The 266,486-nt window shown below is 56.4% G+C and overlaps 73 protein-coding genes across 75 annotated transcripts in view; 33 read left to right on the top strand and 40 right to left on the bottom strand.

Moving 5' to 3' along the window:
• The window catches only part of KRP23_14236 (uncharacterized protein), a gene marked incomplete at both ends in the record, with an annotated part of 906 nt that extends 697 nt beyond the window's left edge, over positions 1–209 (top strand). Inside the window, one exon of the mRNA XM_067885035.1 lies at positions 1–209. This exon is cut by the window's left edge and continues 515 nt beyond it. Within this exon, the coding sequence (XP_067737792.1) occupies positions 1–209 (209 nt within the window).
• Positions 210–989: 780 nt separating this feature from the next.
• Positions 990–1,352, bottom strand: KRP23_14235 (uncharacterized protein; the record flags this gene model as incomplete). Its single annotated transcript, XM_067885034.1, has 1 exon — positions 990–1,352. One exon carries the CDS (start codon positions 1,350–1,352, stop codon positions 990–992), a length of 363 nt encoding a protein of 120 aa, XP_067737791.1.
• A 1,085-nt stretch (positions 1,353–2,437) lies between these two features.
• KRP23_14234 (Amino acid transporter AVT3B) lies at positions 2,438–4,045 on the top strand (the record flags this gene model as incomplete). The annotated part of the gene is made up of 2 exons (XM_067885033.1): positions 2,438–2,589; positions 2,668–4,045. The coding sequence occupies 2 exons, from the start codon at positions 2,438–2,440 to the stop codon at positions 4,043–4,045; spliced, it is 1,530 nt and encodes a 509-aa protein (XP_067737790.1).
• Positions 4,046–4,126: 81 nt separating this feature from the next.
• Positions 4,127–4,867, bottom strand: KRP23_14233 (ADP-ribosylation factor-like protein 16; the record flags this gene model as incomplete). Its single annotated transcript, XM_067885032.1, has 1 exon — positions 4,127–4,867. One exon carries the CDS (start codon positions 4,865–4,867, stop codon positions 4,127–4,129), a length of 741 nt encoding a protein of 246 aa, XP_067737789.1.
• A 2,030-nt stretch (positions 4,868–6,897) lies between these two features.
• Positions 6,898–10,194, top strand: KRP23_14232 (Lateral signaling target protein 2-like protein; the record flags this gene model as incomplete). The annotated part of the gene is made up of 1 exon (XM_067885031.1): positions 6,898–10,194. The coding sequence occupies one exon, from the start codon at positions 6,898–6,900 to the stop codon at positions 10,192–10,194; it is 3,297 nt and encodes a 1,098-aa protein (XP_067737788.1).
• Positions 10,195–12,118: 1,924 nt separating this feature from the next.
• KRP23_14231 (uncharacterized protein) lies at positions 12,119–12,574 on the bottom strand (the record flags this gene model as incomplete). The annotated part of the gene is made up of 1 exon (XM_067885030.1): positions 12,119–12,574. One exon carries the CDS (start codon positions 12,572–12,574, stop codon positions 12,119–12,121), a length of 456 nt encoding a protein of 151 aa, XP_067737787.1.
• Positions 12,575–63,304: 50,730 nt separating this feature from the next.
• Positions 63,305–63,736, bottom strand: KRP23_14230 (uncharacterized protein; the record flags this gene model as incomplete). Its single annotated transcript, XM_067885029.1, has 1 exon — positions 63,305–63,736. The coding sequence occupies one exon, from the start codon at positions 63,734–63,736 to the stop codon at positions 63,305–63,307; it is 432 nt and encodes a 143-aa protein (XP_067737786.1).
• Positions 63,737–71,930: 8,194 nt separating this feature from the next.
• Positions 71,931–73,526, top strand: KRP23_14229 (uncharacterized protein; the record flags this gene model as incomplete). The annotated part of the gene is made up of 1 exon (XM_067885028.1): positions 71,931–73,526. One exon carries the CDS (start codon positions 71,931–71,933, stop codon positions 73,524–73,526), a length of 1,596 nt encoding a protein of 531 aa, XP_067737785.1.
• Positions 73,527–74,574: 1,048 nt separating this feature from the next.
• On the bottom strand, positions 74,575–75,003 carry KRP23_14228 (uncharacterized protein; the record flags this gene model as incomplete). The annotated part of the gene is made up of 1 exon (XM_067885027.1): positions 74,575–75,003. The coding sequence occupies one exon, from the start codon at positions 75,001–75,003 to the stop codon at positions 74,575–74,577; it is 429 nt and encodes a 142-aa protein (XP_067737784.1).
• A 4,746-nt stretch (positions 75,004–79,749) lies between these two features.
• KRP23_14227 (Pre-mRNA splicing factor SR-like 1) lies at positions 79,750–81,947 on the bottom strand (the record flags this gene model as incomplete). Of its 2 annotated transcripts, none has more annotated exons than XM_067885025.1 (9): positions 79,750–80,080; positions 80,154–80,464; positions 80,550–80,597; positions 80,675–80,791; positions 80,972–81,074; positions 81,205–81,341; positions 81,412–81,524; positions 81,600–81,739; positions 81,832–81,947. In XM_067885025.1, the coding sequence occupies 9 exons, from the start codon at positions 81,945–81,947 to the stop codon at positions 79,750–79,752; spliced, it is 1,416 nt and encodes a 471-aa protein (XP_067737783.1). The 2 variants fall into 2 exon arrangements, with proteins under 2 accessions (XP_067737783.1, XP_067737782.1); XM_067885024.1 differs by having other exon boundaries at positions 79,750–80,077.
• Positions 81,948–82,572: 625 nt separating this feature from the next.
• KRP23_14226 (uncharacterized protein) lies at positions 82,573–83,589 on the bottom strand (the record flags this gene model as incomplete). The annotated part of the gene is made up of 1 exon (XM_067885023.1): positions 82,573–83,589. The coding sequence occupies one exon, from the start codon at positions 83,587–83,589 to the stop codon at positions 82,573–82,575; it is 1,017 nt and encodes a 338-aa protein (XP_067737781.1).
• Positions 83,590–85,060: 1,471 nt separating this feature from the next.
• Positions 85,061–86,440, bottom strand: KRP23_14225 (Enolase; the record flags this gene model as incomplete). 2 transcript variants are annotated; one of them, XM_067885021.1, is made up of 1 exon in its annotated part: positions 85,061–86,440. In XM_067885021.1, the coding sequence occupies one exon, from the start codon at positions 86,438–86,440 to the stop codon at positions 85,061–85,063; it is 1,380 nt and encodes a 459-aa protein (XP_067737779.1). The 2 variants fall into 2 exon arrangements, with proteins under 2 accessions (XP_067737779.1, XP_067737780.1); XM_067885022.1 differs by having other exon boundaries at positions 85,061–86,092.
• Positions 86,441–87,435: 995 nt separating this feature from the next.
• KRP23_14224 (Monoterpene epsilon-lactone hydrolase) lies at positions 87,436–88,788 on the bottom strand (the record flags this gene model as incomplete). The annotated part of the gene is made up of 1 exon (XM_067885020.1): positions 87,436–88,788. One exon carries the CDS (start codon positions 88,786–88,788, stop codon positions 87,436–87,438), a length of 1,353 nt encoding a protein of 450 aa, XP_067737778.1.
• A 1,733-nt stretch (positions 88,789–90,521) lies between these two features.
• Positions 90,522–92,235, top strand: KRP23_14223 (uncharacterized protein; the record flags this gene model as incomplete). Its single annotated transcript, XM_067885019.1, has 4 exons — positions 90,522–90,690; positions 90,771–91,433; positions 91,498–91,982; positions 92,044–92,235. The coding sequence occupies 4 exons, from the start codon at positions 90,522–90,524 to the stop codon at positions 92,233–92,235; spliced, it is 1,509 nt and encodes a 502-aa protein (XP_067737777.1).
• A 358-nt stretch (positions 92,236–92,593) lies between these two features.
• KRP23_14222 (uncharacterized protein) lies at positions 92,594–93,109 on the top strand (the record flags this gene model as incomplete). Its single annotated transcript, XM_067885018.1, has 1 exon — positions 92,594–93,109. The coding sequence occupies one exon, from the start codon at positions 92,594–92,596 to the stop codon at positions 93,107–93,109; it is 516 nt and encodes a 171-aa protein (XP_067737776.1).
• Positions 93,110–93,961: 852 nt separating this feature from the next.
• KRP23_14221 (Monoterpene epsilon-lactone hydrolase) lies at positions 93,962–95,293 on the top strand (the record flags this gene model as incomplete). The annotated part of the gene is made up of 1 exon (XM_067885017.1): positions 93,962–95,293. One exon carries the CDS (start codon positions 93,962–93,964, stop codon positions 95,291–95,293), a length of 1,332 nt encoding a protein of 443 aa, XP_067737775.1.
• Positions 95,294–96,922: 1,629 nt separating this feature from the next.
• On the bottom strand, positions 96,923–97,714 carry KRP23_14220 (15-hydroxyprostaglandin dehydrogenase [NAD(+)]; the record flags this gene model as incomplete). The annotated part of the gene is made up of 1 exon (XM_067885016.1): positions 96,923–97,714. The coding sequence occupies one exon, from the start codon at positions 97,712–97,714 to the stop codon at positions 96,923–96,925; it is 792 nt and encodes a 263-aa protein (XP_067737774.1).
• Positions 97,715–99,535: 1,821 nt separating this feature from the next.
• Positions 99,536–100,867, bottom strand: KRP23_14219 (Monoterpene epsilon-lactone hydrolase; the record flags this gene model as incomplete). The annotated part of the gene is made up of 1 exon (XM_067885015.1): positions 99,536–100,867. The coding sequence occupies one exon, from the start codon at positions 100,865–100,867 to the stop codon at positions 99,536–99,538; it is 1,332 nt and encodes a 443-aa protein (XP_067737773.1).
• An 852-nt stretch (positions 100,868–101,719) lies between these two features.
• On the bottom strand, positions 101,720–102,235 carry KRP23_14218 (uncharacterized protein; the record flags this gene model as incomplete). The annotated part of the gene is made up of 1 exon (XM_067885014.1): positions 101,720–102,235. One exon carries the CDS (start codon positions 102,233–102,235, stop codon positions 101,720–101,722), a length of 516 nt encoding a protein of 171 aa, XP_067737772.1.
• A 358-nt stretch (positions 102,236–102,593) lies between these two features.
• On the bottom strand, positions 102,594–104,307 carry KRP23_14217 (uncharacterized protein; the record flags this gene model as incomplete). Its single annotated transcript, XM_067885012.1, has 4 exons — positions 102,594–102,785; positions 102,847–103,331; positions 103,396–104,058; positions 104,139–104,307. 4 exons carry the CDS (start codon positions 104,305–104,307, stop codon positions 102,594–102,596), a joined length of 1,509 nt encoding a protein of 502 aa, XP_067737771.1.
• Positions 104,308–106,809: 2,502 nt separating this feature from the next.
• On the top strand, positions 106,810–111,343 carry KRP23_14216 (Kinesin-like protein KIF6; the record flags this gene model as incomplete). Its single annotated transcript, XM_067885011.1, has 8 exons — positions 106,810–107,889; positions 107,952–108,107; positions 108,174–109,363; positions 109,431–109,502; positions 109,607–109,879; positions 109,951–110,014; positions 110,079–111,209; positions 111,278–111,343. The coding sequence occupies 8 exons, from the start codon at positions 106,810–106,812 to the stop codon at positions 111,341–111,343; spliced, it is 4,032 nt and encodes a 1,343-aa protein (XP_067737770.1).
• Positions 111,344–111,500: 157 nt separating this feature from the next.
• KRP23_14215 (Long-chain fatty acid transport protein 6) lies at positions 111,501–113,572 on the bottom strand (the record flags this gene model as incomplete). The annotated part of the gene is made up of 2 exons (XM_067885010.1): positions 111,501–112,849; positions 112,924–113,572. 2 exons carry the CDS (start codon positions 113,570–113,572, stop codon positions 111,501–111,503), a joined length of 1,998 nt encoding a protein of 665 aa, XP_067737769.1.
• Positions 113,573–114,099: 527 nt separating this feature from the next.
• On the bottom strand, positions 114,100–115,173 carry KRP23_14214 (Glutamine synthetase; the record flags this gene model as incomplete). Its single annotated transcript, XM_067885009.1, has 1 exon — positions 114,100–115,173. One exon carries the CDS (start codon positions 115,171–115,173, stop codon positions 114,100–114,102), a length of 1,074 nt encoding a protein of 357 aa, XP_067737768.1.
• Positions 115,174–116,964: 1,791 nt separating this feature from the next.
• On the top strand, positions 116,965–118,038 carry KRP23_14213 (Glutamine synthetase; the record flags this gene model as incomplete). The annotated part of the gene is made up of 1 exon (XM_067885008.1): positions 116,965–118,038. The coding sequence occupies one exon, from the start codon at positions 116,965–116,967 to the stop codon at positions 118,036–118,038; it is 1,074 nt and encodes a 357-aa protein (XP_067737767.1).
• A 113-nt stretch (positions 118,039–118,151) lies between these two features.
• KRP23_14212 (uncharacterized protein) lies at positions 118,152–118,670 on the bottom strand (the record flags this gene model as incomplete). The annotated part of the gene is made up of 1 exon (XM_067885007.1): positions 118,152–118,670. The coding sequence occupies one exon, from the start codon at positions 118,668–118,670 to the stop codon at positions 118,152–118,154; it is 519 nt and encodes a 172-aa protein (XP_067737766.1).
• A 249-nt stretch (positions 118,671–118,919) lies between these two features.
• KRP23_14211 (uncharacterized protein) lies at positions 118,920–120,592 on the top strand (the record flags this gene model as incomplete). The annotated part of the gene is made up of 4 exons (XM_067885006.1): positions 118,920–119,150; positions 119,216–119,312; positions 119,375–119,695; positions 119,772–120,592. 4 exons carry the CDS (start codon positions 118,920–118,922, stop codon positions 120,590–120,592), a joined length of 1,470 nt encoding a protein of 489 aa, XP_067737765.1.
• Positions 120,593–120,692: 100 nt separating this feature from the next.
• Positions 120,693–122,455, bottom strand: KRP23_14210 (Sphingomyelinase C; the record flags this gene model as incomplete). The annotated part of the gene is made up of 8 exons (XM_067885005.1): positions 120,693–121,078; positions 121,151–121,307; positions 121,371–121,461; positions 121,539–121,663; positions 121,738–121,779; positions 121,856–121,906; positions 121,969–122,373; positions 122,435–122,455. 8 exons carry the CDS (start codon positions 122,453–122,455, stop codon positions 120,693–120,695), a joined length of 1,278 nt encoding a protein of 425 aa, XP_067737764.1.
• A 327-nt stretch (positions 122,456–122,782) lies between these two features.
• KRP23_14209 (putative vacuolar protein sorting-associated protein 13E) lies at positions 122,783–131,404 on the bottom strand (the record flags this gene model as incomplete). Its single annotated transcript, XM_067885004.1, has 1 exon — positions 122,783–131,404. The coding sequence occupies one exon, from the start codon at positions 131,402–131,404 to the stop codon at positions 122,783–122,785; it is 8,622 nt and encodes a 2,873-aa protein (XP_067737763.1).
• A 332-nt stretch (positions 131,405–131,736) lies between these two features.
• Positions 131,737–132,306, top strand: KRP23_14208 (7,8-dihydro-8-oxoguanine triphosphatase; the record flags this gene model as incomplete). The annotated part of the gene is made up of 2 exons (XM_067885003.1): positions 131,737–132,015; positions 132,079–132,306. 2 exons carry the CDS (start codon positions 131,737–131,739, stop codon positions 132,304–132,306), a joined length of 507 nt encoding a protein of 168 aa, XP_067737762.1.
• Positions 132,307–132,421: 115 nt separating this feature from the next.
• On the bottom strand, positions 132,422–135,015 carry KRP23_14207 (Primary septum endo-1,3(4)-beta-glucanase; the record flags this gene model as incomplete). Its single annotated transcript, XM_067885001.1, has 3 exons — positions 132,422–133,034; positions 133,105–133,232; positions 133,309–135,015. The coding sequence occupies 3 exons, from the start codon at positions 135,013–135,015 to the stop codon at positions 132,422–132,424; spliced, it is 2,448 nt and encodes an 815-aa protein (XP_067737761.1).
• Positions 135,016–135,259: 244 nt separating this feature from the next.
• On the bottom strand, positions 135,260–137,112 carry KRP23_14206 (Polyamine transporter PUT1; the record flags this gene model as incomplete). The annotated part of the gene is made up of 5 exons (XM_067885000.1): positions 135,260–135,554; positions 135,634–135,964; positions 136,047–136,157; positions 136,222–136,651; positions 136,720–137,112. 5 exons carry the CDS (start codon positions 137,110–137,112, stop codon positions 135,260–135,262), a joined length of 1,560 nt encoding a protein of 519 aa, XP_067737760.1.
• Positions 137,113–138,314: 1,202 nt separating this feature from the next.
• KRP23_14205 (Galactokinase) lies at positions 138,315–139,580 on the bottom strand (the record flags this gene model as incomplete). The annotated part of the gene is made up of 1 exon (XM_067884999.1): positions 138,315–139,580. The coding sequence occupies one exon, from the start codon at positions 139,578–139,580 to the stop codon at positions 138,315–138,317; it is 1,266 nt and encodes a 421-aa protein (XP_067737759.1).
• Positions 139,581–140,879: 1,299 nt separating this feature from the next.
• KRP23_14204 (Galactokinase) lies at positions 140,880–142,145 on the top strand (the record flags this gene model as incomplete). Its single annotated transcript, XM_067884998.1, has 1 exon — positions 140,880–142,145. The coding sequence occupies one exon, from the start codon at positions 140,880–140,882 to the stop codon at positions 142,143–142,145; it is 1,266 nt and encodes a 421-aa protein (XP_067737758.1).
• A 481-nt stretch (positions 142,146–142,626) lies between these two features.
• Positions 142,627–144,551, top strand: KRP23_14203 (Intermediate conductance calcium-activated potassium channel protein 4; the record flags this gene model as incomplete). Its single annotated transcript, XM_067884997.1, has 8 exons — positions 142,627–142,713; positions 142,793–142,873; positions 142,937–143,180; positions 143,241–143,322; positions 143,394–143,503; positions 143,583–143,675; positions 143,752–143,890; positions 143,969–144,551. The coding sequence occupies 8 exons, from the start codon at positions 142,627–142,629 to the stop codon at positions 144,549–144,551; spliced, it is 1,419 nt and encodes a 472-aa protein (XP_067737757.1).
• Positions 144,552–144,639: 88 nt separating this feature from the next.
• KRP23_14202 (uncharacterized protein) lies at positions 144,640–145,925 on the top strand (the record flags this gene model as incomplete). The annotated part of the gene is made up of 2 exons (XM_067884996.1): positions 144,640–145,393; positions 145,459–145,925. The coding sequence occupies 2 exons, from the start codon at positions 144,640–144,642 to the stop codon at positions 145,923–145,925; spliced, it is 1,221 nt and encodes a 406-aa protein (XP_067737756.1).
• Positions 145,926–146,317: 392 nt separating this feature from the next.
• On the top strand, positions 146,318–148,639 carry KRP23_14201 (putative serine/threonine-protein kinase/receptor R818; the record flags this gene model as incomplete). Its single annotated transcript, XM_067884995.1, has 1 exon — positions 146,318–148,639. One exon carries the CDS (start codon positions 146,318–146,320, stop codon positions 148,637–148,639), a length of 2,322 nt encoding a protein of 773 aa, XP_067737755.1.
• A 226-nt stretch (positions 148,640–148,865) lies between these two features.
• KRP23_14200 (uncharacterized protein) lies at positions 148,866–149,534 on the top strand (the record flags this gene model as incomplete). The annotated part of the gene is made up of 1 exon (XM_067884994.1): positions 148,866–149,534. The coding sequence occupies one exon, from the start codon at positions 148,866–148,868 to the stop codon at positions 149,532–149,534; it is 669 nt and encodes a 222-aa protein (XP_067737754.1).
• A 776-nt stretch (positions 149,535–150,310) lies between these two features.
• On the bottom strand, positions 150,311–151,060 carry KRP23_14199 (3-methyl-2-oxobutanoate hydroxymethyltransferase; the record flags this gene model as incomplete). Its single annotated transcript, XM_067884993.1, has 5 exons — positions 150,311–150,492; positions 150,580–150,681; positions 150,757–150,848; positions 150,912–150,971; positions 151,032–151,060. 5 exons carry the CDS (start codon positions 151,058–151,060, stop codon positions 150,311–150,313), a joined length of 465 nt encoding a protein of 154 aa, XP_067737753.1.
• A 477-nt stretch (positions 151,061–151,537) lies between these two features.
• Positions 151,538–154,181, top strand: KRP23_14198 (Autophagy-related protein 13; the record flags this gene model as incomplete). The annotated part of the gene is made up of 2 exons (XM_067884992.1): positions 151,538–151,658; positions 151,741–154,181. The coding sequence occupies 2 exons, from the start codon at positions 151,538–151,540 to the stop codon at positions 154,179–154,181; spliced, it is 2,562 nt and encodes an 853-aa protein (XP_067737752.1).
• A 335-nt stretch (positions 154,182–154,516) lies between these two features.
• KRP23_14197 (uncharacterized protein) lies at positions 154,517–155,230 on the bottom strand (the record flags this gene model as incomplete). Its single annotated transcript, XM_067884990.1, has 1 exon — positions 154,517–155,230. One exon carries the CDS (start codon positions 155,228–155,230, stop codon positions 154,517–154,519), a length of 714 nt encoding a protein of 237 aa, XP_067737751.1.
• A 150-nt stretch (positions 155,231–155,380) lies between these two features.
• On the top strand, positions 155,381–156,626 carry KRP23_14196 (Nitrate reductase [NADH]; the record flags this gene model as incomplete). The annotated part of the gene is made up of 2 exons (XM_067884989.1): positions 155,381–155,449; positions 155,517–156,626. The coding sequence occupies 2 exons, from the start codon at positions 155,381–155,383 to the stop codon at positions 156,624–156,626; spliced, it is 1,179 nt and encodes a 392-aa protein (XP_067737750.1).
• A 75-nt stretch (positions 156,627–156,701) lies between these two features.
• On the bottom strand, positions 156,702–157,542 carry KRP23_14195 (RWD domain-containing protein 3; the record flags this gene model as incomplete). The annotated part of the gene is made up of 2 exons (XM_067884988.1): positions 156,702–157,163; positions 157,231–157,542. 2 exons carry the CDS (start codon positions 157,540–157,542, stop codon positions 156,702–156,704), a joined length of 774 nt encoding a protein of 257 aa, XP_067737749.1.
• Positions 157,543–157,678: 136 nt separating this feature from the next.
• KRP23_14194 (uncharacterized protein) lies at positions 157,679–161,116 on the bottom strand (the record flags this gene model as incomplete). The annotated part of the gene is made up of 1 exon (XM_067884987.1): positions 157,679–161,116. The coding sequence occupies one exon, from the start codon at positions 161,114–161,116 to the stop codon at positions 157,679–157,681; it is 3,438 nt and encodes a 1,145-aa protein (XP_067737748.1).
• A 1,227-nt stretch (positions 161,117–162,343) lies between these two features.
• On the top strand, positions 162,344–164,109 carry KRP23_14193 (1,3-beta-glucanosyltransferase; the record flags this gene model as incomplete). Its single annotated transcript, XM_067884986.1, has 5 exons — positions 162,344–162,726; positions 162,793–163,140; positions 163,204–163,496; positions 163,568–163,804; positions 163,868–164,109. 5 exons carry the CDS (start codon positions 162,344–162,346, stop codon positions 164,107–164,109), a joined length of 1,503 nt encoding a protein of 500 aa, XP_067737747.1.
• A 286-nt stretch (positions 164,110–164,395) lies between these two features.
• KRP23_14192 (1,3-beta-glucanosyltransferase GAS5) lies at positions 164,396–166,246 on the top strand (the record flags this gene model as incomplete). The annotated part of the gene is made up of 6 exons (XM_067884985.1): positions 164,396–164,775; positions 164,867–165,214; positions 165,298–165,490; positions 165,561–165,660; positions 165,726–165,962; positions 166,032–166,246. 6 exons carry the CDS (start codon positions 164,396–164,398, stop codon positions 166,244–166,246), a joined length of 1,473 nt encoding a protein of 490 aa, XP_067737746.1.
• Positions 166,247–166,754: 508 nt separating this feature from the next.
• KRP23_14191 (1,3-beta-glucanosyltransferase gel1) lies at positions 166,755–168,693 on the top strand (the record flags this gene model as incomplete). The annotated part of the gene is made up of 6 exons (XM_067884984.1): positions 166,755–167,137; positions 167,230–167,577; positions 167,663–167,855; positions 167,937–168,036; positions 168,117–168,353; positions 168,458–168,693. The coding sequence occupies 6 exons, from the start codon at positions 166,755–166,757 to the stop codon at positions 168,691–168,693; spliced, it is 1,497 nt and encodes a 498-aa protein (XP_067737745.1).
• Positions 168,694–169,113: 420 nt separating this feature from the next.
• Positions 169,114–170,981, top strand: KRP23_14190 (1,3-beta-glucanosyltransferase gas4; the record flags this gene model as incomplete). Its single annotated transcript, XM_067884983.1, has 6 exons — positions 169,114–169,508; positions 169,585–169,932; positions 170,004–170,196; positions 170,263–170,362; positions 170,428–170,664; positions 170,731–170,981. 6 exons carry the CDS (start codon positions 169,114–169,116, stop codon positions 170,979–170,981), a joined length of 1,524 nt encoding a protein of 507 aa, XP_067737744.1.
• Positions 170,982–171,443: 462 nt separating this feature from the next.
• On the top strand, positions 171,444–176,036 carry KRP23_14189 (Histone-lysine N-methyltransferase, H3 lysine-36 specific; the record flags this gene model as incomplete). The annotated part of the gene is made up of 1 exon (XM_067884982.1): positions 171,444–176,036. The coding sequence occupies one exon, from the start codon at positions 171,444–171,446 to the stop codon at positions 176,034–176,036; it is 4,593 nt and encodes a 1,530-aa protein (XP_067737743.1).
• Positions 176,037–176,204: 168 nt separating this feature from the next.
• Positions 176,205–177,558, bottom strand: KRP23_14188 (tRNA-dihydrouridine(16/17) synthase [NAD(P)(+)]-like; the record flags this gene model as incomplete). Its single annotated transcript, XM_067884981.1, has 3 exons — positions 176,205–177,086; positions 177,153–177,311; positions 177,463–177,558. 3 exons carry the CDS (start codon positions 177,556–177,558, stop codon positions 176,205–176,207), a joined length of 1,137 nt encoding a protein of 378 aa, XP_067737742.1.
• A 236-nt stretch (positions 177,559–177,794) lies between these two features.
• Positions 177,795–182,493, top strand: KRP23_14187 (uncharacterized protein; the record flags this gene model as incomplete). Its single annotated transcript, XM_067884979.1, has 6 exons — positions 177,795–181,054; positions 181,124–181,215; positions 181,369–181,784; positions 181,881–182,010; positions 182,105–182,330; positions 182,397–182,493. The coding sequence occupies 6 exons, from the start codon at positions 177,795–177,797 to the stop codon at positions 182,491–182,493; spliced, it is 4,221 nt and encodes a 1,406-aa protein (XP_067737741.1).
• Positions 182,494–183,372: 879 nt separating this feature from the next.
• Positions 183,373–184,668, top strand: KRP23_14186 (MA3 DOMAIN-CONTAINING TRANSLATION REGULATORY FACTOR 1; the record flags this gene model as incomplete). Its single annotated transcript, XM_067884978.1, has 2 exons — positions 183,373–183,391; positions 183,464–184,668. 2 exons carry the CDS (start codon positions 183,373–183,375, stop codon positions 184,666–184,668), a joined length of 1,224 nt encoding a protein of 407 aa, XP_067737740.1.
• Positions 184,669–184,914: 246 nt separating this feature from the next.
• On the bottom strand, positions 184,915–185,601 carry KRP23_14185 (uncharacterized protein; the record flags this gene model as incomplete). The annotated part of the gene is made up of 1 exon (XM_067884977.1): positions 184,915–185,601. One exon carries the CDS (start codon positions 185,599–185,601, stop codon positions 184,915–184,917), a length of 687 nt encoding a protein of 228 aa, XP_067737739.1.
• Positions 185,602–185,786: 185 nt separating this feature from the next.
• On the top strand, positions 185,787–186,922 carry KRP23_14184 (uncharacterized protein; the record flags this gene model as incomplete). Its single annotated transcript, XM_067884976.1, has 3 exons — positions 185,787–185,891; positions 185,967–186,083; positions 186,155–186,922. The coding sequence occupies 3 exons, from the start codon at positions 185,787–185,789 to the stop codon at positions 186,920–186,922; spliced, it is 990 nt and encodes a 329-aa protein (XP_067737738.1).
• Positions 186,923–187,009: 87 nt separating this feature from the next.
• On the bottom strand, positions 187,010–188,690 carry KRP23_14183 (1,3-beta-glucanosyltransferase gel2; the record flags this gene model as incomplete). Its single annotated transcript, XM_067884975.1, has 4 exons — positions 187,010–187,242; positions 187,303–187,539; positions 187,607–187,706; positions 187,776–188,690. The coding sequence occupies 4 exons, from the start codon at positions 188,688–188,690 to the stop codon at positions 187,010–187,012; spliced, it is 1,485 nt and encodes a 494-aa protein (XP_067737737.1).
• A 243-nt stretch (positions 188,691–188,933) lies between these two features.
• KRP23_14182 (5'-nucleotidase) lies at positions 188,934–190,499 on the bottom strand (the record flags this gene model as incomplete). Its single annotated transcript, XM_067884974.1, has 1 exon — positions 188,934–190,499. The coding sequence occupies one exon, from the start codon at positions 190,497–190,499 to the stop codon at positions 188,934–188,936; it is 1,566 nt and encodes a 521-aa protein (XP_067737736.1).
• A 1,466-nt stretch (positions 190,500–191,965) lies between these two features.
• KRP23_14181 (Isocyanide synthase xanB) lies at positions 191,966–193,819 on the bottom strand (the record flags this gene model as incomplete). Its single annotated transcript, XM_067884973.1, has 1 exon — positions 191,966–193,819. The coding sequence occupies one exon, from the start codon at positions 193,817–193,819 to the stop codon at positions 191,966–191,968; it is 1,854 nt and encodes a 617-aa protein (XP_067737735.1).
• Positions 193,820–195,676: 1,857 nt separating this feature from the next.
• Positions 195,677–197,560, top strand: KRP23_14180 (Isocyanide synthase xanB; the record flags this gene model as incomplete). Its single annotated transcript, XM_067884972.1, has 1 exon — positions 195,677–197,560. One exon carries the CDS (start codon positions 195,677–195,679, stop codon positions 197,558–197,560), a length of 1,884 nt encoding a protein of 627 aa, XP_067737734.1.
• An 865-nt stretch (positions 197,561–198,425) lies between these two features.
• On the bottom strand, positions 198,426–200,937 carry KRP23_14179 (uncharacterized protein; the record flags this gene model as incomplete). Its single annotated transcript, XM_067884971.1, has 3 exons — positions 198,426–198,499; positions 199,451–199,851; positions 200,714–200,937. 3 exons carry the CDS (start codon positions 200,935–200,937, stop codon positions 198,426–198,428), a joined length of 699 nt encoding a protein of 232 aa, XP_067737733.1.
• A 3,230-nt stretch (positions 200,938–204,167) lies between these two features.
• On the bottom strand, positions 204,168–206,033 carry KRP23_14178 (Isocyanide synthase xanB; the record flags this gene model as incomplete). Its single annotated transcript, XM_067884970.1, has 1 exon — positions 204,168–206,033. The coding sequence occupies one exon, from the start codon at positions 206,031–206,033 to the stop codon at positions 204,168–204,170; it is 1,866 nt and encodes a 621-aa protein (XP_067737732.1).
• Positions 206,034–207,990: 1,957 nt separating this feature from the next.
• Positions 207,991–209,874, top strand: KRP23_14177 (Isocyanide synthase xanB; the record flags this gene model as incomplete). The annotated part of the gene is made up of 1 exon (XM_067884968.1): positions 207,991–209,874. One exon carries the CDS (start codon positions 207,991–207,993, stop codon positions 209,872–209,874), a length of 1,884 nt encoding a protein of 627 aa, XP_067737731.1.
• Positions 209,875–213,012: 3,138 nt separating this feature from the next.
• On the bottom strand, positions 213,013–215,123 carry KRP23_14176 (putative WRKY transcription factor 19; the record flags this gene model as incomplete). Its single annotated transcript, XM_067884967.1, has 6 exons — positions 213,013–213,056; positions 213,112–213,361; positions 214,323–214,348; positions 214,432–214,506; positions 214,634–214,703; positions 214,878–215,123. 6 exons carry the CDS (start codon positions 215,121–215,123, stop codon positions 213,013–213,015), a joined length of 711 nt encoding a protein of 236 aa, XP_067737730.1.
• A 1,157-nt stretch (positions 215,124–216,280) lies between these two features.
• KRP23_14175 (putative WRKY transcription factor 19) lies at positions 216,281–217,262 on the top strand (the record flags this gene model as incomplete). The annotated part of the gene is made up of 5 exons (XM_067884966.1): positions 216,281–216,526; positions 216,701–216,770; positions 216,898–216,925; positions 217,153–217,186; positions 217,260–217,262. The coding sequence occupies 5 exons, from the start codon at positions 216,281–216,283 to the stop codon at positions 217,260–217,262; spliced, it is 381 nt and encodes a 126-aa protein (XP_067737729.1).
• A 1,940-nt stretch (positions 217,263–219,202) lies between these two features.
• On the bottom strand, positions 219,203–221,103 carry KRP23_14174 (uncharacterized protein; the record flags this gene model as incomplete). The annotated part of the gene is made up of 4 exons (XM_067884965.1): positions 219,203–219,289; positions 219,371–219,527; positions 219,594–219,668; positions 220,625–221,103. The coding sequence occupies 4 exons, from the start codon at positions 221,101–221,103 to the stop codon at positions 219,203–219,205; spliced, it is 798 nt and encodes a 265-aa protein (XP_067737728.1).
• A 3,180-nt stretch (positions 221,104–224,283) lies between these two features.
• On the top strand, positions 224,284–226,128 carry KRP23_14173 (uncharacterized protein; the record flags this gene model as incomplete). The annotated part of the gene is made up of 2 exons (XM_067884964.1): positions 224,284–224,777; positions 225,780–226,128. The coding sequence occupies 2 exons, from the start codon at positions 224,284–224,286 to the stop codon at positions 226,126–226,128; spliced, it is 843 nt and encodes a 280-aa protein (XP_067737727.1).
• A 187-nt stretch (positions 226,129–226,315) lies between these two features.
• On the top strand, positions 226,316–227,254 carry KRP23_14172 (putative WRKY transcription factor 19; the record flags this gene model as incomplete). The annotated part of the gene is made up of 4 exons (XM_067884963.1): positions 226,316–226,687; positions 226,748–226,817; positions 226,885–227,034; positions 227,112–227,254. The coding sequence occupies 4 exons, from the start codon at positions 226,316–226,318 to the stop codon at positions 227,252–227,254; spliced, it is 735 nt and encodes a 244-aa protein (XP_067737726.1).
• A 1,133-nt stretch (positions 227,255–228,387) lies between these two features.
• KRP23_14171 (Protein VACUOLELESS1) lies at positions 228,388–230,997 on the bottom strand (the record flags this gene model as incomplete). Its single annotated transcript, XM_067884962.1, has 1 exon — positions 228,388–230,997. One exon carries the CDS (start codon positions 230,995–230,997, stop codon positions 228,388–228,390), a length of 2,610 nt encoding a protein of 869 aa, XP_067737725.1.
• Positions 230,998–231,827: 830 nt separating this feature from the next.
• Positions 231,828–234,878, bottom strand: KRP23_14170 (CSC1-like protein 1; the record flags this gene model as incomplete). The annotated part of the gene is made up of 1 exon (XM_067884961.1): positions 231,828–234,878. One exon carries the CDS (start codon positions 234,876–234,878, stop codon positions 231,828–231,830), a length of 3,051 nt encoding a protein of 1,016 aa, XP_067737724.1.
• A 257-nt stretch (positions 234,879–235,135) lies between these two features.
• KRP23_14169 (Protein disulfide-isomerase 5-4) lies at positions 235,136–236,638 on the bottom strand (the record flags this gene model as incomplete). Its single annotated transcript, XM_067884960.1, has 2 exons — positions 235,136–236,491; positions 236,585–236,638. The coding sequence occupies 2 exons, from the start codon at positions 236,636–236,638 to the stop codon at positions 235,136–235,138; spliced, it is 1,410 nt and encodes a 469-aa protein (XP_067737723.1).
• Positions 236,639–236,986: 348 nt separating this feature from the next.
• On the top strand, positions 236,987–238,813 carry KRP23_14168 (Reticulocyte-binding protein 2-like protein a; the record flags this gene model as incomplete). The annotated part of the gene is made up of 2 exons (XM_067884959.1): positions 236,987–237,056; positions 237,159–238,813. 2 exons carry the CDS (start codon positions 236,987–236,989, stop codon positions 238,811–238,813), a joined length of 1,725 nt encoding a protein of 574 aa, XP_067737722.1.
• A 105-nt stretch (positions 238,814–238,918) lies between these two features.
• On the bottom strand, positions 238,919–243,088 carry KRP23_14167 (Abnormal spindle-like microcephaly-associated protein-like protein; the record flags this gene model as incomplete). Its single annotated transcript, XM_067884957.1, has 1 exon — positions 238,919–243,088. One exon carries the CDS (start codon positions 243,086–243,088, stop codon positions 238,919–238,921), a length of 4,170 nt encoding a protein of 1,389 aa, XP_067737721.1.
• A 183-nt stretch (positions 243,089–243,271) lies between these two features.
• Positions 243,272–244,316, bottom strand: KRP23_14166 (uncharacterized protein; the record flags this gene model as incomplete). Its single annotated transcript, XM_067884956.1, has 2 exons — positions 243,272–243,919; positions 243,981–244,316. The coding sequence occupies 2 exons, from the start codon at positions 244,314–244,316 to the stop codon at positions 243,272–243,274; spliced, it is 984 nt and encodes a 327-aa protein (XP_067737720.1).
• Positions 244,317–244,682: 366 nt separating this feature from the next.
• On the top strand, positions 244,683–245,309 carry KRP23_14165 (uncharacterized protein; the record flags this gene model as incomplete). The annotated part of the gene is made up of 1 exon (XM_067884955.1): positions 244,683–245,309. One exon carries the CDS (start codon positions 244,683–244,685, stop codon positions 245,307–245,309), a length of 627 nt encoding a protein of 208 aa, XP_067737719.1.
• Positions 245,310–245,480: 171 nt separating this feature from the next.
• On the bottom strand, positions 245,481–246,550 carry KRP23_14164 (putative septum site-determining protein MinC; the record flags this gene model as incomplete). Its single annotated transcript, XM_067884954.1, has 3 exons — positions 245,481–246,071; positions 246,142–246,203; positions 246,277–246,550. 3 exons carry the CDS (start codon positions 246,548–246,550, stop codon positions 245,481–245,483), a joined length of 927 nt encoding a protein of 308 aa, XP_067737718.1.
• Positions 246,551–266,486: the final 19,936 nt, after the last annotated feature.

Raw genomic sequence — 266,486 nt, 5'->3', positions numbered from 1 at the left:
CGACGCTAGGGCGCGTGCTGTCGCCCGACGTGAGCGAGGAGGCGTTGGCGCGCCTGCGAGCCAAGTGCGACGAGATCACAGCCGAGTTGGAGAATGACCCGCAGCCGGCGCTTTTCGACAAGCTCTGGTTCGTGGAGGAGACGCACAACCTGTCGCCGCAAGGCCCCAAGACGGACGTGCCGCTGCTGGGCGGCGTGCAGCAGGCGTAGACTGTTGTCAGGCTGTGTTCATCCGGAATACACACGGCATTAGTCAGCATCGACTACTGGTGAAATGCAATTTTTGCGTGGGCTTGTATGGCTGCTGTGAGGTGTTGGCGTTGGGAATGGGGGGGGGGGGGGGGGGCTTATAGTGCGGCCTCGGGGGCGGCGGAAGCGCTGGCATCGCTGAGGCTTGTGCACGCACACCGGAAGTAAACATGTTGGCCTGCAGCTCCAGTGGGAGGAAATGATAGGTGCATATTGGCAGCAGGCAGAGCTAGTGCTGGACGCAGTCATTCGAGAACAGCGTGCTGGTCAGCACAGTTATGTGTGTCACACCAAAAGAACACGACGGAACGAACAAGGCACAGTCCGGCCGCGGCGCTGGCTGGATTGAGCATACTCAGCCCGAGAGACTCCACTTTGCCAAGCCAACCGGCCATTTTCGCGCCGCCTCATCTGCCTCCCGCGCTGGAAGATCAATGGCGAGTGGCGAGCGTTTTGCCGGTGACAATATCGGCGAGAAACGTCTAGGCTAGGAAAGTGGCGGCGCTATTGCAATGAATGGCATGAAGGCACTGCAGCCTCACGACTATGCGCGTGTCAAAAGGAGTAGGAAGTGAAACAACGTTCAATTATCATGTTACGGGGCATGGACGAAGCTGGACGAGCGGCGCGATTTGCTTCGCGCCTGCTTTGCCGCGACCATCGCCGGGCCGTTATAAACTATCGCGCGTGAACTGTGGGTTTGCTGCGGCGGGGACGTGTGGTGGTGGACCGTGCGTATCTCTATGCGAGCTGCTGCTGCTGCTGGCGCTCCGCCACGACCTGCGCCACGAGCGCGGCGAGGTCACGCAGCTGCGCGGACGCGTCCACAACTTGAGCCTCGATGCGCCGCACCGACTTCTTGAGCCCGTCCAGGTCGGCTCGGCGTCGTCGCTTGGCAGGCGTCGCGGCCTCTTCCTCCTCTGCTGCCAGCTCGAGCTCGTCGAAGCTGTCGCTCTCGTCGCCGGAGCTCTCACCAGAGGTGGTGCAGCAGCTCTCAGCGGTGCTGCAGTCGTCGTCCTTCACAGCGCAGGAGGCAGAACGGGGGTCGCTACGTCGCCGCTTGTGGCTGCGGGTCTGTACGGGTGCGGGCGCCTGGAAGTCCATTGTGGTGGTGGAGGTAGTGGTGGTGGTGGAGCAGTGCATTGTCTGGTCGGGGTGGCGCACTGGGATAGCTAGCAACAAACACGGCGTGCTCGCTTGAAAGCACAATGAGAACTGAGGTCGGCCACTGAGGCCGCTGAGCAACGAAGTCGCTCGGCTTCCACAGTTATCGTCGCTTCAAAGAAACGCGAAGGAGCGAATTGGTCGGTTGTGCACGGACGCATTTTTCTCTAGGGGAAAATATGTGTTTTGATCGTTTTTTGATCGAGAGCGAAGGTCGGTCGAGAACTCTCGAATTCGACGCGCTTCCACGTGTATACCTAAGTACGATGATCGGACTTAAAAGAAGCCTCTCAGTACCACATGGTTTAGCATCCGCACCTACTTACTTCAAGGTTTTGGGGAAGGGCTATTTACGTAATAAACGTAATGATGCAACGAATCGTCTCGGACAAGAATACAGTAACTTGGAACCGTAAACGCTGCTTTTCAAGGTGCAATTGCAAACAGTGAAGGTGTTTCAACCAAGAGCTCTGCTTTTGGAGTGAACCTTCAGAGTCTTCGTCCCCGCTCTGGCTTGGACTCAAATTGAGAGAGCCCTCAAGTGTAGCGGACACATCGCGCAGGACCACTAGTGCTTTGCAGGTGCCATGGTGTAGGACTCGATGCCGCCAACAGCACTATTTGGACTGAAGGTTCGCGGAGCGACCTCGAACGACTAAGAAGGGAAACGAACGGGCCTCGCTGCTGAGACGACCAAGCAGGCCGTCTGCTTTGAGACGGCTGTGGAGCGCTCAGGCGACGAGGTTGGCTGCCAGGCGGCGCCAGCTCCGAGCCGCATAACGGTATAATAATGAGCAACAGGCGGTCGCAGCCCGAGAGCGGCAAGGCTCGCCTCATATGTACCGCCAGTGTCGGCGCGAGGTCGATAAAGTGTAGAGCAAACCACAGCAGCACTCGTTCCCTCGCGGTCCGCTGTCCGACGATGGTTGTCAATCGTTATCCGGCGACGGGAGTGGTTATCCGGCGCCACCGAAAGGTCACGATCCAGCGGATCTGATCTTGACGGCATCAAAGCTCTTGGCAGCATGGGGAACGACGACGTGCTGTGCGTGGCGCTGCTCTTCTGCACCACCTTCGGCGTGGGCTCCATGAGCTTCGGCTCCATCTTCGCGGCCGCAGGGCCCGTCCTGGCCGCCATGGGCGTCTACTTCATCTCGGCCTGCAACCTCCACGCCAGGTCCGACCTGGCACACTACCCTGCAATCGAGACACAGCTACTAACACTCACTTGCCAATGCATTTCTACTCGACGCAGTGTCGCGGTGAGCAAGGCGCTCATGGTAGCACCCGTGAATGTGCGAACTTTCAGTGACCTCGGCTACTTCGCCTTCGGGGAGCTCGGGCGCCGCGTGGTGCTGCTCTCGGAGTGGGGCGCATGCTTCCTGAGCCCCATTGCCTTTCTCATTCTAGGCGGCACTATCCTACTCCCGTGTCTTTTTGAAGACACAGCCGCAGGGGAGCACTGGAGCCCCACGCACTGGATCATGGTGATGAGTCTCGGCGTGCTGCCGGTGATTCTGATCCCGACACTGAAAGCTGCAGCCCCCTTGGCCTACATCGGCGGACTCGTCGCGGTGCTGGCGGACGTCATTTGCATCGGATACAGCCTCCAGAACCTGCAGCCGTCGCCACGAGAGACGCAGATCCAGACCGACCACGCCGTGCAGACTTTCGGGACCATCATGTTCGCCACGGGGACCGCTATCATCATCCCACCCATCCAGCGACAGCACACAGATCCAGCTCGCCTGGCCAACCTCGTGTCGCTCACGTTACTGTTCATCACCTCCATCTACATGCTCATTGGAGTCGTGACGTACTACCAGTTTGGCTGCACCGCTCCAGCCACTTTGCTGGACCAACTTCCTGAACAGAGCTCTGCGCGGAAGGTTGCTTCCGCGCTGATGCTGCTTCACGTCACGATCGCATACCCGTTGCTGCTGAACCCGACCCTGTTCGACATGGAGCGCTACATCCTTGGCAAAGATGCCGACCACGAGGTCCTTCAGCAAACTCTGAATCTACGCGCCGCGAAAGCTGCTGTCGGATCGGGGCAGAGCAAACCGATTCTCGCGGACACGGGCGCAGTTGGGACGCTCGCTCCACCCAAGACGTCCAACGTTCCTATCATCGAGGAAGAAGGCTTCCTGTACGGCAGCAGTACCCCCTACTTCCAGACAGTATCCCCACCTCCGAGTGACAACGGTGACCACGCGTACACGGGCGAGGCGTACACAACCTCCGACCGCCTCTGCAGTGGATTGATCCGCACGACCACGGTGTGGCTGCAAGCGTTCCTAGCGATCATGTTCCAGGCGTCATTCGTGGACATCCTGAGTTTTATCGGCGCCACGGCTGTCACCGTTTCGTGCATGATCATGCCGTGCCTGTGCTACCTCCGCGTGCACCCGATCGCCATTCACACGTTCAGGGGGAAATGCGACCGGGCTGTTTGCTACGTGACGATCATCAGCAGCGTCGTGCTCGGTGTCTACTGCGCCCTTATTGCCGGAGGTAACATTACTCGTGACATGCAGCACTTCCGTCTGTTCCAGGCCGCCGAAACCAGCATGGCCACCAACGCCACCCTCGCTGACGAGTATCCTTACTGCCACGAAGGCGAACGGAACTAATCAATTGCGTTCATATGCACTCCATTGTTTTCACGAACTCTACCTGCCTTGGTCTTTGCTTCGCTAACACCTTCACCTGAGCTAATCTGCAACAGGATGCACACGCATATCGCTGCTCGAGTTCTGGCGTCCAAAGGTCCGGTAGCGGCCACTGAGCCCACTTAGTCCACTGAGGGCGAGGCTCGGGTTGTTCCCTGAGAAGAGCCCGCTGCTGGCAGTATGCCCGATCCACTTGAGGAGGTGCTCCACGTTCTCGCCCGTGAGTGCACTGACCTTGATGATCTGCACAGAGCCGCTGTCCGGCTCGGCGAGGAGGCGATCAAAGCACAGGTATGTCTGCAGCATGGCGTCGTCCACCAAGAACCCGGCGTCGATGTGGTTGATCACGAGCAACTTGGGTTTGCACCGCATCTCGTCGACTCCCAGCACCGCGAAGAACTCGATTGCGGAAGCTGCAAGCTGCGTGGCGTTGCTGGCGTCGACCAGGAAGAGCCAAAAGTGGCAGGACTCGAAGTACGACGGCCACATGGGCAGTAGTTGGCCGCCGACTTCGCGCATCATACAGGCCCTTCCTCCGTCTAGCGGCAGCGACCAGTGCTCGACCCCCACGCTCGGCTGCGTGTTGGCGTCGACGGCATACTCTCCGTCCTTGAAGCTGTAGGCATCGTCTTTGCCTGCGTTGTTGCTGCTGCAGGGGTTCGACGCCAAGGCCACAATTCGCTCCAGCACACTCTTTTGCTTGCGCACAAGCTGTGCCGTGAGTTGTCGGAGCAGCAGCGTCTTGCCGACGCCATCCAGCCCTAGCACGAGGCCAGTTCTCATCGCCTCCAGAAGCTCGACCTTAGAATAGGTGGCCGATAACTCCCAGCACAGGGCTACACGTCCATTTCGCTTGCTCGATTAATAACAACAAGTTTACGATTCCGTCGCCCGCGAATGCAGGCTCGCTAGGACGAAATACGTGATCGCGTTGATGCAGTGCGCGACTCGGCACCATAACCATCATCGCAATGGCACGATGGCCTTGCGTGCTCGGAAAAATCCGCTTGCCTGCCTACGATCGGCTTTGGCGTCGCCTTTGGGCCTGAGTGCGGCGTGAATTCGCGCTGCCAGGGTTTTGATGGCGGCGTGCCGTCCGAGCAGCAATCGAAAAAAAACAAAAAACTTCACGGGCAACTTGCTGCGTTGACTGGTCTCGCGGCTCTTGTCCCGCTGTGGCACGACTCGCTTACTCTCTTGTTTGTTCATTGAGATGGTGCTGGTGTCCGATTGCAAAGCGGAGTCCGAATGAAGAGTGCTAACGCTGCAGCATCGCCCTCACAAACGGTAGGAGTACGGACAAGATTTGCACTCTACCCATTTGCAACTCGTTCTGCAGCGGTGGCGACGACCGTCTCGGCTGGGCGTATTCGCTGCCTCGGTGCAATGTCCCCCCAATTCGCGTCTCGGTGCATTGCTCCGTCCCTTTCGACGTTGTCGTCGACTGTAGACGAGAATCCATGCAGGCCGCTTTGTCGTGTGTGGCGGTGGTCCGCCCTCGGCACATCGCGAGGCTAATTCACGCCCGCAAACTTTTCGGCAAAGGGCTCATCTGCATGTGGGACCGACCTGCGAGGGCGACAAGCAAACTTCAACGCTGAAGTCCATGATTCTGGCCGTTGCACCGATGTTGGTTGTCCTGAATACCAGGCTTCGCCTGCCAGAAATCTTTCGCCACTGCCGCCGCAGAAACGGCGAAGCTTTCGCTAGGAGGAATGGTGATGCAGAGCAAGTGTACGGTGTGCCCCGTGCAGGGCTATCCACGCGAGGAGCTTCAAGCTGCTCTCCTCGCTCGAAGTTCGATCGTTAGGTCTCTCCAAGACTCTCTTGCATCCGCGTAAGCCCTCAAACGCAAAGAGAGCGCGAAACGCTGCCGGGGAGGTCAGGCAACGAGGTATTGTACCGTACACGTACAAGAGCTCCGGTCCGGGGCTCGCACTCCGAGTCGGAGCCCGAATCGTCAAGCTGAACTCGCTCGCTGCGTTGTAAACACCCAAAGGACTTAGGCGGTGAGTCTCTTGTCTGCGACGTCAGTAAGCAATCACCGCAAATTGGGCTGCAAATTATCAGCAGGACCCATTCTGGCGCCCGCCATATTACGGCGAGAACTTCGAGATAACGCGTGTAGCTGCGAGTGCACTCAACAGCACACTTTAACGAGCATTTGTGTATGTTATGAAGCTGATTTCGTTGTAGACAAATGTGAGCCCCGTAAATTGCAGAGCGAAGTTACACCAAGACGTGTTCGCCAGGGATTATTTTACCGCGAAAGACTGGGAAAGCTATCGTAGGCAGCGCTACACACGATGTTTCAAGCCGATGCCTTCGTCTTTCGCCTTGACGCGGATGCCGTCCGGCGAAGGGCCCGCCACGAAACTCGAACGTTCAGCAAGACGGCAGACAGCAAACCGCATTACACTCGCCACGCGGATGATATAAAGCAGCGAGGTACTGGCTGCAACTCGTGCTTCATTGCAACTCCGCATCTTGCAAGTGTGAGGCCGCACATTTCACTTGTTGCCTTTTTGGTCCTCTTTTTTCACATCTCTTGCCCTTGGTGTGTGCAACATTTGCCTCGCCTTTCCTGCATGCTTGAGCGTCCGTGTTTTATCCGCACTGCACAACAAGCGGCAGCCCCCTCCCCTCCCCTTGCCTGCGCTGGCGCTCAGTTCCCGACTCGAGGCGACTTCACGTCGGCGATTTCCTCCACTTTCCGCCCGCGGCTTGAGCGAAGCGCGAGGAAAAGTACCCACACGCAGGTCATCTCAGGTTTCTATTCGCGTCCACAGAGTGGATCCGCTCGTCCGCCGTCAATGGTCAACTACGGCTCGCTCTACCGGCCGCGGCACCGCCAGCACAAGGCGTCCACCAGCAGCTCGCGCCCAAGCGACACGCCGTCGCAGGAAGCGGCGCACTGGGCCAGCAACAGCGGCCACTCCAACTTTAGCGCGTCCGCCGCCGCCGACAGCGTCACGCCCGACGCGTACTTGCACTTCAGCGAGCAGCAGCAGGATGCGCTCCTGCTGGACGCGCGCGCGAACGCCGCGGCACTGCTCGTGGACGCCGTGGCGGACGCCGACAAGTGGCAGTTCGTGACGGCGCGCGGCGCGCTCCACGTGTACGAGCTGCGCGCCGACGCGTCGGACCGCGTGTCGTCCATGACGCCCGCGGACCCGGCGCAGCTGCCGCGCCACATGCACACGATGCTGGCGACCACGCGCGTGCGCGCGTCGCTGGACGACTTCATGCGCCTCATGGCATCCCCGCGGCGCGACACCTTCCAGAACGTGCAGGCGGCGCTCTTCGAGGAGCGCGTGCAGCTTGCCGACGTATTCACGAGCTTCGGCAGCCTCCCGTCGGGCCGCCGTTCGTCCGCGTCATCCTCGTCGTCCTCGTCTCGCTCGCAGAGCGGCGCGGAGACAGAACAGTACGCGGTCAAGTACGTGTCCATCAAGGGCCGCGCAGCCAGGACCAACTCGGGCGCGCAGCTCAACGCGAGCGCGGCGTCCGCTAACTCGCTCAAGTTCGGCGGCAAGAACAGGCACCGCGCGCGGCAGGCGGCCAAGATGGGCGGCAAAGGACACGGCGCCGCCGAGAGCGCGCAGGAGGACGGACTCACGCTCTGCCTCGCGGAGTACGCGACCATCCGGCGGGCGCACATCCGCGGCCCCATGGCGCACAACCAAGCGCAGGACTTCGAGGACCAGCGCGTGGGCATCATCTCGCAGCACTCGATCGAAGACCCAGCAGTCACGCGCTACTGCAAGCCCATCGTGGCGTCCACGGCGGCGAAAAGCGCGTCCTCGTCGTCCGCGCAGACGCCCAATTTTGCCTTCAGTGCGAGGGCGCTGGTGCAGTTTTCAGGACTTGTGGTGTACCCTGTGGCGTCGTCGATCGCAGGGGAGAATGTGCTGGAAGTTCTCATCAAATTTAGCTGCTACGACGCGAACGGCGTCACGGCGACGCGGAGACAGAACATGCTGACGTATCTTACCGCCTTTCAGCAGTTGGACCAGGCGCTGCTGGTGATGCGGCTACGTGAGTCGCCCTACTTGACGTCCGAGAACTGGGTCAAGTCCCGGAAGACGTGCAATGTGTGCCAGGGCAAATTCACCATGTCGCGAAGGAAACACCACTGTCGCCTGTGTGGCGACGTCGCGTGCTCCAAGTGCTCGGAAGTGCACCAGATCAAGCTGGGCAAGGCCGGCAAGTGCCCGTTCCGGATCTGTGTGAGCTGCGTACAGGGCGTGGATGACAACCAAAGACAGAGCAGAGGACGACTTCAAGTCCAGGGAGCAGCTCAACCGCCCAGGACGCCGGTGAACGGTATCAACGCGCTTCGACGTCGTCTTGGCAGTGGCAATGCACCACCACGTAGTCCAGAGGAGGACGACGAGTACAGCAGACCGCCGTCGACGAACTCGAGCAGCGGCGACAGCTCCGACTTTTACGATTCACGGGGGCTGCTGTCGTCCCATGCCTCGTCGACAAATGGGGACCGAACGTTGTCTAACATGTCTGGTAGCACAGTGAGCAGCTTCAACAGCAGTCGTGGTCTGGGAGCGTTCGGAAAGAGCGGCAGCTCCAAGACGCTGAGCATCAGTGGCAGCAGCTTCGGAGGCAGCTTTTACAAGCAGAGCAACGCGAGCAATGCCACCACAGTCAGCAGTTCACGTGGTAGCCGCTTCGACTACGAAAGCGAGAACGAAAACGACATCGAAGGAAAGGATGACAGTGAAACGGAGAAGGAGATCGAAGTGGTTCGAGAGACCTCGCGAGAGGTGGAGAAGGAGCCCGAGGTTGACGAAGAGCCTCTTTCGGCCGTGGACATTGACGCAATCGAGGTGTCAGAGGACGTGATGTCCGTCTGCTCCTCATCGCCATCCTCTCCGAGCAGCGCCGTGATGCAGAGCGACCAGTTCTACAAGCGGTTCTCGGAGCTATCGCTCATGGACTTCCACGACTCAGAGTTCGATCTCTCGATCAAGGGTGGTCTGCCTGGTACTGGGCGCTTCACGAGCAAGTCCGAGCTTGAGGTCTTCGACTTCGATGACTCTGAGGCCGGCGACGACTCAGACCGGGAGGACCTTGATGGCATTGGCGAGGAGGAGAACGAAGATGGTAAGGATGACGAGGAAGACATCTGCGATTTCGACCTGAGCGAGCTGGATGAGGCCGATGAAGATGACGGCATGGAGTTCCACGACTCGAATGTGGGCATCGACTTTAAACTGAAGGACTTGAACCTTCAGGACTACCAAGGCCTCGATGAACTGGAAGAGGGCGATGAGGATTTCGACGACGAGGGAATTGTCGAGGAGATTCACACCGATATGGTGCTGGCCAGGTCCCGCGCGGGATCGTCTCTTGCTGAAGAGCGTGCGGCCCGGCTTGCCGAATACGGCATCATGGACTCGGGCAAGGAGCACATTTACGACCTTGTGGCTAAACAGGCGGCACAGCACTCGAGCTGCTCCTTTGCTACGATCAGTTTCGTTGACGCGCAGCGCGAGTTCATCAAATCGAACTTTGGACTGGTACGCGACCGTGAACTAAGTGACGTCCCGATCTCGCACTCGCTTACTGCGGAGATCATGCGACGATTCCCGACCCGCACAGGCGCTGGCGCTGAGGATATTGGTATCGACGATGACGGAGAGATGGTGACGGTGCTGGACGCGCACCAAGACGACATCCTGGCGACTAATTTATTCGTGACCGAGTCCCCCAACCTGCGGTTCGTCGTGGGCGTGCCGTTCCGGGCACGTGACGGTGTGGTGCTTGGTGCGCTTATCGTGGCAGACTCGCAGGCCCGCAGTTCTGTACCTGCACGACAACGTTCGCTGCTGAAGGATCTGGCCGAGCAGGTGAGCGCGTTGCTCGAAGACCTGTGGATGCGCAACCAGGAGCGCGCCCAGCTCGCCCAGAGTCAGTCAGGCCAGATCCGGGACCAGCTCGTTGGCCTGCTGTCGCAGTCGTACACCACTGGCCTGCAGCTGCAGCAGAACGAGCGCAAGATCCTGGAGCAGTCCTCGTCGTCCCTGAGTTCGTCGATGCACAAGCCGCAGTACTCCAAGGACTTCCGGTCCATGCAGAGTGTCGAGTTATAAGTCAAGTACTAGATATTTTCACGGCAGACCAAGCTGCCGTACGAACGACCCCGCAGCCCGAGGCGAGTCCGGGTGGAAGCAACTCGGGCATCGCCTTTGAAGCTGGAGGAGAATAGCGAGCGCCAAACCAAGCCGTAGCTCGAGGCAAGGCCCGCTATTATTTTATGTAAGCACCCGGACAGAATACAGCACCTAATTATCACTCATGTCCAACCTACTAGGTGCGGTCTGATTGCTTTCTCAATCGTTTGATACACATCAGGATCTGGCACGTTACCTTATGCAGGCCGCCTTTGAAGAGTTGAATTTTATGTTCACCTTTTTGGAGACCCAGCGCCGATGCGGTAACTATTACTGCTCGCAAAATGCCTAATTGCAGTGCTGTCAACACCGGTTGCAAACCGTTTGCTACATGTAGACGATTCTACTGTTCATCTCGAAGCTCACTATCGCATGGCACCTGCCTAGCCAGCACAAAGGAATCAATGTGTTTGTGATATTCACTACACTTACTTAAAAGGCGGTGTTTGCAAACATGTCTGCGGAGTACACGAATTCAGGAGAGTGAGGCCATTGACAGCAGAAAACCAGCAAGTGGAGTACTGCAGCGACCCAGGTACATATTTTTTATCGTAATAATATCTCCATAGCTTGCAGGTTACCACTTAGAACTACAGACAATCCTCTCGGTCGTGATATCCTGAGTAGTGATACCCTCCACGGAGAGATATGGGGAGGGCTCCCGATGACCGTCACCATACAAGCACGAGTCAAATATACCTCTACCCTCTAGTTACTGGTTTGTGATACAAAACACGTCATTATCACTATTCAAAGGTGCTTAACTATTGCTAAGGTCCATTTGGTGCAGGACGTCCGAAGAAGTCGAGCATCGACTTTTGCTGCTTGTGGCCTTGTCTACACGCAAGCTCCTCTCTAAATACTCGCTGCATCGTTCGAAGCCCGATAACGTCCCTTGAACGGACCCCCATCGCACCGGCGGTAACGAAAAGTTGTGCTATCCATTGAAGACGCTCCTTCAGCTCCTCTGTGGACAGGTTTTCGGGCGTTGGATAGGTTGAAGAAGTGCTTTCTTCTTCTTCGTCCTCGATACCGCCATCACCGACATCTTGACCGCACCCATTCTCGCGCTCTGAAGACTCGACCCGGCAGAAATCTTCGTCCGTTGGTTCATCCGCGAGGATGTTCTCGTCCGGTGGGTTCAGCAGCTCTTCAACCGACATCGGATTCGAGGGGTGGAGACGCGTCAGCATCTCTGCCAGCTCGTTCACGATGTCATCCTCCACGCCCGGCTCGGCGTACTCGCACGTGTAGTAGTCAAGCAAGCCAGTCTTCTTCCAGCAGTTACTGAAGACGCTGGGAAGCAGGGCGTTCCAGCTCTCGATGCTCCACAGTACTGCCTGCTGTACGTCGACGCTGTAGAGCTGTTAAGTTCAAATGTACCAATTTTACGGCACATTTCTGCCTTGTAATAACTCCAGCGAGTGATAATGTGGTGGTTCCCGACGCTATCACAAAGGAGAGGATTGTCTGTATAACCGTGTCATTTCAGTGCACGAAACTCTAGGTAAGCTACTGTTTCTTGTGCGATATCGACTTGCCCTATTTCAGCTCACAAGTTGCGAATCACAGCTCGCAGAACAACTATTTCGCCTGGAAGCAGTCCCAATTTGCTTTAAGGTATGCTCAACGGTAAGATTGGCCTCACCTCTCTTAGGTAGAACTGGTTTTTCCGATAGTTTCCAGCACCGCGCTTTGATCGATGATGGCTGAGGTGGAGTATTTTCTCCAGAGCACATATTCCATGCACCCTGGCCAATTTTAAAGAAATATAGAAGAGCGATGAACTGAGGTGACGGTCTTGTTCTTGTTTTACGCTAGATGATGCCTCAGATGAATCATCTCACGCACCCAGATTCTGTGGGCGCTCAACCTTAATTAGTGGGCGAAGGGCTGTATTGCCGTTGAGAAAGTCTAGCAGCATCGCTGGGTCCTTCCCCTTCAGCTTCGATATGACCTTCTCTTGGGTGTAGACTTTGCCCCATTTCTCGATCATTTCTTTCTTGAATTTGGGGTCGATCATCATCCGTTCCAGATACTTTTTGGAGAAATCGTTCGGGGTCTTTTTGATGCGGACGAAGCTTTTTAATGACTTCAAGTCCAGGGCTCTGTCTTCGTTGTCTGTCGCATCGCCGGCTTCTTCTGTTTTGTAGCTCCGCAAGAACCGGTAGCCATTCCGGTCGTTGACAGGGACACTGTCTGTTTGAACCATATTTTGGGTCTTCATCTTGGGGTCCATGGCACTGCAGCATGTAATCATCATGGCCACCATGATGACTAGGATGCAGCTTCGCTGCATCGTTCGCGAGGTGTGAATGCAGGCAGAGGTGAAGAGGCTTGGGGAGTAGAAGGCGAGTTGCGAAGTGAGAGCACGTTGTTTGCCGATCTGTATATACGATAAGCTCCCGCTTTGTCAAAGTGGTAAGGCACGTACTACTAGTATTATAAAATTGGCGCTCGTTATTTTGCCGGACTGGGTCCCATAAACGGCCCTTTTATACGTATAGCGAGTATAGCGACGGTTAAAAAGGAGTCGAAGCAGAACACCATGGCGTTGGTTCTCGTCTGCACTTATACATGTAACCGTGGGCCTGCCCCTCTGCTGTGGCTTGGATTAGATATGAACCCCTGGACAATGTTACCAAGACCGCACGAATGTTCCTTTTATGGGTTGTTGTTATCACGTACACATGTACAGATGTCCCCGACAAATTTGCAACTGCAAGCATCAATTTGCCTCGCACAGGTAGTACTATAGCACCAAGATAAGGCTGCCTTACTGAGGCATACCTATCCTATAATTTATCCCATGTGGTGTATCTGCTTACATGTATTACGTACGTGAGATTATGCGTGATGCAGTGATCCGTTGACAGAACTTCGCAGACAGATTTTTATTTTATGCGGTTAATGCTGGTGGTAATCAGGCGGAGCACTTCCAGATAAGCGGTTGATTTACGTGTACAGTTAGTTAGTGCACTTCGAGCATTCGTGCTGAGTTTGGTTTCCAATGGCAGCTTGTCATCCGAGCAATTCACGGAATGCGCAGCTCTTCTGCCTTTCTTGTGTTTAGGTTAGCACGATAGTGATCCCGAGATTCTGGTATGATTTCTGTATATCGGAAGGGAAATCTGTAACTGGGCCTTGGCATGCGGGAAGGGGTGAAAACCAACACACTCGGCAAACCGAAACATCGCTGGTGGTTTAAGACCCGCGTGCGCAGCACGTGAGGTGGCCAACTCGGCTTAGGGTCCTGCCACCGCCCCCAGGCATGAGTGTAGATCACTCTTCTCGACTTACGCTTTTCAGGGTTTGAAAAATGGCATCAGTACCCTCGACCTTTATGGCGCAATCATTCCACATAGTTTTCGGTATCAGTAGCAAGTACCCTTGCGCTTGCCGCAAAAAAAATAGGACTTCCTGAAGGAAGAGAAAAAAAGAGGATCATCGTGCATGGCCACCACGGCCTAGATTTGCGGGGATTCCCCGCATTGGCGGCAGATCATCGCTGACCCACCTACATGTACTGTACCGGTATCGTCAACAAGTCTGCCTTGTTAAAGTATACATCTCCGACGTGCCTACGCTTTATCATAGTACTCAGGTAGTACTAGGGATTTGTATCCCGTGCTGTGTAGACCAGTCAAGGTATGATAGATAAGGGGTTATTATCCCCGCCGAGGACTTCCAGTCCTCACTTCTCAACTTCTCATCTTCTCCTCCAATACACAAGCCATCTTCCAGGCCGACTTCCTCCTCAAGAACCCCCTCTTAGCTTACTCTTCGCGCTATCCTCCGCTGTCCTAATCCTCTGTAAATCATTACTTTAACATGCCTGAAGCGAATGATGATGTGGCTTTCATTTGCGTTATGCTTTTACTTAAATACTGAGATTATTTTCCCGGATGGTGATAATTGCACTTTACAGACTTAAATCAGTAGACGAGTACTTTAGGGCTGAAAATATTATGATTGCTTCCCTTGCTATCCTACTATCACGACCAAAGGTAAACAGACAAAATTGCTTCAAGAAGGCTTGGTTGCAGGCTCTGGTCTCTCTTCATGCACTTGCTACAAGGCATCTCCATAACTAATAAACGTTCCCACAGCCGTAACAAAACCTCGAATAGTTACTTGCACTAGCATTGCATTGAAGACTTACAACTGTCACTTACATTATCAGCACCATCGCGTGCAGCTCAAACCATCCACCAGGGTTCATTGATTCCGGGTCTGTGAGCAAATAGTATTATTAATAGGGGCGAAGTGTCGCCAGATTGACGTGTCAAGCTGTGGTTGCGTCGAGCTATGACGTGTCTTCTACTGTGGCCTATGGTGGGGACTGGTTTCGACAGCGCGGTGTGCGCTGCCAATTGCGGCTAAGAAGACGATTAACTCAAGACGCGACGTGCCTCGCTGCACGCAGCACGAGAAAGCAGTGGGCGAAGGCACACGTCCGCCATGTGAGGGGTGGGAGCCGAGTGTGGAGATTGGATCAGACGACGGCGACAAGCGGACCAAGGACGACGCCGGCACCGACGATGCAGCAACCCAACCGACACTGGCAGCACCAACCGACAGCAGCACCCGAGAACCCGTAAACACTACACCTGCATAATACATGCCGCGTCAACCGCGGCACTGCATAATCAAGCACCAGTGGTTGGTGCTGGAGAGCTGGAGGGCGTTGCCACACAGCACGCCCCCCCTTGCAAGGCGAGTAGCGCTAGAGAGCTTCGTCTAACTGCTAAATGAACTCACTTCGCAACTTACTCTGAAGCGCGCAACGTCATAAAGAATTCTTTGACGAACACAAGTACAAGCATCGCAATGCCAGGCATGGTGGACTACGAATACGACGCAGAGGGCGACGTCAGGATGACCGTGCCTCAGCCGATCTTTGAGGTGGTGGCTGCACCGGAGCTTGCCGTGTGGAGCCAGGCTGCTATCACTACGTTCATTCGAGAGCGCAGGCAGTATGAGGCCAAGATCGCTGAGCGGTGCTCGACCACGGGCGAAGTCCAAGAAACCGTGGCCAGGAGTATCCGGACGTCTTTGAAACCCCGGGTACTGGAGCATGTGGCTCACTACATTCTCAAGAAGGAAGTGGAGAGTGTGACCGACGCTATGCTTCTAGCAGAGATGAAGCGTAAGGTTGGAGGAATGGTGAACGACCGAGTCCCCGATGTGTCCCGGCTCTTTGCTGAGCTGAAGATGGACTTGGAAGAGGTCGATGTCGAAGCCCGGATCGCAAAGTATTTCATGGGCTTCGACAGACTGGTCGAAGACAACGGTCTAACTGGTATGTTGGGCCGTGGACCAGCTGTTGGTGAGGCGGGTCGGCAGAGACTGAAGATGAGATGCAAGCTGCTACTGACACACGTGACCCCCGAGATTTTGAAAGTCGACTTGACTCGGTTGGTCGAGTTGACCCATCGCGAAGCGAAGGTCGATGACCTCGCACTTCATGACCTGATGATTGAGCGAGCGACACGTCAGCAGCAGTACTATTTGATGCAGAATGAGATGAAGCAAAGCTCCAGTCTGCGACCGAAGGAGGACGGCGGTGCGGCAGCCAAAGCGCACGGTCGACCTGCAAAGCAACTTCCCAAGCCATCGAGCATCCAGGGCGGTGGTCGGGGTGCCGCGGGCCCCCGGAAACCTCCTCGCGACGGGTGCTTGGTGTGTAAGGGGCCTCACTGGGCCCGAGACTGCCCGACGGCAACAGCGGAGCAGAAGGCCAACGTGGAGAAGATGCTGCGTGAGAAACGGAGTCGTGCGCAGGAGCGTGTCAAGAGGATCACAACCGATGGGGAACCAGCTTTCCGCAGTGCTGTAATCAACGGTGTGCTGGACGTTCCTTACTGCCCAGACACGGGCTCTGACGTCAACATTATTGGCCGCCCAGTGATGGCCGAACTCAGGGAGTTGTTGCCAGAGCTGTCAACGGTGATTATTGATCCACCGCTGGAGGTTGTCGCTGCTGGCGGCAATGCGATTCTTTGTCACGAGAAAATACATCTCGATGTGCAAATCGTAACGGCGGCGGGGCCATTGCGCTTGAGCGGCATTGAGTGCCTTGTGCTTGAAGCACCCGAGGAGGAGCTGTTGCTCGGCAAGTCGACACTGCAATCGATCGGCGTGGACCTTGATGGGGTTTTCGAGCAGTTGGCTCAACAGCACATTGAGGCCGCCGAGTTTGAAGCTGATGACATCCCGTGCGAACACATGGATGTGCTTGGAAATAGTGAGGACAATGAGGTCGATACATTGTTGCACAACATGGTAGATGAGGCCATTCAAGCCGGCTTTGAACCGGCTATGGCGGATGAACTACGGCAAATGGTGCTGGAATACTCCGACGTCTTCAGGGTCCGCCTTGGCCGTGATGAAGCTGCAGATGTCCAACCACTCGAAGTGCGGTTGGAGAGCGGTGTGCAGCCGTATCGTAGCGGCGTCCGGCGCTATCCTGAGGCTCAGCGCCAATTTCTTCGGGAGTATGTGCGAGAACTGGAGGATGCAGGACTCGTTGAGCGGAACACCCAGAGTCGTTGGGCCTGTCCCGCGCTGCCGGTAGCTAAACGTGGCACGGATGAATTTCGAATCACTATCGACTACAGGCCCGTCAATCGGCTCACGGTGCCACTGGCTGGTGCTGCGCCGAATCTACGGAGTCCGTGCGTGGGTCGTACGGATTTGGTGCATTTGACTTCCACAAAGGGTTCTGGCAGATGCCTCTCCATCCGAACAGCCGGGAGCTGTTCAGTTTCGTGACGGAAGACGGCGTTTTCACGCCATCCCGCGTGCCACAGGGAGCTTGCGACTCTGCAGTGCACTTTCAAGCCCAAATGCACGAAGTACTGAGGGACCTATTATTTCGGAACGTGCTTGTCTGGATTGACGACGTGTTGCTGTACGCATGCACTGCTGGAGCTTTTCTGGAGAGTCTTGGCAAGTTCTTCGCCATTCTACGGCAGCGAAAGTTGAAGTTGAACGCTCGCAAGTGCAAACTTTTTGCGAAGCGTGTTAAATGGTGTGGCAAGGTGATCGATGGAGCTGGTGTCGAGCACGACCCTGAACGATTAGCCGCACTGCGGCAGATGCCATTGCCACCGACCGGTGCTGCGCTCCAGCATTTCCTGTGCGCACTGAATTGGCTGAGAGACTCGATGGTCGATTATGCACGCACAACTGCGCCGCTGCAGGAAAAACTCGAGCGCGTGATGCAGTCTCATGGGCGTCGTAAAGCTCAACTAAGTGGAGCTGTGGTGGAATGGAGTAAGGAAGAGGCGGAAACATTTCGGAAAACACTCGAGATGATCGAGCGGTCATGCAAGCTGGCGTTCCCGGATAAAAGGGCGACGGTGTGCTTGTTCTCGGACGCCTCGCTGACTGGGTATGCACTGGTGTTGACCCAGGTCTTGAATTGGCAGGATGGAGTCCCGGTTGAAGAGCAGCAGCATGAACTGCTGATCTGCCGAGGCGGACTGTTCAAGAATGCGCAGAGGAACTGGTCGATCGTCGAGAAGGAAGGGTATCCGATCGTGAAGGCGTGTGGGGACCTGGACTACATGCTCACGCGTGAGAAAGGGTTCCACGTGTACTGCGACCATTCAAACCTTATTCAGATCTTCACACCTGACAGAGAGGTGAAGCAGCACGTGAAGGGGAAACTGCAACGCTGGGCGCTGAAGCTAGTGGGCTGTCGCTATGTCATCCATCATATCGCCGGCGAGAACAACCTTTGGGCGGATATCATATCACGCTGGGGGCAGCCTGCGCCTCCTGATACAGTCAAGTCTCTGGCCGTTAAGCGAGTGACTACACGGTCGGCTCAGGCACTGTCTGAGCTGCGTCCACTACAGGACGACGAGTTCACGTGGCCGACGCGCTCTGAGATTGTTCGAGCACAGCATCAGTATGAGGGAGATGCACCCGACAGCGCCGTGATGACTAGTGACGGGATTGAAGTGGATGACAAGCTGTGGCTGCCTGCACAAGCAAAGGCGGTGTTGAAGCGTCTGTTTGTGGTGGCGCATTGTGGCCCCCAAGGGCACCGAGGTGTGAATGTGATGGTGGAGCTTTTGGATCGCAGGTTCGTCTTAGCGAACGCTCGCCAAGCGGTGATTCGGTTTGTCAACCAGTGTCTCTTGTGCAAACATGTCAAGGGTGGCCTGGTGATTCAAAGGAACTGGACGGTGGACCGACCAGTAGCAAAGCGCAACGAATGTCTGCACCTGGACTACCTCTACCTTGGAGAGAGCTATGGCGACACCAAGTACGTGTTGGTCCTCAAGGACGAGCTCACCCACTTCTGTGAGCTTGTGCCGGCAGACGTAGCAGACAGCCAAACTGCTGTGGCAGCCATCCTTGACTGGAACAAGAGGTTCGGGGCCCCTCCAACATGGATGTCCGACAATGGTTCGCACTTTAAGAGCGAAGTTGTGGGGCTGCTTGCGGAGAGGCTCGGTGCGAGCCACCAATTCGCGCCAGTGTACACACCTTGGATTAACGGCACCGTTGAACGGGTCAACCGTGACATCCTTCAGGTGCTGCGTGTCATGCTGTTGGAGAGTCGCCTGGATACCCGCAACTGGGTGTATCTCCTGCCCATTATACAGGCAAACCTGAACCACACTCCGGTGTACTCACTGGGCAACTGTGCCCCTGTGGAGCTTTTCACTGGGCTACCTGCTGTTTCCGCTCTCGACATTGTGGCTACACCTACGGAGCGAGTGCTGCGAAATCTACCCATGGAGAAGGCTGCGCTACGCGAGGCGGTTGAAGAGCTCCGACGTAGCCTGCACGGACTGCACCGTGTTGTCCGTGACCGCCGCGAGCAGCAGCGTGTGGCCGCGATGGCACGCTCTAACGGCACTGTGTGCAATTTTTCTGAAGGGGACTACGTCCTCTGGTCGCGAGTGGACAAGCGACTGCAGGGGAACAAACTGCTTGTGCGCTGGGTCGGACCTTTCCAGGTCACCAAGGCCCTCCCGCACTCGTTCCTCATCCGCCATTTACTCACTGGGGCTGAGTATGATGTGCATGGCTCGCGCTTGAAGTTCTACCACGATGCTGACCTCGACGAGACGGCCGAGATCCGTGAGCATGTGTCTTTGCAAGGCATTATACTCGAAGTTCGGGATGTAGTTTCACACCGTTTCAATGCTACGTCTGGTGAGCTGGAGCTCCTGGTGGCTTGGCGCGGCCTGCAGGACATCGAGAACTCTTGGGAACCTGCCCATTCGATCAAGCGTGATGTTCCAACGCTGGTCTCAAAGTATGCGACGGAGAACAGCGTGGCTGAATTGCTGTAGAAGTTTAGGGGTCCAATTTTTCCTGGTTGCTGAGTTACTGCTGATCCTTTCGAAAGGGTACATGTTGAACACGTTGCCGTTGAAGTTGGGCGCATACGACGGGACATGGATACATAAGTTCAGAATCAATCACAGACGAATGTGACACGAAGGTGCTCTGAAGGTGTCTTGTCGTCTTGGGGGGCAGTGTGGAGATTGGATCAGACGACGGCGACAAGCGGACCAAGGACGACGCCGGCACCGCCGATGCAGCAACCCAACCGACACTGGCAGCACCAACCGACAGCAGCACCCGAGAACCCGTAAACACTACACCTGCATAATACATGCCGCGTCAACCGCGGCACTGCATAATCAAGCACCAGTGGTTGGTGCTGGAGAGCTGGAGGGCGTTGCCACACAGCACGCCCCCCCTTGCAAGGCGAGTAGCGCTAGAGAGCTTCGTCTAACTGCTAAATGAACTCACTTCGCAACTTACTCTGAAGCGCGCAACGTCATACCGAGAGCAGTATCGAGACCTGAGTCGAGGACAGTAGTTAGCCCTACCCAGTTTCCACTTTGCTTCATTTTTCATCATTAATAAACTTTCCTTCAAAGGAATACCCCGGGTTCGCGACAAAGTTAGCTTTGCGCTTTTCGAAGCGTGGGTTTGTTAATCCCGGAAGTCGCCGACTGTCCGGAATCCTGAGCTCGGTGCGCCTGGGTCTCCTGTCTACGCGAGTACCAAGCTGCATCGGCTAAGTACGACTTCGACTAAGTGCGATTTGGTCAAGTTCGTCCGAGGTTCGGCTGAAGCGAATAAGTTCGGCCAACTTCAACCATGTCGGGGACACGCTACACCGTTGATTCGGATGGTGATGTGGAGATGTCGATCCCCCAGCCTATCTTCGAAGTTATCCGTGCACCCGAGCTGTCCAGCTGGGACCACGCTGCGCTGATCGAGTGGCACCGTGAATGGGAGCGCTACGTGGAGAAGATAAGGCATCGATGTACTACAACTGGCGAGACGTATGAGAACGTCGTTGCAACGGTGAAAGGCTCCGTGAAACGCAAAACGTTGAAGAACTTGGCCATGTACGTCCTGAAGAAACCGGTGGACGATGTGACTGACGCAGACATCATGAGCGCTGTCCAGGCACATTGCCGCACGCTCAAGAACGAGTTCATGCCTGATGTCACGTCCTTGTTCCAATCCTTGAGGATGGACCTCTCGGTTGATGACTGTGATGCCCGAGTGTTTCGCTTCTACGAGGACTTCAACGGAATTGTCGAGGACAATGGTCTGCAAGGGCTAATCGGAGCAGGCAGCGAGTCTGACACGGACTACAAGAGCAGAATGAAGGCCCGTTGCCGCCTATTGGTCGAAAATCTGCAGCCTCCTGTGTTGAAGGCCCAAATCAGTCGACTGATCGAGTTAGAGAGGTGCGACTGTAAGTCCGATGACGTCGCCCTCTTTGATTTAATATTGGAACATGCGAAAGTCCAACAGAGATTTCACCGGATGTCGCAAGACACGACAGCCAAACGAGACGTCAAGACAAGCAAGCAAGTGCGGCCGCCGCAGCGCAGCTCCGATGGTAGTTCCATGGACGTGTCGTGTAGGAACACGCAGAAAATCTCACTACCGAACGGTATGAGTCCCACCAACAACACACGCTTCCCTCGCGAAAGGTCAGCGAACGTTGGATCAACACCTGAAGACCAGGAACGATCCCTTACACCGGGTTGGTTGTGAGCGCCTCTGTATACCAAGGTTGAGTTCGGTCAACCTTAAAACCTGCACTACTAGCCACGAGCGAGGGCTAGAATGCAATATTGCGCCTTCGCGCGAACCCCCGCAGCCCCTCAGAAGTAAGGGTACCGGCAGTCACGCCTAATACGGGTTTGCCGAGGGTAACCTCGGCGGGTAGTGAAATATACTTGGGAACACTCGGGTTCCACCAATATATAGGGACCGACACTCCTGGTCGCCCCTAACTCTCGGCCACTCCTATCTCTTGGACTGACCAGCAACAAACTCTCGGTTCAATGTACCTCAAGCTCGCTGACAGGCATCCCACGCAGCCGAGCGTATCCAGACCCTAAGACAAGCTAGCTAGACTTACCGAAGACGGACTTGACCCTTGGTGGCTTGTGGGGAAGACTGCTGATTTATTTCTTTCTTATCCTACAGCTCTGGGAGCCTCTGTAGGTCATCATTTGGCTAGTCCTATATCTCTATACAAATATCAAGTGTAAACAGATCTCTGTGGGAAATCGTATAGCCGGCTCTGCACAGCCGAGGGTACGATCCGAAATGGGTACAAACGAGGCTTTTAACCTCGGCCGGGGTTTTATTAGACCCAGCCGAGACCTCGGTCACTATTGTTCCTAGGTCACTATAGCGCGGGAAATGAGACCCGCCAATCAAGACGCTCTGTCGCCGTTCACTGAAAGGTGCAACGTCAGCCGGACCGTGACAGTTCGGCATCAAAACCCAACGCCACAACTGCCCCCGCCTCGACGCAAGCTTCCGCAAGTAGTGCGCGTCGCGGCGCCTCTTGATCGCGCCCTGATGGCTCGCCGCTCGCCGTTGCTCAACCGAGCTACGGCCGCCGCCCTTCATGCCCTTGATGCATCCGTAGAGGTTCGTTTCCTGCTCCTCGTTTCTTCTTCATGCTCCCCGAGCCTTGCCTGACCTCTCTGTGCTTGTATCCATCTTAATCCACGTTCACAGGATGCTAGCGGCACTCCATCCGCTGCTTCTGGCTCCGCCGGAGCTTCGGTGACCGTTCCTCGGTCGCCGACTGCCACGCCTATGGCTGCTGGCGAGGGTGCAGAGGGTTCGTCCCCACCCACGCCTCCGTCATCACCGGGGTCTTCCCCGGTGTTGGCATACCTCCTTGGCGCTACTCCGACGGTTGTGTCGACACCGCCGGGGTCGCCGGCGACCCACAACGTCTCGGTTGGGTGTCAAACTGATCCCACCGACGGTGATCTCCCCCGTAGTGCTCAAGCTGAGCCTTCGGAACCCTCGTCCATCGAGCGGCAGCTATTGCAGCTGGGTCACCTGGTCGTCGGCGTTGCGCGCCAGCGTCCACGACGCGTCGACTCTGTCCTGGACAGTCGGCTGGAGAGCGCCACAGATCTCGGTGAGATTCTGTCGGCGGCGGTTGCACCTGCTCGGCTCTCGCTCGCCGAGTCCGAGGAGATCGTCTCCCTCCGGGATGAGATCGCCCGGCTGCAAGCTCAGTACGCCGACTCAGAGGATCGGTTGTACGCAGAGGTGCAGCAGCGTGAGAAGGTCGAGGTGTTCTGTGCCCAGGCGTCGAGCGACTGCAACCAGGCCATGGATACCTTGCGTCAGCTCCGCCTGGATCACGTGGCCCTCACCCGGCACCACAACGCCGCTAATGCTGCCCTCGGGCACCACGCTGACATCATGGCAGGCCTGTCGGCTCGTGCCAAGGCTGCCGAGACTTCGGCGGCGGCCGCCCAGCGACTGATCCGGAAGGATCGGGAGCGATTTAAAGCTGGCCTCGTTGCGTACACGGCGCAGCTTGCCAAGCTTCGGAGCGACCTCGCCGCGTCTACTCAAGCTTCTGTGGGTACGGTCCCGGCTCAGCTGCAGGCTCTGCAAGCAGAAAATGCGAGCCTGAAGCGAGCTAACTCCATCTTGCGCCGTCACTCGGCCGCCCACGGCTTGGACGTGGACACTTTGGTCCTTGCTGCTGCTGGTAAGTCTTCGCTCTCCACTTGTTCGGTCGTCTCTCATCTTCTAACTCATCATGCTTCTTCTGTCAGGTATCACCTCAGAGGACATCGACTGAGAATTGCTCGGGCTGTCGCCTCCGAGCATTTGCTCTAAGCGCAGCAGGAGTTCGTCCTCCGAGAGTTCGGAGGACAGCCCCGATGCTGCCATGGACTCTGGCGGCGAGGCCAAGGCTCCAGCCGAGGTGTCTGCCGGCGCCGGGGATGACAGCGATGAGTCGGACGACTTGCCGCTCATCCCCTCGGTCTCCAGGCGTCGGCGTGACCGGCGCAAGCGTCTCCGACAGCGCAGCTCATCTCCGAGCTCACTGTCGAAGTCGGCTCTCCCTGCTGGCAAGCGGTTGGGCCGACCGTCGGTCAACCTTCGGGCTCGCGCTCAAGGTGGACCCTCGGGCGCTCCTGGGTCGACCCCAGTGTCATCTCCCGTACCTGGGTCGACCCCTACGCCCTCACCGAGTCTATCGGCGGGGCCATCACCTGGTTCTCCGGCGCATACGCCTGCCCCAGATTCTTCGGTGCCTCCATCTTCGGCCGAAGTCGTTGACTTGTCGGGGGAGGAGGTCGTCACCGAAGCTCCGGTGGCTGCGGTTCCTGCGTCCGGGCCATTTTCGTCGCCGGTGATTACTCCACCGCGGCATGATGGTCGCCCGTCGCGCAGTGCCTCGGTGCTGGCCAATTTGCGTTCGATGAAGGCTCTGGAGACTCTGGAGGCTTCGGACGATTTCATTCTTGGCTCTGGCCAGTCGTCCGAGGCCTCCCAAGCTCCTAAGACCCCGGTGGTCTCCACCAGTGGTGGCGTCATTGCCCCGGGTCCGGTTAGTGGAGCTGTGTCGTCGCCTGCCGTTCTGGTGGCCTCGGTCGGCCCACCAGTTTCGGTGCCACCCTCGGTCTCGTCGGTTCCAACACCGACGACTCCGGTTGGGTCGGCTGCGGGTGCCCCAGAGACTTCTGCAGCGTCGGCTAGCCAGCCACGCGCACGTCTGTCGGAGGCTCGGTCTACGACGCGTCGCGCGCACACCGAGGTCACGGCCACGCTGTCGATCGCACCAGGCACGGACCCGAACGCGTTCGCTCCGGCCGTGCCGACGGTCCCTGGGAGCGTGGATTCCCAGCGTCTTTCGATGCTGGCGAACCCGTTCTTGACCCCTGGGTTCACGGCACCAGGCGCACAAACTGCCTGGTGCCAGATCCAGAACCAGAGCGTGACTCCGCCTATTGCAAAGGGCGTCGAGTCCCCGTGCTCGGTTGCTGGGATCCGGGCCCTGGCGGATTGGACTAATCCGGCTCATCCATGGCAGCAAGTGCGCCAGAAGATGCCGGAAGTCCCTTGCTTGTTCGGTCTGGACCAAAATCCGCCAGGGTCCAAGATCTCAATTCGCGCCAGCGGCCTTGCACGCACAGTGAAGATGTGGCGCCAGTTCCAAGGCACCTCCACCGATCGGACGGAGAAAGCAGACCTCGGTCTCGCCTTGTGGGAACGGCGCCACTGGGTCCAGGTAGCTGCCGTTGAGAATTATCTCCGGGGCGAGGCACAGAGACTTGGGGTGACCGATCCATCGGTCGTTGCTCTTCGTGCCGCCTGGACCGAGTACAACAAGGCTCGAAATCTCCGTGCCGACCGCATCCGCCAACAGATGCTGTACCGCTGTTGGGAGTGGTGCATCGAGCGCACCGGCCAGCCTCGGGAGTCGATCACCGAGTTCTTGCTGGAGCCTACGTACCTCCAATATTCGTTCGAGGTAATTGAGTGGGCTCCGGCGTCAGAAGATTGGCTCGGAGAGCTCGCCACGTTGGACGACAGGCAGCCGTGGCGCAATTGTTGGGTCGACCCGCCGGCTAGCCACCCGTTCAACACCACGTTCGCTCCGTGTAACCCCCAAGTGCCTTTGTTCGTGCCGCGGGGAATGACGCAAGCGGAGGTGGTGTCCGGGTTGATGGTTGATCCATCCTTGTCGTCGGCTATGGTGACGGCTCCATGGGTTGTCCAAGCTTCTGTCAGTGGTGTCACTGGTCAGCCGGGCGTGGAGGAGGAAGATGATGACGTCTCCGAGTCTTCACCAAGTCACTCCTCGGTCCCAGCACCGGCCGACGAGCCGGCAACTGCTCAAGGGTCGGATCTGGATGTTTTGGCCAACATTGCGTCAACCACTGAGGTCTAGGCTTCGGTCTGGTCTCACCAATTTTCCCGTTCGTTCCTCAAGCTGCCAGTGTGCCGTCCGAAGCTCGTAGTCCTCCGTAGTGGCAGTTCTTGAGCTCCAAGTAATTCCATTTAATCCAATTCCATTCGAAAATCGTTCACGTCACATGTAAATATGCAAATTCGATGCAGTAGCAGTTTTCGTCTGTCACTGCGGGCTGCATCATCCCCGCAGGCAGTTCATTCGTCAACCGACGTCGCAACCGGGCCTCGTCAGAGGCTCGGTAGCAATCAATAGTCGGTCACTCGCAATTTTGATACAGTAGCAAATTTCATCTGTTGCTACGGGCTGTATCACTCCCGTAGACAGTTCAACTCTCGGTAGCTCTCCAGATTAGTTCTCGTCAGCGACTTCAACCATCTGCAATCGTCGTTCACTGCGCCGGGTCCGCAGATAATCATACAGTAACCCGCCACATGATAAATTTGAGGCAGGTTCCCACGTGGGTTCATCATACCCAATCCACTTCACCTTGAACTCTCGGACAGCGCGGCTAGTGCCCGTCGACAGCGGGGATCGGTCATCGAGGATGGCTTCTACCTCATATTCGCCAGCGAGCTGGTCTGGCTCCCAGCTATCTTCAGGCAACAACTCTTCGTCGAAGTCCAATCTCGTATCCTCGGTCACTTCAGGTGCTAACCGACTCTTCGGTCGGTCTCCGAATTCGTTGACGGCCTTGGGTCGGGACACGTGCACCACCGGGTAGAACCTATACCCACTTCGGTCTGGCAATTCCAACTCGTACGCAAACTCTTCGATCTTTTTCTTGATCCTGAATGGCCCATGCCATCGGTGAGCGAGCTTCTTGGTCAACCCTGGCTTGACTCGTTCCATATACAACCAAACTCTGCTTCCGGGTTGGAACAGAGACCTCGGTCCTTCGACAGTGGGATCAGATGTTGCTCCTGTCTCCACCTGTGACTCGTCAGAAGTCTCGGTTTCATCAACATTCGGTACTGCAGCTCTCTCACGTCGCTCTAGCGACTCATTGTGTTCTCTCGCCCTCCGAGCTTTCTCGACACTTTGGTACTCCATTGCCATTTTCCACGAGATTTCCTGTTGCCGGTTCACTTCTCGGCGCCATGCCAATGCGTCAGTCTGGCCTCCGAATCCTCGTTTGAGTGACGACGACATCGCTCGCAGCGTGGATTGTGCGTCCCACCCATGGACTAGGTAAAACGGAGTGTCCTTCTGGGTGCCATCTTGAGAGTTGTTGATAGCGAAGATCAATCGCTCCGCGATCTCGTCCCAGTCTTGCTGCAGCGGGTCTTCTGCGTACACCCGCACCGATTGCATGACCGTCTTCACCGACCTTTCTTGCTGTCCGTTCGCCTGCGGCCGATAGCTCAGGGTCGCTCTTGACCGAGACTGCATCATTTCTGCAAAGGCCTGGAACACCTCGCTCATGAAGCGAGGGTCTCGGTCATGTCGGATCAGAGTTGGTGCTCCGAATCTTCGGTACACGCATTCCTCGAAAGCCTGTGCGACCTTCAGAGCGGTAGTGTCTGACATAGCTTTACCCATGACAAATCCTGTGAACGCGCACTGGAACAGTAGTAGGGCTGAGTTGCCCCGACGAGACTTCGGTAACGGTATGACGAAATCCATCGACACCATCTGGAACGGTCGCTCTGCTAAGACATTTCCTGGCGAATAGCCTCGGAACTGTGGTCGGCTTTTGCTCGAACTACAGTCGGGGCAGGACTTGACGTGTCGTTCGGCGTCTGCATATAGTCCAATCCAAAAATAGTCTGATTTGACTCGGTGGTACGTTCGGCCGATACCTTGGTGGCCACCTTCCAACGAGTCGTGGCAACTCCGTAGTACTTCCTGAATCATCGTTGTGGGCACCACTAGACGCATCGTTGTCTCCTCTCGGCGTTCGTTGCCCCACCGACGGTTCGTTCCCAAAAAATACAGTACCTCATCCTCGCTAAGCACGAACTTGTCGGCCATCTTCCAAGCGTCTCTGGCTGCTCTGTAGCTGAGGTCTGTTTCCTTGCCTCCGAGGACCGTTTTTAGGTTCGACCATCTCAGCTCTTCATCCTGGGCGGCGGAGATTCGTCTCCGGCGCTCTTCCTGTATAACCACAGGGTCAACGTCTTCTGCGTTTGGAGCGCCAGGGTCTACCTCGTTGCTCGATTGCTCGGCTCTCAGCTCACTCTGAGCTTCGGTGGTCACACCATTCGCTTCGCCTCGTTCAGCCGCATCATTCGGACCTATCACCGACGTTTCATCTGCAAACTGGACTCGTTTCTTCCTCGCTTTTGCTTGGTGTCTGGTTGTTGCAGTTAGGTAGTCGGGTTCGTCCCGCACAAAGTCGAAAAAAGATCTGTCGCGGGAGATTCCACGGGCTACTTGGGCTCGGGCGAAGCTGACTGTCGGTTTCTCTTCGGCTGTGGTCTGTACTGAGGGTTCATAGATAACCTCTCCGATCCGGTTCAGCTCGACCAATTCTAATTTCCTAGCCTCGGTCGAGGCTACACTGGATTCTTTGCTGCTGAGAGCCTCGCCTGCCAACGAATCTGCCGCAGCGTTGAACTCTCGGACCACGTGCAAATACTTCACTGACCGCAGCTTGGTCGTGAGCTCTCGGTGACGATTCAGTTGAACCATCAGAGACTCCTTCCGACATGCCATCACCCCTAGGGACTGCTGGATTGCGAGTCTCGAGTCTCCCACGATGACTAAATCCTCGGCTCCATGTTCGAGCGCAGCCGAGACGCCGTTGTTCATTCCAGCATACTCGGCGAGGTTTACCGTGGTAGTCTCGAGATAAGCACTCGCAGCCGTCACTACAGTCCATTCTGGTAATTTCCACAAAATCCACGAGCAACTGCCGTATCCACCGTTCTTTTCGGTCTTGGCCGAACCATCGAACGACATCACAAATCCGGTATAGGACCTCGGTAGGCAGGCATAAAGCAAGTGGGGGTCCATACGAGCAGTAGGTGACCCTTTCGTCGGCGGTGTAACCGGGGCTAACGAGTCTTCCAATTCCACGAAGCTCGTGAGGCCAGCTTGGAGAAGCTGAGCAAACGTGCAATCACGTTCCTTGACTCGGTTGACCACCAGGTGCCACGGGGACAACATAACCGCAAAGTGGGTCGCTCGACCGAACAGTGTCTTAGATTTGTGCACCCATTCGAGCGTCGAAAAACGCGTATAGACGTGGATGGTCCGACCCACCAACTGGGAGTAGCACACTTTCAACACCAACAGTAGCGCTAAGACCTCCTTCTCGGCCGGGTGGTAGTTCATCTCGGCGTCCTTGAGGACTCGGCCACAAAATCGAACCGGGTGTAACTTGTCATCATGGTATTGCATCAAAGTGGAGCTCAATGCCCACTCATTCGCGAATAACGTGACATGCGCCTCCTTGTCTCGGTCAAAGTGCCGGAGGATCGGTGCCTCTGCAACCTTCTGTTGGAGCGCGGCGAAACTTCGTTTGGCTGCCGAGAGGCTGCCACCTGGCGTGAAGTCTCCGTCCTTCAACTGGTACAAAGCTGCTCCATACACTGCGAAATCCTGGATGAATCGACTGTAATAATTCAGCGCACCGAGGAAAGATTGCATCCCCTTTTTCGAAGCAGGGAATGGCAGCTCGGTCACTGCTTTCATCTTCTTGGTGTCGGCTCGAATACCTTCTGCAGAGACTTCGTGTGACAGGAAGTCCACCTTTGACTGGACGAAGATACTCTTCGTAAAGCTCACACTAATGCGACATTCGGTGAACCGTTGGAGCAGACGGTCTAACGTCTCCAGGCACGCGTCGAAAGTCTCGGACCCAAAACAGATATGATCGACAAACGACCGTCGGTCGAACACTGGCACCAACGAGGATTCATCCGGTTCTCCGGTGGAGAACATGTCGGCCACAGGGTTGTTCACTAACCCATTCACTGCGTCAAGCGTGACCGAGGACTCGCGGTTGGCCTCGAATTTGGTCAACCGAGTTGTTGACTCCTCGAGTCGTCGCGATGAAGGGTCGGTCACCCCTGTCCGTGCAACCTCGGCGTGGGCTTCGGCCGTTCGCATAAGCTCCGAGAAGTGGAGCCTTTGGGTTGGACGAAACCCCACAGAGCATTGTCAATCATTCGCTGGTAAATCATCGGTGCATTCTTCAATCCAAACGGCATACGAAGCCATTCGAAATGTCCGAGTGCACAGACGAATGCCGAGACTTTGCGGGCCCGCATCGTCATCATAATAGCCCAGAATCCACTGGTCGCGTCAAGCGAGCAGAACCATAGGTAGGCTTCCAGGTCGGTCAACAAGTCGTCGACTAACGGCATGGCGTACTCCATAATCGCCGTCACTGCATTCACCAGCTTGTAGTCGATGCACAACCGAATATCAACCCCATTCTTCTTGAGCACGATCACGATGGGCGACGCTCATGGGCTGTCCGAAAACGCCACTAGACGAGCTTTCAGCAAGCCTTTCAGAAGCTCGTACAGCTTCCGAAGGTGTCGGAGCGGTGTTCTCCGGGCTCTCTGTTTGATGGGTGGATGCCCCTGTACGTCAATATCGCACACCACACCGTAGGCCGGTGGTGGCAGAGCGTTCCCGCTCGCAAGCATGATCTTCTCGTGTCGTTTTAGCACCGCCACGAGACTCTCTTGTTGACGGGCTGTCGCGCTCGGGTTCAGAACATTCGGTCCTGAATAATCCAGTACCGTTTCCGAGGCTTCGGTCAGGTCCGGTAAGAACGCCAACTCGTGTGCATAGTCCGTCAACTCGATCTCATTCGCCAAATGTTCGGACGTATTGGTATCGGTGTTCTCACCACCTGAACCGTCCCCCGTGGTAATATCATGCAGCATTGCGACGAAGGCAGATTCCAATCGGATCTCCGGGTCATCACCGAGGACTGGGATAGAGTCCCCTTCACTCGTATACGTGGTATCCGCACCATCAGAGGTGTCGGGCGCCACCGAGTCGTCATCTTCGTCGACCCAGCTACCTCCAACAGGTTCGTCAGAAGATCGCATCGTAGTCGTCAACGGCATTCGGTCTCGTTCTGTCGGTTCCTCAGTACTCCTATCTGCGAACGTTATCTGGCTCTCGTCTAGGTTTCTCACGTCGTCGGATGGTCGAGGTATGATGCCGTGAGGTGTCGGATAGTCTCGTCGTTCTACAGCGGGTGGCTGATCTGCCAACCATCGTTCGTAGAGTTGGCGTTCCCGCGCGAACAAAGTCTCGTCCCGACACTCCGCGTACGCCAGGACTTGCCACTCCTCATACTTAGCGGAGTTCAGACGAGTGTATCCATCTCCTTGTGGCAGGTCACCCCTTTTCACCCAAAGCAATACCGATTCGTGTCTCGCGCAGTGAGCAATCTTCGGTGACACGTTCGTTAGTCGCACCATCGTCGGCTGCCCCCGTCGAGACCTCCTTACAGTGGGCACCAGGTTCCCAATCCGGCGGGCCCACACGTCATGAGTAGTCAGAGGCGGCCGTCGTCGTGGTAACCTAAATTCTCGCCACTCACGCCATGGGACCGACAAATCTTCGGTCGGGCGTCCGGTCACTTGCATGCTGTACGGCTCGACCTCTGCCGGGTTCTGTGACTTCACCAAGGGCACCATCACCTCGTCCGGTAGTCTCGCAGTGCCGTGGAACAGATCCAACCGGATCCCGGCTGGAATCATGAAATCCGTTCCCAAGACCACATCAACTCCTGCACTGTGATCCATAATCCATACTTCAAATTCGTACACGCGCTCCCAGCCCAGCGTGACTTTAACGAGTGCTCGTCTACGGGTCTCCATCACCCCTGAGTTAATTCCTCGCACTTCCAGACTCCTACCGTGGTCTGGAACTTCGCGCAACCGCAACCGTTTCGCATATGACGCGGAAATCACACTGACATTCGCACCCGTGTCCAGTAGAATCCTCGTTCGTGAGTCGTTTACAGCCCCATTGACGAGGGCTCGCAATCGCTTCCTCTTGTCGTAGCGCTGGGATGACCACCACCCCATTCTCTCGCCAGATAACAGTTTAATCGTCTGGCCGAGGTCTCGGGATGGATGGTCGATTTTGGCCATGCTGAGGATCGAAGCTTCGGTTAGCTCCACTCCGTCTCCATCCACACGTCGTCTATTCACTTCACTCTCACCGAGGCTTACGCCTCTCTCCTTTACATTTTCCGTCGTTTTCACATATTCCATATTCAAGTCATCAGGCCGTTTGCTCACATCTGCGAATGCGAACATATAGTTCGCATCCAGCGCAGGTTTGGCTAACTGTGGCAGCCCGATTGGGACCAAACCAGTTTCAGTTGGCGGGCTGCCTAGTTTAAATGACTCCCATAGACGAGTTCCTGCAATTCCGGCGAGAGGTCCTTCTTCTCGACCTTAGCTCGGAGGAGATTCGTGAGTTCTTGGAAGGCTTCACACTTCCCTGCATCGTGAACCTGTTTGCACATCTTGCATCGCTTAAAGCAGTAGTGAGCCGAATGGGTGAGTTCTCCGCAGGCGGCGCACGGACCATATTGGCGTCGACCATCGCGTCCGGTGGAGTTTCGGCGCTGGTCGTCTCGGTCATACGGGCGTTGGCCATTACTTGCCCTCGGCCGACGGTTGCCGGCGCGAGCGAACGTTCCTTCAGCCGCATTGCGACGTTCAGAGTCGTTTGCAGCAGCCATGTGGCCTCGGTCCTCGGTCGACGCGTATCCGTCGTCCGAGTACCCTTCGGAGTATCGGTCGTCATCGCCAGAGTGAGACTCCGGCCCATACTCCTCGGTGTCATCATATCCGTCGTTGTACGCTTCCGGGTATCCTCCACGCGTGTCCGCCGAGCGTCCCGCATTCAGTGCTGTCACTATGTTGGTCAGTGCGTCAGTGAGAGTGACCCTCGGTCGATATTGTTGATCATCCCGGCGACGGTTATCGTCTCGGTAACGGTCTTCTCGACGACGGTCGTCCTCTCGGTGACGTCGGTCTCGGCGATAGCCGTCCCGCGGATCCTCGGAGCGTCCACCGTCACGTCGGCGTGCTACCTCTTGCCCTCGAGGGCGGCGGACCGAGGACTCGCGTCCAGATTTTCGCTCCCTGCGACGAAGAATATCATTGATCATATCTTCGAGGTCGTGAATGTTCTTAACTCGGACATGGCACAGACGCTCTTCTAGACCTCGGTCTTCGCACGAATCCAAGAAGTGCTCGACGTGGTCCTTGGCATCACGACCGCCATGCTCGAACTGCACTCCGGCGTTGCGAGCATAGCCGTTGAGTCGGTTGAGGTAGTCGCAGACATGCTCCTTCTCCTCTCGCTTGGCCGAGTAGTACCGAGCCTTCGCAGACTGGTTGAACCTCGAACAGTAGTACTTAATGAACGCATCGCTCAACAATTTCCACGTGCGTCTCGTTTTGCGGGGCAGCTGTCGGTACCAATGCAGAGCACCATCTTGGAGGCTCAATTCAAACGCCATGCACCATTCGTTGGGCGGCGTGTGCGTCCCTTTCATCTCGTATATGAAAGCTCGGAGCCACTGCATGGACTTCTCGCTCTTATCGCGGAGTCCCAAGTACGGCTTGATGTTTCCGAGTGGGAGATGCGTAGCGATCTCTAGCCTCGGTGTCGCGCTGTCATTCCCAACAGCGCTCAACTCACGAATCTGGCGTGCCCATTCTCCTGTCAAGTCACCCCCGGTGTCTCCGACGTCGAACGAATCCTCGTCGGATGAGTCGTCGCGGAGGTCGTAACGTCGACTGGGCGTCCGACTTGCGCTTCGTCCAGCAGTCGGAGCGGTTCGATATCCCTCGGCCTCTCTCGCCAGTCGTTCTGTACGACTGACCGACCGTGGCGTCACCATGTGAGAGTCTTGGAAATACATCAACGTCGCACCTTGGGCTGAAAATATTCCGGCCTCGGTCGACTCTCTGGGGCGTCTCCCAGGGGTCGATGGCAGTGGAATCATGGACGGATCGACCGGATCCGATGCGTGGCGGACGTTCGGTGGACGGCTAACTCCCACCTCGGCCACCCCGAAGGCCGACCGAAGCTTCTGCTTCCATTTGCGAAGCGCCGTAGCGGCGTCCTCGGGTGCCCATGCTCGGAGGTCTGCTTCCGACGGGAACACTTGGGGTTCGCACCCCATAGCGCGTAGGAGTTGCACCGTGTCCTCGGCCACCTGCCGAGTATTCCACGACTCCACGGGCACAGTTAACTCGCCACCGAGCTCCATCCAGATGGCTTGGCGAACAACCTCTGGAGCGAAGGATCGCATCCAGTTGCTCTTCACCTTCATGAGTTCTAGGTATCGACCCAGAACTCGGTTGGCGGCCGGGGTGTCTCCGTTAAGAGGAGGTCGGCCGCCATTCGGCCGAGAATTCGCATCCTCGGCCATCGTCGACGATCGGTGATCGTCGGACTCATCTTCGTCGTAACCGTTGGCTCGTTCGGGACCAGCTACTTCGTTCAACTCTTCGGTGAGGTTTCGCGCAAGCGACCTCACCCCTCCGCTGCGTCCTGCAGATACTGCAGCGGCTTCCGAAAGCTCGGGCATAGCTGCCTTCTCTTCCAGGTCATCTTCTTCGTCATCTTCCTTGGCGTCAGAATAGTCCATCGGCTCATCAAAACTGTCCGAACGCTCGTTGATCGACGCCAACGTACTCGGCGTCGCGAACGACGAACCGGAACGCCCTGAACCCTCATTACGCGTTCCGCTTGACCTCACCGGCGTTGCTGGTACCGCTGACTTCGCTTCTTTCGCCATCTTCTTTCTTCTTCTCTTCTTTCTTCTCTCGAATGCTCGTTAAGGTAAGAACCTATATGCAACCAAGACACACAGAAGGTCACACCAATCCCGGGTCGCGGCACCAGTTGTCGTGTAGGAACACGCAGAAAATCTCACTACCGAACGGTATGACTCCCACCAACAACACACGCTTCCCTCGCGAAAGGTCAGCGAACGTTGGATCAACACCTGAAGACCAGGAACGATCCCTTACACCGGGTTGGTTGTAAGCGCCTCTGTATACCAAGGTTGAGTTCGGTCAACCTTAAAACCTGCACTACTAGCCACGAGCGAGGGCTAGAATGCAATATTGCGCCTTCGCGCGAACCCCCCGCAGTCCCTCAGAAGTAAGGGTACCGGCAGTCACGCCTAATACGGTTTGCCGAGGGTAACCTCGGCGGGTAGTGAAATACACTTGGGAACACTCGGGTTCCACCAATATATAGGGACCGACACTCCTGGTCGCCCCTAACTCTCGGCCACTCCTATCTCTTGGACTGACCAGCAACAAACTCTCGGTTCAATGTACCTCAAGCTCGCTGACAGGCATCCAACGCAGCCGAGCGTATCCAGACCCTAAGACAAGCTAGCTAGACTTACCGAAGACGGACTTGACCCTTGGTGGCTTGTGGGGAAGACTGCTGATTTATTTCTCTTATCCTACAGCTCTGGGAGCCTCTGTAGGTCATCATTTGGCTAGTCCTATATCTCTATACAAATATCAAGTGTAAACAGATCTCTGTGGGAAATCGTATAGCCGGCTCTACACAGCCGAGGGTACGATCCGAAATGGGTACAAACGAGGCTTTTAACCTCGGCCGGGGTTTTATTAGACCCAGCCGAGACCTCGGTCACTATTGTTCCTAGGTCACTATAGCGCGGGAAATGAGACCCGCCAATCAAGACGTTCTGTCGCCGTTCACTGAAAGGTGCAACATCAGCCGGACCGTGACAGTTCGGCATCAAAACCCAACGCCACAGACGGAGCTTCCCGTGTTTCAGCTCCTGCGCCGACAGCACCTCGTGGCGCTGTGGCTACACCCCGACCCCCTCGGCCGCCACCACAAGACGGCTGCCTGGTGTGTAGAGACGCCCATTGGCCCATGGACTGCCCCACAGCGACGAACACACAGAAGGAAGCCGCGCGTCAGCAGTATCAGGCCGCTAAGGAGCAGCGTGCAGGCTCTGTTCGCTCAAAGGCGGTACGCGCTGGAGCAACGAGAAACATGGTGCGAGTGAACGGGCTTCTTGAGGTCGCGTACATTGCGGACACTGGCGCTGACCAGAGCGTGATCCCCAGTGCGATGGCAGACTCGCTGCGTGCCGTGCAACCTGGTCTTGGGATAGTGCCCTTGATTCCCCCGTCAGTGTGACACTAGCTGATGGGAGCGTGCAAGTTTGCGAAATGGAGGTAGTATTGGACCTCGAGCTCGTGGCCATCGCAGACGCTGTCAACCTACGCGCCGTGCCATGCCTTGTATTGGAGGGTGAAGGCGACGAGTTTTTGCTTGGCAAGGACGCTTTGAAACGTTTGGGCATCGATGTTGACCAGACTCTGGCCCAATTGGCAGATTCGACGTTGTTGGAAGACGAGGAGGAGGAATTTCCAGTGGGTGACGAGCTGCCTGGGGATGCATCGACCCCCATTACAACATTGGATGAATTGCTGGATCGAGCGGTTGCTAACGGTCTACCCCATGAGCACACTACAGCAGTGCGTGAGATGCTGGAGCTGTTTCCCGAAATTTGGCGCGATGCTGTAAGTTCTGGTGCGGCGGCGTCTGTTGAGCCACTGTATGTCAGGCTACGTGAAGATGCGAGGCCGTATCGAAGTCCTCCCCGCAAGTATGCACCACTACTGGCTGAGTTTATTCGCGAGTATGTCAAGTCTCTGGTGGCGGAAGGTTTGGTGACCAAGAACAACGCGGCGCGCTGGGCTTGTGCAGTTGTCCCTGTTCGGAAGCCTGGGTCCCGCGATAAGTTCCGCCTCACCATCGACTATCGCCCTGTCAACCGGTTGACCACCCCGATTGCGGGGGTGATGCCGTCAACTGCTACGGTTATGGAAGTACTGCTTGGCAAGAAGGTGTTCGCCAGATTCGATTTGACTCACGGCTTTTGGCAGCTCACCTTACATCCTGATTGCCAGGAATTGTTCTCATTTGTGACGCCGGATGGAGTTTACACGCCCAATCGCGTGCCTCAAGGCGCCATGGACTCGGCGCTACATTTCCAATCTCAAATGCAGACACTCCTGGCTCCGCTCATCCCGCATTCGGCATTGGTGTGGGTGGATGATGTGATTTTGTTTGCACCGACCGTTGCTGAGTTCCTGGTAGTGCTGCGCAAGTTTTTTTACAATTGTTGCAGAGGCGAACTTGAAGGTGAACATGAAGAAGAGTTCCCTTTTCGAGCTGGAGATCCTCTTGTGCGGGCGGTATTTCTCGGCGGATGGTGTCCGACATGACCCGATGAGGATGGATGCGCTATCAACGCTCCCCCTTCCCGCTACAGTCGCCGACTTGCAGCGCTTTGTGTTCACCACAAACTGGCTACATGACTCACTGCCAGACTATGCCCGCGTAATTGCACCGCTCCATGCCAAGTTGGAAGCCGAGAAGAAGAAGATTGGCAAGCGGAACCGCAACGCACTGCAGGTTACCACTCAGTGGAGTAACGAGGAACGAGATGCCTTCAAAGACGTGGTATCGCTGGTGCGAGATTCTGCACTGATGGTCCACCCAGACCAGGACGCAGATTTGTGCGTGTTCACTGATGCATCACTCTCCGGTTTCAGTATCGTGGTGACCCAGGTCCGCCAATGGCAATTTGGCGTCGCAGTCAAGCAACAGGATCACCAATTGGTTATTTGCAAAGGTGGCATGTTCAAGGGTTCGCAGCTCAACTGGACTGTCATCGAGAAGGAAGCCTATCCGATCGTTAAGGCATGCAACGATCTGGAGTACTTACTTCTTCGTCCAAAAGGATTTCGACTTTTTTGCGACCACGCAAACCTTATCTACATATTCGCCCCTCATGACGAGTTGAAGAAGCACGTTCGGGACAGGCTGCAACGATGGGCAATGCGCTTGTGTGGGCTCCACTATCGGATCGAACACATATCGGGCGACGACAATGTATGGGCAGACATCGTGTCGAGGTGGCACGTACGAGAAGCGGAATCCATTTCAGTGGCTGCTGTGCAAACGCGAGGGCGTCATGTCGTTCCCGTGGTCGAGTTGTCAGCGCTTCGCCCGCTCATGGACGCGGATTTTGTGTTTCCTACCTGGGATAACATTGCGAGTGCCCAAGCAGACACTGCCCGTGAGAAATCTCGACTACAAGCTACTCTTTCCGAGGAGAGTGGCGTGCTGGTCGCCGGTGGACTTCCATGGATCCCAACCGGAGCGAAGGATCTACTCGCGCGAATTTTTGTGATCGCACACTGTGGGCCACAGGGTCATCGCGGTCAGGAAGCAATGGTGTTGGCTCTGAAAGCGCGGTTTTACATCACCAAAGTGGAGGACAAAGTGGCCAAGTTTGTCCGCCAGTGCCTACTCTACAAGCATGTGAAGGGTTCGCGGCTGATTCCTCGCCCGTATGGCCCGTTGCTGACTCCGACGGAACGCAATGAAGTGGTGCATTGGGACTTCTTAAGTCATGGCGAAGGTTATGGAGACTCAGCATACCTCCTTGTGGTTAAGAACGGTCTTTCACATTTTTGTGAATTGTTTCCGTGTGCAACGCCGACAGCCTACGTGGCAGCAGAAGCGTTGTTAATGTGGGCGGCTCGGTACGGAATTCCGAAGACGTTGCTTTCGGACCAAGGAGCTCATTTCCGTAACGAGATGATGCGACACATGGCAGCTCGGCTCAAGGTTGAGCAGAATTTCACACCTGTCTACTCTCCCTGGCTCAATGGGGCCGTTGAACGACTCAACAGAGATGTCCTTCAAGTTCTGCGGGCACTGCTGTTGGAGTATGCTTTGGACTATCACGAATGTCCGTACTTGCTGCCAGCTCTGCAGGCGAATCTGGACCATACTGCGGTGCAGTCACTAGCGGGACACTCTCCAGTTGAAGGTTTTACTGGTCTCCCTGCTTCATCGGCACTGGACGTGGTGGTTGCACCAGCGAGCGAAACCACTGAAGAGCGCGTCATTGAAATTGGAGATTTGGGCGATCAACTCGAGAATGTGCGCGCGTCACTACACCAAATGCACCGTGACGTCACTGACGCCAAGGAACGCAAGAGTCTTCAAGACATGATGACGCACAAAGGCACGCCAGTGAACTTCGATGTCGGGGATTTTGTGCTGTGGTCGAGAATCGACCAGCGTTTGTCCAACAACAAGTTGCTGGGTCAGTGGGTAGGCTCTTTCAAGGTTACCGAGGCGTTGCCTCACTCTTTCAAGATTGAGCACCTGGTCACGGGACGTGTCTACGAGGTGCACGCGTCACGATTGAAATTCTACGCGGACTCAACGCTAAACACCACTGATGAGCTCCTGGAGCTGGCATCCAGTCAGGGTATGGTGGTGGGCGTGAGCGGATTCCTGGAGCACCGTTTCAATGAGGAGTTCGATCGTTGGGAACTGCTTGTTGCGTGGGTTGTACTTCAAGCCATCGAAAATTCATGGGAACCCTTGGATACTCTGCTCCAAGATGTCCCTGCGAAGGTCCGTGAGTACGCCGCTACTTGTGGTGATGCGGACTTCCTACAACAACTCAACTAGCCCAACACGACCAAGCTTTGGGAGGCAGTGTCGCCAGATTGACGTGTCAAGCTGTGGTTGCGTCGAGCTATGACGTGTCTTCTACTGTGGCCTATGGTGGGGACTGGTTTCGACAGCGCGGTGTGCGCTGCCAATTGCGGCTAAGAAGACGATTGACTCAAGACGCGACGTGCCTCGCTGCACGCAGCGCGAGAAAGCAGTGGGCGAAGGCACACGTCCGCCATGTGAGGGGTGGGAGCCGAGAGCAGTATCGAGACCTGAGTCGAGGACAGTAGTTAGCCCTACCCAGTTTCCACTTTGCTTCATTTTTCATCATTAATAAACTTTCCTTCAAAGGAATACCCCGGGTTCGCGACACGAGGCTAACTTCCATGGTTTCGTCCTCTCAGTCCTTCTCCTCTTCTACCTCCACCTGACGACCCTGTCGGGTACTGTACCTCGTTAAGGAGCGGCTTCTCTTTTCCCTCTTCGCTTTTAGTTGAAGTGACGGTCTTAGGGCTCTAATTGCTCTTGCGCTGGAGGCGGATGATTTTGGTACATGCACTTACGATTGCATGGCATCTTTCTGTGCCGCGCGGGTTTGCATTTATTTATACAAGTACTGCAACTTCAAAAGTGAACACAAGCTGTTGTTCACGTCTTGTACGTGACAACCTTCTTAGCCCCAGTAGCTGGACTGAGCTAAGCAATGCTGAAGAATCCTGTCAAGCTTCAGAAATAGTATATTAATTATATTTTAAACACTGATCTCAGTGCTTGCAACGCTGCTTACTATTCTCTCAAATATCAGTGCTTAGGATGGTGATCGTCGCGATTGCTATTCAATCAATCAAGGTGGTCTACATGTACGGCAGCCACCCTTGAGTCTGGCAGACTCTAGCCTCTGCTGCCGCAGATGGCGTGGTGCAAAAGGACCTATCCAATTTCGGCATTTGGATTGCAAATGTTTCGCTGATCACATGTACGGATTGTTCGGTTCTGGCAGAACCGTTCTGCCTGGTGGATCTGGTCGGCTTCAAGTCTTGAATGAACAGCGTTCGTCGTCGATGAATCGTCAAGCGCCTCCGCTCCCTGACAGTGTCAATTTGACATATAGTATTTGCACAGCATGTCAAGAACCGGTAGGAGGAGGGGGTGAAATGCAACTCAAAGAGGGCCGCTTCTGCGGGGAAGAATTCTCTCACCTGGTGAATTCAATGCTCGTCCCATTGAGGAGCACGTCGCCGGACCTGGCTCGGCAAATAGCGCTCGGCCCTGCATCACGGGCACCTCGCCGGACATGCATGGACTCGCTTCACGCACCCGCTCGAGCGACTGCGTTGGTGAAGCTGACAGGTTCAAAGCCCATGACAGTGCATAACATCCGTCCTCCGCATCTCAAGATAGAGGATTTGCTCTGTTCCGTGCGGTTCACAAACCAGCACAGCATACAAAAAGCAAGACATATGATTAGCTACATTGAGCTGATGCGGTGCAAATATCCTCTGTCGAGAACGTATTGAAAAAAAAACAACCTGTTCTACGATCCGGCACACTAATACTAACAAGTCAATGAGATTCCACGGTTGCGTGCGGTTCAGAACTTTGCCAACTACTACTCGAAGGCTCAGCTTCGATACAACTATTATCACGAGGGCATACTGAAGGTTGTTCGAGCTATAACCTACGATGGGAATAGCGATGAATCGGCTTTGATTATTTTTATGTATAACAAAACTACCGATGGACGGCTCATCGTCGGTGATGGTTCGGAGGAAGAACCCATCGCCGTGGGGATTACTACCAGAAAATTGTCGGCGTGTCTTGATCGGGACCCTGGTTCCTTCATTTTTCATGCCAATGCGATCTTCAAACCGTCGCAGAACGGTTATCCCGTGCTAGTGTTGGGCATGTCAGACCGCTCGCACAAATTTCACTTGGTCGCTTTCTGCATTATATCGCAGTGTGTTGGAAGCGTGTATGCGATGGCGTTATATTCATTCCACTCTATTTACACCAATGTTACCAGGAAGCAACTCTGGCTGACATTTGTGAGGGGAGACGCTGAAGACGAGCAGTTGAACGGATTGGAGTATGTATTCCGGTACGACTCCAACTTCATATTTTTGATGTGCTTCTTTCATGCCGTGAAAAAGGTTCAAAAACGGACGAAATCGCTTCCGAATCGAGTAGCGGATTGTGTCCTGGCGCAGATTTACGATATGCACTTCTGTTCAATTTTTGCAGAATTCACGCAAAGCAAGGCATTCTATTTGAAGCAGTGGAGTACCCAATAGGAACTTAATGTTTTCGCTGCCTATTTCAAGACGCAGTTGCTGGATTCACGCTATTTGATGTGGCAGTCCTGTTCCTCGGAACCTGGGTTTGCTACGACCGACAACTCTATAGAACAGTTCATCGGATTATCAAGAGAGACTACACTCTGCGAGCACGTTTGAAATGGGCCCTTTGATCAAAGTTCTTTCAGAGTGCTATGTGAACGGGTCCAACCGAATGGGGGCGTTTGGATTGACTCCTGAACCGTCACCACGACTCATTCTGCGGACGAAGCAATTAGCAGCTGACAAGCTGTTTCAGCTTGGTCCTCAACCTATCGGCAATCTAAAAAGTCGCCACGTTCGAATTCAATCCTGTCTAGCCCTTGTTTCTACGTTCCTTCCAAGTAACTGACAGTTGAATACCTTTCTGTCACGGCCTAAATTGGAACAAACTACGCGCGGATGGAGTGCATGTGTCAACCCGCAGAAGGTTGGATCGTCGACGCTTCAGCAGGATGGTACCAATGTGAGGTAGTGGGATCCATCGAAATGTGGTTAAGACTGGATTCGGCTTCCAACAATGCCCAGACACCAACTAACGGAGGGGGCCCTCCGATGATCCGTGATCAGCTGAACTTCTCACCTTGTGTACCGTTGGCGGGTTGGAGCTGCTCTCTGAGTATCCCGAAGACATGTTGCGGTGCGTTTCTTGACCGTCCTGGCGGGACGCGGAGATGGGGTGGAGCAACGCGGAAGTCTTCGCTCTGCTGCCGGTCCTGTATCCAGATTGAGAGCGATTCAATCGAGCTCTGACCTGGCGGCCTGGACTTGATCCACTGGGGCTTGCATTTGGGGTGTGGATATCTCCTTCCTTTGCGTTTCTTGCCGCTTCCAATAGCAGGGGCTCTGGGGGTTGAGAAACCGAGAGATCTTCGGGCCAAGTAATAACTCCGTCGGATCTGAGATCTGCACTTGATAATAGATCACTAGTGTAGGTAAGATCTGATCAATATATTATCCAGACTTACACAACATCTAGATCAACTTATCCTTGTTTTGCCAACACCTTGTAGGGTCAATGTAGTTTCAGTTTCTTTGCGTAGGTGAAGCTCTTGCGTAGTTCAGGGCAAATTCGGTTCTGATTTACGGTTAAGGCCTATCTCATCCTTGGTTCTGTCGTGTAGGAACACGCAGCAAATCTCACTACCGAACGGTATGACTCCCACCAACAACACACGCTTCCCTCGCGAAAGGTCAGCGAACGTTGGATCAACACCTGAAGACCAGGAACGATCCCTTACACCGGGTTGGTTGTAAGCGCCTCTGTATACCAAGGTTGAGTTCGGTCAACCTTAAAACCTGCACTACTAGCCACGAGCGAGGGCTAGAATGCAATATTGCGCTTTCGCGCGAACCCCCGCAGTCCTTCAGAAGGAAGGGTACCGGCAGTCACGCCTAATACGGGTTTGCCGAGGGTAACCTCGGCGGGTAGTGAAATACACTTGGGAACACTCGGGTTCCACCAATATATAGGGACCGACACTCCTGGTCGCCCCTAACTCTCGGCCACTCCTATCTCTTGGACTGACCAGCAACAAACTCTCGGTTCAATGTACCTCAAGCTCGCTGACAGGCATCCAACGCAGCCGAGCGTATCCAGACCCTAAGACAAGCTAGCTAGACTTACCGAAGACGGACTTGACCCTTGGTGGCTTGTGGGGAAGACTGCTGATTTATTTCTCTTATCCTACAGCTCTGGGAGCCTCTGTAGGTCATCCTTGAGCTAGTCCTATATCTCTATACAAATATCAAGTGTAAACAGATCTCTGTGGGAAATCGTATAGCCGGCTCTACACAGCCGAGGGTACGATACGAAATGGGTACAAACGAGGCTTTTAACCTCGGCCGGGGTTTTATTAGACCCAGCCGAGACCTCTGTCGTGTAGGAACACGCAGAAAATCTCACTACCGAACGGTATGACTCCCACCAACAACACACGCTTCCCTCGCGAAAGGTCAGCGAACGTTGGATCAACACCTGAAGACCAGGAACGATCCCTTACACCGGGTTGGTTGTAAGCGCCTCTGTATACCAAGGTTGAGTTCGGTCAACCTTAAAACCTGCACTACTAGCCACGAGCGAGGGCTAGAATGCAATATTGCGCTTTCGCGCGAACCCCCCGCAGTCCCTCAGAAGTAAGGGTACCGGCAGTCACGCCTAATACGGTTTGCCGAGGGTAACCTCGGCGGGTAGTGAAATACACTTGGGAACACTCGGGTTCCACCAATATATAGGGACCGACACTCCTGGTCGCCCCTAACTCTCGGCCACTCCTATCTCTTGGACTGACCAGCAACAAACTCTCGGTTCAATGTACCTCAAGCTCGCTGACAGGCATCCAACGCAGCCGAGCGTATCCAGACCCTAAGACAAGCTAGCTAGACTTACCGAAGACGGACTTGACCCTTGGTGGCTTGTGGGGAAGACTGCTGATTTATTTCTCTTATCCTACAGCTCTGGGAGCCTCTGTAGGTCATCCTTGAGCTAGTCCTATATCTCTATACAAATATCAAGTGTAAACAGATCTCTGTGGGAAATCGTATAGCCGGCTCTACACAGCCGAGGGTACGATCCGAAATAGGTACAAACGAGGCTTTTAACCTCGGCCGGGGTTTTATTAGACCCAGCCGAGACCTCTGTCGTGTAGGAACACGCAGCAAATCTCACTACCGAACGGTATGACTCCCACCAACAACACACGCTTCCCTCGCGAAAGGTCAGCGAACGTTGGATCAACACCTGAAGACCAGGAACGATCCCTTACACCGGGTTGGTTGTAAGCGCCTCTGTATACCAAGGTTGAGTTCGGTCAACCTTAAAACCTGCACTACTAGCCACGAGCGAGGGCTAGAATGCAATATTGCGCTTTCGCGCGAACCCCCGCAGTCCTTCAGAAGGAAGGGTACCGGCAGTCACGCCTAATACGGGTTTGCCGAGGGTAACCTCGGCGGGTAGTGAAATACACTTGGGAACACTCGGGTTCCACCAATATATAGGGACCGACACTCCTGGTCGCCCCTAACTCTCGGCCACTCCTATCTCTTGGACTGACCAGCAACAAACTCTCGGTTCAATGTACCTCAAGCTCGCTGACAGGCATCCAACGCAGCCGAGCGTATCCAGACCCTAAGACAAGCTAGCTAGACTTACCGAAGACGGACTTGACCCTTGATGGCTTGTGGGGAAGACTGCTGATTTATTTCTCTTATCCTACAGCTCTGGGAGCCTCTGTAGGTCATCATTTGGCTAGTCCTATATCTCTATACAAATATCAAGTGTAAACAGATCTCTGTGGGAAATCGTATAGCCGGCTCTACACAGCCGAGGGTACGATACGAAATGGGTACAAACGAGGCTTTTAACCTCGGCCGGGGTTTTATTAGACCCAGCCGAGACCTCTGTCGTGTAGGAACACGCAGCAAATCTCACTACCGAACGGTATGACTCCCACCAACAACACACGCTTCCCTCGCGAAAGGTCAGCGAACGTTGGATCAACACCTGAAGACCAGGAACGATCCCTTACACCGGGTTGGTTGTAAGCGCCTCTGTATACCAAGGTTGAGTTCGGTCAACCTTAAAACCTGCACTACTAGCCACGAGCGAGGGCTAGAATGCAATATTGCGCTTTCGCGCGAACCCCCGCAGTCCTTCAGAAGTAAGGGTACCGGCAGTCACGCCTAATACGGGTTTGCCGAGGGTAACCTCGGCGGGTAGTGAAATACACTTGGGAACACTCGGGTTCCACCAATATATAGGGACCGACACTCCTGGTCGCCCCTAACTCTCGGCCACTCCTATCTCTTGGACTGACCAGCAACAAACTCTCGGTTCAATGTACCTCAAGCTCGCTGACAGGCATCCAACGCAGCCGAGCGTATCCAGACCCTAAGACAAGCTAGCTAGACTTACCGAAGACGGACTTGACCCTTGGTGGCTTGTGGGGAAGACTGCTGATTTATTTCTCTTATCCTACAGCTCTGGGAGCCTCTGTAGGTCATCATTTGGCTAGTCCTATATCTCTATACAAATATCAAGTGTAAACAGATCTCTGTGGGAAATCGTATAGCCGGCTCTACACAGCCGAGGGTACGATCCGAAATAGGTACAAACGAGGCTTTTAACCTCGGCCGGGGTTTTATTAGACCCAGCCGAGACCTCTGTCGTGTAGGAACACGCAGAAAATCTCACTACCGAACGGTATGACTCCCACCAACAACACACGCTTCCCTCGCGAAAGGTCAGCGAACGTTGGATCAACACCTGAAGACCAGGAACGATCCCTTACACCGGGTTGGTTGTAAGCGCCTCTGTATACCAAGGTTGAGTTCGGTCAACCTTAAAACCTGCACTACTAGCCACGAGCGAGGGCTAGAATGCAATATTGCGCTTTCGCGCGAACCCCCGCAGTCCCTCAGAAGTAAGGGTACCGGCAGTCACGCCTAATACGGTTTGCCGAGGGTAACCTCGGCGGGTAGTGAAATACACTTGGGAACACTCGGGTTCCACCAATATATAGGGACCGACACTCCTGGTCGCCCCTAACTCTCGGCCACTCCTATCTCTTGGACTGACCAGCAACAAACTCTCGGTTCAATGTACCTCAAGCTCGCTGACAGGCATCCAACGCAGCCGAGCGTATCCAGACCCTAAGACAAGCTAGCTAGACTTACCGAAGATGGATTTGACCCTTGGTGGCTTGTGGGGAAGACTGCTGATTTATTTCTCTTATCCTACAGCTCTGGGAGCCTCTGTAGGTCATCATTTGGCTAGTCCTATATCTCTATACAAATATCAAGTGTAAACAGATCTCTGTGGGAAATCGTATAGCCGGCTCTACACAGCCGAGGGTACGATCCGAAATAGGTACAAACGAGGCTTTTAACCTCGGCCGGGGTTTTATTAGACCCAGCCGAGACCTCGGTCACTATTGTTCCTAGGTCACTATAGCGCGGGAAATGAGACCCGCCAATCAAGACGCTCTGTCGCCGTTCACTGAAAGGTGCAACGTCAGCCGGACCGTGACAGTTCGGCATCAAAACCCAACGCCACAACTGCCCCCGCCTCGACGCAAGCTCCCGCAAGTAGTGCGCGTCGCGGCGCCTCTTGATCGCGCCTTGATGGCTCGCCGCTCGCCGTTGCTCAACCGAGCTACGGCCGCCGCCCTTCATGCCCTTGATGCATCCGTAGAGGTTCGTTTCCTGCTCCTCGTTTCTTCTTCATGCTTCTTGAGCCTTGCCTGACCTCTCTGTGCTTGTATCCATCTTAATCCACGTTCACAGGATGCTAGCGGCACTCCATCCGCTGCTTCTGGCTCCGCCGGAGCTTCGGTGACCGTTCCTCGGTCGCCGACTGCCACGCCTATGGCTGCTGGCGAGGGTGCAGAGGGTTCGTCCCCACCCACGCCTCCGTCATCACCGGGGTCTTCCCCGGTGTTGGCATACCTCCTTGGCGCTACTCCGACGGTCGTATCGACACCGCCGGGGTCCACCACGTCTCGGTTGGGTGTCAAACTGATCCCACCGACGGTGATCTCCCCCGTAGTGCTCAAGCCGAGCCTTCGGAACCCTCGTCCATCGAGCGGCAGCTATTGCAGCTGGGTCACCTGGTCGTCGGCGTTGCGCGTCAGCGTCCACGACGCGTCGACTCTGTCCTGGACAGTCGGCTGGAGAGCGCCACGGATCTCGATGAGATTCTGTCGGCGGCGGTTGCACCTGCTCGGCTCTCGCTCGCCGAGTCCGAGGAGATCGTCTCCCTCCGGGATGAGATCGCCCGGCTGCAAGCTCAGTACGCCGACTCAGAGGATCGGTTGTACGCAGAGGTGCAGCAGCGTGAGAAGGTCGAGGTGTTCTGTGCCCAGGCGTCGAGCGACAGCAACCAGGCTATGGATGCCCTGCGTCAGCTCCGCCTGGATCACGTGGCCCTCACCCGGCACCACAACGCCGCTAATGCTGCCCTCGGGCACCACGCTGACATCATGGCAGGCCTGTCGGCTCGTGCCAAGGCTGCCGAGACTTCGGCGGCGGCCGCCCAGCGACTGATCCGGAAGGATCGGGAGCGGTTTAAAGCTGGCCTCGTCGCGTACACGGCACAGCTTGCTAAGCTTCGGAGCGACCTCGCCGCGTCTGCTCAAGCTTCTGTGGGTACGGTTCCGGCTCAGCTTCAGGCTCTGCAAGCAGAAAATGCGAGCCTGAAGCGAGCTAACTCCATCTTGCGCCGTCACTCGGCCGCCCACGGCTTGGACGTGGACACTTTGGTCCTTGCTGCTGCTGGTAAGTCTTCGCTCTCCACTTGTTCGGTCGTCTCTCATCTTCTAACTCATCATGCTTCTTCTGTCAGGTATCACCTCAGAGGACATCGACTGGGAATTGCTCGGGCTGTCGCCTCCGAGCATTTGCTCTAAGCGCAGCAGGAGTTCGTCCTCCGAGAGTTCGGAGGACAGCCCCGATGCTGCCATGGACTCTAGCGGCGAGGCCAAGGCTCCAGCCGAGGTGTCTGCCGGCGCCGGGGATGACAGCGATGAGTCGGACGACTTGCCGCTCATCCCCTCGGTCTCCAGGCGTCGGCTTGACCGGCGCAAGCGTCTCCGACAGCGCAGCTCTTCTCCGAGCTCACTGTCGAAGTCGGCTCTCCCTGCTGGCAAGCGGTTGGGCCGACCGTCGGTCAACCTTCGGGCTCGCGCTCAAGGTGGACCCTCGGGCGCTCCTGGGTCGACCCCAGTGTCATCTCCCGTACCTGGGTCGACCCCTACGCCCTCACCGAGTCTATCGGCGGGGCCATCACCTGGTTCTCCGGCGCATACGCCTGCCCCGGATTCTTCGGTGCCTCCATCTTCGGCCGAAGTCGTTGACTTGTCGGGGGAGGAGGTCGTCACCGAAGCTCCGGTGGCTGCGGTTCCTGCGTCCGGGCCATTTTCGTCGCCGGTGATTACTCCACCGCGGCATGATGGTCGCCCGTCGCGCAGTGCCTCGGTGCTGGCCAATTTGCGTTCGATGAAGGCTCTGGAGACTCTGGAGGCTTCGGACGATTTCATTCTTGGCTCTGGCCAGTCGTCCGAGGCCTCCCAAGCTCCTAAGACCCCGGTGGTCTCCACCAGTGGTGGCGTCATTGCCCCGGGTCCGGTTAGTGGAGCTGTGTCGTCGCCTGCCGTTCTGGTGGCCTCGGTCGGCCCACCAGTTTCGGTGCCACCCTCGGTCTCGTCGGTTCCAACACCGACGACTCCGGTTGGGTCGGCTGCGGGTGCCCCAGAGACTTCTGCAGCGTCGGCTAGCCAGCCACGCGCACGTCTGTCGGAGGCTCGGTCTACGACGCGTCGCGCGCACACCGAGGTCACGGCCACGCTGTCGATCGCACCAGGCACGGACCCGAACGCGTTCGCTCCGGCCGTGCCGACGGTCCCTGGGAGCGTGGATTCCCAGCGTCTTTCGATGCTGGCGAACCCGTTCTTGACCCCTGGGTTCACGGCACCAGGCGCACAAACTGCCTGGTGCCAGATCCAGAACCAGAGCGTGACTCCGCCTATTGCAAAGGGCGTCGAGTCCCCGTGCTCGGTTGCTGGGATCCGGGCCCTGGCGGATTGGACTAATCCGGCTCATCCATGGCAGCAAGTGCGCCAGAAGATGCCGGAAGTCCCTTGCTTGTTCGGTCTGGACCAAAATCCGCCAGGGTCCAAGATCTCAATTCGCGCCAGCGGCCTTGCACGCACAGTGAAGATGTGGCGCCAGTTCCAAGGCACCTCCACCGATCGGACGGAGAAAGCAGACCTCGGTCTCGCCTTGTGGGAACGGCGCCACTGGGTCCAGGTAGCTGCCGTTGAGAATTATCTCCGGGGCGAGGCACAGAGACTTGGGGTGACCGATCCATCGGTCGTTGCTCTTCGTGCCGCCTGGACCGAGTACAACAAGGCTCGAAATCTCCGTGCCGACCGCATCCGCCAACAGATGCTGTACCGCTGTTGGGAGTGGTGCATCGAGCGCACCGGCCAGCCTCGGGAGTCGATCACCGAGTTCTTGCTGGAGCCTACGTACCTCCAATATTCGTTCGAGGTAATTGAGTGGGCTCCGGCGTCAGAAGATTGGCTCGGAGAGCTCGCCACGTTGGACGACAGGCAGCCGTGGCGCAATTGTTGGGTCGACCCGCCGGCTAGCCACCCGTTCAACACCACGTTCGCTCCGTGTAACCCCCAAGTGCCTTTGTTCGTGCCGCGGGGAATGACGCAAGCGGAGGTGGTGTCCGGGTTGATGGTTGATCCATCCTTGTCGTCGGCTATGGTGACGGCTCCATGGGTTGTCCAAGCTTCTGTCAGTGGTGTCACTGGTCAGCCGGGCGTGGAGGAGGAAGATGATGACGTCTCCGAGTCTTCACCAAGTCACTCCTCGGTCCCAGCACCGGCCGACGAGCCGGCAACTGCTCAAGGGTCGGATCTGGATGTTTTGGCCAACATTGCGTCAACCACTGAGGTCTAGGCTTCGGTCTGGTCTCACCAATTTTCCCGTTCGTTCCTCAAGCTGCCAGTGTGCCGTCCGAAGCTCGTAGTCCTCCGTAGTGGCAGTTCTTGAGCTCCAAGTAATTCCATTTAATCCAATTCCATTCGAAAATCGTTCACGTCACATGTAAATATGCAAATTCGATGCAGTAGCAGTTTTCGTCTGTCACTGCGGGCTGCATCATCCCCGCAGGCAGTTCATTCGTCAACCGACGTCGCAACCGGGCCTCGTCAGAGGCTCGGTAGCAATCAATAGTCGGTCACTCGCAATTTTGATACAGTAGCAAATTTCATCTGTTGCTACGGGCTGTATCACTCCCGTAGACAGTTCAACTCTCGGTAGCTCTCCAGATTAGTTCTCGTCAGCGACTTGAACCATCTGCAATCGTCGTTCACTGCGCCGGGTCCGCAGATAATCATACAGTAGCCCGCCACATGATAAATTTGAGGCAGGTTCCCACGTGGGTTCATCATACCCAATCCACTTCACCTTGAACTCTCGGACAGCGCGGCTAGTGTCCGTCGACAGCGGGGATCGGTCATCGAGGATGGCTTCTACCTCATATTCGCCAGCGAGCTGGTCTGGCTCCCAGCTATCTTCAGGCAACAACTCCTCGTCGAAGTCCAGTCTCGTATCCTCGGTCACTTCAGGTGCTAACCGACTCTTCGGTCGGTCTCCAAATTCGCCGACGGCCTTGAGTCGGGACACATGTACCACCGGGTAGAACATATACCCACTTCGGTCTGGCAATTCCAACTCGTACGCAAACTCTTCGATCTTTTTCTTGATCCTGAATAGCCCATGCCATCGGTGAGCGAGCTTCTTGGTCAACCCTGGCTTGACTCGTTCCATATACAACCAAACTCTGCTTCCGGGTTGGAACAGAGACCTCGGTCCTTCGACAGTGGGATCAGATGTTGCTCCTGTCTCCACCTGTGACTCGTCAGAAGTCTCGGTTTCATCAACATTCGGTACTGCAGCTCTCTCACGTCGCTCTAGCGACTCATTGTGTTCTCTCGCCCTCCGAGCTTTCTCGACACTTTGGTACTCCATTGCCATTTTCCACGAGATTTCCTGTTGCCGGTTCACTTCTCGGCGCCATGCCAATGCGTCAGTCTGGCCTCCGAATCCTCGTTTGAGTGACGACGACATCGCTCGCAGCGTGGATTGTGCGTCCCACCCATGGACTAGGTAAAACGGAGTGTCCTTCTGGGTGCCATCTTGAGAGTTGTTGATAGCGAAGATCAATCGCTCCGCGATCTCGTCCCAGTCTTGCTGCAGCGGGTCTTCTGCGTACACCCGCACCGATTGCATGACCGTCTTCACCGACCTTTCTTGCTGTCCGTTCGCCTGCGGCCGATAGCTCAGGGTCGCTCTTGACCGAGACTGCATCATTTCTGCAAAGGCCTGGAACACCTCGCTCATGAAGCGAGGGTCTCGGTCATGTCGGATCAGAGTTGGTGCTCCGAATCTTCGGTACACGCATTCCTCGAAAGCCTGTGCGACCTTCAGAGCGGTAGTGTCTGACATAGCTTTACCCATGACAAATCCTGTGAACGCGCACTGGAACAGTAGTAGGGCTGAGTTGCCCCGACGAGACTTCGGTAACGGTATGACGAAATCCATCGACACCATCTGGAACGGTCGCTCTGCCAAAACGTTCCCTGGCGAATAGCCTCGGAACTGTGGTCGACTTTTGCTCGAACTACAGTCGGGGCAGGACTTGACGTGTCGTTCGGCGTCTGCATATAGTCCGATCCAAAAATAATCTGATTTGACTCGGTGGTACGTTCGACCGATACCTTGGTGGCCACCTTCCAACGAGTCGTGGCAACTCCGTAGTACTTCCTGAATCATCGTTGTGGGCACCACTAGACGCATCGTTGTCTCCTCTCGGCGTTCGTTGCCCCACCGACGGTTCGTTCCAAGAAAATACAGTACACCATCCTCGCTAAGCACGAACTTGTCGGCCATCTTCCAAGCGTCTCTGGCTGCTCTGTAGCTGAGGTCTGTTTCCTTGCCTCGGAGGACCGCTTTTAGGTTCGACCATCTCAGCTCTTCATCCTGGGCAGCGGAGATTCGTCTCCGGCGCTCTTCCTGTATAACCACAGGGTCAACGTCTTCTGCATTCGGAGCGCCAGGGTCTACCTCGTTGCTCGATTGCTCGGCTCTCAGCTCACTCTGAGCTTCGGTGGTCACACCATTCGCTTCGTCTCGCTCAGCTGTACCATTCGGCTCTATCACCGACGTTTCATCTGCAAACTGGACTCGTTTCTTCCTCGCTTTTGCTTGGTGTCTGGTTGTTGCAGTTAGGTAGTCGGGTTCGTCCCGCACAAAGTCGAAAAAAGATCTGTCGCGGGAGATTCCACGGGCTACTTGGGCTCGGACGAAGCTGACTGTCGGTTTCTCTTCGGCCGTGGTCTGTACTGAGGGTTCATAGATGACCTCTCCGATCCGGTTCAGCTCGACCAATTCTAATTTCCTAGCCTCGGTCGAAGCTACGCTGGATTCTTTGCTGCTGAGGGCCTCGCCTGCCAACGAATCTGCTACAGCGTTGAACTCTCGGACCACGTGTAAGTATTTCACCGACCGCAGCTTGGTCGTGAGTTCTCGGTGACGATTCAGTTGAACCATCAGAGACTCCTTCCGACATGCCATCACCCCTAGGGACTGCTGGATTGCGAGTCTCGAGTCTCCCACGATGACTAAATCCTCGGCTCCGTGTTCGAGCGCAGCTGAGACGCCGTTGTTCATTCCAGCATACTCAGCGAGGTTTACCGTGGTGGTCTCGAGATAAGCACTCGCAGCCGTCACTACAGTCCATTCTGGTAATTTCCACAAAATCCACGAGCAACTGCCGTATCCACCGTTCTTTTCGGTCTTGGCCGAACCATCGAACGACATCACAAATCCGGTATAGGACCTCGGTAGGCAGGCATAAAGCAAGTGGGGGTCCATACGAGCAGTAGGTGACCCTTTCGTCGGCGGTGTAACCGGGGCTAACGAGTCTTCCAATTCCACGAAGCTCGTGAGGCCAGCTTGGAGAAGCTGAGCAAACGTGCAATCACGTTCCTTGACTCGGTTGACCACCAGGTGCCACGGGGACAACATAACCGCAAAGTGGGTCGCTCGACCGAACAGTGTCTTAGATTTGTGCACCCATTCGAGCGTCGAAAAACGCGTATAGACGTGGATGGTCCGACCCACCAACTGGGAGTAGCACACTTTCAACACCAACAGTAGCGCTAAGACCTCCTTCTCGGCCGGGTGGTAGTTCATCTCGGCGTCCTTGAGGACTCGGCCACAAAATCGAACCGGGTGTAACTTGTCATTATGGTATTGCATCAAAGTGGAGCTCAGTGCCCACTCATTCGCGAATAACGTGATATGCACCTCCTTGCCTCGGTCAAAGTGCCGGAGGATCGGTGCCTCTGCAACCTTCTGTTGGAGCGCGGCGAAGCTTCGTTTGGCCGCCGAGAGGCTGCCCCTAGGCGTGAAGTCTTCGTCCTTCAACTGGTACAAAGCTGCTCCATACACTGCGAAGTCCTGGATGAATCGACTGTAATAATTCAGCGCACCGAGGAAAGACTGCATCCCCTTTTTCGAAGCAGGGAATGGCAATTCGGTCACTACTTTCATCTTCTTGGTGTCGGCTCGAATACCTTCTGCAGAGACTTCGTGTGACAGGAAGTCCACCTTCGGCTGGACGAAGATACTCTTCGTAAAGCTCACACTAATGCGACATTCGGTGAACCGTTGGAGCAGACGATCTAACGTCTCCAGGCACGCGTCGAAAGTCTCGGACCCAAAACAGATATCATCGACAAACGACCGTCGGTCGAACACTGGCACCAACGAGGATTCATCCGGTTCTCCGGTGGAGAACATGTCGGCCACAGGGCTGTTCACTAACCCATTCACTGCGTCAAGCGTGACCGAGGACTCGCGGTCGGCCTCGAATTTGGTCAACCGAGTTGTTGACTCCTCGAGTCGTCGCGACGAAGGGTCGGTCACCCCTGCCCGCGCAACCTCGGCGTGGGCTTCGGCCGTTCGCATAAGCTCCGAGAAGTGGAGCCTTTGGGTTGGACGAAACCCCACAGAGCATTGTCAATCATTCGCTGGTAAATCATCGGTGCATTCTTCAATCCAAACGGCATACGAAGCCATTCGAAATGTCCGAGTGCACAGACGAATGCCGAGATCTTGCGGGCCCGCATCGTCATCATAATAGCCCAGAATCCACTGGCCGCATCAAGCGAGCAGAACCATAAGTAGGCTTTCAGGTCGGTCAACAAGTCGTCGACTAACGGCATGGCGTACTCCATAATCGCCGTCACTGCATTCACCAGCTTGTAGTCGATGCACAACCGAATATCAACTCCATTCTTCTTGAGCACGATCACGATGGGCGACGCTCATGGGCTGTCCGAAAACGCCACTAGACGAGCTTTCAGCAAGCCTTTCAGAAGCTCGTACAGCTTCCGAAGGTGTCGGAGCGGTGTTTTCCGAGCTCTCTGTTTGATGGGTGGATGTCCTTGTACGTCAATATCGCACACCACACCGTAGGCCGGTCGTTCCCACTCGCAAGCATGATCTTCTCGTGTCGTTTTAGCACCGCCACGAGACTCTCTTGTTAACGGGCTGTCGCGCTCGGGTTCAGAACATTCGGTCCTGAATAATCCAGTACCGTTTCCGAGGCTTCGGTCAGGTCCGGTAAGAACGCCAACTCGTGTGCATAGTCCGTCAACTCGATCTCATTCGCCAAATGTTCGGACATATTGGTATCGGTGTTCTCACCGCCCGAACCGTCCCCCGTGGTAATATCATGCAGCATTGCTACGAAGGCAGATTCCAATCGGATCTCCGGGTCATCACCGAGGACTGGGATAGAGTCCCCTTCACTCGTATACGTGGTATCCGCACCATCAGAGGTGTCGGGCGCCACCGAGTCGTCATCTTCGTCGACCCAGCTACCTCCAACAGGTTCGTCAGAAGATCGCATCGTAGTCGTCAACGGCATTCGGTCTCGTTCTGTCGGTTCCTCAGTACTCCTATCTGCGAACGTTATCTGGCTCTCGTCTAGGTTTCTCACGTCGTCGGATGGTCGAGGTATGATGCCGTGAGGTGTCGGATAAGTCTCGTCGTTCTACAGCGGGTGGCTGATCTGCCAACCATCGTTCGTAGAGTTGGCGTTCCCGCGCGAACAAAGTCTCGTCCCGACACTCCGCGTACGCCAGGACTTGCCACTCCTCATACTTAGCGGAGTTCAGACGAGTGTATCCATCTCCTTGTGGCAGGTCACCCCTTTTCACCCAAAGCAATACCGATTCGTGTCTCGCGCAGTGAGCAATCTTCGGTGACACGTTCGTTAGTCGCACCATCGTCGGCTGCCCCCGTCGAGACCTCGTTACAGTGGGCACCAGGTTCCCAATCCGGCGGGCCCACACGTCATGAGTAGTCAGAGGCGGCCGTCGTCGTGGTAACCTAAATTCTCGCCACTCACGCCATGGGACCGACAAATCTTCGGTCGGGCGTCCGGTCACTTGCATGCTGTACGGCTCGACCTCTGCCGGGTTCTGTGACTTCACCAAGGGCACCATCACCTCGTCCGGTAGTCTCGCAGTGCCGTGGAACAGATCCAACCGGATCCCGGCTGGAATCATGAAATCCGTTCCCAAGACCACATCAACTCCTGCACTGTGATCCATAATCCATACTTCAAATTCGTACACGCGCTCCCAGCCCAGCGTGACTTTAACGAGTGCTCGTCTACGGGTCTCCATCACCCCTGAGTTAATTCCTCGCACTTCCAGACTCCTACCGTGGTCTGGAACTTCGCGCAACCGCAACCGTTTCGCATATGACGCGGAAATCACACTGACATTCGCACCCGTGTCCAGTAGAATCCTCGTTCGTGAGTCGTTTACAGCCCCATTGACGAGGGCTCGCAATCGCTTCCTCTTGTCGTAGCGCTGGGATGACCACCACCCCATTCTCTCGCCAGATAACAGTTTAATCGTCTGGCCGAGGTCTCGGGATGGATGGTCGATTTTGGCCATGCTGAGGATCGAAGCTTCGGTTAGCTCCACTCCGTCTCCATCCACACGTCGTCTATTCACTTCACTCTCACCGAGGCTTACGCCTCTCTCCTTTACATTTTCCGTCGTTTTCACATATTCCATATTCAAGTCATCAGGCCGTTTGCTCACACCTGCGAATGCGAACATATAGTTCGCATCCAGCGCAGGTTTGGCTAACTGTGGCAGCCCGATTGGGACCAACCCAGTTTCAGTTGGCGGGCTGCCTAGTTTAAATGACTCCCATAGACGAGTTCCTGCAATTCCGGCGAGAGGTCCTTCTTCTCGACCTTAGCTCGGAGGAGATTCGTGAGTTCTTGGAAGGCTTCACACTTCCCTGCATCGTGAACCTGTTTGCACATCTTGCATCGCTTAAAGCAGTAGTGAGCCGAATGGGTGAGTTCTCCGCAGGCGGCGCACGGACCATATTGGCGTCGACCATCGCGTCCGGTGGAGTTTCGGCGCTGGTCGTCTCGGTCATACGGGCGTTGGCCATTACTTGCCCTCGGCCGACGGTTGCCGGCCCGAACGAACGTTCCTTCAGCCGCATTGCGACGTTCAGAGTCGTTTGCAGCAGCCATGTGGCCTCGGTCCTCGGTCGACGCGTATCCGTCGTCCGAGTACCCTTCGGAGTATCGGTCGTCATCGCCAGAGTGAGACTCCGGCCCATACTCCTCGGTGTCATCATATCCGTCGTTGTACGCTTCCGGGTATCCTCCACGCGTGTCCGCCGAGCGTCCCGCATTCAGTGCTGTCACTATGTTGGTCAGTGCGTCAGTGAGAGTGACCCTCGGTCGATATTGTTGATCATCCCGGCGACGGTTATCGTCTCGGTAACGGTCTTCTCGACGACGGTCGTCCTCTCGGTGACGTCGGTCTCGGCGATAGCCGTCCCGCGGATCCTCGGAGCGTCCACCGTCACGTCGGCGTGCTACCTCTTGCCCTCGAGGGCGGCGGACCGAGGACTCGCGTCCAGATTTTCGCTCCCTGCGACGAAGAATATCATTGATCATATCTTCGAGGTCGTGAATGTTCTTAACTCGGACATGGCACAGACGCTCTTCTAGACCTCGGTCTTCGCACGAATCCAAGAAGTGCTCGACGTGGTCCTTGGCATCACGACCGCCATGCTCGAACTGCACTCCGGCGTTGCGAGCATAGCCGTTGAGTCGGTTGAGGTAGTCGCAGACATGCTCCTTCTCCTCTCGCTTGGCCGAGTAGTACCGAGCCTTCGCAGACTGGTTGAACCTCGAACAGTAGTACTTAATGAACGCATCGCTCAACAATTTCCACGTGCGTCTCGTTTTGCGGGGCAGCTGTCGGTACCAATGCAGAGCACCATCTTGGAGGCTCAATTCAAACGCCATGCACCATTCGTTGGGCGGCGTGTGCGTCCCTTTCATCTCGTATATGAAAGCTCGGAGCCACTGCATGGACTTCTCGCTCTTATCGCGGAGTCCCAAGTACGGCTTGATGTTTCCGAGTGGGAGATGCGTAGCGATCTCTAGCCTCGGTGTCGCACTGTCATTCCCCACAGCGCTCAACTCACGAATCTGGCGTGCCCATGCTCCCGTCAAGTCACCCCCGGTGTCTCCGACGTCGAACGAGTCTTCGTCAGATGAGTCGTCGCGGAGGTCGTAACGTCGACTGGGCGTCCGACTTGCGCTTCGTCCAGCAGTCGGAGCGGTTCGATATCCCTCGGCCTCTCTCGCCAGTCGTTCTGTACGACTGACCGACCGTGGCGTCACCATGTGAGAGTCTTGGAAATACGTCGACGTCGCACCTTGGGCAGAAAATATTCCGGCCTCGGTCGACCCTCTGGGGCGTCTCCCAGGGGTCGAGGGCAATGGAATCATGGACGGGTCGACCGGATCCCATGCGTGGCGGACGTTCGGTGGACGGCTAACTCCCACCTCGGCCACCCCGAAGGCCGACCGAAGCTTCTGCTTCCATTTGCGAAGCGCCGTAGCGGCGTCCTCGGGTGCCCATGCTCGGAGGTCTGCTTCCGACGGGAACACTTGGGGTTCGCACCCCATAGCACGTAGGAGTTGCACCGTGTCCTCGGCCACCTGCTGAGTATTCCACGACTCCACGGGCACAGTTAACTCGCCACCGAGCTCCATCCAGATGGCTTGGCGAACAACCTCTGGAGCGAAGGATCGCATCCAGTTGCTCTTCACCTTCATGAGTTCTAGGTATCGACCCAGAACTCGGTTGGCGGCCGGGGTGTCTCCGTTAAGAGGAGGTCGGCCGCCATTCGGCCGAGAATTCGCATCCTCGGCCATCGTCGACGATCGATGATCGTCGGACTCATCTTCGTCGTAACCGTTGGCTGGTTCGGGACCAGCTACTTCGTTCAACTCTTCGGTGAGGTTTCGCGCAAGCGACCTCACCCCTCCGCTGCGTCCTGCAGATACTGCAGCGGCTTCCGAAAGCTCGGGCATAGCTGCCTTCTCTTCCAGGTCATCTTCTTCGTCATCTTCCTTGGCGTCAGAATAGTCCATCGGCTCATCAAAACTGTCCGAACGCTCGTTGATCGACGCCAACGTACTCGGCGTCGCGAACGACGAACCGGAACGCCCCGAACTCTTGGTACGCGTTCCACTTGACCTCGCCGGCGTTGCTGGTACCGCTGACTTCGCTTCTTTCGCCATCTTCTTTCTTCTTCTTTCTTCTCTCGAATGCTCGTTAAGGTAAGAACCTATATGCAACCAAGACACACAGAAGGTCACACCAATCCCGGGTCGCAGCACCAGTTGTCGTGTAGGAACACGCAGAAAATCTCACTACCGAACGGTGTGAGTCCCACCAACAACACACGCTTCCCTCGCGAAAGGTCAGCGAACGTTGGATCAACACCTGAAGACCAGGAACGATCCCTTACACCGGGTTGGTTGTAAGCGCCTCTGTATACCAAGGTTGAGTTCGGTCAACCTTAAAACCTGCACTACTAGCCACGAGCGAGGGCTAGAATGCAATATTGCGCTTTCGCGCGAACCCCCCGCAGTCCCTCAGAAGTAAGGGTACCGGCAGTCACGCCTAATACGGTTTGCCGAGGGTAACCTCGGCGGGTAGTGAAATACACTTGGGAACACTCGGGTTCCACCAATATATAGGGACCGACACTCCTTGTCGCCCCCTAACTCTCGGCCACTCCTATCTCTTGGACTGACCAGCAACAAACTCTCGGTTCAATGTACCTCAAGCTCGCTGACAGGCATCCCACGCAGCCGAGCGTATCCAGACCCTAAGACAAGCTAGCTAGACTTACCGAAGACGGACTTGACCCTTGGTGGCTTGTGGGGAAGACTGCTGATTTATTTCTCTTATCCTACAGCTCTGGGAGCCTCTGTAGGTCATCATTTGGCTAGTCCTATATCTCTATACAAATATCAAGTGTAAACAGATCTCTGTGGGAAATCGTATAGCCGGCTCTACACAGCCGAGGGTACGATCCGAAATAGGTACAAACGAGGCTTTTAACCTCGGCCGGGGTTTTATTAGACCCAGCCGAGACCTCTGTCGTGTAGGAACACGCAGAAAATCTCACTACCGAACGGTATGACTCCCACCAACAACACACGCTTCCCTCGCGAAAGGTCAGCGAACGTTGGATCAACACCTGAAGACCAGGAACGATCCCTTACACCGGGTTGGTTGTAAGCGCCTCTGTATACCAAGGTTGAGTTCGGTCAACCTTAAAACCTGCACTACTAGCCACGAGCGAGGGCTAGAATGCAATATTGCGCTTTCGCGCGAACCCCCCGCAGTCCCTCAGAAGTAAGGGTACCGGCAGTCACGCCTAATACGGTTTGCCGAGGGTAACCTCGGCGGGTAGTGAAATACACTTGGGAACACTCGGGTTCCACCAATATATAGGGACCGACACTCCTGGTCGCCCCTAACTCTCGGCCACTCCTATCTCTTGGACTGACCAGCAACAAACTCTCGGTTCAATGTACCTCAAGCTCGCTGACAGGCATCCAACGCAGCCGAGCGTATCCAGACCCTAAGACAAGCTAGCTAGACTTACCGAAGACGGACTTGACCCTTGGTGGCTTGTGGGGAAGACTGCTGGTTTATTTCTCTTATCCTACAGCTCTGGGAGCCTCTGTAGGTCATCATTGAGCTAGTCCTATATCTCTATACAAATATCAAGTGTAAACAGATCTCTGTGGGAAATCGTATAGCCGGCTCTACACAGCCGAGGGTACGATACGAAATGGGTACAAACGAGGCTTTTAACCTCGGCCGGGGTTTTATTAGACCCAGCCGAGACCTCGGTCACTATTGTTCCTAGGTCACTATAGCGCGGGAAATGAGACCCGCCAATCAAGACGCTCGCCGTTCACTGAAAGGTGCAACGTCAGCCGGACCGTGACAGTTCGGGTTTTATTAGACCCAACGCCACACCTCGATCACTATTGTTCCTAGGTCACTATAACGCGGGAAATGAGACCCGCCAATCAAGACGCTCTGTCGCCTTTCACTTAAAGGTGCAACGTCCGTCGGACCTTGACAGTTCGGCTCCAAAACCCAACGCCACAGTCCTATCCTGTGTTCACTCATCTACGGTGTACGACCGATTATGTGTCTTTTCTATCATTCTCCCATCCTTTCCATCGTCGTCCGTACCGGTTACCTTGACTGATTGTGGCACCTCACCATCCCATGATCAACAATCGGGCGAGATCCGAGACCCCGGATCTGCCTCTGCTTCATTACAGAGCCAGATCGTGATCCGGGCAAATCTTACTGTGGGGTCAGATCCCGATCTGGTCAGCTCGGTTCCCAAGGCATCTCCAATTTCGACGACGCTTGATCCAGGTGCGCCATCACTCCCTCAATCTGCGCATCGCCATCTTTGACCCGACACCGCTTCCCTTAACGATAGTTCCATGGATTGCGGTGTATCTCCAATAGGCCCGGATCTCGACCTGGGCACAGGAGCTCGCCAGGGTTATCCGAGTGATCTGGCACCCGTAGAGGAATCCATCACTCGTCTCGTACTTTCTGCTCTTTACTTTGGCAGTATCGTCAGCTTAGTCCGGATCCGCCCACCTGTCATAGTCTCGGGACGGTGACCTCTTCATTTCATTTCCGATCGCATTTTCTGGAGGACACTCCACCACATCTCTTGCTGGGTGACTGGGCCTTGTGGACCGCTCAGAGAGGGTGTACTCGCTGTGGTATTCGAAAACTAACTGCCGGTGGGCCACTACAAATCGCGATACATCTACTGGAAGGCGCCAATCTCGGCGAGTACACTCGGGTGAAGCTTCTTCCAGTCTATTACGGTGCTGGCTTCTGCTGCGTGGTCGCCGGGGTGCTGACGACCCCGCTGCGCAACGTTGGATGGACCTTATTGCTGGAAACATGAATGGGAGCATGTTGTGGTGTTGTAATTCACAAAAACTTCGTTAGTGCGGCTTCCACGCAACAACACAACAATTCGCCGAGTCAGGTCGGCGTTGTTGGGCTTGCGCAGGGTTCTGTTGGTTCCCTTTGCGGTTCGGCCCAGCCGGGTCCAGTTGAGGCCCTGCTCTCGCTGAGTACCAATCTAAACTCCAGAAGCTCGCCTGAGCGGGGCAGCTTCCGTTCCTCAAACCCTGTGACCTCCACCAAAGGATGGACGTCGGCGCGCTAGCGCTTTTACAGGTCACCGAGCGCAGAGTACGCTCAGCTAGAAGATTGCGGTGTCCTGGGTTGTGCAGACCCACCGACTCGTCGATTCGACGAGGTTTGTCTTCGCTGGTAGCGAGAAGTGCCCACCCCGGGCCGACCTTGATCTCTTGGCGCTACCAGTCGATTCCCCTACAAGCTATGCCTCTCGGGGAACGACGGCAGACATAATCCAGCCCACGCAGGGACTTACCGGAAAGTATACGCTGTTCTTGGACTTAGAAGATTCTGCTCTGTTTTGTTATCTCTGTGTGGCGTTGGGTTTTGGTGCCGAACTGTCACGGTCCGGCTGACGTTGCACCTTTCAGTGAACGGCGACAGAGCGTCTTGATTGGCGGGTCTCATTTCCCGCGCTATAGTGACCTAGGAACAATAGTGACCGAGGTCTCGGCTGGGTCTAATAAAACCCCGGCCGAGGTTAAAAGCCTCGTTTGTACCCATTTCGTATCGTACCCTCGGCTGTGTAGAGCCGGCTATACGATTTCCCACAGAGATCTGTTTACACTTGATATTTGTATAGAGATATAGGACTAGCTCAATGATGACCTACAGAGGCTCCCAGAGCTGTAGGATAAGAGAAATAAATCAGCAGTCTTCCCCACAAGCCACCAAGGGTCAAGTCCGTCTTCGGTAAGTCTAGCTAGCTTGTCTTAGGGTCTGGATACGCTCGGCTGCGTTGGATGCCTGTCAGCGAGCTTGAGGTACATTGAACCGAGAGTTTGTTGCTGGTCAGTCCAAGAGATAGGAGTGGCCGAGAGTTAGGGGCGACCAGGAGTGTCGGTCCCTATATATTGGTGGAACCCGAGTGTTCCCAAGTGTATTTCACTACCCGCCGAGGTTACCCTCGGCAAACCCGTATTAGGCGTGACTGCCGGTACCCTTCCTTCTGAAGGACTGCGGGGGGTTCGCGCGAAAGCGCAATATTGCATTCTAGCCCTCGCTCGTGGCTAGTAGTGCAGGTTTTAAGGTTGGCCGAACTCAACCTTGGTATACAGAGGCGCTTACAACCAACCCGGTGTAAGGGATCGTTCCTGGTCTTCAGGTGTTGATCCAACGTTCGCTGACCTTTCGCGAGGGAAGCGTGTGTTGTTGGTGGGACTCATACCGTTCGGTAGTGAGATTTTCTGCGTGTTCCTACACGACATCTGTGTCTTCGGGGAGTCCCTTCGAGCTCCCCCCTTTGGTCTCCTATCGGTCCTATGCAAATACCTAATGAAATGAAGTCGTTATAGATCTCCCTGCGACTCTTCGCTCAGCTTCCTAGTTAATCTTCGCCGAGTCGGGTCGTTATGGATCTCGACCGACCCTTCGCTCCGATTCCTGATTTATCCTCTCCCACTTGGAATAACTCCAAAATGGAATGCGCTCGCTGAGTCGCTGAGTCTTGGTGCTCGCCAAGTCCGACTGCTTCGCCGAGTCCGCCGCTTAGGTGCGAACTTCGATTAGGTACGACGTACTTAGCTGAGCCAGACTGGGTGGTCTACCCAAAATATGAGTTTCCCTACACCACAATGTGCTGCGAGTTCATCTCTCGCTACCAAGAAGTGCTCCGCAATTGTGAGCTGCGCAACCTGGAAGGACCGACCTACGCGTATCCGCGCCAGACGTGTTGATGGTCACTTCAGGACCTCTGCCAAAATTCAAGTAGTCACACGTCACAGGGAAAATATGGTGGACACAAATATGGGCAGCAGCAAATTACTTGTGTTCAGTATGCAGATCTAAACGTCGGCGAAAGCTACAACTGAGTTCTGGTCGAGAGCTACAGGCCCTTGAGTGAGCGCGGACCCAGCTAACTGCGCCCTGCATCTTCTGCCGGATGCCACCGCCTTCTTTTGCTGCGCTGCCACTTGGCGCTTCAGTCTCCCTGCTGCTGCAGCTTGCTGACGTGCTGCTTTTCGCGCAGCAGTTTCCACTTTGCGTGCAGCTCTTGCTGCCGCTGCTTCCTGTTTCGCTTGATTCTTCGCTTCCGCCGCCGCCACTTTCATCTTGACGGCCGCCTCCATCTCCTTGTATGTCAGCAGCTTGCCCCCAGAGACGTTGGCATCGACGAAGTCGCCCTTGGGACGTGGTCTCACTGCGGGCTCGATCAGCATAGAGAGTGACAGACGTGCCACGTGAAGCGTGTCAAGGCTCAGCCGGCGCCTCTTCATGGCAGCTTGAACGCGTTTGGAGACAATTTCTCCATTGAAATGAGGCTCCAGAACTGCGTGGTGCCGAACCAGTATCGTCGATGAGCGCTCCATTCCTGTTGTCCCGCCCCCAACCATCTTCTGTAGCATCACCTCTAGAGACAGCGGGAAAATCCCACTGTCTCTAAAGCCGCGTCTCACATTGGCTGACGAAAAGGCAGTTTCAAACGGCCCACACGCCATGCGCGCAACGTCGTCTTTGACTGCAAGGCCCCCTCCCTGTAGCGGGAAATTTCGAACTGCCGCGTTATACAACGCTTTGTAAGGTTGAAAAACTCCGACATCCAAAGGCTGCAGAAAGTGGCAGCCCGGCGTCAGCTTCGTCCGATATGTACACTAGCTGGGGGCCACGTCTGCAGGAGATCGGCACAACGCCGCGAATTCGAAGACGAAGCGACTCGCGCGTCACTCCAAAACGCTCGGCTGCTTCGCGAATGTACATGCCAGCATCAACGGCGTCGATAGCATGCTGGTAGCGCTCAGTCATTGGCACTTCGGGGTTATCGGGGTAGAAGAGCTGCAGCATTTTGGTCGGAGGATGGCGAATGTCTTGGGGGCTCTAACTTTCATAAAATGACTCACTCAGGCATGGGCGAGAGCTTAAAATGCGCGGGGAGCTCTCATCTTCCTCACCAGTGAATCTGGTGCTGGTAAGACACGTTTTGTGGGTGGTATGAATGGCTGGACACAAGGGCTTGTTTTGCTTATTGACTTGGTTTTGTATACTTCTCCAAAACCATAATCATGTCCAGACCATCAACATGTCTGGCGCGGATACGCACTATGGAGTGCACTGTTCGCTGTTCCTGTACAGGTGGTGCCCGAGAACGAGGCCAAATATGTACGCTATGGCCGAATGCTCACAAGCTGGTGAAGAGCGTTCCACAGCACCTTCAGTGATTTCCTGCCAGATTGTAGTGGATTCTGGACTTTCAGCTTGGAATCACCGCAGCGGAACTTCGTTGCTAAGAGATATCCAGATCTGGCGCTGAGCCGGTGGCTCAGTCGCTGAGTGATGTCTATCACAGATTACCCGGATGTGTCCGACGGCCACCAGGCGTGGACAATGGGTGAACTGTTATGCCAGTAACGGCCAAGAGTGCCGTACTGAGCTGCATAAGGATTTAGTATTGCCAACTGCATGTTTCCTGTGATGTGGATGCATGTGTACATTCTCAGGCTGTCTGGCAGGTGGCTACTGCCTACGACAGTCTGTCTCTCTGGGGGCTCGGCTGGAGGAGAACGAGCTGGTTAGCATCAGACTCATGGTCTTCCTCCGTCCCTCACTTTCCAATCTTCCAAGTGACCAGCACATCAATATATTCGGCTACTACTTCCGTGCGGGTTGGCCCCCGCATTGCTGTGTTGGCGTTTTTGGTATTCGGACCCGGGAATACACCACAAAGAATTCTTTAGTAGAATTACCACTATTGGCCGCCGTCAACAAACTGACCGCGCCTCTCAGTCATATCTTCAAACCCGACGACCGGAATCGTCGGTGGAACTTCAAGAAATCCAGTTGCCGTGCAAGATGATGCGCGCTGCTGGAATGGATGGCCCGACTGGGACCGTCCCACTCTTCACTCCGATCCTGCCACCCATGATTGAGTCAGTCTCCCACGAGGCATTAGTGAAGTGGAAGCGGGATCGACGCGACTACGAGTCGAAGATGCAAGCACGCTGCCGAGTCACAGGCGAGGACTACGACGCAGTGGTGCAGTCGATTCGAGACTCATTCGAGCCACGACTACTTGACGTATTTTGCGAACTGCAACTCAATGTGGAGTCAGCAAACGCTACGGAGGGCATGTTGACTGCCGAAATCGAGCACATCGTGAGTAGTATCAAGAATGATACACTTCCTGACATCAAGATGCTGTTCAAAACGGAGTTGTGCATGAATATGCGCGAGAGCGACGTGAACGCGAGGCTGATCGACTATTACAAGAACTTTACGGACATCGTGGAGGACAACGGTCTGACTGAGTGCTTCAGCGGAGTCAACGGTACGAAGGAGAAGTGCAAGAGACTGATCGCGAACCTGTTGCCCAAGTCGTTGAAGCAAGAAGTGAAGCAATGCGTTCGTTTCACGCACGTCGAAGCTGGAAGGGACCCTAGAGCTCTGTTCCGTCTCATCCTCGAGAAGGCGAACGAGTTGGAGCGCCATCATCAGCGACTGCGACAGGAGAAGCGTAATGCGAATGGGTCAGGCAAGGAGAAGCCTAAGCCTTACCACTCGGCGACATCGAAGAGGCGTTGGGAGTCCAAGACACCAGCTGCGCCGACTACACCAAGTCCGGCTGCGATTACAAGTTGGGGTAAGGCCGATCCAAAGACGAAGACTCCATTTTCGTCGAAACCTCCGCCAGGACCATGTCCTAAATGCCAAGAATTGCATTGGCTGCGTGAGTGCACGCAAGCGACATCGAAGGAGAAAGAAGAACTCCTAAAGAAGATGCGTGAAGCTCGCAAGAGCAAGAAGACCAGGTTGAAGCGACTTGGTGAGTGCTGCCATCTACTGATCGGGTGGTGACATTGAATGGCAAGCTGGAGCTTCCGTTCTGCCCCGATAGTGGATCGGACTACACCGTGATTGGGCGCTCGCATTGGGAGCAGTTGCAAGCTTTGGACCCCAGTGTGGTCGCAGAGGAGCTTGACGTTCCAATCCTGAACCAGACGTTTGGTTCAACGACGGTGACGGCCAAGTTGAAGGCCAAACTACATGTAATGATACACACGGCCGTGGGTCCGGTGGAACCCATGAACACCGTGGACGTCCTTGTAGTTGACATCGATGATGGAGAGTTCATCGTTGGGAATGACCTCCTTACTTCATTGGGGATCGACGTAGATCGCCAATTGGAGCAGCTCGCTACACGCAGTGATGATGAAACCAGTGGTGACCCGATTGACTTGGAGGCGGATGAAATGCCTGTCAAGTTGACTGGACCGGGCCCAAGTGGGGATGATGACATTTTTGCTGCTGTAGAGAGGCTGATTGATCGTGCTGTGACGAATGGGTTTCCGTTGGAGCATGTGGAGAAGCTGCGCACGATCACACACGCGTACGACGTGTGGCGTTTGGAATTGCGTGACGATCCTCCAGCAAATGTGCCACCGCTCGAAGTGCGACTGAAGGATGGGGCTCGTCCAACAAAGTGTAAGCCCCGCAAGTATCCTCCGCACATCCGGAAATTCCTACATGAATTTAATGCTCGTCTTGTGGAACTAGGACTGGTCTATGAGAACCCGAAGAGTCGTTGGTCGAGTCCCGTTCTCCCAGTCAAGAAGTCGGCAGACTTGATGGATTTGCGGCAGACTACGGACTACAGGGCAAGGAATGAGCAGACTGAAGTCATGGCGGCAGTGATGCCGATTCTTTCTCTAGTTTTGGAGAATGCACGTGGAATGAAACACTTTGGACTTTTTGATTTTCTTAAGGGGTTCTGGCAATTGCCTTTAGCAGAACTCTGCCAAGAATTCATGTCCTACATGACCGACGAGAAGATTTACACTCCTCGGCGTGCGCCTCAAGGATGCGCAGATGCTGCCATTCACTTCCAGAAGACAATGGAAGAGTGTTTCACATCTCTACTCTACAAGCACCTATTGATTTGGATTGATGACCTCCTGCTATATGCCGCGGACATCGAGGTGTACCTGCAGAAGCTCGCAGAGCTGTTTTCGTTGTTGAACCAGTTCGGCTTGAAGCTCAGTGTCAAGAAATCCAGTCTGTACCAAACAGAGGTGAAGTGGTGTGGACGTATAATTGACCACCGTGGTGTTCGTCATGATCCTGCAAGGATCGACACCTTACGAGCATTACCTTATCCGACGACTGCTGGGGAGCTACAGCAGTTCGTTTGCGCTATTAATTGGATGCGAGAAAGCATAATTGATTTCGCACGACAAGTCGCACCCTTACAGCGTCGACTCGATGAAGCCCTGGCTAGCACGAAGAGAACTCGTCGTGTAGCCGCAGGCATCGAGATCGAGCTTACTCCAGAGGAACGTGCAGCTTTCGACCAAGTGAAGGAGATGTTGGCGACATCCACCACACTTGACTTTCCGGATGATCAAGCCACGACGTGTTTGTTCACGGATGCGTCTGATGTAGGCTGGGCTGCGATCATTACTCAAGTCCAAGAGTTTGATCCAACGCAGCCAGCCACGGCGCAACATCACCGACTTATTCAATGTATGAGTGGGACCTTCACTGGCAGCCAGCTGAACTGGACTGTCATCGAGAAGGAGGCCCTGCCGATTGTGTTAGCGTGCGAGAAGATGGATTACCTGTTGCTGCGTCCACAGCCATTTCGGATGTTCTGTGACCACAGGAATCTCATTCACGTTTTCTCACCGCATGAAAGTGTCAAGAAGCACATCAAGGGCAAGTTGCTTCGATGGGCGATGAAATTGATGAACTTTCGGTACATTGTGGAACATGTACCTGGTCCTGATAACGTATGGGCCGATATGATCTCGCGCTGGGCGGGCAACCACGCTCCCGTGCCAGCGGTGAAGCGGATCAAGGCGGTGCGCCAACGAACGCCACCGACCCGAGCTAGACTACGACCTCTCGACGAGGATCAATTTGTGTGGCCTACGCTCGACGAGTTAATTGGGATCCAAACCCAGTATAAACCACCAGCGAGAGCAAAACTTACCGAGGATGGAACGATCACAGTGGAGGGCAGAATTTGGGTGCCATCGGAAGCAACTGAGCTGATCCAGCGGCTGTGCGTCGTTGCACACTGCGGGGCCCAAGGTCATCGCGGCCAACAGGCCATGATCGCTCACCTTCGACGCCTCTTTGTGATCGAACATCTTGCGGACATTGTGGCGAAATTTGTGAACGATTGCTTGATGTGCCTGCATAGTCGAGGGGGGAGGATTATCCCCAGGCCTTGGGGCGAACTGATCGATTGCAGCACACGCAATGGCGTTCTACATTTTGATTTTCTCTACATGGGGGCAAGCTATGGGGCCAGCAAGTATCTACTAGTCCTGAAAGACCACGCTGCGCACTACTGTGAATTGGTGGTGGCAGATACGGCCGATAGCAGAGTCACGACCGAAGCACTTCTAGCATGGCATTCACGATTTGGTGTGCCACCTATCTGGGTTTCGGACAATGGCTCGCATTTTAAAAACGAGGTCGTCGCCGACCTGAGCCGACTACGTACACAGCAGACATTTACGCCTGCTTACTGTCCATGGGTCAATGGGTCAGTCGAACGTGTCAATCGTGACATTCTCCAAGTCATCAGGGCGATGATTTTAGCCTACAAGGTGAGTTACAAAGATTGGGTGTACTTGGTCCCAATGGTGCAGGCGAGTTTGAATCATACTGCTGTGCCATCTCTGGGGAACCATTCACCGACAGAGCTATTCACTGGGCTACAAACTCCGACTCCGCTCCGCGAATTTTATTTACCTGACTCCAAAGAGCTGCAGGAGATTCCGGAGTCTGAAGAGATCGAGGGCTACCTAGCAAAACTACGTGAAAGTGTTCAAGCCATGCACTGCGCAGTTGAAGACCAGAGGCTCAAGCAGCGCCTCCTCAACAAGAAGCGTGAGCGTGGTGAGAATTTGGTGAACTTCACGGTGGGCGATTTTGTACTCCGCTCTCGAGTGGATGAGAAGCAGGGTAACAAATTGCAGGTAACCTGGGTGGGACCGTATCGTGTGGTACGAGCGGACACTCATTCATTTCGAGTGCAGCATTTGGTGACCGGCGACGAGCTGGACGTGCATGCGTCGAGATTGAAGATGTACGCCGATGAGGACCTAGAGGTGACAGACGAGCTGTTGGAGCATGTGTCAGCACAAGGCATAGTGCTAGCAGTGGACAAACTTGTGAGTCATCGGTGGAACAACGACATCAAGGATTACGAGATTAAAGTCAGATGGAAGGGACTCGAAGTGATTGAAGACTCGTACGAGCCCTTGACTGATCTCGCGAAGGAAATTCGCATCTTGGTGGACAACTACGTACGACAGGCGGAGGACCAACAACTCGGTGAGTTTTGGCTGAAGCTGCAACCAGGTGGTGGACAGTGTGGGGAACCGACTGGCCCAACCACTTTGACAACTGGTGAAACGCGACCGTCTCAGGGCGACGCGGGACCGGCACGGCGCCGGAAATCCAGGAAACGACGACTACAAACTGTAAGTGAACCAGACGTTCAACAGGGAGTCATATCTGCTGGGGACCGAGAACCTCACGTGGATGAAACAAGTTTGGGGCAGACCGCGACTGGGCTGGATGAGGACCAAGAGCCTCTACAACCTGAAGGTCGCCAAACGCGGTCGAGAACCGCAGCTGCGAGGGTCACGACGAATTCTCGCGGCAAAACCGAGCCACTCCAATCGACATCGTAGGGACCGAGGCCAGGGCAGCTAATCCGACCGTCGAGTCGAGGGTTGTGACGGTGACCGAGCGATGGAGGCGGTGAAACCATGCTTCGGGGGCTGTGTAGTGGATTCTGGGCTTTCAGCTTGGAATCACCGCAGCGGAACTTCGTTGCTAAGAGATATCCAGATCTGGCGCTGAGCCGGTGGCTCAGTCGCTGGGTGATGTCTATCACAGATTACCCGGATGTGTCCGACGGCCACCAGGCGTGGACAATGGGTAAGCTGTTATGTATATCACAGATGACCCGGATGTGTCCGACGGCCGCCAGGCGTGGACAATGGGTGAACTGTTATGCCAGTAACGGCCAAGAGTGCCGTACTGAGCTGCATAAGGATTTAGTATTGCCAACTGCATGTTTCCTGTGATGTGGATGCATGTGTACATTCTCAGGCTGTCTGGCAGGTGGCTACTGCCTACGACAGTCTGTCTCTCTGGGGGCTCGGCTGGAGGAGAACGAGCTGGTTAGCATCAGACTCATGGTCTTCCTCCGTCCCTCACTTTCCAATCTTCCAAGTGACCAGCACATCAATATATTCGGCTACTACTTCCGTGCGGGTTGGCCCCCGCATTGCTGTGTTGGCGTTTTTGGTATTCGGACCCGGGAATACACCACACAGATGTGATTCTACACTCGGGATGCTCCTTAGCCTGCTATGGCTGGGCTTCGGGAGAAGCCGTGATTGCCGTGTGGAGTCGATGTATGGCCGTAGTACAAGTCGTTTGATAGCTGCTGCTGCGCATTTTATCGCTGGTGGTACACGTGCCCCTGGCAGCCTACGATCTCACGGAATACATCCTCAGCAGAACTACGGCTGTGATGGCGGCGGTAGCTGTCCTCAGCATTTTAGACCTAGTGCTGGGCTGGAACGTTTACGAGTTACTGAAGACCTGGAAGGCTTTATGGACGCGGTGTGCGAGTGCGTTGGTGGTTCAGCTCCTATCGCCGCCACCATGCAGGAGGACTTTGATGAAGAAGAGCAATTGGCTGTGCGGCTCTTGGGAGAACTAAGGACTTGCCGAGGCCGGCAAGTCGGCCTCGGAGAGAATGTCCGGCATCATGGCGGGAGCCTGACGTGCCAGGAAGTCAAGCGAAATGTCCGTCGGCGCCGCACATCCCGAAGCATATCGAGCCTGATTTATGTCCTTATCGTGGTACACGGGGACTCGCCAACCCCAAAAAGTCATCCCACAGGCTGAGCTGAGGATGGCCTTGAAGCAGGAGGCAAGGATGGAGGACACGGCCGGCTGAAGCTCTGCGGCGGCGGGGTGTCGCGTCAGAGGACGGAGGGTGCACGAGAGCGCCAGGTGAGTGATCAAGGAGGTTTTCATGCATATTGAACGTGCCCAGCGCGGAACCGGCGCTCCGAGCCTATAGCTCAGGCGTAAATCTTCCTCACCGCACTAAAGTGAATACTAACAAAAGCTTTTGTTAATACAAGCGTCCTAAACAAAGTCTCTACTCCGCAAGCAGGTTAGCCAACCTCACTGGAGAGGAGGGTGTGCGACAAAGTCCAGGGAGCAGCTCAATTGCCCAGGACGCCGGTGAACGGTATCAACGCGCTTCGACGTCGTCTTGGCAGTGGCAATGCACCACCACGTAGCCCAGAGGAGGACGACGAGTACAGCAGACCGCCGTCGACGAACTCGAGCAGCGGCGACAGCTCCGACTTTTACGATTCACGGGGGCTGCTGTCGTCCTATGCCTCGTCGACAAATGGGGACCGAACGTTGTCTAACATGTCTGGTAGCACAGTGAGCAGCTTCAACAGCAGTCGTGGTCTGGGAGCGTTCGGAAAGAGCGGCAGCTCCAAGACGCTGAGCATCAGTGGCAGCAGCTTCGGAGGCAGCTTTTACAAGCAGAGCAACGCGAGCAATGCCACCACAGTCAGCAGTTCACGTGGTAGCCGCTTCGACTACGAAAGCGAGAACGAAAACGACATCGAAGGAAAGGATGACAGTGAAACGGAGAAGGAGATCGAAGTGGTTCGAGAGACCTCGCGAGAGGTGGAGAAGGAGCCCGAGGTTGACGAAGAGCCTCTTTCGGCCGTGGACATTGACGCAATCGAGGTGTCAGAGGACGTGATGTCCGTCTGCTCCTCATCGCCATCCTCTCCGAGCAGCGCCGTGATGCAGAGCGACCAGTTCTACAAGCGGTTCTCGGAGCTATCGCTCATGGACTTCCACGACTCAGAGTTCGATCTCTCGATCAAGGGTGGTCTGCCTGGTACTGGGCGCTTCACGAGCAAGTCCGAGCTTGAGGTCTTCGACTTCGATGACTCTGAGGCCGGCGACGACTCAGACCGGGAGGACCTTGATGGCATTGGCGAGGAGGAGAACGAAGATGGTAAGGATGACGAGGAAGACATCTGCGATTTCGACCTGAGCGAGCTGGATGAGGCCGATGAAGATGACGGCATGGAGTTCCACGACTCGAATGTGGGCATCGACTTTAAACTGAAGGACTTGAACCTTCAGGACTACCAAGGCCTCGATGAACTGGAAGAGGGCGATGAGGATTTCGATGACGAGGGAATTGTCGAGGAGATTCACACCGATATGGTGCTGGCCAGGTCCCGCGCGGGATCGTCTCTTGCTGAAGAGCGTGCGGCCCGGCTTGCCGAATACGGCATCATGGACTCGGGCAAGGAGCACATTTACGACCTTGTGGCTAAACAGGCGGCACAGCACTCGAGCTGCTCCTTTGCTACGATCAGTTTCGTTGACGCGCAGCGCGAGTTCATCAAATCGAACTTTGGACTGGTACGCGACCGTGAACTAAGTGACGTCCCGATCTCGCACTCGCTTACTGCGGAGATCATGCGACGATTCCCGACCCGCACAGGCGCTGGCGCTGAGGATATTGGTATCGACGATGACGGAGAGATGGTGACGGTGCTGGACGCGCACCAAGACGACATCCTGGCGACTAATTTATTCGTGACCGAGTCCCCCAACCTGCGGTTCGTCGTGGGCGTGCCGTTCCGGGCACGTGACGGTGTGGTGCTTGGTGCGCTTATCGTGGCAGACTCGCAGGCCCGCAGTTCTGTACCTGCACGACAACGTTCGCTGCTGAAGGATCTGGCCGAGCAGGTGAGCGCGTTGCTCGAAGACCTGTGGATGCGCAACCAGGAGCGCGCCCAGCTCGCCCAGAGTCAGTCAGGCCAGATCCGGGACCAGCTCGTTGGCCTGCTGTCGCAGTCGTACACCACTGGCCTGCAGCTGCAGCAGAACGAGCGCAAGATCCTGGAGCAGTCCTCGTCGTCCCTGAGTTCGTCGATGCACAAGCCGCAGTACTCCAAGGACTTCCGGTCCATGCAGAGTGTCGAGTTATAAGTCAAGTACTAGATATTTTCACGGCAGACCAAGCTGCCGTACGAACGACCCCGCAGCCCGAGGCGAGTCCGGGTGGAAGCAACTCGGGCATCGCCTTTGAAGCTGGAGGAGAATAGCGAGCGCCAAACCAAGCCGTAGCTCGAGGCAAGGCCCGCTATTATTTTATGTAAGCACCCGGACAGAATACAGCACCTAATTATCACTCATGTCCAACCTACTAGGTGCGGTCTGATTGCTTTCTCAATCGTTTGATACACATCAGGATCTGGCACGTTACCTTATGCAGGCCGCCTTTGAAGAGTTGAATTTTATGTTCACCTTTTTGGAGACCCAGCGCCGATGCGGTAACGTTTCAGATTACTGCTCGCAAAATGCCTAATTGCAGTGCTGTCAACACCGGTTGCAAACCGTTTGCTACATGTAGACGATTCTACTGTTCATCTCGAAGCTCACTATCGCATGGCATCTGCCTAGCCAGCACAAAGGAATCAATGTGTTTGTGATATTCACTACACTTACTTAGAAGGCGGTGTTTGCAAACATGTCTGCGGAGTACACGAATTCAGGAGAGTGAGGCCATTGACAGCAGAAAACCAGCAAGTGGAGTACTGCAGCGACCCAGGTACATATTTTTTATCGTAATAATATCTCCATAGCTTGCAGGTTACCACTTAGAACTATAACCGTGTCATTTCAGTGCACGAAACTCTAGGTAAGCTACTGTTTCTTGTGCGATATCGACTTGCCCTATTTCAGCTCACAAGTTGCGAATCACAGCTCGCAGAACAACTATTTCGCCTGGAAGCAGTCCCAATTTGCTTTAAGGTATGCTCAACGGTAAGATTGGCCTCACCTCTCTTAGGTAGAACTGGTTTTTCCGATAGTTTCCAGCACCGCGCTTTGATCGATGATGGCTGAGGTGGAGTATTTTCTCCAGAGCACATATTCCATGCACCCTGGCCAATTTTAAAGAAATATAGAAGAGCGATGAACTGAGGTGACGGTCTTGTTCTTGTTTTACGCTAGATGATGCCTCAGATGAATCATCTCACGCACCCAGATTCTGTGGGCGTTCAACCTTAATTAGTGGGCGAAGGGCTGTATTGCCGTTGAGAAAGTCTAGCAGCATCGCTGGGTCCTTCTTTTCCAGCTTCGATATGACCTTCTCTTGGGTGTAGACTCTACCCCATTTCTCGATCATTTCTTTCTTGAATTTGGGGTTGATCATCATTTGTTCCAGATACCTTTTGGAGAAATCGTTTGGAGCCTTTTTGAAGCGGAACAAGTTTTTCAATGCCTTCAAGTCCAGGGCTCTGTCTTCGTTGTCTGTCGCATCGCCGGCTTCTTCTGTTTTGTAGCTCCGCAAGAACCGGTAGCCATTCCGGTCGTTGGCAGGGACACTGTCTGTTTGAGCCATATTTTGGGTCTTCATCTTGGGGTCCATGGCACTGCAGCATGTAATCATCATGGTCACCATGATGACTAGGATGCAGCTTCGATGCATTGTTCTCGAGGTTTGAATCGATGAGGACTTGTGTGGTAACAGTCGAGTTGCGAAGTGAGAGCAAGTCGTTTGCCGATCTGTAGGCACAATACGTTTTACGCGCAGTTGTCAGAATGCGTGAGGCATATCCTATAATTTATCCCATGTGGTGCAGGTATTGCCCACAGGAATCCCGAAAAGGATGGGTCTCGCCAAAGCGTCTGCCAACAGTGGCTTAGGCAGATGAGTAATTGCTGCACTTCGAACTAAACTAGAACCGGCAGAGTACACAGAGCACCCCGTTCGAAGATCAAGGACATTCTTGCTGAGCTTGGGTAATTACGAGAAGGCGCAACCTCACAACTTGCAACACAAGGCTCTTCTTCCTGTCTTGCGCTTGCCCCATAAAAAGCAGGAGAAAAAGAGGATTATCGTACATGGCCAGTGGCCACCCAGCCCAGAACCTGGAGCTCATCCCGAATTGTGTCCGTGACGGTACAGTAAAGCAACCCCGCTGTAAATATTGATAAGTATAATAAGTATTGGTATCAGGTGGTTAAGTGGCCTTCTATTTGATCTTTATGTGTTTTCTATAGAAGCCTTTTGATAATATAAAAGACGCGACTTGATGTCGTTCATCGGTCTGGGTGTTGTTGCTTCTCGTTGATCTCGTATTTTGAAGTTTGATAGGTAACTTTGCATCGGGTCTGTTGTTGTGCTGGGTTGTTGCAGGTAATATTGTCGAGTCTTGTGGGGTTGTGTCAGTGTCCGAACTGCTTCCAGGTCGGCTTTTGCTGGTGTACTCCATTGCACAACGAAGAAGCGCTGTAGCTCTTGATCCAGTTCCTGGATGGGGCTGTCGCTCTGTGTTGTATAATAAGTATTGGTATGGTGGTTAAGTGGCCTTCTATTTGATGTTTATGTTAATAAGTATTGGTATGAATGAACGGCTGTCCTATTGATGTGGTGCAAAATTATCCATCCAAATCGCATCTTCACGAGAACGGTGAATCATACTATTGTACTGGCCAAAATAGTTGATACCAGGAATTGTAACACGAGCACATTTGCTGTCATTGCTCATCTAATATTAGACGTATGGGAGTGTAACGACCCGCAAAATGATGCAGGGCATCAGCGCTAGCGACTGCAGTTAGATTTATACGCTGCCATCCACAAGAAGAATGGTAAGAGGTAAACGACTAAGTGATGCTGAGCGGGATATGATCGTGACCGCATACATATTCTTCAAAAATCAGCGGCAAGGAGAACCCGAGGCGTCAGGGCGAACGCGCAGAATGGTTCACCAGTGTATTGGGACGCCAGAGGCCACAGTTGGACGCGTCTGGATGGCGTATGAGGACCGTGAAAGCTCTCGACCTGCGGAGTTTCGTATGATTTACTTACCTTAACGATACATATCAATAACCTGTAATACCTAATAATTAAGGCACCGGTCGAGGAGAGTTGAGGGGGGATTCCTATAGGAAAACTCTAAAGATATAATAGTGATACCACGCTTGGATGTGTCATGTTACAATCAGCCAATATCTCCCTTCAGCTGAAACAGGCGACAGTACCCTAAACACCATATGATTTGGCAGATGATATGACGATTCAGCCAATAGAATGCCTTTATGCTGATCATTCATCGTCTAACCCTTATTGAACCCTTTCCCCAAATTTTTGTGTAGCCGAGACCGTTTTTTCTAGCGACTATATCTCGACAACGACCTTGAATTCCTCAAATCTGACCTCAAAATCAGAATCTACGGGTGCGAATTACCCTTATATCTAACTATCGTATATAGAAAGTCACCATTTTCCTTGTGTAAAACCACGTTGAATTTTGGTATCAACTATTTTGGCCAGTACAATAGTAATGCGTTGTAGCACCATAAACATGGGGGGGTGGGGAGTGGATTGCGAGCTATAGACTCCTGTATCGCTTGGAGCACCACACGCCCAGGCTGATTCTTGTATGGCAAAACGCCAGGCAGGCAGCCGACACCGTGCCCGGCGCACAGAGCTCACCTCCTCTCTCCATCTCGGCCGCACACGGGGGGAGTTCGCGTCGAGAAGAAAGATTCGGATCCGGAGGCGCCAAAGATGAACCCTGAACCACTTATGCGGTAATTGCGAATTGGCATCATAAGCATGATGGTGTACTCACAACAAACTAGGGGTTTTGAGGTGCTGACCAAAATGCTGTTTCAGCACCATAAAGTCCGTCCTGGCACGAGAACCAGGACAACCTCACCAGAAACAGGGCTGGTCTCGAGATTTCCTATCCGATCAGAAGTGACCAACCCCAGTCTCCAAAACCTGAGAACTCCAACCGGCACTATGCCACGGGGTCTGCCGTGAAATAGGTAGAGGCTAACCTCTCCGAGACTGATGAGCCAGCGAGTCGGCCATGAACGAAACTAACTAGTCGTAAAGTCGCCGTCGCAGGGGGCGAGACGGGTTGACGACACAACGGATGCACTTGGAAGTCGATCTTATACTGCACCTTCAGATCGCTTTCCATCGCCACATACATTAGCGAGTTTCCACAAGGTAGCTTTCAGTTTACCACGCCATGCGAGAACTCCGGGAACATTCATCATTGAGCTCGTTACATTGAGCTAGTTATCAAAATAAGCAGATCTCTCACTGAGCTGTTTGGATATTATTCCCTGCCCTCCAACTACTCATCTAGGCTTACGACACAGTGGTTTCCACTTCGAGGCACGTTCCTAAGACACACCACGCGAGCAATTTCGGCAAGACACGTGAACCTGAAATCTAGTAGCTTGGCTCCAGCTATTGTCTACAGTATTTTGCCAATCTTCGACATTCGCGACAACCAAGCGCCTGCGTCAACTCCCGGCCTGACCGACGTCTCCTTTCCACGACTTCTTCCCCCGATGAGTGCACTTTAAATAACTGCAAGTAAACTAAACGCTCTTACCGTACCATACTGCTTTCCCTGCACAAGGATTACCAATTTCGATCAATAGCACATATAGTTGCACATGCATTTCCACAAACTCTGTATTCGGGGAGCACAAGTGTTCAGGACCTGCATGTGAGTCGCACACTTTTCCGGTTCGATATAAACAAACTTGCCGCCAATGCTCGTATGCTTAATCAGCATCGTTTGACCCTGTTTTTTTTCACCGGCGGACTTCCCTCACTCTCATCGTCGTATACCGATATCTCTCCGCAGTATTCGTTGCCGACTTCAAGCATTTGAGTAGTGTGCACGTCGACCCCAGCATGACGAGGACACAAGGGGAGTATTGCTGCAATTAACATGCACGGCGATATATTTTAAAAAAGGGTTTTGTGGCCGAGCCCCGCCAAAAACCACCTTCACGTACCAAATATTCTAGTACTCAAGTGCTCGCATGGACCAGCACTATTGACGTATAACCACAGTGGTTTCGTGCCTGTATGGGCACTACGTTTAGAATTGAAGGTGCTAAGCCTCAATAAACATATCACCCAAACCAGCTATGGATCGTTTATCATATATTGTTTCTGGCAGCTTGTATGCACGACGTCTTCTCGCATGAACAGCGTGGTTGAGCTCACACGGGTGCTAGATCGGTGACGCACTTGACATGATTTTGTTAAGCGGCGACGCTATCGAAGCAAAGCTGGAGGAATTGTCGATGAATCCCTAGTATAGAGACCATATACATGTAGGTCACGGAGGGATCGGCCCACGTTGTTTGGTCCGAGCAGTGTTCGCGATACTGCGAATGAGGATGCAGTTCCGGGGGTCGATGCTTTCACTAAGACCAACGAATGGCAGCAAACGATGAGTTTTGAGTCACGCACGCGTGGGTAGATACTGGCCATGAGATTCATGAGGTTGTGTCGGGAGCAGGACTCCGGTGTTTTGTAATAGTTTGCTAGTACCGGTAAGAAGAGTCAACGTGTGCGTTGCTTCCACGAAGTCCGAGCTCCTTGAACGAACATCACATCGATGCGCCTCACGTCATCTTAGTAATCCTCCATAAGTTCTAAGCCGTTGCAGTCCACAGTCACAACGTATCGGCGGTACCATTAACAGTAAAACCAACCCAGCATCGAGCCCACAGCTTCACTCTGTGCTCGGATCATACGGCCATGCCGAATACGGACCTTTCAGCTCGCTGACCGTCTGGATTTACTGCACGCACAAAGCTCAAAGCGTAGCGTTCACTTGGAAAATTCCGGTCGAAATGCGCGCGCTACATAGCGTTCAGAGAAACAGCAACCGTAATCCTCGCAGCAAGAGATACTCATCCCTGGTAAGCGGCACATGCCACTAACACTCTCATTGAGTGCTGTCAACGCAAAAGCACCACCTGAGAGGAGTAGAATCCACGGCATTTCCTTCTGCTCCTCAGCCATCGCAAACTGCTTTCTGCCCCTAGTGTTGTGACCACCACTCCTGCCACGCGATGTCTCCGATGGCGGGCTGCAGCAGCAGGGTTGTAGCCATCGGCCGCTTCCACCAGCGAGTCCTACTGAAACACAAGGATCAACTTTAATGCCAGCAGCAATAAGTAAAATGGTAAATGAGTTGAAAGCAAAGGATCCTGCGGGAGCTCATCTCACGCACCACTACAGCTGTTCAGGTCTCTCCATGCAGGACGTATTCATCCTGACTGCACCGCACCCGCCAACAAGCTGTTGGAGACGAGGACTACGGCTCTCTCCACATCCCCTAGCTATTGTTGGCACTGCTCGCACACGCTTCCTCTTCTATTCGTCCTTCGTCGTTGCAGACGCATCGCCGTACATCGCGCGAAGTTTTTTCAAACGCTTCTCCGCCTCGCGAGCTTTTTCAGGTGAAGGTGAGCTGCTGCGACGTTGCTCGTCGCCCTTGGACATGCCTGGCTGCACCACCACCACCTCGTCTCGCTTCGCTGGGCTGCGCGAGCGCTTTCGTGTGGTCCAGCGATCCAGCTTCAGCGACAGTGAGCCCTTGTAGCTGGCAGGCCGCGATGCATAGTCCCGTCCGACTGCCTCAGCCTTACGACGCTCACGCTCGCGCACTTGTTGCAGCAAGTCTCCAGTGATGTCGCTGCCACTGCTTCAAGTACGAGCAATACCAAACACGTAAGTATCACTACAGCAACCGCTCTCAAATCAACCATCACACTTACCCAGCCTTGCTTCGCGTGCGACTGCGACTGCGACTGCGGTTGCTTCGACGACGGCCACGTGAAGCTGATTGTGACCTGCTACGAGATCGATGACGACGACGCGAGCGGTCACGACGACCGTCACGGCGGCGATCGCTGTCTCTCTGGGTGTCCCGATCTCGGGATCGGCGGTCTCTTCCCCGGGACCGCGAGCGAGATCGTCCTGCAGAGCGGGATCGTGACGGAGAGCGCCCGCGGCGCTGCTTACCCTTGTCGAACTCGATATCGCCTAGGCCCACCTGTTCTGTGTTTCCGTACGCTGGGAACGAAACCTACTCAAACATCAACAAGTAACTCAGATTAGTGATTGTAGAAAACTTGCTATCGTGCTGCCTTCCCAGCGACAGCCAAGCGTACCCAAAACTTGTTGCCTTCTTCCACCGAATCGACGACAGCATCGTACATCTGCAAAAAATTAAACACCCGATCGTCAGAACACTCGAGTCCGCCTTCATAAGGCTATGGCATGCTCGGTAGCTCACCGCAGGTTCGTTTTCTTCATCTGCGTACATCGCGCGAACTTTCGTTCCAGGTTTCAGGCGATCGACAATCGCCAAATTCTCCTTAGCTCGCTCCTTCTTTCGCGAAAACAGAAGAAGCTACAACACGTATGCAAACACAAATGAATATCGGTTAGTGCACTCGACAGGTACACTATGTCCTTCAACCAGCAACAAGTACGAGAACTGCTGCGCGTAACCCCCACCGAACAACGAGGCACGTCACCAGTCAAATGTCCGCCGTAGTCCATCCCTGCACGCAAACCTCCGCGTACTCACCTTGACTTTAATTCCGTCCTCGATCTTCTTCGGGATGCGTGGAAGAATTGTACCAAAGTAGTTGTTCTCTTCCAATAAGCTAATCAGCCACTCCCCAATGGTCCTACGTCATGATAAAATAAAAGCAGTCAGCATTTCATCCAGCGACTGCGTGCTGCAGCGGTAAACCAAGTCGCAGTAGCAGCAGCAGTCTTCCTTACCACCTTTTAGCGGCACAGAAACACTCAACTCACGTTTTCAAGCTTGTGTTGGCCGACGCGTTGAACTCCTCGGGGTCCTCCAAAAAGGGCTCGAACCACGGCCAGAGCTCGTCCGGGTCGAACGCGAATCGAAGGTACAGGAATCCCACCACGCGGATGTACGGCGAATCCTAACAGTTACCGGTACACAACAGTTAACAACCAGCATTTAAGGCCTCCTTATTCGCGTATCTCGCTCACCGTGTGCCGCAGCAGGCCCTGCATCTGCTTGCGTGTGAGCCGCATGAGGAAGAACTTGTGCAGCAGGCAGAAGCAGCTCGATGGGATGCGCGCCGTGCCCGGGGACCATGGCTCTACAGGCACACCACAGTTAACCACGGTTACCCATCATCGGGTAGTTAACTAGTTTTGTTAACCTATCTGCGTACCAGCATGGTCTACACGGTAGTAGATCTCGTCCACCACCTCGTGGTACGTCTTGAGCTTGTAGAGGTCGTGGAAGTAGGCGGACTGCAGGATGTTCTGGTGCAGCAGCGTGTTCAGGTTGTATGTGGTGTCGTTACCGTAGCTGGGGAGGGGAGCACAGATAGGTTAAATGGAAGAACGGGTAGGATAAATGGGAGAACACGCGCTGTAGAGCGAGATAATAGACGCACGTACACGGCCAGCTCGTCCTGCTTGACGCGGCGTTGCGTCTCCTCGGGTGGCTGTTCCAGCGCGCTCTGCCCGCGCAGAGACTTCTGCAGCGCATGGCGGGTCAGTGCCGAGCGAGACATCTCGACGACGGGTTATGACGGCTGATGGCGAGTTAATAACCCGGTTGGGCGTAATGGGTACATTGTGTCGAATACATGATAGTTGTGTACTTTACATACTATAAATGGCTACATTTCTGGTGCTGTTCCATGCACTTTGCAATGCTGGACGTTGCCGTTCGCCACGTGCGCGCTGTCGTGCGTCGCGTTAGGACTTGCTGTCACGTGCGCCATGATCAATTTTCCAGTTGCTGTCAGCAACGGCTAAACTGAAGTTTTGGGTGCTCGTTTCGGCTTGAGGCGGGCGATCCGTGGCCGTTTTCGATCAGATACATGTACCGAACTGCACCAGCATTGACCTGCTAATGATTCGCACCAGGCAGCAATTGCTGAAACAGGCAATGGGAATGGAATCTAAGTACTACGTGGAAGTTATGAATGCAAAAAGCCGCCTCTATAGTGGGCGGATGCGGTGGATTTCGTCATAATTATCGCGGACAGTCTCTAATAATTTAGCGGGGGTAGGAGGGAGGGAGGGAGGGAGGCCATGCCGAGGCTGTCTGTCGGTCGGCCTTCAGCGGTGCACACAGGTGGCTGCTTCAATTCGCAGTCAACGGAGTGGATGGCAGCGCTCCAGCTTCCTAGCTTAGCAACTCTTGAGTGCAGCCAGCCACATGGACGCGTCAGCGTCGTTGTCAGCGTACGCGAACATCTCCTTGTGGTTCTCCAGGCGGATGCAGATGCCGTGCACGTGGCCGCTCCAGGGCACAGCCGACAGCACCTCGAAGGGCTTGTCCGCTTCCTGTGGGTCCGAGCTGCGGTGCGTGCGGCTGCGTCGAACGGACAGGTGGCCGTCCGTAAGCGACATAAAGCGCTTCTTGTAGCTAGGCAGCAGTCCTCCTCGCACGTGCAAGTAGCCCTGCATGTCACAGTCCTGTGCGTCGTCTTCGTCCTCGCTGCTCAGCACGCTCATGGCCATGTGCATGTAGGGCGAGCTGCTCTCTGTCTGGTACGAGCGCTGTGTGGACAGGTCGCTAGCCATGGTGCGACGAATCGGGTGCCCCATCATCTCGCCCCTCAACTTGGGCGCTTCCTGCAGCACCTTGAGCCATTGCGCGCGGGAATCCTCGTCTCCCGCCTGCACGTAAAGCACACGTCCGCTGGAGCTGGTGACCTTGAGTCCGAAGCTCGTCATGTCCGAGAGCGCGGCCTTGGCGACGCGCAGGCCGCCGCGGACGGGCAGGTCGAGGCACTGGGTGCCTCCGCCCAGCACGTCAGACGCGATAACACAGCACTGCGTGTAGTACGTGAGCGCGGCGCCGTTGAGCAGGAAGAAGCGCTTCTTCCACGTCTTGAAGGACTGGCCGCGCTTCCAGAGCCAGCCGTAGAACACGGCGCCCTTGAGGTCCTGCGTCGGGATGTTCATCATGGTGAGGCGGTCTGTGAGCGAGTTGGAGGCCGCCAAGGACGAGGACGACGACTGCGTCTGCGAGAGTGGCGACTGCGCCAGCTTGCGCTTGCTGGGGCTGAAGCTGCGGCTGCTGCTCATGCTCATGCTCGGGTGGTTTTCGGGCGTCACGGGCGACACGGTGTCGCCCAGAATGGGGAACTCGGAAGTGCTCGTGTCCGCGAAGCTGTCGCCGCTGTCGCTGTGGTCCATCATGCAGACGATCGATAGGCAGTGGAGCTGCTCGGGATCTGTACGTCCGGTTCAGGCACCGGAGAAACTAACTAACGGTAGTCGCCCAAACTGACTTTGATGAATGGCCGAAAAAAGGAATACGGCGGTCACGCTCGCCGCTGCAACCCTAGGTCGCGAGCAGAGGGAGGGCTTGGCTTCAGTATGCATCGCGCTAGGTGCGAATATAGTACTCGGGTGCTTTCACGGAAAATCCACGGCGACTCCGTGCCGAGCCGCAGCGTTTTTCGTAGTACACATGTAGCGAGCTGAGGAAGTGCATGTACAACGCTGCGCTGCGTCGGCGTTGTTGTTGCCGCAGTGAGGCGGAGGCTGTTGCTCTCTGAGCCCCGACGACGCGACGCCTTCCCGCTCGTTTGCTCGGCTGGTATGGAGACCGGACGGAGGCGTCAGTGGCATGGCGAACGGGCCAAATATCACGAGATGCTGGAAAAACCGCGGTAGCGCCAGTGGGTGGCATGCGACAGCGTGGCTTTGAAACAGTTGGTGGGCGCGATGGAAGTCTCCGTTAGCAACACAATGGGTGACCGTTGTGGCAGGCCTGATGGCAGCTCGGTGCTCGAGAGTCTCGAGCCTCGAGTCTCAAACCGCAACCGTGTCGCGTCTCCCTGTCGTTTCGGTCGCGGCGTCGGGCAGCTCTATGCCAGAGTCTGCAGACACCGTCAAGACGAGAGACCGCCAGAAGCAAGCGAAGGCAGGATTTGCCAGCTCGTGTGCAACGCGGCGACGGGCGATGGCCGTCAACCGGCTGATCTCATCGCGACAATCGAGAGTCGGCGTCAACACCGTTCAGCAAAGCCAGCCGCCGCCCGGCTGGCGGGTGTAGGTCAAAATGAGAGAGCGTTGCCAACCCAGCACCGAGGCCACTTCAAGGTTCGCAGGCACTCACGCCATGCAGATGGCTCGGCGTGCAGAAGGATGGAGAGCATTTTGCCATGCGCAAGTCTTGGGATGGCACTCAGACAGACGCCAGTGTCTCCCACAACGAGCAGGACGCCAAATGTCTAATGTTTACACCGCGGCATGAACCCACGGTCAATCTTCAAGCTGCAGTGCTCGCCGTCCGGTGTCTTATCTCTGCTGTCTGGCAGCACTCTTGCAAGCAGTGGCACCGGCATGGCATAAAGGTACGCCTCGCTTTTGTGACGCGAAGGAGCCAGATCCGTATCCGGACTCCGGATACCTGTAAACGGTTTTCCTTGCTTCAGTTTGTATACGGGCTGTTTCGTCAATGTGAACACAATCGATTCCGGTGTTCTCCAGCATGAACTGAAAGTGAGGAGAACATACGGGCGACTTCATTTCTTCTGGACACCCAACGCCCGGCGATTCGTCGCCTGTGTCGAGCAACTAACTACAGTATACTATCGCTGCCACGCGCTTGGTGGACCCCTCCCCGCCTTAATACATTTTGTGGTGGTCATCCTCAAGTCGCTTACATCTTGGAGGGGTTGCGGAAGTGCACGCCGGCGTACTTGGCGTCGCTGCCAAGGGCCTCCTCGATACGCAGCAACTGGTTGTACTTGGCCAGACGCTCCGAACGGCACGGGGCGCCCGTCTTGATCTGGCCAGTGGCCAGACCCACGGCCAGGTCGGCGATGTACGAGTCCTCAGTCTCACCGCTGCGGTGCGACGTCATGACGCCCCAGCCGTTCTTCTGGGCGAGAGCCACAGCGTCCACGCTCTCGGTCACGCTACCAATCTGGTTCACCTTGAGCAGCAGGGCGTTGCACGCCTTCTTGTCCAGAGCGGTGGCAATGCGCTTGGGGTTCGTGCACAGCAGGTCGTCGCCCACGATCTGCACCTTCTCGCCAATGCCGGCCGTGAAGGACGAGTAGTGCGTCCAGTCATCCTGGTCGAACGGGTCCTCAATGCTGATAATCGGGAACTCCTTGGCCAGGTCCTTGTACAGCTGGCCCAGCTCCTCACCGGTCAGCAGGTCCGTGGAGCCCTCCGTCTTGAAGTCCAGGTCGTACTTGCCCTCCTTGGTCAGGAACTCGGACGAAGCGACGTCCATGCCAATGCCGATCTTGCCATCGTAGCCGGCGCGGCCAATGGCCGTCATCAAGAGCTCCACGCCCTCACGGTTGCTCTGAATGTTGGGGGCGAAGCCGCCCTCGTCGCCAACGTTGGTGGCATCCTGGCCGTACTTCTTCTTGATCACGCTCTTGAGCTGGTGGTACACCTCGCAGCCCATGACCATGGCCTCCGAGAAGCTCTCGGCGCCAGTAGGCAGCAGCATGAACTCCTGGAAGGCCAGCTTGTTGCCGGCGTGCGAGCCGCCGTTGATCACGTTGAAGCTGGGCACGGGGAGCACCAGGTTCTTGTTGCCAATGAGGTCAGCAAAGTGCTGGTAGAGCGGGACGCCCTTGGCGGCAGCGCCGGCCTTGGCCACAGCAAGCGACACGCCCAGGATGGCGTTGGCGCCGAGCTTGCCCTTGTTCTCCGTGCCGTCGATCTCGCGCATGAGGTTGTCGATGTCGCGCTGCTTGGTCGGGTCGGCGCCGATAAGCTTGGGGGCGAGCACGCTCTTGACGTTCTGCACAGCCTGCTGCACGCCCTTGCCGGCGTAGCGCTTGCCGCCATCGCGCAGCTCCACGGCCTCGTGGATGCCCGTGGAAGCGCCAGAAGGCACCGACGCGCGGAAGATCTCGGCGCTGCCGGACAGTGTCAGGTCCACCTCCACCGTGGGGTTACCGCGGCTGTCGATGATCTCTCGCGCGTGGATGGACTGGATGGTGCTGGCGTTACGGGCGGCACCGGCAGCGGCGGTCGAGGCCGCGCGGCGCAGAGAGGCGGACGTGCGGGCGAGCATTGTGAACAGGGGGGCGGTTGTCTTGCGGAGCAGGAGGCGAATGGCAGAGTGAGTGACGACGGCTCGGAGCTGGTGGAGTGGAGCACGGTCTCCAAGCAGAAGATTTGCCCTTCGTAAATGAATAGTATAAAGATAAAGAAGAATAGTGATAATTGATTGTTTACAGATCATTTAAACAAAATTTATATTCAAATACTAATTAACTGAAAGTCTTGTTGAAACATGATAAGGGGGTCTAACGACGAGATACTATTTGGAATTAGAGGTGAGCGGCGACGAAAAAACGATCTATGTGCCGGTGATGTGGCGCGTTTTTCGGCCAATACGAGGAAAAGATGGTGATTTCTTCCACTTCCATTGGCCAGAAAGGTGAGGTCGGATTTGAAGGCGCAAACCAAGCACCAACAAGTACGTTGCAGCAAGGATGGCTTGCTCATGTCGTCGGTTGCCCGCGGGATTTGAACCTGAGGCTGATTCCAAGCAGCTCGCGCCCAGCCGCCGCGCGGCCATTTTTCGAGCACCAGGCAATGAGCTGCGTTTGCAGGGCGGCGTCCTGCTGCCAAGTCCTGCTGCCAAGTCGCACGGCGGACCATCCGCCTGCAACAAGACCAAGAGGAAGAGCTGTGTGCACACGAAGATTCGATCCTAGTCGATGGGGCATCGCTATGATGTCCAGATGCTTGTCGGGGTGAATAGTACTGTATGCTGGTGCTGCGGAATATTGTGCTGTGGTCATGTTGGTTGATGCCGTGTGGTCACTCACGGCCTTGAGCACAATGCTGTGGTTGACTGACGCTGGTGGGATATTACTGTACTGCTTGTTACCTGGAACTGGCTTGGCAAGACGATGAGGAGAAGGAATAACTGTGAGCACAATAGATTATCGAAATGAATAGACTGCTGTTCAAACAGCGTCGGGCTCTATCTTGTCGTCGTCACCCATAGCTTTTTCGTGCGGCCCGACGTTGCCAAATGAGAAGGAGTGCATGTGCTGCCTATGCTGCTGCAGATGGCACACTGTTGGAGAGTCCCACACCATTAATTTCCAGTTCTGCAATCCCATTGTTGCTGGTCTCCTCCTTGTTGTCCCCCATGAGGCTGTTCAAGAACTGCTTAGCAGCAAATGCTGCCATCCTCTGGACAGCGACATGGGCATAAGGCAACACATAGCCTGGAATGACCATGAAGACGTGCGGCACACCTTCATGCACATCTACTTCCCAGTTCGTAACACCATCAGCTTCGGCTTTTGCTGCAAGTCGCAAAGAATGCTGGAACAATGTGTCGAGTTTAGCAGCTTGCAGAAACACGGGTGGGAGGCCTTGCAGATTGCAATGAACCGGTGATGCATCTGCCCACGTGCTCGGGTCGTCACGCGTTGGATGGTACGATAAAAGAATTGCAGCCGTCATGTTGAGTGGAAGCACGCAGTGCTGGCTCGCGATTTCGTCTTCGTCACCAGTGAGATCAGCAAGTGGGCACGCCACAATAGCAGCCAAAGGTAGCGGTAGCTTTGATTTCCAACTCGACAGTCCATCGCGAACTCGCAGCAGCGTTGACATCACAAGACCTCCACCAGCACTATCCCCTGCCAGAATAATCTGCGACGGCTCTAGCTTCTCATGTTGCAGCAGATATTCATACATCCTCACCGCGTCCTCCGCCGGCACCGGGAACTGATATTCCGGCACTTTCCGATAATTTGCAAGAAAAACGTCAACCACAACGTCGTCAGCTCCTTGCGAGGTAAACTGCTGCTTGATGGCCCCTGCCAACGCGCTGCAGAAGGAAATGTACATCCTCGGACTCAGCACAGCGTAGCCCCCTCCATGGAAGAAGAGCACCACGAGCCTCTTGCGATTGTGCCGGCTACTGCTCTCAACTGACGACGACTTGAGCCAGACGTGCTCGAGTCCGTTGAGCCGTACACTCTCAAGTTTTAGGCCGTGCTGCCAACGCGGCAACCAGCCCAGGATCGTCCCGAACAGTGCCGTGTGCCAACGAATGACCCGCGCGTGCTGCCCATCAACAATCCGTTCGCCAAACATGTTGACGGCGCTGCGCATCAAGCCGCGCAGCAACTCGTAGCGCAGCGTCCACCTGGGGAACTTGGGCTTGAAGCCTCGAGCCGCGTACTGCACCGTGATCTTGCAGAGCGTCCAGGAGATCCCCGCCACCAGCTGTGCAGTCTCCAGCGGAGTGCGGCAGAACCCTCGTGACACCTCCAGCAGCAGCAGAACAGCGAGCGCGCTGGAGCCCCCGAAGATCCAGCGCAGAAGCTGGCGACGGCGCTCCGGGCCTGCCCAAAGGCGGGCAACTGACGACGACAAGAGGGAGACGCTCGCCATGTGAGTGGGCCGCGGCTTTTCTCGAAGTGATGGCAAAGTTGACAAGGCGTTGAAGTGAAATGCAGACGTGAGACCTCGCCGTCACTTTTCGTATAAAGATTTAACATGTTGAAGTTGCCACGAGATGGATACATTTTGACGCATGATTGCGACCGACTACCGACAGGCTACTACTTCACTACACTGTATACGAACCGCCAGCCACGAACGACGAGAGTTAGTTGTCGATCTCGTCGAGCGCAGAGTCCGTGGGAAGTTCTTCTCCGCGGTAGGCCATTTGCGGACCCCATCCACTCCCCCCCCCCGTTACAATCCCCGTCAGTGTGGAAGCGACGAAGGCTTGGTGGCTCGCGAAGCTGCCGTTCTGTGGCAAGCCCTGCCTGCCACTGCGCAGAGGCCGGCTTGGTCAACATCTCGAACGCCGCGTCGACCTTGCACTTGGCGGCCTCCAGCAGGCGCTCGTGGGGCGACAGGTTCCAGCTGTGGTTCGTGTACGTCTCGCCGCCCGTGTTTCCGTGTGTGCCAGTAGCTCACGGGCGAGGCGGCACCATTTCTCCATGGTCTTCACCTCGGACACGTTGTACTCGCAGTAGGCGGGCGCGCCCTTGGTGTGCTGGCCCTCGAGTGTCACGCTGGGGCAGTACTCCTTGACTTGATGCGGCACCATTTCCTTCTTCTTCTGCGCGAGGGTTCTGGGCGTACCTTGGCTTGGCTTGGTGTAGTTACAGCGTCTCTGTGTCTGCAGCTGATGCTCCATCCCCCGATCCTTCAATAGTCTCTGCTGCTCCTTGTTCTCCGCCGTCTCGAGTTCCTGTCGCCGCCTCTCGGCGTCCACGTCCCCGCGCGGTTCGTGCAGCTGCGAGCTGAGCAGGTCGACGGATGATGCTGAAGTTGTGTAGCTGCGCTCTTCAGGTCCTCACTGGCGAAGTCCGTGTCCTGCTTCGTACACAGCAGTCGCTCCTCCAGGAAGTCGATACGCAGCGCCTGATTGTAATTGTGCCATGCCCACTGAAACCAAACTTTCTTGTACCTGCATCAATATGAGTGCTTCTCATGTTCCGCTTTCTTCTCGTGCTGCAGCGTCGAGTCTCGCGAGAGCATCCACGCCAAACCTGTGTGGTAGACGCGGGAGCCCTAACTACAACGGGCCGCCAGAAGCTCACCCGAATGACTCGTTTCATCGGGTATGGGAATACTTCTCGCACACCCGTGTGGAATTGATGAACGGCGAGAAAAGTCATCGCATAGTATTCACGCACCAGATACAACCTGTTGGTGCCGATTCCCGCTGACGGATTAAACATCGGCAAGAACTCGATGGTCAGCGTTTTCTGGCTGGGAAATGTCCGATTCCATCCGACAGTCGGCTCGATGGCCAGCGAAGTCCAAGGGCGCTGAATTGGTGAGAGGCCAATCATTTCGCTTAAGCCTGACGACCAAAAGCAGTAAAGACACCAACTGGTGTGTGAAGTAAATCAGTACATTGTACGAGTTGGACGCGTCCATGTCGTCATAGATAGCGCAGTAGGCGCGATTCGGCAAGTAATAAGCTACTACTCGGTAGACAGCTATGCAAAATAAAATGTTAACCTCCTAACCAGATGCAAGGACTACATGTACAGTAAAGTAGACGGCTAGGCAAAATAAACTGGAGTGTTTTAATTTCGTACCTAACCAAGTCACACTTCTCTGCCAACATTTCAAGTTGACATTTTCAACACCAGCTCAAAAAAATGGTGTCGAAGGACAGGAAGCGTCCGCGCATGGCGAGCGACGACGCGACCCAGTCGCCCCCTATCAAGCGACCAAGCAGCCCCCAAGTATTCTCTGACGCTCCTTTAGTCGACGCCGAGCTCGCGAGCATCAACGACCTGCTACAAGAGGAGGAAACGTCCCAGAAACGTAACGTGGTCCCACCATTTCTCCATATTTACGTATTCTCGTATTTATGTATTCGTCTATCTACGTGCTTCCGTATCTAGAGACGTGGCAGATCGGCAAGCGCGTCAAGAAGCTGCTGGAGAGCCACGAGGACCTCCCAGTGAGTCAACAATTGGATGGGTATTTCCTATGGGGTACGGCCTTGGCTCGTTTGGCCTCTTTGAACGAGGATCCGACGCTGGCGGACGCAGCGGCCGACAAGTTCCAGCAGATGCAGCAGCTGACAGAGGACGCAGACGCAGCACTGGGCCCCGTGGGCTTCTCGCTCTGGGGATCGTCGCTGTTGGTTGTGGCCACGGAGACGCGGCGTCGAGAAGCGCTGGACCAGGCGCTGGGGAAGTTCCAGAAGGCGGTGGAAGTGGACGGCGGCACGACGTTCGAGACGCGGTTCCAGTTTGCAAAGGCGCTGAAAGAAGGAGGAGATTTGGTGAGTTTTCTAGAGCACGAGGACGGAAGACAGCAGACCAAGGAGCAGTATTACAGACGCGCGCTGAAGGTCTGTGGGGAGCTGCAGGAGATTTACAGGACCGAGATGGAAAAGGAGGAGGAGCAGAGGGAGGAGAGTGAGGAGGACGACGACAAGGTGACGGCGGAGGACTTTGCTGAGGCCAAGCTGCTGGAGGCGGTGCTGCAGGGTTTGCTGGAGGGTTCGAGCAGTGTCGAGGATTTTCGGAGGACGCTGGCGCTGTACCAGGAGGCGATCGGTACGTTGGACTACCGACTTCCATGATGCACGAGCAGCATTTTGCTGACGAGCCATTTTTCTAGAGCTGAGTCCAGGTAGTGCAGAGGCGCTGATGGAGATGACCAACTACCTCGCTGCGAGGTGCTTAGGGAGAGAGAGTTTGCGTGCCACGCCGACTGCTGAGGAGTGGACCAAGCTGTTCGACGACTTGGAGTCGCAGTACAACAGGTTGCTGACCGAAGCAGGCTTCGATATGAAAGAGTGCCATGAGATCTGCCGTCGCAAAGATACACACGACCAGGAGGAGCCGGAAGAGGAGGAGATCGACGAGCGTGTGCCCCATTTGCTCAACACACTCGGTAAGGGACTGGCAGCATTTGTGCGGTCGTTCCCAGAACTGGAGAGCCTAGAAAAGAAGAAGCACAAACAGAAGCGGAAGAAAGTCGACGGTGGCCCACGCTTTACCCATGCGGTGGAAGTGCTGCGCACTGCGCACCACTTCCACGACAAACTTGGCGGGTACTACCTGGCGTGTCTGTACGCTTCTCCAGCGTTCGAAGACGAGGAGGTAAGCTTGCATTCCTGTTAGTTGATGGTAGCAGTTATGCTGATGGAGCTCTTGATAACAGAACTGCCGCACATGGCTCGAGACGGCAGACAGCTACGGCGCTTTGGAAGACGAGTTCGACGCACAGGAGTTTACAGCGATGCATGAGAAACAGTGGTTCATGCGTCTTGCCCAACCTCCTGTTCACATAGAAGAACTAGAGGGTGAGAACGAAGGAGAAGACGATGGCGAAGGAGAAGAAGAGATAGAGTAGGCTTTGCGGGTAAGATTGACTCAGAATGTTTACAGTCATTTTTCGGTCTCAAACGCGCGAGAGCTGTTTCCTGTTCGTGCTTTCTATGGTTAACAGGAGCAAAAACGCTGGCCAAATTATCGGCATTGCTAGGAGAAATGCTACGTCGTTGCATGACCGAGTCTTGGCTGGAAAGTGTGCTGGAAATCCGGGCATCTTACATTTTCGCAAAAACAACAAGATCGTTTGAACTTTCAAGCGCTTGGCCAGCGCACTTTCCGAGGCCGAGCGTTCATTGCAGAAAGGTCTCAGCCAGCAGAACCCCTCCTCGAGCCTTCATTTCTGTAAATTGCCTCCACAGCGGCGGCGAAGTCGAAGTATGCGGCAAGGCGACGCCGGCAGTGCATCAATGGAAGACGGGTACAACTGGATCTGCAGCTTTCTAAGCGACTACGACGGAGACCTGCTCGAGCTCGAATTGGGCGTGGAAGGCCGGTACTTCTTCGACAACATGGACAGTCTTCTGGCCGAGTCGTCGCAAAGCCCTCTGCAGCCCAACCACCAGGACAATTCGCCTCTACAGCTGACTCCGTTCGTCTTGAGTGTCATTGCAGGGCTCCAATCTCCTCCAACCTCTAGTGAAGCTCAAGCCGAGACGTCGGAGCTATCAACGACTTTTCTCGCGATGCTGGGTGAAGTGCAGGCGGAGATCAGCGCCGCAAAGTCCCGAGCTCGAAGCCATCGCCAAGTAGCGACCACGCCTCGTCGATCAACCCGGCTGCAACGCCGCCAACTGACAACGGCTGCACCACAACCACGAACGACTGCCCTGCCCTGTGTGAAGCCGAGGACTCGCTTGAGCTCTCGCAAGCAGATCAAGCGCCGCCTCTTCTAGTCCCAACATCGTGTGCCTCGGTCATTCTCGAGAGAACTCCGAGCTCTGCGTGTCGAGAACAAAGCGATTCATTCTTCCATTGTATTGCGTCATAGCGAGTGAACTAGTTGCCGTCGAGCCTGCGCCAATTCACAGAGAGATTCTAGCCTACGCAGCATCCACTTAACCTAGTGGATTGGAGCAGTGGCGTGCAGCATCCTTGAATGAGAAATGACTAGCCACTCTTCAGTTGGAACTCGTCTCGTCTCGGGTGGACCGTTCGACGCAGACTCCATTGAAACCTTTCTTCAATCGACCACCAGGCACTGCCAGCAAGCATCGTCGACCCACCAAAACACTCCAACACAACCAGGAGAAGCTTACTCCACAGTCAGAGCTAGCAACAACCGTGTCCACCGCCGTGGTCTATCTACGTGTATCCACTCAACCAGCTACATGCGTTGCCGCCATGGCCCATTAGACAGCACTCCCACGCTGGTCAACCTATCGTCATCAAGTCTGGCAGTAACCAGTACGCATGCAATGCTGCAATGCCGGACCCGGCATGCCCGACGTCGTGCAACTAGCGACTCTCACCCTCCCACGGATGTCTAGGCCAAGCAATCTGGAAGCCGAAGTAGCAGGACGAGGCAACTATAGCCGCGATGCGGAGACCATCGAATGGCCACCTTCCTCCACACGGTTTGCCATGTCGACGCTTCGAAACGACCCAAGATTCCGCGTGACGTGACTTTGACGTGGATGATCTTCCGCCACCAAAGGGACACGAGCCGATGACGCTGAGCAGGCAGCACAGAAGCCATTCCTCAGCTTCCGTCGACCTGGTCAAGTCTCCGATCTACAGTTCCGACCATGAAGCACGTCCGCCAGCACGTGCACAAGTTCGCGAGCGGCCGCGCGTCCGGCTACGGGGCCGCCTACACGCTGCCCGTTTTCACGACGGTGGCGACCATCTCGCTGTGGGTGAATGCGACCCACTTGCAGTGGCTCGGACTCGCGCACGTCGTGGTGCTGGCCAAGCTGCTGCTGCTGCTGGGGGTGCACGAGCTGCTGCGCCCCTTTTGCCTCTCGTTCCACGAGGTGGTCACTCTCACGGCTCATGTCGTCTCAGCCGCCAACGCGGCCGTGCTGCAGTTCCTCAGGCGGGGACTGCGCCCCAAGTTCCCGCAGTGGACGCTCTGGTACGAGTGGTTCCAGGCCATCGCGTTCGCCGCGGGCCAGCGACACGGCGGCCACATCCTCAAGATGCCCAACGCGTTGGCGTTCCGACGCAACTTCGAGCTCATCGGGCGGCTGCTGGGGGCGGCGGCCTGTTGGCGACACGGCAACCGCCTCGAGAGCTTCCGGTACAACGGACTGCAGCACCTGTGGCTGCGGTCTAGCGGCCAAAAGCGCTCGGACGACGAGAGAAGGATCGTGGTGCTCTACTTCCACGGAGGAGGCTACGCGCTCTTCAGCCCGCGCTTCTTCGTGGAGTTCGCCAGTCGTCTACTAACTCAGGTGCAGAGCCAGCTCCGAGCTGCGCGTGGGGGTGACGCCTCCGTGGACGTGGAGATCCTGCTGGCCAACTACCGGAAGTTGCCCGAGGTGTGCTTCCCCGCGCCTCTGGATGACGCCATGGCCATGTTCGACTACCTCGTCACGGAAGAGAAGGTCTCCCCTGGCAACATCATTTTAGCTGGCGACAGCGCCGGCGGGGGGCTCGTGCTGGCCACGTTGCTGAGACTTCGCTACGCGCGTCGGGAGATGCCTCTGGCTGCGCTGTGCAACTGCCCGTACGCAGACCTGTCGGCCGACGTGGCCGTGTCGGAGCACTGCTTCATCTCCAAGTCCATGCTGGACGCCATCCGAGACTTCTGCGTGCAGGAGACGCCGCGCGCCTCGTGGCGAGAGGGAGCCATGCTGCACGCGGATCTGCGCGGACTGCCGCCGCTCTTCATCCAGGCCGCCGAGTTCGACATCCTGCACCCACAGTCGCTGCAGCTCGCCAAGAACGCTCGGTCCGATGGGGTGTGCGTGGAATTGGACGTGCACAGTCGCATGCCCCACGTCTTCACGCTCTTCCCACACTTCATGATGCCGCAGTCTTCCGTGGGCATCGAGAGATTGGCTGGTTTCATCACACGGCAGTCGACGGCGCACCGAACACCCGTGCAACTTCCTGGAGCTGCTCCAGCATTCTAAGGATGAAACTATGGGGTAGGAGGTTTCTTACATGTTTCAGTGTGTCATGTGAATGAAAGTAATACGCCGCCACGACCACTCGTTTCATTCGAGCTTGAACGACAAGCTTTTGATGCCCGGGCGGCGTGCCCCAGGCCGCTGCCGTCGGTGGTGCGAGGTTCGCCTTCTCACTACCAAATTCAAGCTCGCGAAGTGACACCCGTGATCAAGGTCTACTGTCAAACTGGGCGGCGCGCTGCTAGCTGCTGCCGTGGTGGTGGAGGTTCACCTCTCACTGCTACACTCAAGCTCGCGCGTGACAACCGTGAACAAGCTTCATTGAGAATATGGAATACGCAGCACAAGATGGATGCTGTGGCCGCCAGTCAACATGGCCGCCGGCACGAAGCGGGGAAGCGCAAGCTTGGACCGCAGAGAAAAGCTAGCAATCGGCATAGGGACGGTAGCTAGGACGGACATAGGAAATCGTTAGCATAGCCAAGTGACATCAATGTACCCCACTGAAAACGTAACCAAGCTTTTGATGCCCAATAGTGCTTGCTGCATTGGCGTCCACACACATTCGCCACCACAAAGGCGTGTTGCAGACGGCACTAGAACATCTCGACACCCTTGAGGGCTTGTATGCAGTACCCTTTGTCGGTAGGCGACTGGCTGTAGCCTAGCAGGCGAAGGCAAGAATGATCACAAAGGGTAATCATTACAACGGAAGCCATTTTTGACAACTGCGAGTGTTGTTCAAGCATAGCAAAGCGTACAAGTACGTCTGGATCGTTCTACAGCGCTATTTACGAGTGCTTCAATGAACTTCACTCTTTAGATCCGTCGTCTCTAGTCAAGGGCACCATGAAAATTGTCCGACATGGCATAATCCGCGTATTTGCGTATTTTTCAGCAACCAAGTGAGTAGTAAAAAATGCTTTGGCTCTATTACGTTGGGTTTGGTAGCCTGTATGGACGGGAGTTGCCTGCAATTCCCGCATGCCTGACGTAAATTAAACAATCGTGCCGCTGATTTTCAGTTTCGTGTTGCTGTTAAACTGCTTTGCTGTTTTCACGGCAATACAACCATGAAAGATCATGACGATCGGTGCCTGGCTGTGATGGCTTACTGCTCGTATTCGAGCGACAAAAGCGCGCTTGCCTGCACCACTCGTGTTGAAAACGTGCCGTCGTTCGCGGTGCCAAGCTACATGAGCCATCGTATTTGACTGCGGTGCGACTCGCTCCCTGGATTTGGAGCGATGCGACTTCACTTTGACTCCATTCCGGGTTGTAAAGCAATCTGTTCTCACCAGAACATGAAGGACAGCGTATTATAGTTGGCAATTATCGCCAGTTTCCTGTTCCGCTTTGGCTGCGAATTGGCCACGGGTTGCGCGCTATTCCTTGAGCACTGTGAACATCTTCATCGAAAGCAGCAATGTCAACTGGTTTATACACAAGAGCTCAACATTTTCTCGAGACTGCAAATGGCAAATCTTTCGCCAGATGAAATGGACCTCAAACTCAATCCTGTCCAGCACGTAGGCAAGTAAATTCAAGGTGTAGGAAATTGGCAACAGACAAATGTTTTACGGCCTTATCAAAGCTCACTTTGGGCATGCGTGTCTCAAGAGGTACGACTTACTACAGAGGTGGGTTGGTGGCCAGCTTGGTGTTGATGGGGAAGTCGAAATAAGCGTGTCCCGATGGGAGCACGTGGAGGACTCGCCCCGCGTTCTTCTCGTTCTCCACGGCCTCCGTGAAGGCGTCGCTGAAAGCATCCACAGAGAGCAAGCCTCCGAACGGAGCGACAACCGGGTGGTCGTCGGTCATTCCGGCTTCGCGAGCCAGCGGCGTGTCAATGAATCCAGGTGCCATGCTGACGATACGGACGTTGTGCTCCTCTTTCATGGACGCCAAGGCGCGAGTGAAGCCTACCACGCCGTGCTTTGCCGCCGTATAGTCTGCGGCGATGCGAGTTCCGCCGAGTCCGAAGACGCTGGCAATATTGACGATCACACCCTCGTCAGGAAGCTTCTTCATGCGGTTGATACCCACTTGTGTGCCACGCATGACCCCCATGAGATTAATCTCGATCACCTTTTGCCAGAAGAGGGACGAGTCATCCTCGAAAAACTTTGGGTCCGTGCTGATGCCAGCGTTGTTGACCAGGAGGTTGGCTTCCCGGTCGAAAAACTTGGGGACGGCGTCGAAAGTCGTGTCGAAGCTGTCCGCGCTGGACACGTCCTGCACCACGGCGCCCACGCGCTCCTTGCCGAACTTGGCCTTGAGCTCGTCCGTCGTCGTCTCCAGGAGCTTCTCGTTCACGTCGGTGAGCACCACGGAGCCGCCGCCACACAGGACGAACTCGGCAAAGCCACGACCGACCCCCGAGGCAGCGCCCGTGACGATTCCAACAGCCTTGCGAAGTTGCATTGGTCCTCAAGTCAAGTGCGTCGATGGAGGGATTTTGGGGATTGAACTTCACCTTTGGATGCCCACCGCGCGATTTGAAGCAGAGGTGCTTCGATGTTGCATAGGGATCCATCCCACCGAAAATGCAAGCATACATTGATGCGTGTACAGTACAAGGCACGTGTGTGCACCCGTGCACGGTGTAGCCTGCACCTGACAGGCACTGCAGGTTTCCGGACGGCGCACTGGAATAAGCAATATACGTCACTAAGTATCTATCGATACAAAACACCGATACTTAGTGCAACTTGTTCAAGTCCTATGACTAGACTGATGCTACGGAGCGCTCATCTGGCGAAAGATTTGCCATTTGCAGTCTCGAGAAAATGTTGAGCTCTTGTGTATAAACCAGTTGACATTGCTGCTTTCGATGAAGATGTTCACAGTGCTCAAGGAATAGCGCGCAACCCGTGGCCAATTCGCAGCCAAAGCGGAACAGGAAACTGGCGATAATTGCCAACTATAATACGCTGTCCTTCATGTTCTGGTGAGAACAGATTGCTTTACAACCCGGAATGGAGTCAAAGTGAAGTCGCATCGCTCCAAATCCAGGGAGCGAGTCGCACCGCAGTCAAATACGATGGCTCATGTAGCTTGGCACCGCGAACGACGGCACGTTTTCAACACGAGTGGTGCAGGCAAGCGCGCTTTTGTCGCTCGAATACGAGCAGTAAGCCATCACAGCCAGGCACCGATCGTCATGATCTTTCATGGTTGTATTGCCGTGAAAACAGCAAAGCAGTTTAACAGCAACACGAAACTGAAAATCAGCGGCACGATTGTTTAATTTACGTCAGGCATGCGGGAATTGCAGGCAACTCCCGTCCATACAGGCTACCAAACCCAACGTAATAGAGCCAAAGCATTTTTTACTACTCACTTGGTTGCTGAAAAATACGCAAATACGCGGATTATGCCATGTCGGACAATTTTCATGGTGCCCTTGACTAGAGACGACGGATCTAAAGAGTGAAGTTCATTGAAGCACTCGTAAATAGCGCTGTAGAACGATCCAGACGTACTTGTACGCTTTGCTATGCTTGAACAACACTCGCAGTTGTCAAAAATGGCTTCCGTTGTAATGACTACCCTTTGTGATCATTCTTGCCTTCGCCTGCTAGGCTACAGCCAGTCGCCTACCGACAAAGGGTACTGCATACAAGCCCTCAAGGGTGTCGAGATGTTCTAGTGCCGTCTGCAACACGCCTTTGTGGTGGCGAATGTGTGTGGACGCCAATGCAGCAAGCACTATTGGGCATCAAAAGCTTGGTTACGTTTTCAGTGGGGTACATTGATGTCACTTGGCTATGCTAACGATTTCCTATGTCCGTCCTAGCTACCGTCCCTATGCCGATTGCTAGCTTTTCTCTGCGGTCCAAGCTTGCGCTTCCCCGCTTCGTGCCGGCGGCCATGTTGACTGGCGGCCACAGCATCCATCTTGTGCTGCGTATTCCATATTCTCAATGAAGCTTGTTCACGGTTGTCACGCGCGAGCTTGAGTGTAGCAGTGAGAGGTGAACCTCCACCACCACGGCAGCAGCTAGCAGCGCGCCGCCCAGTTTGACAGTAGACCTTGATCACGGGTGTCACTTCGCGAGCTTGAATTTGGTAGTGAGAAGGCGAACCTCGCACCACCGACGGCAGCGGCCTGGGGCACGCCGCCCGGGCATCAAAAGCTTGTCGTTCAAGCTCGAATGAAACGAGTGGTCGTGGCGGCGTATTACTTTCATTCACATGACACACTGAAACATGTAAGAAACCTCCTACCCCATAGTTTCATCCTTAGAATGCTGGAGCAGCTCCAGGAAGTTGCACGGGTGTTCGGTGCGCCGTCAACTGCCGTGTGATGAAACCAGCCAATCTCTCGATGCCCACGGAAGACTGCGGCATCATGAAGTGTGGGAAGAGCGTGAAGACGTGGGGCATGCGACTGTGCACGTCCAATTCCACGCACACCCCATCGGACCGAGCGTTCTTGGCGAGCTGCAGCGACTGTGGGTGCAGGATGTCGAACTCGGCGGCCTGGATGAAGAGCGGCGGCAGTCCGCGCAGATCCGCGTGCAGCATGGCTCCCTCTCGCCACGAGGCGCGCGGCGTCTCCTGCACGCAGAAGTCTCGGATGGCGTCCAGCATGGACTTGGAGATGAAGCAGTGCTCCGACACGGCCACGTCGGCCGACAGGTCTGCGTACGGGCAGTTGCACAGCGCAGCCAGAGGCATCTCCCGACGCCCGTAGCGAAGTCTCAGCAACGTGGCCAGCACGAGCCCCCCGCCGGCGCTGTCGCCAGCTAAAATGATGTTGCCAGGGGAGACCTTCTCTTCCGTGACGAGGTAGTCGAACATGGCCATGGCGTCATCCAGAGGCGCGGGGAAGCACACCTCGGGCAACTTCCGGTAGTTGGCCAGCAGGATCTCCACGTCCACGGAGGCGTCACCCCCACGCGCAGCTCGGAGCTGGCTCTGCACCTGAGTTAGTAGACGACTGGCGAACTCCACGAAGAAGCGCGGGCTGAAGAGCGCGTAGCCTCCTCCGTGGAAGTAGAGCACCACGATCCTTCTCTCGTCGTCCGAGCGCTTTTGGCCGCTAGACCGCAGCCACAGGTGCTGCAGTCCGTTGTACCGGAAGCTCTCGAGGCGGTTGCCGTGTCGCCAACAGGCCGCCGCCCCCAGCAGCCGCCCGATGAGCTCGAAGTTGCGTCGGAACGCCAACGCGTTGGGCATCTTGAGGATGTGGCCGCCGTGTCGCTGGCCCGCGGCGAACGCGATGGCCTGGAACCACTCGTACCAGAGCGTCCACTGCGGGAACTTGGGGCGCAGTCCCCGCCTGAGGAACTGCAGCACGGCCGCGTTGGCGGCTGAGACGACATGAGCCGTGAGAGTGACCACCTCGTGGAACGAGAGGCAAAAGGGGCGCAGCAGCTCGTGCACCCCCAGCAGCAGCAGCAGCTTGGTCAGCACCACGACGTGCGCGAGTCCGAGCCACTGCAAGTGGGTCGCATTCACCCACAGCGAGATGGTCGCCACCGTCGTGAAAACGGGCAGCGTGTAGGCGGCCCCGTAGCCGGACGCGCGGCCGCTCGCGAACTTGTGCACGTGCTGGCGGACGTGCTTCATGGTCGGAACTGTAGATCGGAGACTTGACCAGGTCGACGGAAGCTGAGGAATGGCTTCTGTGCTGCCTGCTCAGCGTCATCGGCTCGTGTCCCTTTGGTGGCGGAAGATCATCCACGTCAAAGTCACGTCACGCGGAATCTTGGGTCGTTTCGAAGCGTCGACATGGCAAACCGTGTGGAGGAAGGTGGCCATTCGATGGTCTCCGCATCGCGGCTATAGTTGCCTCGTCCTGCTACTTCGGCTTCCAGATTGCTTGGCCTAGACATCCGTGGGAGGGTGAGAGTCGCTAGTTGCACGACGTCGGGCATGCCGGGTCCGGCATTGCAGCATTGCATGCGTACTGATTACTGCCAGACTTGATGACGATAGGTGGACCAGCGTGGGAGTGCTGTCTAATGGGCCATGGCGGCAACGCATGTAGCTGGTTGAGTGGATACACGTAGATAGACCACGGCGGTGGACACGGTTGTTGCTAGCTCTGACTGTGGAGTAAGCTTCTCCTGGTTGTGTTGGAGTGTTTTGGTGGGTCGACGATGCTTGCTGGCAGTGCCTGGTGGTCGATTGAAGAAAGGTTTCAATGGAGTCTGCGTCGAACGGTCCACCCGAGACGAGACGAGTTCCAACTGAAGAGTGGCTAGTCATTTCTCATTCAAGGATGCTGCACGCCACTGCTCCAATCCACTAGGTTAAGTGGATGCTGCGTAGGCTAGAATCTCTCTGTGAATTGGCGCAGGCTCGACGGCAACTAGTTCACTCGCTATGACGCAATACAATGGAAGAATGAATCGCTTTGTTCTCGACGCGCAGAGCTCGGAGTTCTCTCGAGAATGACCGAGGCACACGATGTTGGGACTAGAAGAGGCGGCGCTTGATCTGCTTGCGAGAGCTCAAGCGAGTCCTCGGCTTCACACAGGGCAGGGCAGTCGTTCGTGGTTGTGGTGCAGCCGTTGTCAGTTGGCGGCGTTGCAGCCGGGTTGATCGACGAGGCGTGGTCGCTACTTGGCGATGGCTTCGAGCTCGGGACTTTGCGGCGCTGATCTCCGCCTGCACTTCACCCAGCATCGCGAGAAAAGTCGTTGATAGCTCCGACGTCTCGGCTTGAGCTTCACTAGAGGTTGGAGGAGATTGGAGCCCTGCAATGACACTCAAGACGAACGGAGTCAGCTGTAGAGGCGAATTGTCCTGGTGGTTGGGCTGCAGAGGGCTTTGCGACGACTCGGCCAGAAGACTGTCCATGTTGTCGAAGAAGTACTGGCCTTCCACGCCCAATTCGAGCTCGAGCAGGTCTCCGTCGTAGTCGCTTAGAAAGCTGCAGATCCAGTTGTACCCGTCTTCCATTGATGCACTGCCGGCGTCGCCTTGCCGCATACTTCGACTTCGCCGCCGCTGTGGAGGCAATTTACAGAAATGAAGGCTCGAGGAGGGGTTCTGCTGGCTGAGACCTTTCTGCAATGAACGCTCGGCCTCGGAAAGTGCGCTGGCCAAGCGCTTGAAAGTTCAAACGATCTTGTTGTTTTTGCGAAAATGTAAGATGCCCGGATTTCCAGCACACTTTCCAGCCAAGACTCGGTCATGCAACGACGTAGCATTTCTCCTAGCAATGCCGATAATTTGGCCAGCGTTTTTGCTCCTGTTAACCATAGAAAGCACGAACAGGAAACAGCTCTCGCGCGTTTGAGACCGAAAAATGACTGTAAACATTCTGAGTCAATCTTACCCGCAAAGCCTACTCTATCTCTTCTTCTCCTTCGCCATCGTCTTCTCCTTCGTTCTCACCCTCTAGTTCTTCTATGTGAACAGGAGGTTGGGCAAGACGCATGAACCACTGTTTCTCATGCATCGCTGTAAACTCCTGTGCGTCGAACTCGTCTTCCAAAGCGCCGTAGCTGTCTGCCGTCTCGAGCCATGTGCGGCAGTTCTGTTATCAAGAGCTCCATCAGCATAACTGCTACCATCAACTAACAGGAATGCAAGCTTACCTCCTCGTCTTCGAACGCTGGAGAAGCGTACAGACACGCCAGGTAGTACCCGCCAAGTTTGTCGTGGAAGTGGTGCGCAGTGCGCAGCACTTCCACCGCATGGGTAAAGCGTGGGCCACCGTCGACTTTCTTCCGCTTCTGTTTGTGCTTCTTCTTTTCTAGGCTCTCCAGTTCTGGGAACGACCGCACAAACGCCGCCAGTCCCTTACCGAGTGTGTTGAGCAAATGGGGCACACGCTCGTCGATCTCCTCCTCTTCCGGCTCCTCCTGGTCGTGTGTATCTTTGCGACGGCAGATCTCATGGCACTCTTTCATATCGAAGCCTGCTTCGGTCAGCAACCTGTTGTACTGCGACTCCAAGTCGTCGAACAGCTTGGTCCACTCCTCAGCAGTCGGCGTGGCACGCAAACTCTCTCTCCCCAAGCACCTCGCAGCGAGGTAGTTGGTCATCTCCATCAGCGCCTCTGCACTACCTGGACTCAGCTCTAGAAAAATGGCTCGTCAGCAAAATGCTGCTCGTGCATCATGGAAGTCGGTAGTCCAACGTACCGATCGCCTCCTGGTACAGCGCCAGCGTCCTCCGAAAATCCTCGACACTGTTCGAACCCTCCAGCAAACCCTGCAGCACCGCCTCCAGCAGCTTGGCCTCAGCAAAGTCCTCCGCCGTCACCTTGTCGTCGTCCTCCTCACTCTCCTCCCTCTGCTCCTCCTCCTTTTCCATCTCGGTCCTGTAAATCTCCTGCAGCTCCCCACAGACCTTCAGCGCGCGTCTGTAATACTGCTCCTTGGTCTGCTGTCTTCCGTCCTCGTGCTCTAGAAAAGTCACCAAATCTCCTCCTTCTTTCAGCGCCTTTGCAAACTGGAACCGCGTCTCGAACGTCGTGCCGCCGTCCACTTCCACCGCCTTCTGGAATTTCCCCAGTGCCTGGTCCAGCGCTTCTCGACGCCGCGTCTCCGTGGCCACAACCAACAGCGACGATCCCCAGAGCGAGAAGCCCACGGGGCCCAGTGCTGCGTCTGCGTCCTCTGTCAGCTGCTGCATCTGCTGGAACTTGTCAGCCGCTGCGTCCGCCAGCGTCGGATCCTCGTTCAAAGAGGCCAAACGAGCCAAGGCCGTGCCCCATAGGAAATACCCATCCAACTGTTGACTCACTGGGAGGTCCTCGTAGCTCTCCAGCAGCTTCTTGACGCGCTTGCCGATCTGCCACGTCTCTAGATACGGAAGCACGTAGATAGACGAATACATAAATACGAGAATACGTAAATATGGAGAAATGGTGGGACCACGTTACGTTTCTGGGACGTTTCCTCCTCTTGTAGCAGGTCGTTGATGCTCGCGAGCTCGGCGTCGACTAAAGGAGCGTCAGAGAATACTTGGGGGCTGCTTGGTCGCTTGATAGGGGGCGACTGGGTCGCGTCGTCGCTCGCCACACGCGGACGCTTCCTGTCCTTCGACACCATTTTTTTGAGCTGGTGTTGAAAATGTCAACTTGAAATGTTGGCAGAGAAGCGTGACTTGGTTAGGTACGAAATTAAAACACTCCAGTTTATTTTGCCTAGCCGTCTACTTTAATACATGTACATGTAGTCCTTGCATCTGGTTAGGAGGTTAACATTTTATTTTGCATAGCTGTCTACCGAGTAGTAGCTTATTACTTGCCGAATCGCGCCTACTGCGCTATCTATGACGACATGGATGCGTCCAACTCGTACAATGTACTGATTTACTTCACACACCAGTTGGTGTCTTTACTGCTTTTGGTCGTCAGGCTTAAGCGAAATGATTGGCCTCTCGCCGATTCAGCGCCTTTGTACTTACGAGACAAGTGGACTATGCGCAGATCAGCCTGGTGTTCTAGCTATTCTACAATGTGCAGAGCGTTGCAACACTTGGGTCCGATAACCGTGTACTCTCCCTACATTTATAAGACGCGTAGACTAACAGACCGTTTTGGCTATGCCTTCCAGGGTCAGACTAAGGATTTGACAACCAGACAAACTGAAATTTGTCGGGTATGGTGAAAGCAAACCCACCTAATGCTCAGTGATCAGAAATTGAGGTTAAAGCGGATGTTGCTGCCCATTTTTGATCAATTATAGACAAAACGTTCGCGATAGTACTATATAAGCTAAGACCGTCCTTGATTGCGCTGCCACCTCAATCATATCCATTTACGTTTTCTTGAGCATTTCCCTTACGGTCAGCTATCCGAGACAAGTGCAAGCCTATCATTCTGAGTGCATTTGCGTCGATGGAAACATGATGGTTGTAGCAACCAGACTCCCATCAGTTCTGCGGTCAGTATGGTTTGATCGGCATCTTTAACTGCGCTTTGAAGTGGCGAATCCATGCTGCTCCTACCAGTTGTTAGCCTTCACCTATCTGCCTTATTACTATGTTTTCACAAAATTGTCAGGTACGGCCCAGATGACATTCACCCTCTTACTACCATTGATCAAGCCGTTTATGAGGACCGGCCGTTTGGACATCTCAGTGACGAGAGTACTGGATGGGTGATCTATAACGCCGATGTCTTTGAATCACTGTTTGTAATGCCACTACGAGATATTTAGATCACACGAGCAGGTGTTGTCAAGTTGGTCGTATTCGGATGGGTTATCACGGCACGGTTAGCTACGGTTGCTTGCCAGCCACACTGGAGCGTGTTCGCATTCTGCTGGAACGAGAACCCCGCTCACCAACAGACCATTCCCGCTCTAGTCTTCTGTAAGTGCCGTCGGTCTAACTGCATTTGCATCCATTTCTAACCTGGTTGGCAGCGATCTACTTCGTTGCTATTTGACTTTAGATCCTTATCACTAACCTGCGTGGACCAGCTTCAACTCTTCACAAATGTGATTATCCCCCCCCCCCCCACGCAGCAAATCGCATCCGCCCTGCAAAAGCAAGTCTCGCCCTCCATCAGTTCGGCAAAGGTGGGAATGTACCACCTACCTGTCGACTTGCCGGGATCGCTTTGTTTTTTGTGCTTCGTCTACTGTGTATGAACTTGGTATTGATGCCAGTATGGACTCAAATGCTATAGCTATTCAATAGGCGAAGAATCTCCGACAGACACCTGGAGCATTGGAAATGCTGGCTGGCACGATCAAGTTGTACTGGTCTTCATATATCCGCCGTATTTTTATTTTTACATTTTCATAACACTTTCCAAGGTCAACGTAAATGATTGTTTTTTTGCTTGCTCGCTCACACGCACGGGTTGACTATCAAACCCCTATCTAGCTGTGCTGTTTCGGCACTTGTCTACATGTAGATCTTCACCCTGCTGAAGCAAAAATACTTGTGTAGCTGGCATCCGACCTTGTAGACGGATGTAGCTGACTCGTCCTTGGTGTATATTCCATCGGTGGCTAGAATGGACTTGTTTTTTTTCCCAACTCGCTTAACCCCGCGCGTGCGGTTTCAAACGCAGTGCCAGCCTGGGCAATACAATACCTGCAGCGACCATTATTAGTGTTGTCCAGGCTGACGGTGAGCTTTGCATACAATAGGACATTCGCATTGAAAGCCACAAACTCCGGAATCTCGTCGCCGATATGGCTCACCGCTCGCGAAAAGCGGTCTCGCATGAAAAGCTTGACACCGGGTAGTAAGACTGTAAATATCAATTGCCCTATCGAGGACAGCGTTGAAAAGATGTAGGCGTAAGGCAGATAGATGGACATCAGCAATACATCGCAGCACCAAAGTATCGCTCCACTCTCTCGTGCTTTTCTGCCCACTGAACTACCAGACCTAATACACATCGGCAGCCTTGTGAATGGCAATGGCCAGAACGAGCACGCAGTAGATTCCAGTACAAACCTCTGACACAAGAAGCGTGGAAACAGACAAATGTACGTGGAGAATTATTGGTCCTGTTGATGCGATCTTGAAGCGCCGCTACGTGTGACTCGACACTGCTGAGGGGTCGAGCATCTGAATACGATTTCTTCACCATGAACAAAGAGGACGATGGGTCGATGGCGGATGGCGATGCGGACCAGGACGACACCGCTTCCACTCTCAATGGAGACGACGGCCAACAACCCGATGAGGAGGCGAACATCCGCATTTTCCTCCGCGTGAAGCCGTCCAGGAAGCCGTCGGGCTTTTTCTCGTGGGACGAAGACTCCAACACCATGAAGTACGACATCCCCAAGGACGTGGCAGCCGGCCTCATCAATAATTCGCGCACGACGTACAAGTTCCGCTTCGACTCGGTCATCGGCATGGAAGCCAGGCAAGAAGAGGTCTTCGACCGAGTGGGGCGACCCTGCGTGGATAGCGCACTCAACGGCTTCAACTCGACCGTGTTCGCCTACGGCCAGACCGGGTCTGGTAAAACCTTCACCATTACCGGCGGAGCGGAGCGCTACGAGGACCGCGGCTTGATCCCACGTGCGCTGTCGCTCATCTTTGAGAGGATGAAAAGCAACAACCAGGAGCAGATCATCGCGCAGATATCGTACCTCGAGATCTACAACAACCAAGGCTACGACTTGCTGGACCCGAACCACGAGTCGACCAAGTCGCTGGAGGATCTGCCGCGTGTGGCTATGCTCGAGGACGAAGACGGCAACTGCCATCTGCGGAATCTGTCCATGCACCCGGTGACGACGGAGGAAGACGCACTCAACCTGCTCTTCCTCGGAGATACGAACCGCGCCGTGAGCGAGACGGCCATGAACTTGGCGTCTTCGCGCTCGCACTGCATCTTTACAGTGTCCTTGGAGACGCGAAAGGTGGGGAGTGAAGTCGTGCTGCGCTCCAAGCTGCACTTGGTGGACCTGGCTGGGTCGGAGCGAGCTCACAAAACGGGCGCCAAGGGCCAGCTACTACGAGAAGCCGCGTACATTAACACGAGTCTGCACTACCTGGAGATGGTCATTGTGGCGCTGCACGAGAAAAACACAAAGGGCCGGACGCATATCCCGTACCGCAACTCGATGATGACGTCGGTGCTGCGGGACTCCCTCGGCGGGAATTGCAAGACCGTCATGGTGGCGACTGTGAGCCCGGAGAAGGACCAAACGGGTGTAAGTCACTTGTGTTTGTCTCCCTTGAAACGGGGTATTGACATGGTCTGTTGTGTGGACAGGAATCCGTATCAACGTGTCGATTTGCCCAACGAGTGGCGCGTGTCAAGAACGACGCGCGTCTGAACGAGGAAGTGGACCCTGCAGTGATCATCCGGCAGCTCAAGGCCCAAGTCGCCAGTCTCGAAGAGGAACTAGCTATCCTCAAGGGCGATGTTGTACGTGTCCTTTGTCCTATACGTTGCTGTGGTCGCTGCTGATCCGCGTTGCGGCTGTGCGAACAGAACGAAGGGTCCGAGTTGAAGGACTACGAGATCGACAAGCTAAGGCAAAAGTGTTTGAATTTCGTGAACGACTGTGAGCCGAGCGCGCACTTGTCCATGGGCGAGTTCACGTACACCAAGATGAAGGCGTGCTTTGACATCCTCAAGAGCATGGCCAACGCAGCCGGAGAAGCTGCAGCTTCAGCCGGCGGTAGTGCAGGACCCCCTGGGGCTCCTAGCGGTGTGAAGCTCATTTCTGCGGGCAGCGGAGGCAACAATCAAGAGATGGAGCAGCGCGTCCAGGAACTCGAGCAGCTTGTGCAGCAGCGCGACAACGAGATTGCAATCATGGTGAATATGATTCGCAAGGAGCACGGAGCAGCAGTTCCAGCTGAGCTGCTGTCTCGAGGGTTCGTCGACTACACAAGTAACCAAGACGAGCATACCGACGCCAAGCCTCACAAGAAGCACAGTGTACCAGCCAAACAACCCAACGACTACGCGTCTGCCTTGGAGGTGGATCCTGCTGTACTGGAAGACCCTGCCAAGGCTTTTGAAGCTTTCAAGGCCCAGTACCCAAAGAACGACGCTATCCGAGACAACAAAGTCGCACTGAAGCGCAAGTACGATACTGCCAAGGCCCTCGCAAACGAGGTCAACGACGCTCGGAACCAAATCAAGGCCCTCACGGTAAAGATCGAAAAGCTAAGGAAACAACAAGCTATCGCTGATGAAGGGCTGCTGGATGCCGAGGGTGAGGATGGCGACTCTGGGCCCAACTCGGCTGCCCGAGCTGAAAATGAAGCTGCCGAACAGCGGCTCAAAGAGCAAATCGACACGTACAAGGTCGCGTACAAGAAAGGGTTCAACGAGCTCAGTGAGCTCAAGAAGGAGATCCAACACATCCAGAAAATGCTCGAAATGGGTCGCATCAAGCTCCAGAAGGACTTTGATTTGTGGTACCAGCGGCAGGGAAAAGGAGCTTTGCTCACGGAAAATCTACTGGCCCAGGCCAAACCCGAGACGACTAAGTCGACCGGCAGTAAGAAGCAGAACTACGAGGCAGTAGCTGGGCCAGCCAAATCGGCATCTCCTGAGCGACCTGAAAGTGCTTCTCGAAAAGTTCCATGGGAGGCAGAAGGGAAAGCACCCAACGAGTCCAAATTGCGGTCGTCCTCACAGTCTCAGCGATCATCAGCGGCGAGGCAGAGGTACGGGTACATGCTGTTGTCTAGGGGTTGTCTGGTACTCACTCAGGTTCATTGTTTGGTTTGGCAGTACTGTCGAAGAAGACGTGTCTGGTTTCTACGAAGCCCTAGATATTCTCAAGCGTCGAAATAATGCGAGGAAGTAGGCAACTACGTTAAAACAATTCACAACAACAGTCTTTTTTCCATCTAGCTCGAGGGTAGTCGTTGGGTGCTCGGTCCGACTTGGCGTGGACGCCCTGGCAGGAGTTTCGAGGCTAAAAGCGACCGCCTAGAGCGTTCGTTACTCTTCATTTCGTTCTCCACGTTCCAGTGTCTTCAGTCCAAGACGAGCTCGAAAGGAACATCCGCCATGCTGGTGAACGGCGTGGATATCTCCATGCTGGAAGGCTGGATGGTCAAAATCAACAGCAACCCCAGCTTCTTCGGCAAGAACATGAACCGGCGATGGTTCAAAGTAGGTTTCGTGCCGGGTCCCGGCTCGGAGAAGAAGCTCGTCATCTCCTACTCCACCAGCAAGTGCGTCTTGTAGCTCGAAGAGCACCACCAACCAAACCTTGGGCCTAACGTGTTCTTGGGTTGCGACACAGGACAGCGAAGGATCCGCGTGGTTGGCTCTACGTCGAAGACGTCAGCGGCATCTACTGTCGCAGGGTACGCCAAAGCTCGTCGTGGCTCCATGTGTCTCCATTTACTGACGTTGTGTTCCCGTCGACAGGAGATGATTGAGATCGTGTCTCCGTCTCGAACCCTCCGACTGAAAGGCGAGACCGCCGTCGAGCACCGTCTGTGGTCCGACAGCCTCTACAAGCTGTGCAACCCGCCGCCCAAGTCTGCCAGTGCCGTTGTCAAGGCAACCCCAGCACCAGAGCCACGACAGGAGCGCGCTCCACGCCGCGATCAACGAGAGACCAAGCAGGTGGAAGACGACGAAGAAGATCGAGCGCAGCGTAAGCGCCGATCGGACCGTGAACGTGATCGTGAACGCGACCGAGACGGCGATCGTCGCTCTGCGCGAAATGAAGACGCCGAGCGGGAAAGCCGTTCTGCACGATCGAATCGACAGCGAGACGAAGACGACGACCACGAGAATCGACGGCGTGGTCGTGACCGCGATCGCAGCCGCGGCCGGAGTCCTCGCGAGGATACCGACGCGCGAGATACCCGAAAGCGTCGCTCTCCATCACCACAGTACGGCGAGTGGGAGGATGATCGACGTGAAGAACAGGAGCCTTCGCGTCGCTCGCCTCCTCGCCACGAAAGAGAAGAAGAAAGCAGAAATCGCGAGCCTGTATCCCACCACAGTGACGATGACAGCAGCGAAGACGAGCGAGCCGAGAGTCCTCGCCCCTCCACCGGCAATAGCAGCTCTCGAAGCCTACTCGTGGCCCAAATCAAGGCTGGATCCTCGTACGAAGTGGACACAGCTCAGAGCAAGAACGTCATCTCGGACAGCGAGGAGGAAGACGACGAGGATTACCACCGCGAGAAGAAGGACGATGGTCCGGAAAAAGAGAGTCCGCGTGAACCCGTCACGTCCTCCACCAACGCGCTAGACGACGAACCAACTCGCGACGAAATCGAGAGCGTGAACCCGCGACCGCTGGAGCGCCTGGCAATAGCCGAACCGCCCAGCAAGCGCAAGAACTCGGAGTACTTCGATTCAGACGACGAGGAACATGAGCAGGAAACATTTTCACCTGCAGCTTCCAACAGCGTCGATACCCGTGACGACCGTAAGGCTCCAGTTCCGAGCGTTGCATCCGATAACAACTTCGTCCATGACGACTGGGATGCAGACGAAGAGGAGCCAGCATCGCCAGCGACGACAACCAAGACCTCACACCCGGTACGGACTGGACCTTCTCGTTTTTCGGAGCTTCGTCGTGTCTAACTTGTGATTTTTGGCATTTGCAGTCGGCCGCAGTGAGCGGAGGAGTTGCTGCGGACTCCAACTTTGTGCACGGCGACTGGGACGACTGATCTGAGAGTAGGCGACATGGCTAGCATGACCCGTTGGCAAAAGCTGAAGCAAACAGTGATTCAGATAGTTAGCTCGTAGCAGCAACACGTGCACTTGTGGACTTGCCGCTGAAATAATAGTCTTGCAGAACGCTCAAGCGATTTGGCCCGCATACCTTTAGAGACGGGAGCTCGTGAGCACTTGGTGGTACGTCTCGGTTGTGAGCGCCTCATAGACGTCCTTGGACCGGTTGAACACCCACAGACGGTCCGATATCTTGGACGGATCCATGCCCTCCTTGCGCAGCTTGGCCTTTTCCTGCTTCATGGTGCCCGTCACGGACATTGACTGCAGCTTGCGAAGGAATAGAGGCAAGGCATAAGACGGCAGCCGCTGCTTGACGAAAAGCGCAAACTCTTTCAGGTCGAACGCTTTCTCGTCGAACACCATGGCGGCCATGCACGCGCGTCCCTCGTTGCCAGGCACCTCGACGCCGTAGATGCAGATCTCGCTCAGCCCAGGGAACTTGGACACTGCCTCGGCAACCTCGTTGGTAGCCACGTTCTCCCCCTTCCAGCGGAACGTGTCTCCCACCCGATCGACGAAGTGCCAGCAGTGGTTTTCGTCCTCCTTGAACAGGTCGCCCGTGCGGAAGTACATGTCGCCCTTCTTGAACACGTCGGTCAGCACCTTGTTGCTGGACTCCTTCGTGTTCTTGTAGTACCCCTGGAAGCCGCGGGCAGGGTCCTTCCGATTCACCTTGACAATCAGCTCGCCGGGCTCGTTAGTCGCACACTGCTGCAGAAACCCCTTCTTGGATCGGATGTAGTCCTCCTTCTCAACGTCAAACTTGACAATCGCCACACCCGTGACCGTGTTATTGATGAAGCCACGGCGCCCGAGATGTCCCTGGTCAGCCTTGGTCGTGCACGCATTGAGCATGCCCATCGGCCCCTCCGTCGAGCCATAAAACTCGTACACGGACGGGATGCCGAACCGCTCTTGGAACGGCGCCCACACATCCGGGCGCAGGCCGTTCCCGAACGCTGCGCGCACGTGGTTCTCCTTGTCGTTCGCCTTGGCCGGCGCGTTGAGCAGGTAGCGACACATCTCGCCGATGTACTGGATCACGGTGCAGTCGTACGCGCGCACTTCGTCCCAGAACTTGGACGTCGAGAACCGCCGCGAGATGCACAAGGTGGCCCCCGAGAAGATCATCATGCCGACGGCCAAGTTGCCGCCCGACGTGTGGTACAGCGGCAGCGCGCAGTACAGTCGGTCGTGCATGGACAAGTGCATCGAGTACTTGAACGCCAGCGCGCGCAGGATGATACTGAAGTGGTTCACCCGCGCGGCCTTGGGCAGGCCCGTCGTGCCGCTCGTGTAGATGAGCAGCGCCATGTCCGACGTTGAGATGTCCCGGCGGATGGCCGCGGGTGGCCGCTCCGTCGTCATCTTCTTGAGCTCAATATCCAGCGAGAGGGCTCGTGGTAGGTACGTGGCCGCCTGCTCCTTCGTCAAGTCCCCTGCACAACACACAACACACAGCTAATCAGCCTTTGTGGCCACGGCACAAGAAGCTTTTTATCTCGACGGCTACCGTCTCCGTAGATGTGGACGTGGACGTTTGGCAGTTGGTCGGCCACGTGGGCCAGCGTCCCGGCCAGCTCCTGGCCGACGATCAGCCACTCAGTGTCGGCGATTTTGGCGCAGTGCACGAGGCCGGCCGGCTGCAGGTGTGTGTTGAGCAGGGCCGTGACGACGCCGATCTTGGCCAGCCCGAGCCACACGACCACAAACTCGGGCCGGTTCTCCATGAGCAGGGCCACGGTCTGGCCCGCGCGTAGACCGCGCTGCAAGCCCCAGTGGGCCACGCGGTTGGCCGCGTCGTCCACCTGCTGGAAGGACAGCGCGCGCGGGCCGCACTGCATGCAGGCCTTGTGCGGCCAACGGGCCACGCTCTGCTCGAACAGGTCCGGCAGGAGTGCGCCGTTGCGCGCATGACGCTTGGCCTGCAGCAGCGCCACGGCCTGCATGCCCGCGTGGCGCAGGTCCGACGAGATGAGAAGCTTCTGGTCCACGTAGTAGCCGAGCGCGGCGGCGCCGGCCACGGCCAGGAACTTGGTGGGGACGCTGAACGGGAGCGTGGCCAGCGCCTCCGACACGACGGGCAGGCTGCACACGCTGTTCCAGGCGTCGGTCACCGACGGGAGGCCCGAGAACGCGTCGGACGGCAGGAGATCCGTCATGATTCAATTGTGAAAGGATATTATGGCGATGTCTGAAGAGATGACTTGGGTGAAGTATAGATGTGGGCTTGAATGATGATAGCAAATCGTGTTCTTGACGGTGAGAAGCCGAGCCATGCAGTCCGCACGCAGACAACCGTCCTTGCCGATGCTTAGTCCCGGCCGAATACATGTCGTCCAGCAGACCAGGCTGCAACCGTACCAAGTTGCCTTCAACGTCCGACTTCAGCGACGGCAACTGTGCCCGTGGAGCCACAACAGTGGAATTAAGTGAAGCATTGGAGTCTCGCTTGGTCAAGCTCATCGTGCGCAACCTTCACGACGCCCTGCTTGCCAAGCACGCACCCCGTCACCAGCAATGCACCACAGGAAGCTTTCAAAGAAGTACTGTATTCTCTTCTCTTGCTAAGCATATATACGAAGCAGCACAAGCTGAGGCCAACGCTGCACGTTCTTCAACGGAAGGCGTCGCACCTACTCCACTACAAATAAAGAGGGGTCTGCGCCGCCGTAGCGATCTCTCCGCCTTACGCCTCGTTCAGCACCGTCGTCTTGATGATACGCGCAGTGACCGTGTACGGGTCCATGTTGGACGCCGGGCGACGGTCCTCGAAGTAGCCCTTGCCCTCGGCCTCGGCCACGCGCGGGATGCGGATGGACGCGCCGCGGTTGGCCACGCCGTACGAGAACGTGTCCATGCTGGCCGTCTCGTGGCGGCCCGTGAGTCGGCGCTCGTTGCCCGTGCCGTACGCCGCGATGTGCTCCTTGTGCTTGAGCTTCATCTTCTCGATGGCCTCGATGATCTTGGCCATGCCGCCCTCCTCACGCATGGCCTGCGTCGAGTAGTTCGTGTGGCAGCCGGCGCCGTTCCAGTCGCCCGGGATGGGCTTGGGGTCCCACGACACGTTCACGCCAAAGTCCTCGCACACGCGCAGCAGCAGGTAGCGCGACATCCACAGGTGGTCGCCCGAGTCGATGCCCGTGCACGGACCCACCTGGTACTCCCACTGGCCGGGCATCACCTCGGCGTTGATGCCGGAGATGTTGATGCCCGCGTACAGCGACGCGCGGTAGTGCGCGTCCACGATGAGGCGGCCGAACACCGAGTGCGCGCCGGCGCCGCAGTAGTACGGACCCTGCGGCCCGGGGAAGCCGCCCTTGGGCCAGCCGTACGGCGTCACGCCGTCCTTCTCGAACAGCGTGTACTCCTGCTCAATGCCGAACCAGGGAATCTCGGACTCGGCCGCCTTCATCACGCGGGCGGCGTCGGCGCGCGTGTTGTTGGCGATGGGCGTCATGTCCGGCTTGAGGCAGTCACACAGCACCAGGATGTGCTGGCCGCGGCGGAACGGGTCCTTGAAGATGGCCACGGGGCGCAGCAGCACCTCCGAGTCCTCGCCGGGGGCCTGGCCCGTGCTCGAACCGTCGAAGTTCCACACGGGCAGGTCGGCCAGCGACTTCACAGCCTTGGTCAGCGTCTTGGTCTTGCAGCGCAGGTCCTGGCCGGTGCCGCCGATCCACACGTACTCGGCGAGCGTGACGTCCTCGGAGACCTCGAGGGCCATGTACTGGTCGTAGACAGCGCGGTCGAGCGTGCTCATGGTGAAGAGAAGGGAGGGGGAAGCTTGAAGAGGCTGACGAACTGGGACGTCCACTGCAAATCGGGCAATGGCGAGAAGTGCCGCTGCCGCAGCAGCAAAAAGATCGGAGCTCGAGATCGCGGGTGGGGCGACATTTGATACGGTTGCCGCATATTATTTATTCATACTGGAAGTAAGTAATAATGTGTTTTAAACAAGCTTCATGGAGCTTCACCCGGCTTTGTCCAGAAAGTCGCCCCTCCTTTTTACGCCTGCGTCACAGTCGGAAAGAAACGTGGGCTGTTGCTGGTTCTGAGGATCGATCGATTGATTCACGTACGTGGCGGTGCCATTTTGGCTGCGGCACCGGTCTCGGTCTCGACGCTGCGGGGCGGCGCGCCGTCTCGCGACTACCGCAACAGTGGCTGAGCTCAGCATCATCCTTGCCGCGCATACGCACGCGGGAATTGTAGCGATTGCAGAGGTCGGCTCTGGTGTACATGTTGCAGACAGATCCAAAGTTTGACAGCTACCTTGTTTGCTTGCTATTTTGCTCGCTATTTTGCTTGCTAGTGATGCCTCATTAAGCTGCAGCTTTAAGTGTTTGTGCAATGGATGCCTGTCGGAATGCGCTGCTGCTTGAATACCCGGGGCGATCGATGCCGCCGTTTGCGTCCTCGGCGCATGCACTTCAACTTACCTGCGAAAATGAATGATGTTCGTTTTATGTGTGATGAATGTTTTATGCAAGGTCGACGCGCTGAGCGTGGACGATTGGGATTGGTTGAAAAGCGTCTGAGCTGGTTTTGTACCCGTACGTGTGTATAAAACACCCGCATGACGTGGTGCATCATGCAGGTGCAGTTTGGGTCAAGCCGTCTCTGGTGCAGATTGGAAGGGCTTGCTGGGTGGGGCGGATTGGATGCCAGCCTCGGTCTCAATGGTGGGCCCCGCCTTGAGTCGAGCGCAGCAGCGATCGACGAAGGCTTTCGCGGGGCGGCGTTCCGGTGCCTTGGTTTATCTTCGCGGCGGCGAGACCTCGTTTATGCAAGGCCTTCTTGCAACGCGTTGAGTGGTTAAACTTGAGTCCGGCTGCAGTGCACGGCCTTCATCGGCTGCAGACTTCGTGTGAGCAGACTGTAGCAGTGGTCGATGCAAGGGAACGCGATCAGTCTTCATTTGCGCTCGCCCCGCGGAAGATGGGCCTCGACCTTGACTCGAAGGGAACGACGGCATCACACTCGGCAAAACACCCACCACCAGCAGGAGCTTCCTCCGTTTGCACAAACCGAGTCGCCCCACCATCTGCCGCGGGAAGTGCGGACTCCTCTGAGTATGAGCCAGCCATGGCGACATCGGCGCGGCGTGTCTCCGGGCTCTCTTGCAATAGCGCGTTAGCACAGCTCTCGCGATCCAGAGGCTTTCGGCGCTTGAAGCCACCCACCCACGCGATCCGGAAGAGCGCGCACGCTTTGCTCAATCTTCAATCTGCACCAAGCAGCGCTCGGTGTCATCATGGCCTCCGTTAAGGCCCGCGCTCGTGCCGGTGTCTGGGCGAGCGCGAGCACGCAACGAGCGGCAAAGCCCAGGAAACGCCTGCCGCCGCACATTGCGCCGCTGACGTACGCGCAAAGTTGAAGTGCGCTTCCGCGTTGCCATTGGGCCAAATCCAGATCCAGACTCTTTTATATCCAATCTAGAGCAAGAGCTCTTCAGGATTTCGAGGGTGCCGCCGGGCGCCGCCGTGTGGCCATTGTGCAATTTGCCTCCCAGCAGCCCAAGTCCCCAAGTTTCCTCTCGCTTCTCTTCATCATGAGCACGCTCGACCGCGCTGTCTACGACCAGTACATGGCCCTCGAGGTCTCCGAGGACGTCACGCTCGCCGAGTACGTGTGGATCGGCGGCACCGGCCAGGACCTGCGCTGCAAGACCAAGACGCTGACCAAGGCCGTGAAGTCGCTGGCCGACCTGCCCGTGTGGAACTTCGACGGTTCGAGCACGGGCCAGGCCCCCGGCGAGGACTCGGAGGTGCTGCTGCGCCCCGTGGCCATCTTCAAGGACCCGTTCCGCCGCGGCCAGCACATCCTGGTGCTGTGCGACTGCCTCAAGCCGGACATGACGCCCATCGCCAACAACACGCGCGCCGACGCCGCCCGCGTGATGAAGGCGGCCGAGTCCGAGATTCCCTGGTTCGGCATTGAGCAGGAGTACACGCTGTTCGAGAAGGACGGCGTGACGCCGTACGGCTGGCCCAAGGGCGGCTTCCCCGGGCCGCAGGGTCCGTACTACTGCGGCGCCGGCGCGCACTCGGTGTTCGGCCGCCTCATCGTGGACGCGCACTACCGCGCGTCGCTGTACGCGGGCATCAACATCTCCGGCATCAACGCCGAGGTGATGCCCGGCCAGTGGGAGTACCAGGTGGGTCCGTGCACGGGCATCGACTCGGGCGACCACCTGTGGATGTCGCGCTACCTGCTGCTGCGCGTGTGCGAGGACTTTGGCGTGAACGTGTCGTGGGACCCCAAGCCCATCCCGGGCGACTGGAACGGCGCCGGCTGCCACACGAACTACTCGACGCAGGCCATGCGTGAGGAGGGCGGCATGGCCAAGATCATCGAGGCCATCGAGAAGATGAAGCTCAAGCACAAGGAGCACATCGCGGCGTACGGCACGGGCAACGAGCGCCGACTCACGGGCCGCCACGAGACGGCCAGCATGGACACGTTCTCGTACGGCGTGGCCAACCGCGGCGCGTCCATCCGCATCCCGCGCGTGGCCGAGGCCGAGGGCAAGGGCTACTTCGAGGACCGTCGCCCGGCGTCCAACATGGACCCGTACACGGTCACTGCGCGTATCATCAAGACGACGGTGCTGAACGAGGCGTAAGGCGGAGAGATCGCTACGGCGGCGCATGCTTCTCTTTATTTGTAGGTGCAGTCGCCATCACCACATTCTATTCAATAAAAACACACACAACTGCTTCTCTATTCAGCTTCGGTCTATTGGCTGTGGGTTCTGCTGCGTTTGTGCTTCTTCTTGTGGCTCTTCTTGTGCTTGCTGGACCTGCGTTTGTGGTGGGACTCGTCGCTGTCGGAGCTGGAGTCGCTCTCACTGTCACTTCTGGACCGGTGCTTCCTCTTCTTGGAGTGTTTCTTGTGCTTCTTCTTGCTCTTGCGCTCCTGCTCCGAGTCCGAGTCGTTGTAGATGGCGGCCAGCGCCTGCGGGTTCAGGCCGCTGCCCGTCACGTCCGATTTGGTCGATTTGGGGCGCGACTTGTGCGATTTGCGCAGCGATTTGTCGCGCGACGCGTCCAGTTTCTTGCGGAATTCCTGCGTGTGCTGGCGCGACGGGTCTCGCTCGGCCTCGGCCTGCAGCTTCTGCAGCTTGGAGCCCACGAGCTGGTCGTACATCTTCTGCAGCGTGGACTCGGCGTTCGTGCTCTTGACCAGCGACCGCCCGTGGTCCTGCGTCTTGTGCCGCTTGCACGTGCTCGTGTAGCACTGCGGACACGTCGCCATCGCGAGGAAGACCCGAAATTCGCGTTGGGAAATTCGTTTTTGCTCGGAAAAGGTGAAAATCGATTGTCGGTGTGGCCACACCATTTATACACCAGATGCACACCAAAGAGGAAAAAAGGCAACTTGTACGTTGAAGTGGGTCGTTACTTGCTGAAACGACCCGCCTATTATCTCTGGTGTCCGTCGACTTCTCCCTGCACGAGTTTCAGAAGTCCCCGTCGTCTCCACAGCGAGTTGCGAGTATCAACCATGTCGTGGCAAAGTCAATGGGGGACCGTCAAGGCCGCGAACGCCAGGGCCGCGGCGCTCTACTACGAGGTGTCCAACGTGGGCAAGACCATCGAGAGCTCCAAGAAGCGCGTGATTTGGCGCCTCAAAGTGGAGGAAGGCCGCGAGTTCGAGATCGCCCTGACGCATTCCCTGGCGTCCGGCAAGAAGGTGCTGCGCGTCGATGGCATCGTCAAGTACACGTCGCAGTCGGTAGGTCTCACGGCCTTCAGTCAGATTTCACTGTTTCAAACGCTCACTATTCTGTGTCTGTGCAGCTCTCGTTTGGCGACTGGGACTATGTGTTCAACCTGACAGGTGGCCACTGCGTCCACATTATCATCAAGCCGTCCGTGGACCTCAACGACATGTATGGTGCGTAACCCAGCAACAGTCTTTACGAGTGTCGCCACAAATGACTGACAAGTTGACTGCAGACTTGATCGTGGATGGAATGTCCTTCCGTCGTCTGCCTGAACGCTTGGACCCGACCAAGTTCCAGAAGCCGCAGGGAAATGTCGTGACTTCGGCCACGCGCACCGCCTCGAACGGCGGCTCCGGGTCTCGCAACGGATCGTTCACGTTCAACTACTCCAACGGTGGCTATGGTAACGGTAGCAACTCCAATGGAGCAAGCCGCAATCCGTCGCGTGAGAGCTCCTTCTCCCCGTGGGAGTGCGCTCGATGCACTTTGGTGAACGACAAGCCACTAGCTCCCATCTGCGAAGCCTGCGGCCACCCGAAGCCCGACTACATTTGTACGTCCACTTGCATTGTGAACTCGCTGCGGTGACTCACATCCTTTGCTACCAATACTCTTGTGCCGATATTCAGCCCCGGAGTCGCGTCAGCGTGCGAAGACTGTGGCTTCCTCGCCCACTCCGTCGCCTTCGTCCTCTCGCTCTGCCGCTAGGTCTGCAGCTGAGCCTCCAATCGTTTTCGATATGTGGCAAAATGCACCAGCGTCAAGCAGCACTTCGTCGGTCGCTTTCCCTGCCTTCACGGATTCCGACGGATTCCCAGTAGCGTCGACGCCTGCTCCCATGCCTAGCACGGCTGCGATGCCTGCTGCGATGCCGTCCAAACAACCCTTCCAGCAGGATATCACCTTCATGCTGTCTGGACTTGACTTCACGCCTGCACCCGTCGAGGAGACCTCGCAGCCGGTGGAAGCTACTCTGGAGCCAACTCCGACCGAGGAAGACAAGGCTGGCGCTGGAGACCTGTGGTCTTCTGGCATGGTCAACCTCAATTTGAAACCGGAGGAGAGGAACCCCGTGCAGCGTTCGGCAAAGAGCTACCAGACCCTTGAGCAGGCTCGACAACTGGCACCGAGGGAGAAAGTTCAGATTTTGCCAACACCTCCGCCAATGGCGTTCCCAACATACAACGCGCCAGTGCCGATGTCTGGCGGCCAGTACGGTGGAATGCCCCCAGCGCAGCCCATGATGTACAACACCGTCGGTGCCGGCGCGTTCGGTATGGCACCTGCTCCCATGGGCTTCGGTGGGCCGCAAATGAACGCCATGCCATCTTATGGGGGTTTTGGTGGGCAGCAAGCGTCCCCGTTCATGACCACGGCTCCTATGAACGCACCACCGAGACAGACATCAATGCAGAACTTCGGTAACGACCCTTTTGCCACGCTCTCGTAGTCTTTAGCGGCCTAGACGCGACGAGCACAGCAAAGCAAAGAGTTAATTGCATCAAGAACTTCATCTACATAGCTCTTGCTTGGCTCTGTCACACTACCGGTCATGTTGGGCCGCACAAGCACCGGAAGGAGGTCTTCTGGTACAAACAGTTGCGGTTGACTGGGTGCTCCGAGTCAAAATTCCAGCCGCTCGTGTGCTTTCCCTTGTAGTAGCAGTTGGGGCCATTGCAGTAGCAGCGGAAGCTGCGAAAGTGGCAATCATCGTCCGTCGAGCAGCCATCCAAGTGGTAGGTAGAGGGATCGTCGTCCTTCCCTTTGCCTTGCGTCACTGGGAACTCGAACTTGCCGTGGACAGGGTAATGATCGGATAAGTCGATCAGGTCCATCTTCATGTTGCTTTCCGCCGCTGTCCAGTCCACGGTGAAACGCTTGACTTGGTTCACGTGAGCTTCGAGCGTTGGCACGGAGCTAGGCTGCTGGTAAGGAGCTTTAAATTCAAGCATCCACAGAAGCTTGTCAGTATCACGCCACCTCAAGCTTCTTTCTGCCGCTGCGTTACCTTTGCCGTAAAGAACGTAGTCTAACCACTCCAGTGGGCAGCAAGGGCAGTAGCACATGTTGTCTGGCTGGACGAACACAAGCCAGTTAGGCTCGCCGATTTCAGCGTGCATCCCGCACGTCGTTCGAGTGAGCAGTGACGGGTGGAAGACGCCATCCTGTCTCGCAGTCAAAGGCATGAGTAAGCAGCAGGCACAAAAGCGCCGAGTGAAGAAGCATACCTTCGGCGGACCCCAGTTTCGAACGTATTGAGACGAGCACTTGTTGCTTATCGCAGCACCGTCGCGACCAACCAGCACGTTCGTATGCGGGCTAGTACAAATTCCACATTGGCAACATGTTAGTTGCTGCTCCTACACACAACGCCACATAACGAAGGCCCCACGTACTCGCTCGTGAAGACCTGCTCGCCAACCTGACGAGGCTCATGAGCGCCGAGCAACTCAACCAGATGTGCCACTTCATCACCGAAGGTATGATTGTCCACATTGAAGTCTCCAGCAAATACTAACGGCTAGCAAGCAGCAAAGCAAGTAAAGGGGCGTCACTGACTGAATCAGGATTCTACAGCAGCAAACCGTCACGCACCTCATGAACTGGAATGCCCATATCGTCGATAAACGCGCGCATCTGCCATTGTCGTACAGTGCAAACCTCATTCAGATACGAATCAATGCCCTCAGTACAGTGGACATCGCCTATTTACCTGCTTGGCTTGCTGAATCCGATCCGATCGCCCGTCAGGCGTCGACCACGCCTACATTCCACAATCTCACTCAGAATTTCCACTCGAAACCTCAAACCAGGAGCCGTCCCTACCTGCATGTGCGTGGCAAACACATTGAATATCTTGGATGACCCATCGACCGTTTTCAGTAGCCGCGCGTACTTGACCCCCTTGGCCGCCAAACAGTCGGAATAATGGCAGGCGTTGCGGTACACGTGCTGGGCCTCTCGGATGATGGGCCACTTGGACACGACCATGACACCTCCGTTCAGCAGACTGGTGAACGGGTCCGGGTCGTGCAGAATGGACGTGGAGTAGTTGAACCCGAACTTCCGGAACTGAGCGAGCATTTCGTCTCGTTGGGCGCCGATGTCTGCTTCGGCGAAGGTGACGACGTCGATGGTCGCCGAAATCCGGTGCAGAGACTCGGGGACTCGCTGAAGTCGCTCGCTCTGTCCATCGTTGGACACTTCATACGGCCGTCCGAACAGATTGTACTGCAGCATTAGAGGAATGTTAGGAGGTGCCGAGTTTTAGGAATGTATCAATCATTCGCACCTGGAGGACTTCGAAGGCCATGGAGTTGGGGGCGACAGTATGGAGAATCGGGGCAGCGTTTTGCCATACAGTGACGGTGGCATTTGTTGCATGGGCTTTCGACTGTGTGGGCGCTACACAGAGCAGCAGAGAGGCCACGAGAGCAAGCAGCATGGCCTCGGATCCGATCGGATGAACCGTTACTGAGCTCCCCGATTGAAGTGAGTTTAGTTGGTGTGGTGGATGTACTCATATAGGTACGAGTTAAAGGCAACTTCAACACAAAACACTTTGTTGAGATAAAAAGGATATTGATTATCCTCTTGCTGACTAGCTACTGCACTACATGTAGAAATGCAAATGGTTCGCTCATTCGAACTCGCAGGAGACGCGGATGGTGCCGGCCTTGACGGCGTCGGGCGGGAGGTTGGCCATGTCGTCACCGGCAGAGATCAGCGAGTGCACGGACAGCGAGCGCGACGACGTAGCGGAGCCGGTTACTTCGACCTTCACGGTGAGGTAACCGATCAACTTGCCGGACGGGTCCTTCAGCTCCAGCTCTTGTGTAGCTGCGGGCGCGTTGATCAGCGAAGCGTCAAGCTCCATGGTGGCGTTGCCAAGCCGCGCGTCCACGATCATGCTCTTGTCCTTAAGCGACAGCACCAAGCGCGAGTCGGCGCCGCTGCGGTGCAACTCCTTCGCAGTCAACGGGAACGTGAAGCTCTCGCCCCACGTCGCATTGCCCACCTGGTCCTTCTTCTTCTTGGCAAAGGACATCTTGGTGGTGTTGGTGCGGTTCGCGTTCTTGCCGACATGGACAGAGACGTAGGGCGAGATGTTTGGTGTACTGCTCCCCAGGTTACCCAAGCCAAGCATGCCACTCCCAGTGGAACTCGTGACCACCATGTCCCGCAACGACACAACTGTGACCAGCACCTGATGCCTCCCGTCGCCAAAAGACGCAGCGTGCGTCGCCTTCTTGGAGCTGTTCTTCTTCAGCATCACCAACGGGTAGTCCTTCTCCTCGATCACATGGCTGACGTTCTTCTTAGTGTTTCCAGGCTTCACCTGTGTGTGCACCCACTGGGCCAAATCCGACGAATACTCAGGAGGCTTGAAGTCGTCCTGCAGCTGCGCCATGCTCAGGATGCACTTGCCGACCGTCTTTGCCACCGTGCCGCCGTACGAATCCTTCACCACAAACTGCACCTCGTTCTCGTCACCCGTCAGCGCTAGCTGGGTCTTCTCCTCCCACACGGGGTTCACCGTGTTGTAGATCACGGCGGTGCGCATCACGTCGACACCATCCACGCGCACAACGCATAGTGGGTCGCACGACTTGTCCGAGTCCAGTCCGTTAGCCCCCAGCACCTCCAGATTCAGTAGCGTCGGCTTGTAGTGGGTCTCGTCAAACTCCGCGATCAACTTGCCATTTTCAACAAGCTTCGGCTTGCGCCGGCGGCCGCCGAATGGGGAGCGATCCACGACTGTAGATTGCACACCCAGCGCAATGTTGTGAGACGTGGACGTAAGGCCCTTGAGCAGGACCACGCCAGGGCCTGCAATACCCTGCACCGTGCCCTGCACAAGCCCAGTCACACCGCCCCTGATGGCACCCTCAACAGGCTTCGTGAATATCCCAGTGAAGCCGCGACCAAGGTCCTTCGCGAACTTGAGTCCAGCGTTATCATTGGAATCATCATCACCACCAGCAGCAGCTGCCGCACCGCGTTTGTCATCGGCAAACTCACCCACAAACTTATCTAGCGACCCTGTGATCTTCGCGACCGAAGACGCACCTGACTTCACGATAGTTTTACCCAGCACCTTCACTCCTTCACCGCGTGTCTGAGCATCACCCGTCAATTCGCCCTTCGTGATTTTCAGGAACTCCACCACGCCAGATCCCAAATCCTCCACAAGACCGATCGGGTTTCCAATGATGTCTGCGCTGCCGACGAGACGGTACGCCTGCATCACACCCTGTTGGACGTAATTCGCAATCAGCTGACTCTGCAGTCGCTGCTTTGTGGAGAAGCAGCGCACGATCACAATCTCACTGAAGCTGAAAGTCGGCGAGCCACTCAGGTTCGATCCAATAAGACCAATGATCTGGCTCAGGAAGCCAAAGATCACCGAGTGACCACCACCCGTCGACGTCACGATGTCTTTGCGTGTGATTGAGTACTCCAAATCCACAGACAATGACGAGATACGCAAAATGTCAAAGTACACCAAATCCGTCTGGATGCCGCCGTCTGCCGTCACCAACATCACAGGCATCGGTGGTGCCCGACGTTGAAGCGTGCTCTCAAGCGTCAGACGCGAACGGTACGACATGGTTGCATCTGAAACCAAGTAGGGCTCCAGCAACTTGACGAGGTTCACCAAGTAATCGATATCCACCTTCACCGCCAAATCGCTCAGACTGAATTCAAGCAGCTTGTACGTTCCCAGGCGAGCCTCAAGGTCAGCATCGAGCACCAGCTTCACGAACGGTTCAGGTTCCTTGCCAACCGACTTGTCACTGTACCCCGCATTCACAGGATTCATAATCACTGGGAACTTGGCAGTCGCCAGCATGTTGTCCACTTGGCAATGCAGAACTGAGAACGTCCATTCCAACGAAGCGGGTGCCTTCTGCACCTTGATAACATCCACAGATGAAAAGAAGACCTCCTGTGGAAAGCCATCCAGCAAGGAAAGCCCGAAGCCATCGAACGCAATGTCAAATGAAGACGCATAGAGCATCCGTCGGTGTTGGAAATCGCCTTCTCCCTCCGAGTCCTGATTCTCCAGGAGGCTCAGCTCCAACTCCTTCTCAGCGATTTTGAGCACACGCGTACTCTCCTCCACAACGACTTGAACGGTCAACTCAACGGCACGCTGCTTCTCACCATCCCGCGATATCTGCATTGTAATAGGATCCAGATAACCAACGTAGTCAATGTCGTACTTTTTCGTCTGTGCTTTGGGGGCATCCAGGTGTGAGAGTCGAAGCTCAACGTGGCGCTCCTTCGACAACGGATTGAACCATGCAAACGCGTGCCAGGCGCCAGGTTTGACGGTAGCGGCCATTTCCTTTTGTCCGGCGCTGAAAATGGAGGACTCGCCTAACTGAGCGCAGTCCACCGTAAATGGCGTGTAGTTCTCGATGCGATACGGCGGTGCGCACGACACATCCGTCAGAACGACATACACGTACATGTCCACCACTTGAACACTTGCTTGGCAAATCAGATAGCGCTGGCGCACTGATGAATAGACCTGCAGGTAGACATCTCCCGCTGTGTTGATCGGAATAGCAAACGACCAGTTCTTCTTGTCGGCATCGGTACCCCATTCCTCAGAGAACGAGAACGACACATAACGCTGGCTCTGCTCCACAGATTCGCCCTTCTTCAGAGACCCGAAGTGATAGAGAGGCGTGGTCTGACCATCCTCCAGCGCTAGATGCAACTGCTGGACATCCTCTGCGCTACGCCTGTGGAACATATCATCAACCTTCTGCGGGTCATTATCGTGCGATGCAAAGCTCTGGATGTAGAGCTTTTGGTTCAAGCGGTTCTGAACGAAGTATCGCGGACTCAACGTAAGCGAGACACCAGGCTCGAACAGGCCGTACAGGCCTTCCATTTTCACGCTGAAGACGCTGGGGCCACAAACGATCTCGCCCATCGTGTTGATAGCTGTCGTGTTAATGGGCTCGGACCACTCTGCGTTCTTCAATGCATGCTCTGATACAGAAGAAGCCTTGTACGCCGTCTCTGGCATGTTGCCAAGTTGTCCCCACGCTTCAGGGCGGCGATTGAGGTTGGCAAGGGGCTTCAGGCTTAAGCGATCCCGGGGCAGTGACGCCATGATCGGATAGCTGAACGGTGTACACACATCCATAGCCTTGAACGAATTCTTCTTGGCACCAGGCTCGGTGGAAGCGAAATTAAACGCAAGCGAAGTGTTGTCCACAATCCAGTAAGGGCTCGAGAAGCGCACGAGCCGAGGGAAGCCAGGAAGTGTGATTCGGTCAATGTTGAACTTGAGACCAGTATCCGCCTCCACGCTTTCTCGCGACGTCGTGAACTGGTCAACTCCCTTGTGGATCATCATCAGAAGCGGCTTCGACCAAGGTGACGCTACGTGCTTGCCTGTGTTGTGCTTCTTCGCAACCAATCGAACAGAAATGTACCCAGGATATCCTCCGGATACGCCAGACACCTCGGTATCATGACCCGATTCCACAACACCGCTCAAAACTCCATCGGATGGTTCGGGGGCACTCTCACGTCGCAAAAGTGCTTCAACCTTGGCGAACTCTGACTTCATATCTCTTGCTGCGCTAGTCTTGTACTCAATAAATCGGTACTCCATTTCATATGGCAATGAATTACGCACGACGAATGGAGGCAGCAGAGCCAATTCCCACTCGAAGTGCGAGCGCAGGAACCAACGGCGCACTATCATGTTCGGCGTCAAACGCTTGAGGATCTTCGTACATGTTTCTTCCGTCTCGCCATACACAATCGTGCCACCTCGACGCTGTTTATTCTTTGCCTCACGTTCAGCTTCGTGCTCGTCAAGCTCCTTGATGGCCTCAGTCGACGTTAGCACATCGTTATTCAGAGACGTTTTCACAATCCAGTGCTCGTAGTTCTCAGGACGAGCGTAAAACTCCGTGATTCCCATCAGAAGCGACAGCGGTAGCGAGATACGCTCATTAGGCCGCAGTTTAATAACGGGAGACTCCACACTCTTTCTGCCTTCACTCGCAAGACTGAGATATTTCACCTCGTAACACTCCGAGCTGTGGTTGCAGAAATACGTGTTGGATCTCAGCACGATAAGCTGTCGTCGCGCGCTTTCCAGCCGCGAAAACACTGTGACAAACAGAGTCGACGGCGCCGCTTCTGCGGTGCTCACGCCAACACTTACGTTGCCAAAGGATGGCAGCTTGACTGCGTTCTTGCTAGTTCCCCACTGGTCAATTTCGAGCTGGTCCAATGTAGCCTCACCGTCCTTGAGAGCTCCGTTTTCGATGTGAGTGCGGTTGTGCGCCTCGACCGTGATAACTTCGTCACTGCCATTCAGTTTTAACATGACCGTGCATCCCGTAAAGTTCTGCACAAGACAATCTGTCTCTCTGTGCTTCTTCGCGGCCACAACGCTTTGAAAGCTGTCTTGGTGCTTCTGCAGAGCGTTCTGCTGGGCCTCGCCGTCGAGGGCGTCCATCAGGGCACGGTAGGTCTTCAAGACACTCGGGGTCACGTTGATTTGGAATCGCTTAGCAGCTTCCATCAAAACAGAAAAACCGTTCTCGCCAGCGCCAGAAGAGATTCCGGCGACCAGCTCCCACGGTTCAATGATATCCTCCATGTCATCTGCAATTTCACTGTAGCAGGACGATGACATCTTGAAGCCAAACAACACCGTCCAGTCTGAGTTATCAGAGGTAGCCAACCCAACCCAATCAACAGGACCAATCTCATCGATTTCCTTGCCAGCCAACTCCATCGACATCTTGACGTCTTTGATAACAAAATCACCTCGGCAGAAGCGAGCGGGCAGGTCAGTGTCTGTAAGAACAAATCGCAAGTTTCCCATCTTTACGTCCGTCGTAAACTGCAACTCTTTCTTCACCGGGTTCTCGTTCTGCGTGAGCTTGCTTACGAGGTGCTCAGCCTCTTCAAGAGCTGCACTGAAAATGCCATCGCGTTTCTTCTTTGCAATCACCTTTGCTGCACTCTGATATTCACTGATACCACCGCAGTGCGTGAATGGCTGCAGCAACCACTCGCAGATAACATGATCCGTGCAGTCGTCGTGCATGGCAGGCAACACCAATGCGTCCCATACAAGATTCGCCGCATCGTAGTTCTTCAGTAGGCGTACCAGTTTCTTCTGCACATCCAGGGGACTCTGATCGCCAAACGAGTTGTTCGTGACTCGAGCTTCGCTCTCAAAAAGTTCTCTGAATCGCCCTTCAAATGCAGGGCGTGTGATCCACTCCGCAAGTTGCTCAGTCGAAGTTATCTTCGTCTCACACATCTTGTTAATCACCTCGAACGAGTGATACTCATTGCCGCGCAAGTTGAGGAAGCCATTAAGCGCATTGCTGCCATTTCCAGTTGTCGAATCTGAGGCCTCTACCGCCTCATCCGATAGCAGGTCATCGCGCAAGAATGCACGCAGCTCTTGGAATTCCAGGTAACCGTTGCCGTCTTGGTCAATTTCTTTGAACAATTCACGAACGAAGTACTCGAGCTCAGTTTCCAGCAAGGTGTCACCGACCTTCACGCGGCGCAGAAGAAGCAACAACTCGCCCAACTCGATGCGCCCGTTGCCATTAGCATCAATTTCGTTGAAAAGACGATGCAAACGGTCGAGGACAGTATCAACTTCAGCTTGACGTCGGATCTCGTCTTGCTTCGTACGACTCTCCAGTCTGAGTCGGGCTTGATCAGGCGTTGTCGTTTGAATATTACCGAGAGCCTCACCGCAAGATGCCAACAACGACAAGCTGAGGTCTGACCCAGCAACTATGACATCAGGCATGTGCATCATCACGCTCTGATGGCAAATTAAGGGGGTCTTCTTATCCTGCTCTAGCGCAAACTGGAACACAATGCTCGTTGGAGCCAAGATGGACTCTACCTCCTTCGCTCCCTCGACGTATTGCGCTCCGATGCTGAAGCTACGAACGTTAAACTCCATCATTTCCTTCACCTTCGAGCTTTCGACGTGAATGTTCAGTGTGGCCGGAATGTCCACACGGCAATCCACCACGTAGTCGCTTTGCCACGTCTCAACGTTGATATCCGTGAACAGTGATTTCGAAAAGGACGGGGTGGGTAGCAGGAGAATGTGACAGTCGTTCATGTTCACATCAAGATTCAACATCAGTCCACCAAGCAGGCTGAACGGAGCCATTGACACCTCCTTGGTCACCGTCTCCACTTCGTTTTGTGCAACCTGCACCGGTGCAGCTGACGACTCGGAGTGAGCAATCGGCGTCGTAGGCGGACGCGCTATCGACAAAACTTGAGTAGTCTTTGTGCTCAGTCGATCCACGTACAGCAAGAAATGCTCCAGTGCACCTGCTGAGAGCACCAGCTTCACATTATTCACACCAGCGCGCACGTCCTGTTTACCACTCTCAAATTGGCTCACGTGAGCCGTGAGCATCTGTGGTGGTGTTGTTGCGTCCGACTCTGCAGCGACCTTGCTAAAGTCAGCGAACATCAGCTTGGATGAAGGTGAAACAGGGCTCAAAGCTGAGGAGCCAACGTTAACCACAAACGTTGTCTGCCCCAGTACCATATCCACGTCAAGCTTCTGCTTCTCCTCGCCTTCTGCGATCGTAAATGTGCGCACGTTGACACCAAAGCCAACCACCACCATTTCGGCTACTTGGCGCCCTCGTTCAGCAAACCCAATGCTCATGTTGTCCCAGCGCAGAGCGATCTGCATGGCCCTAAACATGATATTGCTCGTCTTGGTGGCATTCTCCTGCACAACTGCTGCATAATCAGCAAGTGAAAGCTCTTCCTGCGTGCGACGGTAGTACTTGGCCAACCCAGTCGCTCTGCTGCGCAATTTTAGAATCTTTTTCAGCGTCATGGCAGCTTCCAGCTTGCTCAGTTTCTCCTTGCGGTCCTTCTTTTCCTGAGCTGACAGTGACTTGTTGCTATCCACTTGATCGTAGTTGGCGACGTAAAAGGATTCGTCATCCTGTGAGATCGGCTTAGAAAGCGTCTCGTCGTGCTCCAGCGAGCGCACCGACTGCACCAGAACCTGGTGGTCCGTGTACGGAACAAACAAGTCGCGCAGCACCCCCACCAACAACTCACGCGTGACCGAAATGTTGTTGATCGACGACGACACAAGCTCCACTTGCGCCACGCGGTTCTTCATTGGGATTGGAGCAATGTTCTCCACAATTCCTAGCAACCGCGGCATCGGTGGCAGCTTCAGCTTCAAATCGAGGCCAGCGAACGACAGCAACGGCGTCTCACCAGGTCCAATGCCGCCATTATCCTTCAACGGGTCCCCCTTCCTCTCCACCACCGCCTCGTCATTCTCGTCTTCGTCAACAGTAGCAGCGCAGATGTTTACGCCCTTGATGCTCATCGCGTACTCCACCTGGATCTCCTCCGACGTTAGCACAAGCTGTAGTCCCTCATCCGGATCGTCATGCAGCACGTCCGACAGTAGATCGTACGACTTCATGGAGAAACTCACGCGCGTGGGCTTGAGCACCACCGGGATGGAGCTGGTCGTGGCCACATCCGCTTTCTCGTCGTCCTTCTCCTCCTCATCATCATCTCGGCCGTCAATAGCAGCAGCTCCGGGCGTAAGGCCAGTGATAGCCACTCGCACGTCACTCACATGGACGTCCACTTGAGCCGCAATCTGCTGTAGCACACGATCCTTGAACGAGAAGGTCTTAGGCGCAGCGGCCGTCTGGTCCTCCTGCGCCTGACTTAGCTCCGTCTTAGTGCGCTCGGCCACCAACTGGTTCACCCAATTGGCCGCTTCGTTGAGCTTCATTGCCACGGCGTCCTGCAGCTCGAACACGCCTTCCACGTTGGGGTCCACCATGCGGCCGTCCACGGCCACGCCCTCCACCTTGACCACGACCTTCCACGTGGTAGCCACATGGATCGTGACCTTCTTGACCTTCACGCTCGTGAGGTCCACGGGGGCCAGCCCCTGTTTGGCGAAGGCCAGCGTCTGCAGGAACGCGCGCTGTAGCTGCACGAAGAAGAGCGAGATGGTGACGCCGCGCAGCAGCTCCGCGCCGCCCCTGCGACCGCGCACTTCGAAGGCACCGAGCGCGTACTCCACCTGCACGCTGTCCGTCAGGTACGCGGCCGCGAACTTGTGCACGAGCCCCGAGAGCAGCGGGAAGACCGTGTAGCGCGCCAGCGCCGGCACCACGCACAGAGACAGAGACACGCACACAGACAGCAGCGCCATCGCCAGCAGCCCCATCATCCCGGGCCCGCGGTTCGCGAGAAACAGCAGCACCTTGACCGACTAATGCGGAGACCAACACTCCGCTCTTGTCTTGCGCTCCTGGCTGCTTTTTTGCAAATGATTCGAGGATACTCCGTTGAAGTCGGTCTACCTGTGTTTAATGACGTTGGGACGGATCGCCATCAACCACTGTTTACTGGGAGCAGTGCAAGATCACTAATTTAAGTATGATCCGAAAGATAGAGTCACTATACCCAATATCCTCTGATATCCGATCAGTCACTTTTGCAGGGATAAATCATTGCGCACATGGATACACTGTCTCACAAGCCAGCCACTATTTGCCAGCCATGCTGCCGGTGCCGCCACTTCCGCGCAAGTTGCTCACGCTGGCGTTCATCGTGCGCGATGGCGTGGGCGGACAGCAGGTGCTGCTGGGCCTCAAGAAGCGCGGCTTCGGCGTGGGCAAGTGGAACGGCTTTGGCGGCAAGGTGGAGGTCTCGGACGCGAGTGTCGTGGCGGCGGCCGCCCGAGAGGTGCAGGAGGAGGCCAACGTGGCAGTCAGGGCGGAAGACCTGGCACCGCGTGGCGTGCTGCTCTTCTCCTTCGAGCAGGGCAAGGAGGTGATGGTGCGTGACTGCAGTTATTGGTCCTAATAAGGGGTGCACAGACTCACAGATGATGCGGGTCAGGAGGTGCACGTGTTCCTGACGCGGCAGTTCGACGGCGAGCCGTCCGAGAGTGACGAGATGAAGCCGCAGTGGTTCGACGCCTCGGCCATCCCGTTCAGTAACATGTGGGCAGACGATAGATTGTGGCTGCCATATGTGCTCGGTGGCAAGGGCGTCCAAGGACACTTTCGCTTCGCGGCGGACGAGGACACACTGCTCGACCACGAGCTCGAGGTCACGCCTGCGTAAGCACTATCTCTACTGGCCACCATTAGACGAGAACAAAACATGTATGTCATTGTTAGTGTTGCTCTTAGTTGTCTAGTGCTCGCTTGTTGTAGCTAGCTCTTCGTATATTTCCTCATCAGTTCGTTGGGCGCGTGGCGATCCAGTAGAGCGAGTTCGTTCGCGAGCTGCCGTCGTCGAAAAAGCTCATGTTCTGGACCTTCGTCCACGCGTCGACGGGGTCGATGATGGCCAGGTCAAGATACGCGTAGCCCTTCCAGCGGTCGTCGATAGGGTCTTGCGCGCGGTCGAACGCCTGCTGCTGCAAGATCGGGTACTCCTCCTGGACGTACGCGGGCGACAAAAACGCGTTCGTGATCGGTGTGAACGGGATCATGTTGATCAGGTGCATGTGCTCCACCTGGGGCCCGAACCACGTCGTGTACGACACCTTCGTCGCAGCAATTTGTCCCGTCATCTTGTTGGCTGCGTAGATCGGCTCGTAGATGTCCGAATTGGACGGCATCTGCCAGTACGTCTGGGCGCCGCGGATTTCGAGAGCAAGCAGCAGGTGACCCATGTGCTCCACCTCCGGCACCTTGAACGACTTGCCCACCAGGTACACGCCGTAGTATGCGTTAATGGCTTCACTCACACTCTCCTGTGACTTGCCTCCATCCAGAGTGTAGACACCACTAGCAAATGAGTGACTGTCGAACCACGAGAAGTGGCGCGTGAACGGGAAGAAGGTGCTGTACAACAACGAACAAAGCTTCACGTCAGTATGGCGACTAAATCAAAAGATATCCAACAGTAACTTACTCGCTTTGGTCAGGGCTGGCAATGTCACGGACAATCGACATTACAGCAGCCTTGTGCGTTTTAACAAACTCCGGGCGGAACTTGCCCACGACAGCGACGGCGTACAAGAAGTAGCCGTAGTGGAAGTGCTACAACACGCAAGAACGATCACAACACCAACTGTCAGTGCATGCCAAGTAGAACCAACCCAGTCCACACACGTACGTGGTCGTTGTACCAGCCGTTGCCGAAGTCCGTCATCCAGAACACGCCCTTCAAGCCATTGAGCGAGCACAAACCGCCCCAGCTGCGGTCGTACACAAAGTGGTCACCATTCTGGCCGAGCATCCACGGGGTCAGCCACTCCTCCAAATTGTCAAGAATCTCGTCGCGCGGCTCCTTCTCCCCGAGTTTATCAGCAATTAGAACCAAGCGCGCTTGACGAGCGATCTCCTTGCCGAAGTAGTACGGGTCGTCGGCCTCAGGTGTGTAGTTGGAGTCGTTGGCCAAAGCCACCTTGATTGCCTCCAAATACTTCGGCTGGATTTGCACATCCTCCTCCTGGAAAGAAGCCGTGGGCAACGTTTCCTGCATCTCCCAGCAGCTGCCAAGCACCGCCGTCATGTTCGACTTGAGCGTGCGGTGTCCAAACTGTCCCAGGACCTGGAAGGCATCGCTGTCTGACTTGAATGTCGCTGCATGGTGTGGGTTGGCCATCATCAGCAATTCGGCGGTCGAAGTCGAGTTCAAGTTCGGCTCGCCCAGATCCGGGAACCGCTTCGTCTTCCAGCAGAAAGAGAAGGACGCGTTCACATCATCCACGTCTGTCGTGATCGAAGAGGCCACCGGGTAAATGCTAGCAGCCTTGTCAAGCGCCTCGACGGCAGCCTGGGGTGCTCCCTGTGGGACAATCGCCAGTCGTGCCGCTCCCGAGTAGAAGTCGGTGTCCACCAGACGAATGTTGGTGGGGGTGGTCAACTCCCCCCGCCAGTTGTACAGTCGGTAGTCCTTCTCGTTGGCGAACTGCAGCTGCAACGTGCGCACCTTGTCGAAGTACAAGATCCACTTCTGCTGGGACTTTCCGGTCCCGTGCGCGCTCTCGCCAGTGCCGTACACTTCCAGCTCAAGCTCAAAGCGGTTGCTGGTCCACGTCTGCAGTTCGTTCCACGGGGCCAGCGGATCCGTCTCCTGCACCTGCTTCCCGTTGATGGCCGACACTGTACCGTTGAACTCCAGCACGGGGAGCACGTTCTCGTACTCCACCGTAACGTAGGGGGAGCCTCGCACCATGGGCACCTTCATCCACTTGTTGTCCTCTTGGTAGTAGTACTGCAGCAGCACCGACAGGGCGTCAAAGCCGGCCACGTTCCTGGACGTGCTGTTGCCGTCTCCAAGCAACGCCGTGTCATTGCCGTCCAGCGTCTTGTGGCTGTAGGCCGTGAAGCTCGCGTCCACGTTGAAATACTCCGTGACGGCGTCCGTGGTGGCCACGCGACGGGAGTCTCCGTACGAGATCTCGAGTCTGCGCGGCAGACTGCGCACGGTGTAAGGGCTGAGCGTGACCTCGCCGGCGCCGGCGTTGAGGCCGTGGCCGTCGCCCACCATCAGGTTGGACCAGAACTCGTTCGTGGGCAGCGAGCGGCCGAAGCCGTTCCGTCGCACGAGCTTGGGCGGGATCGGGTGCAGCTTCTCCACGAAGGGAGGGCGCATGGTCAGCAGCTCGGCGTTCGTCAGATCCACGTCCACGGGCGCGGCGGTTGAGGCTTGCGCCGGCGTCTTGTGCGAGCCATCGCTGGCGACGAGGACGCAGATGGTGACGACGGCCACGAGCGCCAGGGGGACGACCACGTACAGCGCGCGGCGCAGCGGGGGGCGCGCGTTCGGCTGGCCCGAGGGGTCCTGCAGCAGCGGCGAGTTCTCGGTCACAGCCATCACTACCTGAGTCTGATGCAGCAAAATATCGAATGAGACCAAAAGATATACTGGCTGATTCCACAGCATACTGAAAACAACATGTCTGCTTGGTCTTGACTATCCGGATAGTCAGAATCCGACTCAGATGCACGTATCTTTGAAGTTGCCTTGACCAGCAAATGTTATTGGAGACTTGTTCGGGCGCCACCACGTTTTGGGGCAATAAAGAGAGCTAATTAGGACTGCAGTCTGCTGTGCGGGGCTAGGAGAGCCTGCCAGTGCCGTAAGCCGTCGTGGACTCAACTGCGGCGGCATGCGGGGCCGGCTGGAAGCGGCGCCACACCAGGTACGCGCTGGACACGGCCACGTTGAACAGGCCGCAGGTCACCCACACGTGACGCTTCTGCGCGAGCAGCACGCCCGAGAGGACCAGGATCTTGGGTACCGTGATGGCCCACGCGCCGGTGTTGCCGAACGGCACCACGAACGGGCGCTCCGTGTCCTTCTCGACGTACTTGAGGCGCAGGAACGCGAAGAACTCCAGCAGCAGCGTGAGACTACATGCGCAACGACAGACAAACACCGTCAAACACGAAAGCTGTGGCGCATACCCAACTATACGAGCAGCGGACTTACTTGTTGAAAAAGGTGTCGAGCACCACCAGGAACTCAAACGAGAAGTTCATGAGCACGCCCGTGGTCACGGTTTGGAACATCACCGCCGCAATGGGCGTTCCAAAGCGCTTCCACTCGGTGGCGAGGAACGAGGGCAGCATCTTGTAGTCTGCCGTCGCCCACAGTGCGCGCGAGCTGCACGCCATCACGACGTTGAACTCGCCTAGCGTGGCGACGACTGCAGCCATGCCAACCCACACGCCCAGCCACGGAGCGACCATCATGGCGATGGTCTCGAGAGAACCTTCGTGCCACAGCGAGTAATCAGACTGCACCATGATGCCAGCTCCAACTGCGAACAAAATTGACAACAAGCGTGGTAAGTTCTCGAGTTCGTTAGATGGTCAAGCGAGCGCACGCTGGAGAGGACGAACCTGGGAAAGCGTAGTTGATGGTAATCAGAACCATCGCGATCATAATGGCAATCGGGTACGTTTTCCCGCCGTCCTTGACTTCACCGGCAACGCATCCAAGCGAGTCCCAACCTACACACATACAAATACAATTGAGAACAATGTCGCCTGTATCCACGTATCTCGCATCGCTCACCTTGGTAGTTCCACAGGATGGTGGAGAGGAAGAGCGACCAGTCGATTTCCGGCGCAACGCTTCCCCACGTAGCGAGGTTGAAAGTTTCCACTGACAGCGGCTCCAGGACGAACGGTGCGAGCACGAAGAGCGACATGAGCACCGAGGCCATCGCCACCGCGCGCATACCGACCGCATTCGACACGAACACAAGCAGCAACGCCACGCACTTGACCAGCCACCGCTCCATGCCCGACAGCGTGTACCCGTAGCCCGAGGCCAAAAACGCCTCCACGTAGCTGCAGAAGAGCACGGGGTACGTGGGCAAGTCGCAGACATTACTGGCGATGCTGTTGAAGGCATTCACCCAGCCCGCGTACTGGCCCAGTCCGCGCCGCACCCACAGAATGTAACCTCCGTTCTCGTCAATCATCGAGCTAAGCTCCGCCGTCTGCCGCACACAAACAGCTCGTCAGCCACTCAACTCTCCACGCATCTCAGTCCAATAGACCCACTCACCATCAGCGCCTGGGGTAACCCCCACGTGAACGGCAATAGCACCACCGCCAGCAGTACGGGGTAGGCACCAGCAGCTCGCACAGCGTCCTCGACGCCGAACGGACCCGCCGCCACTGCAAAGTACGCGATGAAGCCGAGCGTGATGTGGTTGATGGTGCGCGCCTTGGATCTACCTTGCTTCCGTGCCTGCTCCTCGATCTCCTCGTACTCAAGCTGGCTCTCCAGCAGGTGATGATGGCCCAGCGGACTCGGCAGGTTGCGCCACGACTTGAGCGGCGATCGGTCCGCGGACGACGGCGGCACCAGGTGCAACCCCACACTCTCGTCGCGCGAGTCGAAGCGCGTGCGGATCACCGGCCGCATCGCCTCGTTCTCCGCGTCAGTCGTGGTCATGCTGGTAGTGGCCGCGACAAGTCCTAAAGCTAGAAGCTTTACCTGCTTGCCATCCAGGAGTTAGGACTTGATCCCAGAAGATGTCCCAGAAGTTATTTATATTTCTGTGTAAGTTAAAATAACTTCTCACTTTTACACAAAAAGGCCACAATACAGCGTGCACCACACTACATAACGTACACCACACCACACAATCCAATTAAGTACGGACGAGCGCACCCAGTCATTTTCCCGCTCGTCCGTTTCGTCATTTCCACGGTCAGTTGCAAATTCGACGGCGAGGAGCGCAGTACCATCCAGTCTTTTCAAGCGAGAGCGTGCCTGTTCTGTATGGCGTGCTCATCCAACAGCCCGCTGGCACTCTCCAACGTGTGCGAGTGGGTATAGTATGATGCAGAAAGCGAGTGGTGCGGTGCGAAGGCTGGGGGAAGTGCATTCCCGCTGTCCGGAAGCCGCATGCACTGCCGCGTTGCTTCTATGGCGCTGTCCGTACAAGTCCGACGCGGCGGTCGTACATGACTGTCTAGTGCATTTTGTGTAGTTCCGTTGCAAGATACACTCTGTTCTTTTCTTCGCCCGTAGAGAAGTCCAATTTTTTTCACTTGCTAGAGCGATACCATTCTCTAACTCACCGCCGCGCTCATCTCTTCCAAAGAGTCAGTGGGCGCAATGGTCTTAAGAGTGGTGACATGCCTTTCAACACTATGTATTTGCATCTTGTGAACTTGGGACGCTTGAGTTTGCCCGAGATCGAAGTGAGGAAAAACACCTTTGTGGAGATATTCGATGACCTACACAATGACTACAATTCTCTGATCGATCAATTTACTCTTCGACATGTTTGTGTCGCTGTGCACACGTAGTAGTTTGTCCGTAAATTGCGTTCCTTCTGGTTGGCAAAACGTTATGCTTGGAAGCCCCAACACTAGCTAGAATAAGAGCAGCCCAACGCGCGTGATGATCACTGGTCACGAGTCGTCTACAAGCGAATGGCGTTGTTAGACATCAATTTTGATTTACAAACAAACCGTGCTGGTCACTTGCGTTTGAGCAACTACCTCGTACTTCGTAGTAGAACTCTAGAAGTATCTACTGCAAGAGAACATGAGGCAGTTGCTGTCATGAAACAAGCCGATCGACACGGTGAGATCGGAATCCAAAGGAAATGGAGAGCAAAGCTTGTGGCATTGCATTCAGCTGATCTAGGCGGTTGGGGTGGGGATGCCGATCTGCACGACGCTCGCGCCATCGCCGATGCGCGTGAGGAAGCTGGCGGGATTGGGCAGGTCCTTACCGAACTTCTCCGCCGGGTAGCCGGCGTCCAGCGTCTGCATCAGCTTCTGCGCGTGCTCCTGCTGCACGAGCGCCACGATGCAGCCACCGAAGCCGCCGCCCGTCATGCGTGCGCCGAAGACGCCCTCGCAGCCGCGTGCCGTCTGTACGAGGTGGTCGAGCTCGGGCGTGCTGACCTCGTAGTCGTCGCGCAGAGACTCGTGGCTCTCGAACATGAGCTTGCCCGCCTCGGCGTACTGGCGCGCGCGGATCAAGTCGACGGCGGCCACCGTGCGCTCGTCCTCCGTGATCACGTGGCGCGCGCGGCGGTAGACCACGTCGTCGCCCAGCGCCTCGCGCACCGAATCGAGTTCCGGCACTGTCGCGTCACGCAGGTGCGTCATGTGCGAGTGGCCGTGGGTCTGCAGCGCCTTGACGGCCGCCTGGCACTGCTGCACGCGCTCCTTGTACTCGCCACCGTTGAGCTCGTGCTTGACGTTCGAGTTACAGACCACAATGACCACGTCCGGGTCCTGGAACGCCACGGCCGTCGGCTCCTTGGTGCGGCAGTCGATCAGCAGCGCGCAGTCCTTCTTGCCGCACGAAGAGATGAACTGGTCCATGATGCCGCACGGCACGTTGCAGTACTCGTGCTCGGCTGCCTGGCACAGCAGCGCCTTCTGGATGGCCGACACGCCCTCGATTTCGAAGAGGCTTTCGAGGAAGGTGGCAAAGCTCACCTCGAGCGCCGCAGAGCTGCTCAGACCGCTGCCAAACGGCACCGTACTCACGATGGCCGCGTGCACGCCCAGAGGCTCCTTGCGGTTCAAGTGCTTGAGGTACTCGGCCGTCACTCCCTTGGGATAGTTCCCCCACGACGGCTGCGTCTTGTCCAGCTGCTCCGTGTTGTCGGCCGGGAACTCAAGCACTTGGCCCGGGAAGCTCGCGGACACCAGCTTGGTCGTGGCCGTCGACTCAGCGGGCGCGCGCACGCCCACCACCACCGTCGTCTTGTCCAGCGCCAGCGGACACACGAACCCGTCGTTGTAGTCCGTGTGCTCGCCGATGAGGTTCACGCGGCCCGGGGCCTGCGCGATGGTCAGGGACTCGCGCGGCACGCTCGCGTACTGCTTGAAGGTCGAGTAGAACAGCGTCACGGCCTGCTCCACCACGTCCACGTCGTCGGATCCGGCCATGGTTGGGGTCTTGGTTGTTCTTGTGTTGGTGTGTTGCAGAGGCCGAATGTGGTGCAACAGTGCTGACGTTGACGGTGTCTACAGTGTTTCTCTACAGATTGAGCAAATTTGAAATTATTGGCGAACTTCAACAGTCATTCAAGCGAGGGCCGCTAAGCCAAAGTGTTGAACTCCAACCCCGCACGAGGCGCTGGCGGTGCGGCTGCAGCTAAGAGAGCCGACTCCAAGGAAATACCGGTCAAGAGTACCGTGCGTAACTTCAAACACGGCCACGATCTGACCGGCGTGCACACCGCGTAAAGTATACGCCTTGCGGGTGAGGTACCCGGGCAATCCGCACAAGCAATTGTACATGTATCAAACATGAGACTTGGGCGGCTACAGCAGTATGCGCAGTTTGCCATCAGAGTGAGTCCGTTCCTGTTTGGAAACAGCTAGTCAAATATCCATATACAGTCTCCAGCCCTACGCAAATCGAAAGGTGGTGGTTTGGGCGCTGCCAGTACGGCATTGCTCCGGTGCTGCTGTTGGTGTGTTGCTTGGCATTTCTGGCATCAATAGAAGTTAGAAGCAGCAGGTCACCAAGCAGCGGTGTTACAGTCACTCTACGGTATCCAATTGAGGGACCATGCAGAACTGAACTTTCAAAAACTTCAGGAAGTTCGTCGTCGTCGGCAGTAGCATGGCCGTGCATTCCAAGCAAGCCCCGTAGCAGGCTGGTGCCACTGGCACCGTGACTTAAAAAACTCGTCGTTGCTGCTGTCGCCGAAGAACTTCAACTCGAAATCCGGTCCGTTGTCCACGTTGGACGTTGACCTTCGCTGCAACGTAGCTTTGCAGCAGCTTGTTGTCGCCCTCGACGAGTTTTGTATCACACCCCAGCTATGACCTTCGGTGTTCCGAGTCGACTTGGCAAGTGACGGTGTTTGAAGTTGCACGAGAGTGGCGCGGTTTCTTTCGTCTGCAACTGTTCCCCGCGGTATGAAACCGGTATGATGTCGGTACACCTTGAAGTTGTCGAGAGTGCAAAACCCGGCCAAAGTAGTGTACTTAAATGATGGCATAAATCGATACAGCATATCTTACATCTTACGGGGCTATCATACCAACACAACCACTCGAGAAGTCCTAGTCAACTGTCGACGCCGCGCTGCCGATCAAGCAGCATAACATGCAGCAACGGGCTCGCTTGTCATGAGCTCTGGTTGATTCATCCCGCGGCAGTCTCACTTTGCAATTGCCTCCTTCCTGAGCAAGCCCCAGCAACACACCAACACAAGAACAACCAAGACCCCAACCATGGCCGGATCCGACGACGTGGACGTGGTGGAGCAGGCCGTGACGCTGTTCTACTCGACCTTCAAGCAGTACGCGAGCGTGCCGCGCGAGGCCCTGACCATCGCGCAGGCCCCGGGCCGCGTGAACCTCATCGGCGAGCACACGGACTACAACGACGGGTTCGTGTGTCCGCTGGCGCTGGACAAGACGACGGTGGTGGTGGGCGTGCGCGCGCCCGCTGAGTCGACGGCCACGACCAAGCTGGTGTCCGCGAGCTTCCCGGGCCAAGTGCTTGAGTTCCCGGCCGACAACACGGAGCAGCTGGACAAGACGCAGCCGTCGTGGGGGAACTATCCCAAGGGAGTGACGGCCGAGTACCTCAAGCACTTGAACCGCAAGGAGCCTCTGGGCGTGCACGCGGCCATCGTGAGTACGGTGCCGTTTGGCAGCGGTCTGAGCAGCTCTGCGGCGCTCGAGGTGAGCTTTGCCACCTTCCTCGAAAGCCTCTTCGAAATCGAGGGCGTGTCGGCCATCCAGAAGGCGCTGCTGTGCCAGGCAGCCGAGCACGAGTACTGCAACGTGCCGTGCGGCATCATGGACCAGTTCATCTCTTCGTGCGGCAAGAAGGACTGCGCGCTGCTGATCGACTGCCGCACCAAGGAGCCGACGGCCGTGGCGTTCCAGGACCCGGACGTGGTCATTGTGGTCTGTAACTCGAACGTCAAGCACGAGCTCAACGGTGGCGAGTACAAGGAGCGCGTGCAGCAGTGCCAGGCGGCCGTCAAGGCGCTGCAGACCCACGGCCACTCGCACATGACGCACCTGCGTGACGCGACAGTGCCGGAACTCGATTCGGTGCGCGAGGCGCTGGGCGACGACGTGGTCTACCGCCGCGCGCGCCACGTGATCACGGAGGACGAGCGCACGGTGGCCGCCGTCGACTTGATCCGCGCGCGCCAGTACGCCGAGGCGGGCAAGCTCATGTTCGAGAGCCACGAGTCTCTGCGCGACGACTACGAGGTCAGCACGCCCGAGCTCGACCACCTCGTACAGACGGCACGCGGCTGCGAGGGCGTCTTCGGCGCACGCATGACGGGCGGCGGCTTCGGTGGCTGCATCGTGGCGCTCGTGCAGCAGGAGCACGCGCAGAAGCTGATGCAGACGCTGGACGCCGGCTACCCGGCGGAGAAGTTCGGTAAGGACCTGCCCAATCCCGCCAGCTTCCTCACGCGCATCGGCGATGGCGCGAGCGTCGTGCAGATCGGCATCCCCACCCCCGCCGCCTAGATCAACTGAATGCAGCGTCTGCGTTAGTCGCGCAGTGCAATCGTATGAGCAAGGAGTTAGTGCCACGACAGCGGATTGAGGCTGGGTTCCGGACAGTAAGTGTCTTGCAGGTTTCGTTGTTGCGGCATTCCTCGTTGCGGTTGTAGGTTTTGAGTCCCGTGTAAAGCAATGAAGTTGGATGTGTATTGCAGAAACATGTTTGTTGGAGGGTAGCGACGTTGTCGGCGACAAGCAGCAACAGAACAGGATGGTGTCGACACTCTTGAAAATGGTGAGTAGGATATCACACAACCCGAGCTTGACCAGTACATGTGTTCGCGGCATTATCTTCGCGGCTCCGCCCGTGTATTATTCTGACGCTCAACGCTTTTACAAGTATTCATTTCCTGCCCGATCTTGGGTTTTCTTGATTTTAGTACTAATATAATACTACTTAGAGTTACTATTATACACACCCTTTGTATCATTTTTGTGACTCGAAATGGCGCTGCCGCCTGCGCAACAAGTAGTCGTGGAGGTGCCCACAGGCTCCGAGTCAAGGTCCCGTAGGGCTACCTACACCCGCCAGGTTCGTCCACCTCTCACGGCTTTCATCACTCTGGTCGATTTCACCTAGGCAGAACGTTTACCGCCTCTGATTCACGCAGTTGAGAAGCAAATTCCAATCCAATGACGCCACCTGGCAAGCCACCGTCGCTACGATCCGGGGCTTCGATGCGAGTCGAAAGGTACAATCCGTTCTTTTACTGTCGTTATTTTATGATTGAAATATTGAAATCGTGTTTGTGAAGTTAGCGGAGGAGCAGAGGTTTTGGGAGACCTTCATGCTGCTGCTGGCGGTGATTGGCATCTTGTGTGTCAGTGTGGAGGGGGAACTACTTGGAGTAGAGCTAGCTCAATTGGTGGAAGAGGGGAGGGAATTTACGTCGGCAGCGGAGACGAACTCACTATCATACTCGACAGTATTCATCGTGCTGAAAGGGGTTCTGTCGGGCACATCGGGGTTGCTGTTGCTAGGCTTGGTCATGCGTTACCGTACGTCAAGCTGATCAATGTTTTACTTGGTGGGAAATGACATTGCTCCGTGGCTATCAGGAATTGTGTGCAAGGTTAAGATCATGGCAAAGCAGCTACCACCCGATGCTACGTTTTTCAGTGCGTACTCAGGACTGCGCAGGTAAGTGAGCTACTTAAGCCACCAGGAGTAAGTAAAGTTGTTGTACTAACCCACTTTGACTGATATGACAGTCGATTCCTGCTTGAAATGCTGGCGTGCGCACTTCACATGCCACTTCTTAGCGCCGACCGCCGTATATGGCGTTGGAAAGAGTATGATGTTTTGTGTCTCGATCAACTAGGTAGGTGCAGATTGGACTAGGTCCGATTGCCACTTGCACTGTCATCTAATGCTCTGGGAGAATTTGCTTTCGAGAGCAGACATACTGGTGTTTGCACGAATTTATTTGCTCGGTCGGGTGTTGCGCAACCGGCTTGGTTTGAATTCTTCATCACACGACGCGCGTCTTATCGGTAAGAGCTGAATCAACGTGGTAGCCATGCGCGGTAACTTGTCCACTCATCAACCTGTTGTGCTGGTATCACATAGGCTCCATTCATCAGGTGGATTTATCATCCATCTGGCTCGCGGTCAAGTTTTCCTTCCAGAAGTTCCCATTCGAATCGACATTGACGCTACTGGGAATCGACTGGTTCCTCACTTCGACAGCGTTGAATTTCTTTGAGCGGTGCGTAGTTGTTTAAATTTGTCGTCTACTAGAGCGAGAACTTCACCGCAATAATGTGTATCCGTTGATATGGGCCAGGGCAAGTAATCCGACCCAGACGAACGCCAGCGATGCCTTCTGGCTCACGATTGTCACCATGACTGGAGTCGGCTACGGCGAAACCTTCCCATGGACTCTGGGCGGCAAGATCGTCATCGCAATCGGAGGCATTATTGGCGGTATGGTCATTGCGTGCTTGCTGCGCGTCGTACTCATCGATGCGTTGCAAATGACTCCGCAAGAGCAAACGGTGCTCGATGTTGCGCGGTTCTATCGCTACGTCCGTCAACGTAAAGATAGTGCAGCAGTGTTGGTGCAGCAAGCGTGGAAATGGCACCGCGTCAAAAGCACCAACAACCGCCACGCTCGCAATCAAAAGAACCGCCTGTACGGCGCAACGGAAGCCTTCCGTCTGCTCCGATTTGCGCAGCCCCCAAGTCTGGCAAGCAACACGTACTCCAACTCGCCCCAGTCGTCCTCCCTTTCAGGAGCGAGCACGACTGACATCGTAGCTAAGCGCATCGAGTCTCTACGAACAAACATTGGTGATCGACGCGCTCGTAGCTGCAACGAGCTCCAGCAAACAGTGGATCTCTTCCGGAAAATCGCTCAAACTTCATAAACTTCAGTAGAACTTCAACTCTGAATTTCTCACACGTCGCAGGTTTCCGCGCACGTCACAGATCCCCTTTTCAGCCACTCAAAGTAGGATGCTGCGGCGAGGGGCTCCGGTGGCGCTGCGGCGCTGCTTCTCGAGTCCGCGCCGCGCCAAGGGCTTGAACCTGACGTCGTATGTGTCTCCGCTGCTGCTGCGGCTGCATCCCGACACGGTTCAGCGTCAGGCGCCGGCGCTAGCGCAGCAGAACGAGCAGGCGCTCAAGCAGCTGAACGTTTTCCTGGAACTGGCCGCGTTCGGCTGCAACAACGACGCGTTCAACGCTCGCAAGCAGGTTCTAGCGTTAAGTGAGGGTCGCCACGCGATGGAAGAGGAGCCGGTGCGGTTCCCGCTGCTTTTCCACGTCCCGGTGGACGACTTGGAGTATGTGGACGGCTTCCTCGAGGTCAAGTACACGGTGGAGGTGCCAGGGCGATTGGTGAAGCGCACGCTGTCCAATCCAGGACGCTCGCCCAGTGTTCGGACAGACCCGGAGGCTGCACTGCAAGCCCCGTTCGCACGGGAGTGGCAGCGCACCACGAAGCGGATCCTGCAGGACTTGTTCGCGGTGGCTCAGGTGCCGCTTGTCGTGGAAGAAGGGGAGCAGAGCAAGACGACGGCGCTCGCGGAATGGCTGGCGGAGGGAGACACACTTGCAGACCAGGCGGATGTACATGGCATACGTGCTTCAGCGCAGAATAAGACGAAGAAGAAGGAGCACGAAGAGTTTGACAAACTCTTCCACGCGATGCTCACACGTGAGAAGAACATCGTGCAGGAAACCACGACGGGCTTAGAGGACGGACCGAGTAAGTGGCATATCGTGGTGGAAATATTGGTGGGTTTGCCTCAGCTCACATGTCTCTCTTTGCAGCAACACAGCACGCCGTGCTCACCAGCTTGCTGCAGTCGCGACTGTTCCTGCCAAAGTTCAGTGACCCTTTCATGAAGAAGAGCGCGTACCACTGGATCGCCAACTTTCTCCTCATCAATTTCATGGAATTGCGCCTGCACAGCCTCGTGTGGAACAAGGTCACGCTCCTGGTGACGGCCGATGCAGACGTGGAAGAGCCGCAGGTGTCCTGGGACGAAGAAGTCCCCGAACAGGGCATGGGCATCCTCGTTCCTGTTGGCATGGACGTCGACACACTGATAGATTTCATTTACGGGTATGTAGAAGACCTCGAGCTCGCGCTGGAAGAGAAATCCGCACATGCTCAAGCGGCCGTCAAGAAGGAGCATCAGCGCCTTCGGCAAGAAAAGAAGAAGCGTAATGGAAAGCAAAGACAACGAGGCCACTTTTACCAGGACGAGGTGAACGCCATCTTCGGCAAGAAATAGCAAGTCGAGGACAATAGAAGACTATACCTTCAGTTCTGATGTTAACTCACCGGTTGCATATGGACGCTCGATGTTCAGCATGACCAAGCAGCGAAATTCTGCACGGTGCCACCCCTCGTTATGGGCAGTGCGTACAACAAAGTGATTTCAGAGGTATTCATTATAGAACAACGTTTTCGTAACAATATTACTGGAAAATTGTATCCGATATTACGGGGTATTGTAATATCAAGGTGCGCATAGCGAGAGGTAGCACTGTACATGTATCCATGTGTCGCTTTCACCCAATGGCAGTGCGTTCCCGCCTGATATTTTTCGCTGCTGGGGTTCGCGGCACTCGGCAATCAGAGCGTCGTCTGTCTTCTCTAGCTTACCTCCGCACTACGTTCATCATGCGCAACGTCGTCTTGCGTCGACGGAGAGGCAAGTTGCAGCTTCTGGCAGTCTCTGCAGCACTCTCATTGGGCGGAAACGTGGTGGCACAGGCAACTTCCAGCGGGAGCGATATTCTAGCGCGTTGTGAAGGTCTACAGAGCGATACAGCGGTGCTGACGGCACCTACAGATGCAGATCTTCCCAGCGACGTGGCATCCACGCTGTCCGCGCACTCCGAAGTGACCTGGAGCGACCTGGACGACGTCGCGAAGGTCGGACTGCTCTGGGCGCACGGCTACGTGTTCTCCGGCGGCTCCAGCAATGGGGACAAGGCTGGAGACGCTATCCTCGAGGTCTACACACGCTGTTCGGAAGGTGCAGCAACGGGAGTGACCATGGCGGACGTGGAGGTCTCGTACGACGACTTTACAGGCCAAGCAAGTCAGTGTGACGCGGCGAGCTGCGGCTCGTACTACCAGGCCACCAATACCAACTGTGTTGCCAATGTGACGAGTGCTATTCAGTGCGCAGTGGATGGGGCATCTGCAACGGTTCAGACGGCCAGCAGCGTGTCCTTTTGGTCCTCGGCAGCGTCGTCCAGTACCATTCCGTACCCTCAGGTTTTTCAGCATGGCATTGCGCTGAGCGATGAGACGAAGGCGTTGCAGGTGTATTCTATCCACATGCGCAATAGCGATGTCGGTACCTCGTGTGGGAACACGCTGGATGCAATTATTCCGTGTCTGCGGATGGAGGACCTGACGTCGTCCCGGACTTCGTCGTCCAGCGGTGCTTCGGGTTTCTGCAAACCTGCAGTCGATGCAGCTACCGTGAGCAATTTCTTGGCGTTGGCGAGCACTATACCGGTGGACAAGCAGTCGGACGATAGCTCGTCCCAGGATGGAGGAAGCAACATGGCGTTAATTCTCGGTGCGGGGATTGGCGGCGGTGTGCTTTTTGTCATCATGTTGGTCATCTGCTGTTGTTGTCGCAAGAAGGAGATGCAGAATACTGAGCACCCGTCCGAGACTGCAGCCATAGGGACAGCACCAGAACAGACCGAGTCCCAGACTAGTAGCGCAATCCGATCAGGATTAGGCTTCATTCCTCGAGTGATCGGGCGACGGCGTAAAAGCAACGACAGCAGCAGCGACATCTCGTCCGACGCCGCCACGAACGTGAATGTGCAGACAAATCGAGGGAGGAGGTCGTCGTGGTACACGTTTGGCAACGCCAGCAACCGCGAATCGACAGCATACGGGCGTCGGTCGTCCATGGCCGGCACCTGGGTGGGGGCTACAGGTGGAGGCAAGACCGTGAGCGAGTATTGCAACGAGTCTGAAATTTTGACGACGTTCATGCAGGATCCGGAGGTGTTCACAAAGCGCATCGCCTTCGACGAGCTTACATTCCTGCGCATGCTGTCCAAGGGAGCTTACGGCGAAGTGTGGCTTGGACAACTCGAGACGGGCCACGTGGCTATTAAGCGATTGCTACCAGAGAAATGCCAGTTCACAGCTAGCCTGGAGCAGTTTGCTGGGGAAATTCAGCTCATGTGCACATTGCAGCACCGCAACGTCGTTTCGTTCGTGGGCGTAAGCTGGAATCGATTGCAGAATCTGTGCGCCGTGGTGGAGTACATGGAGGCAGGCGACTTAGACGAGGTGCTGAAGAAGAATCGAGACAAGTTCTCATGGCAGCGCGAGAAGATTTCGATCGCCATGGACGTCGCCGAGGGCTTGGTATACTTGCATTGCCTGCGGCCTGTTGTGGTGCACCGCGACCTCAAGTCGAAGAACGTGCTGCTAAACCGCAAGTTCCATGCCAAGCTGAGCGACTTTGGCGTCAGCCGCAAGACCCACGTCAACGAGACGATGACGTCTGGCGTGGGCACGCTGCTGTGGACCGCGCCCGAGATCATTGAGGGCAAGAAGTACTCGGAGAAGGCCGACATCTATTCGCTTGGAGTCGTGCTGTCAGAGATGGACACGTGCGAGCCGCCGTTCTCCGATGTGACTTCCGACAAGGGCGAGCGGTTGCCAGGCATGCAGCTGGCTCAGCTGGTGCGTCTGGGCAAGATCCGAGTGTCACTGCGACAAGATTGCCCACCCAACCTTCGGAAGCTGGTCATGGACTGCACGCAACTCGACCCGGACGCTCGGCCCAGCTCCATGCAGGTAGCCTTCACTCTCAAGAGTATTATCGCCCCAACGCTGCGTATGTCCTCGTCGACGGCAACAACGGCCTCCTCGTCCTCCACAATCAGTGGCAGCCATGCCACCGCTGGACAAGCCCTCCAACGACCATCGCCATCCGTCAAAGGCAGTCGTATGAACTAAACAGTATTCGCAGCAATAGAACCGTCTTCCAATACACCACCTCCGAGTCTAACACGCATGCAGGATGAAGTGGTACTTCCAGGCTCTGGAAGCCAAGTCAAAGATGGTTGAAGCTACGGAATCTATTTCCACAGGTTTCGTTTGAATCCAGTTTTTCCCGCCCAAAGTTTCCAGTTCGCCAATTATCTCGCATTAACCAACTGGACCATCAGGACTCGACTGGACCATGACGAACGACGCAAACGACCGCACGGCGCAGGAGCAGCAGGTGGCCACGTTCTCGCAGCACAGCAGGCAGGTGGTCGTAGAGCTCGCCGAGGTCAAGACCAAGGCCATACAGCACCAGGAGGAGAGCAGCACGCTCCTTAGGGAGATGGAGGCGCTGCAGAACAAGGTGGAGACGGCTGGCCAGGAGAAGCAGGACCGAGAGACGCAGCGGACAGAGGCTCTGGAGCAGAGGCAGAGTCCCACGACGGTGAGCTCCTGGACGACAAGAGAAACGGACGAAGACACGGGCGGCTACGTTGTGCCTCCCGTTGACATCCCTACCCGCTATCGCACGCGGGACCTGCAAGGGGGTAACGAGGTCGGAGGGAACTACGTCATCTTTACCTACTGGGCATTCAAGCGCCGGCAGCAGCGCATGCATCACTTGCGTCCGATTCTGGAGCGTACGGACGCTGGTGATCAAGAATTGCGGAGTGAAATCAAGGAAGCTACGCCTGAGGTCGTGAGCAAGCCCGCGGGGGTGCCGGTGCAGACACAACAACGCTTTGGCCGGAAGCGGGCGTCCGAGGAGATCAGCGACTCCGAAGATCGCCTGCGACTACTTCGACGAAAGTTGAACACGTGCTTGGCGAATGCTGCAGCAAGAGCACGATTGGAGACAAGCTAAAGGAATGGTTGGCGTGGCTAATTGACACGTACGAGGCTCTCATTTCTGGGCCTTCTAGTGAGCATTTGAGTCCTCCATGGTCTCGAGAATGCGCGCCGCGGGGCTCATTTCTTCCGCATGACAGCTCTCCAGTTTGGCGAACCAGAGACTCATTTGTCTCTGTCGTGGCTGATCTCTCGTGGAAGGTGTCTAGACACGGATTGCCGAGGCTTCATAGGCCTCATGTGAAGTCGCGCCAGCAGGCTCAGCTGATCGGGGCTCATTACCCTCGTTCAAGCTGTAGCTGCTGGCGTGCTTGGCGTGAGGTGCGAGTGTGGTGTGCTTTTGCAGTGGTCGACAGGGACTCATTACTCCGTGTCGACCACTGTGCTTGCCCACTCGCTTGCTCTCCTACCTTGCTTCGGTGCTCGCGTCCGAGGCTTTCTACGTGGAGTTCGCTCGCCGAATGGACACGCTGCTTGGTGCCGCCAATCTCGATGCCAAGAGTAAGCGACCCAGCTAGCTAGGAACAGCCTGAAGACAAGTTTGCACTTTACATGTATGCGATGAGTATGTATTCGCGATGACAAACGTAGTTATTTAATGCACTTGCTTCCCCAAAAAGTGTTGCCTTTGCTTGGAGTTGGTTCTTGTCCTGCGATAGTGCCTCGAACGGGCTCAAAACGCTGGTCACAAACCGTGTTTGTGCTCCTAGTCGGTGGTTGTCGGGGCTGGTGGGGGCGATGTAGACGATGGGTTTCGTTGGAGCAGGAGCTGGAGTTGCAGTGCCGCAATAGTCATTTCCACTCTCGGTCGCGGCGATGGCAGACGTCTGCTGGGAATTCATCTGGTCCTTCGTCTGCGCGTCGACGTAGTAGTTCGAGTCCACGTACTGCTCCGTAGTGGTAGTGAACGCACTCCAGCACAACACCCGCCTTCGCTTCTGCACAGCGAGCGCGTCTTCGATGAACCTCCGAGCCTGCAGCAGTACACAGGTCAGCATGTTACGCGGTAGTGATCTCCACTGTAGGCGGAAAAGAACACGGAGCTGAGATGGCAGCAGTACGCGTGCGGCCTTGCGCACGGAATCCTCCCAGGGCTGTAGTGTGCTGACGACGAAGGCCCATGTGCCCTATGACAGCAATTCCACCATCAGGGATGAACGTGACTGCAACAAGCAGTACAAATAACTCCGTTAGTTGCCTCCAGCTCAGCTTCAGTGCAAGCAGACTGCTGTCCTTACTCGTTTCGGCGCGTTCCTTGCCTCCGTCGACCTGCACACAACCCGCACCTCCTTCCTGTTGCCCCACGTCATTTCCGTCAATATCACGTCGCCTTATCCAAAGCCAATCTATAGCATACCTTCACTAAGCGCTGGCGTTCTTCGGCGCTTCATACGGTGATCCTTCGCACGATCCGAACGGCGTGTTCGTGATCACCAGTGGACGGTTGGCTCCACTGTCAGCCAATTCAACCATCAGCTACCCCAGAATTATCACGTTCATCACCAATACCCACCGCTTCACCACCTGCGTATGGTGGATCATGTCAGCTTCACAGGAAGCGTTGTGTCCATGTCCTGCAAATGCGCCAACAGCCAGAACCAAAGAATGGCTTTCCCACTTGTGCGTAGAGCCCGCCATACCCAATGAGTCAGCAGGATGTCGTCAGGTCCACCGACGGGTAATGGGCTTCTGTTTGCGCTTGAAGATGTCAATGTCGAGCGTCGAGGCGCTCCAGCAGCTTCAGACTGCGCGCAGCAGTCTCAGGATTGTAGGTAGAGGAAGAGCGATTGGACACATTGAAGTCAATCGACACACGTCACATATTTCTTAGTGCACTTGTGGCATTTTTAATAAATCCAACCGCCCAATCGCGTATCATTTTCACTCTCGCTGTCCAATCGCGTATCCGTTCTCCTCTCATTGGTCAAAATCGCCGCCGTCGAACCCAAGCGATGCTTCACTGATAATCCCGGAGAAGAACACGAAGACCGCGACTCTCGTCTGTCTTCTCCGCGTGCTATGATGTCGTCCGTGGACCTGTCGCTAGCTAGCCGCGGGTCTCACCCTTCGTCCCAGCAGCTCTCGGCCTCCAATGGCCGCCAGAACGTGCGATACGGTGTACGCTCGTCTGGGACTTCCAGTACGCAATAAGAAATGCTTATAATTGTTATTATTCCCATAGTATCACTCATTTATTTTCTTATTTGTGGTTTATATTGCAGCCGGAAGAGCCAAAACGGAGCAAGTGGTGCTGGAATTCCTGTACAAGGCGGCGGAGCTCATCGTCCAGAGCCGCGTGAACTTCCAGGCCGAGCCGGACTTGCGCCGCGGCAGTCGACGAGCCAGATTCAACCTGGACATTGAGGAAGTGCAGATGGTGAGAGAGGCCATGGTCGCCTGGAAAGAGGACGTCCGCCTGCCTCTGGCCATCGATATTTTCTGGGACGGAGACGGCCAAAAGGTGCTGCTGGAGCGCTGGAGCGTCACGTTTGCAGCGGACGGAGAAGCTTCCAACACCCTTTTAGGCTCTACACAGGACGTGATCCAGCAGCTCAAGGAGGTGTGCAAGCGGATCAGCGTGCTGCTGCGCGCGCTGTTCTCGTTCATGCGGCAGCTTCCTGCTCATCGCCTCTTTGCGCAGTCGTACCCTTCATTGCTGAGCTACACGATGCACGCAGCCCCGGCCAGTGACGCCACGAGAGCTTTTGAGGCGCAGCGTGTGGCGGCGAGTGGCTACTCCTTTATTCCAATTGCGACGCCGTATGGATTGTTGAAAGTGGCGGCGGTGTATCGTCGTGACTGTGACCAGTTCACGGAGCGGCAGGAACAAGCAGCGCCGTCGCGTATTTTCCAAGACAATTTTATTATTCAGGATTATGTACCAGGCTCGCCCGACTTGGTGCCTGCGAGCGCACCCGTGCCATCTCGGGCGAGTGCAGCAATGGCGAGCCCGCCCATGAGAGTCACGGATCTGCGGACAGGTTCATTTGTGCCGGTCAGTGACGCAGAGCAATTTGGTGACGATGCGGCCATGCCTCAGCGTCGGCGATCAACGCCTCGCTCCATCCCGGTGTCTACCCCTCAGCAGCAACAGTTTAGCAGCACAGGTCCTGTGGGTAATGACCGAGCTGATGATCGTGAGGTCACGGTACGAAATCAACCAGGAATGTCGAAGCCTATGGCCATCCCGCGTGCTAGCAGTAAGGCAGGTATCGCTGCTGGCGGTGGTAGAGATGCAGCTCCAGCTGGGTATGGCGATGAACCAAGCGACGGAAAACTAATTCAACAAGCTCATTCGTATGGAGGCGAGCACGACGTTCGACTGCGAGGTGCAGCAGCCAACCCGAATGTTACGGCAGCTCCTTACGGCTACGGAAATGTAGCGATTGAACGCGAGCAGCAGCATACATCTTCACCGTCGCTTGCATTCCAGCAACGTCAGCAGCAGCTTTGGGAAGGTGGGGCAAGTCATCAGGATACTGAGAACGCCTTACAAGCATCTCAATCATCTTTGCACGACGAGCCACCCACTAGCAACAGCAGTGCCGCGTACCATCGATTGTCGACTCCGCCTCGACACCCGAAGACTATGACACTGCTCCGCAGTGGTCGCACATCTCCTGCGGTGGCTCACAGGCCCTTCCTTGCTGGCCACGAGAGCCACCCAGCACCCGGGTCACTGGATAATTTCACTCTCGACAGTGGGTCACCGTCACCACTGCAGCAGTACGTGCCCAGGCGGAGAAAGAGCTCCTTCAACGGCGCTTTCGTCTCTGACAGCGGTGAATCCAGCAGTATCCAAGAACATGACACCGCTTTCACAGAGGCGGAAGCAGGCGCCCAGAATGATGTGCCTGCCACTACAGCAGTGAACACTACTACGAAGACTGAAGCAATGACCATTCGGCCCAGTGCGTCGCAGCGCTCACCGACAGACGGTATGCCCATGTTCTCTTCGAGTCCTCCGTTCCAGGCAAATCCATGCGAGTTGCTGTCCACGTCTCCAGGCTATTCGTACAGCAAGAATTACCTCCGGTCAGGTTCAAGCAACGTGCCCACGTTTATTACGACTGATCAGTTTCAGCATGGGCTCCACGGCGCGAAGCGTTCGTCTTTCTCTTCGTCTGCGGGCCTGATCTCCGCGAAGGCTCATGGATTCTCTCCCGATTTCAGTGACAGTGGTGTTACAGCGTGGGGGGTCTCCCCCGACACGCCTGATGCGTTTGGTTTGGCGCTCGTTGGTACTGGCGGCAGCTCGTCTGGCGAGCGCCCTCGATTCCTGTCATTACCGGGAAATGTTGATGCGGGAGACAATGGCAGTGGCCTCGATGTCGGTACTGCCGACATGATCTTGCCGTTTGCGATCGGCGACGGATCAGCAATTGGCTCAAGTGCTACCACTGCTGCAGACTCGGCGTCTACTGGCGCCGGCAGTGCTCTAAACCACTCGTCTGGGGCGTCTTTGGACACTGCGTCCGTGGGGAACTTCCTTCACCAGTTGAAGAATGCGCCGCGTCTGGTCATATCTACATCGGCGCTCACGGCGTCCGTGAGCGAGGGAGCGGACGAAGCTAAGCAAGATGCTCAAGCGCCGACGTCAATGTTTGATGACGAGCTGGCTGGCTTCCGCACTTTGCGCGATGAGCTTGCGCAGGTACTCTGAAAGCAGGACCGGATAAACTCAAAGAACAACGCATTCGTTTGTACTGTAGTACTCTAGGTTCTTCTCCACCATCATGATACAACGCTGCTACGTAGTTCGTAGTAAGAAGGGTGGGTGCTCTTCGTGCTGACGCCGTCTCGTTGGGCTCATGTCTTGTGATGAGAGTTGAAAATTAAGCTCTGTACGCCCTGCAGGATGCCCCCACAGCGCATCCGAGCTAGCAACAACTCCATGGAGCTCACCTCGCTTTGCTGCCATTTCACTGAGCTTATCAAAAACTACCAACGTAGACTCGTCCTCGACTCATCCTCGAGTGCCTCACACACAATCACGTCTCACCTCGCTTGCATAGCCTGCAGGAGTGCCAGAAAGCGCTCGTGGTCCGCTTTGCGTTCCTCCTCCCGTCCACGATGTTCAGCCTGCTCTCGCTCTCGCAGCGCCCTGCGTTCTTCTTGTCGCTCTTGACGCTCCGCTTCCAGGCATGCCAGTTCGCATTCGCGGACCTCCAGCTCTCGCTGACGCAGACTCATGTAGTCTGCCTGCATGCTCGCGATCATCTCTTGCAGCGCCTCCACGCTCTTGCGTTGGTTGGCCATGATATCCGACACCGCCATCAGCAGCTTCTCTCGTCCTTCTCGAGCCTCCCTTTCCAGCACAGCAACACTCACAGCACCCGCTATTTCAAACTGTGAGCTGTGCTCCTCGTCTTTGCCGACGTCGGATGCGTCGTCCTCAGCGTCCAGAAAGGCTGCTTTCTCTTCATCCGACGCTAGCGACTGGTAAATCTCCCACTGCACTTCGTGTTGAGTCTTGAGGTGTCGGAGGAAGTAGTCGGAGCGGAAGCAAGGCCCCTTCCAGATTTTAATCCGGGTCAAGCGCTTCCCTTTGGCCCCCACAGTCGCTCGCTCTTCGTCGAGGCCGAACACTCGACACATCTGACACTCCACCTCTTTCACGCCACCACGGCGGTCTCTCTTACTCACTCGCAGCGCATATTTCACGGCGTAGAAGTCCTGGAACACCCCACGTTTCCTGGCTAACGGTGGCATCTTCACGGACTAAACCGAAATGATTACGGCAAAGACCAACACACCTCTCGATTGGCTAATAATATGTTTCCTTTTCTACCAATCCCATCTATTTGTAGCTCTTCGATCGACCGCACATTGTTCTTAGCACTAACGGCCACTTTGGAAGCCATGGGCGGGTGTCCGACGATGATCCAGCGCCGCAACAAGGTGGCGCTGCCTCCAGGCTACAGCCAGTTGGTGCGTGTTCGTCTCCTTACTAAATGCAATCGCTCGCTAACCAAATTTTGTGTCGGATTTGTGACAGCACTGGATGCGATTGTGTCAATCGGGCCAGGATCTGTCGGGACTGCGTGGGGGGCCTCCGCGTCGAGCCATTTCCATGCAGGAAGTGAATCGCCACAGTACCGAGGACGACTGCTGGAGTGTGCTGGACGGCAAAGTGTACAACATGACGCCGTACCTCAAGTTCCATCCAGGTGGAGTCGCGGACCTGCTGCTGTCGGCGGGCGGAGACTGCACCGACCTCTTCAACGAGAAGCACCCGTGGGTGAACGGCCACAGTATGCTGGAAAAGTGCTACATTGGGCAATTGGACCCCGAGTCTGTGGTGGCCAAATCGACTGCCGAGTCGAGATACGCTCTGGATAAAACCCAGTGGCGGGCGTTCACACTTGCGTTCAAGCAGACAGTAGGCCACCAGACGGTCAAGTTCACGTTCGAGCTGCCAGGGAACAAACTGCTCGGACTGGAGACCCCAGGACAGCACCTCAAAGTACGCGCCAAGATCAACGGCCACATGATCGAGAGGGCGTTTACCCCGACGTCCAAGTTCACTCAACCAGCGTCCTTCGACTTGATCGTCAAGGTGTACCCGGATGGGATTATGAGCAGCTATCTGGATGGACTGGCAGTTGGCGCGACCGTGGAGATGCTGGGGCCGCAGGGCGTGCTTGGCTACCCCGAGGCTGCCGTTGTCACTGTCGGTGGCCAACAGAAGCTGACCAACGTTCGCCATGTTGTGATGATTGCTGCCGGCACGGGCATTGCCCCGATGCTGCAGCTGGTCCGTGCCGTCATGGAAAACAGCAAGGACTCGGCCAAGATCACGCTGGTGGACTGCAACCACTCGCTGGCGCACATTATCGCGCTGACGCAGCTGGAGCCGCTGGCCAACATGTTTATCGATCGCGTCAAAATCCACCACGTTCTTCATGAAGCTAGCGACAAGGACTCGCAAGAGTTGGGCTCGTTTCGCACGGGGAAGCGCCTTGATAAGGCGATGCTCGCTGAGATGCTGCCCAAGGCGTCACCCGAAGTGGCTGCTTTCCACTGTGGTCCGCCGGCCTTTGACGAAGCGGTGGGCACCATGTTGAAGGACATTGGCTTCAAAGACAGCCAGGTATTCATGTTTTAGGTCAAGAAACGATAGAGCGTGTGTACCTAGAGCGAATCATAAGACAACTTTATAGCATTTGGACAGATGTGTTTATTAGGACTCTACTCTATTGTCTGCCACTGCCGGATTGATACGCCGCTTCTTGTTTTTGTTCTTCTTCGGCTTCGATATCTGCTGCTGCTTTGGTTTCTGATTCTGTGGCGACGTCTCTTTCGTGACCCCAGCAGCTTTCTGAGGCTTCGAAACCTGCTCAGTCTCCTTCTGAGGTTTCGCTTCCTTCTCCTCGTCATTCTCTCCATCCACCTGTTCAGCATCTGCCTTCTCAGCGTCTTCACGTGCTTTCTGCGCGGCTTCTTGCTCCCTCTTGAGCTTCTTGGCTTCTCTCTCGTGTTGTTTCTCCTGTCCCTCCCTCTTCCTCCGCTCTTTCCGTGCAGCTTTGGCCGCCTCCTTCCACTCAAGGAACGTCTTAGTGCGTTTAGTAGCCAGCGCCGTGTCCAGCCACTGCTGTTCCACCTCCCACTCGTGCACCAACACCTTCTGCAGCAGCGCCGGGCTCTGAACAACCAGCAACAAAAGCACCATGAGCACCAAAAAAGTATCTTCACTATCCACTGCGTCTCACCAGCACGTTCATCTCCAGGAAGCCCTTGCAGCCGCTGCTTTGCACCTTCTTCCTGCCCAATACATCGATGAACTTGTCCACGCAGCGCTCCCCACGGCTGTTGGTGTCGATGGCTCTGGAGCGGTAGAATTCCAGCAGACGCTCGTTCTGCGCCGCCGACGCCGCCACGAACAGCAGCTGGAGGTCCCCCATGCTCACCAGGCGGCCGTTAGTGATCTCCATCTCCTGCAGCCACTCGCGCAGCGCTAACACGTACGCGGCGCGGTCCTGGAAGTGGTCGATGCGCACCAGCAGCAGCTCCACGTCGCCCATTGTCAACCGTTACCGATATGGCCGCTGACAGCGACCAACGGACGTGAGCGACGCACGTGATTCGTCGAAAATCGAAATGTACCGTGAAAATGGAACATGGGTTCATACTTTAACCACTTCAACTTACCTACAAGTGCTACGGACACATGAAGAGCGGATACTTGGCGCCGATCTTGCGGATGTTGCGATGCAGAGCCTTTCGCAGTGGGATGAGGTAGAATTCGATGGGCGGGTGGCTTGAGCCGGAGGTGGGGCCGCCCGTGGACAAGCCCGTGATGCTGAAACCTGCAGGAGACGAGCCCGACGAGACGGGGGACGTCGTCGCGGACGTTGCAGGCGTGGGGACACGCGATCCGGAGCGCGGCGGGTGGTCCGACAGGTAGAACCAGCAGCTGAAGAGGATCGAGCGAATGTCGGCGGGTGTAGTCAGCGGGAGCAATTCCGCGGCCTTGCCCAGAGGCACGGGCAGCCAATTGGTCGCACGCAACAGCCGCATCAACTCGCAAGTGAGCGCGAGCTGGTTCTGGTTGCGCATGTAAGGCGGCACGTCCACGTTCTCCACGCTTAGCTCACCCTTGACGCTGTTCCAGTGGCCCAGCAGCACAATTAGCGCCGACTTGAACACAGGCGCTAGCCGCAGCAGCTGAGAAGAGCCGAGAGCGGTCGAAGTGGAGATCACCGTACGCAGCAGCGGCAGAAACGCCGGGAAGTGGTTCAGCCACTGTTCCACGCGGAGGTCCACGTCGAAACTAGAACGATTCGGCAGCATATCCTTGTACACGTCGTCGCTTGGGATCCCACAGCACGGAATCACACGCTCCAAGAGCATATCCACCACAGTCTTCAATCGCCGCTCCAACTGCTCGTCCTCCTCAGCATTCGGCATCGTCACTGCTTTCGCCTGCGAATCAGACAGCAAACTGGAAGCCGTGCCGGTACAAGCAAGAAGCTGCGAGAAAATGTCCGTCGCATACACGCTACACACGCGCGCTGCGTGCATCTCGCGCTCCCACGACGAGTCAAGGGTCTTTCTGTACACCAGCTTGGCTTCAGGAACCTTCGTGATGACCTGCGACGACTGCAGGTTGGTGCACTTTGAGCTAATAGTACGCTCACAGCGAATCATCTGGCGCTCGTCCAGCAGGCCGCCGTCCTCGTCCGGTTCCAAGTCGCCGAAGTTGACGCCGTTGGGGAAGTGAGTGGGGATACTCGTTGCCGACGTTGTGCTCAGCAGAGCGTCCAGCCACAGCGACGCGAACATGCTATACACAGACGTCGGGTAGCGAGCGACGCCCCCATCCAGAGCCAGAACGCGAAACAGGACCATTTTCAGGGTCTGGAGGCGGCTCTGCAAACTGCTAGCGTCGGGCAGAGACAGCTCACTCGAGGACTTGTCCCCGTGCAACACGAGATCCGCACGGTACTGCCGGAGCAACGAGAAGTACACGCCCGATAACTTTCGCACACAGCGATATTGCCAGCTCGGGGCCTCCAGAGACAGAAACGGCGTTCGAGACAGGAGAGAAAGCGCGCGTGCGGCGACCAGCGAGTCTTTCGAGCGCGCCAAATCCAGAAAGCTCTCCCAAAACTCAACCCCGCGAACGCCCTTCCAGAGTTCAAAGGAATCTAAGCTGTCCTTCCAGCTCTTCGCCTGGGCTAACTGTTGCATACACGACCCACCTTGATGAGCGGCCAAAGAGACCGGTAGCTCGGCCGTAGCTGAAGAATCGCTTTCGTCGTCGTCGTTCAGGTTAAGCAGCGTCTGGACAATGCCGAGGATGCGTCTCCGGGCTCGCGGGGCAGCAGAATGGCATTCGTGAACGATGTTGCGCACAAAATCAACGTATTCAGGGGATGCTGGTGTTAAAAGTGACGTCAGCAACTCGCATAATGCACGATCAGCGGGCTGGACAGTTGTGGGCGGCACAATTAGAGGCAGCTCGTTGAACTCGGCCAGCATCAACTCGGCCTTGATCAATTGCTCTGTCACCTCTTTCCGTGAAATCGACTGTGCTAGCAGACACAGCCACTGTTTCCATTCGTCAAAGCGGTGGCGAGCCGTCGTTTCGGATGTTTTCTCTGCGGTATCTGACTCCCCCATGCTATCATCGGGCGATTCTTCAGCTGGGCCCATCGCCTGGAGCAGTCGAAGCGTGCTTTGGCAGATGTAAGGGAGGAAACGGTAGATCCCCTTGGCGAAAGCACACGAAGACTCCGATCCAGCGAACTCAAGAACCTTCTGCTTAAAGGAGGTCACCGAAGCTGCAACCCGTGGCTGCAGGTCCGATGATGCAGACAAGTTTTGCAGCAGTAACAGCAGCTGAAAGCCTGAGTTCGAGAGCTCCGCACTTCGCTTGCGGAGAAACTGCAGCAACTGCATTTCCAGACCTTGTACATTGAGACTCGCATTCCCATTGCCATTGACTTCTCCTCCGTCGTTAAACTTGTTGGCCAGTGTCGTAACCAATTCCTCCGTGACGATCCACTGAAGGCTGTCATCGCAGGCACTCACCAGAACAGCGGAATCACTCGCTAGTGCCACAAGCTGAGCCACCGTGCCCGCAGTCGCAAGTCCTTGTCCAGCCTCGTTCTCAGACACACATCCTTCCAGTACTTCACGCAGAATATCCACCATCTGGGCTGGGTATTTCCCCGTCAGAAACTCCAACACAGGGAGGAAGTGCCTCACCTCCTCAGCATCTTCCTGATACCGCGCAATAGCCTCGCGGAACAGGAGCTCCATGACGCCGTACGAATTCATCTGCGACATCGCCACCAGCATCCACGTCCAGTTCGACGGCGTCGGCCGAGCCAAGCACCAGTCCAGCACCGGCATCAGCAGCTTCTTCCCCGTTGTTTCTCCTCCACTGAGCACTGCACGTCGTAGCACGGCCACCACCTGTCCATACAAGGGTTTGCTCGGCAGCTTGGCCACCGTTTCGTCCAGATCCACCTGCTTGTCTGCATCCAGCACTAGTAGACTCTGCACCGAGTCTTTCTCACTCACGACCTCACAGAAGGCCAGACAGAGCTGCACGACGTCTCTCAGCACGTCCTTCTTGGCGAACTGCGTGTTCACCGAGCGCTGCAGCTCGTCCAACAGCCTGTGCACCTGCATCTCCGCTGCGTTGCTGCTGCTAATGGCCTTGGCTCGTCGACTCTGCTTGCCCTTCTTCTGCCTTTTGGGGGCAGGCGCCGTCTCAGTCCACAATTTGTGCAGCGCCGCGTGGAGCGTCGTCTGCAGCGTCTGCAGTTCGGAATTCTGCAGCTTCGGCAGCGTCGCTGGCTGTTCCATGTCCACGTCTTCCTCCCCATTGGCGACGGACTCCTGGCTGGCGCTCAGAACAGCTTCGGGTGCGTCTTCTCGCTCTTCTTCGGTCACGGGCGAGTTCATGAGGCTCGAAAGCCCCGAACGGGAGGCAACCGACGCCGTTTCCGCGGGTGTTGACGCGTCACGAGGAGTGCTGGCGTCTGCGGACAGTAGAGAGGACATGGACACGACGTGGGAGACGCTCGGAGACGCGTCAGGCGCCTCCTCTTCGTCGTCCGGGGCTGCGTTCAATTGGATCTCCATTTTGGCGAGGCGAGATAATCTAGACTGAAGAAATGTATGGGGAACGTGGTGTGGGTGGGTGGGACACAATGAATTCAGAAATGCACTGAGGTTTGTTATCGTTAAATCAGTGGAAGGATATTAGTTGTGATGTACTAATATTAGTGCAAATACAAATGATATTAAGCTCAAAAGTACTATTAATGCTAGTAGTGGTGTTGGTGAGCAGCAACAAGATATCCCACAGCTCAAGTGCGGCATCCTCTCGAAAGGAGCCACCACAAAAGTTGCGGTGGAGTAGTGCGGCATATGTAGGTATGGGTTGATAACTGGGCCTTTCGCGCCCAGGCATGAAATGCCGTACACAATTCTTCCGGAACGTCTCGGACGCCTCGAGAAAAATCACCAGCAGGAGCGTCACGATTAGCTATGCACTCTTGATCACCGGTGTGGTCACGCATCGCTTAAAAGGCAACTTGCGCGCTTGAGGACACCGACTAGTCAGGCGGTGCAGCTGCTGGGCAGCGTGGAGGGCAGTGGCAAGCAAAAGGAGCTCCCCGATAGCAGATTGAGCCCAATGTAAGTAAGTCAGATCAGGCAGTCTCTCAGTGTGCGTCGGCATCAGATCTCGGTGAGATGTCTGGAGATGTCTGAGCACGTGTGGTCACTAACCACTGGTCAGTTAGTACAGGACTGTGCCATGCACGCTGTCCTTTGCCTCGATTAATCCTCGGTCTTGGAATACAACGTCATGCTGTGCTTGCCGCTGATCGTGCCCCACTTCGAGGTGAGGACGAGAAGACAATGTTGCGGATTGCGGCTCCGTCAACGCAACGAGCTTCAAGCTGCTGGTCGTCGTCAGGCTCTACCAACTGGAAAAAAGTTCCCTCGCCACATGCTCTCTACGTTGCAGAGACTGCAATGCAGTGACGTGCTCGCTTCAGTCTCAATTCACAGATGTCGTCTCATCGAAGGTGGGGAGAGCGTGTTATGCGTAGCAGATGGCTTTAATCGCGAGCACAAACAGCAAAACGACACGAAAAATCCATTCAGTCGCACAACTAACCGGCTGGGCCGCACAACCTGTCATAGAGCTCTCCCACATGCTGAAACAACGATCCGCGCAGTTGTCGCCTCATTCTCCAATTTGCTGCTCGCCCTCGACGACGAGAAGCGACCGGACAACCTACTGACGCCCTGAAGCCACATCTTCAGGACACCTCAGTACTTACCCCAACCAGCTCAAAAATGGCTTTCGGTTCCCGTGTCCGCGGCCTCTGCGCTGCCACTGCCCTGTGCGTTGCCGTCGCCGTCTCTCCGGCCGATGCGTGGGTAGCCCCGATCATCACCAAAGGCAACAAGTTCTTCAATTCGGAGACCGGACTCGAGTTCCGCATGAAGGGGATGGCCTACTACCCGCGCCCCAACAGCGGTGAAATGGCCGATGTGAGCAACTTCGACTGGGCTGCGGACGAGCACGAGGCCGTGTGGAAGCCGCACCTCGAAGTGATGAAGGACCTGGGCGTCAACACGATCCGACTGTACTCGGTGGACCCCGGGATTTCGCACGACAAGTTCATGTGCGCGTGTTCGGAGGCGGGGATTTACGTTCTTGTCGGAATCACTGCACCGTGCGTTGTTGTACACTTGCGTTTTGGGCTGCTGGGGTATTCTTTTCTGACTTTTTTGTGTTGAAGGTGCGAGAACTGCTCGGTGCTGGACTTCGTGCCGCCCAAGTGCTACCCGGATGACCTCTTCACCCGTGCGCAGATGGTCTACAACGCGTTCGCTGTGTACGACAACACGCTCGGCTTCAGCGTCGGTAACGAGAACAACCTGCAGGTCAAGAACGGCGCCGACGGTACCGCCACGGCTCCGTGCGTCAAGGCGTTCCTCCGTGACACTCGCAGCTACGCCGCAAGCTGCGCGGGAAGCGTGCGTCAGGTGCCGATCGGGCTCGACATCGCCGACATTCCTCCTCGTGAGCAGTGGATTGCGTACTACGATTGCCCCATCGACGACGATGAGAACACGCGTGCCGAGTGGTGAGTGTCAGAGGTGTGTATGTTGTTGGCGCGGGTACTAATCGCGTGGTTGCTGGCTTACAGGATGGGCTTCAACCCGTACGTCGAGTGCGACCCCACCACGCACCTGGAGTACTCCCAGTCGACGGGTCTGAAGAAACTCATGTCCGAGTACGCCAAGGTTGGCTACGCTCGTCCGTTGATGTTCGGCGAGTTCGGTTGCAACAAGGGTATCAACACGATCGAGGGCTACGAGAACCAGCGCTCGTTCTACGATGCCAAGTGGATGAACGAGGAGAAGGAAATGACGGACGAGATCGTTGGTGGCAACGTCTTTGAGTTCACTACGGAGATTGCCAACCTGGTGGAGAGCAAGAGTACGAGGACAGAACTCCTGCAGTAGGTTTCCTCGACCACGAGCTAACCATTTGTGTGTTGACTTGTGCAGCTCTTACCAAGACCGGAGACGCCGGGAAGTACGGTGTCGGCTACTTCCAGCCGGACGAGTGTGACAACAATCAGACGCTGTGCGAGTTCACGCCGTACCCGGAGTACGACAACCTCAAGACGGCCTACACGACCACCAAGAACTCTACCGTTGAGCACGACAGCTACACGCCTACGCGTGACGCGATCATGTCGTGCCCGAAGAACATCTCGTCGGACCTGCCGCCTACGCCCAGTGGTAAGTGATCTATTCGTTCACGGTAGCGTTTGGTGTACTCACAATGTGAATTTCTTGTTGCAGTCACCATTCTGCAGTGCACGGTCGCGCAGCCGGTGTGCAACGGCCAGAAGGCCAACAACTACGAGCACTTCTCCCCGAGCACGAACGTCGGTGAGAAGCGGACGCCTTCGAACGAAGAGAGCAGCGGCACGTCCATTACCGATGCCACGCAGGGCAGCAGCGGCGCCAGTGCTACGGCCTCGGCTGCGGCGCTTGTGCTGTCGGTGGCGACCATCGCCGCCACTGCACTTTCCGTCTTCTAGAGCGGCACCAGGACAGCGGTTTTCGCACGACAGCTAGCTTGTTGGTTTCTCATGTAATGGATGAATGAACTGTGGTAAACACTGTAGTAACTAACACTATTCCACTTTGCTGCGTCCTTTCACGGGCATGTCGTGCTGGTGTTGTGGTGTAGCACTACTACCATCATCGCCTGTCCTCCTTTCGAGTCGGAAAGTTGGCGACCACTGCGAGCGGAATCCATACCAATGCCACTTCACAATTCCATCTGTGCTGCGATAGCTCCGCTTCACCTGCACCCTCCTAGCGATGTTTGGTTCTCGTGTCCGCAACCTCTGCGCTACCGCACTACTGTGCACTGCCGTCGCAGTCTCACCAGCCCAAGCATGGCTCCCACCGATCATCACCAAAGGCAACAAGTTCTTCGACTCCGACACCGGACTCGAGTTCCGCATGAAGGGGATGGCCTACTACCCGAGACCCAACAGCGGCGAGCTGGCCGACGTCAGCAACTACGACTGGGCTGCGGACGAGCATGAAGCCGTGTGGGAACCGCACCTGAAAGTGATGAAGGACCTGGGTGTGAACACGATTCGACTGTACTCGGTGGACCCGAGCGTATCGCACGACAAGTTCATGTGCGCGTGTTCGGAGGCGGGGATTTACGTCCTCGTCGGCGTTTCAGCTCCGTGAGTTTTCGCCTGTATCCTCTTATGATGCTGGTTACACCTTCTAACGTGCAGTGTCAATCTGTCAACCTGCCAATCTGTCAATCTGTAGATGCGAGAACTGCTCCATACTGGACTACGTGCCGCCCAAGTGCTACCCGGATGACCTGTTCACTCGAGGCCAAATGGTCTACAACGCGTTCGCTGTGTACGACAACACTCTCGGCTTTAGCGTGGGCAACGAGAACAACCTACAGGTGAAGAACGGCGCTAGTGGAACCACGACGGCCCCGTGTGTGAAGGCTTTCCTGCGCGACATGCGGAGTTACGCTGCGAGTTGTTCTAGTGCCGTGCGCCAGGTGCCAATCGGCCTTGATATCGCGGACATTCCTCCTCGCTCGCAGTGGATTTCGTATTATGACTGTCCTGTGGCCGACGACGAGAACACGCGCGCCGAATGGTACGAATTGGCGCCTTTAACTGTAGTCAGGTCTCTTTGCACGTAGATTTTGACTCGTGTGTTGTGAATGTGCGAATCACCAGGATGGGGTTCAACCCGTACGTCGAGTGCGACCCGGCCACCCATACAAAGTACTCGCAGTCCACTGGGCTGAAGAAGCTCATGGAGGAGTACGCACAAGTAGGCTACGCTCGTCCGCTCATGTTTGGCGAGTTCGGGTGCAACAAAGGCGAAAACACGATCGACGGCTACGAAAACCAGCGTTCGTTTTACGATGTAAGTTCGTCACTATGCTTTGTTGTAGGTAGAAGACCTTATGCCTAATTGCTCTTGCTTCGCTGCACAGGCCAAATGGATGAACGAAGAGAAGGAGATGACGGAAGAAATCGTGGGCGGCAACGTATTCGAGTTCTCTACAGAAATCGCCAACCTACTTGACAGCGCAGGTTTGTAGAGAACACAAAATTGGGCCCTGACGGCCTGTCTTACGTCTTTGTTATGCTGCTACCAGCTTTGACCAAGCTAGCAGATGCAGGCAAGTACGGTATTGGCTACTTTCAGCCGGACGACTGCGACAACAACAAAACCGAGTGCGTCTTCACGCCTTACCCGGAGTACGACAACCTCAAGAAGGCATACACAACTACGACTGCATCCACGGTGGAGCACGACAGCTACAGTCCAACACGCGACGCGATTTTGAGCTGTCCGAAGAATATGTCAACCGAGTTGCCTTCGACACCCGACGGTAGGGAGCTATGACTGGTGCTTTGTGTTCCTCATGAACTGCGATCTGACGTGTCGGTGTATTCCCCAGTGACGACCCTGGCGTGCGCTGTTGCTCAGCCCGAGTGCAGTGGGAAGAAAGCCAACTCGTATGAGCACGTCGCTTCAAGCACTGCAGTTGGTGACAAGCGAACCCCAACAAATGAAGAAACCACTGCCATCGCGAGCAGTGGAACTAGTGGCATGCCCAGTATCGCTGCGTTGGTGGCTTCTGCTGCGATAGTCACCGCTCTGTCCATATTCTAGAGGTTGTAGTGGTTTTTGAGCTTATAATGAGAGCTATCTTACGACCACGAGCTCCACGTTCGACCATCGGCTATCGTGTTTTTGATAACGTAGCCAAGAGGTCGACCGCTTTGACCAACATGGAGCTTGATCCAATGACAATGTGGTACTCGGTGACAGAGCGAGTAACGCTATCTCCCTCACGGGTAACAATTGCTGTATCCTTAAGAGCGCGGGACTGAACTGACTATAGCCGTCCGATGCTGTTAGTCACGAGTCCTGAAGTCTCAGATACTTCTGCTCGAAGGGTACGAACGGTTTGAGGTATGAAACTATTATTTGCGCTTTGGTGTCGATAGAGATCGATCGTTCCCCCCCCCCCGTGTCCTACCCATTCAATCGTCTTGATGTGTGCTGAACGTCGAACCAGCGCTAAGGCATTTCCCAATTTGCTGTTCGATACCGTCGTACAGCGCATCAAGGTCCTTACTACAGCTTATCGGTATCTATCACATCATCAGCTTCAACAATGACTTGTGGTTCTCGTGTCCACTACCTCTGCGCTACCGCACTGCTGTGCACTGCCATCGCAGTCTCACCAGCCCAAGCATGGCTCCCACCGATCATCACCAAAGGCAACAAGTTCTTCGACTCCGACACCGGACTCGAGTTCCGCATGAAGGGGATGGCCTACTACCCGAGACCCAACAGCGGCGAGCTGGCCGACGTCAGCAACTACGACTGGGCTGCGGACGAGCATGAAGCCGTGTGGGAACCGCACCTGAAAGTGATGAAGGACCTGGGTGTGAACACGATTCGACTGTACTCGGTGGACCCGAGCGTATCGCACGACAAGTTCATGTGCGCGTGTTCGGAGGCGGGGATTTACGTCCTCGTCGGCGTTTCAGCTCCGTGAGTTTTCGCCTGTATCCCTCTTATGATGCTGGTTACACCTTCTAACGTGCAGTGTCAATCTGTCAACCTGCCAATCTGTCAATCTGTAGATGCGAGAACTGCTCCATACTGGACTACGTGCCGCCCAAGTGCTACCCGGATGACCTGTTCACTCGAGGCCAAATGGTCTACAACGCGTTCGCTGTGTACGACAACACTCTCGGCTTTAGCGTGGGCAACGAGAACAACCTACAGGTGAAGAACGCCGCTAGTGGAACCGCGACGGCCCCGTGTGTGAAGGCTTTCCTGCGCGACATGCGGAGTTACGCTGCGAGTTGTTCTAGTGCCGTGCGCCAGGTGCCAATCGGCCTTGACATCGCGGACATTCCTCCTCGCTCGCAGTGGATTTCGTATTATGACTGTCCTGTGGCCGACGACGAGAACACGCGCGCCGAATGGTACGAACTCCGACTTGCAATGAGCTGAAGTTGGTGTGTCGATTTTTACTTAGTGGCTTGCGTGTGTGCTGTTTGACCTGGACAGGATGGGGTTCAACCCGTACGTCGAGTGCGATCCGGCCACCCATACGAACTACTCTCAGTCTGCTGGGCTTAAAAAGCTCATGGCCCAGTACGCCGGAGTTGGCTACGCTCGCCCGCTCATGTTTGGCGAGTTCGGGTGCAACAAAGGCGAAAACACGATCGACGGCTACGAAAACCAGCGTTCGTTTTATGATGTAAGTTGTGGTAACCCGCTGAGCTGTGAGGAGAGTGGCTGACTCGACTGTGCTTTTGCGCATGAACGAAATGGTCTGCAGGCGAGATGGATGAACGAAGAGAAGCAGATGACGGACGAAATCGTGGGCGGCAACGTATTCGAGTTCTCCACAGAAATCGCCAACCTGCTGGACGTTTCGGGTTCGTAGCGGGTGTGATCAATGTTCAGCGAAGTGAGTGACCAGCTCACGGCTTTGAGTGCTGCTTGTGTGATTCCGTAGCGTTGACCAAGACAGGAGACCCAGGCAAATATGGTGTTGGATACTTTCAGCCGGACGACTGCGACAACGGAAAAGTAGAGTGCGTCTTCACCCCGTATCCCGAGTATGACAACCTCAAGAAGGCGTACACCATGACGGTTGCATCGACGGTGGAGCACGAGAGCTACACGCCAGCTCGTGACGCGATTCTGGGTTGTCCGAAAAACATGTCGATCGAGTTGCCTTCGACCCCCGAAGGTACGCAGCTCAGTGTTAGACATTTACGCCACGCCATGGTGTTCTTGAAGGACGCGATGGAGGTGGAGCTTCGTATCTCACAGCGTGCTTCTATGACGATGCAGTGGCGGTTTTGGAGTGCTCTGTCGCTCAGCCTGTGTGCAGCGGCAAGAAGGCCAATTCGTATGTGCACTTTTCGTCGCAGACCAAGGTCGGCGACAAGGTGACCCCCACAAACGAAGAAAGCAGCGCGGTAGGCGCCTTGAACTCTTCGGACAGTACAACATCGGCGGCCCCAAGAACGGTAGTTACATCACTCGTGCTTTCGGCGATGGCTGCTGCGACTCTCTTCGTCTTCTAGAGGGTTTTCAGTTGTTGTCCAATGCTTTTGAAGTCGGCAAGGCCGATTGCTTCTCAATGAAAGGAAGCCACCGAGTCAGTTGCAACGTACAGATAATCGCTCGAAGAAAGGTTTCAATCCGCAATGCTCGATCGCACGAACTTGGGTGGTTGAGGAATCGTTCGTTTCAACTTGGCGGTTGTGGTAATTTCCCGAGTCCTGGAATCCTTCCTACACATGAGATGAGGCCTTGTGGCAACGCTTCCAATTGAGAGTTCAAACGGGGTTGGCAACCCCAAAACGCAACGGCTAGCATGTACAAAATCGCAGAACGTTACGTGGGAGGGTTCCGCTGTGCTTTCACCAAGGTGTCCAGGAATCGATCAGGCCATTCCACAACTTCGCTGCCAACACACTCAGCTACGCGACTTAATCGACTCGATGACGTTCAGTCTCCGCATCCGTAGCCTCTGCGCCGCCGTAGTATTGTGCACCGCCATCATTGGATCGCGCCTCGTTTCGCCTGCTAATGCGTGGGTACCACCGATCATCACCAAAGGCAACAAGTTCTTCGACTCCGACACCGGACTCGAGTTCCGCATGAAGGGGATGGCCTACTACCCGAGACCCAACAGCGGTGAAATGGCCGACGTCAGCAACTACGACTGGGCTGCGGACGAGCATGAAGCCGTGTGGGAACCGCACCTGAAAGTGATGAAGGACCTGGGTGTGAACACGATTCGACTGTACTCGGTGGACCCGAGCGTATCGCACGACAAGTTCATGTGCGCGTGTTCGGAGGCGGGGATTTACGTCCTCGTCGGGATGGCTGCACCGTGAGTATTCTGCTTCTAAACTCTTTGTCTGCTATTGATCGATCATTCTAACACCAACGATGGCTTTCTTCTGCAGCTGCGAAAACTGCGCCATTCAGGATCTTGTGCCTCCGAGTTGCTACCCGGAAGAGTTGTTCACTCGAGGCCAAATGGTCTACAACGCGTTCGCTGTGTACGACAACACTCTCGGCTTTAGCGTGGGCAACGAGAACAACCTACAGGTGAAGAACGGCGCTGATGGAACCACGACGGCTCCGTGTGTGAAGGCCTTCCTGCGCGATATGCGGAGCTATGCTGCGAGTTGTTCTAGTGCCGTGCGCCAAGTTCCTCTTGGTTTGGACATCGCGGATATTCCTCCACGCTGGGAGTGGATTTCGTACTACGATTGCACCGTGAACGACGATGAGAACACGCGCGCCGAATGGTACGCACTAGTTTGGAAACCGAAGCCTGCTTTGCAACTAACCATGATCCATTCATTACTTGCGACCGTAGGATGGGGTTCAATCCGTACGTTGAGTGTGATCCGACAACGCACAAGAAATACTCCCAGTCCACTGGTTTACAGACGCTGATGGCCGAGTATGCCGACGTGGGATATGCTCGCCCGCTGATGTTTGGCGAGTTCGGCTGCAACAAGGGCGAGAACACGGTGGACGGCTACGAAAACCAGCGCACGTTCTACGACGTAAGCGACTCATAAACTGTTATAGAGTGCTGGACAGCGCTGACGTGTGTTTCTCCGTTGCTGCAGGCCAAGTGGATGAATGAGGAGAAGGAGATGACGGACGAGATTGTCGGTGGCAACGTGTTCGAGTTCACGACGGAGATAGCCAACCTCGTCGATAAGAGTGGTCAGTATACAGCGACAACCCTCGTCCAGGACGGTTCTAACCAACGTGTTGCTACCATTTTGCAGCCTTGATCAAGGCAGCCGACGCAGGCAAGTACGGCGTCGGCTACTTCCAGCCAGACGACTGCGACCACGACACGATCGCGTGCGAGTTTACGCCGTACCCGGAGTACGACAACCTCAAGGAGGCTTACACCACCACCGCCAACTCCACCGTCACGTACGACAGTTACTCCCCGACTCGCGACGCCATCCTGAAGTGCCCCGACACCATGTCGATCGACCTCCCGTCAACACCAAACGGTACGTTCCATGGCGTTGTCTACAGCAGTTGCAGCAACTGACCGTCCCCTCTTGGACTTATCATAGTGACCATCCTCGAGTGCACCGCCTTGCAGCCCGTGTGCAACGGATCCAGTGCCAACTCGTACGAACACACAGACTCGAGCACGTCGGTGGGCGACAAGCGGACGCCTTCCAATGAGCAAAGCAGCGCCTTGACCTCCTCGGGCAGTGGCGTCTCGAAAGCGAAGTCTGCGGCGTCCACGCCGGCAGCTTCAACTGCGGCAGTCGCTTTTTCAGTTGCGATTGCCGCACTCTCCACCCTACTCAGCATCTAGAGTCGCAGCAATTGATACGGTATCATACCTGCATGTACTAAGCTCAGCGCTATCAAATGAACGTAGAATGTCATCGCCCCCAACTGAGCGACGACCTCATGTTGTACTTCGTGCTGCTTTGGAACCGAAGACCAGCAGCGAGGGATCCCGACGAGTAGCATTCTTCTTCTGGGCACGCAGTATCGACCGTCGCAGCCACGCAGCCCTTTCGAATAGCGTCTTGTTACAACAAGAGTCTTGTACGAGCTATCCTAACGTTACCGACGATTCCCCATCCACTGGTACGGAGCACACCGATGTCGACGACCGATAATTGGTGAAGGTTTTTCTTTTGGCCATCGACGGTACTTGCGCCAACATTTGGCCATCAACGGTACAGTCCGCGTACATTTGCGCGCGCTCCTCACCGTCAAACCGCTCGGCTAAGAGTCTTCCGCACTCAAGCGCGACCATCACTCCTTCATGGCGAGCCGCTCGTCGTCCTCGTCGCAGTCCGGGAGCAGCCCGCGCTCCCCGGCGGCGCTCGAGTCCACGAGCTTCGACCAGCTGCAGGCGCTGCGCCACGTGCAGCTCATCGAGCGCAACGAATACCCGCTCAAGCACCTGGCGCAGGAGAAAGTGCGTCGCCGCGCGCGCCGCGAGGAAGACGATGACGAGGGCGCGCTGTGCTTCTGCTCGTTCCCAGACTCGGTGGAGCGCGACGCGGCCGAGCGCAACGGGGAAGACGTGCGACGATGCGACGACGTGTCGTGCCTCAACTTCGCCACGTACGTCGAGTGTGCCCCGTCGTGTCCTGCAGGACATTTCTGCCGTAACCAGCGACTGCAGCACCCCGAGCGATATCCGCTTCTGGAGCCGTTTAAGACAGACTTTAAGGGCTACGGAGTCCGCACGAGACAGCACATCCCCCTGCTAAGCATCGTGGGGGAATATGTGGGCGAGATCATCGACCAGAAAGAGCTGGCGAGACGCCTCAAGAGCGTCCCGAGACACGAACTCAACTTCTACTACTTGCTGCTGGCCCCCGGGGTGTACATTGATGCACGCAATAAAGGCAGCTTCACGCGGTTCGTAAACCACAGCTGCGAACCCAATTGCAAGACGGAGAAGTGGACGGTGAAGGGCGAGACGAGGATCGCAGTGATTGCATTGCAGGACATTGACGTGGGCGAGGAACTGACGTTTGATTATCAGTGGAAGGCGCTGGGCTCGAGGCAGATTAAGTGTTTTTGTGGAGCTCCAAGCTGCAAGGGAGTTATTGGCACGGCAAATGATACGCTGCAGAATGCAGAGGCCCAAGCAGGCTACTTCCGTGACCCAGAGAAACAGGAAACGGGAAATGCGCTGGTGGGACGGCGTGTACGCGTCTTCCTCTCACCGGACGACAAGGCAGAATACTATGTACAGCTGATTAAGGCGTACGACGAGGAACTGGATCGGTATGAGGTAGAGGATCTGCTGGAGCCTGCAGGTTACGAGACGGATGAAAATGGCACAGAGGAGGAGCAGGAACTAGGCGAAAAACAGTATGTGCAACTGACGGAAAACGGGTGGCAGCTGTACTGCCCTCCGGGAGACAAAGAGGGCGAGAGAGTGTTCGCCATACCAAAAAAGCGCAACTTACCTACCTCGTCTGGGATATCAAGTGCTGCTGGAAGCAGAGAGCCATCGCCGAAGCGTGCTGGAGAAATAGCGTCACTGTCTCCCGTTGGCATTCCGTCGCCTGCGGCTGCGGCAATGCAAGCGTCGGCTACATTGGAAAGCAGCTTCAGTACTGCGAAGCGGAATCAGATGGGCGAGCTACTTGATCGCGATGGCCAAGTCATATCTAAAAAACTACTGGTGAAGTTTCTGCCGAAGGAGTACAACGCTCATACCCTACGCAGTTTGTTCGTGAGTAGAAAGCATCCAAACACACTGGTGGATGTGGACGTCTTCAATTTCTTGGATGGTACGGGCTGGGCACTTGTGGAATTGGAAAGCACCGAGCTGGCGTCCTCATTTCGCCGCACTTTGGACCGCCGCAACTTGCTCGATAAAATGTTGCGGGTGTACCAGGCGGGTTACAAAGAGCTAGAAAACTTCCGTCACCAAAAAGGGAAAGTGCAGATGATGCGCCAGCAGGGAATGACCGACAGGAGCAATACATCGCCGTCAGAAGAGAAGGAAAATGTGCAAGTGGTGGAAAGAAAAGACCCTTATTGCTTCGGGCGAAAGCTGAATTGGCTTGTTTCCGAAGAAGAACTAAAGAATTTGTCAGTTCAGCAAGTTCTTTCGGCGTCTTTAGAAGAGACTTTGCGGGTGAAGTACGTGAAGAGTATTTTTCACATCGCAAAAGGATTGCGTTTGGACCGAGAGGATGCAACCAGTGCAATCATCGCGCTGAATAGGTTCTTCACATTTCATGCAATGCCCATGGAAGTCGACTTATACGCTGCGACGATGCTGCGCTTGTTCCTTAAGGCTCACGCTCGCAAAGTACCATGGACAGCCTTTGTAAAGGAAGTGTATAAGGCCAAGCACGGCTCCTCAGCTGCTGAACGCCTCACTGCTGCCTCTCCTGAACTGGGCGTTCTGAAGCGTCACCTCGTCAAGGCTGAGGGTGAGTTACTGGAAGGGCTGCATTACGATGTAACAGGTGAAGACCCGTACGCGTTGCTGGACTTCCTCACAACACGCAAAAGCCCAAAGAAGCTGATAGGACTCTTTCAAAACGGCCCAGTGGGTCCATTTCTCTCTTCCCTGCCCCCGCCAGAGGTGCAAAAGGAGGCAAAGCATTTGGTAGCGGAGGCCCTTCCATTACCTATTTGGACGCGCACCCCTGTGGAGTGCGTGGTGCTCAGTGTGGTGTATGTGAGTGCTGCTGTGACTGAGGTACTGAGTGCTAGCTCAGCCGCGCCCATTGTAAACATCCCTGACTTCTTGCCAAAGCTGGACATGCAAGCGAATGCTGCCGAAGCGCGCATGCTGTTGGAGTGCTCCTTATCAATCTGTACTCGCTTGAAAGAACGGTGGATACGCTTGGAAAAGCAGTCAAAGGCAGCCCAGCAGCAGAAGCAACCGAAAGATTCGGACGCGAGTGAGTTCGACTTGGAACAGTTTGCTGTCTCTCGCGACAAGAAGGACGTGGAGATCTGTGAAAGAATAGCTCGTCAGCTGAAGCTTTGGATTAATCTGCCTCTTACTTCCAGCGCGGCAACTGCTCCATCTGTCTTGAGCTCTTCCTCGACAATATCTGCCGCGACATCGTTCCCGATCGGAACGGGAAACTGTGCGCCGGTGACGTCGTCTCAGAGCGGGGACGGGACCTTCATCACCTTCAAGGCGATGGGAGCTTCAGTACCCGTGCCCAGCTCTTCTGCCAGTCCGAATAGTGAAACCGAGGAAGTCATTTCAGCGTTATCCATCTTCCCCAAGAAAACTGCAGTTGGTGCCGATGCCGGTGATATTCGCTTGCATACGGACGAGATTACAAAAGTCGAGTCTATTCGGAAACGAGCGTTCTTGGGGGTTATCTCAAACGAAGTGAATCTCGACTTCGCCGGTCAGCCTGTGTATCTGCAGTCGTGGCCTTACCTTGAACAGGAGGTGTTTTTCACGGAAGAAAGGGGTATTAACGAGGCTTGTTTACGTGAGCTCTCTGCGGCAACCACTCTCTCGTCGCTGTTGCCTGACCGCTTTATGAAGCTACGTGGGATTATTTTCCCTGCAGACAAGGATCGTCAAGCAAAGAAGTCGGCAGCTACCGCTAATGGGTCGTCGGCGAACGCTGATGAGCTAGACTTGCTTGCAGCAACCATCGACGATGATGGTAACCCGCTACCTGAAGGCATGGACCGCCTGACCCGACAGAAGCACTACTTGGCGTTTGAGCAGCCGCTGCACATGTTCTCTGGCATTTTTGAGGCTCATGTATCACTCACGCCGGAGCTGCGCAAGAAATCGATTTTCGATATGCTGCAAAGTCTCTCCGCCGTCCATGACCTAGGTTACGTGCATCGCTTCGTTGCACCCTCGCACCTCTTGGTTTTTAAGAACGGCGTAAAGCTGGGTGGCTTCCATGCAATGCGCAAGATCGCCAATATTAAGCCTAAGGACCGAGAAGGGTCTTCTGTTGCCGCCTACGAAATGAGCGACAGTGAACGGAAAGAGCACTGCTATGGTGCGTGGCTGTACGTAACGGCGCCTGAAGTGCTGCTGGGCGAGACCAAGTACATGTGGCGTGCGGATGTGTGGTCAGCTGGCTGTGTTGCGCTTGCTGTTCTGCTCGAGAAGGTGCCGTTCCTCCAAGGACAGGACCTCAAGGTTCAGCTGGATTTGATCTATCGGCTCTGCGGCACACCGAGCTCGTCGTGGGAAGGTGCGCATAAGCTCCCGCTGTACAACACGTTCCGGCCTAAGCACGAGTACAAGATGCGTCTTCGCAAAACTCTGCTGGAACAACGCTCAAAGTTCCCAGACTTCCCCGAGGACGCCGTTGAGGTGCTAGAGGCAATGCTTCAGTTGGATCCTGCAAGGCGCAGCACGGTTAAAAAGCTCCTCGAGATGCGGTATTTCGACAGCGTTCGCAGTAGCGAGCAGACGTTCGACTTCAGCGGGCTCCCGTCGACGTTTCCAGTTCAGAAAAAGAAGCTTGTCCAGCACTTGCTCAAGTCAAAGGCCAAGAAGCAGAGAAGTAGTAGGTCGTCACACCACCACTCTTCGCACAGACACAGCAGCAGTGAGTACCATCGTCACAAGCGATCGACGTCCTCGACACACGAAGGTTCACCCTCTGGTGAGGACAAAGCCAGCCACCACGACCGGCACAAATCCCGAAGTGACAAACGAAAGTCAAGATCGCTATCCACTTCACGCCGAGAGGTTAACCCTGCCGATGCTGCTGGCTCTACGGAAGATGTGGAGATGCAAGACGTCAGTGAGCACGTCCCACTGCCGGCGAGTTTCACAGCTTCTGCTGGGTCTTCACCCATGCTTGACGCCAATGACAGTTTGCCCCCGCGTGAAAAGCGTGTGAAGCTCGGCTGGGGCATGGGGCTGAACTCGGCATCGTAATTGAGGGAAGCTTCAGCATTAGAGCACTGCGTTAGAACTTCTTCAACATGATGACGCGAAAAGCCGTAGACAACCATCGAGTGCCACGCGCAAAGGATCAATAGACTCTATTTGCAAGCATGCTGCCTTGATGATGCGTGGCCAGAGGCTAGTTCGAGGCCATGGAACTTACGCGAACAGATTGCCGAAGCCCGTGTCGAGACACTTTTCGTACGAGTCGCGGCGTCGAAGCTTCTCTTGGCCCTGTCGGTGGCGGCGATACCAGCTCGTCTCAGCTGCATACGCCACCTTCTTCACCTCTGGTCCTGCACTTTCGTCTTCCGCTTCCTTGAGCCGCGCAGCAAGTTCGTCAACGATGCCCACCATCGCCTCTTGAGACTTGGCGGCCGCAAGGGCATCACGCAGGTCCGAGTGCACACGCAAGTCCTGGAACAGGATCTTGAAGAGGTGCGCACGGACGATTTTGTCGCTCGCGGGCGGGTACAGCGTAGCACACTCAAGGTACTGTCTGGCAAGCGCTAGGAACGAGGTATCCTCGCCAGGTGTGTTGTTGGTGTCTGCAAACAGCGCCGGGTTTTCTAACAGGCCCTCGGAGCTCATAACGCCGTCACAGCCCGTCGCCTCCAGGCAACGGACAATATCCTCATGTGTCTCAAGTCCTCCGTTCGCAATGACGGGGATCGTCAACCGCTCCTTAATGCGTCGAATGATGTCCCAGTTCACCTCCCGCACCGCCGTCTTGTTCATCTCCTTGGTGCGGCCATGAACCGTCAGCATATCGCACCCAGCCTCCTGCAGCATGTCGGCAAATTCCAGCGTTTCGTTGTCGTCCGGAAACACCCGAATCTTGACCGTCACAGGGATGTTGAGTCCAGCGCTCAGTGTCTCCACAATGGTTTTGACCGTATCCTTGTCGTGCATAAGGAAGGAGCCATAGTGACCCTTTCGGGCAATGCCCTGCGGACAGCCCAGATTCAGGTCCACAGCGTCGCAGTGGCCTTCCACCATCTTGGCGGCCGTCAGCACCGTCTTCGGGTCATTGCCACAGAACTGTCAACAGCACAAACACACACGTCAATTACCAGAGTAGATAAATTCCTACCGAAGCCGACGGACCTGCACGACGAGCGGTCGGTCGTGGATGTGGCGCTCGAACATCTTCTCGCGGTACTCGGCGCTCTCGGTGAACAGGCGGCTGTGCAGCATGGGCGTGTAGCACAAGTCAGCACCCTGCTTGCGGCACAGCATGCGGAAGGCCAGCTCGGACTGGTCCACCTACAGCATAAAACAGCATAGAAGCGTACTCGTTCCGTCAGTTTGGTTGTCAATCGGTTGATGGTCCTCAAGTGGCCATTGGGATAGCGTCACGCAGCGGATTCCACCCATCCCAGAGCAAGCCGACAGAGAATCCGTCGTAGCAACTCACCATGGGTGCCACGATGCGCTGCGGCGAGCCGATGGCGCGGAAGAAGTCGTAGCCGCGCAGCTTCACCATACTCGAGTCGTGCTGCTCTTCCGCCATTAAAGAAATGCCGCACGATTGGCCGAAAACACGCCAACTTCCCATTTTCACCCAATGGCACACCAAGTTCCGTTGCTCTCACAAACACCAAGGCATTTCACAATCCGCATCAAAAAACAGGAGAGGCAACGGCCCGATCTCGGAGTGCGACCTTCACTCCGCATTCCATTCCCCATCCGCGCACGTACCGCTCCGACCGCGTTGAAGCCGGCGCCTGTGCAGCGGAAGACCGCGCCATGGGCGACAGCGCCTTGTGGGAGAGCGAGCTGCTGCGTGCGCGCCAGTGGCTCGCGGCCCAGCGCAGGGACAAGCAGCAGGAGAACGAACGGATTTTCCAGCGCGTGAAGGCGCACATCACGTACACGGACCACCAGATGTCACTGCAGAGCGAGGCGACGGCCAGCGACGATGACGACGACATGGCGTTGGACTTCCTGGGCGACGTGGACGCAGCCGACATGAACGCGCTGCTGCAGGCCGAGGCAGCGAAGGCGGCGGCCTCCGTACCGGCCGTGGAGACTGTAACACCCGTGGTGAGCAGCATGCCGAGTGCTGGGGACCTGCTGCAGCCGTTGGAGATGCCCACGAACTTGGCGTCGCCCAAGTTGAAGAGCAAACCGGTGCCAATGTCGCAGTTGGATCCAAAGATTGTAAGCAGTACGAGGTCGACGACGACGAGTGCTAGTGCGACCTTGGGAGACGATGCGGCCGTTCAGGAGCTGATGCAGGTTCTGCAGGTGGATGTGCCGCATCACTCGGATAGTGAAGAGACCAAGACGGAGGAGAGCACGCCGCCACATTTACTCAAGAACTTTGGAGGAAATGCAAATGCGACGAGTAATGGGGCATCGTTTGGACAAAGTGGGGCTGGTGGAAAAGCGGAACAGTCCAAGTATATGCACCAAGTGTCGTCAAAGAGCCCGCACAAAAAGAAGATGGCCACGCCGGCTACGACCAAGCCAAATGACGATGTTGCTGCGGAAATGCAGAGTTGGGTGTCAGGCTACCGTGATCCAGACGTGGTTCGACGCAAGGAAAATATGGCTAGACGAAAACGGAAGCACCCCCATCGATTCGGAGTAAGCTCGGAGGAGGAACAGCGCCAGGTTCTAATGAAGGTTAAGCAGATCACGCATGACAACAACAGTGAAAGTGACAGCGAAAATGACTTCAGCAGTGACTACTCGCCCGCAGAGGATGACGAGGTTCCGGAGCCAGAAGAGCCTGAGGTGGTTGATCTTCTCAGCGACGACTATTTGGATAGCGATGAGGACAAACGGCCCGTACAACAGAAAAGGAAGCGGCTCCGCCAGGCTAAAAGTACGCAAAAGAAGAAGAAATCCCGGTCACGCAAGCCAGTCGTCACACGGAAAGTGGCCCAGCGAGATTCGACCAGTACTCAGTCACACAAGGTCGAAGATGTTCAGCCTTCGGTCGTTGCTGCAGCAATCGAAGCTGATCACAAGCTTGTTGCGAACAACAGAGCGTCGATGGATGAATCGGACGATGTCTCAACTAGCAATTCAAACCAACCGATCGAGCTTTTATCTAGTGGGGATGAAGCAGGGGAGGGTGACAATGACAGCATTCCTGAACCGGTTGAGCACATGCCGAGGAGCAGAATTGACAGTGGTGGGAGTAGTGGTCAGTCAGCCGAGTCTGATGCAATCAACGGGTCAACTATCTTGCGATCGAAGGATCCTAAAAGGTTTCAGCGTTCACAAATTCAAGAAGGCGGTTCCAACAAGCATCTGCAAAAGCCGGCTCCTCGTGTAGCTGAATTCCACACGCTTTTAAAACCCAGTGGCAGTGCAGAAAACGAGGTTGGAGCCCCTTCTGAACTAAGTACTAGCGAAAGTGTTGCTGGTGCACGAACGCGGCAGAGCGAGTCGAATGGTGTTCTGGTAGACAATCAGAATACACTCCAGCAGCAACCTGTAGATGCTAACGCGGACGATTCTGACCTGTCGGACACTGGGACGGTTGATTTGGAGGGAGAAGACTTGTCGATTGAAAATGATGACCATTCCCACGATGCAGAGAACACTCCGACTGGTGAGGCTGCTGGTAGTGGAACTGGCAAGGATGCAGGAGCGAATCCAGGCGATAATCCAAATTTATTAGACAATAATACGAACGCCGAGGCGCAGCAAAGTGGAGAATTGGACGAAGATGTGTCGGAGGCTGAAACGGAAATACTGGAGGATGATGAGCCGGATACGGACGACCTCGGACTCGAATACAGTGATGACAGCGACCCCGAAAGCAACCCTGGAGGTGACAAGAAGCATGCTGCAGGCGGTAACGAAAGTGCAGCACGTGATAAGAACGACGCCACTGCCGACAATAAGAGCTCTGCTTCATCTACTGGGAATACAGGAGCTGGTGGGCATGGTAACAGTGGAAAAACACCGAATGGTGAAAGAGAAGGTAAAACAGTCGATTCTTCGACGGCAGGAGTGCAGCAATTCTTTGATTTTGCGCCGCTTAAATTGAAGCCCAAGGCCAAGTCCACGACAACTACTGCCCCAAAGCCGTTGCCAATGCACAACTACGCTGAAACTCACCTGAAAAAAGGGAGCAACGATACAGGTAAAGTTCCAGTCGAGTCCAAGAACGTCTCTGCAGCACCGACGACGAAGTCATCAGGTGGATCCAACGGACTTCGTCCGAGCAAAAAGCCAATCGCAACATCGAGTGTTCTTAAAGGCAAATATGTGCACACGAGACGAAGTACTAAAATGCTGGATCGTATCCCGGGAGCCAAGGAACAATCGAAAGGTCGATACACAATGGTGCCGACACAAAAAACCAGCAACGACGATGATGATGATTTTGACGATATGCCATTGCTGATGCAGGCGATAAAACAGAAAGAGCCTGGCAGTGCAAGTAACGCCAGGTATCTTTCGTATGCCGGGGCAAAGAAAACGGAGGATGCCCCTACTTACGTAGCTGAGACGCCCCGTATTGTTCCGAAGTCTCGTTTCGGTGGCGGAGGGGTCAACTTGATCCCTCCGGCATCACAAGTTTCTCCTGCCACGCCAAACGGTCAGCATTCTCAAGTGAATGACAAAAATGCCCCTCGAGGTGGGTACAGGCGAGAGCCTCAAATAAGTATTTATGCTGCGCTGGACATCGATGGACAAGAAAATGCTAGCGATATTCGCGAAGGGACCAGCTACAAACGTCCCAGTCGCTTTAAGAAAATGCAGGCGGAAGCAGCGCGAAATGGCACCCCGATGGTTAAAAGTCGGATGCAGGATACGGATTGGGACAAGGTTCCAATTCCAAAGAAAAAGAAGAAGCAAGTGCCGCAGGTCGAAAAACTTGCTCAGGATGCGCTGCCAAAAGCTTCGAACGTGGGGGGCCATGGATCTAGGAACGCTATGGGGAAGACTCAAAACAAGCGTCGCAAGAAGACCTCTGGGCCATCCAATAAAAATGCTGGACCTAGTTACTATGGTCCTAACACCTCACAGTCGGGCGCAGATAAGTATGAGTCACAATCGCGTGGACGTCGTGGCTTGGAAAGCAACCACTCCTGGCGCGATGATGATCGTAGACGGAAGCGATCCCTGTCACCACCCGCTCGAGATCGAGATCGAGATCGCCACAAAAGAGATGGGCGATTCCGTGATCATCGCAGGCCTAGAGGTTCGTCCCGGTCTAAGTCTCGTTCGCGATCTCGCTCTCGGAGCCCCCGAGGTCGAGATTATGTCAGCAGTCGCTACTACCGTCGCTCGCGCTCGAGATCGTGCTCCAGAGAGAGGTCGACTGAGCGTGATTATCGCCGTACTGAAGGATCAGCCGCAACCCGTGATAGAGGTACCAAGGCTGGCCGCCAACCACTTTCTCCAAATGGTTGCGAGCCCAGCAGTAAGAAGGATACTAGCACGACAAGTGATGCGCCCGAGCTGGGTGAAGTTTTCCTGAACGGTCGAGTTGGAGATGTTGACAGGTCCACCAAGAAGCAGAAAATCTCTCAGTACACCGAAGCACCAACTATACCAGGTGCCTTGTCCACGTTTGACGACGATGATGACAACGTGTTCATCTCGGATTCGGACAACGACGGGAACAAAGAAGTCGAAGATATTCGCTTTAACCTAGAGAGTGTGTTGGTGGATGAAGCACTGATGTCGAGGCAAGTGTATGTGACGGGACTAAATCCTTCGGTGTGCGCCGAGCATATTGAAGAGGATTTTGCGCGCTTTGGTGTTGCGGTGAGTGTGTGTCTGCGCATCCTAACCATGTAACGTGTCCGATAGGTTTTGGCTGTTGGTCTAACTTCTGTCGTGGCTGCATTTTTCTCTCAAAAGGTTGAGCGAGACACTGGATTTCCAGCTATTGACATTTTTCCGTGCCAGCGCAACCATCTTGGGCGTGGTGACGCATGTGTGACGTTTGAAACCGAGGAGGGCGCCTTAGAAGCAGTGGAAGAACTCAATTGTGAGCGGCAGCGGACACGATCCTTTTGCTTTTTCTGTTCGAGTGACTTGCAGGGAATTAATCGAAATGTCGCTGTTTGCTTGTCCTGTACCAGCAAAAAACGTCAAGAACTCGATGATTCACGTACGACGAATGGATGTCCATACGCAGCGTATCCTCACAGTGCAGTTTCAGATGATACGGGATACATGGAAGTGCAACGGATCGCAGTGCCGTGCCGACGTGAGCGTGTGGAATGCCAAGTGCGATATGTGCGGGCGGAAGCGTGTGTATGCGCCGAGCAACATTAAAATCGGAGCTGAGTCGTGGCTGTGCTCGCTGTATGTCGTAGTAGTCTAGTGACTATCTACTATTAGTAACTAACGTTTCCGTGATTGCATGTGCAGTTGTTTCACAGCAAACGATTCGTTCGCCACAAGTTGCCACGGCTGCAAGGAGTCATTGCCCGAAGTGGACCGATCGACATTCTATTCGTCGCTTTAGCGTAAAGCACACGCGGACTATTCATTGAGCTGAGGCGAAACAAACGAGTCAACGTAAGCGGGGAGAGGGGCGAGGACAGCTAGAATGTAGCGTCTTGTGCGTGTTTGGTGTGCTTGTGTGCGTGAGTGAGAGTGGTGCGCTTTTGACGTGAGGTCGGTGACTACCATACGAACAGCAAACGAGAATATTGCTGGCAGAGCGGGGTCTTACCAGAGCCAGATAACCTTCCGTCCAACCGACCGGCTTTTGAATGACAACGACAGCGGCCTGCAAACAACTTCTCAAATCAGCGAAAGCAAAAACATTGTGTAGCACCCGACGACAGGGTTTGCTTCAGTTGGCCCCCCATTCGGGCTTGCTCACATTGGCGGCGTGAAAGCTTACTATTGTAGTGTATCAAAAGTCTTGCAGCAAGACTCTTGCTACATGCGGATATCGGCCAGGCGGCAGATCTGCCAGAAAAGGAAACTCCACACGTCAACTGTCGTTAATAACGACTCGTTACATGTCAAGGCGACAACTTGCGCAGCTTAAACATACTCGCACCAAATCTCAGGCCCATCTCGGGTCCTGAGGGGATCGTTGCTGTTGCCACCACTACTTTTCGCATCACGATGCACATGCAAGCGTGAGCACTTCAGCCGCAGGCAACCTGCACGTCACTCTTTCGAGAATAGTAACTATTGAAGTAAACCTCGACATACAAAAACCAAGCCCGCTTATTTATAGCTCGAGGGGGTTTGTTCAGTATCTTAGCACCCGCTCAAGAAGCAAGCAGCAGCAAGCCTTTAGGAAGGACAGCAGAGCAGTCCGACGCCAGCTAACTCCCTGTCGTCGCCTCCTCTCCCTCGCCCTCCCCCGTCCCCGCAGTTCTCCACCATGTCCGCCGCTCCCGAAGGTAGACACCGTCATCCCTAATTTACCGCGCAACGTTTTATCTAACCGTCATAAACTATTGTCACGCACCCAGAGCCCGTGACCACCATGGAGGAAGCTATGGAGCAGGCAACCTCGACCGCGACCCCCGCGGCCTCGACCGGCGGCTCCGGCGGTGGCGACAAGCCACTGGCGCCCCGCAAGGAGCGCAGCAAGTCGCGCGACGCCGGCAAGCGCATGGGCGGCGGCCAGAAGGCGTCCTGGCAGGTGACGGAGATCCCGAGCGCTGTGCCATCCGACGAGCACGACCCGAACTACGACAGCGAAGCGGATGAGGATGTGGTGCTCGTGTCCACCGTTGCCGGGTCCCCCAAGAAGACGACGACGACGCTCGAGCCGGACGAGCTGGCGGCCAAGGAGCTGGCGCTCAACCCGCCGCCCGAGACGAAGAAGCGCATCATCGAGATCCTGGACGAGTATTTCACGAGCGGAGACGCCGACGAGGTGCTGAGCTCGCTCAACGACCTGGACGAGCCCGAGTTCCACTACGAAGTGGTCAAGCGCGCCATCACCATGGCCATGGACAAGAACGACAAGGAGCGCGAGCTAGCGTCGCGTCTGCTCTCGGCGCTGTATCTGGACGGACTCACGGCCGGACAGGTGCTCATGGGCTTCCGTCGCGTGCTGCTGCTAGCTGGCGACTTGCAGATTGACATCCCCACGGCCAAGAACATGCTGGCCATCTTCTGTGCCCGTGCCGTGGTGGACGAGATCCTGGCGCCCAGCTTCCTGGAGGACCCGTTCATCACGCGATACGCGCCGGAGATCGCGGCGGAGGCCATCAAGAAGCTGAGCATCAACCACGCGACGGCGCGAATGGAGAAGGCCTGGGGACCTGGCGACGGCCGCCCCGTCGAGGAGCTGAAGGTGGCCATCGACCAGCTTACCAAGGAGTACCTGTTGTCGCGCGACCTCGAGGAGGCTGCGCGTTGTGTTCGCGAGCTGAACGTGCCGCACTTCCACCACGAGGTGGTCAAGCGCGGCATCACGAACTCGCTGGACGAAGGTGGCGAGGCCAACAGTGCGGCCATGGCGTCGCTGCTGGCCTACCTGGTCTCGCACGAGGTGGTGTCCACGGGCCAGCTGATTAAGGGCTTTGAGCGCGTTAAATTCGTACTGCACGATGTCGCTCTGGACATCCCGAACGCGGCCGCGTTGTTCCAGGACATCGTGGCGCGTGGCATTAGCGACGGCATCCTCCCCAAGGACTTCGACGCCAGCGCGGTCAAGAAGCAGTAAGTAGGCGGAGGTGCCCACGGATGTGGCGATGAAAGCCATGGAAGTGCAGCCAGTAACGGCGTGGAGAAGAGTCCGACGGCGCTCGCAGGACCCGTCAGAAGTACGTCCGTGTCCTCGCTGTCGGTACGACTAATCTTGGCGCGCATAATACACGACTCTTGTTTTCTTTCGTGTGGTGTTGGCAATGGGCGCTGCTAGCGGTGGCAAATACATGTAGAGTAAATTATGCTAGAATACTAGACTGCTTTACGAGCAGCAGGGGTCGGCCGACTCCGGCACTTTGGCGGTGTCCTTGCTGAACACGAAGAAGCTGGCCATGAAGCCCAGCACGATGCTGGTGATCAGCGTCAAGTCGTACGTCATGACCACGAGCATGAGCAGATACGCGAGCAGGATCCGCACGCCGCGCATGAGTGCGTCGCCCAGGTGGGTCCAGTTGTCCACCTTCACGGATGCGGGCATCGGTCTCTCGGGCAACGAGGCGGTTGGCGTTGGGTGCGCGCGCTCTGCCACCGACAGCGTCGCGGCCTTGGCGTCCATCGTCTGCAGCAGCTCGGGCCGCTCTGGATGCACCGCCGACTCCTCAGCTTGGGCGTGACTGCAGGCGGCCTTGCTCTTGCTGCAAGGAGAGGAGCGGCTATCGCCCAGCTCCGGATCGTAGAACGTCGAGCTGTTGAGTGTCAGTGCGAGTCGGCGCTTGGCGAACGCCTTGGAGCGCTGCAGCTGGCAGCCGTTGGCCGTCGTCAAGTACTGGGACATCCCGGCCAACAGGAACACCACGAGGCAGGCAAACGCCGCGCGAGAGACGCTTGTGAGCCCCCAGCTCTCGATCCACAGCATAGAGCAGTCGGCCGTCGGTTCACGGCCCGCCCACTTGAACCCGGCCGTGCCCATGAGTGAGCCCGGCCCCATGCAGAATCCGCCGTGCTCCATCGTTAGCGCAGCACGAAGGGAAGTGATCGAGCCAGATTGAGATGCTAACGTTGTGATTATGTGCGACACACTATTTTTTGCCAATTATTGACTGGGTACATGCGGCAAGTCAATAATTGTCACTTCCGCACAGCTCCAAGTTCTTGCCAAAGAGCAACGTGGTCTCCGCTTCCAGGCTGCCCGCCATGGTCAAAACAGCCCGCCGTTTCTCGTCGTTCCTGCTGCTCATGGCATTCGCCTGCTGCAGCTCCCTCCTGAGCGTCGGCGCCATGAACATGGACGACATGCCGGTATAATACGTCGTTGCATTCCGCCAGTCGTCCCGTACCCAGCACCTCATTTTCTGTCTCTTGCTATTGCTGCAGGACGACCCCGTGAGTGGCACAATGGTCATGAGTCAGGCCTACAACTTCCATCTCAAGAACGGGCAGAAGCTGCGCTTCGCCAGCCAGGAGACGCTCGACGCCTTCCTCCAGAACCCGGTACGACCTACTGTCCATCCTTCATTCTCTCTGGGGTCGTAAGAGCAGCCTCTAACTGCTGTGCAATACAGACACTCGCATTGAAAGGCGTGGCTTCATCTCCAGCAACGCACGACCATCGCCACGAGGACGACGAGAGCGTCCTGTGCCCCGTGTGCGGTATGGAGTCGTCCGTCTCCAGCGGACCGGAAGTGCTGATGACGCACGGCGAGCAATCCGTTCACACGTGCAGCATGACGCACGCGCGCGAGGTGTACGAGCAGATCCTGTCGTTCCAAGCGGCCGAAGAGACGGCGGCCAAGGCGGAGCACGGATACTGCGCTGGACCGGGGACCACCATGCTCAATGGCTTCTCCTTCAGTGGCAACTCGACGCCGTGCATTCTGCTATGGTTCCCTGGCTGGGTGCTGGATTCGCGCGTGCGCTACATCTTCGGCGGTGTCCTCGTGGCGCTGGCGGCCGTTTTCAACGAGTTTCTGCTGCAGTTGCGCCGCGTGCTGCGCAAGGAGAGCAGCGTCAAGCGTCTGCTGAACAGCAACGCGCCTCGTGCGAGCGAGAGCGCACAGCTGCTGCGATCCACAGCGCAGAGCATGCCGCTGGCTGATTCGTGTGGACCGGCGTGGTTCCGCACGCTGTCGCCGGAGGCTCAACATGGCGTGCACAGTTTGCTGCACGGCGTGACGCTTTTCATCGCCTACATGCTCATGCTGGTGTCGATGACGTACGACTTGACGCTGCTTCTGTGGGTGGTTGTTGGCTACGTGGCGGGCCACTACGTCTTCGGCGAGCGCCGTGAGGCCCCTGTTAGCAGCGGGGACATGGAGTCCAATTTTCCCTAGACAGCCGAGTCTGCAACACCCTCATGGCCACTTCCTTCATCGTTAACAAATAATATTGCGTGAAGCACTTTACTACGACGACGACTATCAGTGCAGCGCCAGGAACGCAGCAAGAGCAAGTAGTAAAGCCTGCATGGACGAGCTCATTGTGGGACGAGCACAGGCGCTGTCCTTGTCCTTGGCAGACGTCGAAGATCCGCTTCCTGACGACGTCGATGATGTTTTGCCATCGTTGAGATCAGCCAGCGTGTCCGAGTCAAAGTCGTTAGACTTCTTGCCGTTGCACACAGGCTGCGCCACTGAACACGACAGGGTTTCGACTGCAACACACAGAAAGGTTAGTTACCAGCCAGCTACACACTGCGGTGAAGTGTACATACCGTCGGGCGTGTCAGGTAGATCCATCGAGAGAGCGGACGGACACTTGAGCGCAGAAGTCCGCGTGGGGGTGAACGAATCCATCTCGACGGTCGAGTTCTTGGTGGTTGCGTAGGCTGCCTTGAGGTTGTCGTACTCGGGGTAGGCCGTGAACTCGCACGTGGTGTTTTCGTTGTCACAATCGTCCGGCTGGAAGTAGCCTACACCGTACTTGCCTTTGTCCGCCTTCTTCGTCAGCTCTGCGCAGCAGCAACAACAACGTCAGGAATCAAGCACACGAAAGAATCCAAGCAGCAACGAACGCACCCTTCTCCCCCTCGAGGTTGGCGATCTCGGTCGAGAACTCAAATACGTTGCCACCCACGATCTCGTCCGTCATTTCCTCCTCTTCGTTCATCCATTTGGCCTGCCAGGCAGCAACAAGTAAACAACATCAGCAAGTGCAGCAATCAAGCTCGGAGACGTAAGTACCCACATCGTAGAATGTGCGCTGGCTTTCGTAGCCGTCCATGGTGTTGTCTCCCGTATTGCAGCCGAACTCGCCGAACATGATGGGGCGAGGATACGCCGCGTCCTTGTAGTCCTTCATGAGCGTGACCAGCCCCTTCGACTGTGAGTACTCCGTGTGTGTGGTGGGGTCGCACTCGACGTAGGGGTTGAATCCCATCCACTGCGCTCGCTCGCTTGCATCCCCGCTGCTGCTTGAACTGCCGTTGCTGGAAGTGCAGTCGAAGTACTCGAGCCACTGCGCTCTCGGAGGAATATCCGCCATCTCGACGCCAATAGGCACTTCTCTCAAGCTTCCGACGCAGCCGTCAGCATAGTCCCGAATGTCGCGGATCATGGCCTTGATGCAGGGCATGACAGCTTCGCCCGTGTCTCCGTCCACCGAAATGAGGTTGGGCTCGTTGGCCACACTGAAGAAGAGCGTGTTGTCGTAGACAGCGAAGGCGTTGTAGACCATTTGCATCCGCGTGAACATGTCGTCCGGATAACATTTCGGGGCTGCCACGTCGGCTACGGAGCAGCCTACGCACGGCGCGGCCATGCCAATGGACACGTAGATTCCAGCGTCGGAGCAGGCGCACATGAAGTCGTCGTGCGACTTGCTCGGGTCCACCGAGTAGAGGCGGATCGTGTTGACCCCCAGGTCCATCATCACCTCCAGGTGGGGCTTCCACACGTCTTCGTGCTCGTCGGCGGCCCAGTCGTAGTTGGTCACGTCCGCGAGCTCGCCACTGTTGGGTCTCGGGTAGTAGGCCATGCCCTTGATACGGAACTCCAAGCCCGTCTCCGAGTCGAAGAGCTTGTTGCCTTTCGCCACGATGGGGGGCAACCACGCTGCCGAGCAGGGCAGGAACGCCAGAACGGGGAGGAGAAGGCCACGCATCTTCGTGATGCAAATCCAGGAATGACACAGGAAGATCGCAATCGAGACTTTGACATGGCTACAAAAAATCAGGATTCCTGACTTTGAAATGGGTACAACTCAGTTTTGGTGTTCGTACGAGCAAAGCTGGACAAGTGTGGATGAACAATTTCAACGCTGCTTATATTTTGGCTGCAGCGATGTGTATGGTGCAGATCTACAGGTGTATTTGAGGCTGCGGATCGCCTTCATTCTATGAGCAGCTTAGAACGAGGCGGACGAGCGCAGCTCGTTCGGGAGGCACACTGTGCCGTTGCTCTGCTTGCTGACGTAGGCTTCGAGCGCCGAGTCCACGCGCTCGGCCTCGGCCTCGCTGACCTTCACGGTGGCGTTGACGCCGTCGATGACAGCGAACTCGCTCGTGTACAGGTAGTTGCTAAGCGCCATGACGAACTCGTCCGTGTCCTTCATGTCGCCCGAGTGGGTCGGGTGGTTCAGCCACGACAGGCTCGTGACGCTGCCCGCACCCTCGCCCGTGCACGTGTACGTGTAGTTGAAGCCCGACGGGTGCACGTAGAAGCCGTTCTGTTGAATGACGTTGGCACCGCAGTTCCCAACCATCTCTCGGTTCAGGAACAGCTTGAGCGACGCCCCGTTGGTCTGGATGGTCATCAGCGTGTTGCCGAACGGAGACCACGACAGCACCTCGCCCAGCGACAGGTTGCCAGCCGCCACGACCTTGTCTCCACGAATGCCGCCGCCGTTCATGACGGCAATGTCGGCCGAGCCGTCGCCGTAGTACTGCCGGCCGGCGTCGGCGAACAGGTGACCGATCTTGCAGTCCTCCGCGCGCACCACGCTCTGCGTGAGGTCCAGGTCCTCGCACAGGTTGCCGATGATCTGCTCCTCGAGCACGTCCATCTGCGCCTGGTACGTGGCAATGATGGCGTCCAGGGTGTTGTCGGTGGGCATGCTCTCGACGATGGGGATGGCCTGGTGGCTCATGAGAGCCTTGCGGTCGTTGTCCGCGTCGGCGCCGTAGTACTCGACGTGCGACATCCAGACCGAGCGGAAGTCGAAGTCCGCCTTAACGTACGGCGTGCCGTAGTTGGTCTGCAACATCGACGTGTGGTCGTGGCCGCCGATGATAAAGTCAATACCCGCCACCTCCTTCGAGAGCCTGTTGTCGTCGGCCAGGTCCTGGTGGGTCAGGGCGATGATGAAGTCGACGTTCTGCGCCTGCAGAGCGGCCACCTGCTCGCGAGCGGCCGCAAGGGGGTCCTCCCAGTACAGTCCCTTGCTGGTGTCCTGCATGTCGTACATGACGCCGAAAATTCCGATCGAGATGTGGCCGTTGGTGGGGTCCGTCAGGTTCTTGATGGCGTGGGGCACGGTGCCACGCAGCAGCTTGCGGTTCTCGATCTCGTAGCAGTTGGCGTTGAGCCACGGGAAGTTGGAGGCCAGCGTGACGTTCATGAAGTTTTCGAGGCCGAAGTCGAATTCGTGGTTGCCCAGCGACGCGAAGTCCAGACCGATGGCGTTATGCGCCTTGACCATGTGCTGGCCGTTGAACTGCGTGGACCAAAGCGATGGTGATACGGTGTCGCCTGCAAACAGTACGAGGCTGTTGGGGTTGGTTTCGCGCATGGCCTTGGCCATGGGGACCACACGCGAGGGGCCGCCGAGCTTGAGGCCTTCGACGGTGTCCTGCAGCATCTCGTAGACGTCATTGTACGACAGAATGTCGAAGTTGGCGGTCAGATTGCGCGCTTGGACTCCGCTCGCGGAGATGGCGCCAAGAGCGAAGGCTAGAGACCCCCAGACTTGCATTGTTCTGGTGGTGGGGTGACTGTACAGACGAGCTGTGGGGGCGGTCGCGAATCACGAAATGCCGTTTTGCGGATAGAGTCTATGGGGTGTCTATCATAGACAACCCTCCGCTGTCTGAGCCGGTGGAGAGGCAGACATACGGTGCATCCTGAAGGAGTGCACCACGGGAGGCTAGGCGACTGCAGCATATTGACGCAGAAACGTCAGGAATATTTGTGGACCGCAATATTAACACATCACGAGAACTTGCTAGTCGGATAGTCGGTCCAACACAAACAGACACTCGAAAGACGAAAGCCTCAGTGCACCCCGATTCTCGACGGTGCAGTTTGTGGCTCAGCGAGCATGACCCGCTTCCATCGGCGCTCTCGCTGGTGGCGAATGCATTCCACATTGGACGCGATGCAGCTTCCGAGTGTGCAGCAGCGCAGTGTCTTCGAATGGAAGTCGGTATTCTGCCGACGCAAACTGTGTACGTACCACAGGTACTTCTACGATACAGGCAAACATGGATTATCCAGTTAAACGAAAGAACCCGTCGTCGACAACGCCGAGGTGTTCATATTCGTCGTCGGTCGCGGGGTGCAAGGCGGTGCGAGTGGCTTTTTCCAAGCGACCGCATGGCGCTTACAAGAGTCGTCGTGGCTGCCCTCTGAGCATGGCGCAACCGATGCGGGTCTCGGCCCTATGAAGCGGACCTCTCCTCCAGTGCTTTCAGAGCCGAGGATGAGGTGGGCCAGCAACGCAGCGTCTTTCATGAATGTTCATGGATGTGGTTGGGACCGTTTAGCGCACGTTCAAACGCAGTGGAAAAGACTGGAACGGATCCCAACTCAGGCTCCCCGACAAGTTGTGTCGGCGACAACACGACCATTTACCTTGACGTTTACCTCGAACTTCGAGTCGAAGTATGTACAGGATGCACGTGATACGACTGAGATCAGATGCTCAAGCTGTGAGCCCGTGGCGTCCAAGAATTAGCGCTCGACGCGCGCAGAGTCAGCATTCGAGTGGCCTCCTTCCGCATCTCCATGTCAGACCTCTTCCTTGTGGGGCAATCCTTACGTGGTTTCGCAAGCAGCCGCGTTCGCATTCAACTTGTGTGATTGCAGGCGATTAGCTTGCTGCGGCGTGGAATGTGACGTAGCGGTGACGTCTAGGCCGAGGCCAAAATGCTCTTTAGCTGGCCTTGAACTCAGCAAGTGCCTTGAGAGGATTACACGTTTTACTGTTCGTGTTACACGGGCTTTAGTCAGTACTAGTAGTAGTATCATATTAGCATGGTAGCACCACATATATCCGCCTGCAGGGTGGTCTTGGCGGTGCAGGAGGAGGTCTTACGTGCCAATCAGTAGCTAGGTTTTGCTATACACAAACAAAACAGGTTTGCAAACAGTTCCTGGCATCACAAATTATACGAGGAGTATTAATCTCATGAACAAACGCAAAACCCAAAGGCAACACTCCTAGTTAAAGTGGATGCGGCGCATGTGGCGGCCACCCATGCCCAGCTTTGAGCGTGCGTGGAGCTGTGAAATGTTGTCCGCAATCACGAACTCGCCCTTCACCCACTGGTGCCAGTAACAGAACTCGTCCGCATACAGCCGCTGCTGCAGTGTCTCTCGGACGAATTCGGCGTCCTCATCCTTCTGGTTGGACGCCGGGTCGTAGCCCACCGACGTCACGTAGGTCGGGTGCATCTTGGTCTTCTCGGGCCCCCACGGCTCGTGGTACCGCAGCGCCAGCTCGCCCGTCATGGGGTGGGCCACCACCACGGGAGACGTGTGCACGCGGTCCTGGTACCCGAAAAGCGAGGTGCGGTACACGAGCGAGATCTTCTTGAGGCGCTCCACGGTCTCGTCGGGCAGCGACGACAGCAGGCGGCGCGTGTCCGTGATGAGCGTGTTGCAGTGCTTGGGGTCGTCCTCAGGCGGGGCTGACTCCACGCAGTGGAAGAACATGAACACGGGCGCGTCGCCCAGCTCCGTGGACTCGGGGGTCTTCTTCTTGAACATGCCGTCGTAGTGGAACGACAAGGCCTCGAGCGTTTGTGCGGGCAGCGCCGTGTCGCGCTCCGTCTTGATGTCGAAGATGTTGCCGGCGGCGAACGTCCCCTTGGGCCACTGCAACACGTCCCCCCAGCGCTCGGCGGCCGTCTCGAAGTCGTCGTCCTGCTTGAAGCCGCGCAGCGTCACCACGCCGTACTTGAGCACAAGGCCGCGCATGGCCTCTCGCGGCACGTCCATGACGGACGGCGCCGGGAACCCCTCCATGGCGCGCGCGACGATGAACATGTGCGTGCGGACGAGCTCTACGTGGATCGAGGCCCAGTGCGCCATTTCCTCGGGTGTGCATGCGGGTCGCTCGACGTATCCCCATTTGCGGCCGTGTTTGTAGACCAGGTCGTACGTGCTCGTGTCCACGTCCTTCAGATCCATGGCGTGCACCGTGCCGTCGATGTCCTCGCAGATGACGGAGTGCCACGGCGTGCGGGGCGTGTCCATCTGCTTGGATGGCAGCAAGTGGATGCCGAATTTGGGACCGGCGTTGTTGTAGCAGTGGATCGAGACGCGCACCGCGTGGGCGTACTCCTCCGCCACGAGCGACGAGAAACCCACGTTGCGCAGCATCATCTTACGCGCGACGTCGTCACAGCCCTTGCGCATCTCGGCCTCCGACATGCCCTCCCAGCGATCGGCCATGTCGCGCTCCATGAACTGCGAGAACGAGCGGAAGTTGTTGCCGATGTCCGACTCGCTCGCGATGCGTGCGTCCATGTCCATCTGGTTGATGCCGAAGCGCTCCAGCACCTCCTGCACCGGGTTGTCTGTCTTGGTGTAGTTCTCGAGCCCATCGAACTGGATGTGTGTATGACCCGCCTCCTTCACGAGCTCCTTCAGACCGTTCTTGTACGCGCGGATGTTCTCCAGGGGCGCACCCACGAGGTCGCCAAACACGCGGCCGTCGCTGAAGATGGTTACGTTGCAGCCGACGGGGTACACTTCCTCGATGGAGGTGCAAAACTTCTCTAGGCGTGCGAGCGCCAGCTCTTCGGCACGGTCGGGCAGCGGACCCAGCACCTTGCCGCCGTGGTTCGGCGTCTTGGTTGGGAACCCGGGCAGCACGATCGTGATGGGCTCCTTGTGGTCAACGAAGCGCCCGACGGTCGCCTCCAGGAAGCGCCTTCCCTTCGACTCGAACACGTCCGTCGGTGCGTCGAAGTGGCTCTGCAGGTCGGCGAACTTGTCCAGGAAGTGCGCCGCAACGGCATCCTTGTTCAAACAGGCGTGTGAAGATTGAGCGGTAGCGTTGGGGGCCATGGAGGATTGGGTGGGCCGAATGTCTTGGAGTTCGGAGCGGTAAATTGACGAATGAGGGGTGCTGACCCAGCATTGTGCCAACACCCAGATAAACCCATGGATAGCCGCCTCGGATCCTCGAATTGCTCTCTTCACGAGGGAGCTGATCTTCCCACAACCGTGCTGGTGATTACGGGCTACTAGTATCTTCACTCCGCCGACCGTCGATAACACTCACGCCACGTCAGCTATGGCCCGCCAGTGTTTAGTGTACGCGTATCATCTCCAGATATTTTATCCTCGTCCAGCCAAAACCAAGCGAAAGTGTGATGATCTGATGCGCCCAGTCCAACCGCTGGTGCTTGTCCCCTGAGTGCGCTACAACAGGCAAAAAGCGTGACTTGGTCTGTTTTGTCTATATTCACGATACCGTGAACGATAACGTCGCGATGACTGCATATGCACCGTGCATCACGACCAGAGCCTTGTCAAGTCTCTGGATCATGTTCAACCCTAATAAGTGGACTCCACTCCCTCGGATTGGCATCACCATTCCCGTACATGTATTTAGTATTTTAGTATTAAAAAGTTTCTCTACTAATTGATGATTAATGCTTACTGGAACGGCGGCTACCGAAAATTGTCAACGTGCGAGGTCGCAAGATCTTGCAAGAGTAGGTCTTGTTATTTCGGAGGTTGGGAATTCCGCCAAGCCGCCGGGGCAATGCCCCGAGGGCAATCTCCTGCTCTCTGCTGCAACACGTCGCTTTCGGTGAGACTCGTGCCAGAAATGATGGCGGAGAGCTTGCCTTCGCCAAGCAAAAAAATGCACTTTCGTTTGAGCGGTGGTGCAGCGCAGAGCAGGAGAGCGTGATGCAAATCGTCAAAGGTCCATTCTCAGGGTGATTCGTCTGCCGTAAAATCTTATCGAAAGGCACCTCTTGCAGCACCAGGGATGCCCGCGCCATAGGAAAAGTCATATAAATTACAGTCACAATATTCGTAATTTATATTAGCACGAAATTTATGTAATGTAAACGTAATTCGCTTTGACACGAGGGTGGCCTACTCGAGGCGTGCGTTACTGCCCGTGCGCTCGAGGAATGAGGTGCCGAGGAATGGCCAAGCTCGTGGTGTAACGAATTGACTGGTGGTAATTTATTCGGGGCGGCTTTTGACGTGACGTGATAGATGACCAAAATAGAGCGATCTGATAAGTTGATGTTTTTTAGGACCGTCGTCTGCACAGGGTGCCTTTCGATGAGGGTTTTACGGTATCTTGGAGACGACATGTGCATTACCGCTGCACGATGCGTGATGACAATCTTTAAAAAGCCTTCCCGCACTGGGCTCTCCGAGCTGTCGGCACATGTATAGTGTGCTTCGAGGCCATGTTTGCGGATCTTACTACATGTAACACACTATCGCACTGCAAGTGATGTTTGCAACCGTGATAGTTTGATTGTTCTTCCTACACCGCCACCATGTATTTATTTCTCGTTCAAAATGCTAAATTCGCTACACGGTTTACGCACTTGGTTCGCAGATCAAAATCATGTTGGCCACAGCATGTGCCAATTATTATAGATCGAAAATATCACACAAAACATGCGGAATTTGGACGCTACCCTAGCGGGATGATGCTTGTTTGTACGGGTATTTTATTGATACTCTGAGCCGAAACCAGGCCCAGCAACGGCGGTGTGATAATTAAAAGACAGCGGTAACCAGTGGTTGGTTATCGCTGCACAGTTTTTGGCGACCGGTGGAAGCAGCCCGGATATTCATCAGACTGCCTTGCGCTGGCTGATGACCACCCAGGCGAGGTTGACCTCACTCCTCATTTTTCTTTTCACATCCCAAGCGCCCCCCCCCCCCATGGCACCCAACCTCGATCAAAATACCTACTCCCACGACGTCCACCCGGCCTCCGTGATGTGGTCCGAGGAGCAGCAGACCAAGGTCTGGGAGCACTTCCTCGACAAATTCGCTACGATCCAAAGCCGCTTTCCGGCGCCGACCGATCGCTTCGACGCGGAGGGCAAGCACAACATGCACAAGATCGTAATGCGGCTCATCGAGCAGCGCGCGCCAATCACACTGGTACTTCCGTCGTTTCCGTTCAAGTCACCAAACTCGATCGACAAAGTGTTGGGCAAACTGCCGGACCGCGCGGAAGAATTATCCATGGAGCGCCTTGAACGCTTCTGCTGCGAGGTGGAGGAGGCGTACCCTCAAGGCTGCAAGATGGTTATCTTCAGCGACGGTCGCGTCTTCAACGACCTGCTCGGAGTGAGTCTGAGCGACCTGCGCGCGTTTGAGGACGAACTGGTGGAGATGGTGAAGAGGGCGGGCCACACGCACATCTACTTCGACTCGATGGACAACTACGTGAAGAACGTGGAGGACCCGATCCCCGAGATCCTCGAGCGCTTCAACGTGCTGCACATGGATTTCAACGCGCGCATCAAGACGGAGCCCGCCATCCGCAACACCTACTGCTCCTTCTGCAAGTTCCTCGAGCGCGACTTGGCGTCCCAATGGGTGGGCATGTCTCGCACCGCCATGAAGCGCAGCTGCGGCAAGATCGCCAAGCAAATGATGCACCGGAACGTGGGTTTCTCTGCTCTCGTGGACGACTCGTACCCGGATGCCCTGCGAATTTCCATCCACCAGTACAACAACGCCGGCCCCAAGTTTGGCATCCACCTGATCCCTCAGAAGTCCGGCAAGCCCCGCACGCCGTGGCACTCTGTCATCTGCGAGGACATCGACGGCACGGTGCACGCCATGGATCTGAAGGACGTGGACACGAGCACGTACGACCTGGTCTACAAACACGGCCGCAAATGGGGATACGTCGAGCGACCCGCATGCACACCCGAGGAAATGGCGCACTGGGCCTCGATCCACGTAGAGCTCGTCCGCACGCACATGTTCATCGTCGCGCGCGCCATGGAGGGGTTCCCGGCGCCGTCCGTCATGGACGTGCCGCGAGAGGCCATGCGCAGCCTTGTGCTCAAGTATGGCGTGGTGACGCTGCGCGGCTTCAAGCAGGACGACGACTTCGAGACGGCCACCGAGCGCTGGGGGGACGTGTTGCAGTGGCCCAAGGGGACGTTCGCCGCCGGCAACATCTTCGACATCAAGACGGAGCGCGACACGGCGCTGCCCGCACAAACGCTCGAGGCCTTGTCGTTCCACTACGACGGCATGTTCAAGAAGAAGACCCCCGAGTCCACGGAGCTGGGCGACGCGCCCGTGTTCATGTTCTTCCACTGCGTGGAGTCAGCCCCGCCTGAGGACGACCCCAAGCACGGCAACACGCTCATCACGGACACGCGCCGCCTGCTGTCGTCGCTGCCCGACGAGACCGTGGAGCGCCTCAAGAAGATCTCGCTCGTGTACCGCACCTCGCTTTTCGGGTACCAGGACCGCGTGCACACGTCTCCCGTGGTGGTGGCCCACCCCATGACGGGTGCGCTGGCGCTGCGGTACCACGAGCCGTGGGGGCCCGAGAAGACCAAGATGCACCCGACCTACGTGACGTCGGTGGGCTACGACCCGGCGTCCAACCAGAAGGATGAGGACGCCGAATTCGTCCGAGAGACACTGCAGCAGCGGCTGTATGCGGACGAGTTCTGTTACTGGCATGAGTGGGTGAAGGGCGAGTTCGTGATTGTGGACAACATTTCACAGCTCCACGCACGCTCAAAGCTGGGCATGGGTGGCCGCCACATGCGCCGCATCCACTTTAACTAGGAGTGTTGTACGGTGCTCATAAGATAGTATTTTACGGTTGGCATGTGTTTTGATAAGACCTCAGTAAATGCGCAATCAGTACGTGTTCGAGTCCTTGTAGACTATAAACGAAGTCGAGACAGACAAGGGAAGGTGGTGTACGTATTTTAATGTTCTAACTGTGTGTTTGCAAAGTGCTTGCAATCGTCACTTACAGTTCATTATTGTAAACTTCACAAACATGTCTGCACCACAGCTATTATCCGTTATGACCAAGTCTGATGCGCAACGCTAGCTGACTTGCCAATCGCTCTCGGGACGTTAGTAATACTCGCTCTGCTGCGGCGCCATTGCAGCTGACTGCGCGGAGAGAAGCAGTTAGTCCGAGCTGGCCGTTTTAGATGTGAGCGCGTGGTGCCGCCGGCAGCTTTTTGCTGATTCAGTGTGGATACTTTCAAAACGGTTCATGTATATCAGATACCAATCAAAATTATCCAGATAAAAACTTTCCTGTGAGACTTGATGAGGTCGACAAAATTGAGGGCGAAAAGTTTGCCAAACCTGTAAAACAATATATTCTTTGGCAAACATTTTTGCTAAAACCTTTGAAAAAGTATGCCATCAACTATACATTTCCACAGGTTTGGCAAATAACTCAATTTGTCAATTGCACCATACGTTCTTCAAGTGATTCTGAAAACGAATTTTCGTTTCGCTCTGAATTTGTCCACTACATCAAATCTCGAAGGTTCCCTCGTTAAATGAGTACTTCCTCTGGGCGGAAATAAACGCAACAAGTCTAAATGACAGTTCGATAGGTTCCGCTTTGGGTTTTTCGCAAAAAAATGCGCGTGATCACTTTTGCCAGGTATTGTATGTTGAAGACTTATTCCAGATCAAAATCAAACAGCAACATACTGGGGCGGCCAGCTTCACGCAGCACATCGAGCGCGGCACTGACTGCGTCTGGAGGGCATGAGAGTGACCGAGGAAGCAAGCCTTGCTTCCTGAGCTTCTCCTTGCCCATGTGAGGCAACTTGTACTGGTTCCTGCCGCTGTCGCGCAGAGTGCAGATCATGCAGTTCTGCAGAGTCAGAAAGATGTTGTCTTGGGTCGTCTCGCTCAACTCCTCGTACGCAGCCTCGACGGCGTCGATAAGCTCGTCCACCCCTCGGATAACGACTTGGTACTGTAGAGCCTGGAGCGCCGCGAACAGTCCCAAGTCGAGAACGTTGAGATCGGGGGAGTTCGGAGGCTGGCAATACATGCGGATATTCCAGCCACCTTCCGTCCCTGCGGCCAAGACGTCCGCGTCGAACGGAGAGACATGAGGTTTGGCGTTGTCTTGCTGAATGTATATGAGCTTGCCGCGGTCTCGTCGCGGCCAATTCTCCTTTATAGCCGGGATCAAATACTCCAGGAGGTACCGCTTGTAGAGACGTCTGTCGACCGTCTCAACGTTGCGCGTGACAATAGCCCCCCTCGGGCGATTGACACTCGATCGTTGGGCGACATGCTCCTCGGTGAACGACCAGATCCCAAGCTTCCCGTCCCACGTTGCATTACGGTGGGAATCATGCCTATCAATCACATGATAAAGTGTTAGAGGTAGCAGAAACTATTCAATCATTGAATATGGCAGGTCATACCTCGGTCGCGCGACGGCAGCCAGGAACATGGTCTTGTTGATGAAGCGCTTGCTTCGCCGGTGCCGTGGTGGCGCTGTTTCGCCCGGCAGGACAATGTACGACCGCTTATCCTTGTCTTCATTAAACCACTTCTCATCGACATGAACCATGTTGTCCATAGGCTCGAACTCGAGCGTCCGATAGTCGACAAAGCCAAGGACAAACTCAAGCCGTTCCAGCTTGTTTTCCTCCGAAAGCAGAGGTTTGATCCGCCCTGACGCACGATTCAGCTCCTCCTCGCGCAGCATTGCTCTCACCAGGTACCGGGAGATGCCTGCGTGGTGAGCGGTTTGTCTCTGGACTTGGCGATCTTCAATGGGGACCGCTGCCACGAGCGCTTGCAGCTCCTGCCGGTCTACCTTCTTCCTGCCGCACCGTTGCTTCTTGCCGCTGCGCCAGCCTTCATCCTCGTTGCCTTCGGCGATCGCCTCCGTGTACTTGGTCCATATGCGCGAGATCGTGGACCTGTTGCGGCCCAGTTCTTCCGCGAGCTCCGCGAGCGCTCCCCTCTCCAATTCGCCGTTAGTACTGCGCTTCAGGAGCTCCGCAATGATCCCTCTGCGTTCGCGGTCCTCGAAGTTGCGCATGGCGGCCTTCTTGCGTCTCAAACTGCTCTGGTCTTGGCTGGGCGGAAGTTGGTTTTTGTCTAGAGCTTGGACTCCTCGTTTGTGGACCTGCCGTGCCGGCAAAAATAACATTTAGAAGTATGTAAGAATATTATTTTAAAGAGGAGATCAATACGCGTCGATTGGTGCAGTCAGGTTTACACAAGACTTAAAATTATAAAAGTTATTAAATCTTGAGTACTTTGTTGCGTTTATTTCCGAAGTACAATATTACATTCTGGCCGAGGGCCTCTAGAAAACTATAGTGTTTTAAATTGAGAGCGGACGCGAAGCCGCTCTGAATTTGAAACACCGTCATTAATCATAGGATATGACAAAACAAAAACAAAAGTTGTAGACATGTTCCTCGGGACCGACAGCGCACCGCTCACTACCAAGTCTCACCGTACATGTGTTCTATGCCAGCAGAACAAAGAGCTGGACGCGAGTTTAAATAGCGTTGTTCATTTTACAGAGTTACAGGTCGTCCTATTCACTGCGCCGCCGAGGTCTTGGCCCTCTTGGGCTGGTGCTTGGAGCAGAAGTTCTGCTTGCTCTGCGACGCCGGCCGCTTGCAGCCCTCGGACGCACAGCGCTTGCCGCCGCCGTGCGTCCAGCACAGTCCCTTGGAGATGGTCGTCTTCTGGCAGTGGGCCACCGAGCACTTCGTGCCCCCGCCGTGCGACCAGCAGAGGCCGCGGGACTTGGCGCCGCGCGTGCAGCCCTCCACGGTGCACAGTGTGGAGCCTCCGTGTTTCCAGCACAGGCCGCGGTGCTTGGCGCTGGCCGTGCAGCCAGGCATGGAGCACGACTTGCCGCCGCCGTGGCGGAAGCAGAGGCCGCGGTCGATGGTGTAGTTGGTGCAGCCCTCGGCGCAGCACTGGCGCTTCTCCTTGGCGGTGAGTGCGCTCGCGTTGCGCTTGCGCTGCTTGGGCGACGGCTGCAGCGTCGGCTCTGGGCTGGAGACCGCCATGGGCGACAGCAGCGCCTGGCTGTCGTCCAGGATGAAGGCCAGAGAGAATTTGGGCGTGCAGGGCGTGGCCAGGTCCGTGGCGAAGTTGGCGAGCACCGTCAGCGGAGGCAGCGCGAGACTGCAGGAAGTCATGGCGGTCGGCGGTGGGTGGAGAATCGGGGAGTGATCGGTCTCACGTGGCGAGATTTTTGCTGTCAGGATCGGACGGCACGCACTCGGTTCCAGTATGCGGCTCTGTCTAACGCGGCAATCTCGGCCTATCCGGTGGACACGTCGCTGGAGCACAACGCGGCTGGTGCACTTACGAACAGCGCAACATATCCTCCTCGTCCCACTCTGCGTCACTTGCGCTCAGTATGGGATGATCTGCTCGGCACGAACAGCATGAGATGACAGAAGGCGCATGTATGCTCGCTATTTGATCGGATTGCAACACTCGCCCGCAATTGTTGAAAAGAGATACATCTAGTAGTATCTTGCAACGCACCGCCCTGTGCCGTAGAGGGCTTCTACACCTTGCAGGCTACTGTAACAGCAAGACCATAGCCATCGCGCCACGTAGCAAAGACCGTCGACAGCGCCGCAGACGCTCGCCGGATTCCGCGCAGCGGCCCAGCCTGAGCGCGGACACTTGAAGCCGCGTGCAAACGGATCTCTGCGTGGCAGGATATCCTTGAAAAAGAGCCCCGCTCGACGTTGTGTCGCACTCGTCTGAACGCACCTGCAAATATATCTCAGTGCAGCCATGCTCAAGATGCAAATCAGACCGTCGGCTGAGCTTCAGTCTGAAGCTGGCTGCCTCAGTTTTGCCTTGCGGGTGAGCACCGCTGGTCGCCTGCTGCTGCCGCCTGCTCGCCCACGTGTCCTCGTTGCCAGTGCATGATGCACTGGTGTGGACGTCTTGGCGTCCGTCCTGCGTTTGCTGTTTGAAAGCTGTGTGACGCGTCCGTAAGTCGGTGGCTCGGTTATACTGCCGGGCGGAACAATCAGGTGTGGACATGATTGTGCTCCCGCAGCATTTCTCGATAGGACTACATGTATTGTCATTTTCGTGCCGGTCACATACATCTCAGGGTTCGCACACCCAGCCGGTTTTTCAAACAGTGCGAGGACATGTGCTCTTTGCGGGGCTCGTCGTCCGTACACTCGGCAACTTGACCACAAAGACAACGTGTCAACGGCACTGCTGCCGCCGATGCTATGCTTTTCAGGACTGCCAGTATCGATTAACCGCACCACTAGATGTATCTTGCTCTTGGTGAATACCCCGTGATGCATCCCATTCTCGTGCGTGAGAGACGACTACAAGTCGCAGTTTGGCGACGAGTATACACCACCGCCCAGCACCTGCGGATCGAATCGATGCCGCTGCATGCAGGCCATTTGCGAGCCTGCCGATCGGTCAGTGCACTAAGTACGCCCGCGCCATCTTGCCATCCTGTCGCCAGCGCCGGCGAAGCGGAAGCCTCTACCTTGGCCTTCAAGATCGGACTGGAGCGAACAGAAGAAAGCTCACCTTGGAGAGCGCCTCGATCAAGGGCCTTCAAGGCAAGCCTGGCCACTTCGAGCGCCCGCCCTATCATGAGATGCACGGAATGAGCACCAAAGCGATGGACGAGTCCAGGACGGCCCATACAAAGTGCAAAAGCCTCGCCGTGAGGATAGGTTGTGCTGTTCGTGCCGCGGGGCTCCCACACCAGCTGCCAGCTCCGCCATAAACGAGCTGCCGCAGGATCGGCCGAGAGCCCCGACGCTTTTCCTATCGATTCTCCAGCGTTAGACAGCGGCGTGAGCTGACATCTTGGTTACTGCCGTCGACTGGCAAAGACAAACTGTAGAAACGCGTGACACGTTTGAGACGGAGGCTCACTCGGCAATTTCCTCAGTCGCCCCAAGAGCTCACGAAAGAAACAAAGGAACAAACAAACAAACAAACATATCGAATACAGCAGCCATGAGCAGCATCATTCTGCCCCCGCTCAGAGCGTTCACCAGCTACGCGCTCCCTCCACGCGCCAATCCAATGGTGTTCCACCACGCCCCCAGCTCGCCTGACACGCCCAAGCTCTCGCTATCCTTCATCCTGGACGACAGTCGCCCACTGACGCCTCCTGCGGCGCGGTCCCAGCAGGCCAGATTGCCCCCGACGCAGCATCCCGCAACCAAGGAGCGCAAACGCAAGCGCAAAATGACACCGGCGGAGAAGCGCGCGGCGCGCTCGTGCTGCGTCGAGGGCTGCACCAACTACACCATCGACCGCGGCCTCTGCTTCCGCCACGGCGGCGGCAAGTCGTGCTCCATGCCTGGCTGCACGGCCAGCGCCAAGCACCGCGGCCTGTGCTGGAAACACGGAGGCTCCACACTGTGCACCGTGGAGGGCTGCACGCGCGGCGCCAAGTCCCGCGGCCTCTGCTGGTCGCACGGCGGGGGCACGAAGTGCTCGGTGGCCCACTGCCAGAAGACGACCATCTCCAAGGGACTGTGCTGGACGCACGGCGGCGGCAAGCGCTGCGCGTCCGAGGGCTGCAAGCGGCCGGCGTCGCAGAGCAAGCAGAACTTCTGCTCCAAGCACCAGCCCAAGAAGACCAAACCGAGCACGGCGACGACCCTCTACGCGCAATGAAAAAAGTGACGTGCAGCAGCGATGTTGCTAGCTAGTGTACTTATCTAAAACTATCGTCGAATGAATTTTGCAAAGCCCAGTTGATTCTGTAGCACCGTTGGGACCCCCAATGAGAGTCATTGAATGAGATCCCCCTCCATAGTTAGTCGAATAGCTCAGCGTAGCCGGCTCTTGATTATCTCGGATCATTCGCAAAATGCACGTCATATCATAGCATATCTCAAGAGCCGCTGGGTAAAAGTAATATCCTTGTTTATAGAAGTAATTTACGAGTACCATCAGTCATTTACGCGCACAAGACAATGCCTACCTCGCTGGAGCCCCCGTGTTTCAACTAGCGGATTGTACACTCTCGTTACGCTATTTCTTACCGAGAACTTCAGGGTACGAAGGCGACTGTAGCAACATGCAAACCGTCTTGTCACCCTGGACCACACCATTGTTTAAGCGAATTCAGTTGCTACCACTTCGCACCAGCTCTCAAACAACGCGGCAGCCTTACTTCGATCACCTACGACTCAGGTCTGATGACACCAAATTCATCTAACTGCTCTCGTCACTAGTACCGAACTAGGCGATGCATCCTATTCTGCTACTGGGTTCCATACTGCCAAACAAACACACGAACTACACAGAAGACTCACCTAAGAGCCATCCTCAGTTCAATTTCGTATCAAATAAACACTCCCTATAAACGCTTCATAACCACCGAGCACGATGACTCACTTGCCGCGACTGCCTAGTTAAAGTGGATGCGGCGCATGTGGCGGCCACCCATGCCCAGCTTCGTGCGCGCGTGCAGCTGCGAGATGTTGTCCATGACCACGAACTCGCCCTTCACCCACTGGTGCCAGTGGCAGAACTCCTCCGAGTACAGCCGCTGCTGCAGCGTCTCCGTCACGAAGTCGGCGTCCTCATCCTTCTGGTTGGACGCCGGGTCGTAGCCCACCGACGTCACGTAGGTCGGGTGCATCTTGGTCTTCTCGGGACCCCACGGCTCGTGGTACCGCAGCGCCAGCTCGCCCGTCATGGGGTGGACCACCACCACGGGAGACGTGTGCACGCGGTCCTGGTACCCGAAAAGCGAGGTGCGGTACACGAGCGAGATCTTCTTGAGGCGCTCCACGGTCTCGTCGGGCAGCGACGACAGCAGGCGGCGCGTGTCCGTGATGAGCGTGTTGCCGTGCTTGGGATCGTCCTCAGGCGGGGCTGACTCCACGCAGTGGAAGAACATGAACACGGGCGCGTCGCCCAGCTCCGTGGACTCGGGGGTCTTCTTCTTGAACATGCCGTCGTAGTGGAACGACATGGCCTCGAGCGTTTGTGCGGGCAGCGCCGTGTCGCGCTCCGTCTTGATGTCGAAGATGTTGCCGGCGGCGAACGTCCCCTTGGGCCACTGCAACACGTCCCCCCAGCGCTCGGTGGCCGTCTCGAAGTCGTCGTCCTGCTTGAAGCCGCGCAGCGTCACCACGCCATACTTGAGCACAAGGCTGCGCATGGCCTCTCGCGGCACGTCCATGACGGACGGCGCCGGGAACCCCTCCATGGCGCGCGCGACGATGAACATGTGCGTGCGGACGAGCTCTACGTGGATCGAGGCCCAGTGCGCCATTTCCTCGGGTGTGCATGCGGGTCGCTCGACGTATCCCCATTTGCGGCCGTGTTTGTAGACCAGGTCGTACGTGCTCGTGTCCACGTCCTTCAGATCCATGGCGTGCACCGTGCCGTCGATGTCCTCGCAGATGACGGAGTGCCACGGCGTGCGGGGCGTGTCCATCTGCTTGGATGGCAGCAAGTGGATGCCGAATTTGGGACCGGCGTTGTTGTAGCAGTGGATCGAGACGCGCACCGCGTGGGCGTACTCCTCCGCCACGAGCGACGAGAAACCCACGTTGCGCAGCATCATCTTACGCGCGACGTCGTCACAGCCCTTGCGCATCTCGGCCTCCGACATGCCCTCCCAGCGATCGGCCATGTCGCGCTCCATGAACTGCGAGAACGAGCGGAAGTTGTTGCCGATGTCCGGCTCGCTCGCGATGCGTGCGTCCATGTCCATCTGGTTGATGCCGAAGCGCTCCAGCACCTCCTGCACCGGGTTGTCTGTCTTGGTGTAGTTCTCGAGCCCATCGAACTGGATGTGTGTATGACCCGCCTCCTTCACGAGCTCCTTCAGACCGTTCTTGTACGCGCGGATGTTCTCCAGGGGCGCACCCACGAGGTCGCCAAACACGCGGCCGTCGCTGAAGATGGTTACGTTGCAGCCGACGGGGTACACTTCCTCGATGGAGGTGCAAAACTTCTCTAGGCGTGCGAGCGCCAGCTCTTCGGCACGGTCGGGCAGCGGACCCAGCACCTTGCCGCCGTGGTTCGGCGTCTTGGTTGGGAACCCGGGCAGCACGATCGTGATGGGCTCCTTGTGGTCAACGAAGCGCCCGACGGTCGCCTCCAGGAAGCGCCTTCCCTTCGACTCGAACACGTCCGTCGGTGCGTCGAAGTGGCTCTGCAGGTCGGCGAACTTGTCCAGGAAGTGCGCCGCAACGGCGTCCTTGTTGACGGCGGTGTGGTCACCGGAGTGTGCAGACTCAATGGTAGCGTTGGGTGCCATGGTGGATGGAGTTGGTGAGCTCGAGAAGGAAGTGGTGAGCAGTAGCAGGCGTCGTGGATTGCAAGGCGTGATGTGACTCGAAGCCGTGAAAATGAAGAATGAGGTGTGCCGGAGCGGATCAACAAGGAGCTCCTTTCGGTGGGTGGGTCCAACCGCAGCGATGGCCGGGCCTCGCTCTGCGACGAGCGTAAAGATGGCGCTGCTGCGCCAGCTCGGCTTAGGCTGACAAGCGGCGCCGATGGAATGTCCCTGTCGGCACGGTGGCCAGCATGGCCACCGATACCTTGCACTCGATGGCAGGGGGTCGCGTTTCTGCGTCGGAATATGCGGTCTGGGTGTTGATGCGGCGCGATTGCCTGCAGAGTCCCGGTCAGTGGAGTCTGGTCATACAATGCTGCGTCTTTCCACCGGGCGTTTGCGATACCGTCGACGCAGTACCGCGAGAGATAACGCCACCAGGACGAGCTGCGATTGGCGGAATGACCACCCGGATCGGATTCGTATTCACCGCGCGGATCTTCTGTTCGTCACATGGATACGCCTTCACGACGAGTCGACCAGGGCGGGAAGCACAGTATCAGTAGCCGTCGCGAAAGCAGCGTGGAACTTGCAGCTTGCATGTGCATGTACAGCTCGACCTGTCTGTTCGGACTTGCGACGAGTATTCGGAGCTCAGCACATCGTGCTTCAAGGGCTTTCTCTCGAATGCCGGGAGCATGCTCGCTTCGCCATCCGAGATTGCGGGAGTGACGCACACTACAAGGCAAGCCGCGAGCAAGTATGGATTGCACAACATTCGCACAGTGCAGTGTATGGATAGCGTCCTGCATGTACATTATAGTGCGATTGCGGAAGGGTGGACTAGTCGAAAACGGATGTAGTCGTAGGGGCGAACGCGTCTATCGAAATTCGGCAGTAGACGGATACGAGGATGTACGTGAACGTCGGTGGTGGTTGGTTCGGTTGCGACACCACCCACGAAATGAATGGGGCTGCAAGGACACACAGATCGTGCGTAAAATAAATGATTGGCACGAGGCATGCTTCCGGGTGTCGCGGGTATACCTGTAAACGTTGAGTTTGTATGTTTGGATCGTTCGACATTAGAGATGGTCTTGTCACCGTATCGCCTCAAAATATGGCGACATTCTGCTTGCTGGGGTTGTTGAGCGTGCCAGTTGACAAGAATAGACGAGCTAAAACGGTCGAAGTGATGCAGTGCTGACTGGATTGAGCTCAGGTCGAAGCTGTTGCTGTTGTGATGTGATCCTGACAAGCAAGACCCGTAAATAAGTCCAGGCACATGGCTTTTCTGTCCCGTTGCAAGGATGCGACCACTGAAATCGGAGCAGCCCAGCACTTGATGCTTTGCCACGAGTGCCGGAGGTGATGCCCCATCACCCACATTTCCACCATTCATGCAGCGGTTTTCTGACGTCGATAGCAGCAGCGGAAGAAGTTTTGTTCATGTAGTGGAGTACCATGCACTGTGCACGCGGGTACACCTCGTCATGGCAACTCCAGCAGAGGAGCTTCCCATAAATGTCGATCGGATCACGCCCGCTTGGTGTTTCTCAGCACCACGATGGTCAACATTTTACTCAAGCACGCTTGGCAGCAGCAACAAAGGCATCGGACCAGTGCAAAGCGGGTCCCGTGAATGAGTGGTGGGTGAACGTCCGCCCCAGTTTCGCATCCCCCCTTTCTGTCGGTCCGGTCAGCTTGACGTCGCAGGATACCACTGCCATGACTGCCGTATGGTTTAGAGCAGTGGCTCGATCGGTTTGGCCGCCACTGCAGTGGTGTGCCCCGCCCCACAGAGCCAGGTCGTCGCAGCGTTTGACGTGGCAAGCTACACCCTCTCATTCCTCATTCTTCTCGCAACACCTCAACTCCACTATTCAACATCGACGCTGCGTTCCCTCGTTCGCTCAACCAGTTGTATAACATCACCGAAATGGCACCCAACCTCGATCAAAATACCTACTCCCACGACGTCCACCTGGCCTCCGTGATGTGGTCCGACGAGCAGCAGACCAAGGTCTGGGAGCACTTCCTCGACAAATTCGCTACGATCCAAAGCCGCTTTCCGGCGCCGACCGATCGCTTCGACGCGGAGGGCAAGCACAACATGCACAAGATCGTAATGCGGCTCATCGAGCAGCGCGCGCCAATCACACTGGTACTTCCGTCGTTTCCGTTCAAGTCACCAAACTCGATCGACAAAGTGTTGGGCAAACTGCCGGACCGCGCGGAAGAATTATCCATGGAGCGTCTTGAGCGCTTCTGCTGCGAGGTGGAGGAGGCGTACCCTCCAGGCTGCAAGATGGTTATCTTCAGCGACGGTCGCGTCTTCAACGACCTGCTCGGAGTGAGTCTGAGCGACCTGCGCGCGTTTGAGGACGAACTGGTGGAGATGGTGAAGAGGGCGGGCCACACGCACATCTACTTCGACTCGATGGACAACTACGTGAAGAACGTGGAGGACCCGATTCCCGAAATCCTCGAGCGCTTCAACGTGCTGCACATGGATTTCAACGCGCGCATCAAGACGGAGCCCGCCATCCGCAACACCTACTGCTCCTTCTGCAAGTTCCTCGAGCGCGACTTGGCGTCCCAATGGGTGGGCATGTCTCGCACCGCCATGAAGCGCAGCTGCGGCAAGATCGCCAAGCAAATGATGCACCGGAACGTGGGTTTCTCTGCTCTCGTGGACGACTCGTACCCGGATGCCCTGCGAATTTCCATCCACCAGTACAACAACGCCGGCCCCAAGTTTGGCATCCACCTGATCCCTCAGAAGTCCGGCAAGCCCCGCACGCCGTGGCACTCTGTCATCTGCGAGGACATCGACGGCACGGTGCACGCCATGGATCTGAAGGACGTGGACACGAGCACGTACGACCTGGTCTACAAACACGGCCGCAAATGGGGATACGTCGAGCGACCCGCATGCACACCCGAGGAAATGGCGCACTGGGCCTCGATCCACGTAGAGCTCGTCCGCACGCACATGTTCATCGTCGCGCGCGCCATGGAGGGGTTCCCGGCGCCGTCCGTCATGGACGTGCCGCGAAAGGCCATGCGCAGCCTTGTGCTCAAGTATGGCGTGGTGACGCTGCGCGGCTTCAAGCAGGACGACGACTTCGAGACGGCCACCGAGCGCTGGGGGGACGTCTTGCAGTGGCCCAAGGGGACGTTCGCCGCCGGCAACATCTTCGACATCAAGACGGAGCGCGACACGGCGCTGCCCGCACAAACGCTCGAGGCCATGTCGTTCCACTACGACGGCATGTTCAAGAAGAAGACCCCCGAGTCCACGGAGCTGGGCGACGCGCCCGTGTTCATGTTCTTCCACTGCGTGGAGTCAGCCCCGCCTGAGGACGATCCCAAGCACGGCAACACGCTCATCACGGACACGCGCCGCCTGCTGTCGTCGCTGCCCGACGAGACCGTGGAGCGCCTCAAGAAGATCTCGCTCGTGTACCGCACCTCGCTTTTCGGGTACCAGGACCGCGTGCACACGTCTCCTGTGGTGGTGGCCCACCCCATGACGGGCGAGCTGGCGCTGCGGTACCACGAGCCGTGGGGTCCCGAGAAGACCAAGATGCACCCGACCTACGTGACGTCGGTGGGCTACGACCCGGCGTCCAACCAGAAGGATGAGGACGCCGACTTCGTGACGGAGACGCTGCAGCAGCGGCTGTACTCGGAGGAGTTCTGTCACTGGCACCAGTGGGTGAAGGGCGAGTTCGTGGTCATGGACAACATCTCGCAGCTGCACGCGCGCACGAAGCTGGGCATGGGTGGCCGCCACATGCGCCGCATCCACTTTAACTAGGCAGTCGCGGCAAGTGAGTCATCGTGCTCGGTGGTTATGAAGCGTTTATAGGGAGTGTTTATTTGATACGAAATTGAACTGAGGATGGCTCTTAGGTGAGTCTTCTGTGTAGTTCGTGTGTTTGTTTGGCAGTATGGAACCCAGTAGCAGAATAGGATGCATCGCCTAGTTCGGTACTAGTGACGAGAGCAGTTAGATGAATTTGGTGTCATCAGACCTGAGTCGTAGGTGATCGAAGTAAGGCTGCCGCGTTGTTTGAGAGCTGGTGCGAAGTGGTAGCAACTGAATTCGCTTAAACAATGGTGTGGTCCAGGGTGACAAGACGGTTTGCATGTTGCTACAGTCGCCTTCGTACCCTGAAGTTCTCGGTAAGAAATAGCGTAACGAGAGTGTACAATCCGCTAGTTGAAACACGGGGGCTCCAGCGAGGTAGGCATTGTCTTGTGCGCGTAAATGACTGATGGTACTCGTAAATTACTTCTATAAACAAGGATATTACTTTTACCCAGCGGCTCTTGAGATATGATATGATATGACGTGCATTTTGCGAATGATCCGAGATAATCAAGAGCCGGCTACGCTGAGCTATTCGACTAACTATGGAGGGGGATCTCATTCAATGACTCTCATTGGGGGTCCCAACGGTGCTACAGAATCAACTGGGCTTTGCAAAATTCATTCGACGATAGTTTTAGATAAGTACACTAGCTAGCAACATCGCTGCTGCACGTCACTTTTTTCATTGCGCGTAGAGGGTCGTCGCCGTGCTCGGTTTGGTCTTCTTGGGCTGGTGCTTGGAGCAGAAGTTCTGCTTGCTCTGCGACGCCGGCCGCTTGCAGCCCTCGGACGCGCAGCGCTTGCCGCCGCCGTGCGTCCAGCACAGTCCCTTGGAGATGGTCGTCTTCTGGCAGTGGGCCACCGAGCACTTCGTGCCCCCGCCGTGCGACCAGCAGAGGCCGCGGGACTTGGCGCCGCGCGTGCAGCCCTCCACGGTGCACAGTGTGGAGCCTCCGTGTTTCCAGCACAGGCCGCGGTGCTTGGCGCTGGCCGTGCAGCCAGGCATGGAGCACGACTTGCCGCCGCCGTGGCGGAAGCAGAGGCCGCGGTCGATGGTGTAGTTGGTGCAGCCCTCGACGCAGCACGAGCGCGCCGCGCGCTTCTCCGCCGGTGTCATTTTGCGCTTGCGTTTGCGCTCCTTGGTTGCGGGATGCTGCGTCGGGGGCAATCTGGCCTGCTGGGACCGCGCCGCAGGAGGCGTCAGTGGGCGACTGTCGTCCAGGATGAAGGATAGCGAGAGCTTGGGCGTGTCAGGCGAGCTGGGGGCGTGGTGGAACACGGGCGTCGGGTGGAACACCATTGGATTGGCGCGTGGAGGGAGCGCGTAGCTGGTGAACGCTCTGAGCGGGGGCAGAATGATGCTGCTCATGGCTGCTGTATTCGATATGTTTGTTTGTTTGTTTGTTCCTTTGTTTCTTTCGTGAGCTCTTGGGGCGACTGAGGAAATTGCCGAGTGAGCCTCCGTCTCAAACGTGTCACGCGTTTCTACAGTTTGTCTTTGCCAGTCGACGGCAGTAACCAAGATGTCAGCTCACGCCGCTGTCTAACGCTGGAGAATCGATAGGAAAAGCGTCGGGGCTCTCGGCCGATCCTGCGGCAGCTCGTTTATGGCGGAGCTGGCAGCTGGTGTGGGAGCCCCGCGGCACGAACAGCACAACCTATCCTCACGGCGAGGCTTTTGCACTTTGTATGGGCCGTCCTGGACTCGTCCATCGCTTTGGTGCTCATTCCGTGCATCTCATGATAGGGCGGGCGCTCGAAGTGGCCAGGCTTGCCTTGAAGGCCCTTGATCGAGGCGCTCTCCAAGGTGAGCTTTCTTCTGTTCGCTCCAGTCCGATCTTGAAGGCCAAGGTAGAGGCTTCCGCTTCGCCGGCGCTGGCGACAGGATGGCAAGATGGCGCGGGCGTACTTAGTGCACTGACCGATCGGCAGGCTCGCAAATGGCCTGCATGCAGCGGCATCGATTCGATCCGCAGGTGCTGGGCGGTGGTGTATACTCGTCGCCAAACTGCGACTTGTAGTCGTCTCTCACGCACGAGAATGGGATGCATCACGGGGTATTCACCAAGAGCAAGATACATCTAGTGGTGCGGTTAATCGATACTGGCAGTCCTGAAAAGCATAGCATCGGCGGCAGCAGTGCCGTTGACACGTTGTCTTTGTGGTCAAGTTGCCGAGTGTACGGACGACGAGCCCCGCAAAGAGCACATGTCCTCGCACTGTTTGAAAAACCGGCTGGGTGTGCGAACCCTGAGATGTATGTGACCGGCACGAAAATGACAATACATGTAGTCCTATCGAGAAATGCTGCGGGAGCACAATCATGTCCACACCTGATTGTTCCGCCCGGCAGTATAACCGAGCCACCGACTTACGGACGCGTCACACAGCTTTCAAACAGCAAACGCAGGACGGACGCCAAGACGTCCACACCAGTGCATCATGCACTGGCAACGAGGACACGTGGGCGAGCAGGCGGCAGCAGCAGGCGACCAGCGGTGCTCACCCGCAAGGCAAAACTGAGGCAGCCAGCTTCAGACTGAAGCTCAGCCGACGGTCTGATTTGCATCTTGAGCATGGCTGCACTGAGATATATTTGCAGGTGCGTTCAGACGAGTGCGACACAACGTCGAGCGGGGCTCTTTTTCAAGGATATCCTGCCACGCAGAGATCCGTTTGCACGCGGCTTCAAGTGTCCGCGCTCAGGCTGGGCCGCTGCGCGGAATCCGGCGAGCGTCTGCGGCGCTGTCGACGGTCTTTGCTACGTGGCGCGATGGCTATGGTCTTGCTGTTACAGTAGCCTGCAAGGTGTAGAAGCCCTCTACGGCACAGGGCGGTGCGTTGCAAGATACTACTAGATGTATCTCTTTTCAACAATTGCGGGCGAGTGTTGCAATCCGATCAAATAGCGAGCATACATGCGCCTTCTGTCATCTCATGCTGTTCGTGCCGAGCAGATCATCCCATACTGAGCGCAAGTGACGCAGAGTGGGACGAGGAGGATATGTTGCGCTGTTCGTAAGTGCACCAGCCGCGTTGTGCTCCAGCGACGTGTCCACCGGATAGGCCGAGATTGCCGCGTTAGACAGAGCCGCATACTGGAACCGAGTGCGTGCCGTCCGATCCTGACAGCAAAAATCTCGCCACGTGAGACCGATCACTCCCCGATTCTCCACCCACCGCCGACCGCCATGACTTCCTGCAGTCTCGCGCTGCCTCCGCTGACGGTGCTCGCCAACTTCGCCACGGACCTGGCCACGCCCTGCACGCCCAAATTCTCTCTGGCCTTCATCCTGGACGACAGCCAGGCGCTGCTGTCGCCCATGGCGGTCTCCAGCCCAGAGCCGACGCTGCAGCCGTCGCCCAAGCAGCGCAAGCGCAACGCGAGCGCACTCACCGCCAAGGAGAAGCGCCAGTGCTGCGTCGAGGGCTGCACCAACTACACCATCGACCGCGGCCTCTGCTTCCGCCACGGCGGCGGCAAGTCGTGCTCCAAGCCTGGCTGCACGGCCAGCGCCAAGCACCGCGGCCTGTGCTGGAAACACGGAGGCTCCACACTGTGCACCGTGGAGGGCTGCACGCGCGGCGCCAAGTCCCGCGGCCTCTGCTGGTCGCACGGCGGCGGCACGAAGTGCTCAGTGGCCAACTGCCAGAAGACGACCATCTCCAAGGGACTGTGCTGGACGCACGGCGGCGGCAAGCGCTGCGCATCCGAGGGCTGCAAGCGGCCGGCGTCGCAGAGCAAGCAGAACTTCTGCTCCAAGCACCAGCCCAAGAGGGCCAAGACCTCGGCGGCGCACTGAATAGGACGACCTGTAATTCTGTAAAATGAACAACGCTATTTAAACTCGCGTCAGCTCTTTGTTCTGCTACATGTACGGTGAGACTTGGCAGCGGGCGGCGTGCGTTGGCGAATCCAAGGCATATACTTTAGCTGCTGAACGAGCACCAGCGAGAGCGTAAAGACAGAGTGTCCTCGAGCTGTATGGAAGATGGCAACCTTCATGATGGCGGTTGTTGGCTATCATACATGTAGGATAGAAGAAAGAGCCGTGGCGGCAGTCGTCCAGCGACACAACTTGCTGCATGTAGATAGTCAAGGCATTATCAGCCTTTTAAAGATCATTTGTTGCCAGCTTGTGTGCAATCTGGAAGACGTAAGAATCTTACGAGTCGAACGTATCGCCCATGCAGAAAATACGAACTGGTCTGATGTGATCAAGGCCCGAGGCACAGTTTGGTCCACCCTGGAGACGGAGCTCTATCAATGCACTACTCATCGATACATTTTACCTGGTACCAATTCACGAAACATCCAAATGTGAGAACGCTGACAACAACCCGAGGAAGCAAGTGCGCGCCGCCAGCAAGCAAGGCAACGTGTAACGTACAATTTGAAATACTCGACGCGTCTGAACTGCTCGCAGTGCTCCTCACACAAGTTGTGCGTGCGCTCGTATGCAGGCTTGATGCACCCCTTGTAACCGCAGCGCTTCCCACCGCCGTGTGCCCAGCAGAGACCGCGCGCCTTGGCTTTCTTGTCGCACCCGTCCTGCTTGCATGCCACCGAGCCACCTGAAGAACATCAACAGCGAGCACCCAAGAACAGCAAACACGACAACCACCTAGGTATCAGCTCACTATGGATATGGCGACAGCACACGATCAAACATGCAAAATGGTTCGTCCTGAGTGCACGCACCGTGTTTCCAGCACAGTCCGCGATGCTTGGCGCTCGTGTTGCAGCCTTCCAGCGAACACTTCTTGCCGCCCTGCAGCCAGCAGATAGAGATGCAAAGCCACAAAGCCACATGGACCCGCCGATGCAACGAAGTGAGTGCCACCATTGCATTCAACGATCTCATCCAACGTCCACAACAGAAAGACCCCGCAGATCCCAGGCTAGAAACAACATGAATGTCAGGTTGACGACGCAGCAGACGCACCCCGTGACGACAGCAGAGCCCCTTGTGCACGATGTAGTTGCGGCAGCCGTCGTGCTTGCAGGTGCGTCGGCGCTTCTTCTCCTCCTTAGTCAGCTCCGCCTCGTCTTTCTTGGCGCCGGTCGTCGCGTCCACCGAGGCTACCACCACTGTGTCGCCCACGTTGAGGATGAAGGGCAGTCCGAATTTGTGCGCGTCGGCCGTCGTATATGCATTTGCACCGAGTAGCTCTTGTGGCGGCGTCTCCATGGCGACTGGTATGTGGATTCGTATCAGGAGTTCCTCGCCGCTCGCTCTGCTGCAGAATGAGATCTCTTGCGTTGAGGTCCAAATTGGTGATCGTGAACACGAATCCCACTCTGAAATCAGCATGGATATACGTCAGGTTGTGTCAATGGCCGCTAATCTGCCTTGATTCAGCTCGACAGGTGAGGTGGAGTACGGTGTGGCGGTCTACCTTTGTAAGCAGGTCTGCAGTGATGCTGGGAAAACGCGCATGAAACCACGCTGGCATCTCAGAGGGACGACGTCTTTCGTCCGATAGGCTTCATTCCTCCAAAAACGAGACCTTTACGTTGGCAATTCAAATGCTGACTGTTTTCTTGACCACGCCACTAAACGGACGGTTCGAGTTTACAAACAAGTGGTCTGTTCCACTGCTGGGAAACTATCAAAATAGTTTCCCAGCGTTGGTCTTTTCCACTATTAAAATACCTGCATCTGAGTTCTGCGGGGCCTGCTTTTCGAAGTGTACTCGCGTGCATTCATGGGGATACAACTGGTCCATTGGCTGCAGCGCGTGTGTGTTCCAAAAGCGACGTCCAATTCGGAAACGCAGTTTGATCCACTTACCTATCAAACCGTAAGAGCGGACACAGCCAAAGTTCTGGATAACTGTCGAACACAGGACCAAATTTCCAAGCAGTAATTCGAATCCAGACCTACCTCAAGCACAAGCAAACGGTTGGTCAGGGCGAGGACGGTGAGATTCCCTCTCTCGCGAGCGACGTCCCATGCGCTAAGAGTAACGATTGCTGGTCCTGATTTCACGCGAGATCTTTCGGGGATCGACCTTTCGAACGAGAGCATACAAGTGAGTGGTGTCTAGCCGCTCGGCCATCGTTGCGCTGCTGTCTCTTATAGCAGGTCTTGCCATCACCCCAGCAGCAGCCTCTCTAGCCGGGTCCGTGAGCACTTAGAGCTCTTCAAGATCACGCCATTTGGTCCGACACAAACTCCGGACCTTTTTTTCGGTTCATCGTAATTTATTACAAAGTGGGACCTCCCGTCTGGCACTTTTCTGTCCCCCGAGGGACCACAGGTCAGCCGACGACCGAAAATGGCCTCGTCAAGAGACCACCAGCCTCATTCTGGAACTCCTGATACGAATCCACATACCAGTCGCCATGGAGACGCCGCCACAAGAGCTACTCGGTGCAAATGCATATACGACGGCCGACGCGCACAAATTCGGACTGCCCTTCATCCTCAACGTGGGCGACACAGTGGTGGTAGCCTCGGTGGACGCGACGACCGGCGCCAAGAAAGACGAGGCGGAGCTGACTAAGGAGGAGAAGAAGCGCCGACGCACCTGCAAGCACGACGGCTGCCGCAACTACATCGTGCACAAGGGGCTCTGCTGTCGTCACGGGGTGCGTCTGCTGCGTCGTCAACCTGACATTCATGTTGTTTCTAGCCTGGGATCTGCGGGGTCTTTCTGTTGTGGACGTTGGATGAGATCGTTGAATGCAATGGTGGCACTCACTTCGTTGCATCGGCGGGTCCATGTGGCTTTGTGGCTTTGCATCTCTATCTGCTGGCTGCAGGGCGGCAAGAAGTGTTCGCTGGAAGGCTGCAACACGAGCGCCAAGCATCGCGGACTGTGCTGGAAACACGGTGCGTGCACTCAGGACGAACCATTTTGCATGTTTGATCGTGTGCTGTCGCCATGTCCATAGTGAGCTGATACCTAGGTGGTTGTCGTGTTTGCTGTTCTTGGGTGCTCGCTGTTGATGTTCTTCAGGTGGCTCGGTGGCATGCAAGCAGGACGGGTGCGACAAGAAAGCCAAGGCGCGCGGTCTCTGCTGGGCACACGGCGGCGGTACCAAGTGCCGCAACGGCAAATGCTCCAAAGTGGCCGTGTCGAACAGGTTCTGCTGGGCACACGGCGGTGGGAAGCGCTGCGGTTACAAGGGGTGCATCAAGCCTGCATACGAGCGCACGCACAACTTGTGCGAGAAGCACTGTGTGGAGCTGTGCAACGTCAACTATGCTGAAGTATAAGCTGGCAGTTGGTGCCTACCGTGGAAGGGGTGAGGGCGCTCTTGCTTCTGGTGTGCGGTTTTCGGGTGCAGCTCTAACGGTGGCTGTGCATTCATGTCAAAGTAAGGAACACCAAGCAGGTGCAACCTACCGCACTGCACAGCCGAACGAAGGCTCGTGCGCAATGGTCCGCAGAAATTCCAAAATAATGCGTCGTTGTTTTCGATGAGAGTAGAAGCTGCAAGCTGCCGCGACAGCTCCTCGGTGTGTATAAAGAGCTCGAGTGAATCGACGCACGGTTCGTTTATCACAACGGTTTATTCCATGTCGCTGAGCTTGAGACTTTGTGTGCTTGGCTAGGCGCTCGGTGTTGTCGAAAGCATGTCGTAGGGGATACGAAGCGAAGCGGCTGGGTATTCTTGGTGGTTCACCTGACCATTGGCCAAACTCTCTCACTGCAAGCTGCCTCGCAGAAGCCGCCGCCGACCGCCTATAGGGATGGTCTTACGCTGAGTGAACATGACGCCGAGTTGAAACCATGCACGAACAAAAAATACCGCCTCCGATAAACCACTGTACCGCTGCTAGAATACCGCTGAGCCACAATTCATCCCATTACCAACCGAAAGCTAAATGCGTTAGTAGACAGCAAATACCCGTACAACTCAAGCACAAGCTCGCCGCTGTCCCGGCCTGGCGCTTTCAGTGCTTTTCGACCCAGCGTAAGACCAAACGCTTTTATCCACTGTGTCGTGCAAGTTTCCAATAGAAACCAATGCGTACCAAAATCACGGAATCGAGTCCGAGGCAGATACTCTCCAACTACAAGAACCTGCCACAAGTCTCGCGCTGCAAGTGTGGATGGGAGGAAAGCCTGCCTTTTTGTAGTCGACCTGGGCGCCATCTGGTACACTACAATACTGTTTGCCTTTCTGCAAAAATATCCCACGATGCACGATTGAAAAGCACGCTTGATAATGCTGCTCTACCTTGCAGACTGCAAGGTTAGATCTGCAAGTTGCAGATAAACAAGCTTACCCTCACGTTGTATGGCTTCGATGAGTCTTTACATTCAACATGCCCAAGTGCCATTTTAATACCATCTGCAGAAATGCACAGCGAAAAGCCCAGTGATAACACGATGCCAACGAACCTGCGTCAGTAGTCGATTACATTTGTTTGATCAACTATGTCCTTGGACTGGGTTGACACCAACAGACCAACATAGCCTTCAAAGTAAGCGTCAGCAGCACGACTGATCTTGTGTTCGCGAAGCTGGCGATCGACCCACTAGATATGGATCCTTTCGTCGCCTTCATGGCTATGAGAGCACCAGGTCACTGATGCAAGAACTCTTGCTTTGATCCGTCACTCCCAGCCATACTTTCGTCTGCCGTCTCCAAGATTTCGTGTTTGGAATCAGTGGCTATCCATGCGCTACGAGATTTCGAGTCGGCTTGTCTCCAGAGGCGTACCGCCGATTCCGCGAACATCAAGTATTTTTGTGTTCGACCACGCCCTGCTTGCAGATATTCTTTGATTAACATTTTGCGAGCACCGTCTTGGTATTTTACAGACAGCGATTTGGGCATGCTGTAGCATCACTGATAAAGCAACTTGGAATGCATGACCTTTTCCGCCACACACACAGGCTTCGGGTGTATACACTATAAATTCATTCGGCGTAGTGATTCTACATGCATGCTCGTGTGAAGTGTTCGATCCTCTCGGACATTTAACGTGGTGTCGATCAGACGTGGAGAACTTCTCTTCCGTCCTTGAGCTGGTCGTGGTGCTTGACGCAATAGTTGTGTGTGCGCTCGTATGCAGCCTTCTTGCAGCCATCGTACGCGCAGCGCTTCCCACCTCCGTGAGCCCAGCAGCACCCGTTTGATACTGCCACCTTCGTGCACTTGGAAGTGGAGCACTTGGTGCCTCCTCCGTGCGCCCAGCAAAGGCCTCGCGACTTTCCTCGACGCTGACAGCCTTCCACAATGCACTTCACAGAGCCACCTATTTTTTTTTAATACAAAACTCTCACTATTAACGGTGTACACAAAATGCAATCATGGGCGTGTCGTACCGTGACGCCAGCAAAGGCCCGCATTCTTGGCACTAGACTGGCAGCCTTCAACGGAGCATTTTTTGCCGCCCTGTCAAGAGACGCAACAACGACAACACGTAAGCTCACAAATATTGCACGTCAAGTGAGCACACCAACTAACGAGACGCACCCCGTGACGGAAGCACAGCCCCTTGTTGATGATGTAGTTCTCGCAGCCGTCCGCTTTGCACTCGCGCAAGCGCCTCTTCTCCTCGTAAGAGAGCGTCCTCCTCACTTTGGTCTTGCAGTGTTTAACTGATACCTTGGCAGGCGTCGCGGGATTTGCACTATCGTTATGAGAAGAGATCGGCATCAAGACTCCACCCCTGTCTGCCTCCCAGGGGTGGACGAACCACGGGGTCTCCGAGGCCGAGGCGACGTCGGCGGCGTTCATGATGAACCCCAAGGACCCCTTGATGCTGGCTCCGCTGCTCGGCCCCGTCCACGAGGCGTCCACCGTGTTGACAGGCACGCGCAGCATGTTTTCTGGTTGACAGCGAAGCGTGCAGCTCGTGCGATCAACCGCGCAAGATGATGAATAATAGATCCCGGCGGACCGCTGGTCGAAATAACGACCCGAGTTTCCATTGCGCACGTGCGCTGAAAGGACAGCGATGCACCCACCGGCGCCGGTTAGCTGAACCGGCGACCGGAAGTATTTCCCATGGGTTCACGTCGACTACAAAAATGAGTTTGGCTTTCCTGCGTGCAGCGGCACTTTACACAGAGCAATTCGCACTATGGTGGTTGCGCGGTGCTACGAATTGCTATCTCCGGAGGAGTTTGAATTGCTTGGGTATCCTTTGCCGAGAGTTTGAGCAAAACTCGGCTTTGGGGTTCTTTGAAAATGCAAAATCAAGGTTTGTAAAGCATAAAAGTACTTGAGCATTTCTGAAAATAACAAAAATGAATTTGCAAGTGGACGGAAGTCCACCACGAGACGACGACCAAGGTGAGTAGTCGCTATGAAGGTGTTTATAGTGTACACGGCTTCTACGCTACTCAGATGGTGGGCCCAGACGCAGCAGCAGACGCAGCTTGCGTCCGCTGCGCGCAGTGCTCGGCGCACAGGTTGCCGTTGCGCTCGTACGCAGGCTTCTGGCACGTCTCCACCAGACAGCGCTTGCCACCGCCGTGCGCCCAGCAGAGACCGTGCGACACCGCGATCTTGGAGCACCCGCCGTGCTTGCAGCGAGTGCCGCCGCCGTGCGACCAGCAGATGCCGCGCGACTTGGCGCGCTTCGTGCAGCCCTCCACCGTGCAGCGCGTGTAGCCGCCGTGCTTCCAGCACAGTCCGCGGTTCTGCGCGCGGCAGTTGCAGTCCTCCACGGAGCAGCGCTTGCCGCCGCCGTGGCGGATGCACAGTCCGCGGTCCACCACGTACTTCTCACAGCCCTCCGACTTGCAGATGCGCGTCTTCCGCTTCTTCTTGGGCTGCGGCTTGGTCTCTTGTGGCTGGAGCATGCTCGTCGGCATGGGCATCGACGACGGGGAGTTCGCGTACGGGTGGTACATGATGCTCGACGGGGCGGTCGCAGCTGAAGCTACCGGAGCGTACTGCTGCTGCTGGTGATGGATGTGGTTGAGCTGGTGCGGGGCGTTTGAGACTTGGCGAGCCGGCGGGTTCAGCAGGAACGAGATGGACGACGACTGCGTGCGGCTCGGAGACGTCGTGGCCGACGAGGGATAGCCGCCCTGGGCTGCGAGCGTGCTCATGAGGCTCGGCAGCGCTGGCAGGCGAGGAGCGAGCGACGGCAGACGGATCGTGCGGATCGTGTGCGGGGCCGAGTACGGCTCAGACGGGAGCGAGGCTGCCTGCAGCAGCGGCGCCATGCGCGAGGATCCGACGGGGAGAGCTTGCATTGTCGAATGGTTGAATCGAATGCAATCGACTCGTTGGCTGTGCTGCGTCTTGACAAGTGAGAGTTGTTGATTGTTGTGTGACCACACCGTTGGCGACTGGCAAGAGCGATTCCCAGATTTGCGAACGGTGGGGTCACAGAAACCCTCGTAAACATGGGCCCCAGATGGGAGCAGAGACTTCCGCTGGGCAAGCTCCCTCGAAGCTACATGCGAAGGAGAGCGCGGCTTGGCAAGCACAAGGATCTGACCGCGCGCGCTGAGAATCTCATTGCGTACGGTATCGAGAACTGCATCTGTTTGGAAAGTCTGCGTAGAGAACGCGTTCGGCGGCCAATTCGCTAATTCTGCACCCTGATTTCGCTAGGAAGCGTGACCCCGCTCGGGATCGGGATTTGGTGAAGATAGGGCGCGGCTGCCATCGAAGCAATTGTCCTGGATCCGCCGTAATCGCCAAGCCAAGCCAGTAGTCCGGATCGTCAGGCGCTGCAGCCTGGCGAAAAGGTTCACTCTGCAGGTTTCGCGCGACGTGTACCTTCTCCACCGTCTTTGCAGATCATTGTTGCCGAGCACATGTACTAAAGGAGAAGCTCGCGCGGTTGCACGCTTAACAGCTCTGCCTACACTCCCCACACGATTCCGTGAGTCAACGGCCGACCTACACGGAACTCAATGCACTCAAAGTGTTTGCTTTTTGCGCTCAGTTCGGTTTCTCGGATGACACTTAATATCCTTCAACCGTCCAGAAGGCTGTCCCAGTTCGGAAACGCTGATTACTTGGGCACTGGCAGGGGTTCGTTGTCAACACTCCTCTAATCTGCTGTTTGGAGGAGCTGCCTGGTTCTTACCGCAGCTCCAATCTTAAGGGCACGAATCGTGCTCTCGTGACGCAGAGCACGAGCAAGTTGAAGAAGCAATGCGTTGCAGTCGGGCGGAGAATCCAGGGTGGCTACGCCTACAGCCCCCGTCCGACCAAGTCAAGTCCTTATTTTCTGTCAGAGCATGCGGCTCGAGCAGCTCGACTAATGCACATTGCGACGTGCACAATGGAGCATAATCTCCGTCGCTGCGCTGAACGCCAGCCACGAGTGGCGAGAATGCGCAAATGCTGCGTTGTTGCTTCCGGCACCGGACCACCGGAGACAGTCGACGGCGTTTACGTTTGGCGTCGCTCAATTGAAAGGCACGTGTGTCGCGGACGAGCATTTTGATGGTCTTGTGCTGCTCGGCGTGAGACGGACACACGAGGAAAGGTCAATGTATTCCCTCTTACCTTGCCCGCTGTGAGCTGCGGGCTCACTCGGTAAAGGTTCCGTGAGCACGGTGAACCGCACGCTGATGAGATGGAGCAGCAACACCAGGAACGGAATAGTCCGCAACCCGGGTTCCTAACGACCTATCATCTCGATTGGCGACCCTTTTCGCCATCTCGAGGCCGATGTTACAACCTGTGCGCCTTCCTACAGTGTAGTGCTGCTCTAACAGCACGACGTTGTCGTTCCAGTGGCCCACTCCTAGAGTGGTGAATCACCACTGGTGATACCAACTTAATCGATGGTTGTAACGGCAATGCAACTGTTTGTTATTTTACCAACAACTTGTCGTCGCTCAGTTTACAGGTAATCTTACAGTCCTCGAGAGGACCAATGCGCAGCACTCGTCGTGTACATGCTCGACTTTTCATCCGGCGCAGCGTGATTATTCGTTTCATGGCTTCCCAGCGATGACGACCGGCAGCAGGCGGCAGTTCGACTACGCAGCACCGCCGCGTTCCTGCTCCACAAATGGATAGTCGCCGAGGTTCGCGACAAACGTGTGGCGAGCACGGCGCAAATATTCGAGCACAAGTTCAACTAGGGTAGCGTGCAGGTTTCCCGCTAGCTCCAGCGATTTGAACATGGCCGTAAACGTCGTCGGGCAGAGTGGCGAATTCCGGGGCTGTCACGGAGGTGCGAGCCAATGATCGTTTGGAGCGGCGTTGACTTTTTCGTTGGCAGCAGCGTCGGGTAATCATCATTTTTGCTCGAGTTGAAGGCCTTTTCCCGTGCGGGGATTTTTTGCAGCAACGGCGTGCTGTTGGGCGTGCAAAGCGCGCCGAACTAGATTCCGTGAGTCAAAAGCAGATCAGCCCCGCCGCGTTTGACCGGTTTGGCTAGTTTTGCCTGGGCTGAGCGCAGCCAACGTCGAGAAATGTAGTTTCAGTCATTTGTTTTCGCCATCGCAAGAGCCCATGTTGTCGCTGGCTGCTGGTGAACCGCCAAGCTCGTCATTTCCGAGCCGGACGACCCGAGTGACACCCACTGCCAGTGTGGCATGTACAGTGTGCCGACACCAACACGCAGCTCGTGCGTAGCCGTGTTGGTTGCATGAGACAGCAGCGTGTTCTCTCCTCGGGATTGGGGCATCGAAGCAGGAAGAACACGAACCTTTACAGACCTGTACAGTTATTAAGTCTAAGCTTATTACCGGTAGCAAAGTCTCCGCTATCTGCAGCACCGAAAGTCTCTACGTGGAGCAGCGCCACTTGCCTCAAGTGGCTGCGAACAACCCGGCGGGGCTGCAGCTTCATGTACCAGCCCAGGCTGTCCAACGAACCCGGTGGTGACGATCTGCTCCTGAGTCCAACAACTGCACGAAATTTTAGCAGTTTACACTACGCGTTGACCGGACCAGCGCGATGATGGCAAGCAGAGTGCACTTTTTCGCAGTCTGTTCCAGCCGGATGGGTGCACGCTTCTTCTCTCTCTTGTGCTCCTACTGAAATCGCGTGGGAGCGACAACCCTCTCCACGGCAAAGCCAGCCAGCGGCACCGACATTTGTTTACTCTGGACGCGGCTAATCCAAATCCCAACACCGATCGCCAAGGCCTCTGTCTTTTTTTAGAGCGAACCGCATGTCGGCAGCGTTCTCAGCGCCCTCTGCTCCATTGAAAGCGTTAATTCAGCAGCAGGACCCGGCCTCCGCTTGGTGGGACAGACTGACTGTTTACTTTTCGCCGAGGCCAAGGCAAATCGCCCCGGGATTCACTCAAGGTTTCTATGCTGGCAAATCCTCTTGTACGCTCTTGCCAGTCGCCACAACTGTGTAGTCACGGCGACCAGCAACTCAGCTCAGCAGTCTCACTTGTCAAAACACTCCCAAGCGCGCAAGCCGTCGACCGCATTCGATTCAACCTTTCGACAATGCAAGCTCTCCCCGTCGGATCCTCGCGCATGGCGCCGCTGCTGCAGGCAGCCTCGCTCCCGTCTGAGCCGTACTCGGCCCCGCACACGATCCGCACGATCCGTCTGCCGTCGCTCGCTCCTCGCCTGCCAGCGCTGCCGAGCCTCATGAGCACGCTCGCAGCCCAGGGCGGCTATCCCTCGTCGGCCACGACGTCTCCGAGCCGCACGCAGTCGTCCATCTCGTTCCTGCTGAACCCGCCGGCTCGCCAAGTCTTAAACGCCCCGCACCAGCACCACCAGCTCAACCACATCCAGCAGCAGCAGCAGCAGCAGCAGCAGTACGCTCCGGTAGCTTCAGCTGGGACCGCCCCGTCGAGCATCATGTACCACCCGTACGCGAACTCCCCGTCGTCGATGCCCATGCCGACGAGCATGCTCCAGCCACAAGAGACCAAGCCGCAGCCCAAGAAGAAGCGGAAGACGCGCATCTGCAAGTCGGAGGGCTGCGAGAAGTACGTGGTGGACCGCGGACTGTGCATCCGCCACGGCGGCGGCAAGCGCTGCTCCGTGGAGGACTGCAACTGCCGCGCGCAGAACCGCGGGCTGTGCTGGAAGCACGGCGGCTACACGCGCTGCACGGTGGAGGGCTGCACGAAGCGCGCCAAGTCGCGCGGCATCTGCTGGTCGCACGGCGGCGGCACTCGCTGCAAGCACGGCGGGTGCTCCAAGATCGCGGTGTCGCACGGTCTCTGCTGGGCGCACGGCGGTGGCAAGCGTTGCCTGGTGGAGACGTGCCAGAAGCCTGCGTACGAGCGCAACGGCAACCTGTGCGCCGAGCACTGCGCGCAGCGGACGCAAGCTGCGTCTGCTGCTGCGTCTGGGCCCACCATCTGAGTAGCGTAGAAGCCGTGTAAACTATAAACACCTTCATAGAGACCATATTCACTACACCAACTCAGTCCTTCATGCAATTTGCCCGAACCATCGCGAGCACATTATGCTGGGTATCGCTGCAGCCTGCAGCACTGGGTGATTCATGTCCGACGTGGCTTGCCAGCTGGCCATCAGCGCGTGCCTTCACTGCGCAACAGTTCAGACGCAGCTCCTTCCTGTATGAAGAGGTAGAGCAAGCGAATGTCGACAAAGGTGCTCTGCCAGATGCTGCACAACCCCTATTCAGAAGTCGCACCATCCATGCGGGGTGCAAAACGCAGTCTCGTTAGTCGAGGCATAACGATCTCAATGCTGATGCATTAGCTGAGCTGCCAAGGATAGGGGAAGTCCCTTTGCAAACCAGCCAAGGGAAGGAAGCCTGTTGTCAATGCGCACTGCAGATGGTGCGTTGTCAGCAGCATTGGCGTGACAACTCGAACATTGCCTGCTCACAAGTCACGCGTGTCCAGCGTGCACAGGTCGCGCGTGGTACCGCGATGCCAGTAAATAATGCCGCTGTGAAGACGATCCGAAAGACCGAGGTGCGGAGCGCTCCCAGACCTCCCATTTGTACGAGTCAGCCTTCCAGACGACCGCACGAGGCGCGTGCACAGCACAGTGCCAGCGCTTGAGACGCCGATGCATATGCGCCTGTGCTTCAGTGGAAGCCTGGCATCGTCCGTCTTCCGCATCGCCGGAGATGTGCTGCCCACTCCGTCTCGGAGGCAAACGAGTCGTCATCGGGTGAAGACCAGCACGAGCTGGGCTCTATCTGCACAAACTCACGACGAGCACATACTTCCGCTCCTGGAAACCGCGGCAAAAGGCCAGTGTTCGTGGAGTGACAAGCGGGGACAAGCGAAAGAGAAATGGCTGGCAGCACCCGCCCACGACGCCGCTGGCCTCGCGTCCAGTTTCCCTCTTCACTGAGGCTCCAAGCCGCCGTCCAGCGTCGAAAGTTGCCGTGTACCATGGGCGTCAAGCAAAAAATAGGTCTGGCTGGGTTATGCACGTGTCTTGCGAGCTTTGGCTCAGTCGGCAAAGAGACCAAGAGCGCACATCCCGACGGGACGCCAAACTCGTCCGACGTTGCGTCAATAGTCAAACCGCCGCCGCCATGCGCGCCATGTCCTTCCAAGACCTTTTCGTCAAGTCCGCCGAGCCCGCGCGACTGCCGCCGGCCACGTCGCTGCTGTCGCCGAGCTCGGCCTTCGACAGCTTCGACGCGGCCGCCGCGTCCGACACGACGCCCAAGGGCTCCATCGACTTCATCCTGGACGACGCCAGCCACGCGGCCGTCAAGATGGAGCCGCTGAGCCCCGTTCGAGGCGCCGAGCAGGAGCTGAGGATGGCCTCGCCCACTCCCGCCAAGCGCAGCCTGCAGGAGGCGGAGCCCGCACCCAAGCGCAAGAAGAGGAAGGCTCGCATCTGTAAAGAGTCCGGCTGCGACAAATACGTGGTGGACCACGGCCTGTGCATCCGCCATGGGGTGCGTCTAGCTCAAGTAGCTGCTTTACTACTCTCGTGCTGATGGTGTGTCTGTGTGCAGGGAGGCAAACGCTGCAACGTGGAGGGCTGCAACTGCCGCGCGCAGAACCGAGGGCTCTGTTGGAAGCATGGTGCGTTCGCAAGCTCTAGTAGCGGCGTGCATACACTGACTGACGTGCTCTCTCGTGCTTGCTGTAGGCGGGTACACCATCTGCAAGGTGGAGGGCTGCACCAAGCGCGCCAAGTCGCGAGGCATCTGCTGGTCGCACGGCGGCGGCACGCGCTGCAAGACCGACGGGTGCTCCAAGATCGCCGTCTCGCTGGGCCGCTGCTGGGCGCACGGAGGAGGTGAGCACTTGAGTCTGGAGGGGGACTACCCAGGTTGTCACGAGACCTCTAACGCTTTGTGGCATTGTCGAACGCAGGCAAGCGCTGCTCGATCGCGACGTGCCGCAAACCGGCGTCCGAGCGGACCAACAACTTCTGCACGGACCACTACGCGTGGTACGGCCAGCAGGAGGAGGCCGACGCCAACAAGCGGCAGTATCTGGCCCAGTCGACGCAGTAGGCGCTGCAGCGAAGGCTGGCAGGAAGTATTCATGTAGTACCATCATTAAGATCTATTCGAGGAGCGTATGCAACCCGGGTTCAGTGGCGACTAGTACAGTAGCGAAAGGGGCAAATGGCGTACCCCTTTTTCGAAAAATCCGAGTAGATCGACCTTTCTTAAGGTAGACAAATGCCATGCAGCAGCAAGTGCTCTCTCGCGAGCGCGGTGGGCGCATATCGAGCGCGGGGGGAGAAGAAGGCTTTGCTCAAAGACATTCGGTGGTGCCGAAGACGCCACACGGATTACTTTGGACCAGCACAGTGGCATCGTAAGGATAAGCCCTTTTCTTTTCTTTGCGACAGCGACTGTAGAAAGTTAGTCGGCACTCCCGCGGAAGAGTGACGGGCAATAACGTCCTTCGATGTTGACTCAGCCTGAGGTTCAGGTAGTTGCTGCAACAGCGCTACTCATTGCCACACACGCTGCACGCATGCTCCCTCATTGACGAAAGGCAACTTGGGCCCCGGATCTTTCGCCTTTCGCGTCACGTCGGCCAAGAAAGGCAAGAAAGGCCTGGTGTCTTCTCCTGGAGTCGTGACAGTCCTGATGGGTTAGTTCGCTGGCCTCAGCGTGGAGGGCTTCGGCGCCGGGGTTACCAGCGCCACCAAAGCGGGGCACTCCTCTCGCCATTCGAGCGTCTAAGCTGCACACGCACGTAACGCCAGGCTGCGGCTTTTTAATGCCAGGCGAGACACCGCGGGGAAAAGTTGTTGCTGGACAGCCACTTTCGATGGAGAAGATCAGTCGCGGTCAAGTGCTCGCACCATTAGCAGCATCAACGCGTCCGGAGCCACACGTGGTTAATCTGGTCGGTAGCCGCGTGCAAGTCTTAGCAGGTGCGACGACAAGGCCGACGGCCAACATTGCTTCCCCGAGAAAATGGACGGCTGCTGGAAGATTTCCACTGTGTTATGTATTTCTGATACTTTTCTGAGTTTAGAAAAGAGTTCCACGTGATATCTTATGTTGCTGCTTTATTCAAATCTTACCCGACTGACGGTGTTGCCGGAGTGCAACCACGTCGTGCTACCAACACAACAAGCACGGCAATATAAAACTCGCACGGCATGGCCTGCTCACCGAGACTTGATCTAGGACACAAAGCCCAGGTCCATGGCGGCCTTGTCGGCCTGGTTGCAGATGCTCTCGTCGTTACACAGGTTGCGCACATTTGTGAGCTTCTCCGGGTCCTTGAGCTTGATGGCGAGTTGCAGAGCATCGCTGTACATGTCGAGGTGGATCAGCGTCTCAAACTTCTCGTCCACCGACGTGATGCGGGCCGTGTAGTTCTCTGCCTGCTGCTTCTCGCCCTCCTCGAGGCACGCGATGGCGAACGCCTTGAAGCCGCACGGCGGGTTCTTCTTCTCCATCGAGAACTTGTGCAGCGCGTCCCATTGGCGCGTCTCGGCCAGCGCCTTGATCTTCACACGGTAGAAGCGTTTGTCCGGCACCTTGAACTTCTTCGCGAACGTCGCCACGAGCGGCAGCAGCTTGGGCTCGTACTTGCTGTCTCGCAGCAGCAGCTTCATGGTGTTCGAGATCGACAGGCCCACGAGTTTGCGGCGCTTCACATTCTCGGGCTTTTCTTCCAGCTTGCCCTGCTCTTGCAGCAACTCAATCTGCTCCTCGGTAAGTTTGGCATGAGATGGCAACTTGGCGTTTGTGTATTTGGTCGTTGCATCTTTCAGCGCCGTAAGCTTCTCTTCCACATCTGACGTCTTAAACGAAAGGAGTAAATCGTTTTCGGCGCTCACCACGTCGGTCCACAGCGCAGGGCTGCCGGAACTCTTCGTCGCTCGGTAATACAGCAGCATGAGATTCACAGCCTCAGCGTACATAGGCTCGCGGTTCAGCACGTAGCGGAACTCATCCATAGAGGGCAGCGTACGCTCCAAATGGAACAGAGTCATATAGATGAGGTCCGTATTGTTGGACTCGAGTGACTTGCGCAGTGCCAGCTCGAACTCGCCCATAGAAAGGAGCAGCGGCACCTGGTCCGACGCATTCTCCTCCAGATCCAGGAACATCGTAGCGAGCCGCCGCCGGTTCACACGCTCAGCGCAGTTGGCAATGTCTGCGTACGAAACCAAGGTCGCGTTCTTGAGTTTCTTGCGCACAAGCGCGACAAGCTCTTCGTCCGAGACGTTGGTGGCTGCCTTCACCTTCTCACAGGCCCAGTGCACCAGCACACGGTCCGTCGGGATCTTCATGTACTCGCAAATCTTGAGAGCCAAAAAGTGGTGGCGCATGGCCACGAGGCGACTCACCACAACTTCCGCCGTCAAACGGTCAAACTGCGTCACAGTGAGAGGGAAACCAATCTCCTGCTGACGGAGCGCATTCAACACGCGGACCTTACGGCACATATCCACAAACATCTCGGCGTCCATCATAGCGTTGCCGCCGCCGGTTCCAGTGCCTCCTGGAAGTGCTGCAGAGGCGTCCATCGCCGAGTCCACAAAGCACTTGCCGTACGACGCAGCGCGCAGCAGCGTGGTCTGAGATGCGTAGTCGAACTCACTACCAGCAGCATCCACGCAGTCCTTAATCGCGTCCTCCAGCGCGTTCTGGCTCAATATAAATCGAATGTGCTCGTCAGCCTTGGCGTCTCCGGAGTCGAAAGCGTCCAACGCCTGGTACAACATCGCTGCGGGGGCCGTCGACCCCACCCCCTTGATGTTTTCCACACACGTCGGCACACGCAGCACGATATCGTGCGAGGACGCGCTGTACACTCTGCAGCAGTCCACTTCCTGTGCTAGCACAATGCTCTCCGAGTACGGGAACCGCAGCCACGATCCGTAAGGTCCTACCATGACCAATCCGGCACTGGGCCAATACATGAGCACCGAGTCCTCTCCACACCAGCACATGCTCAAGGGGCTGGCCTTGCTCTGCGTGTCAAACGACAAGATCTTCTTGTCCATCATCGTGTTGAGCACCGTCAGTATCCCATCTTGACTAAACAGCGCCATGAAGAGTCCATTGGGTGCAATAGACACGGCCGAGACGGGGGCGGCAATGGATTCCTGCAGCTTCATGTCCTGTGCTCCGCCGTCCTTGCTCACGACCACGAGCGACCTGTTGCTCGTACCTAGCAGCACCTCCGGGTAGATGCTTTTGAGGAACTTGGGCTGCAGCACGGCCATGCACGTGGGCGGGTTGGCGTCCGAGAGGCCGCAGTCTGGCAGCAGCGACACCTTTGGACGCACCGAGTCCACGTCCAGCACTTGCACGAGCGCCATCTTCTCCGTGAGCGCCACGAGGCCGCCACCCCAAGCCTCAAAAGTTGCCACTTTGTCCTTGGAGCCCGGCGGCAGCAGCGAGAAGCGCGTCTCCTCGTCGCCCGCCATGCTGAAGGCCACGCAGCTTCCGCTCGCGAACACGCAGAGCAGGCGCAGCTCGTCCGTCCACGTGAGACCCACGAGCGTCTCCCGTTTGTCCTCGAAGGGCGTCCAGTCCACGGTGCCCAGGCGACGCCCGCACGCATTGAACAGCAGCAGCTGACGAGCCAAAGACGCGTCCGACGCCACTTTGACCAGCTTCTTGGGGTCGCGCAGCAGCGCCACGGGACCCCCGAACGGCGCGCAGGCCGCCACGAAGTCGCGCAGGTCTGTCACCCCCTCGGACGCCCAGTCCATGCCGTACACAGCCCATTTCTGGTACTGCACCTTGCCCAGAGTGTGCCACTCGGTCTCCATGCTGATACTTTCTCGCGATCTGAGTGAGGGGAAGCTCGAGTGTGGAGTGTGGTACATTACATTGGTGTGGTGTACATATGCAGCCATTTTGGTCGTCGCCGCAGACTTGCACGCGGTTACCGACCAGATTAACCACGTGTGGCTCCGGACGACCTGATGCTGCTAACGGTGCGAGCACTTGACCGCGACTGATCTTCTCCATCGAAAGTGGCTGTCCAGCAACAACTTTACCCCGCGGTGTCTCGCCTGGCATTAAAAAGCCGCGGCCTGGCGTTACGTGTGTGTGTGCAGCTTAGACGCTCGACTGACGAGAGCAGTGCCGCGCTGGTAAACCCGACGCCGAAGCCCTCCGCCCTGAGGTCAGCGAGCACTTGTGTCCGCTCCCGAACTAACGCTGTACATCCGGCATCAAGAGTCTTGATTCAAGACTGTCACGACTCCAGGAGAAAACACCAGGCCCTTCTTGCCTTTCTTGGCCGACGTGACGCGAAAGGCGAAAGATCCGGGGCCCAAGTTGCCTTTCATCAGTGGGGAAGTGTGCGTGGCAATGCGTAGCGCTGCGTGAGGCTCTGCGGAGGCACGTTGAAGCAGACTTGCCTCGCCACTCTTCCGCGGGAGTGCCGACTAGCTTTCTACAGTCGCTGTCGCAAAGAAAAGGGTTTATCCGTGTCAAAATGGCACTTTGAGCAAGGGATTCCTTCTCCTTCTTCCCCCTGCTCGCTCGCATATGCGCCCTCTACTTTTGGTCCATGGATGGTCATCATACAGCAGACACTTTGGAGGACAACAAAAAAGGTGAAATGTGTATTTTGTGTTTTTGCTGTAGTTGGCTAGACTTGACGCCAGGTACCGTAGTCGCCCAGGTCCTGCGGCCCGAAGCTCATGCGCATGGACTTGCGCAGCGCAGGTTCGCGGTACAGGTCACTGGAGTCGGGGTCGAGGCCCGTGAGGAGGTCCGGGTCGCTGCTTGTAGGGAACATGAGCAAGGCCGAGGACTCGCTGAGAGTTTCCAGTGGTCGTCGAGGGTAGCTTGGTCCAGCTTCGTCGCCTGTGGGGGGCTCCTCGGGCTCGCCCAGTTCGCCTGTTTCCTCGTGGTCTCTTGGGCCGCTTTCTTCCAGCGGCTGCAGATTGGCGTTCAGCATGCTCAGCGGGAACTCACCCGCCTTGGTCGTCAGGCCAGAGCTCTGCAGGCTCGTACTGTGCTCCAGGCAGTTGTGCCCGCTGCGGGCGATAATATGATGCTGCTCCTCCTTGTCGCGGACGTACCCCCACAGCACGACAATGTACGTGCCCATGAGCAGCACTAGCACGGCGGCACTCTGGGTCGTGGTGCCACGCTCGAGAATGAAGCCGCTCATGGCACCCTGATACAGCAGCAGACTCACGCAGGTGGCGTGGGTGGCAGTACGAGCGATGCTGCCGCGTCCCTTGATGCGACGCCGCACATTCAGCAGCGAGTACTTGTCCACGCCGTGCTGCATCACGAAGTAGAGCGTGCCCAGAGGCAAAATCAGAGGAACGACGGTGCTGAACATGAGCACAATCGTCAGCGTGCTGATCTGCATGGCTGTCTGAGTGCCCGTGTAGAACTGGTCCGCCTCCACGGCCTGAACCTGCTCACGAGGAGTCAACGCGCGCGGCTTGGCCCACGAGAATTTGACGTATTCGGTGGCGCGCAGCAGCACGAGAGCGGTACCAAGGAAGCAGCGCTGAAGCACGTAGTCCACGTAGAAGATGCCAGAGTTGTGCAGGAAAAGCGTGCCAAGCATACCCAGCACCTCGCCATCGTCCTCGAGGTACAAAAGTACGGCATCGATCGACATGAACGCTAGACTGGGCACGAAGATGGTGTTGAAAATCAAGTACACGGAGGCTGTGCGCAAGATCAACCGCTCCTTGGCCGAATCCGTCGAAATGGGCTGGATCCGTCCAGCAATTTGTAGCACGTTCAGCAGCACGGCATTAATCATCACCAGGATGAGAGTGGGGATGTAGTTTGCCAGCAGCTTGGCCATGTGGGGCGACACCTTCTTCACCAGGTCGCCTAGTTGTTCCACGAGGTCCGACAACGACTGAGCAGCACCAGTTGAGTAGGACGAGCTGCTGGAAATGGCCGACGTCACGGCGATGGGAGACGTGAACAGCAGTAGCACCACCAGGATGCACACGTTCACTAGCAGCACCACGACCGTGCGCTTCGCAAACGGGAACGACACGCTCTGCCAGTCAATGTCGTCGGGCTCGGGAGCCGCCTCCAGCTGCCACCGCGTCAGTCCTAGCTCGCGCACGTAGCGCACCAGCCTAGGCTGCGAGTGCTCCGGGAAGCGAGCCAAGATAGAAGTAATGCTCTGGTTACGAACGCGGCGTACAAACCGTGCACGGAGTCTCGCTGACTTGAAGATCACAAACGCACGCCCTGCACCCTTGTTTTCATGCAAGATGCGGGACACGCACATCGCCTCCTTCTCTCGGAGCTCCTTGATGTGCTTTTCGAGCTGCTCCTCTTGCTCCTCCATTGGAATCGGCTTCGAGCACCACCTAAAGCAGCAAAACAAGTTGCCAAGCAGCAATTGAAGCGACGGAATCATCACGCCGCCTGGCAGCAGACGAAGTGACCACGACGGCTTCTCGCCGTTAGCCTCGCGCTCGTGCAGAATCTTCATACGTGCCAGCTCCGTTTCCTCACCACGGCGGCGAGCTTGCAGTCCGTGAAACTCGGCCAGATTAAACACGACGCTCACATCCTCCACATACCCTGGGAAAACTTCGTCCAACAAGCGCAGCATTCGTTGCTCACGAAGGTTCTTGGGCAGTCCGCGGTTGACAAAGAGCGACCTATTGCTGAGCGCAGAAGGCTGCATTCCAATGAGATGCGTACGCTCAGGCGTCGTTGGTTTCTGCGCTTCAACGTCCTTCTCCTTCGCTAGCAGCGGCTGCTTCTCAGGGTCCTCCGACTCCGTCTTCTTCGACGGCGAGCTCACGACTTCCGGGGTAGCAGCTTCCTCTCCATTCACGCTCTTGTCTCCTTCACCCGCCGGTTGGCCGGTCGTCGCCACACTCGTGGCGTTGGACATGATGGAGGACGAGCGGTGCAATAGACTGCCGTCCGACCTGCGTGCTGCCCTGGAGTTATGCGTCGGGATGGTCGCCAGCGCGTTGAGCTGTCGGTAGTAGACCAGAAACACGAGCGTCGTCAGGTAGCACGTGACCACGGGCACCCAGAGGTACGGGGACTCGTGCGGCATGACTCGGATCGTGGCGTGTGCAAAAGACCACCACTTGTTGTCCTCATCTTGTGCTGCATCAGCGCTGCCACTCGCAGCAACCAGCTGTTCTTTGTCCAAGCTGAAAAGGTCCGGAGCTGCTCGTTCGGAGCCGTCGGCGATGGCTTCGATGCCTTTCACGGCCGCCTCGGCCGCCGCCTCCAACTGCTGCATAGCGTGAGCGCCCACCGTCAGATACAGCGGCAGCAGCACGAGCATGGCGAAGACGCTGAGTACGCCCAGGAAGCGCGCCGTGTACTGCTGGTACAGCAGGTAGAAGGTGCCTTCGGGTCCGAGCCGCAGCTCCACGTCCGTGTCTCTAATTGGAGTGCGCCACAGCAAGTCGCCCCACTTCTTGAGCGTAAACTGAGCGGCCTCCTGCGCGCGCGCCGACAGGATGGAGCTCGAGCCGAAGCGGAAGAGGCTGAAGCGCGTGCTGCGCGCGCCCGCCTGGAACACCGCGAGCGCCACGAGGAACATGACGCCGTTGAAGCCCAGCACGAAGCCCATGCCCTGCCAGCCCATGGCCGCGTCCTTGGCCACCGTCGCGTTGTAGTCCACGTGCCAAATGTTGTTGGCCGGCGCGCGCGACGGCGCCATCAGCGCTGCGTCCGCCATCAGTCAAATTGGGAAATGGAGGGACTGATTTGGACGGCGCCATACGAAATTGTAGTCAATCGCATTAGACAGGGAAGTCGCGCAAACTGCATGAAACAAGACGCGCAAAATGCATAAAAACTAGGGACGTGAAGGCAAGGCAGATGGCGTCCTGTCCATCTTGGCAGCGTAACGCTTTGCGAGCGGAGACTTCAGCGTGTATTTGATACGTTGAAGCAGCTCTAGTCTGTCGGCTCGTTGGGCGCATTGTCCAGTCCTTACAGCACCTTCTTGTTCAGTGCGCGCGCCGTCTGGTGCACGATCTGGTCGACGATGCCGATGACCGTGAAGACACCGCCGATGATGGCGCAGGCCGACGTGAGGAAGTGGTAGAACGGCACCGAGTCCTCCGAGATGCGCACCGACATGGGCGACAGGTCGTAGCGGAACATGACGGACGGCAGGTCCTCCGTCTCCAGGTACTCGTTCGAGTGCGCCGTGTACTTGTACACGTTGATCTCCGACTCGTCGCCCTGCACGTACGAGTTCGTCACCACCTTGATGTAGTGCACGTACGTGTGGTTTTTGTAGAACGACGTGAACTCCTGGTTGTCCAGGCGGTGCGTGTACAGCTTCGTCTGCGCCTCGCGCGGCAGCATCGACATCTCGCCGGGCGCCAGGTGTTCGCCGAACCACAGCTCGTTCACCGTGTGCGACGCGTTCACCAGCGACGAGTCCATCGAGTACGCCGGGTTCGCCAAGTGGACGTGGAAGTTGCCGGGCACGCGCTTCACGTACAGGTGGCCATACAGACGGCAACCCTCGGGGCCGACGGCCGAGCGAGCGATAGCCCTGCCCTGCTCGTGCGCAGCCTTCTTGTCCTGCTCGAACAGCTCCTTCTTACGGGCCTCCACCGCGTCCACCTCACCGGCCATCAGCTGTTTAAACTTGTCCACAAACGCCTCCACGGTACGGTCGCCAAAGTACATCTCTACAGGGGACACGTCGCCGTCCTTGTAGAACAGGATCGTCGGGTACGCGCGGATGAACTGCCTCATGCAGAGCTGCGGGTGCGCTTGGCAGTCCACAGAGGCCACGCGCACCTGCTGGCCGTAGTGGAGCGACGGCAACGTCTTGGCCACGCGCGTCCACACCGGCTCGAGGCGCTTGCACCACACGCACCACGGCGCGTAGAAGTCCACGGCCACGTAGTGGTGCTCCTTCAAGAACGGCTCAAAGGTCTCATCGTCCAGGATCGTGACCGCGGCGTCCGACTCGGGCAGGTCGCCGTACTCGGCGTCCTCTGCGAACTGGGGCATGATCTGGTTCTCCTGCGCGAGACCGACGCTGCGGCCCTTCTGGTCCAGCCGGATCTTGTAGATGTTGGACGTCATGTTGTGCTTGCGCGTGCCCGTCATGTCGGACACGTCGACGCTGGCGAACTCGCAGGGCAGGTCGGGTACGGTGATGTTGAAGTTGATGCGCATGGTCTGGTCCAGCCCCTCGTCCATAACGATGTCGTACTTGTAGTCCACCGTGAGGTAGCTGTTGAACTCGAGCACGAAGAGCAGGAACATGATGAAGCAGCCCGCGATGGACAAGCTCACGCCGGGCAAAGTACTGACCGTCAGGTCCTGAAATCCACAGGGTCGATGCACCACAAAGATAGCAACATGTCGACGTTAGTAGCGGCGCTAAACTCGTAGCCAAAGACAAATGCAACGCACCTCCGGGATCTTCTTGTAGAAGTCCCACTTCTTCAGCACGTCCATGGCGCCCATGGTGGAAGGTCGAGGTGCGGATTGGATGAATGGAGAGACAAGACGCAGGCGGAGATAACAAGCTACAGCGGTTCACGTGGAGTGGGCTGTGGCCGGCGCTGTGTCGTCTGGAAGCTCAGCGGAGATCCTTCCTGTCGGCTGTCGAGCGTGTTGGGGTCTACGTGGCGATCAGGCAGGGAGCGACCACACTATATCACTTTAAACGGGGTGTGTAAAAGATGGATACAGTAGTGTGTCCCACGTCAACTTCCCACTTCAACTGTCTCTTTTTCCGCCAATCACAGGATCGGACTGTCACAATCAAACTGACCTCGGACCTCCCCCACGCTTCCGTCCCCCGGCATCTCCATGGGCTTCTGCGGCGAGTGCGGCTCCTACCTTGCGCCTGATCTGCAGGGCGCCTTCTGCCCTGAATGCGGTACGTCGCGCGCTCTTCGACCGTGTCGAAATCACCCTTAAAAGCGCTCTACAAGCCTCTAAACTAATGTATCATAATGCGCGCGTGTGCATAATTCACCAGGCGAGGCCATTCCAGGCGCCGCGCCCGTATCTGCCGCTGCACGACACGTGACATTTGCCCCGTCCCCGGACGTGGAGGGTGCGCGCCAGGCGCGTGAAGCGGCCGAGCGCCGCGCCCAGGAAGCCAAGCGACACGCCGACTCGAGCCAGCAGGACGCGGCAGATGCCGTCGCCCAGTACGAGGCACAGCAGCGAGCGCAGGTGGAGGCCCAAGCTGCGCGCGATGACGAGGCGCGCGCGCTGGCGGCGCAGAGCGAGCGCCGCGCAATTGACGCGCAACGGGACGAGGCCGCGCGCCGTCGAGAGGAGGCAGAGCGCCAAGCGCAGGACGCGCGCGACCGCGCGGAGGCCATGCGACTCTCGGCACAGACTGCCATCTCGGATTACGAAGCGCAGCAGCGTGCGGCTGTGGAGCGTGAGAACGCGCGCAGACAGGAGGAGCTGGAGGCCCAGAGACAGCAGCATCTGCACGTGGCGCAGCAGGCACGCGAACGGCGCGAGGAGGCCGAGAGGATGGCGCAGGAGAAACTGGCGAGGGCAGAGAAACTGCGCGCGGAAGCACAGGCTGCGCAGGAAGAATTGAAGAAACAGGAGGCCAAGAGGGCGGCCAAGGAGAGACAGAGAGAGGAAGGTAGACGGATTCGGGAAGAGCAGGCTCGGCGGGAAGCAAACCGCCGTCAGGCCGAGGAGGAGGCGCGCCGCGCGTTTGAAGCCAAGAGACAGGAGGAGCAACTGCGCCAGGAAGCGATGCGCTTGTCGACGTTGTCGGTGTCGTCGGCGGGGTCAAGTGCTTCCGCAGCAGCTCCTGCTACTGCATCCAACGCGTGTGTGAGCTGTCACGCGGCGTTGAAGCCCGCGCAGAAGTTCTGTCTGCAGTGCGGGACCAAGGTGGCGGCCGCCGCTGCGCCAACTCCCGCGCCGTTCACTCCTAGCAGCAGCTTCTCGTCGCCGGCGCCATTCACTCCTAGCAGCAGCTTCTCGTCGGCACCGTTGCAGCGAACGAACTCGTCCGCATCAAACTCGTCGTCTTCATCTTCGCTTGTTAGCGGCGAACACAGCTGTGCGTCGTGCCATTTCACACTCAAGGCAGCGCAGAAGTTCTGTCCGAAGTGTGGCACGAAGGTGGCTGCTGCCGCCCCGCCTCCGGCCCCAGTGGCAGCTCCGTTGCCTGTGTCCTCCGTCAGCTCGGCATCCTCGTTCTCTGCTCCGGGTCCGTCCCCGGCGAGCCCGAGCGCCTGCACAAAGTGTAGCCAGCCTTTGAAGCCAACCCAGAAGTTCTGTCTGCAATGCGGAACCAAGGTGGTGGCCCCTGCCCCAGTGCTAAGTCCGTCGTCGTCGTTCTCGTCCGTGTCGTCGTCGTCGTACTCGTCCGTTCCCCTGCCAGCGCCAATTCCTACGTCGGGCTCTTGGTCAGCGCCTTCCTCGCAGCCCAGCACAAAGAACTGCCCGACCTGCAGCAAAGAGTGCAAGTCCACGGCGAAGTTCTGCATGGGCTGTGGATTTAACTTCGCCAAGAGCGACGAAGACGAGGTTGCACGCAACATGGAGGCGGCACGTTTGCGCCAGCAGCAGGCTCGCGACCGCGAGCAGCAGCAGCGCAACCAGGCCTCCCTCATGGCTAACCAGGCTGCGCAGGCCTACCAGCCATCGTGGTAGATTTCTGCCTCGAAGCTTGTGCTGCTGTCCAGTGTAGAGAAGAATTTCAGGGGCAGCAAGCAAGAAATGAAAAGTACCAAGTTACAAGAAGGAAGTGGTGGCATTTCAAGCGTCTCTGGTGCCGTTGGATTGTTCATGCTGCTCACCTCGCTGAGCGCTCTCGTTATCTGCCCCTTGCTGATCCTCCTGCTGCTGCTGCTGCGCCTGCCGTTCGTGCTCGATCTGGGTCAGGTAAATCTTGTAGTTGATGTCGTATTCGGTGTCCATCGGGTCGTACAGCTCGTTTTCACCATTATCTGCCTGCTCCAGGGGATACGCGTATGCCGAGCCACCAGCAGCAGCATCTCCGTAGTAATAGTACCCATCGTCATCATTGTTGTTGTAGCCCCACTGCGACGCCTGATCTCCACCGTAGTCGTAAGGTGCGTAGTACTGGTCCCCGTAAGCCTCCGTTTGCTGGTTTCCTGGCTGCGAAAACTCTGCTGACGGCTCGAGTTTTGAGCGTGGTGGGAGCGTGAAATACGCCCCGCCATTTTCCAGCGGCCATGCTTCAGCAGTGGTGGGGTCCTCCTGGTTGCTCGCGTTGCTCTGATACCCTGCTGGTGTCGTCCACGTAGCCTCGCCAGTCTTGACATTGTAGAAGTACGACGCACCCACGTTCTCGTCCCAGTACTCGACCCACTCGCCAACGTTCTCGTTGGCCGCGTCTTCTGCCGCATCCATCTCCGGCGGACGTTCCCACACACTCTCTCCGGTTGCCGTGTGGTAATAGTAGACGTATCCACTCGCTTCGTCAAAGAGCTCGACCCACTCAGACGCTGGCGTCGCTGCGGCGTCATCGGTGCCATCCGCGTCAACAAGTCGAGCAAGTCGCCGCTTTGCCCGGGAATACCGGAACGCTCGCTGAATCCGTACAGCTGATTGTTTCTCAAGTCTCACCCGCTTCACAATTCGCCCACTCAAGTAGCACCGAGCGCAACATTGAGCACGGAGTCGTTGCCGGCTTGCAACTTTTGTGATCCGTTCGCGCACGTGCCGCTGGATGCAGGATGCACTCGCCACTTCGAGAGCCACTGCGCTGTCACGAAGCATTTCACGCTTGGTTCTAGCAGCCTGCAGCTTAAGCTCGTGCAACTCAGTCCGAGCCTGTCGTCCACGTACCGTCGTTTGAATCCTTGTAGCTGCGACTCGCTCGCTCTCGGCAATTTGCGCGGCGAGCTTCGTCAGTCGCTCACGGAGCTGCGCATTGAACTGCCACTGCTTCTCGAGCTTCAACGCCTGCAGCTCGCACCTAGCAACGTATCCACGCCAGACACTCTGCAACAACACTGCTGCGGCCTCCTGTCTAGCATGGAATAAACGCCGGCGAGCGAGAAACCCACGCACGTGCCGCTGGATGCAGCACGCAGCAGCATTGCGTTGCTTTTCAAGCCGTTCCCGTCGTAAAGTAGCAGCCACGCGCCGTGCCAGCCAACCGCGTATGTGGCTCTGAATGGCAACCGCTGCGAAGTACACACGGCGTGCTTGGTACCGACGAAAAGCTCGCTGGATCTTGATCGCGCTGTCACGTTCATGTTTGAGACGACGGAGCTCACCTCGAGCCAAATGGCCACGTGCCGCGCGTTGAATTGCAATCGCAGCGCTGGTTTCGAGGAGCTGTTGTCGTCTATGAGCAGCACAAATTGCTCTCGTGATCCGACGCTGGCGACGTTGTCTGTAGCGCTCTTGAATGCGCTTCGCGGCAGCTGTCTGTCGAGCAAACTGCAGATCTGCTACCGTATGCCGCTGTGCAAACCGGCGATAATACTTCTGTATCGTCACAGCCGCTTCATCTTCGGCATATGCACGCTCAATATCCTTCCTTTGGTGTTGAGGCAAGCCCAAAGCTCCAGTGGGCTGCCTCCGGCTGTGGAACAGTGCATCGCACGACCGACAAAAGGTCAGGCCCGTAGCAGGTTTTCCTTCACTGGGATTGAAGCCATGACCTTGTAAACAAGCCCAGCAACTCCTGCGGACTGCAAATTTCTCGCAGAGTGAGCAAGAGCCGAACTGGTGCCTCATCCGCACTTGGAAGCGGCGATAAGCGCGCTGAGCTCTCGCAAGGTTTACTTGGAGACGACGATATACGTTCACATCGATGGTCTCCATGACAACGTCATCCAGACTGGCGAACTCATCGCAGCAGACAGAACACAGCTCACTCTCGGCTGCGAAGTGGTACATCGTCGCGAGCTGAGATCGACAGCTCTCGCAGGCGCCCATACGCCGAACCACCTGACGACGCGTCAGTTCACGTCGAGCCTGGCGAGCTCGGAACATGCACTGCATCTTCGTGGCTGCACGGTTGCGCCGAGCTAAGTCTCGAATCGCGAGATACTCGCGGCGTGCCTTCCACGCACGATACGAGGCCTGGATGTGTCGAGCTGCGCGCTCCCGTTTCCGAGTCGTAATTCCCTCGCGCAGCTTGAGCATCATCCAGCATGCTCGCCAGAAAGTTTGTATCGTCATGATCGCTTCCAAGCATTGCTTCTTCACTCTTAATGCGTGGGCTTGCTTTCGAGCTTGATGCTGGCGAGTGAAGCACTGGATGGTAACTGCGCCCATGTCTCGTCGACATTGAGCTACCACACGGCGAAAGCCTCGCTGAAACACCCATCGGTGTCCTGCTCTTTGGATGCGATTCGCCATTGACGTCTCAAGCAGCAGCGTTGTCACAGCCCAACCGAACTTCCTGGCGACGTAATTGCGGTACGCCATGCGAATTGTCGTGGCCTTTTCGTTCTGCTCTCGCTGACATCGCTCCTTCCAACGACCATAGGTCTGCTGGATTGTTCTAGCAGCTTCATCTCTCAGCTCGTCCAACGTGTATTGGTCCCAACGACGCCGCGTCGTGAGGGCCCCACCAAGACTACGTTGAAGCTTGGCTTTGGCTCGTACCGAGTAACCTCGCCAGATCTTTTGTATCTGCGTGGCGGCCTCGATATTGATACCCTTCCGTCGCAGACGTCGTACTCGCAATCGAGCCAAGTGCCCGCGAGTTACGCGCTGGATGTGGACAGCAGCAAGTGCTCGAGCTTTATACAGTCTCATTCGTCCCACAAGACAGCGGGCTAGATGCCCTCGAATGTGGGCTTGCAACTTCCGCGCTGCAAGCCACCGTCGTATCCCATTGCGTCTCCTGCGACTTTTTTGACGCGCTACAAACTCTCGCATCGATCGCTGGATAACGCAGGCTGCTTTCGACTCGCGAAGAAGACGTGCACGCCGCCTACAAGCCAATGTGAAGAGCGACCGACGCATGAATCGCTGTAGTATCCGTGCTGCACGGTCTCGACGCTTTCCAGCGACCACAAGTCGAGCGAGGTGACCACGAGCCATGCGCTGGATTTCCAAACCAGCTGCAGCGTTCTCAGCGAGCGCTAGGCCTTCAGTTGCTCGAACCCATTGAGGCCACGCACGCGCGAGCACCGGCACGACCAAAAACCGACGGACCATCTTGTACGCAGCACGTCGAACCACTTTTCGCTGATGGGAACGCAGTCGAGCCGCAAGTTTTCGCTCCATCGCCCGAACGTCAAAGCCGTCGTCATTGCCATCATCACGACCCAGTGCAAGTCGCCTCACCCTCCTTCTCTTCGCCCTGACCGGATCGTTGTGCGACGGTGGCCTCGGCGACGATGGTGGGCTGACATTCTCGAGAACACGAAAGCGAATGCCGCTGGCAGCCTCGCCATACAGTTGAAAGCACGTAGCAAGTGCATGATGGGGGTGCACACCACGCTTCAGGTCGTGGAAGCTTTGCGCCGCGGCGTTTTGTAGATCCCACGTCGTCCCGAAGTATCGATGCCCGGTCTTGACGTTCTCCAACAAATACACTCCTGCGTTCACTTGTCGTGCGCCTTCGTCTGCGTCGCCATCGGTATTGAACTGATTGGAAATCGCCTGTCGTCTCCTTCGCTTCCCACTGCTCGGACCGAAAGCAAGTTTCGGCACCTTCGTGACGCGCTTGGTTGCAATCCTAGTCATCCGCACTGCCGACACCGTCTTGCGCAGTGGCTGGCCTGCAGATAGCTGGTTCGGACTCGCGCCTTGTTCCTGCTGCTGCTGCTGAACCCTCTTTGGAACAGATACTGACCCCGACGGAAGCTGGACTAGCTGCGGCCGGCGCACAGGAGCTGCTTTCTCCCAAGCCGAGACTGGTAGAGACTCGATGTTGAGTCCTGTTTTCAGCCTGTCGGCACGAAGCAGGGAGGTCACGCTATGTCTGCGATCCATTTGCACCTGATCATTCGGGAGACAACCTGAGCTGAGCGGAACACAAGCTGCAAGACCAGTGAGCGCCTAAACGACAAACGCACGGGGTAACGACCAGTCACCCCCCCTTATAAAAAAACGGTGCACTTCCGTGCCGGTGTTGAATGACTTACAGCCTTCTCTAAAATGAACGTCCCTAGACAATCACTTGTCCTCGGCCTCCTTCTTCTCCGCAGTCTCCACCTTGGGCTCAGTCTCCACCTTGGCCTCCGTTTCTTCCTTCTCCTCCTCCTCGGGTCCGTCGTTCAGCACGTGGTAGTACTCGGGGTTGGCGTCCACGCAGTCGCGCAGCGCAAGGGTCTGCGGTCCGCACGTGTCGATGAAGTCGTCGCCGCTCTTCTTGCAGCGGTCCAGACAGGCCTCCCAGGCCGAGAACTCCCTGCCGCATGGGCCGGCCTTCATGAACTTGCAGAAGCCGCACTCGGCCTTGGGGGCCAAGCACTCTCCAGTGGTCGCGTCGAAGCGAGACGAGAGGCACACGGTGCCCTGCAGTGCCAGCTCCTCACTCTGCTTGGCGTCCACCTTGGCAATCGAAGCCTCCACGGCCGGGAACGGGCTGAAGAGCGGCAGGTGCTTGGAGTCGAAAGCCGGCAGCTCTCCGGTCCACTGAGTCGTCTCCGTCTCGTCCAGCAGGTAGCGGAGCTTGTCACTGGCGCGCAGTCGCTCCAGCAGCACGCTCGAGTATCCGGCGCTCAATCCGCCAGCTGACGTGGACAGCGTCAAGTGTGCGGGCTCAGCGGCGCCCTCATACTCGAGAGACTCGCCCGTCTCGGTCGTCACGGCCACCAACACCTGAAATAAGCCGAATAAGGTTAGACAATGCCTAATTGAAGGTGATGGTGTCTGCTCTTACCGTCTGCGCGTGGTCGTCCTGGGCTACACCCTTGACCTGGAGCTTGGCGGCGCGACCTAGAATAGGCGCGAAGGCCTCCTGCTCGTCAACTGTAGGCTGGAAGCGCAGCACCACCACGAGCGGTTCGTCCGCTCCGCCAAACTTGGCTGGGAACTGCTGTCGCAGCCGCGTAGCCGACTCCTGGTCCACAAATACGCCCACGAAGTCCACGGCGGGCGACGCTGGCTGCGCGTTGGCCTCGGGCTCGGCGGCCTCCATCCGAGCGGACGACACGGCCACCACGGCGGAGGAGGCTGCCAGAGAAGGCAGCACGCGGCGCAGGAATTGGGTCGACATGATGGACACGAAAGTGATCGGCCAGTGACGGCCACAGGCTTGACGAGTGGTGTGGTGCACATACGTAAGATGCAATCATTCCGACTCAAGGGGAATGATGACGCACACGAGAAAAAAGCAGGTCGCTTCAACCGTCCACCTTGGCTTCAACTAACTGTCCTCCGACTTGGAGAAAATCTGGCTCGTTGCTGCTTTCCCGACTTGGTAACTGCGTCGCACTTGTCAGAGTGCACTTTGCGACAGAAAAGCAGTCGATCGCCATCATCGCCACAGTGTTCTCGCTCCCTGTCCCCACCATTCTTGCCGGAAATTCTCTTCACACCGCAACTCGCGTCGAACCCCAAGCAAGCAGACTAAGAAACGCCCATGCGAGCGCCGACAAACAACCCGCGGGTGTCGCCGACCACCGGCACGAGCACCGCCAATGCGTCCACCGCCACGTGCAGCAGTAGCAGCAGCAGCAGCGACCTGGAAGACAGCAGCATCTACGTGCGCGCGTGGCGGTTCGTGCAGCGTCGGCTGCATCTGCGGCCGCGCGCGAGCTCGTGCCCTACAGACATGGATAGCCGATCCAGCTCCAAGACCGTGGAGAACCCGCAGACAGAGGCCGGCAACAGCTTGTGCTCCGACTGGCAGCGCGTGTACCTGCTCAAGGAGCTGGAAGAGGCTGGCGCGCGCGCCCAGTGGCGGCGGCATCAGACGCAGCTCCAGACTCGCCAGGAGTGCATCAAGGAAACGGCCGAGTGGACACCGACAGACGTCCACGTGCAATCAGCATTTCGCACCCAAGCTCAGCGCAAAGTGGCGCAGTCAACGTGCTACAACTGCGGGCTGCTGTTCTTCCGGCCGCTCGCCGTCGCACCGGACACGACCGCGTTCTGCAGTCGCGACTGCCAGAGCACGTTCGAGTACCGACGAGATCTGCAGGACGCCGTGAACGAGCAGGAGACGCTCCGGTCACCAGTGAACTGGCCGCAGAGCAACGTGCTGTAGCAGCACGCGCGAGCAAGCTTCGGTAGTGTAGAACATGATATTTATTTCAGGGTTTTGGCGTATGAGTAGCAGGCGGCTGGAGCGTAGACAGTCGTAGATATACAAGTGCCATCTTTGGTGGTGAAATTGCGCACTCTCTCTCTCTCTTGCAGGCGATAGCAGGCGATGAGGTCACGTCGACGACTCGAAGTGCAGTCGGTCGTCCTGCAGCGAGATGGCCGTTGGTCTGTGCAGCTGCAGCGTCCCGATCTCGTCCTGCGCCAGGTCGTCACACGTCGTGAAGCAGTGCGCGATGGAAATGAGCTCCGCGTCGAAGCTCTGGCACACGATGCGCGCGCGCACGTTGCCGCCGATGCCTGCGAGCGCGCGGCCCTTGAGCACGCCTAGCACCACCACGTCCTCGTCCGCCATCACCTCCGCGCCGGAGCTCACACTGCCCAGCACGACGAGCGACCTGTTCTGCGCGTAAATCTGCTGTCCAGAGCGCACCGAGTGTGTCACCACCATCGGCGAAAGCGACGCTGCAGAAGTCTGGGCAGAAATCGTGGTTGCAGCCTTCTCCTCTTCAGCAAAAGTTGAAGTGTTGGAAACAGCAGGTGCTTGCTGCTCTTCCCCCTGAACAGTCGCAGTCACTTCACTCTGCTGCTTCTGCTGCTCCAACTGCAACCTCGTGCCGATAAAGTATGGCAGATTCAGCGCCGCCGCCGCCTTCTTGACGTCTTCACTGGCATTTGTGACCCCCACAGGCATGTACCCAGCTTCCTACAAAAAGTCACAAAAGATTATACCATACCCAAGAAATGAAACACCAATAAATTACTCGTTTCCCCACCTGAAGCTGCAAAATCTCGTTCCGCAACTCGTGCTTCTTGATCGACTGCGAGTGGGGCGAGCCTACCAAAAGATAACAAATAAATTATGATTAGATACTTAGCTCAACATCTAAGTAAGGATCCGTCTCTCCCACCGTCGCTGGACACTTGCTGCATATCCAGCACCACGGGCGTCGGGCGGTTGGCTCGCGTCTGGAAGAGCTGAGAGTCTTTGGCCTCCGTGGACCCCGAGCCCTTGGACAGCGTCAGCGTGGGCAGCAGGTATGAACGGCCGTCCAGCTCCAGCGACTTGGCACCCAGAGGCTTGACGCTGGACGCGCGGCGGCCGCTGGAGACCTCTTCCCAGCGCCGCAGAGCCTGCTGCGAGAAGGCCCGGCGCCGCGTCGTGGTGAGCACCGCGCGCTGCATTTTGCAATACAAAACGCAAGTGAAAAGGTCTGTGTATAATCTATGTGGTAGACGTATTTATGTAAGTGCGAATTTGTCGTCTACGTAAAGTATTTTTGAAAAGTATCCCGCGGACAGTAAGTATACGACAAGGAAGGTTTTGTATGGACGGTTGCGCTTTTCCTGACTTCAGTATGTCGACACAAGACATGGCGGCGACTGCCACCACCACGCCGAACACTACGCAGCTCCAGACCAATACGTACGTGGTACCTCCGGTCCCGACATCTTCCACGTTCTCAGCGGCGTCCGTCGCGCCCTCTGCGGCCGCTAACGGGTCCCTAGACCCCACAAACACAGGCGTCTCCCCAGACACCCCACAGGAAGTCGTCGCTGACGCTTCGGCGGCGCCTACGAGGCCCGCGAAGAAGGGGAAAGGTGTCGGCAAGCGCCTCACCGACCGCGAGCGTGTGGAGATCCTCGAACTCATTGAGAAAAGCGGCGGCGCCTTGACCAACTCGGAGGTTGCGAGGCGCTACGGCATCACGCGCGCAGCCATCCAGAAGCTCAAAGCCAAAGGGCCAGAGGTACGAGCAAGGTACCGCTATGGCAGTGCTGAGACCAGAGACGACCGCAAGCGAGGAGGCCACTCCGTGAGTGTCCCCTTTGAGCGAGAACTGTACGAGTGGGTGCGAGGTCTCAAGGCACGGAAGGTGCCGGTCCCGCCGTCTCTTGTCAAGGAGAAGGCCAAGCTCTTGGTGCCCAAGTATGGACTGGGCAACTTCCAGGCCTCCAATGGCTGGTATTACAACTTCTGCCGGAGGTTCAACTTGATTGCAGCAGCTCTGGCGGGGGAGAAGGAGGTGGAGACAGCCAAGGGGCCTGCACCGGCGGAGACGATGGCAACCGCCGAAGAGGACACGAGCTTGGAGGTGGACCACTCACCACAACTCCAGCAAATGACAGAGAACCCCCAACCGACACTGTCAGTGTACGAGCAGCAGCTGCAGCAGTATCAGCATCAAATGGCAGCAATCGCAGCGGTGACGCTGCAGCAACAACAGGAGCAAGTGGAGGAGGAACTCCAGCAGCAGGTCCAAGAAAAACAGCAGCAACTGCAACGGGAAGCTGACGCCACGCAAGGGAACCAGTCCAAGAGCGATCGCATGTTAAAGCTCCTCGAAAGGCAAAATGCTTTGCTTGAGCGCCAGAACGGCATGATTCAAGACCAAGCTAAGACCATCAAAAAGCTTTATGCGGTAGTGACGAAGAACGCCGGGTTGTAATCTACTGCTCCCTTCCGGCGTGCACCTGCTCACGTACTGACGACCCGCACGGCACTTCGACTCAATACCCCAAGGCTCGCATATTAGCATACTGGGCAGCCCTCTTCTGCGCACTTGACGCATCAAGAAGTGGCTACGAGATGCAGCCTTCTTCAATCGCTCTCGGAGTCTAGCGGGGCTGGGTACTAGCTGGTCCGCGGCGATTCTTGGGTTCGTACGCCTGGCACAAGTTGTGTGTGCGTTCGAACGCGGCTTGATGCAGGTGGAAGCCAGGTATAATAGCGCGTGGATACTTTGATTGCATGGCACATGCATATTGCAAAAGTGCCAAATTGCAAGCTTTCAATGTTATTAATAAGAACAACATCTAAGAAAATCATGGTACTACTACGTAAGTAAGCAAGTACTTCGGAAGTACTTGGAAGTATATGTTTCCACTCTGGTTTTCAGGCAGGGCAACCTCGGAAGATTCTTTCGCGTCGATGCCTCGGACCAACGGTTTTCGCCTGATAGCTCTATGTCCAGGTGGTTGGCACGCTGATTCAGCCAGTAGCCTTGTGGATCGTGCTGGCGTTGGGGTTCACTGCAGTGGCGACGACGTTTTCGCGCAAGATAAACTAGCGATAGAGCAGTTCGAAACAAGTTGTCCGGCATTTGCAACACCACCATTTAGGTTTCGTAACTACAGAGTCAACTTTTGTTTTGTTTTGAGCTAGCCAGGATAGCACAATTGCCGTAACACCTCGACGCCGTTTCGATTAGTTGGTCGAGCGACTTCAACTTGAGCAGGGATTTGCTCGGTGCATTCAACACGTTACCTGCCATGAAGTCGCCAGATTTCATGTTTATCTTGTTGTCTCGCTACTGTGCAGCTGCGGGTGCTAGCAGGCGTCCTCGCCTTTCAAGCACAAGTGTGTCAAGATGTCCTCGAGAGCAATCCGCTCAGCTGGGTCCACTTCCAGCATGCACGAGATGAGGTCAATCACGCCTGGGGACAGTTTGTCGTCGTACTTCCACGACTTGAAGACGGCCGCGACTCCGCACCGCATGAGCCCCACAAAAGCCTTCTCCTGCACAGAAGCTAACGGGACCAGAGAGGAACCCGTGAGCATCACGAACCACATGATACCGAGCGACCAAACGTCGGCCTTGACCGGGTCGTACTCTTCGCCTGCCACCACCTCGGGGGCCATGTAGTAGTCTTTGCCCACGCGGCCGACGCAGCGAGAGTTCGCGTCCACGGACAGCCCGAAGTCGGAGATCTTGCACTTGCCGTCGTGCATCAGCACGTTCTCCAGCGACAGGTCACGGTGCGCGATGTTGAGCTGGCGGTGCAAGAAGTCCACGCCAGCGAAGATCTGCGTCATAATGTCGATAGAGGTGCGCTCGTCCACAGCGCCACTGCGAGGTGGAGTGGTGACGTGCGTGTACAGGTCGCCATCGGCGCAGAGCTCGCTCACAAGGTAAATGTACGCGTGCTCCCGGAAGTGGAAGTAGGAGCGCACGACATTGGGGTGGCCGCCGCTCTTCGCGAGCAGCTCGGCGACGAGGCATTCTTGCTGGGGGTCGTCCACGGCGCGATCAGCTCCGATGCAATTCTGTGCGTGAGCTGCACAGGTCAACGACATGCACTTGACAGCGACGACTGGAGTGGTGAGGGAAGGCTGCTGTTGCTGCTGCTCGGTGGATGGGAGCACCTCGCACTCCATGACTTCGCCGAACAGCGCGTCGCCTATTTTTCGTCGGAAGTGAAGCTGTGACGTGGACATCTTAGTCATGGGCGAGGGTTCTCTTGTGGCGGTCGTCCAGAGCTGCAGAGTTGCGTTGTGAGCGCCAGAGGCAAGCACGACGGAGAGCCCTGCGATGTGTGTCCAAAAGAAGCGGTGGGTGAACACGGAAGCGAGGCACGATCAAAGTGCAGTGAAGTTGTTGCTCACAGATTCCAAAGCCCAAGTGCTTCGCAATTGTTTTGACAATTGGTCTTCCTCTGGTCAAGCGATGTCCAACAACGACGTGCTAGCTCTTTCGGTCAAGCGATGCCCAACGACGACGCACTCGCCACCCCTCGTAATACGGTTGGTAGCCGACACCTTGTCACAAGATTGCTTGCCTTCAGAAGAGTACACGGTTTCCCTGAAACGGAGACCGGCACTGAGCTGACAACAGTATCTACAGGCCGTCGAGTTCGCGGTGCACACCGAACCAACAGGAAAAAGGCAAGTGGTTGCCCACCGCTACTATAGCGCAACATTCCACTCCAAGCAGCCAGATTCGTCGACATGGGTCCGAGGTGGTCGTCCAAACGCAGCAACAAGACACAGGCCGTTATCCTAAGCATGGTTGCCATTGTATGTGTTTACATGTAGTAGACTATGAATTGTGGTATGTACCAGACGGACGGACAGCACTAAACTCAAAACGTATCGAGCACGGAGAACTTACTGACGAAGACGACGCTTGCAGCTCGTCTTGACGCCGGGGGAGGTCGGCTCAGACGCAGAGGAGCCCGCCACGTCGCTGCCCGTCGCTTGGCTCTGGTCGCTCGAAGCCGGAGTGCCGGCAGAGCCAGCGGTCTGCTTGGGGCTGTTGGAGTCGCTTCCCCCATCAACACTAGATGAGCCCGCGACCTGGCTGCCGGTCTCGCTCGTCGACGGGACGGAGCCACTGCCCGACGGGACGGAGCCACTGCCCGACGGGACGGAGCCACTGCCCGACGGAACGGGGCCACTGCCCGACGGAACGGGGCCACTGCCCGACGGAACGGAGCCACTGCCCGACGAAACGGAGCCACTGCCCGACGAAACGGAGCCGCTGCCCGTGTCAAGACTCGTAGAGCCCTCTGACTGACTGCCGCCCACTGATCCTCCCGGGAGCTCAATCGGCTCGTTACACGGTTTCGAGCCAGAAGCACTGCTCCCATCCAGACCAGTGGAGCCCTCGGTGGACGTCTGCGCCTCACTGCCGTCACCACTCCCCGGAATGCCGTCGCCCGTGCCTGACGACTGCGAACTGCCGATGTCGGCCGAGCCGGTAGTTTCACTGCCAGAACTGCTGGGGAACTCGATGTCGCCGCCCTTGCTTCCGAGCTGCGAGCTGCTGCCTTCGGTGATGCCCGTTGATCCCTCACTGCCAGTTGGGACTCCTGGCACACTGCCGGATCCAGTCAAAGGCGGAGTCGTCCCAGCACCCTCGCCCTTGGACCCGTAGTCGCTGCCCTCATTGATGGCGCTGGAGCCGTCAACCGCGCTGCCAGCATCGCTCGTCGTGTAGTCACTTCCCCCAGTCGAACCAGTCGAGCCAGTCGAACCAGCGGGGCTGCTGCCGGAGCCGCTCAGACTGAGGACGCCGTGCTTCGGGCTCGAGCCGCTACCCCCGTCAAGGCCAGTGGATCCCTCGCTTTGGCTCCCCATGACACTGCCGGAACCGCTCGTCGAGGACGTAGGCGGCTGCTTGGGGTTGACCTCGCTGCCAGACCCGCTCGACGACGTTGATCCGCTCGGAATGGGAAGCTGCGGAGGACTCTTCGGATCGAACACACTGCCAGATCCGCTCGAGCTCGACGGCGTAGACCCAGTCGAAGGCGGAATCGTAAACATGCCCTTGCCCGCGGGAGCTGAGCCGTCGATTGCCGAGGAGCCCGCAACGGACGATCCGGTGCTTGCGAACGAGTACGAGTCGCCGTTCGAAGCAGTCGGTGCCGCGGCGGGAACCAACGTCGCGGACTGCACGGGTGAACCGGACGGAGCGACGTTAATCTTCGGGACGTTGGCCGAATTGCCTTGCTCAAGACCAGACACGCCGTTCATGGCCACAGCCGCAGCGACGACCAACGAGAGAGCCTTCCACGATAACATTGTGTTCGAGGTATGTGTGATGGAAGAAGGTGGTTGGCGAATGTGCTGACGCCTTGGTAAATTGAATAATGAGCTTCCTGAAGGCAGGCGCGGAGACCGGTTGCAGAGTGTACGAGCGAGATGGCGGAGAGGGTATCGGTGGTACCCTGGTCCAAAGTGAAGGTTTGAACGCGCATGGTAGAGGGTGAATACACTGGCTAGGCGGAGGCGACGACGGGATCAGCTAGAGCCTTTCCAGTCTACAGGTGCGTACACTACTATTTCGCTGTTCGAGCCGCATGGTACCAAACGGATGTCGACGACACCGCAGTGGGTGCGTCCTGTGTGGAAAAGAGCTCGTCCACTTGATCGTATGGTGCTGCATTCACACTAGGACCGTACAAAGGTGGCATCTGCTCCAGAGCCATCGCACGAAAGTCGCAGCAAATGACATCTCGGGATACCCTGGCCAACAGACGCACACGACGCAGCTCCAGACCAATACGTACGTGGTACCTCCGGTCCCGACATCTTCCACGTTCTCAGCGGCGTCCGTCGCGCCCTCTGCGGCCGCTAACGGGTCCCTAGACCCCACAAACACAGGCGTCTCCCCAGACACCCCACAGGAAGTCGTCGCTGACGCTTCGGCGGCGCCTACGAGGCCCGCGAAGAAGGGGAAAGGTGTCGGCAAGCGCCTCACCGACCGCGAGCGTGTGGAGATCCTCGAACTCATTGAGAAAAGCGGCGGCGCCTTGACCAACTCGGAGGTTGCGAGGCGCTACGGCATCACGCGCGCAGCCATCCAGAAGCTCAAAGCCAAAGGGCCAGAGGTACGAGCAAGGTACCGCTATGGCAGTGCTGAGACCAGAGACGACCGCAAGCGAGGAGGCCACTCCGTGAGTGTCCCCTTTGAGCGAGAACTGTACGAGTGGGTGCGAGGTCTCAAGGCACGGAAGGTGCCGGTCCCGCCGTCTCTTGTCAAGGAGAAGGCCAAGCTCTTGGTGCCCAAGTATGGACTGGGCAACTTCCAGGCCTCCAATGGCTGGTATTACAACTTCTGCCGGAGGTTCAACTTGATTGCAGCAGCTCTGGCGGGGGAGAAGGAGGTGGAGACAGCCAAGGGGCCTGCACCGGCGGAGACGATGGCAACCGCCGAAGAGGACACGAGCTTGGAGGTGGACCACTCACCACAACTCCAGCAAATGACAGAGAACCCCCAACCGACACTGTCAGTGTACGAGCAGCAGCTGCAGCAGTATCAGCATCAAATGGCAGCAATCGCAGCGGTGACGCTGCAGCAACAACAGGAGCAAGTGGAGGAGGAACTCCAGCAGCAGGTCCAAGAAAAACAGCAGCAACTGCAACGGGAAGCTGACGCCACGCAAGGGAACCAGTCCAAGAGCGATCGCATGTTAAAGCTCCTCGAAAGGCAAAATGCTTTGCTTGAGCGCCAGAACGGCATGATTCAAGACCAAGCTAAGACCATCAAAAAGCTTTATGCGGTAGTGACGAAGAACGCCGGGTTGTAATCTACTGCTCCCTTCCGGCGTGCACCTGCTCACGTACTGACGACCCGCACGGCACTTCGACTCAATACCCCAAGGCTCGCATATTAGCATACTGGGCAGCCCTCTTCTGCGCACTTGACGCATCAAGAAGTGGCTACGAGATGCAGCCTTCTTCAATCGCTCTCGGAGTCTAGCGGGGCTGGGTACTAGCTGGTCCGCGGCGATTCTTGGGTTCGTACGCCTGGCACAAGTTGTGTGTGCGTTCGAACGCGGCTTGATGCAGGTGGAAGCCAGGTATAATAGCGCGTGGATACTTTGATTGCATGGCACATGCATATTGCAAAAGTGCCAAATTGCAAGCTTTCAATGTTATTAATAAGAACAACATCTAAGAAAATCATGGTACTACTACGTACGTAAGCAAGTACTTCGGAAGTACTTGGAAGTATATGTTTCCACTCTGGTTTTCAGGCAGGGCAACCTCGGAAGATTCTTTCGCGTCGATGCCTCGGACCAACGGTTTTCGCCTGATAGCTCTATCTCCAGGTGGTTGGCACGCTGATTCAGCCAGTAGCCTTGTGGATCGTGCTGGCGTTGGGGTTCACTGCAGTGGCGACGACGTTTCCGCGCAAGATAAACTAGCGATAGAGCAGTTCGAAACAAGTTGTCCGGCATTTGCAACACCACCATTTAGGTTTCGTAACTACAGAGTCAACTTTTGTTTTGTTTTGAGCTAGCCAGGATAGCACAATTGCCGTAACACCTCGACGCCGTTTCGATTAGTTGGTCGAGCGACTTCAACTTGAGCAGGGATTTGCTCGGTGCATTCAACACGTTACCTGCCATGAAGTCGCCAGATTTCATGTTTATCTTGTTGTCTCGCTACTGTGCAGCTGCGGGTGCTAGCAGGCGTCCTCGCCTTTCAAGCACGAGTGTGTCAAGATGTCCTCGAGAGCAATCCGCTCAGCTGGGTCCACTTCCAGCATGCACGAGATGAGGTCAATCACGCCTGGGGACAGTTTGTCGTCGTACTTCCACGACTTGAAGACGGCCGCGACTCCGCACCGCATGAGCCCCACAAAAGCCTTCTCCTGCACAGAAGCTAACGGGACCAGAGAGGAACCCGTGAGCATCACGAACCACATGATACCGAGCGACCAAACGTCGGCCTTGACCGGGTCGTACTCTTCGCCTGCCACCACCTCGGGGGCCATGTAGTAGTCTTTGCCCACGCGGCCGACGCAGCGAGAGTTCGCGTCCACGGACAGCCCGAAGTCGGAGATCTTGCACTTGCCGTCGTGCATCAGCACGTTCTCCAGCGACAGGTCACGGTGCGCGATGTTGAGCTGGCGGTGCAAGAAGTCCACGCCAGCGAAGATCTGCGTCATAATGTCGATAGAGGTGCGCTCGTCCACAGCGCCACTGCGAGGTGGAGTGGTGACGTGCGTGTACAGGTCGCCATCGGCGCAGAGCTCGCTCACAAGGTAAATGTACGCGTGCTCCCGGAAGTGGAAGTAGGAGCGCACGACATTGGGGTGGCCGCCGCTCTTCGCGAGCAGCTCGGCGACGAGGCATTCTTGCTGGGGGTCGTCCACGGCGCGATCAGCTCCGATGCAATTCTGTGCGTGAGCTGCACAGGTCAACGACATGCACTTGACAGCGACGACTGGAGTGGTGAGGGAAGGCTGCTGTTGCTGCTGCTCGGTGGATGGGAGCACCTCGCACTCCATGACTTCGCCGAACAGCGCGTCGCCTATTTTTCGTCGGAAGTGAAGCTGTGACGTGGACATCTTAGTCATGGGCGAGGGTTCTCTTGTGGCGGTCGTCCAGAGCTGCAGAGTTGCGTTGTGAGCGCCAGAGGCAAGCACGACGGAGAGCCCTGCGATGTGTGTCCAAAAGAAGCGGTGGGTGAACACGGAAGCGAGGCACGATCAAAGTGCAGTGAAGTTGTTGCTCACAGATTCCAAAGCCCAAGTGCTTCGCAATTGTTTTGACAATTGGTCTTCCTCTGGTCAAGCGATGTCCAACAACGACGTGCTAGCTCTTTCGGTCAAGCGATGCCCAACGACGACGCACTCGCCACCCCTCGTAATACGGTTGGTAGCCGACACCTTGTCACAAGATTGCTTGCCTTCAGAAGAGTACACGGTTTCCCTGAAACGGAGACCGGCACTGAGCTGACAACAGTATCTACAGGCCGTCGAGTTCGCGGTGCACACCGAACCAACAGGAAAAAGGCAAGTGGCTGCCCACCGCTACTATAGCGCAACATTCCACTCCAAGCAGCCAGATTCGTCGACATGGGTCCGAGGTGGTCGTCCAAACGCAGCAACAAGACACAGGCCGTTATCCTAAGCATGGTTGCCATTGTATGTGTTTACATGTAGTAGACTATGAATTGTGGTATGTACCAGACGGACGGACAGCACTAAACTCAAAACGTATCGAGCACGGAGAACTTACTGACGAAGACGACGCTTGCAGCTCGTCTTGACGCCGGGGGAGGTCGGCTCAGACGCAGAGGAGCCCGCCACGTCGCTGCCCGTCGCTTGGCTCTGGTCGCTCGAAGCCGGAGTGCCGGCAGAGCCAGCGGTCTGCTTGGGGCTGTTGGAGTCGCTTCCCCCATCAACACTAGATGAGCCCGCGACCTGGCTGCCGGTCTCGCTCGTCGACGGGACGGAGCCACTGCCCGACGGGACGGAGCCACTGCCCGACGGGACGGAGCCACTGCCCGACGGAACGGGGCCACTGCCCGACGGAACGGGGCCACTGCCCGACGGAACGGAGCCACTGCCCGACGAAACGGAGCCACTGCCCGACGAAACGGAGCCGCTGCCCGTGTCAAGACTCGTAGAGCCCTCTGACTGACTGCCGCCCACTGATCCTCCCGGGAGCTCAATCGGCTCGTTACACGGTTTCGAGCCAGAAGCACTGCTCCCATCCAGACCAGTGGAGCCCTCGGTGGACGTCTGCGCCTCACTGCCGTCACCACTCCCCGGAATGCCGTCGCCCGTGCCTGACGACTGCGAACTGCCGATGTCGGCCGAGCCGGTAGTTTCACTGCCAGAACTGCTGGGGAACTCGATGTCGCCGCCCTTGCTTCCGAGCTGCGAGCTGCTGCCTTCGGTGATGCCCGTTGATCCCTCACTGCCAGTTGGGACTCCTGGCACACTGCCGGATCCAGTCAAAGGCGGAGTCGTCCCAGCACCCTCGCCCTTGGACCCGTAGTCGCTGCCCTCATTGATGGCGCTGGAGCCGTCAACCGCGCTGCCAGCATCGCTCGTCGTGTAGTCACTTCCCCCAGTCGAACCAGTCGAGCCAGTCGAACCAGCGGGGCTGCTGCCGGAGCCGCTCAGACTGAGGACGCCGTGCTTCGGGCTCGAGCCGCTACCCCCGTCAAGGCCAGTGGATCCCTCGCTTTGGCTCCCCATGACACTGCCGGAACCGCTCGTCGAGGACGTAGGCGGCTGCTTGGGGTTGACCTCGCTGCCAGACCCGCTCGACGACGTTGATCCGCTCGGAATGGGAAGCTGCGGAGGACTCTTCGGATCGAACACACTGCCAGATCCGCTCGAGCTCGACGGCGTAGACCCAGTCGAAGGCGGAATCGTAAACATGCCCTTGCCCGCGGGAGCTGAGCCGTCGATTGCCGAGGAGCCCGCAACGGACGATCCGGTGCTTGCGAACGAGTACGAGTCGCCGTTCGAAGCAGTCGGTGCCGCGGCGGGAACCAACGTCGCGGACTGCACGGGTGAACCGGACGGAGCGACGTTAACCTTCGGGACGTTGGCCGAATTGCCTTGCTCAAGACCAGACACGCCGTTCATGGCCACAGCCGCAGCGACGACCAACGAGAGAGCCTTCCACGATAACATTGTGTTCGAGGTATGTGTGATGGAAGAAGGTGGTTGGCGAATGTGCTGACGCCTTGGTAAATTGAATAATGAGCTTCCTGAAGGCAGGCGCGGAGACCGGTTGCAGAGTGTACGAGCGAGATGGCGGAGAGGGTATCGGTGGTACCCTGGTCCAAAGTGAAGGTTTGAACGCGCATGGTAGAGGGTGAATACACTGGCTAGGCGGAGGCGACGACGGGATCAGCTAGAGCCTTTCCAGTCTACAGGTGCGTACACTACTATTTCGCTGTTCGAGCCGCATGGTACCAAACGGATGTCGACGACACCGCAGTGGGTGCGTCCTGTGTGGAAAAGAGCTCGTCCACTTGATCGTATGGTGCTGCATTCACACTAGGACCGTACAAAGGTGGCATCTGCTCCAGAGCCATCGCACGAAAGTCGCAGCAAATGACATCTCGGGATACCCTGGCCAACAGACGCACACGACGCAGCTCCAGACCAATACGTACGTGGTACCTCCGGTCCCGACATCTTCCACGTTCTCAGCGGCGTCCGTCGCGCCCTCTGCGGCCGCTAACGGGTCCCTAGACCCCACAAACACAGGCGTCTCCCCAGACACCCCACAGGAAGTCGTCGCTGACGCTTCGGCGGCGCCTACGAGGCCCGCGAAGAAGGGGAAAGGTGTCGGCAAGCGCCTCACCGACCGCGAGCGTGTGGAGATCCTCGAACTCATTGAGAAAAGCGGCGGCGCCTTGACCAACTCGGAGGTTGCGAGGCGCTACGGCATCACGCGCGCAGCCATCCAGAAGCTCAAAGCCAAAGGGCCAGAGGTACGAGCAAGGTACCGCTATGGCAGTGCTGAGACCAGAGACGACCGCAAGCGAGGAGGCCACTCCGTGAGTGTCCCCTTTGAGCGAGAACTGTACGAGTGGGTGCGAGGTCTCAAGGCACGGAAGGTGCCGGTCCCGCCGTCTCTTGTCAAGGAGAAGGCCAAGCTCTTGGTGCCCAAGTATGGACTGGGCAACTTCCAGGCCTCCAATGGCTGGTATTACAACTTCTGCCGGAGGTTCAACTTGATTGCAGCAGCTCTGGCGGGGGAGAAGGAGGTGGAGACAGCCAAGGGGCCTGCACCGGCGGAGACGATGGCAACCGCCGAAGAGGACACGAGCTTGGAGGTGGACCACTCACCACAACTCCAGCAAATGACAGAGAACCCCCAACCGACACTGTCAGTGTACGAGCAGCAGCTGCAGCAGTATCAGCATCAAATGGCAGCAATCGCAGCGGTGACGCTGCAGCAACAACAGGAGCAAGTGGAGGAGGAACTCCAGCAGCAGGTCCAAGAAAAACAGCAGCAACTGCAACGGGAAGCTGACGCCACGCAAGGGAACCAGTCCAAGAGCGATCGCATGTTAAAGCTCCTCGAAAGGCAAAATGCTTTGCTTGAGCGCCAGAACGGCATGATTCAAGACCAAGCTAAGACCATCAAAAAGCTTTATGCGGTAGTGACGAAGAACGCCGGGTTGTAATCTACTGCTCCCTTCCGGCGTGCACCTGCTCACGTACTGACGACCCGCACGGCACTTCGACTCAATACCCCAAGGCTCGCATATTAGCATACTGGGCAGCCCTCTTCTGCGCACTTGACGCATCAAGAAGTGGCTACGAGATGCAGCCTTCTTCAATCGCTCTCGGAGTCTAGCGGGGCTGGGTACTAGCTGGTCCGCGGCGATTCTTGGGTTCGTACGCCTGGCACAAGTTGTGTGTGCGTTCGAACGCGGCTTGATGCAGGTGGAAGCCAGGTATAATAGCGCGTGGATACTTTGATTGCATGGCACATGCATATTGCAAAAGTGCCAAATTGCAAGCTTTCAATGTTATTAATAAGAACAACATCTAAGAAAATCATGGTACTACTACGTAAGTAAGCAAGTACTTCGGAAGTACTTGGAAGTATATGTTTCCACTCTGGTTTTCAGGCAGGGCAACCTCGGAAGATTCTTTCGCGTCGATGCCTCGGACCAACGGTTTTCGCCTGATAGCTCTATCTCCAGGTGGTTGGCACGCTGATTCAGCCAGTAGCCTTGTGGATCGTGCTGGCGTTGGGGTTCACTGCAGTGGCGACGACGTTTTCGCGCAAGATAAACTAGCGATAGAGCAGTTCGAAACAAGTTGTCCGGCATTTGCAACACCACCATTTAGGTTTCGTAACTACAGAGTCAACTTTTGTTTTGTTTTGAGCTAGCCAGGATAGCACAATTGCCGTAACACCTCGACGCCGTTTCGATTAGTTGGTCGAGCGACTTCAACTTGAGCAGGGATTTGCTCGGTGCATTCAACACGTTACCTGCCATGAAGTCGCCAGATTTCATGTTTATCTTGTTGTCTCGCTACTGTGCAGCTGCGGGTGCTAGCAGGCGTCCTCGCCTTTCAAGCACGAGTGTGTCAAGATGTCCTCGAGAGCAATCCGCTCAGCTGGGTCCACTTCCAGCATGCACGAGATGAGGTCAATCACGCCTGGGGACAGTTTGTCGTCGTACTTCCACGACTTGAAGACGGCCGCGACTCCGCACCGCATGAGCCCCACAAAAGCCTTCTCCTGCACAGAAGCTAACGGGACCAGAGAGGAACCCGTGAGCATCACGAACCACATGATACCGAGCGACCAAACGTCGGCCTTGACCGGGTCGTACTCTTCGCCTGCCACCACCTCGGGGGCCATGTAGTAGTCTTTGCCCACGCGGCCGACGCAGCGAGAGTTCGCGTCCACGGACAGCCCGAAGTCGGAGATCTTGCACTTGCCGTCGTGCATCAGCACGTTCTCCAGCGACAGGTCACGGTGCGCGATGTTGAGCTGGCGGTGCAAGAAGTCCACGCCAGCGAAGATCTGCGTCATAATGTCGATAGAGGTGCGCTCGTCCACAGCGCCACTGCGAGGTGGAGTGGTGACGTGCGTGTACAGGTCGCCATCGGCGCAGAGCTCGCTCACAAGGTAAATGTACGCGTGCTCCCGGAAGTGGAAGTAGGAGCGCACGACATTGGGGTGGCCGCCGCTCTTCGCGAGCAGCTCGGCGACGAGGCATTCTTGCTGGGGGTCGTCCACGGCGCGATCAGCTCCGATGCAATTCTGTGCGTGAGCTGCACAGGTCAACGACATGCACTTGACAGCGACGACTGGAGTGGTGAGGGAAGGCTGCTGTTGCTGCTGCTCGGTGGATGGGAGCACCTCGCACTCCATGACTTCGCCGAACAGCGCGTCGCCTATTTTTCGTCGGAAGTGAAGCTGTGACGTGGACATCTTAGTCATGGGCGAGGGTTCTCTTGTGGCGGTCGTCCAGAGCTGCAGAGTTGCGTTGTGAGCGCCAGAGGCAAGCACGACGGAGAGCCCTGCGATGTGTGTCCAAAAGAAGCGGTGGGTGAACACGGAAGCGAGGCACGATCAAAGTGCAGTGAAGTTGTTGCTCACAGATTCCAAAGCCCAAGTGCTTCGCAATTGTTTTGACAATTGGTCTTCCTCTGGTCAAGCGATGTCCAACAACGACGTGCTAGCTCTTTCGGTCAAGCGATGCCCAACGACGACGCACTCGCCACCCCTCGTAATACGGTTGGTAGCCGACACCTTGTCACAAGATTGCTTGCCTTCAGAAGAGTACACGGTTTCCCTGAAACGGAGACCGGCACTGAGCTGACAACAGTATCTACAGGCCGTCGAGTTCGCGGTGCACACCGAACCAACAGGAAAAAGGCAAGTGGCTGCCCACCGCTACTATAGCGCAACATTCCACTCCAAGCAGCCAGATTCGTCGACATGGGTCCGAGGTGGTCGTCCAAACGCAGCAACAAGACACAGGCCGTTATCCTAAGCATGGTTGCCATTGTATGTGTTTACATGTAGTAGACTATGAATTGTGGTATGTACCAGACGGACGGACAGCACTAAACTCAAAACGTATCGAGCACGGAGAACTTACTGACGAAGACGACGCTTGCAGCTCGTCTTGACGCCGGGGGAGGTCGGCTCAGACGCAGAGGAGCCCGCCACGTCGCTGCCCGTCGCTTGGCTCTGGTCGCTCGAAGCCGGAGTGCCGGCAGAGCCAGCGGTCTGCTTGGGGCTGTTGGAGTCGCTTCCCCCATCAACACTAGATGAGCCCGCGACCTGGCTGCCGGTCTCGCTCGTCGACGGGACGGAGCCACTGCCCGACGGGACGGAGCCACTGCCCGACGGGACGGAGCCACTGCCCGACGGAACGGGGCCACTGCCCGACGGAACGGAGCCACTGCCCGACGAAACGGAGCCGCTGCCCGACAGGACGGGGCCGCTGCCCGACGAAACGGAGCCACTCCCCGGAATGCCGTCGCCCGTGCCTGACGACTGCGAACTGCCGATGTCGGCCGAGCCGGTAGTTTCACTGCCAGAACTGCTGGGGAACTCGATGTCGCCGCCCTTGCTTCCGAGCTGCGAGTTGCTGCCTTCGGTGATGCCCGTTGATCCCTCACTGCCAGTTGGGACTCCTGGCACACTGCCGGATCCAGTCAAAGGCGGAGTCGTCCCAGCACCCTCGCCCTTGGACCCGTAGTCGCTGCCCTCATTGATGGCGCTGGAGCCGTCAACCGCACTGCCAGCATCGCTCGTCGTGTAGCCACTGCCCCCAGTCGAACCAGTCGAACCAGCGGCGCTGCTACCGGAGCCGCTCAGACTGAGGACGCCGTGCTTCGGGCTCGAGCCGCTACCCCCGTCAAGGCCAGTGGATCCCTCGCTTTGGCTCCCCATGACACTGCCGGAACCGCTCGTCGAGGACGTAGGCGGCTGCTTGGGGTTGACCTCGCTGCCAGACCCGCTCGACGACGTTGATCCGCTCGGAATGGGAAGCTGCGGAGGACTCTTCGGATCGAACACACTGCCAGATCCGCTCGAGCTCGACGGCGTAGACCCAGTCGAAGGCGGAATCGTAAACATGCCCTTGCCCGCGGGAGCTGAGCCGTCGATTGCCGAGGAGCCCGCAACGGACGATCCGGTGCTTGCGAACGAGTACGAGTCGCCGTTCGAAGCAGTCGGTGCCGCGGCGGGAACCAACGTCGCGGACTGCACGGGTGAATCGGACGGAGCGACGTTAACCTTCGGGACGTTGGCCGAATTGCCTTGCTCAAGACCAGACACGCCGTTCATGGCCACAGCCGCAGCGACGACCAACGAGAGAGCCTTCCACGATAACATTGTGTTCGAGGTATGTGTGATGGAAGAAGGAGGTCGGCGAATGTGCGGATGCCTTGGTAAATTGAATAATGAGCTTCCTGAAGGCAGGCGCGGAGACCGGTTGCAGAGTGTACGAGCGAGATGGCGGAGAGGGTATCGGTGGTACCCTGGTCCAAAGTGAAGGTTTGAACGCGCATGGTAGAGGGTGAATACACTGGCTAGGCGGAGGCGACGACGGGATCAGCTAGAGCCTTTCCAGTCTACAGGTGCGTACACTACTATTTCGCTGTTCGAGCCGCATGGTACCAAACGGATGTCGACGACACCGCAGTGGGTGCGTCCTGTGTGGAAAAGAGCTCGTCCACTTGATCGTATGGTGCTGCATTCACACTAGGACCGTACAAAGGTGGCATCTGCTCCAGAGCCATCGCACGAAAGTCGCAGCAAATGGCATTTCGGAATACCCTGGACGACAGACGCTCCACCGCGTACATGCATCAGATAGATTTACAAGGCGCCGCGGCTGGTGTGCGCGAAACCCGCTAGTTTGCAACGTTCTTTCTTGTCTGATGCGGTGCCCGACAACTGCCACAACAGGTTGAGCCGCGGAACTGCTAGTAAGGTATAGATACCTTTATCTGCTAGGATTGATGGGAGTCGAGGCCTGGTCTGCGTTTCAGGGCGGACGAATGTCAACACTTCAACATGTAGACGACCATCGCTACAGCACCTTGCAACAGCAACCAAGGAGCTTCTTGTACATGCGTTGAATCAGCATGCAAACATGACTACCACGCACGCGTATCGAATGAAACCCGGACTCTATTGACAAATCTTACACCAAAGCAGAGGAACGCATCAAAATAATATGTCGACGCTGGCTCGCGTCGAACTACTCAGTACACGCCCAGCCACTTAGTTGCGACGCAGACGACGCTTGCAGCTCGTGCCCGTGCTCGGGAACGTCGCCGACCCGTCGTTCGTCTGGGTCGGAGTGGTTGAGGCGCTTCCAGCCTCACTGGTAGGAGTGGTGGTGGCCTCACTGCCAGCCGCGCTCGTGGGGGTAGCAGCCTCACTGCCCGCCTCGCTGGACTGGGTAACCGCGTTGCTGCCCGTAGTGGCTTCGCTGCCGGCCTCGCTCGTGGGGGTTGTAGCCTCGCTGCCGGCCGCGCTCGTAGGAGTGGTGGCCTGGCTGCCGGCAAGCGAGAGGGATCCCTCGCACGGCTCCGAGCCCGAGGCGCTCGTCAGAGCCGACGAACCCGCAACGTCGCTGCCAGTCTCGGAGCCATTCGCAAGCGAGAAAGAGCTGTCGCACGGGGCCGAAGCCGACGCGGAGGTCGACGCACTGCCCAGGCCGACGGCGCCTGAGCCGCTCGCAGTCTCAGGGACCGAGTTGCTGCCCTGGTCAATGGCGCTCGAACCTCCCACGTCGCTGCCGGTCGTGCTGAGTGTGGTGCCTGTCTTGCCGGGAGTGGAGGCGTCGCTGCCCTCGTCGATGGCCGACGAACCCGCTACAGAACTGCTGCCCGTGTACGCGTTCCCGCTGCCGCTACCGCTGGTGCTCGGGAGCGCCGTGTCCACTTTGTTCGGGTACGACGTCGAGCCCGAGGTGGTGCTCTCGTCCACGGCGTTCGACGCGTCCACTGATGAACTGGCGGTGAGGTCCGTCGACTGCACGGGGGACTCGTCGGCGGGTGTCGCGGTCGTGGACGACGGCAGCGTGACGCCACCGCCGTAGCCCTGCTCGATGGCGACGGCGCCGTTCATGGCCACCGCGGCCACGACCAGCAGAGAGAAACTCTTCAATGACAGCATCGTTGGGGTGGAGGTACAGTAGTGTAGTGGTGGTGAGCTGTGGAGATGCCGAGGCAAGTTGGAGAATGAGCTCAGGACTGCTCGGCGTCGAACCGACCGGGTTGGATTTGCCGGAACGAGTCAATGAGGCACTCGCTCACCAAGTGGCCCTTGCAACAGAGACCGTTCGCAGTAGCTGAGCCACAGACGCGAGCGATATCTGACACCTGGACGTGTTGCTCAGTAGCAGCTGGACGATCATTTTTTTATCTGCTGCGGCTAGCAAAACGACGACGGCCATGCCATCGAGACGCGAGTGTCGACGAATGCCAGAGAAATGGACGGGCGCACAGGGCCATGCGTCTTGTGGTGGGTCACCCGGGAGCACTCCTCGCCGAGGAGTCCTCGGAGCTGGCGGAGGCCGTACAATCCACCGACGTGCTCGCGGCATCTGCTCCGAGCGGGAGGCACGAACACCACGCAGCTGGGCCTGCAGCGTCATCGAAACGGTGGAGCACGCAGCCGATTTCGGCGCGGGGGTGGGCGTTGTTGCTGTAATGGATCGAGTTGTTGCGTCGGGCTGGCGGGTGCATGCTGGTTAGTGTCGGAAGACGCAGCAACGTGAAGAGAACGGAGGGCGAATCACTGGGCATCGCATCTGTCGCTGCAGCGCGGTGATGTCCAACGTGATGCCTGAAGGTGTTGACACTCGGATCCTACTATTATAATGTCTGAGATGAGTGCTTTATGATGATAGAATGGGATGGTTTTCAAATTCAAATGAGAACATGTTTGCTGCCTTCGTACACTATCCACCCCTCTGCTCTAGACATGCCTACGAAAATGAAACTCAAGTCAAATGTACGAAGTGATGGTCAAGCCTTAAGCTGGACTTGGTTTCCTACTGACGGAGACGACGAGTTCGGACCTGGCAGCCTCCACTAGGAGGGACGCCGCCTGTGGATGCTTCACCCGCGGTGCTGTCGTCATCGTACGTGGAGCCATCCCGGTCACTTCCGGAGACACTCGACGGAGGGTATCGTCCTCCTTTTCCGGGCGGGACACCATCGCTGCCGCTGCTGACGTCGCTTGGGAACTCAACGCTGCCATCCCCCGTAGCGGACGGCACGTCAACGTAGCTTCCATCGCCACTGGTAAACTTACCGCCAGGGTACGACCCACCACCGTTGATCCCCGAGCCGTCCCAGCTCAAACTGTTGCCGTAGCTGCTGTCGGGGGCTGGAGTCTCGCCGGGGTATGCGTCGCTGCCTTCGTCCGTCGAGCCATCGACCTGGCTTCCGGTATCGGTGTCGCTGCTCGACTCGACACTTCCACTGTCTTGGTCCGTTGAGCTCTCGGTCGACGTCGGTGTAGCAGTGGTGGCAACAGGGGTAGCAGTGGTGGCGACGGGCGTCTCTGTCGTAGCCCCGCCCCCATAACCTTGCTCAAAGCCCACGACGCCGTTCATGGCGACGGCCGCCGCGACCACGAGAGAAAGAGCCTTCCAAGATAACATTGTTGCTGAAGCGTACTGGTGAAGAGTTCAGCGAGGACTGTTGCGCTGCGAGTGACTTGGTAAGTTGAGGAATGAGCTATCGGACACGCTGCGACTGAGCTCCATCCACGTGAAACGGCATCAGACCCAGGAAAACAAGAGCAAGAGAGGTTAAAGAGGCCGGAGAGCATGGTGAACCACTTGATCAACAGTGACGTTCTGTACCCCCACGTGGCTATCAAGTATATGTTAAGCCACCGCTCCGAAGTAGATGTAGCATCGAAGTCAAGAGGTTCGTGTGGACATGCCGGTCGCTGATGAATTTGCTCGAGCTGGTCCACACGCACACCGTCACGAACGATATTTCTGTCCAGTGCAACCAGAAGCAGACCGGTGGATCATGACAGGAAATAATGATGAGGTCGGAATTGGCTGACAGCGCGTGTGGCTTCGGTCAACGAATGCAAAGATGTCGTTGACTGGCGAAATGCCCAGCTGGTTTCGAGGCACGTTCGGCCACTGACAGCCAGTTAAAGAAAGTTCAGAATGAGTATCCGGATGGTTGAAGAGTTCAGCACAATTATCCGGACAACACCTCGGCCACATGCCAAGGCTGCACGACTGTACCCAGCAGCTGACCGCGAGGGCAGTTCGCTGAAGCGCGGTCGAACAGCGAGTTTGAGCAACGCGTCGCCGCTTTCTCGGTTGCGTGTCCGCTCAAGAAATGGCGAGACGAAGTCTGTATGTTCTTTGATGTCTGAGTGAGCAACGCATTCAATCCAAGATGTTGGTGGTGTATCGACGACGCTTGGGAGACCCGTTGTTCTCCTTAATGTGCGTCTCGCCGCTTCTTCGACTGACGTTCATGTCCACCAGCTCTTGTACAGGCAGCACGCGATAGAAACCCCGACGCGTGCTCAAAAAGCGGTCGTTTTCCAGCAACACGCCGTGCGGGAGATACTGCACTGGCCAGAGGAACTGCTCGCTGCTGAC

This window comes from Phytophthora ramorum (assembly GCF_020800215.1).
Source record: "Phytophthora ramorum isolate Pr-102 chromosome Unknown Phyram_PR-102_s0020, whole genome shotgun sequence".
NCBI lineage: Eukaryota > Oomycota > Peronosporomycetes > Peronosporales > Peronosporaceae > Phytophthora > Phytophthora ramorum.
This window is presented reverse-complemented; position numbering and strand designations above follow the sequence as displayed.